The 246,794-nt window shown below is 52.6% G+C and overlaps 1 protein-coding gene and 2 long non-coding RNA genes across 3 annotated transcripts; 2 read left to right on the forward strand and 1 right to left on the reverse strand.

The window, feature by feature from the left end:
- Nucleotides 1-8,384: 8,384 nt before the first annotated feature.
- On the forward strand, nt 8,385-13,999 carry LOC111095746. Its single transcript, XR_005357676.1, has 3 exons — nt 8,385-8,498; nt 11,891-11,989; nt 13,408-13,999. It is a non-coding gene; the product is annotated as an uncharacterized LOC111095746 (long non-coding RNA).
- A 24,689-nt stretch (nt 14,000-38,688) lies between these two features.
- On the forward strand, nt 38,689-234,202 carry MYO10 (myosin X). Its single transcript, XM_038535440.1, is given in 43 exon segments — nt 38,689-38,770; nt 76,332-76,430; nt 117,119-117,277; nt 134,462-134,649; nt 143,660-143,794; nt 144,994-145,118; nt 145,565-145,578; nt 145,698-145,782; nt 146,609-146,712; nt 155,392-155,521; nt 157,018-157,136; nt 158,119-158,265; nt 158,453-158,553; nt 158,668-158,734; nt 159,255-159,347; nt 159,768-159,836; nt 160,218-160,300; nt 162,821-162,929; nt 166,239-166,319; nt 196,864-196,988; nt 197,081-197,195; nt 203,390-203,496; nt 204,338-204,547; nt 204,899-204,944; nt 205,866-206,138; nt 206,140-206,742; nt 207,926-208,049; nt 212,045-212,288; nt 215,341-215,436; nt 218,457-218,550; nt 219,352-219,393; nt 219,395-219,408; nt 221,103-221,245; nt 221,506-221,700; nt 222,773-222,930; nt 225,382-225,505; nt 225,938-226,235; nt 226,873-227,080; nt 227,881-228,017; nt 228,964-229,084; nt 229,365-229,817; nt 231,587-231,778; nt 232,797-234,202. Coding segments are annotated over 43 exon segments (6,153 nt in total). The 5' UTR covers nt 38,689-38,749; the 3' UTR covers nt 232,899-234,202.
- Nucleotides 169,497-172,001, reverse strand: LOC111095671. The gene is made up of 3 exons (XR_005358692.1): nt 171,373-172,001; nt 171,056-171,179; nt 169,497-170,741 (listed from the first exon to the last, which is right to left on the reverse strand). It is a non-coding gene; the product is annotated as an uncharacterized LOC111095671 (long non-coding RNA).
- Nucleotides 234,203-246,794: the final 12,592 nt, after the last annotated feature.

Below are 246,794 nucleotides of genomic sequence, written 5' to 3' on the forward strand. Positions count from 1 at the left end.
TGACATAAACAATCCGGTTTCTTCCTCAAATAGATTACAAGGAATAAAAATAGAGAATGATGGAGAGAGTAGTACTCTGTACTACGTTACAGAGTAAGGGACAGTTAAGGGACTCTGCTCATTACAAGGTATGTTCTCATTTACATCCTGATGGGGAAAAAAAAGCAACTAAAAATAATATGACATAATGACATATATGAAACTATTTGTAATTCACCAGATTTTTTATTACAATTAAGCAAACTTTGTCATTTCTTTTAGAGTCCCTAATAATATTTTTTATAGGGGAGAGACAGAGAGAGAGACAGAGAACTTACCTTTTTGAGACACAGACTAAAACATTTACACATTTTTTAAAAGTCAAAATAAACTTTTGTTTGACAAAGTCAGTATTTTCTAGGATTGCTCTCTATAGGAATTTTCTCTATTTCTCTCTACCCTCTGCCTGACTAACCCCTGAGGATCCCCCTTTTTCATACGTCATGATAGCGTGCAAGTCTCTATCTTTACACTTACGTATTGCATAATAATCTCTTTGTGTGTCTCCACCATCAGTCGAAGCACCCTAATAAATCATGCCATCACTGACTTGGTATCCCCACTGCCTGGCATGTGGCGAATCATTCAATGAACGTAGAAATGATTCCTTAAGTCCAGTTTTATTCTCTGTTATCCATGTGTACAGCAGCCATGAAGGATTTTTTCCTTTTCTGTTTTTTTGTTTTTTTGTTTGCAGCTTTAGTAAGATGCAATTGAGAAGTGTAATTGTAATATATCTAAATTGTACAAAGTGCTGATTTGGTAGAGCCCAGGAGTTTGAACTCTTCCGTGCAAATGCCTAACGAGCTCTGACTCACAGGCCACAGGACTACCTCACCAGCTTGCACCCTCACTGTTTTAGCCATTTCTTCCTCCAAAGAGAACGAAGAATGGTAATAATAGTAACTTCCACAGCTCAGTTCCTATGCACCAGGTTCTGCTTTAAATAGCTCACACATTTTTAAGATCATATTTTCATACAAATCAATGATGCAAGACCTACCACAATCATCATCATTTTATAGACAGGAAACCATCTAGAAAGGCACAGAGATGTGGGCAAGCTTCCAAGGTCGCGTCTTATAAGGGGCGGATGGGGTTTCACGGCCCAGGACATCCGGCTCTGGAGCATCCTTGATTGACCATACTCAACAGCATCCCTAGGATGACCTGATCCCTGCTAACGGAGTCCCAGGGACATCACAGAAAATAGCAACTCTGGGCCATTGGCAGTTCCCAGAACCTAACTGATAAATTATCACTTTAACCCAGCCAGAAAACATGCAGGAATCAGCACAACTTTAGGAAAATAAATAATCAATATGCCTTAACAGAATAACGTAAGACTTTCCGCAGATGTTTAGTTGAGTCAACAGAGTTGCTTCGCACGTGAGTCTAGCTGTTTTGCCCTGCTGGTTAAAGAGTGTCTTTTTTCAGGATGAGACCAGCAGTGGCGTTGACCCCATTCATAAGCCATCCATCACGTGAGAGCAAAAACAGTTTCTTGATTTAGCTCTTTCCTTTCTGCCTCTTGCCCCCATGTGCGTACGCCTCCTTGTATGGAGTAATATCACAGCTAATCAAGGTTACAAAAACACTGAACATTCCTCCCTCATTTGAGGAATTTGGGGTTGGTCAAAATCATTGTTGAACAAAATATCCAAGATAGAGTGGGATAGAATTTACTTGACCCTTCCTTTTTTTTTTTTTTTTTCCAAAGGAAAAAGAGTCTAACTGACTCCAAGATTCTTGGCTCGGCCATTACTCAAGCCACAAATACTCCAGTTATCCAATGAGTCAGCGGCCTTCAACCACACTTTAAATAAAGGCTTTCCATCACGATATTTTTCACATGTGTTTTACTCCCAATGGTGTATCCTATAAATACTAAGCTCTGCAATTTCTTTTTGTAGAGATATGCCCCAACAGTAATTTCAAAGAGGGCTTTTGCCTATTTTCTACTAAGTCTCAATAATAATAAATGTTTGAGTTAATTCAACTGATAGCTTGTAGATGGCGCTGGCTTTATTCTTTTTCTTTCTTTTTTCTTCCTTTCTATTTATTTGTTGTGGTAAAATATACATATATAAAATGTCCCATTTTAGCCATTAAAATTTTTTTCTTTTCATTTATTTTTTTTAAGTGAGTTCCACACCCAGAGAGGAACCCAACATAAGGCTTGAGCTCACAACCCCGAGGTCAAGACCAGAGCTGAGATCAAGAGTCAGATGCTCAATACACTGAGCCACCCACGTGCCCCTTTCCCATTTTTAACTGTATGGGTCAGTGGCATTAAGTAACTTCAGAAATGGTACAACCATCACCAGCATCCACCTTCAAATTTTTATCATCTTCCCAAACTTCAACTCTGTACCCATTAAACACCAATTCCCCATCTCCCCACCCAATTTCTAGCAACCACCATTCTACTTGTCTCTATAAATGTGTCCTTTGTTTTTTCAACGGTTTCTATAAATATGGTAATCATTATAAGGGCAGCAGTAAAAAAAAAAAAAAAAAAAACAAACAAACAAACAAAAAAAAACAAACTCACCAGCCAAACTAAAAGTGTAAATTTTATACTTAATTTTCAAATTTGGAGCATTTCGTTATGACATTGTAGATGACCATTGTTCTAATTCTCTATTTCAGTCCACTTGTTCTGCAGACTGCCTCAGGTACATTTTTGTGGTTCTTAATAGAATCAAATATTGGACAGAAAAAGGAAAAGAGATGCTCCTTAAAAATACAAGTGTGCTAGAGGAATAAGTCGCACCGTGGGTTTACTGAAGGTTTTTAATTATATGTATTTCAAAGTCATCTCTCTTCATGGACACTGTTAAGCATGGATAATTAAGAATGTCCTAAGTTTGAGGCAGTTGATTGATTTCCCATAAAAAGCTTTTATCCCCTTATTTACCCAGTTCTTAAATAACTTTTCCCTTTCTCAGACGTCTCTGAGCTGACACATCAGAAAACGGGCAAAACGGCGACCCTCTGAAGGAAATAATCAGGGAGGAGTAAATAAGTCAAGAATGAGCAACCAGAAAAGCAACTTTTCAGCACCAGAAGGCAAAGGGTGAGGCAGAGAAAGGCCATTGTTCTGCTGTCAAAGCCAAGTGGGCACAACGAGAAGTGCAGCAGGATGAGCCCAGGGCTCACCTCCGCTGTAGGGAAGCTCCAGCGGGCAGGTAGGCGCCCACACGACGAGTAACACACGTGACTTGGGCCTGACGAGCTGATTCCACAAGCAAGAGTCATTTCCTGTTCTCATACGTATATATACGTACATCTAAAACAGTAAATGCAATTTATACACGGTGTGGGTGGGTGTGATGTAGAGAGATTTTGAAAGTGGATTAACTAATGAACCCCTACCCTCTTGATAGGCAAAGTAAGGAAAAAAAGGGACTTCTCCTTTAGATAAAAGGCGGAACATTGATCATTCCGTGGTCTCACAACCCTTCAATAAAGGGGAAAAGATGTCCTGAGAACATTCCTGGTGGGTAATTACAAGGGACTTTCTACAAGAATAATCTCTGCTCACCATTCCACACACTAATTATCCTCTGGCGAGGGGGGTTTTGCCCAGAGGCCCCTCCATCTAGACCCCCGCCCCCCATCACTTTCCTCTGAGGGAAGCATTCATCTTCTCCTTCCAGCCCCGGCCTAAACTATTTTAAATTGTGTTGCTAGGGGCTCCTGACAAGTCTAGAGACAAGCACACAAGTGGTGTGACTCCATCCCTTGAGTACAAGAGGGAAGTAGAGGTTTTACAGAGCTTTCAACTCCTTTCCAGTGACAACCCCCAAAACACCACTGGTCCTGAAAGGTGATCAAAATCCAGATTTCCAGCTTTATAGTAAATCTACCATCCAGAGGCACCAAACCCTTGCTGAAATCAAACAGATTCTTGAAGAAAAAAAAAAAAAAAAAACTCACCAGCCAAACTAAAAGTGTAAGAGGATGTGGTGGTGAGGCGAACAGAGCCTCGAGCCTTAATCTTTTCAGACAAAACAACCGCAAAGCTCACGTCAAACATTTCCATTTTTCTTCCCCGCGCTGGACAAAGCTCAACTGGTTCTGCCTTCTGGAAGTGTTTTTCCCTTCCTTATCCTAACATCTGAATGCAAACTCAAAGAAAACACAACATCTCAAATCCCAAATGTTGTTTCTCTGTTAGAGCCAGTCCTCTCTCCAGCTGAGAAGTTCATCAGATCCCAATTTAGTACCTATTCTTTGTCAAGGCGCAGTAAACATCATAATAGACACAAACACACTGTGCAGGTAGTAAGGACATCGCTGCCAAAAATATCCCAACACCCCGCGGGCAAACTTCCTCTCCCCGACTTCCTGCAGCGGTCAAGGATGCAGGCACATTTGCCTTCCACACGCCCGCACCTGCGGCCTTTGACGGAGGAATGTCCCTGTCGCTCTCCTGCCCCAACTGCTGTGTGTGTCGCTGAGGCCGTGAGCCGGGGACCTCGGCCAGCAAGGAGCCCCTGGGGTTCAGAGACGACCTTCGGCACCTGATTGTCACCAGGGATTGTTGGAGAGCAGACCAGCGAGGGCTGTGGGAGGAGGACACGAGGTGTCCCATCTCCCTCCCACTGACTGACACAGAACGTTCTGGCTTCTGGGCGAGAGGATGGGACGCGGCCCAGGGATTGTCCCCAGCGCCCTGGGCGTCCACGAAGCCCCCCACCTGGGCCATGAGATAGAGATGGGATTTATAGGGGCCCCCAGGGGGCTCAGTGGTGGAGTATCTGCCTTCAGCCCAGGGCGTGACCCCGGGGTCCCAGGATCGAGTCCCACTCGGGCTCCCTGCATGGAGCCTGCTTCTCCCTCGGCCTGTGGCTCTGCCTCTCTCTCTGTGTCTCTCATGAATAAATAAATAAAATCTTAAAAACTTAAAAAAAAAAGAAAAGGGATCTATAAGCAACAAAGTACAGACTGCAAACCGTCTAGATGTTAAGAGCTCCCACATGCTTGAAGTTCCTCAATAGAGAAGTAAAATCTGTTACCCACGTTAGGAACCTTTCTCCTCATTTATTTCAGGAAACAAGTAAAGCCAAAGACAAACATGCGTCTGCAAAGTTTTAAATCTTATTTCTGCTCTTCCTTGAGAATTCTTGGCGGATAGAGACTAACAATAAGCGACGGGCTTGGTCTCCAGGGACCGGATAGACTCATCCGCACACCCTCGGTTCCGAATTAATCTTTCTTTTGTTCTTGTTTTTCAGAAACGTGTCCTTTTCTTTCCCGTTTTATTCTCCTTCCCTGTTCCTTCCTTCCTTTCACCTCTGCTTTCTATCTTTCTTTCTTCCTCCTGGTCCACACCAATCCATCCCTTCCCGACATCTTCCAATTTTTATTTCACAAGAGGCCTGCCTTCTAGAATGCACTCCGACTTTCAGAATCGATCTTGCTCATCATGACACAACCACCAGGGGCTCCATGAAGAAATTTATGAATGAATGAAACTGAGATTCATTTAGATAACCCGGGTCTGTTCCTGAAGATCCACGCTGAAGAGGGAGAGGGAAAAATGAAAGAGAAATGGAATTCTGTTGGAGGAAGACCCGACCCCTTCCTTCCCTTCCTTCCTTTTCTTCTTGACTGAGGGGAAGACGGCCCTGGCTTGTTGAGATAGTTGACACATCATGCGCAGCTGCAGGAAATGAGCAAGGACATATAAAAAGTCCCTAAAAGATTAGCAGCAGAAAAAAAATAGACACATGCCAAACAAAAGTGACCAGCTCTCCAGGAAAAGCTCAGTCATAAATCGGAAAAAAAATCGGTGTTCATCCACCGCACGGAGGAGAAAGGGGCTTCTGTACGTAACCTGCCCTGCAGAGACTGTGCACTGTCATCAGACCAGAGGGTGGGACGTCTGTGCGATGCCGCAGCTGAGAGCAAAATCACTTCACACTCCCAGGAGGCCGCGGCTACACGGGCGACACGCGAGCAGCGCTCAGAGCGGATATCATGATATCCAGTGAGAAGCAGCAGGGGCGGCTAAGGCCGCTAGTGACAGCTAGGGACGGCTAGGGACGGCTAGGGACGGCTAGGGACGGCTAGGGACGGCTAGCGACAGCCTGCGGCTCCAAGCAAGAGCCTCTCTCCCCCTTCCCTTTCCTTGTGTCACTCTGTCCAATCCCATTGCCTCATCACTGTCCTCCGTCCTGGGCGACTCCCCACGGGGACGAGGTCACGGTGTCAGGGCCCAAGGGTCACTCCTGCCCGCCTGCCTGTGGGTTCCGCAGCGCACCCCACGTCACCGTAAACCTCAGCAGAACACCGGTCTACGCAGACGCTGACGGGCAAAATTCCTTCCGGAGGGCTTGGGTCTCCCTCCCACAGAGTGTTTGTGGTTCATCCACATTTAAAATGAGGCTCGTGGAGGATGCAGGGAGGTTGAGGTTAAGGGCAGAGATGGAAAAAGGAAGAAGGAAGGAAAGAGAGATCATGTATCTCCCTTTCGTCTTGGGTTTTGATGAAAATAAACAACAAAAAAAGGAGACAATAAATAACCTGAGGCCCTTTTATGAAAATCCATGAAAGTAAAATCTGGGGGGACAAGATGAAAATAAAAATTAGGTAATCATATGGCATTATCCCTCCTCCCCTTTTTTTTTTTTTCGCTTGTTTGTGCTACGATTCACTCCTCTGTCGTATCCAAGACACGTTGGACCGTGGGCCTCATACAACCCCTCAGATGTTGTCCTTCCAGGCGGAACATGAAAGTGATTGCTGCTCGTTTTTTTTTTTTTTTTTCTTAATATCTCTTAATCTAACTCAAACCACGTCAGGGTTTTCGTATGATGACAATAACTCCCAAAGAACAAAATGTCATGGAAGGAACACACGCTTATCCATTGTGTTTGTGCCCTGAGCTGGACTCGTTACTGCATCTGTTCTCTGAAGAGTTTAGTTTAAAGTAAAACTTAAGAGAAATTTAAATATTTTCCAGAGTGAACCTTACTGTGCAGGTGGTGGTTCACTCAAACTTTCTAAAAGCCAGGTGTTCTGGGCTCCTGGGTGGCTGGTGAAGCGTCTGCCTTGGGCTCAGTCATGATCTCAGGGTCCTGGGATCGAGCCCCACATCAGGCTCCCTGCTCAGCGGGGAGTTTGCTTCTCCCTCTGCCTCTGCCTGCCACTCCCCTTGTTTGTGCTCCCTCCCTCTCTCTCTCTCTGTCCAATAAATAAAATCATAAGTAAAAATAAATAAATAAATAAATAAATAAATAAATAAATAAATAAATGTAAAAAGCAGGTCTTCACAGAAAAACGAAAGATTTTAATCCCAAACTACTACGGCTTTATTTCAGATCATTCAGGCTAGATTAAGTCCATTCATGGATCATTTTTTTCTTCTCAAAGTATCAAAGCACTTTACAGAGATGTACTCATCAAGTCTCACAAATCTTCTTTTCGAAGGTGAAGAAAGAAATCAACTTGTTTACAGAAGGACAAAATTTTGCCTTCCTCTTCCACGGTTCTCTTTTCTTTCTAGTGGGAAAAGCAGGGGAGACAGGTAGCTCCAGCCCACGCACCGTGTTGGGCAGGTGCCGGATGTGACCACCCTTTTCTCTTTAATTAGAGAGGAAGCCGGGCTGGTCCACACCTTTTTTGTGATGGAGAAGAATGATCTAGAAGGTTCCCAAGAACACCACGGTGGCGGGCAACGGGAGTCCCAGAGACAGCGGACTTCCAGACTGAAGCTCCATCCTTGGGTTCCCATGGAACCTTTTTCATTCTTCAGTCGTTTCCATCTCGGTTTGTATTTTGCGATTCAGGACCTTTCTTGTCGCCGTGATTCTGGTAGCTTCTATATTTTCTTGTGACTCTTAAGTTCGAAAGCTTCTCATTTCCCCCAGTTGGATGCAATGTATTCGTGACAGGGAGGGGGTGTGTCTTTTAGAAAGTAGATCAATTCCCCTCTTACATTTTCTCTCTCTCCTCTAACCCCTGTCCTAAAATCATCCCATGGGTCTTCTCAGTCTATCGGTGTCGTAAATTCAAAAGGCCCTCCAGCAAGGAGACGGAATAGGGAGGGGGTTGCTGTTCACGAAAGTGTCGGTTACACGGGATGAAGAGACTATGTAGTCCGCTTGGTTCTCAGGACTGTACGGAGACTTGCCACTTACGGGGAGGGTAGAGCTCATGGTGTCTGCTCTTACCACAAGAGAAAAAAAAAAGAAAAAAGAGAGAAATCAATATGAAATGCCCCTCCCCCCAAAAAAAGTTTCAAACAAACAAACAAAAAATTGTCTAAAAAGAGTCAGTGTGTTTCCATGCTTGGGAACCTTGGATAAAGAATCTATGAGAACCAAAAAGGAGGAAAAGTGAGCACATGCACAAATTGTTTCAACAGCCAAGGGGAGAGATTACCAGGAGGCAGAAAACAAAAGGTCCCTGGGAAGGACTGAGGAGGTCATCGTAGCCCCGTCTACACGGTAAGCACTGTTACGAGGGGTTCTTCAAACATGTCTGCTGGGAACAAAACCGGGTAGGACTGACCAGGGTGCAGAGGGAGGCCCGGCAGGGTGCTGGGAAGTGACAATGGGCCACTTCCTCCTCGGCCAAGCATCCCTGCCTCACCTCTTTAAGGAAGTCTTTTCTCCTTTTAATGGAAGACTTGGAAGTTCACGATCCTTTGCCTGATTTGTTTCTCACCCCAATACAATCTTGCTCAGAGTTGCTCATGTTCCCACCATCCCCCCATTACAGGCCTTGCATTTATAAAGGTAGGACGATGGGATTCTTGTTTAAGTCACTAAAGGGCATTTCCCTCTTCTGATGCTCATAAAAGGCTCTCAACGCCATCCTTCATTGATCCAACCAGTGGACGGGCTTTCCGCCAGAACGGAGTACAGTCCACCCCCTGGGCTGTGGCGGTATCCGGTCCCCGGGGCCGAAGTGGGCAGTTACTGGAGCCGTTTTCACATAGATGTCAACGGAGTAAACCTGGGCTGGGAACAGACTCTACCGGACACCAGCGCCCGCTGACCGCTTTCCACACCAGCGTCGTGGGCTACACGACGGGAACCGCTCGTGGGAACTATCCCCCCGCCGGCGCGCTGTCGCTTGCTCTTCACGGCAACTCTGTGCAAAATGGGCATCTGCTCCTTTTTGCTATAAAAGGGAAACAGAGGTGCCCAGTGGTTAAATAACCTGGGCACGTTGGTGGAGGCGGCTCACCGCTGCACATCCCCATGCTGCCACCCACCTCCTTAAGGAGCACGTGGGGAGAGGCTGGATCCAACTGGAAGTCATCCACTGAAGATATTTACATAATTTTAAATTTCTGATTCAAAAAAATTTTAATGACCAGGCCGCTATTTGGCACTAGGCGTTCCTGGGTTTTGTTGTTGTTTTGGTTTTTAATTTATTTCTTTAACCTGGAAAAGGAAAGACAATTTAAAGTGCATAAAATTCTTTAAAAAAAAAAAGATTTTATTTATTTATTCATGAGAGATGCAGAGAGAGAGGCAGAGACCCAGGCAGAGGGAGAAGCAGGCTCCGTGCAGGGAGCCCGATGGGGGACTCGATCCCAGGACCCCGGGGTCACGCCCTGGGCTGAAGGCAGATGCTCAACTGCTGAGCCACCTGGGCGTCCCTAAAATTCTTTTTTTTTTAAATAAAAGGACACCAACTGCAGACTGTACGTGTAGAAAACCCACCAAACCAGAACATATGCAGAGCCACCCCCCCTGATCAGTGAGTACTTTCCATAAAACGCCGGTTAGGACCGTTTTGAGCTTTCCAGGCTGTACGATCTCTGTTGCAATTATTCAACTGTCCTCGTAGCACCCAGGCTGCCACAGACAAGACCTAAAGAATGGTGTGTTCCCTTATCTTTATTTAAAAAACAGCCGCCCCCCGCCCCCCACTCCCTCATCCAACCCCACTCCCAGCTCCTCTTCTGCCAACGTTACTCTCCCTACAGGGTCTCCTTTAAGGCAAAGTTCTGACCCTGGGGTCCTTAGGCTCTAGGCCTCCACACTCATCAAAATTGTTTCAAAATGTTCCTAGTGTTTTCATTTGCAGGAGGATTTTTTTCGGGGGTAGGATCTATAGCTCTCATTAGCCTCTCAAAGGTTTCATGACTGAAGGAAAGTTAAGCCCAAGATCCCGGTGCTCAGACAGTCGCTTCTGCCTCCAGAGCCGCCCAGAGGCCTCGAGGGGTGCTCGCGTCCTGCTGTCTCTGCACGTGCTGTTCCCTGTGATTTACGAGCCTCGCTCACACCGAACTCCTCCTTGGGCCCCAAAAACATCTTGCGCAACATTCAAGTCTCAGAGCTTTGCAAATCCTTTCCCATCTGTTTGGTGTGGACCTTCGATTTAATTCACCTCCTGAACCTCTATTGCTGAAGTGCTTCCTTGCAGTCCGGCTGCGTGTCCTGGGAACAGAGACCCAGATCGCACGGCTCCGGGTCAGCGCGACGAGCAAACATGCAATCACCAATTCGCCATGGGGGGAGAGTAAAAGGTGCAGCCAGATACTCAGCGTGGGTCCCTAACCCAGGTTTTGGGGCATCGGGAGATGTTTCTCAAAAGAAATGCAGGTTAAGTGGGGGCCCAAGGGGTGCCTAGGAACCCAAATATGGAACCAGAGGCTGGTCGCACAGAGAGGCAGAGGGTGAGTAGAAGGGAACGTAGGGGCCAGTGGGTGTAGACAAACACAGGGGAGTTCGTCAGAACGGAATACGGGGTGCGCAGGGCAGGGGACTGGCTGGAGAGGCCGAGAGCTGGGACCACCAAGGACCTCGTGTCCAGATTGTTGGTACTTGATTACGAAGACACGGACAGGTCAGCAGGCCACCCGCTTTGGCATAACGGGGCCTGCTTAGCAACGGAATCCCGGGCCCGCCAGCGCCGCCGCAGCAGGTCTGCCTTTGACCGCAGCCCTGGGCCGGCCCGGGGGGCTCAGCGGTTTAGCGCCGCCTTCGACCCAGGACGTGACCCCGGGGTCCCGGGATCGAGTCCCCTGTCAGGCTCCCTGCACGGAGCCTGCTTCTCCCTCTGCCTGGGTCTCTGCCTCTCTGTGTCTCTCATGGATAAATAAATAAAATCTTAAAAAAAAAAAACAAAAAGATGAACGCAGCCCTGGACAACTCGTGCGCACAGACATCCGAGGGGGACCTCTTTATCCTGGGGGAACCTGCTTCCCACTTCACCTGACAAGCCCCCCCCCACCCCGAGCCAGGCTTCCAGAAAGGCTCTGGGGTGACATCTCCCAGGGTCCTTGCTGAGGACAGACCTTCCTGCTCTTACGACAGGGTTACAGCCTGATAAACCGTAGCAAGTCGAAAATATCCTAAATTAAAAATGCGTTTAATACACCGAACCTACTGATCATCATAAATGTGCTGCTAGAGACTATTTCCATGAGCCTGCAGTTGAGCAGAACCATCGGACTATCCCCCGGGACGGATCGGCCCCTGTCCTGGGGGGATGCACGGAGAGGCTGCCTGCGTTCCGGGGCCTGTCACCGTAACAGTCGCCGCCCCCTGTGGTGGCCGGGCTGGCGGGGAGCCTCCCCACTGGCCAGCCTCTCCAGAGACGACTTGGGGAAAGATCCCAATTCAAAGTCCGAAGGACAGTTTCTACCAGTCGCGTATGAATTCCACACCATCGTAAAGTTGGAAAATTGTGAAATCAAACCATCCTAAGTTGGGGGCCCTCTGTGCGCAGATTCCCGGCTCTGCCCTGGACCTTCTCATTCCGTAGGCCTGTGTTGGAATCAAAGACTCTGTCTTTCCTGCAAACTTTTTTTTTTAATTTTTAATTTTAAATTAATTAATTAATTAATTAATTAATTAATTTTTTATTTTATTTTTTTTAGAGTAGGCTCCACACCCCACGTGGGCCTTCACCCCAAGGCCCTGAGATGGAGGGTTGCATCGTCTCCTGGCTGAGCTGGCTCGGCACCCCTTTCTGACAGGTTTGTAAGGATGATTCTTAGTTTAGGGAAGCTTGGGGAAACACATCCTGAGCCCCCCGAGCCACAGGCATTGCATCCAGGGTCCCGGGTGCTCTCAACCCGCAGGTGTCACGGCGCTCATTGGTTGTCCTAGAATTATTTTCTTAGGTGGCTGTTTGCCGGGAGGGCGGCGAGCCCTTCCCTCCTGCCCGGCCCTGATGCCAGCACGGCCCGCTGCCCTGAGGTCAGCAGAGGTCCGAGCCCATTCGGGAGGACCCTCCTCCCCCCCATCACCCCCACCTCCCGCGGGAGCCCTGCAGCAGGCCCAGGGTCCCCGGCACGTGAAAACCAACGTAGCCTCAGTCTTCCTGAGCCACTTCTCGGCCAGGCCTTGGGCCGAAGATCCGAGTCAAGGCCGGGAGGACGCTCCTGTCACCAGCTGGGGCTGAAACTCCTCTGGGCCCCGTGGCATCCCCGGTGCCAGCTGAGAACCGGGGCCCCCTGCGCCCCCCCAAGCCGCCTCCTTTGGCTTGCCTCTCAGGTCACCCAACGACTGCATTCGACCCTCTGACCTTCTGTGACAGCAAATTCCTTTGGCGACCACAAGCTGCGCCAAGGAGTTATTTCCTTTTATTTGTTCTGTGTTTCCTTCCCAGCTAGTTGTCCTCGCTTAAGCAATCCCTTCTACGGAGGAATTAATTCAATTACTGTGTCCTTGTGCGTGGGGGCGGCGGGGGGAGGGGGAGGGGGGGAATAAGTATTTAAAAATCCCCTGAAGGATTTCTTATTCTGTTGCAAATCATAATAGTCCTGACCTATACACAGCACGTGTCCATTTTGCAAATTGGGGGGTGGGGGGGAGAAATGCAAAGCATATAAACCCTGCCAGCGAGGATGTGATGCCCGCATCATCCCGTGTGCCACGGTCCCATGAGCACGGTCTCCTGTGGACGGGCTCCTGTCGCTGGAGCCCCGCACCCAAGGACCTGAGCCTGCAGTATTCAGGCCTCACAGGCGGGAAGGTGATGTGAGGGTGCGTGGGGCCAAGGCCCCCGGGCAGGGCGTGGGGGGTCAGGTGTCCTAAGGAACCGTGTGAGGATTTGTCACTCCAGTTCCAGCTGGCTGAGGAAAGGGCAGACACCGCTGGGACGCTGGAAAATCCGGCTCCTTTCCCAAATACGCTCGTCCTCAAAAAACCCAACCTGGGTAGCCCTCCTCTGGAGCCTTTCCAACCAGCTGGGCGGGCTCACGGCTCATCAGCTGCGGCCACGGGCCCACGGGAGAGCGTGGACTGGCCAACTGGGGTTCCTTCCCTCAGGGACCCAAGGAAAAGCCAGAAAGGGATTTCTCAAGATTGAGGTTTTGTTTTTTGTTATTCTTTTATGGGCTTCTTTGTTTTTCTTAAATGATTGTGATTTGGTTACTTTTATCGTTTAAAGGCATATGCTCATTACAAAGCATTTGTTGAGGAAGAGGACTAAAGCCGAAAATAATAAAATCATAAATCACCCAGCACCTGGGCTCCGCTCTCCTGCCTGAGATGTTCTCGCTCAACCAGGATTCTGTGCCAACGTCGGCCGCACCCGGTGCTGGATGGAGCAACGTTCCTGGAGCTTCCTGCAGGGCTTGGCTCAGCCCCAGGTTGGGGGTGACCCCCGGAAAACCAGAAAGCCCGTGCATCCTTTGCTCACTGGTCGGCTCTGGGCTGGTAACCTGAGGACTCGGCTGCTGCCACTTTTTTTTCATCTTTTCCCTGGACTTACCCCTTCAGTCCCCATCACTGAGTTGGGAAGCTTGATGAGCATTTTTAGAGACTGAGCAAAACCATGCTGGAATCTTCTGTTTCCCTTCTTGGTACCCTACGCCACTTTCATGGCAATGGTATGAAGCTGTACCTCTTTCTTTCTTTGGGTCTTTCTTTCCAGTCAATTACTTTTTTCCTGGTGTTTATTATATTTTGTCCATTCCTTGAGGAAATAGATAAGAGAGAGATTCTATGCACTGAATTAGCCATCAAAAAAAAAACAAAAAAAAAAAAAAAAAACGAAATCTTGCCATTTGCAACAATGTGAATGGAACTAGGGGGTATGATGCTGAGCAAAATACATCCATCAGAGAAAGACAATTCTTGTATGGTCATATGTGGAATTTAAGAAACAAAACAGAGGAGCGTAGGGGAAGGGAGGGCAAAATAAAACAGGATGAAACGGGAGAGGGAGACAAACCATCAGAGACTCTTAATCACAGGGAACAAACTGAGGGTCGCTGGAGGGGAGAGGGGTGGGGGGCAGGGTCACTGGGTGACGGGCATCAAGGAGGACGCCTGATGGGATGAGCCCTGGGAGTCACATGCAAGACTGATGAATCTCTGAAACTAATAATACACCATATGTTGATTAATTGAATTTAAGCAAGCAAAAAAAAAAAAAAAAAGAGAGAGAGAGAGAGTTTTTACACATTGAATTCACTATTTTGAATTCCATATCTCCCAAGACCAGGTTCTTACGTCCCCATGGGACTGGGGGTGGTTCTCTGCAGTTCTAAGCAGAGGATTGTTTTCCTTTGACTCCTGTCGTCCACAGTCACGACCTCCCCACGAGCACAGACACAGGCGTGAAGGAAGGGACTGCAAATTCCAGGAAGGGTCTTGAGAGTCTTGGCAGTTGCATCCCCCGTGGAAAACTGGTAGCCTTAATCATACTGAGTGTAGTTATGTTTAGTTGTTGAATGTACTGAATAAGCACTTGCTTCCTCCATTGCAATAACTCGTCGCTGGGCCTACTGTTGCTGCGTTAAACCCTCTCTAAGAATAAGGCTTAAAAAGACTCTCTCATGTGGATTGGAGCAATAATCAGACATAGAAAGTTCTACAAGAGGTTACATCTTCAAATAATATTTAAAAAAAAAAAAGATCACCTAATAATGTTCATCTATCCCAAGTGTGGAAGGAGAAACAGAACACGGGGACAGTTCCAAGGCCTCAACGTGAGCATATTCAACGGCAGCATTGCTTGTCACTGGTGCTAGGGGGTCTCTGAGACGGCCTCCAAAATAGAGCCCCTCTGGGGGCCTCCTGAAATCAGCTCCCATATTGATTAATTCTATAAACAGTTATTTAGCAGCAGGTTCTCTGTCAGGCACTGGAAATGCAAAGATGAAAAGGACGTGGCTCCTTTTCTTAGAAGATCATAGTCTCCTGGGGGAGGAAGCCAACACACAGCTAACTGCTATTGACGGCAGGACTGTGAGATAAGAGAGACGCGCGCAGACGCTGGGGGCAGTCGAGGCCTCTGGACCACTATGCATACCCTCACTTAAAAACTTAGTCAAGAGACTTGGGGTTTCAACTGGTCTTAGAGTGTCGGGCCGAGAAGAAGGTGGGCAGTTAAGGCAAAGAACCTGGTATGTTCAAAGGCATGGAGATGTCAAAAGCTGGCTTGGTCCAGACCCATGAGATGTTGGGTGTAACTGGGCCATAGGTTCATGACTATGACTATGACTATTGACTGCTGGGGAGTGGTTGGGGGGTGGGGAGGGAGACGAAATTAGAATAAGCCTGAAAACAGACTGAAGAGTTTTGCTCGCCATCCTAGAGAATCTGGAAGTCATCCTACCAAAAAGGAGAGGGAGCTGATGGGATCAACATTTTCTTTTGGGATATGACTTCTTGTGCCAAGGATTAAAACAGCTGCAGCCAGGAGCGACCAGCAGGTAAAGGATTAATTGTGAGGTTCTTGCAGTTTTCCTGGCAACAAAAACACAGATTGGAGCTAGGGTGACTGCAGTGAGGAACGAAGGCTGAGGGACGGAGTGAGGAGATGTTGCAATAATAAAATTTGGGGTTGATGAATATCCCGTGGGAATGGGGTTAAGTAAAATAAGTATTCATTTTTTTTCCCCTTAAAACATAGGGTAGATGGTGGCATAACTAGGGAAACCTGATTATAGGATATATTTGCAAGGAGACGTGAGTTACGGAGAAAAGCCGATGAGCTCCACTCTGCAAAGTGTTGGTAGGGTTGGGGTACCTGTGGGATGATGCACGGTTGGGAGTTTGGTGTAAGCCTCAGGAGGGAGGAGACCTAGGGATCTGATTTTAGGAGTCCTCACCAACACACGGGCAACGGGCAAAGAGCTTTGGGTGACCTTATTCATTCACTTCATAAATATTTTGTCTATTTCCTACACGCCAGGTGATGGGCTCACGAGAGCATCAAACCCAGGGGCAGAGATTATGAGGGCAGGACTTCAGAGTTAGTATCTCAGGCATCGGGTATCAAACTTCAATGAGTAAAAATAATCAATCAGGGAGCTGGCTGAGAACTGAGATTCTCTGATCCCACCTTTGTGACCCCGGCCTTATTAACTAGCTCCCAGGTGGTGACGGTGCTGGTGGTGTCCAGAGAAACAAGGTCCCGGGGGTGGCCAGAGGACATGGAGTCACCATCGGGGATTGAGAACAGAGGGAAGAGGAAAGCCAGATTATGAGGTCCCTTCAAGGTCCCTGACCCTTGGGGATCCCTGGGTGGCTCAGCGGTTTAGCGCCTGCCTTTAGCCCAGGGCGCGATCCTGGAGACCCGGGATCGAGTCCTGTGTCGGGCTCCCTGCGTGGAGCCTGCTTCTCCCTCTGCCTGTGACTCTGCCTCTCTCTCTCTCTCCATCTATCATGAATAAATAAATAAATAAATCTTTAAAAAAAAAAAAAAGGCCCCTGACCCTTAAGCCACACAGTGGACATTGTGAGTTTAGAATCTATGAAAATACTCACAGGCTTCATTCCAGATCCCTGTCTTTCCCTTTAGGCCCGTTTGAGCCTCGACTCACCTATGGGCAAAGCCTTCTGCACACCCCCCGGCCCCCCCTTCTCTGGGTCTTCCCCCTGCTTATTCCTTTGAGGTTCTCTGACTGGGCATCCTCCTGCCCCTGACTTTCTCTAATCTGAATTACGTGTCCTCCCCTTGAGCAGCTCCTTGGCTGACCGCGGTAGTGTCCGCCCTTGGCATAGCTCTGGCACCTCCTCAAGGTCACCATCAGCATCAGCTACAGGAGGGGGAAAATCGTGGAAGGGACTTGAGGAGTTACTTGTCTAAACGTCCTACCCGAGTCAGGGCGACGTACCCTAGACCGGTGGTCGTCTAGCATCTTCATGCCTGTGTCCAGGGCCACCACACAGCCTGGCCTGAGGTCAGACAAGCTCCACTGTCGCCAGCAGCCCAACCCTCCAACAATACCTCTCAGCGATCAGGTTCTGGCTTCTGTGTCCACACGGCGCAGGCCTCACCCGAACCCACAAGACAGCCCTCGGATGTGAAAGCCTCCATTGTATTTTCTGCTTCAGGTGAAACTTCCCTGGCAGCCTCAGCCACGCCACATACCCACATACGATGTGCTCTCAGGGAGCCTCTTTAGTATTCTGATTGTTTTGCTGGGAACAAAAGAACTCTTGATGTAGACACCGTAGTAGGTTCCTAGTGCTGCTGCGACAAATTACCACAAATGAGGTGGCTTAAAACAAGATAAATTAGCTATAGGACGCTTCTGGAGTTTGGAAGCATTAAATGAATCTTGCAGGATTGAAATCAAAATGTCTACACAGCTCCTGCCATTCCCACCTTCAAAGTCTGTCCGGTCTCCCTCTTTTTTTCTACTTTTCTATATTTTTAAAATATTGTATTTATTTATTCATGAGAGACACAGAGAGAGGCAGAGACATGGGCAGAGGGAGAAGCAGGCTCTCTGCAGGGACCCCGATGTGGGACTCGATCCTGTGACCCCAGGGTCATGCCCTGAGCTGGAGGCAGATGCTCAACCGCTGAAGCACCCAGGCGCCCCCGTCTCCCTCTTTTATAAGGTCATTTGCGAGTACATTTAAGGCCCACCCAGATAATCCAGGATAATCTTCCCACCCCAGAATCCTTAGCGTAAGCAACAGATGCAAAGTCCCTTGTGCCATGGAAGGTGACGTCCACAGATTCTCGACATCAGGGCTTGGATATCTGCAGCCTACCGCAGATACTTCAGCCCATGCACGCTTAAGACTGCATTACTTTTTTTTATCAACCAAACTTTGCTGCCAACCAACACGCTTGCACTCTTTTTCACATCCACAGTGAAAAAGGGTGTGCTGGGTCTGAGCTGCGGTGGCCCTGAAGGACTGTTTTCTCCCCCCACCCACAGGCCCAGGATAGGGCGGTACTGCCCTGACCCTCTAGAAGGAGGAGCCACGTGATTTTCTTGCCCACATGACACTTCACTGGGACCATTAGGGGCTCATTAGATTTTTCTCTGCCACTGTGACCAGCAAGGTCCAGATGACAGCTTCTCCACCTGCCTGCATCCCAGGGTGAGGAAAAATGCAAAGCAGAGCTCCCAGATGACCCACTGTGGGTGTGTGAGGTGAATGAGAAATAAAACCTTGTTGTCGAGTCCCTGGGATTTGGGGGGTATGATTTGTTACTAATCTAGGCTCTCTTGACAGATGCAGAGTCCTTCTTCTGTAGATGAGTCTGTTGTTAAAATCTAAACAGGAATTTTTTTTATTTATTCCCGCTAAATTTCATCTCTTCTGTAGTGGCCAAGCCTCCCAGGCATTCACAATGCCGAAGGATTTTTTTTTTTTTTTTTTTTTTAAGATTTATGTATTTATTTGAGAGGAAGAGAGAGAGCACGTGCATGCAAGTACAGCGAGGGGCAGGGAGATAGGGAGAGAGAGTCCTCATGCAGACTCCCCCGTGAGCACAGGGCCCAACTCAGGGCTCCATCCCAGGACCCCGAGATCATGACCCGAGCTGAAATCAAGAGTCAGCTGCTCAACCGACCGAGCCACCTGGGTGCCCCACGATGGCTAAGAATCTCGATCCACTCATGCTTTACAATGGATACTTGATCACTTTAAAATCTGGTAAACATTTCTTCTGTGTTTTTACCAAAATTATCGATTTGAGAAGAGTCTATGAGGACACAGTCAAGGGTACCAACCTACGAGATGCCACTTGAAAATGCTCCCCAGACCCACACTGATCCGAAAAACACAATGATAATATAGTAGAAGGAGACGTAGTACCGTTCAGCCTCTATTTTTTCAAGAAGCTCAGGCCACCAACTTTTCAAAGGACTTAGTCGGGGTTTGCAGAGTATTTCCATGATAATTCCAGAAACCTTGTAAAAACTTAGTTTAGTGTGGCAACTTTGCTCTTAGGGAATCCAAGCCAGTACATTCTTTACTAAGTGCTCCGGGATCATCTGATTAAATAAAGTCTCTTGTAAATTTTACTAATTTGTATTTTCTTAGACTACCTAAAGTATCAGATATTATGAGACCATCTCTTATTATTACTCTGGGCAGCAAGGGGACATTATAATGCATTCTAGATCTTTCCCTTGGCTTTAGTTTCCATGGGTGTTAGAATACAAAATCCTGAGCAGAGACAAATGACACCAGGCTTGTCCTCCCTTCCGATACTTCCCTTCTTCACGTTGCCTTTCAAGGTTCAAACGTAGCAGGAACCCACGCGTGCAATCACCCTCGTGAGGAGGAGGAGAGATCCGTTCATGGTGAATCTTAACCCCCATACACAGGCTAAAAAATTGCGGTGTTTTTGCCGACACCTTGAGGAGCAAGTGTGCCGTGGTTTGATGGGCTAGAATCAACGAACCAGGGTTTCAATTCTGTCTTGATCGCTCACAGGCTTTCTGAGTCTGGACAAGTGGCTCAATCTTTAATCCTCGATCTCTTTATCTGTAAAACAAGTTAATAATAAGACCTACTTCATGGTGTTATTGGAGGTTTAAGTTAGATAATCCAGGCAAACTGCACAGAATAAGGTAAGTGCTCAATAACTGAGTTTAGTACTATGTAAGGTATCCCCTTGCACTAAAGAGCATAGGGACAAATAATCAATTCATTAGTTTGCCGGTGACTAGTACAAGACGGGAGCACCTATTCTTGCTAAACTGTTTTGTGAGAGAAGAGAAATAATGATAAATTAAGCATAGTCTAGATGTTGCCTAGTGCTTGGGGAAATCAGCTTTTTTTTTTTTTTTTTTTTTTTTTTTTTAATATTTTGTGGTTGTGTGCCTTTGCAATTCTTCGCCCCTGACAGATGGCATTGGGTCAACCTAACGGGCTTCAAAGACTAGACACATTTTGATTACATTCTGTAGGGTCACTTGGCCACCTTAACCAATACGGGGTTAAAAGTAGCAGATCATCAGAGAAATAAGGGAAATATCACTATTTTGTTCAGTTTTCTCTCTCTAGGGAAAACAAGTTTTCTTTTCTTTTTTTTTTTTAAGATGTATTTATTTATCTTACATAAATAGATAGAAAAGAGCGTGGGAGAGGGGCAAAGAGTCGTAAGATGACACTTTTTATTTTTTATTTTTTATTTATTCATGAGAGACACACAGAGAGAGGCAGAGACCCAGGCAGAGGGAGAAGCAGGCTCCATGCAGGGAACCTGACGCCCGACTCGATCCCGGGACCCCAGGATTGCGCCCTGGGCCGAAGGCAGACGCTAAACCGCTGAGCCACCCAGGGATCACCTCGTAAGCCGACTCTTGATTGACCGTGCAATCAACTGGGGCTCGGAGCGGGCTGGATCTCACAACCCTGAGATCAGGACCTGAGTGGAAACCAAGGGCTGGACGCTTAACCGACTGAGCCACCCGGCACCCAGCTAGCTTTCCACATGAAAACAGATTTAATATTTTCAAAAATAGAGGGGGAAAAAACAAACAAACCAGTCACTGATCCAAAATGTTTTATGCTATTTTCAGAGTACCTTTTAAAGAATGCAAAATCTTAAAATTTGCCATAGGTCAGCAGGACTATTTCTTCTGAGAGTGATACTACTTCTGATACTTGTCGGTGCACTTGAATGCCCACAGAATAGCTATGTCGAAAAAAAAAATCTAAAAGGGGGAGCCATGATGACGGAGTTTATTTTTATCTTATGGATCAGTTAGTCAAAACAAAGCATTCTTAAATATACATCAGACCATAAGACTGAAGTTTGTATTGACTTTGGATGAAAAAAATGTATATATTTTGCCTTTTATAACAATATCGGTGATAGAGAGCCCACTGTTACTCTTTTTATACTTCTTTATTTGTGTGTTAGGTTATATTTACTGGCCTGGCCTTCCTCTGTCTCCTCTATCTCTTCCTCTATCTCTCTAGGATAGGGTTATCTCTCGTTCCTTTGAGCACGGGGACGCTGAGACAGTGTATAATGAAAGCCTGAGTCTGCAGGCTCTTTCATCTGTGGACTTATTTTCTGAAGTGCATTCCTACACGAAATTATGGTCGCCTCCGCCCTTCCCAAAATAATACCGTGACTCTTCAAGCTCTACGTCATCCCTCCCCCACTACCCTCATTGCACATCAACCTGCTGCTGTAGAACCTGAGAATAGGGGGCTTCAGCGCTGGCTACATAATCTACGGGGCCCGGTGCAAAATGACAACGCACGGCCCTGTGTTCAAAAAGCAAGGAAAAAGTGCCACTAAAAGCACAGACTTGAAAAGCTTTTTCCTGCTCCTGTGTTCTCTCTCTTGACTTGTCACGGTAGTTTTCACATCATCCTAAGTAAAGAAAAAATAAAATTTTTAATTAGCAGGAATTCCACTACCCGTTTTAATGTTGCACGGTGCCAGTTTTCAATGAAAATATCCGTGTTTGAGTCGCGCGAAGGCACTGAAGTCACACGATCTGTATTTTGCTGTTTATCCGTGTGTCATATGCATCCTATTCTTACAAGAACAGTGGAAACGCCGCATAAAACGACATCATTTTCGTTTCCCTTCTGGCTGCACACACATTGTAACCCCACCCTCTGCCTTTGGTTTACTTATGAGTAAGGAAGGACCGGATGGGAAAGAAACCACGTGCCGGGCATTGTCTTTCCCTCTGCTTCTCGGCCTAAGTAGTTGGTGAATACAGGGAAGGAACAGGAACAGGAACAGGAAAGAATATGACCGGGCTCCTGGGGGTGGTTCGTGTCTCTTGAACCACTGTGGCTTCCATTCTGCATTCAAAGAAAGTTTACTTTTTTTTTTTTGTATTTTTTTTATTGGAGTTCGATTTGCCAACATATAGCATAACACCCAGTGCTCAGCCCATCCAGTGCCCCCTTCAGTGCCCGTCCCCCACCCACCTCCCCTTCCACTACCCCTTGTTTATATTTGAACATAAGAGAGGCCACCGGGGCTTTCAGCAAGGCCCACACCCATCTTACCCCGTCGCAGACATGACGCGCTTACCCTGTACTGACTCACTTTGGGCCTCACTGCACCCCTGTGCCCTGAGCATGCTGGGCCCCCCAGAAGTTTGTGCTCAGGGGGCATTATGAACACTCGATGCACACGGGGTGGCAAGGAATGGTGAGAACACTCACGCTGCAAGGTCAAAGATAAGGTTATTAGGAACTTCAACATGCTGGCAGCAGAGAATTAAACCTAGCTTGGGGCCCTTCTGAGCACGGGGCCCTTCTGCAGGTGGGCTTCTCTGAGCGTGGGGCCCTGTGCTACTGCCCCATGACCAAGGAGCTGACCCTAGATGCTATGATGTTGGAGCTCAGTGGCTGTTCCTGTGGAGCAGGTAGGCTGTAAACAGCAAGTAGGAGATTTGGCAATTCCTACAAGGCTAACTATAGAATTACCATACGGTCCAGCAATTCCAGTTTTAGGTAAATATCCAAAGGAGTTGAAAGCAGGGACTCAAACCAATACTTGAACACCAGTGTTCACTGCAGCAGCACTCGCATTAGTCAAAAGGCAGGAACAACCAAAGGTCCGTTGACATATGAATGGAGAAACAGCCGTGTATGTCCGTACAATGAAATATTATTCAGTCATAAAAAGGAATAAAGTTCTGATATATAATATAGCACAGATAAAGCCTTGATAGCATTAACCTAAATGGAAAAAATAAAGGATAGAGATAGAAAGAGACAAACCAAGAAATGGACTCTTAACCATAGAGAACAAACTGTAGGTTTTCAGAGGGAAGAAGGGGCGGGCACGGGGACGGGGGTGAAACAGGTGATGGGGATGAAGGGGGCACGTGTTGTGATGAGCACCGGGTGATGTAGAGGAGTGTGCAGTCACTATATTGTGCACCTGAAACACGTATTACACTGTATGTTAACTAACTAGAACTTGAATAAACACCAAAAGGAAAAAAAAATACCTTAGGACAAATAACAAGTGATTTCATTCACGTAAAATATCCAAAACAGGCAAATTCACGGAGACAGAACAGAGCAGAGGTGGCCAGGGGCCGGGGGATGGTGAACGGAGTTCCTGCACAGTGGTTACCTTCTTTCTGTTCGGGGGGATGAAAATATTTTGGAAGCAGATAATGGTGATGATTGTACAATGTTGGGAATGCACTTAACGGCACTGAATTATACACTTGAAATGGTTAAAATGGCAAATGTGTGATGTGTATATTATCAAATGAACTTTTCAAAAATGAATAGGAACCAAAAAAATCTGATTTTTAAAATGGGCAAAGCGGGGGGACCTGAATGGTTCCGTTGGTTAGTGGCCAACTTCTGATCTCGGCTCACGTCTTGATCTCGGGGTGGTAGGTTTGGGGCTTGTGTCGGGCTCAGCGCTGAGCGTGGAGCCTACTTCAAGAGGCAGGGAAACTGAAGAGGTCGTTTTCCAAAGAAGACCTAGAAATGGCCAACGGATATATGAAAAGGTGCTAACATCACTGATCACCAGGGAAATGCAAATCAAACCTCAAGACCTTCCCTTAAGCTCGTCAGAAAGGCTATTATCAAAAAGACAAGAGATGACAAGTGTGGGCGAGGATGCGGAGAAAGGGGAGCCCTCGTGCACTGTGGGTGGGAGCGTGGTGGTGCAGCGCTCTGCAGGACGCTGTGGAGGGTCCTCAAGAAGCTGACGATAGAGCCGTCCTACGACCCGGTCATCCCACTGCTGCGTACTTACCCAAAGGAAACGAAAACACTGTGACAAAGGGACATCTGCACCCCCGTGTTCATTGTCCCAATTATACCTAACTGTCCTTCAGCAGGTGGCTGGATGGAGAAGATGTCACACGCACACCCGGGGATGCCATTCAGTCACAAGAAAGAAGGAAATCCTGCCATTAGCAACAGCCTGGGCAGGCCTTGAGGGCATGATGCTAAGTGAAATAGGATGGACAAGACAAGTACCGCGTGCTACCACTTATATGTGGAATCTTTAAAAAAAAAAAAAAAAAAAGGAAACTTCTAGAAACACAGAGTAGAAAAGTGGTTGCCAGGGACTGGTGGCAGGGAGGAAGGAGGGAGGGAAATAAAGAGAGGTTGGTAAAAGGGCACAAACTTTCAGCTACAAGATGAATAAGGCCCGAGGATCTAAAAGAAAACATGACGGCTCTAGTGGAGAAGACTGTACTGTATAACTGAAATTTGCTTAAAAGGGTAGAACTTAAATGTCTCACCAAAAAAAAAAAAAAAAAAAAAAAAAAAAAGATAAATATGTGAGGTGATGGAAATATTAAATAACCAAATGATGGGGACCCTTTCACGGTGTATTGAGTAGACTACCGTCTCTCTCTAATATATAGGTGGGCCGTATCTAATCAGTCGAAGGCCTTAATAGAACAAGCCCTCATCTCCCTGAGAAAGAAGGAATTCTGACAGCAGACAGCCTTTAAATTCAGACTGCAACTCTTCCCTGGGCCCCAGGATATCAGCCCGCCCTGCAGATCCTGGGCTTGCCCAAATCACGTGAGCCAATTAAAAAAAAATGTCTGTGTGGGGCGCCTGGGTGGCTCCATCGGCTAAGCGTCCGACTCTTGATTTCAGTTCAAGTCATGATCTCAGGGTTGTGAGATCGAGCCCCGGGTCGGGGTCCGTGCTCCCAGGGGAGTCTACCTGAGAGAGTCTCTCTCCCTCTCCCTCTGCCCCTCCCCGCCCCATGTGCTCGCTCCCTCTCTCTCTCATATAAACACATCTTTAAAAATCAATTAATAAAAATTACACTTGCATGTCTGCCTATGTGAGTGCGTGCGTGCATCCCGCTGGTTCCAGTTCTCCCCCAGCGCCCTGGACGTACAGAAGAGTGACGCAGTAGACGGGGAGTGGAACGATGCGGCGGGCTGCAGGTGACCCCGCTACCGTGGAAACATCTCGTGAAGGATTCACACGGCCCCGGACCGTAGGAATACATTGTCTCAGTCCCTCTGGGCCCCAGGAGGCGCCGCGGCAGGGAGAGGCCTCAAGCTTACGTCAGTGGGCCCCTTGCTCAGTTCCTATGTGGTCCCCACCCCAAAGCTGGGGGCCCTTTGCTCCCTGAGGCCGTCCTTCCCGGGCAGCGCCCCGTAGGGTCCGGGCCTACCCCCCTCCCCTCTCACCAACGCAAGGACATCTCTCCAGCGACGCTCCCGCCCCTCCCCTCCTCTGCCCTCTCCTCCTCTCCACTGCGCCTCTTCTCCAACCTCAGATAAAACCCATCCTTCGTCTTCGCTTCCCTTCCCACGGTCCCCCGCAGGTGGCTGCTTCCCTTCACACGGAGCCCGCAGCAAGCCTGTCCTCGCCGCCGTCCTGCCCTCTCCCTCCGAGCCCCCCACACCCCCTGCCATCGCCACGGTGGGACCCCAGGGCCTGGAGGCACCTGCGCCGCCAAGCCCCACACCAGCCCCGACGGCCAGCGCCCTGCTGTGACGAGAGGGCAACATCTGGGGCTTCCGTGGGCTCCCCTGCGGCGGCCCCTCAGCCCCGGGCAGCCGAGGACGTGGCGACGAGCGGGAATTCTCACTCGGGTCTGCCTGCACAGGGCTTCACCTGTGCGTGCGCTTAAAAGGAGGGTCCTCCGTGGGTTCTCCCGGCCGCTGGCTGGGGCCGCCACCACGGGCTCCACGAGTGGGGCGGCTCGAACAACGGAAACTCGTTTCTCACGATTCTGGAGGCTCCACGTCCAAGATCGAGGGCCTCTGGGCCTCTGGGCCTCTGGCCCGGCCTTGTGGACGGCCACCTTCCGGCCGTGGCCTCACGCGGATTCATCGGAGGGCACGCACGCTCCCGTGTGCAAATCTCTTCGTCCATAGAGAACACGGTCGTGCTGCATCCGGGCCCGCCCTGACGGCCCCCCAGGTAACCCCCTTCAGAGCCCTGACTCCAGGCACGGTCGTACCCCAAGGTGCTGGAGCTCAGCACTGCAACCTCCCCTGGTAGCACAAGCTGAGAGTCCAAACTAGAGTACGAGTCGCTCGTGTTCGAGTCCTCGGGAGCCTTTCCCCCACCCCCCGCACCAAGGCCTACATGGACACGCTTTCTTGTCAGCATCTCTGACAGCAGCTGCGACTTCTCAGACCCGAGGATCCCCGCGTGACACAAGAGCCTCCTGCTGCCACTCAGGGAGGTTGAGGCCTGGCTCCATCCTCCGCCCGGGGAGTCGCCTTGCCGTCGCGGTTTTGCCTTCTCTTCCTTCGGGCCTTTGTGGATTCCCCTCACTTTCTGGTGGGCAGACTTATGGATCTTTAAGAAAATACACTTTGGGGAGGGGGGGAATGATTTTAGGTTTACAGGAAGGTTGCAAAGGTAGATGGAGGACCCCTTTCACCTCGTTGGCACCTGAACCGTGGCACTTTGGGAACGAACCAACCAACGCCGGCCCGTTTCCCCTGACTAAACCTCAGACTTTACTCAGATTCCACTAGCTTTTCCCCGAGGGTCCTTCTTCTGTTCCAGGATCCCACAGGACGTGCAGCCATCGTGCCTCCCTCGCCCCCCACTTCCATTTGTGACACTTTCTCAGTCTTCCCTTGTTTTTGAGGATTTTGGCAGTTTGGGGAGCACTAGTCAAGCATTTTTGTAGAGTGTCCCTCACTTGCAATAGACGTGACTTGTACACACTCGGTGTGACCAAAGCGTTTGTGGAGGTACGTGCCACTATTTTTTTTTTTTTAAAGATTTTATTTATTTATTTGAGAGAGAGAGAGGGAGCGCAAGCAGGGTGGGAGGGGCAGGGGGAGAGGCAGAGGCAGCCTCCCCGCTGAGCAGGGAGCACCAAGTGGAGCTGGATCCCGGGGCCCTGAGATCATGACCCCAGCTGAAGGCAGGCGCTCAACTGAGGAGTCCCCCCCACCGCCCGGCGCCCCTTACCTGCTACTACTCAACATGGTGCTGGAAGAGGAAGCCTCGACCCCTCGACTCTACGATCTGTCCAATCTACTGCAAGCAACGTTCTCCTCCTCGAGCCTGGCAGGGTTGGTTTTTATTATTATTAATTCAGCGAGTCCCTTGACTAGCTCATGACCCTGCCACTTGTCCCACCTCCCCCCCACCCCCAAAAGGCTCTCTTCGGGCAACACTAAATTTATTACAGTCTTAATATACTCAGATTCCTGCAAAGCTTACCCGTTTGCACCATTCCCTGCATTCACTCAGACCCAGGCGCTGCAACCACAGATACTTTTACTTCTTGCCGGGTATTGTTTTCTGTCCCAATTTCTCCTTGTCCTGGGCAGTGATCAGGGCAGGAGGCTGGATATGCAGAGGTGGACGTAGAAGGAGTCGAAACAGGACTCTGTGCCCCAAAAGGGAAGGAGTCAAAGAGGCAGGGAGCGGCCAGGGCCACACAGGAGAAAACTGTGGCCGGTGTCCCAGCGGGTGGGTGCTGTCCCTGCTGTGGAAACACGCACACCAGTGGCTCGCCAGGCGGGAAGGCCGGCCCTACACAGTCCGCCCACTCCCCGCCAGGGGTAAGGGAAACCACACTGCGAAGGAAACCTGTCCTTTCGAGAAGGAAGCTCACCTTTTTGAGTACTCTCTAGGTCTCAGGGGCCACATTATGTGTTTCTCCTTCTTGTTCGATCCTAAACTTTCCTGATAAATAGGTGCGATTTCCCGGCTTCAGACCACCCGCGTTGCCCAGGAAGAAGTCGTAAAGCTCGTAATGTCCAAGGCTGAGCCAAGGTGTTTCCCTGAAGCTCATGGTCTTTCTAGGGGAGGACCGAAGAGAGAGCAGAAGTTGGGGAGACCTCAGGTTACCGTGTGCGGCGGACGACACCGAGAAGATGGGCAAGTGCTGGCGTTCGGAGGCCTCGGTTTCCTTCCACATACAACCCGGAGAAGGAATCGGTGGTGGCCGGGCTGGTGAAGGCGTCGAGCAAGATGCAGGCAAGGTGTTTAGGGCAGCAGCGCCCAGCTCACGGGGCCTCGCTGGGGCCTCGCGCCTTGCTCCCGTCATGGAGCACGTGGCCCTGGGCCTAAGGTGCCAGGATGACCTTGGCCCTTGCTCCCCCCGTGGGGTGCATGGCCGACCTCGGGCCTTGTGCCTGTTGTGGAGCACGTGGCCGACCTCAGGCCTTGCCCCCATCGTGGGACACGTGGCGGACCTCGGGCCTTGCTCCCGTCGTGGAGCACGTGGCCGACTGTTTATGTGGCCCCGACCCGAGTGGCGACGGGAAAGAGCCGCAGCCCTGCTGTCGGGAGCCTGGCCTCCTCGTAGGGGAAGGGACGCCATAGCCCAGGCCCTCGGGGACTGCGCATCCTCCCGAAGGGGACACACAGGGGACACGTCAGGCCCCGGGATGTGGCTGCATCTGCCCCGGAGGCCCTCGCGGATCGTCTGAGCAGCCCGGGTGGCTGGTGTCACAGGCCTGCACCTGCACGATTGGGCATCGCGTGGCCTCGGCCCGGGGGGCTGCAGCTGGCACCGAGTGCACACCCGACACATGGCAGGGGGTGGGGGGTGCAGCACCCAGGGGCCGGGTGGCGGGGGCAGGCCCCAGGGACACGGTGCCTCGATGCTGTCTGGGGTGCGCTTTGCTGTGCAGACCCCGGGGGGGGCTGTCACTGGAGGATGTGCCTTCCTTGAGAGATTCAAAGGTGGCACTACCAGGGCAGCTGGTCTGCTGGCCAGAAAGTTCTGGAAGGGAAGAAGATGGTGCTGGTGGGGGAGCATGGTGAGGGGAAGGAGAGAGGGAGCTCGGAGAGGACCGGGGTGCCATGGCCTGGTGGGAGCAGGCCGGAATCGTGACGTCAGTGGGTGGAGGTCCGTTGCCTGGTGGCTCCGTATCTCCTCTGTGTGACGCCTTGCCTCTGGTCCCCAAGCATGCCCTGGCCCTGCACCCGCACCCCGAGCACCCACTGCCCTTCCATGCCCCGGCCCCACACCCGCACCCCGAGCACCCACTGCCCTTCCACGCCCCGGCCCTGCACCCGCACCCCGAGCACCCACTGCCCTTCCTCGCCCCAGCCCTCCCGCCTGCTGGCTTGCAGTTGCCAGAACCCCTTCATCTCTTAAAGCTGCAGCACTCTGGCCTCCCGATGACAGTTACCTGGTACAGGTATCAGAGCAGGTGCGCACCTCACTGGGTCTCCTGCGGGAGCTCAGCCTGCAGAGGCATCGCATTTGAAATTGCCCTCGTGCGTCCTCCTCCCCAGCTCACCATCTCTTCTCTCCCTGACATCTTCCTTTCTCCTCCTCCTGCCTTCCGGACATGACCCACCGCCTCAGCTAACCCCACCTCCTGTGGGCGGCGTGACGCCTTACTGGGGCCACCGAGATTCTTCCCCCTGCTTCCCACGTTCTCAGCACGTCCCTCAGGTTCACCTGCTCAGGTACATCTACCTGAGTTGCGGCGTTTCACCTACGGAGACCTGACCCCCCACCGCACCCCAGGGGAAGGGCTGTAATCCATGAAATAGCAGCCGTAAACAGGGGCGCGCTCAGCCTGGCTCATGACACCACGGGGCTTCGGACCCGGCTGTGGAACACGGCCATCACTCGACACCACGTTACCTAACCTTGCAATTAAATTGCACGAAAGCCAGACGTAGTAAATACTCGTTACGCGTTTACAGATCATTCTAGTACATGTTTGCTACAACCTAGGCACGGAGGTAGTTCTATCGATTGGGTCTGTGTGGTTGAAACGCTGACGAATGATGTGCCTCTTCTCAGCTCCGTGTTCAGTGAACCGTGCTGAGAGCCTGCAGTCAGCCACGGGGAGAGCGACCGCACCCCAGAAACTGGCAAACGCTGTGCTGTAACTCAGGGCCGCCCGCACCCCCCGACCGCACAAACATTTACCGGCACACTGCCCAGTGTAAAACGACGTAATAGAAGCTCACGGCACCCCCCGCGGATGTGTCTCCCAGAAGCACACGCAGGCACCCACTCCCCGCCCTATAACCCTTGCCCCCATAGGGGCTCCCTTGGCTGAAAATGCTTTTCACACCTCCGGCTGCTTGCACGTGCCCTTTTCCTGGGATATGCTGTCTTCTCTTCTTCACCCAGTAGACTCCTACGCATCCACCGAGCCCCAGGGCAGGTGCAGCTCCCTGGGGATATTTCCTGACTCCCCGTATTCATTGGTTAACACTGACATCACAAAATACCACCAACCGAGTGGCTTAAACAACACAATTTAATTTTTTCCTAATTCTAGGGGCTGGAAGTTCAAGATCAAGGGGTTGGCAGGTTTGGTTTTTCCTGAGGCCTCTGTCCTTGGCTTGCTGTGTCCTCTCCTGGTCTTCCCCTGTGTCTCCTCGCGCATCCAGATTTTCTCCTCTTTTTTCATTTATTTATTCCTGAGACACACAGAGAGAGGCAGAGACACAGGCAGAGGGAGAAGCAGGCTCCCTGCGGGGAACCTGATGGGAGACTCGATCCCAGGACCCGGGGATCACGCCCTGAGCCGAGGGCAGACGCCCAACCGCCGAGCCTCCCAGGCGCCAACCCCACTTTACTTTTCACCGTAATCCTTCCCTTAAAATGTTGTGTGTGCTTCTTCCTACATAAATTTCCACAGTCATTTCAAAATTGTCTTTTAGTGTCTCTCCGCAACTGGGCTATTGATTTCTTTAGAGATCCTGTCCTACTCATCTTTATATCTCCTAATACCCAACATCACAGATACACGCCAATTTTTTTTTTTTAATAATCAAAGAAAAAGAAGAGGAAATAAAGTTCTGCTCTTAGGAAATGTGCGTTTTATTTTTGAAAGTAAGAATAACTTTATGATCCCCTGGGTATCGCCAAAACGTCAGGAAATACAGAATAGGGTCAAGAATAATTTGTAAATTGTCCGTGTCCTTGTTATCTAGGGATAACATCTGTTCAGCAATTTGCTTTTTCTTTCGAAGCTCTCCGCACAATTAATTTTATCAGATGAGAAGAGCCAGCAGCTGTTCCCTGGCATCTAGTCTTCCCTGCTTCCAAGTAGCAGTGTTTCGCTGGGTAAATACAAACTCAGAATCAATATTGGGTTTCTCGGTATTCCTTGCAGCTGGCGACTAAGTTCTGGTCGACCCGACACGCCCGGGTGCGCGTGCGACGGTGCCAAGGCACCTGCGCGAGGAAGGGCCGGCGCCGTGTCCCCCTGCAGGCCATCGCCCCTCGGCTCCTGCTGCCCGGGAGCAGGGGTGGCGGGGGTGGCGGGGTGGCGGGGGTGGCTGGCCGCCGGCTCGGAGCCGCGGGGCGCTGGTGCTGCAGAGCGAGCCGCGAGGAGTCGGTGGCCCGGAGACTCCACGGAACATCCCGGCCTCCGGCTCTGTTTACCCGAGGAAGGTAAGCTAGTCCGCCTTCAGCCACGGTCTGTTTTAAATCGTAACATGCACGTGGGACGTGTCATTTTGTTACTCGCTCATACTTCCACATCTAGAAATAGGGATGGGACGGGAGACGGGAGACGGCCCCGGAGGACAGCCGGGCCGGGCCTCGCGCCGCTCAACGTGGGATCACCGGGTGAGCCAGCAAGTCCACTCCTGGGCGAGTGGGCTTCTCCAAAAGAATTGCGGACAGGTGCGTGAGCCATCACAGCGGCACGGTTCACTGAGCAAGAAGGAAAATACCCATCCCCTGACACACGGGCCCGCGACATGTGGCTCATCTGAACCACGGATGTCACCCAGTCGGCAAACGGGAATGAGGCAGTGATACTGGTGTCAGCACGGACCAACGCTGCAAACAGTACTCCGGGTGCTACTCCCTGGGCCCGGGTCCCACGGCCCGCTGGCCGGCAGGATGGTCCCGGTGGCCCCCTCCCTGGGCCCGGGGTCTGGCCGTGGTTCCCTCCGGCTTGGACTTCTGGAGGACCCCTGTGCATGGCAGACAGGCCCTGAAAAGGGACAGTGAGGACAAACCCACATGCGGCCGGTTGGGGGCCTTGGTGGCTCCTCTGGATGGACTCCCTGGCACCAAATGAGCTCTTCGACCCCTTTGAGAAAGGCGCCCCAAGCACGGGGCCCCACTGGCCTGGGTCTAAGCGCCACACCCCCTCCGGAGGCATCGGCGCCCGGCAGACGGCAAAGCCCACGTCTGTGAATTCAAGCAAGAGATTGATTCAAGGGCTTTGTGAAACTTGCTGTACTGGAGGGGCGGGAGGAGCGGGTTGGGGATTTGTGGAGACAGGTGTCCGAGCCGCAGCTGGGGGGCCTGGTCACCCACCCACCCCCTCGGAACCCTGCGGCCACCCGCTGCCCGACAGCTGACCGCCCGTGCACCCCGCCTCCGCCACCGGTGCCACCTCCTCGACAGGCCGAGCCCCCTGCTTCCCCGGGGGACCTCGAGGGGTGCCCCCAACTGGTAGAAGGGAAGTCACGTGTCCGGAGCAGGAGAAGCCTGCAGATGCTCCGCTGGGTTCAAGGGATTCACGGTGGGAGGCGTTGGCAGCAGGCCGCAGCATCCTGGGCAGGTACGGGGCAGCCCAGAGGGCCCTCGACCCGACACTCGGCCCGGGCATCGAGGCAGGTGGGGGTGACAGGGAGTGAGGGAGGTGAGTCTGGGTGTAGGAAGGAGGAGCAGCAACCTGCCCGCACGGGCCGACGGCTGTGGAAATACACGGCTGGGCTCCCCAGAGCCCGAGTCACGGTCACTTCTGAAGAGACTAGGGACGGGGGCAGCGTGGGGGCCAGCGTCCCGGGGGCGGGGGCGGGGGCGAGAGGAGGAGCCTGTGAAAGTGGCCCCGAAGGAGGCCAGAGCAAGGGAACCGGCAGGGAACTGCCGTCCAAGCTGCAGTGGACGGCGCCCCGCGTGTCGCATCCATCCTAGGGCCCTCCTGGGCTTAGGGCCCCGTGGGGACGCTCTCTGGGGAAGCTGGCCCCAGAGCCAGAGTTCAAGGGCTCCAGGGGAGGCGCCATGTCAACGGGAGGGGGTGAGAACATTCGAGAACAAGCTGTTGGATTTGATCATTTCAGGGCCACGGTGATCTCGAAGACAGCGGAAGTGCGGGCAGATATCTGATGGCAAGGGGCTGAGGCGGGGATGGCTGAGACGCAGGGTAGAGTGTGAGGCGTTAGGGGTTTGAGGAGATGGCCGGGTGCTTCAGGCGGGCACACAGCCCTGGAGGGCACCCAGTGAGCACCCACCCGGAGGGCACCGGGCCCCGGTGAGCACCTACCCAGGTGGGCACCTGGCAACGGGCGGGCACCCAGTCTCGGGGGGCAAACAGCCCTGGGGGGCACCCGGCCCCGGCGAGGACCCACCCTAGCAGGCACCTGGCAACCAGTGGGCACCCAGTCTCGGGGGGCATACAGCCCCAGAGGGCACCTGGTGAGCACCCACCCAGAGGGCACCCAGCCCCAGTGAGCACCCACCCGGGGGGCACCCACCCCAGCGAGCACCCAGTCCCGGTGAGCACCCGGCCGTTCTCAAGCAGGAGACACCCAGCCCCGGCTCGCGGCGTGAATCCCGTGAGCAGGAAAACCGAAGATGCAGGAGGTAAGTAGGGCGCAGCTCGGAGGGGCCGGGCGGGCGGGGGGGAGTCCAGGAGGGCCCGAGAGGTCAGGAGGGACCCGAGCTGCGACTAGGCCCGCCTGGAGGGGTTCAGGGATCGCGGGACATCGATCACGTTCACAGAACCGGGACCAAGCGCTTTAAAAGGAAATGGGTTAATTCCTGAAAACCACCCATGTGTGCGCGTGTGTGCGCGTGTGCGTGTGTGACATCAACCGAGAAAGCATCCCTGCTCTACTTGGAAGTGACGGGACTTAGAATCCACGGTCCCGTCGGAGTGGCCTGCTCCCGGGAGGTCCACTCCATCTGCGCCCTGCGTCAGGGCCGTCAGGAGAAACAAAACAAAAAATGAGCGCCGGCCACTGAGTTTTCGGAGCGTCTTCCCCCTTGCGCCTTATTTCTGTTTATTCTCTTGGACTCGTTCAATTCTATGACAATGGAAAACATTTATCTCCCCCTCCCCCACCCCCGCCATCTTCTTCTTCTTACTATAGAGATTTTGCACAATCATTTTCAATTTCACATGAAAAAAAAATTCCCTTCAGGGTTTTAGAACTGCAAGTTATCAGAAGTAAACAGGCAAACAGAACATTTGTCTAAACGTTTAAAGAACATTCGTAAAAAATTCCCTTCCTTTTTTGTTTGTTCAAAAAGGCAAACACATCTGAATTTTTTTTTTAAGATTTTATTTATTTACTCATGAGAGACACAGAGAAAGGCAGAGACACAGGAGGAGGGAGAAGCAGGCCCACGCAGGGAGCCCGACGCGGGACTCGATCCCAGGACCCCGGGGTCACGCCCTGGGCCGATGGCACACGCTCAACCTCGGAGCCCCCCCGGGATCCCCTGCATCTGAATTTTTAAACACCCAACCCTGCAAGTCAACCGGAAGGACCACTGCTGTTGGGTGAGCACGGAAAACAGGATTTTAGACTTGGGTCATTTCTTCACTTCTAATTTGTGTGAAAGAACCTTCCTGAACTTTCCCTTTCCATACCTAGTAATTAAACCATTACTCTGACTGGAGCAATTAGAGGTGAGTATTTTGTAAAAACAAAAGTAATGGGAGAGACTTTACACTGGAAGACACAGCAGATTAGGGACTGCCGGCAGCAACCCGTCACCCACAACACAGGACTCCGTGTGAAATCACAAAGGAATTTAAGACAACACACTTCAACTAAAAAGAAACAAACACACGATGGAAAACAAAAGCAGAGGGAGGTTGGATTACTTCTCTCACACATAGTCCCACACAACTCTCCCTTAAACTGGAGAAATGGTCCCATCTGCACCAGAATTAAGTTTTGTCCATCATGGGTTAGACTTGGCAGCTACGTACGAGAAGGTAACCTGAGCTCTTTTGGTGTTTCATCCCGAAAATGAAAAATTAGCATGGCGTCTTTGAGAAATCAGGATAATTTGCCCCAGAGAAGTGTGCCCCTTCTGGCACGAGCATCCTTTGGAGCCTCGACCTGTCACTTCTTAGAGGGCAGGGTTCAACCGCCTCCGCCCAACGAGCTCTGACCAGGGGGGGAGGCACCTTGTTGGAAGGAAGCACGTCACTTCAAACATGGCAACATGAATAGATATTCTTGGAAATCTATTGATTTAAAATGCTTCCCCTTGGGCAGCCCGGGGGGCTCGGCGGTTTAGCCCTGCCTTCAGCCCAGGGCCTGATCCTGGAGACCGAGGATCGAGTCCCACGTCGGGCTCCCTGCATGGAGCCTGCTTCTCCCTCTGCCTGGGTCTCTGCCTCTCTGTCTCTCTGTTTCTCGTGAGCAAATAAATAAAATCTTAAAAAAAAAAAAAATGCTTCCCCTTCTCTGTCCGACTTCGTCTAAGCCCTTGTAAAGTCAACATTGTCCTTTGAAACAACCAATTCAACGGCAAAGACTTGCAAGTTAGATGATACCCTGGGCAGAAGGTTACCTGCATGCAGATACGTATGCAGAGCGTTACCTGTGCAGAAACGCTCATGATTCCAGGCACCTGGCAGGTCAGCAGAGTCTCACTGAGGCTACAGCTCCGCTTCACACCTGTCGGAGAACATGTATTTATACAGAAAATCCGATGAACTGTGACTAAGGAGAGTAGTGATTCTCGAACTCCCAGCTGCCCACTGGGGTGCTTACTAAAATGTCGATGTATTTAGGCACCCAGCCCACCCCTGGGATTGAGCCATATTTTTTCTGCTGTTGTTTTCTTTTTAACAACTGTTTCAGGAGATTTTTGATAAGGTGGTGTAAACTTTTTAAAAGAAATATAATTCAGTAAAACTCAACTTTTATGTATTGGATCTGGCTCACAGTTCTTTATATGAGTCAAGTAGGGGGTAATCATTAACCATATCTTCTTAATCAACAAGGAAGTGACTTTCAAAAAAAAATTAATAGGCTTTGTTTTTGAGCAGTTTTAGGATTACAGGAGGATTGTAGGGGAAGTGTCCCCTCACTGTCTCCCTCTCCCCAGTGTCCTTGAACACCAACCTGCTGTATTAGTGCGGCAGGTTCGTTACAGTTGATGAGCCAGTACTGGAAAGTGACTTTGAAATGACACGGCCGGCCCAGGCCGCACAGAACATTAGTGGCCGGGTTGTGCTGGGAACCAAGCCACACCCACACACTCGCTTGAACAAGCGGCCTGGTGATTTCTCTCGAGAGATGTTCCCTACAGATTAACACCGTAATGACTGTAATTGTTTTTTGCGCCAGTATCTGAGCACCGGTGGCAGCCAGGGCTCAATTGACTAAGCACTTTGGTTGGTGCCAGGGATTGCTGGTCTTTATCCTGGCTCCATCTTAATTTTCCTTGCAACCCTGGGACGCAAGCTTCCACGGCTGAAGCATGTAAACCTGTGAAACCGGGGCCCTGGGATAGCCCACAATCACTAATTTATACTTTGACTCTTTCCAAAGGCAAGTGGGGGTGGGTGTGAGGATATTTATGCTGAAGCACTGCTCTAGATTCAGGTTTTCACATCAGGAATAGCAGAGGACGCTTCATCCATTCATCCTCGGAGACAGGCTGGGGATACAAATTTCAAAGCCCAGTTCAGGGGTGGGACAGCAATAAAAAGACCCTTAAAACATACAGTTTCAACAGTCTTAGGAAGAAGGCACACCCAGTGGTTAGGTGGGGCTGGAAGCTGGATGAGTGGCCTGGCATTTCCGGGAAGGCTTCCCCTGGAAGATGGGCCTTTCTGACTTGAGCTTTAAAGGAGGAGGAGCAGTTGGTAAACCCCCTGGAGAGGGCCTCTCACACCCCTGTGGTGAAGAACCAGTCCTTTCTGTTTCCAATTCTCCAGGTACTGATAGGAGAACCCCGCTGTGCCGGGCATGAGTCACCAGCAAGTCTGACAAACGCCAAGACTGGTTTATACTCGGCTCAGAGTCCACCGATCATTTGCAGGGCTCCCGTGGCATTTTTCAAATTGCTGCAAAAGTTCCTAAACCTTTGCTCTCAGTTTTTTCTACCTGCTGCAGACAGGCTGCGGTTCTCGGGCCGGCACAGGGCCAGGCGCCCTGGAAGCTCGCTGGAAATGCCCGCGCCGAATGCCAGGCCGCACTTTAAGGAGCTTCCCAGGTGATGCCCGGGCGCGCTCAGGTTTGAGCACCTGCCCTAGAGGAAACAGTATCAGGCGGATCTGATCCTTCATCCATCTCACTTGCCTTCGCCTGTTCCATTTGGGTCTGGGGAGAGGCTTACTGCGGAGCATTGGCCTGGCCTCTTCCAGGTTACGAAACCGCATTCCTCCGCCCGCCCCCCGGGGTGCCAGGAAAACGTCCTTTAACGCGACTGCAAGGGAGAAACTCGAGACGGGAAGGCAGCTCCGGGGCCCGGGGCAGCCTCGCTCCTCCGCTTTGATCCCGCGCAGCAGCCGCGCAGCCCCCGCCGCCCGCGCTCCCTCCCCGGGCTCGCGCCTCCGCCCGCCGCGTTCATGGGCTCCGCGCGCAGCCCCCGCCGGGGTCCCGCGAAGATCAAAGGCCCGAAAGGATCCGCAGCCCCCCTCCCCGGCCCCGGCGACTCCTGGGTCTCTACCCCCCGAGGGGAGAGTCCGCCGCCCCGCCCACTGCCGCGCCCGGGAGGAGGCCGGAGGGGGTGCAGCGCGGGCCTCGCCTTCCCCTCCCGCCGCCCGGCCCGAGTCGGCCCCGCGCGGAGTGGGCGGGGCCCCGCGCGGAGTGGGCGGGGCCTGCGGGGCTGCGCTCCTGGAGGGGCGGGGCCAGCGCTCCGGGGGGCGGGGCGAGCCGGGCGGGCGGCCGCTCGGCGGGGAGGGGGCGGGGCCAGTGCTCCTGGAGGGGCGGGGCGAGGCGGACGCGCTGGGAAGGCGGCTGGGTGGTCGGGACTAGACCCTGGGTGGGGGCGGGGGCGAGGGGCGGAGCGAAGGCGGGGCCAGCGCTCCTGGAGGGGCGGGGCGAGGAGGTTGAGCCGGGAAGGGCCCGGGGTGGGCGTGGCGAGGGGCGTGGTCAACGCTCCTGGAGGGGCGTGGCGAGCCGGGACGGCGGCCTGGTGGGCGTGGCCAGGGGCGTGGCCAGGGGCGTGGCCAGCGCTGCGCTCTGCAGGGCTGGGAGCCGCGGAGAGCCCGCCGAGCCCAGGCGCCCGAACCCTCGCGGCGGCCGCGCTCGCGCCGGGAGATCCGCTCCGTCTCGCCTGGCGGCCCCGGTCCCTGTCCCGGCGGCGGGCGCCTCGGGCCGGAGCGCAGACGCGGGGCGCGCCCCCAGACCCCCGGCGCCGCAGCCCAGCCCCCGCCCCGGCCCCGGCCCCGGCCCCGGCCCCCGCCCCGGCCCGGGAAGCATGTGTCCCGAGCCGCTCCCCGCCGGCGAGCGCTGCGCCCAGGAGTAGGGCACTTGGCGGCCGGGAGACAAAGGCTGCGGCCGGGACGGAGGAGTTAGAGACTCGGGTTCGGGCGAACAAAAGGTGCGGACGCAGGAGGCAGCGGCGATGGCGGCGGGGGCGCCCCGCGGGCTCGGGGCCCTGGGGCGCGCGGCGTGACCGCTCGGGGGCCCGGGGCCGAGCGCCGGCCGCTGGGCGGGCTTCGGCGGGCGGGACGCGGCCCCGCGGGTCGGGAGCGCCCGGAACAATGGACAGCTTCTTCCCCGAGGTGAGTGCGGCCGCGCCGGCCCGCGGGGACCCTGCGCTCGCCCGGGGGCCGCCCCTTCGCCGGGGCGCGGAGGGGGCGCGGGGGGCGCGGGGGGACGTGCCTCCCCGGGGAAGCCCTGGCCCGGCGCTTCCTCTGCGGGACGAGCCGGCTTCCTGCGGGCGGGGCGCGGGCCGACCCCCCAGGCGGGCTCCGTGCGCCCCGGGTCGCCGCCCGGGCCTCGTGCCCTCCGCGGGTTTCCAGCCTGGAGCGCGCGGACGGTGCCCTTTGGGGCCAACGGAAGCTTCCTAAAGGTCGGGACCCCCTCCCCTCCCCTCCCCTCCCCTCCCCGGGGACCTGAGGCCCCCGCCCCCACCCTCCGGGACCCGGTCCGGTCCCACTGCTCTCCCGGCCCCCTTCCCTTCTCTCGCTTGTGTTTATTTAATGAATTCTGTTTACGTTCGAGGCCTGAAGTGGCCCAGAGCGAACTTGGTTGACTCAGGGGCGCCTGGTGTGACTTTCGTTGAAAGCCCAGGGGAGGGCTCGGGAGCCCAGGCACAGTTTTGGGGAAGGTTCCGGCCAAGTGCGTGGAGAGGGCTGGCCTGGCCCGCGCCCCAGCTCGCGTTATCAGGCTCGAGTGGATGTGCTACCTGCAGCCTGGCTCACCTGCCCGACGCTCCCTTACTGCGCTCAGACCCCTGGTTTTAGTGGCCAAAGTGGTAGTCTTGAGTCCTAGCAACGTCCCCCCTTTCTCAAAGGGGCATCTCCTCTGTGACACCCACACTTGCGGCCACAGGCAGGCTGGAAAGGAATCCGTCCTCCATGGACTGCTATGTTTTCAAGAAATCTGTGGTTGAGCCTGCCTTCCTTGTTATTTTTCTATTTTATTATTATTATTATTATTATTATTATTATTATTATTATTATTATTATTATTATTATTGTTTTGCTCCATAGACCTTTGTCGTCATCAAGGGGAGAAAGCAACCAAAACTTTTTATAGGAGTTGCAGGTTAACCAAGCATGCGGGACCAGTGGGCTGTGTTTTAATTGCTTTCCTCTGGAAGAAGACCTAGGCTCTCCTAATTCGTTTGATTTTCTTTTTTTCACTTTTTTTAGTTCTGTGTCATGGGACCCTTGGGAAAGCTCTTGAGACACAGGATTTGTGTCCAGTTAGTTGGGGTTTCCAGGCCGCCCCCCCCCCAGTGGGCCTGGGGGGGCAGGAAGGGGAGGGCCCCCACCTTGGGGCGAGCTCTGCCCTCTAGTGCAAGTGGGGAAAACTGTAGGGGAGCGTGCTCAGCCACCACCTGCCCTCCCCTCCTCTCCTTGAAATTCCCTCCTCTTCTTGGGGACGCGGGATCTTAGCTCCTTAGCTCGGGGTAAGGAGGCGCGGTGCTTCATTTCCGTGATCGGTATATGATATTGAAGTCGGCCTTTGGTGACCCTCACCCCCTCCCCTATTTCCTAGATGCTTGACTCTTCTTAACCTAAAGATGTTAAGTCACTTGCCCAACCTTGAGCTTTTTTTTTCTTTTATAGAATGCGGAGTCTTTTTTCTCTCTTGCTGGCGACTTGAGGTTTTTTTTTGTTTTTTTTGTTTTTTTTTTTTGGGTGGGAGGATGTTCATTTCTTTAAAGTCATACTTTTCATCTTGTGGGGTATTTTGTATCCTAATGTTTCTAATCAACCTTCCAAGTTCCATCCCTGACTGTGATCACTTTGAGTGGGAGGCTGTAAGGGTGGAGAGGCCGCACGGTGCTGTTTTAATCGGAGACCAACTCCTAACAAAGATCCCGTCTCCCTCTGTTGATGTCTTGTAACAGACCGTCCTTTTGTTAAGGTTTCATAAATTATCCCAGTGAGGTCAATCATGTGGGAGTAGCCACAGCCAGGGGGGCAGTGCTAGGTTTCCAAGGACCACAAAACTATGGGGATTCAGCCCCAAGTCATGTCCTGGTAACCGGTGTCTTTGCTCACTTTTTCCGTCCTGATTTAGGCATAATGACTTGTTGCTTGTTGGGCAACAGTTTGAAGCTAACACTGGCAACTGGAGCATAAAAAAAAAAAAAAAGTGAACAAGATGTTGCATGATTAGCTTTCTGGTGACTATAGCCAGATAATAACAAAGTGGGAGCTACCTCTGAGTAGCAGCTGCTGTTTAGAGCCAGGCCAGGGTTTCTCAAACTGGGTGCCATTGACATTTTGGGCCAGTTCATTCTTTGGTGTTGGGAGGCCGTCCTGTGCCCGGTAGGATGTTGAGCACCTTCCCTGGCCCCCACCCACTCGGTGCGAGTAGCGCCCCCAACTTGTGACAACTGAAATGTGTGCGGACGTTGCCAAATGAGCCACGGGGAGCAAAATCACTCCCAGTCGAGGACCCTGAGCTAGCCCACCGAGCCTGGCTCGTGGCATTAATTCCTGTGCGTGCTGGAAGCGCCGCGTTCTTGCCTGCGCTTGCCTGCCCTAAATAGCACCAGGCCTTTTACCGCTGGCCACTGAGATGCTTGGGCGGCTTGTTCCATCCGCCCGTGCCCGTTGACTTCCAGACGTTCCCCGGGACTGCAGAGCAGAGGCTGAGGCCCCCCCCACCCCCAACTAGAGTTGCAGTTCCTTCATGACCTTACATTTTTATGGCTGCTCTCAATTAAGTTGTGTGCACGCTTCTGGGAACACTTGTGTTTTCGGCATTAGGAGGTAGGTTGTTAAAAAGTTTACTTAGGTGGAAACTAAGTTGAGGTAGGTCCATAACCGGAAGCGATTTTTTTTTTTTTTAAGCAAACAGAAAAGGCTCAACCAAGTGGCAAGACTGTTTTGCAAACATGTTGATATTTTGAAGTGGATGCCCAAGCACAGCACCTAGGGTGCTAGAGGGGCCGGTAAGCACCCGTTGATCACATAAATGAGCTGGACTTTTCTGTCTTCTATTTTAGGAATCGGTGTGGCCTACTGGCTGTTCAGACAAAAGCCCTTTTGAGGATGATTAATGGAACTTACATGAATGCTTCGAGTTTTCAGAATATGCAAAACATACACCAGTACGATCACAAATACAAATATAGAAAGCAGGTCATAACGCTCTTAAGACTGGACTTGCTCCTGAAGACATGCCAGCTGCGCCTGTTTCTTAACGACCTGGTTCACGCTCAGGATGTTAAGTGGAATCACCTTCCTTGCTTCCCCTCCATTTGCGAAAGTGTCTTGGTTTTGGTTGTTAATGAGGAGTTCAAATAGCTTTTAAAGCTGGAAAGGGTTCTTTGAGCCCAATTTTCTCCTCTTTTCATAGTATTTCTGTTTCGTTTTAGATCTTGGTGATAGGTATTGTCTTGTTCTAAAAACAAACAAACAAAAAGATTTAAGACTGTTACTTTTGGGAGCTCCTTCCCTTCTCCCCAAATCCTCTCTCGAGGGCAGGAGGGACATGCCGAGGAGGACTTCCTTGTTCCATCAGATCCTGAAAGTGATCCCTTGGACAACTGTCAAACACAATCAGACCATTTGCTGGTATCTTCTTTTCTCCCAGGGGAGTTCGAGTGTCTCGCCTTTTCTGCACACTCTATAAAGATTCCTATTGTCAAATACTCATTTTTCGGCCCCTGCCAATTTGGGGACAGCACAGCCCCCCTCCCGCCCCCCACCCCACCCCGCCCCGGAGCAGCTGCAAGCAGGCCAGTTGTTGTGGGCAGGGAGCCCTGATCTCCGTGGCCTGGCAGGCAAGGGCTGCTCCCTGCTGTCCTCACCTCTCACATCAGGCACAGCCCCGCGTGGGAGGCGGGGCCCTCGGTCTCTAACCAGGGTGGTGGCAGGAGAGAGCCATGTTTGCTTTTCCAGCTCTGCTGGCTTTCCATGGGGTCACCTTGAAGGACAAGACCCTTGAACGTGCTCTTCTGTTGAAACTGGCAGGAAATGGGACGCTTCTTTTTTTTTTTTTTAATTTTTAAGATTTTTTTTATTGAAGTTAAGGTACAGTGTTGTTAGTGTCAGGCATACGATATGATTCAACACTCCTTTGTGTTAGTGCTCATCATGATTAAGTGGGCTCTTAACCCTACTGCTCTCTGTTAAGGATGCCTTATCAGTGGGTTTCAAGGTTGGCATGCAGGGTAACTGCGGCACGAGCTTTTCAAGCCACCTGCGGGGAACATTCAGGAACAAGCAACCGGTGACTCCACGTTCGCTCGGCCGTACTTCCCCACCCCAAAGTGCCCCTGCTGGAATGAAAAGTGCCTCATCCTTAAAAGTAGAGAAGATGTGGCTTTTGGAAACCCGGCTACCCACCCCCCTCGCCTGTGGGATCCTGGGTTTTCTGACCTTGCTGGGCTTTATTTCTGTGGGCACAGGGGTGTCCACCTTGCGTGACTCTTAGAATTTGAGAGATTTCCAGAGCGGTTGGCACGTGGCAGGTGGGTAGTGGCTCAGAGTGAGAGGATGGAACCCCAGGGTTCAGTGGTGAGGGAGGCCGTGGCCTCAGAGCTGGGCCCCAAATCATCCCTTGTGCTACATTGCACGTATGTTTCTCTCCCTTTCGACCTGTAGCCTTCTGGCAGATTTTGCCTTTCCAGAATTTTGTCTGGAGCATGTCCGTATCGCTAGTAAAATCAGGCTCACATTCCTCAGTTGGATTTTCCAGGCCCTCTGATCTGACATCTCTTCACTCCTTTTCCCTCGTGACTTCTTCTCCGGGGAACCCCCAGGCTTCTGTGCCGTCCCCTCTGTGCATCGGGTGCCCTCCCTGGTAGCTGCCTGTTGAGACCAGAGCTGGTGGCTCCGGTTGACCGTGACCCCTACCTCTCCTCCTTCCCTCTGAACGTGGCTCCTCCTCTTTCTATCCTGGTCTGGTTAGGATTTTATCCTGGTTGGATGTCCCCCGCCCTCCCCAAATGAGTAAACAGAGTCCTGGGACCGTAACTATCCCATGTGTAAGTTTTATCACCTCATTTGCACAGAGAGGTCTTACAGGATGGATGGGACTCTCTCCTGGTACAGCCTTCATTTTCTCCTCAAGTACAGATCGTTTCATGGTGGGAGGGGTGATGCCTATGATATTTTTTTTTTCTTGATTGTGAAGCATTTCACAATTCTTCGAGGTCAGCAATCAAAATAGCTCATGTTTATTGGGGGCTCTACGTGCCAGGCATGTTCCTGAGTACCTGGGCGTTCAGTAGCAACTTTAATTCATTTCACGGCTCTTGGGTTAAGTCCCCATGGATGAAGAAAGTGAGACGCAGAGAGGTGAAGTAAGTGGCCCAGCATCACCCAGTCAGAGTGGTCGTCGGGATTCGAATGCACACCCGCGTGCAGATCCTCTGTAGTCTTCACTGCCATTCTTCTCTGTCCCGTTGGTGTCCTTTGCCTTATGCTTTTATCATTGTTTCTGGGCTCTTTGAAGCTAGTAGGTAGTTCGTAAATGATTTTTGAGCTAAGCTGTGTGGGAGTTTGGGGAAACATCTACGCTCCAGAGACTTTGAAACCCAGTAGGAAAATATTAACCCTGCTGTTAATTGTTTCTCTGGTTTGCTTTTTATACTTAAGAAAGACATAGCTTCTATTGCCTTGTGAAATGTGGTTTCTAGAGCTGCCAGCCCGACCTCATGACCATGGTAGGACAACGGGTCTAATAAGACGCTTGGGAAACTCGCCTTTCGGGATGTGTTTATTAGGACTCATTTGTCCCCCAGAGCTAGCCATCCCTGATCGTGGGGTTTCTCTTTGGGGTCATCTGACGGCGTCTCCTTTCCCTCAAGATCCTGGCAGCTTTCCCGGAGTTTTTCCACATCGGTTGTGTTTTCGTTGTTAGCGTCTTAGTACCTGCGGCGCGATCACCGGCAGCGGAGCCGAACGTTCCTCCAAGAGCATGGCCTTGATTAAAACATCTTACTGCCTGGCGAAGGGCTTTTTTGGAGAATGTGTCCGCCGGGGGTGAAGGAGGAAACCTGAGCCTCAGTTTAAATGTAGCATCTCCTGTCACGTGACCTCCGATCGCCTGACTCTGCCAATCAAGGGGCAGGTGCTGGCGTTGGGTGTCAGAGCCACAGCCCCAGCGAGGGGGGTGACACCGCGGGGCCGTCCATGCAATGCCTCTGCTTTCACCCTGAGCGTCGGTATCTGTTCTTCAGGATTAAAAGCTTCTCTGTGTAATGGCATTTTATATGTGAATTTTTTTTTAAGTGAGTTATTAGCAAAGAAAAGGTAGGCAAGGTTGAAATTTTGCACTTTGGGGTAGTCTTGCTTGTCTTTACGACTTGCTGGACCTTGAGAGGTGAAGATAAAAGGTTTGGGGGCTGTTGGAGTAGAATGTAAGCTTTTGTACATGGCCCCACATTGAGTCCACAAAGAATTCCTTAATTGTTTTAAATCTCTCTCTCTCTCCTTTATTTTTTGTCCGTTAATAGCACGTGACTAGTGCCCACTGATGATGATATACATTATGGAGAGAGGTGGACTCATCTCTTTCAGAGCGTGTGTTCGAGAGGCCTACTTTTTTCGGTGTTAAAATTCTCTTTGAAAGAAATTTACTGTAGACCACCCGCTCATGTGCGCAGCTACCATTAATAAAATTTTGGTTTTACTCGCTTCATAGATATTTAAATTATGTATAAGGGGATATGTTTAGGATCAGGAATGTTGGTGCTCTAAGACACCTGACGCACATAGGTTTACTCTGGGGCCGGTAATCGACATTACTATGTCAAAGGTCATGTGCTGTTCCCTGTATCATTCTTAAATTCATTTCTCCTTTCTCTTTAATCCTACAAAGAATATGTACTAAATTTACAAAATGCCATAAGCAAGAGACAAAAACAGCCTTGGCACTACTTTCCATGTTTTAGAACTTGTGCTTTCCATGCCTCTGTATCTATGTTTCTATAAAAGCACACCTATCATGTTTTCCATTTAAGAGTTGATTGCAAAAAGCTTTAAATGTCAAGAAGCTCGCATGTGTCATTTTCAAAGTCAGGGACAAGACTACAAATGCAGACCCTGTATCTCGTATCTGCATACTTAAAAGTTATAAATCAAGCCTACAAACTGGTAAATAAAATGTCTTTGCCTACCTTGACACATCTACCTTCATTAGGACGCAGTAAAAAAAAAAATGTGTAAAGCTATGGTTTTTATTGCTGAAAGTCAGCAGACTATCAAAGGGAAATGGAGATAATTACAGTTGCACATGCCGGGACGTTCTTTGATAGGCCAGTGATGTTTGCATGAGTAATGGATGTGTAGTCCATAATATATTTTCCATAAATCTATTTCTCTTGCCCGTGTTTCTGCAAAATCAATAAATTATATGGTTATAGTCAAGATTTTCACAGTATGTTTTATTGGCGGTAACACCAAAGTCAAAGACCTTTCTTGAGTCCCGGTGGTTCTTTGATTATTTTTTAATCAAGGTCAGTTGGGAGAAGGCCTGCTTCGTAAGGCAGGACAGTCGTTATGGGCATTGCCAACGCCATTCATATGGTGGCATTTACTTATTTCTCTTTTTTGAATGAAGCATAAGTAACCTAGTGTTATTAGTTTTAGGGTTTACAGTGTGATGAATCCCCAACTGTACTGCATTGCTCACTGCTCATCAGGATAAGTGTCCTCTTAATCCCCTCCCTGTCACTCAGACAGCGATATTCAGATTAAGGAAAGAATAGGGTTGCGTGGGTCATTGAATTTACTGAAAGTACTAAATATTTAAGTTCATTATATAAACCATATCATTAGTACTGTGAATTTTCTCTATTGTTCCTTAAACTTTTCAATGCCGCGTATGTTATGAAGAAAACAGCTTCATTGATTAAAGATCTGTTTTCAGAGGAATAAAGTATAATGCATCTTGGCCACAAAATAATCTGCATAAAGATGTGTTTGGTGGTTGTGTGTGTGTGTGTGTGTGTGTGTGTGTGACTCTTTTCCTTCCCTATAAGTCGGTCTTATAAGTGTTTTTATTTCCTTATTCTGCTTTACATGTTTTCCTAAAATCTCAGTTTTTTGTATGCTTTGCCTGTTGTTTCTGTTTGAAATTCTTCTCTAAAATTTTAGAACAGAGTTTTTGAATTTTTGGAAGCTTTTTTAAAATTTTTATTTATTATGAGAGAGAGCAAGAGAAAGAAGAGCAAGCATGCGGGAGGAGGAGCAGAGGGAGATGGACGAGCAGACTCTGTGGGGCTGCATCTCATGGCCCGTGGGATCATGATTTGAGCCCAAACCAAGAGTCAGATGCTTAACCCACAGAGCCACCCAGGCACCCCTTGTTTTTGGAAATTTTTGCTAAGTATTAATAGTAAAGCAATAGTTTATATCAAATAACAGCCATGACTTCATGTTCAAAATAATATTTTCCACCAAAGACGATGATTCCTTCTTTAAGGAACTTCTGTTTATTTACTGCCCTCCTCCCCCCCTGGCCCCGGTCCTTGTGACGTGCAGGGCACAGTCTAGAGCCTGCAGCCCAAGGTGGAGTCCTAGGTGTCCGGGTCTAAGAGTGAACATTCCCATTCCTCCTGGGCACGTATCATCATTTATAGGACCACTCTCGGTTGTCTGTAGCTGTTTGCTTTTGTGGAAAACCACCCACGAACGTTCGTATGCCCACATCATTGTGTGCTCATCTGGTTCCTTCTTGAGGATGAAGTTTCTTGGGAGTGGAGAGATTTGATCAAAGAATTTGCACATCTTGGATGACTTGGCAGTGAAAGTTTTATGAGAGGCGTCCGCACAGCTTACGTACAGCAGGCACAGCCGAGGCGCCCGGTCAGGATGTGTCCCTGACGGCAGGGATCTTGTGACTTCTAGTTAGAGTCTTAATGACGTGCGCTGCTTCACAAAGGACGTTACGGCGGGGTGCTGGACCTGTGTCCCCCGTCGGGGTCTCCTCAGAGCGCAGTGCACAGGGACGGTCTCAGGTGATCACGAGCAGCGGCTGGGGACTCCTGTGGGGCCCTCACAAGATCCCTGTGTGCGTGCTGATGCTCATTTAGGGGTCAGAGTGCACCCAGGAGGCCCGGCCACTGGCCAGGTTTGGGGAACTGTTTATGGGATTTTCTTGTAATTCTCATCCTCCTGTGCTGTGAGAATCCTGGAGTGGGAAGCCTGCCCAGCAGTTACTTGGTGGCGGTGGCCCTAACTGTAGAGATGTAGGTGGCCTCCAGCGCTCGGTGTGTGTTTACTCCAAAGCTTACTTCCCAGCCCCATGGAATCCCTCCCCGGACTTTGAACTAAGTGTCAAGGGCTAGGCGACAATTAACACCGCGCCTTCTGGAGTGCAGACCGTTGTCATTGCTACAGGTCTGCACCTGCTCATGCCCCCGCCGCGTGTGCCCTGATGATGTGAGCTGAGCCCCCTGGGCACGCCGAGGGGCGCCCCGGGGTGTTCCCGCCACCCCGGCATCTCCGCAGGCCTGGGTGGAGGGGCATGTGTCTGGGCGGAGCCGAGGAGAGGGTGCTCGCTGCAGCCCCGGGCTGGGCGGTGAGGGTCTGTCCCCGGGGAGGGAGAGGCGGAGGAGCAGCCCCCAGGCAGGTGCCCCCGGGGAGCCTCGGGGGCCCTGGGACCCTGGATGCGGGCAGGACGCTGGTGCTGAGGTGCCTGTGTGCGGAGCCCAGGCCCCGGGGCTACGGCTGCCCCAGTGGTCCTCCCCGGGCAGGGGCTCCTGGTCCCCTGCTTTGACGACACAATGGCCCGTGGGCGCGGGGACGGGCGAAGGGAGCCCGGTCCTGTGACGAGGGCTGCTCGTGGGCCCAGTAACTCCCCAGGGCCCGGCCTCCACGCCGCCCGCCGCACCCTGGCTCCCCCGGGTGCCCCTTCCCTCGTGGAGCTAGAACCCGAGCGCGGGGCTTCCTGCGTCCCCAAGGCTCCGTGTCCTCCTCGCCCCCGGCTTCTGCAGCAAACGGTTTTGCCACGTACAAAAATTTTTTTTTCTTTATACCTCCTGGGTCTTTTTCTTTTTCTTTTTCTTCTTTTTCTTTTTCTTTTTCCTTTCTTTTTCTTTTTCTTTTTCTTTCCCTCCCTCCCTCCCTCCCTCCCTCCCTCTTTCTTTCTTTCTTTCTTTCTTTCTTTCTTTCTTTCTTTCTTTCTTTCTTTCTTTCTTTCTTCTTTCTTTCTTTCTTTCTTTTTCTTTCTTTTCTTTCTTTTTACAAAAAATGCTCTTGTTTTCTGCACCAAGAACGTGTAGAGCGTGCGACGGGTGTTGGGGCCGCCAGCGGGTGAGCTGTGGGCCCGAGTGCCAGAGGTGTCTGGCCGAACTGCGTCATAGAGAGGGGCTGGGCCTGTGCACACGGGTGCACCAGTGCTTGCATGTCATGGGCACGCCCGCTGCGCAGGCCTCCATGTAACGCGCATGTGCACACGTGTGCACCTATGGCCGTGTTGGGCTTCGCCGGTGGCCCCAGCGGGGGGCAGGCACGCGCTGGGCAGGGCGGGGAGCCACCCGTGGCCTCCAGCGGGCATGTATGTCTGAGCTGTGGCCAGTTTTCCAAGAAGATGAAGATGAGGTCGGGAAAGCAGCCTCCCGCCTCCTGGCACCCCCGCCCTTGGGCCGGCGCCCACCTCCGCCCTGCCCGCCGCGCTCCCCTCCCGGAGCCTTGGGATTTTCACGGTTGGGCATTCCCGTGGGTGCAAGGCCGGGAAGCCTGCCGTGCACGGTCCTGCCGCTCTTTCCCAGACCCCGAGAAGCCCCCGGAGCTCGGCTGTTTGCCCGGGTGCCGTCGCTTCTCAGCTGTGACGGTTTCCTTCCTGCCCTCGGGCAGGCCCGTCGGGTCACGTTGGGTGCGAAAGTCATGTTTGCGGAGCATTGAGCCCGGTGCGTCCCTTCGCTAAATGTCGGTGGAATACAAATAACGTACACGCAAAACAGGTGGAACGTCCTGCCGGTGGCCAGAGTCCAGCAGGGGAGAGCAGCAGATGGAGCGAGCTCCGGCTGCGTGACCCGATGCTGCCGTCCGGTGTCTTGGGCACTAAGCGGGCGAGGCGGGCCTCCTGGTGCGGGGGGCGGTGGGGGGGGAACCCGTGCATCTGGCTTTTCACCACAGTTCTTATGTTCCCGTATTTTACCATCATAAAACATTAAAGCACCAGTCATCAGCCCTAAAAGTGAAAACAGGGGGCAAAAATAGTTGTAGGTGGGGCTCCCTCGGTGGCCCGTGCGCAGTGTTAGGAAAATGTGCCTCTGAAATTGCAAAACCTCTGGGAGCTCCGAGGGCGGGCACAGTCACTTTGTCCTGCCTCGCCTGGTGTCTCTGTGACAGCAGGTACCTTCCTTCTCCCCCGAGGCAGGAGAGCTGGGTAACTTGACCCAAGGCCTAAACCACCCAACGACGTCGTCAAGCAGGACTCGGGTGTAACACGCGTGTGCACACGTGTGCACCTATGGCCGTGTTGGGCTCTGTCTCGCGGGGCTCTGTCTCGCGACCCTGAGATCACGACCTGAGCCAAAGTCAGGAGTCCTGCGCTTTTTGCCGCGACGAGAGCAGGCGTCCAGCTCTCCGGAAGCAAAGCAGAAGCGCAGCCTGGCCGTTTTCTGCCGCGGGGCCCCCGGCCGTGGGGCCGCGAGAGCCTTGGGGCCTGCGGTGGGGGAGCGTGTCTGACCCCCGCGTCTGTGCCGCGGCCTGTAGGTTCCTGGGGGTCCGCCCTCTGGGGACAGAGGTCACGCCGACTTTCCGAAATCGGTTTCCTGGGCTTCGGCGCACCCCTGCCCGGCCCCAGGCCCGCGGGGTGCTGCTGTGAGAAGGCGGGTGTGCTGCGGGGTCCTCTGCGGGCTGCGGGTGCGCGTCGGGAGCTCCTTTGGGCACGGGCGTCGCCGGGGCTTCTGCGCCCTGAGCGGCCTGGGCTGTCCAGGGGTGCGGGCCTGCCGTCTCCCTAAGCGTGGGGCCAACTCTTCTTGTCTAGAGACTTTTTTTTTTTTTTTTTTTTTTTTAGAGCAGCTTTAGGTTCACCGCAAGAGGTAAAATTGTAAGAGACCACGATTTGGACATTGGCCCTCCTCCTGCCGGGGGATCTCTCCTAGACCATTAAGGGTTTGCATTTAAGTGAACCCTGTAGGGTCGCCCTGGGGCTCAGGGGTGGAGCATCTGCCTTTGCCCCAGGGCATGACCCGGGGGTCCCCGGGATTGAGTCCCGAGTCGGGGTCCCTGCATGGAGCCTGCTTCTCCCTCTGCCTGTGTCTCTGCCTCTCTCTCTGGGTCTCTCATGAATAAATAACTAAAATCTTAAAAAAAAAAATAAGTGAACTTTGTAGAGCCGGAATTCAGGTAAGGTGGTGGTATGTTGGTTGCTCCTGTTTTCTATTCCTCCTGAATACAGATTTTGTAGCTTAAACGTGCTGGCGCGAGAAGGGAAGAGCTAGCACGGCTATGGCGGCAGCTGAGTCCTTGGTCACAGTGCGTAGTCGTGACCGGTGGGGTTTGAATTTTGTATGGAAGAGCGGTTCTGCGCTGGACAGTGTGCCCCCTGCGAGCCCTTAGCGAGGCCTGGTGGTTGCCGGTGATGTAGAGGGTCCCGCTGCGCCGGCGGGTGGAGGGTGACGGAGACCGCTGGGCCTCGGGCCGCGCAGGACAGCTGCTCACAGCGCAGACTGCTTCAGCCCCAGCGACGGTAGTGCCGGGACCGAGAAACCCTCGTAGCGAAGATTGACCTGATTCTGTAAAAGTCTACCCTTTTGTATTTTAGCTTTCTGTTTTCTAAGTGGGATGCTCACTGCTAACGTAATTTCCTGTAACGTAGTTTCAGGGGCTGTGAATGATGCCTTCGTGTGATTTTTTTTTTAATTTTCACATCCAAATTATACTTATTATGGCTTGGTTATGTTATGCATCTAGATTTATAGTTATGTTTATTCCAAAATTGGTTTCTGCGGCATCTGTGAAAAAATAAATAGAATATATCTGTCTGCACATTTGTACAGTGGGCCATGGAGTTGTGTTTTTTTCTGGGCCTTCTTAACTCTGAGCCTCCATTTGTCTTAAAAGGCAAAGGAACGGACAGTAGGACACTTTCCTTCACACGACACCAGGAGACCGACGTGTCGACCTGAGACGGCGGGAAGCTGGAGGGGCCAGCGTTACAGCTCTGCCCTCTGGACCTTCCCACCGCCCGGTGATTTTCGTGCGTGGCCAAGCCCTTGGGCCCCGACCCCGGTGCGGGGGGCAGCCTCGTGCAAGGGCTGAGTGACCCGTCACCAACCAAACTCCACACCTTCCTTTCTTTTCTGCTTCTCTCCCTTTTGATGAGTAAGTGGTGTGTGATCTTTTTTTTTTTCCCCCTTTCGGCTTAGTGTTCACCCAGCCCCAGCTCAGTGTGTTTTGCAAGTCACCGCGATGACTCACTCCGCGCTCGGTACGGGCGGTCGCACCAGCAGGCCAGGCCGTACGGCAAATGGAGGCTCACACCGGGCCTCGAGGCGGCGGGGAGACTAAGTCGGGTTCTGGGTTTCGGGGCCCCTGGCTGGCGCAGGAGAGCATGTGACTTGTGAGCTCAGGGTCATGAGCTCCAGCCCCACGTTGGATGCAGAGCCTAATTAAAAAAAAAAAAAGTTCCTGGATTTAATCTGTGGTTTAGGATGAGTTTTCTTCTTTCTTGCTTTCTTTTTTATTTTTAATTTCTGCTTTATTGAGGTATAATTGGCATATGATACTATAAGACATTTGGAGGGTGCATCAGGGTAGGACTTCTTCCCGTCTTCCTTCTCACCTTTTCTCCCTCGACTCGCAGGAGGACCAGAGAAATAATCTGATTTTCTCTCGACCTTCTTGCTTTTTCACATGGAAGGCGCCATCAGCAAGACCTCTGTCTAGATGAGCTTATAGTGTCCTCCTACATGTTTTTGTTTGTTGATTGGGAACCATCTGAGTAGAAAGGCTCTCAGGACTCCCAGGGGGGTAGTTGTCTTGCTAGGACAAGAGTCCATACCACTGTCCGTTGACGCAGAGTTCCCTTCCTACATGGGTAGTTTGTTGGGGCCTCCGCAGACCGTGATGTGGGGTTAAGGACTCTGGACATACAGTTCGTGATAGCACCTGGGCCCAAGAGGTCGGTGATGAGGCTTCAGGGATGCCGTTGTCACCGAGCCTTGGACCTACTCCTCAGAGGACCGAGCCATTCGGCTGGGGGTGGGGGGGATCTGTGCCAAGTACTTACTCACCAGCTGGGTTAATTCAGATTAATGATAAGAAACTTGAGTATGGTGGGGATTTCTTTGCCTCCGAGATCACGGCCTGTTAAGGATCAATGTTGATGGAGTTCAGCATGACTCAGCTGTGAGGCTGGGGCAGCTGCAGCTGGCGTCCCGCGGCCAGTGGGAGTCCCACCGCTGCCCTCCTGAGGCCGTGACGCCGGTGGGGGGATGCCCCAGGGGACACCCCAGGGGACACCAGCCAAGTGCAGCTGAGTAGCTGGTGCACCTTGAAAGGTACCGTGGATTCATCTGGAAGCTATAAACCTCTACGACAATGACAGTAATAGGACCTTTATGAGATGCTTCTTGGGTGCCGTGTGCTGTGCTCATCCCTTCATGTCCATCATCTCATCGAATTTTCCACTTGCTGGGAGCTGCGTGAATCCCGTCTAGAGGCGAAGAGCCTGTTGTTCAGAGAAGTGAGAGAACGAGCCAAGTCCTGCAGCTAAGACACGGCGTTCCAGGTCTAGCCTGACTCCGGAGGCCGTGCTCACTTCCCAGTCTCTCAGGAGTTCATCCGTGCTCTCCCGACCCGCTGGGAGGCTGACTGGATCTACCAGATGTCTGGACTATTCCTGGCACCGCGGGATCCCCCATAGGCAGCCTCTCTCTCTCTCTTTATGTCTACCATGAATAAATAATAAATCTTAAAAAAAAAAGAAATTTTATGTATTTATTCCTGAGAGACCCAGGGAGAGGCAGAGACACAGGCAAAGGGGGAAGCAGGCTCCCTGAAGAGTAGGGAGCCCGACGTGGGACTGGAAACCGACGTCACACCCTGGGCCCAAGGCAGACGCTAACCTGCTGAGCCCCCGGTGCCCCCGCCTGTGTCTTCCCTGCGCTCCTTCCCTGCCCAGGCCCTGCTCCCAGGTGCCTGCTGCTGCTGGGGGGGAGCCAGGCCAGCTGAGTCCGGTGTCCGGTCTCTTGCCTGAACCCAACAAGCTAACAGCCCCCCCGCCCCCGCCCTGCGAGCTGCAGAGGGCCAGCCGGGTCCTCTGGCTCTCCCCCTGGTCCTTCACCCTGGTCCTTCAGGCCTCTGCCAGGTCCCACAGCTCCCGCCCCGCACCCCTCCCCCAGTGTAGGTCAGGGCTTCGCTTTGCCTGTTGAATTTGGAGCTCTGATCTCGGCCGGGCCTCCTCCCTGAACTTCCAAGTGGTCCCTCGAGTTCTGATCCCAGACCCTGTGGCCCACTGGCCACACCCAAAGCCCTGCGTCGCACACCTGCTGCTGCTTTGGCCACCGGCCGCTGCCCAGGGCTGCTCGTGCTTCTGTGCAGAGCTGTCCCCGCGCCGGCCGCCTCCCCAGTCTCGGGCCTGTCCCTCTCCCGGGGCCTCAGTGACGACAGGTCTCGTTTTCCTCCTCCAGCTGGAGGACCCACCCTACACGTGCAGTTTCTTAAGAGGGAACTTCATGCACAGACGTGCGGAGAGGACACTGCGATGCCAGGGGTGAAACTTGCAGTTAACCGTTCAGTCTTGAGTTTCAGCCGGACGTGCCAGGAGAAGCACACGTCACGCTTTGAAATGTTCTCGAGCAATTCATGGCGCAAAGGCCTGGATTCCTTTCCCAGTTACCAAGTGTCAGCTCCCCGCTTCATTGCCAGTCAAAGGACACTTGGTTCTTCCTCAAGGTCTGGGTTTTTAAAATTAGCGCGTTTTGAGAGCCTGTTGATAGCTGCTTGATGCTGCTCTGAGTTTTTAGCACCTTTCGATCCTGAGTATGGAAATTCTTTTACAACTAGAGAAAAGATTTTTGATATTTGTATTAGGATATCAAAAAAAAAAAAGAATGGAAGCACCCTCAGAAATGTAGGCTCCTTTTTGCTAGACTTTATGGAAACCAAAGAGAAGATAGAATCGTTTTTTTTTTATTTTTATTTTATTTTTTTGAGAGAGAAACGATTCCGCGTCCGGGTGTTCCGTGGGCGGTCGGCCAGGAAGCGTGCCTATAGCTCAGGAATCATCCCAAACCAAACTAATGGAAAAAGTCTGACTTGCTGGCAGCTGAAATCCAATATGGGGGCGGTGCCATGGGTGTGTGTGCGTGCTTGTGCATGCACGCTCACTAGTGCTGGAGCGGGATGGCCGTGAAGGCGTTGGAAGCCCTGATCCCCGGCAGCTATAAATAGAACACGGACTTGGGTGGCTAACGTCCATGCTTTTAAAAAAAGGGCTTCATTCTGCCATTTGGTCAGAATTAAGATGTGATTCCCTACGTCATGCCCAGGACGGGCCTGCAAACATACGCATTTTCCTTTTGATTTGAGCCAAGTTTAATTAAAGAACCCTGCTTGACAGGCTCATTCAAGAATCGAAGCCCTTCCCTTCCAAAGCGTACTCTGAATGGAGGCATTATGCACAAAGCGGCGCATTTTTGGAGACCTGCGTGGAGGCCCCGGCTGCATGACCCCCGGCTTGACAGCAGTGCAGGTAGCGTCCTGTGGGGATCCGCAGGTGAGCAGGATGCGTGGATGAGCCGGGGCGTGTGCCGTCGGGAGTGGAGGGGACCGCGGTGGACCAGGGCTCGCGAACCTGGGACAGTGTAAGACTCGCTGCTGCCAGGCTCCCTGGTTTTTTAAAGAGAGGCCACGCGTGTAGATTTCTGTGAATCGTCCTGATCGTAGAATGTGGACAGGTAATGCAGAGCGGTTTGGTTTCTACTGGCCGGGGGGGGGAGGCAAACGAGACCTGACCACGGCTTACGCTCTCTAAGTGGTGAAGAGGCGACGCTTCTTGACTTTGGAGCGGAGGAACGGAACAGAACGGGCTCTTTTCCTTTGGGTGGGTTTTAGCTTCCAAAAAATTGACTTACTAGGTTGTAAAACTGTTTTTTGCGAGGGTGGCGTCTAGGTTAAACTTCCGCGTTTCCAGGACGGGTCCCCATTTTATTCTGTCTCTTTGGCCCCTTCTTTATGTTTTCCTTGGCGAATCCAGGGACAGAAGCTGGATAATTTTGTGTTTTCAAGGGGGGAGAAAAGTCTTATATTCCAATTATATAGGTTTACGTGTTTCTTCCGCCCCCGGCCCCGGCCTGTGGGGCGTGGAGGGTCGGATGCCCTACCGGGAGTCCGCCCTCGTTCTCTTGGGCAGGTGGTGTTCGCTCGCCAAGACCGACGCCTCCCTGCGGAGTGTGGGTGCGAGGGCAAGGTCCTGGCGGGCCCGGGGAGGGGGCGGCCTGAGGCCCGCTGCCACGCTCGCTCTTCTGTGTCTCCTGCATCGCATGTGGACAGTGAGTTGGGTCAGTTGGGTCTCCGCTTGGGCTGCACCGCCGGACCCCACAGACTGGGGTGGGTGGGCGGGCGTCCTTAAATAACAGCCATGTGCTTCCTCGGCGTCCCGGGAGCTCGCAGTCGGAGGGTGAGGCGCTGGCAGGCTCGGTTTCCGGTGGGGACTCCTCCCCTGTCCTGCAGAGGGCTGCCCTCCGGTTGCATCCTCACCTGGAAGGCGCTCTGGTGTCCCGGAGTCATAGAGGGACGCTGCTTCTGTGGGAGCAAAGCTTCACTCCTGGGACCTGATATAACCCTGGAATAAAGCCTGAACATTCTCTGTTCACCCCTTGCCCACCCCCTGGCGATCACCAGTAGCTTCACCCCTTCTGGATATTTCATGCACGTGGAATCGCACAGTCTGAGACCTTTTGAGTCTGGCTCGTGCCACTTGACCTGTTTTTGAGTTTCGTCCGCTTGGTCACGTATGTCAGCCTGACTCCCTCTTTATGGCTGCGTGATGTTCCAGCGCTGGCCCTGATTTTGTAGAAACGTGTATGAAGCAGGTGGTATAAAAATGTCTCTGGATGACTTTTACGAATACAGTGTATGTCTTCCCCTACGTCGATGTGTCCATCAAGAGGCTCACGTTTAGAGGCACTGGAAGGGATGTATCGTGTGTGTCTGTGTGTGTTGGAAGATTTTATTTATCTGAGAGACAGAGGAAGAGAGGGAGGGAGAGGGAAGCTCCCCTGATGGACAGGGAGCCCGACATGGGGCTCGACCGCAGGACCCCAGGATCTCGACCTGAGCCCAAGGCAGACATTTCATTGACTGAGCTACCCAGCGCCCTGGGTATATCGTGTTATTTATTTTTTTATTTTTTTAAAGATTTATTTATTTATTTGTTTGTTTATTTATGATAGAGAGAAAGGCAGAGACACAGGCAGAGGGAGAAGCAGGCTCCATGCAGGGAGCCCGACGTGGGACTCGATCCCAGGACCCCAGGATCACACCCTGGGCTGAAGGCGGCGCTAAACCACTGAGCCACCCAGGGATCCCCATATCGTGTTCTTAAATACCATGTCACTGTAGCTTTACCAACCGGTCCTGCTTTGTGCCATGATTTTCAGTTTGTTGAACTAGTGAATTTAAGTGTTTTATCCACACCTCACAAGCCAGAGCTTGAAGCGTCTCCAGAAAACGTAGCTGTTGTTTCGTTCACAGGAGCGTGTGGCTCGTCTCCCATGAGCTCACGTGTGTGATTCAACACACCTGAATACCTGGTTTTAGATGGGTGGCCCAGGGTGTGACCCGCCCTGCAGGGAGCCTGCTTCTCCCTCTGCCTGTGTCTCTGCCTCTCTCTGGGTCTCTCATGAATAAATAAATAAAATCTTTAAAAAAATTAAGTTCTATACATTGCCTTTTTTTTTTTTTTTTAAAGACCTAATGGAATCACACATTTAAGGGATCATAGTGTAGTGCAAACGACCCTTCTGTGCACCGGGAAGCAAAGTCCCTTGACTTGCTCGCTTCAGCACAATCCTTAGTTGCGGTGGCCCGGAACCACACCGCGGGATGTCCGTGTGTGCTGCGCCCGTGCTGAGTGGACAGATGTGCAGCGTGCAGATGGGGCCGGCCTGGGGAGGTGGCCAGGCCCTTCCCGAGTGGGCCATTTCGAGGCCCAGGGACCAGGGTGCCCGGGTGGGGTTGGCGCAGCAGCCGGGAGAGGCCCGGGACAGGCTGGGTGCGAATGCGCTCGGGCTGGCCTGGGGCCTGAGGAGCGTCCTGGGGAGGCTGGAGGGGAAGCAGGGAGCAGGGCGTGCGTGGCCCGTAGGCCTCGGGAGCGATTCCGTTCAACTGAAGAAGGCTTTGCGTCGGTCGGCAGGGCCACTCTCGCTTCTTGGTGCACATAGATTGGCTGTGGGGACCAGGATGGGGATGGGCCCGGGACGCGGGTGAGAACAGGTGCCCGGTGGCCCTCGGTCCCCACGTTTTGAAAAGCCAACTTGCCTCTCAGCGCTGCTCACCGCCCTGCCGGGTCTTGGGGCGAGTTTTCAAGTTTCTCTGCAGTCTGTCTTCAGATCCCTACACACCAGGCTCCGGGGCGGCCTTTACTGTTGCTCAAGTTCATTACGCTCCACCCCGTAGCTCATGGAAACACCAGTTAACCACATTTGCCTTACACGGCGCTCATGACGTCTGCGGGACGCTCTTGTCCTTTTGTTATCATATTAAAAATATCTGCCCCCAGAGGGCAGCTGGGGGTAAAGGCACATACTTTCTTCTGCTACATGTAGAATTAATTGTCCAGCTTTATTTATTTGGAACTCTAAACCACCAATAACTCAGATAACGCGTTGACGTGTGCAACTAAGAGTTCGAGAGTCTAGAAAACATTGCTGTTGAAATTGCGAGTTTTGTGTTACAGTAAACAGATACATTTTTCTTCCTTTGGTTCAAAAAAAAAGAAAAAAAGAAGTCACAGGGCAATTTATGTACCAAGTTCTCCAGAACTATTTTAATCATACGCTGGGCGTGTAGACTTTACATTCTTAGAGCCGTTTTAATGCATTACACTCTTATTGCAGAAGTAAGGAAAAAGACGGTTTGGCCTCTCTCCAGGTAGCGTCGCACTGCGGTGGGTTCGGGGGGATGGTGGGGGCTGGTGACGGGCCGGTGAGTCACACACACCTTTGTGGGCCGTCGCTGGGGGACATCTGCGTGTTTGCTCCCTAAAAGGAGAAGAAGCAAACGGAAAGAAGACCTGGCTTCCCTGTCTTCGTGTACACAGCACCATCTGAGCTCCAGGATGACGTCTCCAGATTCCAGATCCGTGTTGTCCGGCACTTTGTTGCTTCTAAATATTTTTTAACATTTTATTTATTCGAGAGAGAGCGAGTGAGCATGTGCATGCACAAGCAAGAGGAGGGGAGGGGCAGAGCAAGAAGCAGGGTCCTGGCTGAGCAGGAGCCCGACGTGGGGCTCGATCCCGGGACCCGAGATCATGACCTGAGCCCAAGGTGGACACTTAGCCATCTCCACCCCCACCCCCACCCCCGGGCGCCCCTGTGCTGTCCGGCGCTTGAGCCACTTGCTATAGTCGCCTCGTGAATCGAGATGTGCGGGGAGTGTCAGATACCCACGAGGGTTTGAGAATCAGTATGGAGAAAAGAATGTAAAATACCTTAATACTTTTTCTTATACATATATACTGATTACATGCCAAGGTGATACACTGTTTGCATCTATGGGGTCAAACAACATTATTAAAATTAGTCTTACCTGTCCCTTTTTCACTTAAAAAAAAAAAAAAAAGAACTGTGGTTGTTAGAAAGCGTAAGATTCCACACGTGGCTTGTTGCTGGTTCGGTCGGGGAGCAGCGGTCCGACGTTGCTGTCGCCCAGGAGGCAGGACAGGCTCTTGGAGAGCTGCTAACGTCCCCTCGGAGCCCTTCCCGCCGCCGGTGCCAGTTCCTGCGGCCCTGAGCCCGGGGAGCGCTGCAGGGGACCCCAGGCCGCCTGCTTCTCTCCCGGCCTGGGACGGATGACAGCAAGAGGCATGCATGCTTGTGGGTCAGCTCGCTCTAGCACAAAGGAGCTCCGGGGCCCTTGAGGTGAGGGGCGCCCGCAGGGTGTCAGCGGCAGCCCTCAAGTGCCCGATAGCATTTGGTGGGCTGCCCGTAACTGTTCGGGTTCCTGTGTCAGCCGCCTTGGCACTTTGGTCCCTGCTAGTTTTCTGTGATCCACTGGGATCGTTACTTTATTTTTCTTTATTTAATTTCTTAAAATATTTTATTTATTCATGAGAGAGAGAGAGAGAGAGAGGCAGAGACACAGGCTCCATGCAGGGAGCCCGATGTGGGACTCGAGCCCAGTTCTCCAGGATCACACCCTGGGCTGAAGGCGGCGCTAAACCACTGAGCCCCCCGGGCTGCCCCTTATTTTATTTTTAAAGATTTTATTTACTTTTTGAGAGAGTTCATGGGCAGGGGGAGGGGCTGAAGGAGAGCACAGGCGACAAGCGGCCTCCCTGCTCACTGGGGAGCCCGACCAGGGGCTCAGTCCCGGGATCATGGGACCCAGGTCCCAGGACCCTGAGCCCAAGGCAGACACTTCACCGACGGAGCCACCTGACGCCCTCCACCAGGATTTTAAAACTAAACGTCCTTTGGGAGCTTTTTTTCTGTCGAGGAGGGGGCTTTGGGCCCGTTTGTGTCTCCCTTCTGATGTTGCTGGGTCTTGCAGCTAATGGCAGGATGGCCCCAGGACTCCAGAGGCGCTAAGTTGGGGCATCGGAGCCGAGAGGTGGTTTCTCTAGACTTCCAGGGTCTGCTGACCGACCAGCGCGGCGTCTGTTAGGACAGCAGAGGAGTCTATGCCCCCTGAGCCGCCTTCCAGTTTGCCGGCGTCGGCAGCAGTGACCGTGCCTGGGCACCTGCACGAGTCTCTCAGCGACATCTCCTGCCGTTTGCAAAGCCGAGTTGTGGGCTTAGACACAGATTCACAGGCCTTATCTGGGGAGGCTGGCTTGGTGCACCAGCGGGGCACTTGGCACGCGTTAGGTGTCGGGGCGTCCGTGGGCCGCGGGCTCCCTCCCTCCGTGATGCTCCGAAGGGCGTCTCTCCAGGTGGTGCTCAGCAAGCCAGCCCTGTGGGAGGTAGTTTTGTGGGGACTTCTAAAATAGCTTGTAAATGATGTGTTTTAAAAAAATAACTGTCCGCTCATTTGGAAACAAACCACTTGGGTTGCAGTGAGCATTAATGGTTGAATAAGCGGCTACTGCCGGGGTGTGCGTGGCACCGTGTAGGGAATTATTCAGGAGCGTTGCACTCGATTTGGGGACAGGTTATTCATGTCAACGAACTTCCTCCTTCCCTCCGCCTTTCCTTCCGTCTCTTCTCCTGGTGTGGCTCGGCCCGCATGCTTCCCCTCCAGGGGCAGCTCTTTGGATCCGTGGTTCGAAACCGGCGCTCTTCTCAGCTGCTTTACTTCGCGCGGGGTTCCGCAGAGCACCAAGCCGTTGAGGCCAGCTTCGAGAATCGCTGAATTGGTGGCCCTGGGAGAGGGGAGGTGAGGGAAGGAGCCCCGTTCGTGTGGACAGGCAGCTGGAAGGCCCCATCCTGCGGAGGACGGGCACGGGGTCGGGCACGGCGTGGGAGCACTTCCCCTCCCCGACGACCCAGAATCCTGGTGGGGCCGCGGAGTATGCAGGTTGCACGTCTGGAGCTGGTCCCCGGGAGGCGTCCAGGTTTACAAGCTCCCCTGGTGTTTGATCCAGCTGTAGAGTCAGAGAGGAGAGCTTCCCGTCTGCACCGTCCCCTGTCTCGTGGGGGTTGGGTGGAGGTTGGCTTGGCCCCCGGGGTCGGCGGCCTCCGACCCGCAAGCTGCCTGTGGCGTGAGCCGGGGCCCGGACAGTGGGCTCCGTTCTGCAGGCCCGGAGCACTGCGGGAGGGAGGGGAGGAGAGGGGAGGGCCGGGGGGTCTTGCCCACCTTCCTTTCCCTCCGTCCCACCCGCCCTGTGTGCCCGGAGGAGCCCGTGGCTGAGAGCTCGCGTGGACGGCTCTTGCGGGCGTGCCTTTGCTTGCAGCCAGAGTCCGGCTTTCCGCTGAGCGCGCTCACTGGCCGTGGGGGCTTCCCTCGTGGCCGCAGAGGTTCGGGAAGGACGGAGCGGGATGGGTTTGCCCGACTCCACTCCCAGGAGATGTCCTCTGGCCTCGGGCCGGGAAGCAGCTCCTTTGCTGGGCTGGGCCTGTGCTCACGACGGGTCCCCGGTGGCTGTGGCCGCCGGGGAGTGGGAAGGGCCGCTTAGGGCCTTCGTTCTGGACCAGGGCCGCTTGGGTCTAGACGGGGCCTGGCATCCAGGAGCGGCGGAGAAGCCGGCTGTGGGGAGCTCTCCTTCAGCTTTGGGACTGAGGGCTTTGTGACTCCTGCCCCGACGGCCCCCGGCCAGGTTTGCAGGGCAGGCCCCAGACTTTAGCCCGCCCGGGCCCGGCTCCTTCTCCGCATCCCCCCAGTGGGGTCTTCACGGCAGCCCCTGCTTCGGCCCGCCCGTTGATCCCGCTCAGGGAGGCCCCGAGTGTTTCCAAGGTCCGAGTGGCCACGTCTTTTGAACTGAGAGGGGATTCAGAGTTGATACTTCGAAACGACTTGGCTGCAGGATTGTTTTGTTCCTTGTTTTTATAAGAATGCAGTCGGAAAAAAGTCCGTTGCATTGTAAAACAATGTCATGTGGCCTCCGTTTTATGGGTAAGCGGGGAGGCGGCTTTAGCCCTCGGTGGTTTCTAGAAGCTCGGTGGGGAGAGTCTGAGACTTGTTTCTTCTCGGACTGGACAAAGGTGAATGCCTTCTTTGTTCAGCTGTGTGGGGCTGTTAATAGTTTATGGACGGCGATTACGTAGAGCGGCTGAGCCACTTTCCATTGTGTCCTGGCCTACGCTGGCGCTTGGCTAATTTGCAGAGGACTGACCTTTCAACCCGGTTTCCACCTGCCCTCGGGGAGTCCGTCCACTTCATCCCTCAGGACCGCGCTGGTGGGAGCCCTGCTTCCTCTGTGCACGCCGCCCGGGTGCAGGCTCTGTGCGGATGCCCCCGAGGGGCCCTTGCGGCTTGGGGCTGACGTTACCTATTTCAACTTTGCACCCCCCGCCCCGGGGGCCGCAGACTTCTTGGAAGTAAGGTCTGCGGTGAATCTTCAGGCTGCGTGTCGGGCACAGCGTCCGTGTGGCCACGTGCGCTCTTCGGGGGTATTCCTGACGCTGCACTCGCCTGTGCTGTCGGCCCGTCTGATCCTCACAGAAACCTGGGGGCGTAGGTGGTATCTGTGTCTCCTCTCTGGATGGTGAAACGGGGACCCGCGGATTCTGGGACAGCAAAAAGGACATAAAGGAAAAACTGGTGGACTCCAAAGGAGGTGTGGAGCCTGATGTAAAGTACCTTTGTCAGTTCCTTAGTTGTGACAGGTGCGTCCCGGCCATGCAAGATGAGGGCAGCTGGGGGAACCTGTATGACAGACGTACGGGGACTCTATTTTTAAAACATTTTGATTTAAGTTCAATTAAGTAACATAGAATGTATTATTGGTTTCAGAGGTCGAGGTCAGCGATCATCAGTCTTACGTAGCTCCCAGTGCTCGGCACCTCCCGCGCCCTCCTTGGTGCCCGTCACCCAGTGCCCCTGTCCCTCCTCCCCTCCCCTCTGGAGACCCTCAGTCTATTTCCCGTGATGAAGAGTCTCTCACGGTTTGTCTCCCTCTATGATTTCGTCTTGTTTTATTTTTTCCTCTCCTCCCCTATGAGCCTGTTTTGTTTTCTTAAATTCCACGTTTGGGTGAGATCGTATAATAATTACATTTCTCCGATTGACTTATTTCACTCAGCATCATTCCCTCTAGTTCCATCCACATCATTGCAAATGGCAAGATTTCATATTTTTGATGGCTCTGTAATATCCCACTGTATACATAGACCACATCTTCTTTGTCCATCCATCCGTCGGAGGACAGATGCTCCTCCCACAGTGTGGCTGCTGTGGGCACTGCTGCTGTGAACATTGGGGTGCAGGTGTCCCTTCAGGTGGCCACATCGGTATCTTGGGGGTGAATTCCCAGCAGTGCAATTGCTGGGTTGTAGGGTGACCCTGTTTTTAACTTCTTAGGGACCCTCCACACAGTTGTCCAGAGCGGCTGCCCCAGCTTGCGTTCCCACCCACAGTGCAGGACGGTTCATACGGGGATGCTATTATCTTTGCAACTTCTCTGTAAAATCTAAAACGCTCCTGAAATTAAAAGTCTATTTAAAACAACAATAAAAAACCGCCGGCCTCACTCACGGCCCTCCAGAGCCTGTCTGGTAGTCACACTGCCGGTGCTCCTGTGTCTTCGAGTCTGACCGTCTTGTACTCACTGCCGCTGCACGGCCTCACATCCTTGGAAAAGCATCTCCTCCGACTCCCCCTGCGTTAGCAGTAGCATTGCCGTTGGGCTTTTGGACATGCTGCCTTTCTATGGAAAAAAAAAAAAACAAAAACCAAGAGTGTCCTGTTCCTACTCTGTGGCCACCCAAGAGGAGATGGAATATGGAAAGAACTGGAAATGGATTTTGGCGTAGGAGAGAAATAATTCTATTTAGATGAAATCTCAGTAGATAGAACAAACCCAGGGCCTTGGGTGATTTAGAAATGTTTCCATCCTCCTCACCCCTCCACCCCCGCCCCACATCACTTCCCTGGTGGGTGTAGCCTGTAGTTATAAGTCATTCTTAAATCCCTCCCAACTGAAAAGCATCCAGCGCTGTAGTTTCAGAGAAGAGCTTGTTCCCGTGCTGCACTGGGGTTGGCCTGTGCGTTCTCCGATTCCCCGGCGAGGCGTTCAGAGGAGAGTGGTTGAAGCGGCGGGTGCCCGAGGGCCCCCGGGTGCGCCCCGAGGTGCGTGCGGCGGGTGTGCCGAGAGCCCCGGCCCTGGAGCCCTTGGCTGGGCCAGCTCCCATCATCTCTTCGTGCTTGCACGACACACAGGCCACGCGACCCCTCATTTTGTGCAGAGATCTCAGCTCATCCAGTGTGAGCGCGTCCCTTCCAGGGGAGTGGCCCGGGCGGTTCCTAGGACACCTGCCGACACCCGCAGTGGCACTGGTCCCTGCGAGCAGCTCGGTTCTCATCTCTTGCCCGTTGAGCAGGGGTTTGGGATGGAGGTGGGGCTTGAGATTGAGAGAGATTAATTAATTTTTGGCCTTCATCTAGGCCGTCTGGCCTTGTTCCGGGTGCTGGAGGTTCAACGGCATGAAACCAAGCCGTCCCGGCCTCCTGTCATACAGAGGGTGCAGATCCAAGCCTGCATCAAACAGAGCACGGAGGGGACTGTGGTTTCGGGGCCCTACGGGAAGCACCTGCAACAGTTTCTGGAGGAGTGAATTGCCTCCTGGTGTCTCCCGAACGTTATGACCTTTGGGTGTTACAAACTACTAACGGACACATCTTTGCTCGTGAATCCTGGAGAGCCCATCGGAAGCAGCGTGACCTGAGAAGGGGACTTTCTGGGTGTATGGAGGAAGGGGGGTCAGGGCGACGGTGGCCCCTGGGATGGCGGGATCCAGCAGGCAACGGGGTCGGGGGTGAGTTTGTCTGTGTGAATGTTGGTCTCTCTTCCTCTCCTCTTTGTTATTTGCAGAGTAATTCGCACAACTGAAAATCCACCCCTTTCACACACACAGTTGGGTGGGTTTCGGAATATTCACTAATTACTAGGACTAGTGTATTAGTACCTGTGAATACTGCTGGAGAGAGACAGTCGTGCAACCATCACCATCTGATTCCAGCAGGTTTTCATCACTCAAAAAAAAAAAAAAAAAAACCAAAAAAAAGCAATGGCAAGAAAGCCCTCCACCGATTAGCAGTCAGTGCCTCCACCCAGCCCCGGGTGCATTTACCTTCTGGACGTGTCGTAGAAACGGAATCAGACCACACGTGGTCCTGTGTGGCGTCTTCCGCTGAGCATAATGTTTTCAGGTCTTACCCACGGTGTCACGTGCGCCGGTTCTTCATCCTTCTTATCACTGAGCGATATGCCGTCGTGTGAACGTGTCACATTCTAGAAGAACCTGTTCATCAGTGGATGGACTGTTGGGGTGATTTCCACTTTTGGGCTTTTGCGAATAACGCTGCTGTGAAGGTTCGTATCCAGGTTTCGATGTGTGGACATGGACTTCCATTTCTCTGGGGTATATCTACCTAAGAAGGGAATTTCTGGGTCGTAGGTGACGCTATGCTTACCCTGTAGAGGAACTGCTGGGCAGCTCCCAGAGCAGCGGTGCCGTGGTACCTCCTGGCAGCGGGGCATACGGGTCCTAGTTTCTCCACATTCTCGCCAACCTGCGGTCTGTCTCTTTGATTGGACTAGATTACTTTTTAAGCTCTTTTTAGTTCAAAAAAGTATAATTTTACGGAACACAACAACTGTTCTTGAAATTTAATAAATAACAATTTTTTTAAAAGATTTTATTTATTTATTCATGAGAGACAGAGAGAGAGGCAGAGACACAGGCAGAGGGAGAAGCAGGCTCCATGCAGGGAGCCCAATGTGGGACTCGATCCCGGGTCTCCAGGATCAGGCCCTGGGCCGAAGGCAGGCGCTAAACCGCTGAGCCACCCGGGGTGCCCAATAATAACAATTTTAATAAAATTCTGCAAAGGAATTCGTAGAGATGCCACAGAAGTGAGAAGTAGCTGAGTTAAGTTTATTTACTGTGTTCTTGGTTCATTTTTAGGGAGTAATGGATGACAAACTCCTGTTCCAAGTAAGTTTATGGGTTTCTTTTTCCCCCTAAAAACATACAGTAGCCGGAACAGGATTTCATTGAGATCATCCTATCAGTTTTTATTTGTAGGGTTGTTTTTTTTATATATATATACAAATTATTCAGATCAAGAATAGGAAAGAACAATAAACTCTAGGAAGTAAGAGGTAAAGAATATCTGGTATTCTCTTCATGAAGAGGGCAAACATCTCATGCTGGTCTTTTACTGCCCCTTCTGTTCCATACCCACTGTTTCCACTCAAAGGAAGAAAGGGGTGCAGTTTTAAGTTGCTTAGGGAGGATTTCTCACTGGTTTTCGAGAGTTGTTAGCATCACAAGAGTTTCATTCATTTTATAAAATCTGCGTGTCCTTTCTTCCATTTACCTACTTGTCTGTCTTGACTTGGTCTCCTCATGGTGCATAATTATTTCCTTGGGAAGAGAGTGGATGGGGAAGGTATCAGGAAAGGCAAACTTTATCTTGGGTATAATGTAAGCTCTTTAAAGCAGCAGCAGTTTTGTGTCCTGCTGAATCTTTCACAGCGTCTGGTACGAAATAGGGAGCTCGAAAGATATTTGTAGGAGGAGTGGGCCGGGGGTGGGTGGATGCCCGGCCTCACCGGGAGTGACTTACAGACGGTGGATGAATTTCAGGTGTGTTGACGGATTCTTTAGCCTCATTTGTTTTCTTTTCAACACATATGTGTTGGCTTGCGTGACGATTGGTTGACTAATGGACTCGTCTGATTTTGGTTCCTTGGATTCTCCCTGCTTGAGATTATCTCAGCAGCTTGGGGATGTCTCCTTTCTTTCAGTATTCTTTCTGGGATTATTTCTAGTCAGTAGTTTACAAGAGTAACTAAAAAGCTGTTTTAAGGAACTGTGAGGATGGTAGAAAAAAATTAGAATATGAAATCAGGACTGAATCAGTTGGCAAGTTGGAAGCCCGTAGCAGCCGCGGAGTAAACTCTTTACAGCATCACGGGGTCATAACTGAGGCATCTCGCCATCTAATATAGTTTGTTTGGTTTTGATTTTTGGATCCGGGATTGGGGATGCCGGTGAGTCTTTGTATCTTTATCTGGGGAACAGTGAGCCAAAGGTTAGTTTCTGGTTGGTGATGCTTTTTCTCCTTTTCTTCTTCTTCTTCCCCCTATATCTCCTACCATTCCTATACTTTTCACGTCCTCTGCATGGAAGCTGCCCTTCCAGGTAGCTTCTAGTGGTACAGAGTTTGACCCTCTGTACAAGAGGACGAGAGGCAAAGATGTGAGTGCTCATGATCCTTCCTGGTGGGGTGGGGGCTGCGGGATCTTTTTTTTTTTTTAATTTTATTTATTTATGATAGTCACAGAGAGAGAGAGAGAGAGAGAGAGAGAGAGGCAGAGACACAGGCAGAGGGAGAAGCAGGCTCCACGCACCAGGAGCCTGACGTGGGATTCGATCCCGGGTCTCCAGGCTCGCGCCCTGGGCCAAAGGCAGGCGCTAAACCGCTGCGCCACCCAGGGATCCCGGGGCTGCGGGATCTTAAGGAGCTATGCAAAGACATGGGCAGATTGTCCTGACTATATGATGAGTGCAGCCAGGCCTCCCTTTGCAGCCGTACTGTGTTTTCGGTGTGTTTGAGCTAGTTGTGGGGGACACTACACGTCTACCTGTGGAGATAGTACAACAGATGGTCTGTAGGCCCATAGGCCAGACCAGGAAATGACGTTAATGAAGCTGAGGGTGACCTAGCTGCAAATAGCTGGAATGCATTTCTTCTAAAAATATGCAGCATTTCAACAATACCATCAAGGACTTCTCTAGAGGCCTATCTGGGGAGTTACCTAATGCTGCTGGCATCGTCTTAGGGTGGGGGCAGTTACTCCTGAGAGTCTGCAGCAGAATGTCAGCAACACGTTTTCCTCTGGAATCTAGTGGTGGCGTCCGCTCCGATGGGCATAGGACGGTTGTTGGGGTTGCCTATACAGAAGACCAGGGCTACCCTGTTCCACAGCCAGCAGTAAAATGGGACCAACGGGGGATCCTCGAGCCACACGGTTCTGTCCTCACGGGCTGTCTGTTCATGGCTTTCTCTTGAACCTTCCCTTTCTTAGCTTTCCCTCCTCGGCAGCTGAGGGTGGAAGCTCTGGCCTCAGCACCCGGTTGAACTCTGCATCCTCTGAGGCTGGAGCCTCAAGCCACCCGGGGTCCCCTGGGAGTCTAAGGAGCCGTGGGGCTGGGTGAAGCGTTCCACTTTGGCATCTGATACAGTCGTTGAGAAACGATGGGCAGCCTCAGGCCTAGCTCTCTGCAGTCACGAGGTGAGGACATGAGTCTGGGCTCACTCAGCCTTGTGGGCCCCACACCCGGTGCGCTGTGTGGTTGGGGGATGGAAAGACCACCCACGGGTGTGGGGATGCAGGGGAGACGGTGGTCCCCGCCCCTTCACCGCGTTTCCAGGGCCCCTCGAGAGGGGGGTCCGTCTCTCTAGGGGAGAAGTCACGTTTCACCTTCCCTGTTCATTTCTGGGGGAAAAAAATCTGCTGGGTCTGCCCCCAGCCAGCGTCTCTCCTTTGTCCCCCCTGCTCCTGAGCCTGCTGTATTTTTCACACTCATTTTGTGCATGTGCTTCCGCCCCCTCTTCGTTCTCGTGGGCACCATTTCCAGGCTCTCTGATGAGTTTTGTGTTGGGGTTTGTGAGCAGTGGGAGGTTGAAATAGCTCCTGGGGGTGAAGAGAGTAAAGGATAGTTTTTGTCCTTACAGTTCAGTCATCTGTGTAAAAACATTAAAAGTCTGTTCTAATTAACATGAAAAAGAAAACAGACTGGACACAGGAGAAGAGCATCCCTCCCGCACCCTCAAACCATCTGCCTCCTTGACCTTTTTCCCTGTTCGTCAAGCACTTTGAATCCTGTCGCCACCCCCTCCCTTCTGTTTGCACCTGGTTTAATGCCCCCAGAAATTAGATCTGCCCCAGGTAGGCTGCATGTGACTGATCCTACTCTGGGAGGTTGTGGAAATGGAGTCTGCTTTCAGTTAATGAGGTCACTGGCCGTGAGGGGTTTTGAACACCCTGATCTGGCTGTGGCTCTAGAACGTCAAGCTCCGTGGTTCTCAACTAGGACCGTCCCCGCACCCCCAATCAGTAATTACCTCGACCCAAATGTCACTGATACCAGGTTGAGAAACCAGCACGAGAAGTCTGTGTGTTGTAAAAGCCATGTGCCTTTTAAAATGGATTTGAATAAAGATCAGGAAAAAAAAAATCAGTTCAGTTGAAAAGATGTTCCTACTCCCAAAAGGAAAAAAAGAAATGACTATGAAACAGGGGAGATTTCACTTATATGTGGAAGCTAACCCCCACCCTTGGGGAAAAAAAACAAAAACAGCCTTAGATCAGTGTTTGGGGCAGGGGAACGGGCGAAGTAGGTAAAGGGTGTCAACAGGTACAAACGTCCAGTTATAAAGGAGTCCTGGGATGTGATGTACAGCGCGGTGAGCGTAGGTAATAATGCTGTATTGTATCTTTGAAGGTTGCTAAGAAGGTAGATCTTAAAAGTTCCCATCACAAGAAAACCCATTGTTAGTGTGAGTGCTGACGGGTGTTCATTAGACTTACTGTGGTGATCGTCTCAATATATGCAAATGTTAAATCACGTGCACCTGACACTAATATAACGTCATCTATCAGTTGTATCTCAACTTTTAAAAGTGGAGGAAAAAGGTGCTATTTAAATCCTTGGTGGTATAATATCCACGTCTCGTTTCTGGATTTCAGTGTGGTCGGAGGCAGGGGCCCGGCCTTCTCCAGTAGAGGTCTCAGAAGATGCCAGGTTAGAAGCCCTTGCAGGCAAGAGAGGAGAACTTTCCTTTGGTGGCTGAATTTACTACAAATTTAATGCATTGTAACTTTTTTTTTCATTTTTTTTAACGGATTTTTATACCCCACATGGGGCTTGAACTCACAAACCTGAGATTCAAGAGTCGTGTGCTTTTCCAGCTGCCCCTGCAGATCTAAAGAGTCCTATTAATTTAGCCATTACAAAATTATCTGACCCCTCTGTCTTAAAAAAAAAAAGAAAAAAAAAAATTACATTTCCTAACGCGCTGTGACTTTACCGTGTAGGCCGTTAGAGACTCGGGAACGGTGGGACCTAACCCAGGCCGCAGAAGCACTTCAGGGAGGAAAGCAGGTGCGGCGCCGGTTCGCCTGGTTCGGGGTCCGAGGCGGAGTTTGTGTCTGGGTGGGAGGAGTGCTCTCTTTTCTGTGAATCCCTAACGACAACATGCTGTCCTCGTTATCTCTCTTTAGGTTCGTTTCCCTGCCGCCTTTTTCAACTTTTTTTGTTTTTTTCCTCCAAAGTTTGGGAGAGACCATCCTTTTTAGAACCAAAGAGAACTATAGTAGTCCTTAGAAGTAGGCTGCCGTCTATGCTGGTGGTTTTATCCTCTTCACCTCCAGTAGGATCAGCGAACCCTGTGTCGAGGGCTGGGGGTGAGCCTTGCAGGCCACTTCACAGTGCGGGGTGCAGGGGGCTGGGGAAGCGCCAGATGCGGTTCTCTACCCTGGAGGAGCCGCCGCAAGTCCGCCTTGGCCGGGGTTGTGCTCCTCCTCCAGGGGGAGACCAGGAGACACTGAGTCAGGGGCCACGGCCTCCTCTTTGGATCCTTTGGGCAAGGGTCCCTCGTTGGCACGAGCGGAGAGCAGCGACTTGAATTCAGCCCGGGTCCTCAGAGCTTCTGCTCCGCCCTCACCTGCCCTTTGGGGGTGCAGGCATGTGCGTGCGTGCGGGTGTCTGGGTACGTTTCTTGACCTCTTGCCGCCCGGTGATAGAGACACATTTGGATGTTTCACATTACGGAATGGGTAAGGGTGTGCAGGTGCAGTTGGGAAGTATGTAGGTTTGGACATCAATTTTTTTTCCCATGATTTGGAAGAGTTCCATTGTGTGGACTTACTACATTTTATTTGTCTCTATGGCAGTTAGCGGTCATTCAAATGATTTTTGGTATTTTGCTATTAATACTCCAAATATTCACATGCAATATATATTTTTAAAGCTTTTACTTATTAGAGAGAGACACAGCATGAGCTGGGGTGGGGGGCTGTGAAGGGGCAAAGGGAGAAGCAGACGCCCTGCTGATCTGGGACCCCAGGGGGCGATCCGAGGACCCCAGGATTTTGGCCTGAGAGGAAGGCAACGGAGCCTCCCCGGCGCCCCTGCATGCAAGACTTTTTGAGACATTTGAGGACATAGAGCCAGTAGTAAGATTGTGTTTAGCTTTTTAAGAAACTGCCAAACTGTTTTCTAACGTGGGTGTACCACTTTACATCCTCACCCACAGTTGGTACAGGCTTTTTTTTTTTTTTTTTTTCTAATGATATCCAGGAAATCATTTGCTGGTGACGGAAAGTCGAACCCCTGTGAACCTCGCTTCCGGAGAAGGGATGGTATCACTTGCCTCCCTGTCTTACGGGCTTGTTCCTGATCAAAGGAGATGGGAACTTTTGTGCAAGTGCTTTGTGTCGTAAAAATGTTGCTGGCGATTATGCGCAGGAAAGTTTTTGGCTGTTAAATTTAACATCTGTCCGTTTCATAGATTACGATGAAAACTTGCCCAACTTTTTAATACAACGTGTAGGTTCTGAGCAATCTTGTAAGGACATTTTTAAACTCAAATTGTGCGCGCTCTCCGTAGGCTAGGCTCCCTGAAGTGTGCATTAAATTATCGGCCTTAGTTGACAAGCACAGAACCTAACGGCTTGCGTACGGCGGGCCGCTCTTCCTGCCCACGCAAACTCGGATGGTCTGCTCAGTGTCCGCGTGTGACCTCATGCCCAAATGCCTGCGGGTGGCCTCTCTTCCCGACCTGGGCATGTGCCTTCTATTCTCATAGAATGGACGCAGAACATCTGCGGGGCTCAGAGAAACCACCGGGAAAAACCCATGTACAAATACCCACTTTGGTTTGTGCAGTTCCGATTTCATGGCAATCGCCAGTTTCAACTTTTTCAAGGAACAGAGGAGGGTTTCGAATGCGTCTCCCTGCCTGCCTTGGAGGCCAGCGGCTGTCGGTCTAGTGGGAACCGGCCAATGGGCTTTAGAGCTGCGGCCGGGGCATTTCCTAGGACTCGCTTGTCCGCAGCTCTTCACACCTGATAAAAGACCTTTGGACTGAGGAGGTTGAGCCCTGTGTGCCTTTGATCCTGTAGGACTGTGTCAGCAAAGGGACTTTATGGAACCTTCACAGGAGAAGGTAAAAAGTCGCACAACAAAACTCCAGTGAAAGAAACCACATCCCGAGTGGCTTCTGGAAGTCAGGTTGGTGTTAATCCTCGTGACAATTTATACCAATTCAGCAATGTTTCACAATAAAAATATTTGATTCTTACTAAGTAGACGATTTAAAAACATTTTTTAAAGATTTTATTTATTTATGCATGAGGGAAACAGAGGCAGGGACACAGGCAGAGGGAGAAGCCGCCTCCATGCAGGGAGCCTGATGCTGGACTTGATCCCAGAACCCTGGGGTCACGACCTGAGCCAAAGGCAGACACTCAATCCCTGAGTCACCCGGGTGTCCCAGTAGATGATTTTAATAATTGGGAAATACATGAAATCCATTTTGATAATAAAAACTTTTTTTACAAAGAATAGTACAGGTCCAAGTGAACAGTGCTTCAGATTTAGGATTTGGAGGATGGAGGAGCACTGTGGATTATGGTTTCATGATTTTACCTGATGAGTAAAAGTTCTCACCGTGTAGAACTTTGAAAGTTTCCATTTGAGAGAGAAAGAGAGAGAGTGAGCGTGTGCAAGTATCTCAGAGCTTTAAAATGCGCAGTCTCTAATGTGTAAACTAAAAAGAGGATAGAAACGGGGCGCCTGGCGGGCTCAGTCAGTCGATCATGTCACTCTCGATCCCAGAGAGTGGGATCCAGCCCCACGTTGGGTGTAGAGATTACTTAAGTAGATAAAAGTAGTTCAGGCGCTTGGAAGTCGTCTTCTAGGTGATCCGACGATGTGGTCGTGGTGTGGAGTGACGCGTGCGAGAAGAGCCTTAGAGGGTGACGGAAGCCCGTCGTCTTCTTGGAAGCAGCTGTCCGCCGCTCGGTCAGGACGGACAGGCGGTCGCAGGGGGGATTCTGGGGGGTCCCCGAGTCTCAGTCCGAGCTGCCGCCCGGAGGTCCAGGACTCACCTCTGCGGAGACGGGAACTCACCGTCTTGATGTTCTGCGTTCTGTACGTAAGGCGGGCTCCTGGGCTCCTGGGCTCCTGGACTCCTGGACTCCTGGGCTCCTGGACTCCTGGACTCCTGGGCTCCTGGGCTCCTGGGCTCCTGGGCTCCTGGGCTCCTGGACGAAGGCTTCACACTCCGTCTCTGCCTGTGCCTGTGGAGGATTTCCACCCCTCTTTGGAGGGAAGGTTGAAGAAGTGCGGACCCCCCCCCCCCCCCGCGTGCGGAGAGAGGGAATGCTGTGGGAGGGCGTCGAGCTCCCCAAGGGAAGTTGGGAGGGATGCTAGGAGAGCCTTGGCACCCCAAGGGAACTCCGGGAGCCGGTCACGTGGACCGGGAGGCTCGCCCCGAGCACGTCAACCAGACTCGGGGTGGACTTGGGATCCCGCGTCCCTGGCTAGTTCTGGTTCTGCTCCAAACAAGGTGGTTAATGGCAACAAGGGAGTCATTTTAAGTCAGTTATTTTTTTTAGGATTTTTTTTTTCAGATTTTATTTATTTATTCATGAGAGAGGCAGAGACACAGGCAGAGGGAGAAGCAGGCTCCATGCAGAGAGCCCGATGCGGGACTCGATCCCAGGACCCCAGGATCACGCCCTGGGCCAAAGGCAGGCGCTAAACCCCTGAGCCACCCAGGGATCCCCTTTTTTAAAGATTTTTAAAGAAATTTGTGAATAATCTCTACACCCAGTGTGGGGCAGGAACTCACAGCCCCAACATCAAGTGTCGCCTGCTGCACTGACTGAGCCCTCCGGGGGCCCCAAGTCAGATTTCTGTATCTTCTTTAATTTTCCCTCCGGACAGGTAGGAGGTAACACATGGCTGGGAGTGTGATAGCTGGCCATTACAGTGACCTCTGTGTTGTTATATTTTAGTTGTGCATTGATTTTATTTTTTAAAAAAAGATTTTATATATTTATGTGACAACACAAACAGGGGGAATGGCAGGCAGAGGGAGAAGCAGGCTCCCTGCGGGGAGCCCGGTGCGAGACTCGATCTCAGGACCCTGGGGTCACGCCCTGAAGGCAGATGCTCAGCCACTGAGCCCCCCGGGCGCCCCTAATTCATTTATTTAATTAATGAATTACTCTAAGGGGACAAATAGTACGATGCGTGGGGAGAGCATGGAGGGAATGGAGGGGGTTTGAGACGTGGTCCGTCATGGGCTGTGTGGCGGTGCAGGCAGGGCTGGCTGTTTGCGTCGCCCTGGAGGGGGACAGTGGCCCACTGGGTGAGTGGGGGTAGACCAGGCGTCCTGACGCCCAGCCCCGGCCGTGCCCATCACGGCCCCCGTACTGGAAGTCAGCTACTGGTTTTGCTCTCCATAAACACAGTTCGTCGTAGCGGAAGGTGGGGGCGCCCGAGCGGCTCAGGGCGAAAGCGTCGACTCTTATCAGGGCCCAGGTCACGGTCTCGGGGTTGGGAGCCCCTGTGTTGGGCTCCGCACCGGGCGCGGAACGTCTTACCATTCTCATAAACGACTCCTTCAGAAAATCAGCATAAAGTGATGAATTCCTTCTATATTATTTATCTCCCGCCAACTCTGTGTCAAGAGACTAGTAGCAGCCCCTTCCGTGAGAAGTTGAAGACCCTCTGATCAATAGATTTTAAATATTTCGCATAATATCTGAAATCCAAACACATGAAGTACACCGATAAAATGAGGTTGAAATTCCTGGAGAAAGTTGTTCCCGTGTGTCGTTTGAAGTGCTCACTCAGGGGTAGTATTTCCACGTTAATGCACTTGCGACGTGAGGATGCGCTTGTTGGGGGTGATTTTTGTTGGGATTGGTGACACTGAGCAAAGTAGAAATGACTTCATGAGAACTTAAAGCTCAGTGTCCCGCGTATGTCACACGGAGGGATTCTCTGTCATTAGACCCGCGAACACCCGGTCGTCGCTTCAAACCTTTATCACTTGTTCTTGGAAGCAAGTGGTTTTCATTGTTGTGAAATCAAGTAGGAGGCAGCTGATCGCCGAAAAGGCGGATACTGTGCGAGTTTCATTCGCCCGGGGCGGGGGGAGGGGACGCGGATAAAACAGGGAAATAAACCCGACGCCAAAGGTCAGGCGGCAGGTGAAACCCGAGGGGTCTGGAGAGTGCGGCCTCCGGCCACCGTCCTGAGAGCCGGGCGCGGGATGGCGGGGACAGGAGGCTGGCGCGCCTCCCAGCTGGGTGCTGGCTGCGACCTGTGCTGAAACTTGTGCCCGCCCGGAGCGCGACCTTGCCGCCCGGGCTCGGGGCCAGCAGGCAGGCGGCACGGGGCGTGCACGGGGCGGGCGGTGGGGCCCGCAGCCGCAGAGCCAGAGGCTCTCCGAGGCCTGCTGCGCCCCAGGGACCTGGTTCATCTGGTTTCGGGAACCCCACTGCCGGGGGGCGTGTTCCTTCCATCTTGTGATGCTCAGCCGGTTGCGGTGCCCCCACGTCCGCCCGGAAGGCCGGGGCAGCGCCGGGCACTGGTGAGCCACCGGAGGTCGTCCGCGACCCCGCTCTGGGGGGGGGTGTCACAGGTTCGCCTCCCCCAGGGCCCTCGGTCGGCCTTCCCCGAGTGGCTCCTGTCGGAGCAAATTACTGGCTTTTTAAAAAGTGTGGTGTTTGGGGGGTTTTTCCCCTTAAAGGAATGGAGCGGCCCGTAATTTGGAGGCGGTGATTGGCCACGGAACGCAATGCAAACTCCCCGTTAAAACGTCTTCTTTCTGTTCGCAGGGGGCGCGGGTCTGGCTGAGAGAAAACGGGCAGCATTTCCCGAGTACCGTGAGCTCCTGCGCCGAGGGCGTCGTGGTCTTCCGGACGGACTACGGCCAGGTGAGCCTGCAGCCCCGCGCACCTGCGCCCGGGCATCTGCTCCGGGGCATCTACGCCCCCCCCGCCCCCCCCCAGCGCCTTAGCATTTTTTCCTGGGCGGGGAACCAGATCCGGAGAAGACTGTGTCACGTACACCTCCGGGGGTGGAGACGCCATGAGATTCTCCAAATGGATCAGACCAAGTGTTCTGAGCAGCGCGGGGCAGAGGGGCCACGAGGGGCCGCTTCCCTCCTGGGGATCTCGGCAAACACACCCCAATGTGTGGGGCGCGCGCGTGTCCAGGAGGACCTCACAATCGCTGCTCTTTGTGAATTGGGCTCCGTACCGCTTAACATCTGCAGTCTCCCGGTGCGGGGACAGTGTGGGTGGGGGTCCCTGTGAGAGCCAGGTCCGCGGGCCCCCTAGCCGGGCTGTGTGTCCGCCCAGTTGGTCAACTGAGGAGGCTCCTTTGGTAGGGGGATAATCCCCTGGTTCTGGATCCCAGTTCTTTTTTTTTTTTTTTAAGACCTTATTCATGAGGCAGAGATGCAGGCAGAGGGAGAAGCAGTTCCCTGTGGGGACCCGATGCGGGACTCGATCCCAGGACCCCGGGGTCACGCCCTGGGCCGAAGGCGGACGCTCCACCGCGGAGCCACCCAGGTGCCCCCTGGCTCCCGGTTCCTTAATGTACCATAAAAGCTGTGTCACTGAAAATCAAAAAGGTGGATCCAGAAACTAGCTCACTGGTTACATCTGGGCGCTTGTCAAAGGAGGCGGCGTCTCCCTTTGATTAAGGCACCTGATTTTAATGTCACAAACGGGTCCGTTTTTCAGAGGCACGTAGCAACACTTAAGACCCAAAGAGAGGCGATGTCACATGCCCGGATTCAAAGCTCAGGGTCTCCGAACCTGCAGGTTTTGCTGAGAACAGAACCTCCTGGGCGGGTGTCGCGCAGCGTAAGGCACAGGTGCTCCCTGGCTATCAGGCCTCAGCACAGCTCGCCCACTGGGCACCTTTCTCGTTTCTGGGCTCAGGAAACAGCGACGCTCCTGGGCTGTCTGGCCCATGCGGTAATCGTCTTTCTCGGGCCTCGCGCAGCATCACAACCTCTGGTTCCGTCCACGTTGCAAATGGCAAGATCGCTCCTCTCTGGCGGCCGGGCCGAGCTCATGGTGCGCACAGCGCGGCATCTTTCTCCGTCTGCCTGCAGAGAGCGCGGCTCCTGCCCCCGTCTGGCTCTCGTGGGCACTGCCGCTGCGAACACTGGGGTGCAGGTGCCCCTTCGGGTCACTGCTTCTGTATCTTTGGGGTAAATCCCTAGTAGTGCAGTTGCTGGGTCCTGTAGTTGCAGGAAAATAGTATTTAAACAATGGACCCGACTTGTTATGACTTCTGTTCCTGAAAATGTTGTGCCATAGATTTTCAGTGGACTTTTCTTTTTTTTTATTGACTTGTTTTTTAATCCCAAAGATAATTCTTTTTAACTTTCCCTCCACCTCTTTTTAAAAACTACGGTAAAAACGCATGACTTCAAACTTAACCCTTTGTAAGTGTCTATGTAAGTAGCCTTAAGTATCTTCGTACTGCTGTCCCAGGGACCCCTAGACATTTTTCTTTTTCTTTTTTTTTTTTTCTTTTTTTTAGTTTTTTATCTTGTGATCCTGAGACTCTCAACCTACCAAACAGTTCCCCATATCTCCTCCCACCAGTTCTTGGTAACCATTTTTCTACGCTCTGATTTTGATTACTTTAGATACTTTGTGTGCAAGGGAGGGATCACTCACACAGTAGCTGTCCTTTTTTAGTGGTTGGCTTATTTCACTTGACGTATTGTCCTTAAGGGGTTTTTTTTTTTTTCATTTTTATCTTCTTTAAGAATTTATTTATCCATGAGAGACACACAGAGAGAGGCAGAGACCCAGGCAGAGGGAGAAGCAGGCTCCACGCAGGGAGCCCAATGCAGGACTCGATCCCAGGACCCTGGGGTCACGCCCTGGGCCCAAGGCAGATGCTCAACCGCTGAGCCACCCCGGGGCCCCTGTCCTTGAGGTTCTAAGATGCTTTCCATTCTGATCTCACGACGCTTTGCCCAGCAGAGGCTAACGTGGCAGCGCCAGCCCTTGGGTGCTACCATGTAGGACACGGGGTCTGGACCCTATGCCACGTGAAGCCATTTCCGGCCCCAGCTAACCAACAGCTCCGTGCGCAGAGGTGGAGCGGGGTGGCCAGGGCGGCAGTTGTGCTCGCTGTTGACAGCACGTAGGGATTGCGGGCTGACAGTCAACCGACCCAGAATGACCTGCACTTGAACGTGAAGGCAGGCCCCACTGTGACATCTCCCCTTCCAGCGGTCACCGAATACTTGGTCTTGGGTTGTCCACGCTGTCATCCGGCGTATGATGAGCTTGGAGATTTGTATGGGAATTATAGGGCTGACGGTACAGGAGGAGTGAGACAAGACGGAAAGACTTGGAGTCAGATTTGGCTCAAGAACTGATGGTGGCCGGGGGACTCGAGTGTCCTTCCTCCTTGACCTTCCTCATCTTCTCACATCACAAGCTCACTGCGGAGCCGTGGGGGGCGTTCACAGAGGAGTAGGGGAAGCTCTGGTGCTGGTCCGCAGGACAGGAGCAGCCACTCTGTAATAGGGCAGCAGCAGATTGTAGAAGGAATCGGGGTCAAAGATACCGGAGCATGGCCTTGTCCTCATTAAGCCTCTCTATGGCGACTCTTCAAGGTCTCCTTTGAACTCAGTTTATTAAAGAGCATAAAGAAATCCGTGTGGGAAAGGAGGGGGGAGTGAAGAGGTATTGTTTAATGGGTACAGCTTGGGGACATTTCTGGAGGTGGACGGTGGTAATGGTTGCAGGACAGTGTCCATGTGCTTTAATGCCACTGAACTATATGCTTAAAGTGGCACATTTTTTTTTACCTTTTGTACATTTTACTATGATTAAAAAAAATCAGTGTTTGAGGTCACATGATAACTGGTAAAAGCTGTCAAACGGGTATTTTTTTTGCATTTAAAAAAATAATTCAAGGGACACCCTGGGGGGTTCAGTCATGATCTATGGGGTCCTGGGTTCGAGCCCACGTCGGGCTCTATGCTCAGTGCGGGGCCTGCATCTCCCTCTCCCTCTGCCTGCCGCTCCCCCTGCTTGTGCGCACAGGCTCGCTCTCTGTGTCACATAAAATCTAAAAATAAAAAAAATTCTGGTGACATTTTTGTTAGGAAAAAGTGACCTCTCAAAGAAACAGAAAAGCTCATGAAACTGTTAGTTTGCCCCCATTTGAGAGCTGCGTGCCCCTAACGTCACATGAGGCCCTGGGGGTCTCGTTCAGGTGCGGATTCGGATTGGCGGGTCTGGGGTGGGGCCTGCGAGTCTGCATTTCCCACGCGCTCCCCGAGAGGTCACAGCCACATCTGGGGCGCGAGGGTGGAGAGGATGCCTGGGAAGCGCCTCGGGTGGTGGTGCCCACAGTAAGAGCCGAGGCCCCCCCGGGACCCCCAGGACCCCCGGTCGCAGGGCTGTGGAGGACGCAGAAGTGGGAGGAGGGCCGGCGGTGACGCTACAGCCTTCCCCGGCCCTCCGAAGCCCTCCGGCCTCCTGCCCTGTGCCCCCCCTTCCTGCACCCACCTCGCGAGTGCGCCCTGGGGGCCGCCGCCTGCAGCCGAAGGACGCCCCGTGAGCAGAAAGCAGCATCGATGTCCCGTTTCGGGCTGGAAGCCAAGCAGGGCCGTGTGTAACTCAAATCCTAACGCGGGACCTCAGGGACGCCGGGTGGGCAGGACACAAGTGTGTGTTTTTTGTGAGAGCACCGAAGGGCGCGTTCTCTGATTTCACTCCGGCTCTGAGAATTTTGCGTGTGCACTCAGCTGGGTTGGGGCCTTTTTTTTTTTCTTTCTTTTTTTTTTCTTTGCCAGGGAGATAGTTTTACTGTGAACTTAAAATTCTATTCCGCACTAAAATTCAAACTACCGTAGTTTGGTCCGGGGAATAGAGGACCGAAACGTTCCCATTTGATTTACAACTTGTGCTCTGCTCGCCGTGGAGTATTTGCAGATGGAAAAAGAAGTGTGCAAGAGACACACTAACACAGTTCGTTGAAGACTTGGCGGCCTGCGGAGGACACAGCTCCTGGGCGGGTCCGCGCTTGCCCTGAAAGTTAGTAGGAGACACGTGTTGTTTTATTGCGCTTCATTTTACGGAGCTTTGCAGACACTGCCTTTTGTTTGGTTGGTTTTTGCTTTTTTTTTTTTTTTTTTTTTTTTTTTAAACAAGAGTTGAAGGTTTGTGACGGGCCTGCTGGAACAAGATGCCGGTGACGTTGTTCCAACAGCATTTGCTCACTTTGTGTCTCTGTGTCACGTGTTGGTAATTCTTGCAGTATTTTCAACTTTTTCATTTTATTTGTTAGGGTGATCGGTGATTATGATTCCTTTGAAAGCTCAGATGGCTGTTAGCCTTTTTTAGCAGTATTTGTTAATCAAGGTACTTGCATTGATTTTTTTTTTTTTTAAGTATTATTGTTGCACATTTAATAGATGACAGTGTAAATGTGACTTTTAGATGCACTGGGAAACCCGAAAAAATTGATCTGAGTTGCTTGATTGCGAGGGTGTGCAACAGAAGCTGCAGCTTTTCCGAGGTGCGCCGCCTGTGCATGGGCGTCTCTTGGACACTAAGCTGCAGACCCACGTTGGAGGAGCACCACCGCTCTGCAGGGCACGGTGTGGCTAGGAGAGCGAGCCCTGGGAGTGGAAGACGGGTCCCACGCGAGAACAGAAGTGCAAGATTGGTCTTTTCCAGAACATTCCTGAGGTGCTCGGGCAGTCACGATGGCCCCCGTTGGGAGCCTTGTAAATTGAGTCGTAAGTTCTAAATCAGATTTTTCACGTTGAGAGTGAGCTCTTCTCTTTTCTGAGAGGAGCTTCATTGGATTGCTTGGAGACAGCTTACAGTGGTATCGACTCACCTGTGTTTTAGGGGGTAGTTGGTCAACTTGGCCCAGTAAACTTTTTTTTTAATGTTTTATTTATTTATTCATGAGAGACACACAGAGAGAGGCAGAGATACAGGCGGAGGGAGAAGCAGGCTCCATGCAGGGAGCCTGACATGGGACTTGATCCGGGGACCCCGGGACCAAGTCCTGGGCCAAAGGCAGGCACCAAACCACTGAGCCACCCAGGGATCCCCTGGCCCAGTAAACTTAAGTCAGTTACCCTCTGCAGGGATTCTGTAGGGTTTTGCTTGTTTGTTTGCGTGATCTCTCTACGGGGTCTTGAGAAATATTCTCGTGGCTGGGGATTTAATCCCCCCAGTTACAAGTACATGCCCTCCTCCTCGCCCTTCTCTGTTTATTTGCTTGCAAAACAAGTGTGATTAGATTTGGGTTTAAAAGTTACTGTTAAAAAAAAGTTAAAAAAAAAAAAAGTTACTGTTCTCATTTGGTCGATTCACGAGGAGGCCACTGATTGCTGCTACGGTCAGGCATCCCCACGCGGCGGGCGAGGCAGGCGCCCTCCAGCCCGGCAGGGGACACGCGGCTTCCTGACAGCCACCCCTCCCGGCTCCAACCTTTATGGTTTGACCTTCCGGTGCTGACTTGTTGGGATTAATAACGTGGGTCCAATTTTGTAAAACTTGAGAATGGATTAGTAGTGATTTGTTGTTGTTGTTGTTGCATTTTGGGGTCATTTTCTCACACTTTCTATGCTGCCCGGCTGTATTTCTTCGTGGCTTTGCCTTCCCTTTGTGCCCGCCCCCCGCCCCCCGCCCCCATGCCGTTCTGTGTCCCTGGCATGTCGTGGGCCGGTCACCGCCACGTGTGTGTCCCCGGGGCTGCCGTGGGCGGCGGGCGCTCTGTGGGCTCGCTCCGGGGCATCGGCTTGGCCCCGCCGTTAGCGGGAAGTGGTGGCTCCGAGCTACTTGATCAGACTTAAAGTTTTTGTCTGAAAGGAAGCTGGGGCGCAGCGGGGTGCAGCGGGCCCCGCGGGCTCGGGAGTGGGCCGTGTCGGGGTTCCATGCCTGCACGCCGGGTCCTGGCGAGACGGGTGTCCCCTGCCAGTGCTCCAGGTACGCGGGTCCCCGGGCCCTCGCGGCGTGGGAGGGCGGGGGGAGACCAGCAGGGAGAGATCTTCAGTTTAGGAAGGTGGGGACAGCATTCCCGGTGCCCAGCAGCGTCCCCAAGGGCGCCGAGTCTCGGGGCCAGGCTCCAGGACGACAGGACACCTGCTCTCGCACAGCTGGCCTGGACGTAATTCCCTGGCCTTTGGGGTTGTTTTTTTTTTCTTTTTTTTCTTTATTTATTCATGAGAAACAGAGAGAGAGAGAGAGAGAGAGAGAGAGAGAGAGAGAGGGGACAGAGGCATAGGCAGAGGGAGAAGCAGGCTCCATGCTGGGAGCCCGACATGGGACTCGATCCTGGGGCCCCGGGTCACGCCCTGGGCCGAAGGCGGTGCTAAACCGCTGAGCCCCCGGGCTGCCCTGTGTTGTTTATTCTAGCGCATTCTCAGTTTTTTAATTTCCTTTTTTGTAAAGATGAACATTCTCATTAATGCACACGCATGGGGGCAAATCTTAGTCATTTAGTCTTCAGAACAAAACAGCCACGGAGTATGTATACTTTCGCCCCCCCAGCGCCTCGGGCCGCAGGCGTCCCTCCAACGGCAACGCTGCCCCAGCCGAGTGACTGCGGGCCTGCGTGCACCTGCCACCTGTGCGACTGCCACCTCTCTAGGCGTCCAGCGCTCGGTCCCACAGTTCCAGATGGTCCGCCCACGAACGTGCCCCAGCCCCCCGTGGGGCTGTGTTAGTTTACTGATGCGTCTAGGACTTCAAGATAGAGTGAAAGATTGCGTTTTCCACGCGGCTGGGAGGAGCCACCTGGCAGTTTTCCGCGGCCACTGGAGAGGCCGGGCCTGCCCCGAGCCCACCTGGCTCCCCCCGGGCCGGGGCCCTTGTGTGTGCGCGTCTGCCCACAGCTGTGACGGGTCGTGACATTTGCATCCTTTTCGGGGTTTCCGTTTTCTCTGGGTGTCTGGACGATTTGCTGTGCTGGGTCTCTGCGGCGAACGTCCAGGTCTGAGTCGAAAGAGAAATGAATGGATGTACAGGGTTTTGTTGTTGTTGTTTTGTTTTGCTTTTGTTTTTGTGGAACTGGAGTTTGGGTTTTCCTATATCATCCTGTGTGTGTGTGTGTGTGTGTGTGTGTGTGTGTGTGTGTTGTAAATACACATAACATGAAATTGACCATTTTAACTATTTTTAAGTCTGTAGTTTAGTGGCATCATTCACTACGTTAACTACGTGTGAGGTTACCACACGTGGGATGGTGCTGCCCGGCTCCTCCCCTTCTCAAACGGCAGGTGTGCACACACTCATCCAAAAGTAAGGGGACAGAGCGTCACACTGGGGACAAGTGACAGAGGATTTTGAAAAATCAGACACGTTGGCTTGTTTGGTGGAAGCGCCAGCTCGGGTCCATCTGTGCTTCCTGGAAGCCCCTGTAATCACAGCACAGCAGCTGTGTTAGTCAGCCCTGAGCTGGGAAACTCGGCTTTTCCCACATTTTGCTGTTTTATCCTGGAAATACCCCTCTCTGAGTTCCTGAACACCCGTCCACAGGGTTTCTTAGAATTCTGTATCCCGGAGACTGAACACCACTGGGATTTCCATTCCAGGCTTGCTTTGGAGACCAGTTTGTCCAAAGTGCTTGGTTTTGAGTTAGAGGATGTTTTCATGCTCTGAAAGCCACGTGGGTCTTACTCTCTAGACCTCTTCCAGGAATTTGGTTTGGCATCGTGTGGCTCAAAGATGGAAAGTCAGATGTTTCCATTAATTTTCACTCTGAGACTACGGGGGAAGAAAAAATTTAAAAAGTCTGCTTGTCCCTTAGTGCACCTCGCTCCAGAAAGACAACGTGCGTCTCTGCAGCACGGGCGCGTGGTAGATTTTGCTCGCTAGTGTACATTTTCGCGTTTTGGAACCTGAGATGGTCACCCGGCCACTCGGACGTGTACCCGGGGCCGGGAGACGCGTTCTGAGGGCCGTGGGCCGTGTCGGGTGTTGCCGACCTCAGCCTGCAGAGAGTGCGCGCCGCTCCCGGGCACCCACCGGTAAGACGGAGGACCTGCTCCCTGGGGCCCGCCCCCCTGCACCCGGACAGGACCTGCTCCCTGGGGCCCGCCCCCCTGCACCCGGACAGGGCCTGCTCCCTGGGGCCCGCCCCCCTGCACCCGGACAGGGCCTGCTCCCTGGGGCCCGCCCCCCTGCACCCGGACAGGGCCTGCTCCCTGGGGCCCCCCACCCCACCGCTCCCGGGCCCCCCCCCCCCTCCCCTCCCGACCTGGCTGCTCCCTGTGCCCGCCCCCTGCACCCGACAGGCCTGCTCCCTGTGGCCCCCCCCTGCCCGGACAGGCCTGCTCCCTGGGGCCCGCCCCCCACCCGGACATTGCCTGCTCCCTGGTGCCCCCCCCTGCACCCGTCAGTCCTGCTCCCTTGGCCCGGCCCCTGACCCGGACAGGCCTGCTCCCTTGGGCCTGCCCCCATGCACCCGGGACAGGGCCTGCCTTCCCTGGGGGCCCGCCTCCCTGCCACCGTGGCAGGACCTGCTCCCTGGGGCCTGACCCCACTGCCACCCCGGGACAGGGCCTCCTGCTCCTGGGCACTGGCCCCCTGCACCCGGACAGGACCTGCTCCCTGGGGCCCGGCCCCCTGCACCTGGAGGCGAATCCAGCTGAGGTGGACCTAGAATCCAGTTTACTTCTGACTCTTTGAGACCGCGGCTTCTTCCATAGCCCCTTTGGACTGAACAGCGGGGCCGCACCTCGGCCGGGCCCACCCCTGGCCCAGTAGACAGCTGGCCAGGGGACTGGGTGCTGTTGGCCCCGATTTATTTACCAGCCCCAGCGAGGCTCCAGCTCAACACACTCTCCGCCTGTGAACACTTCTGCAGGAGAAAGCACGGAGCTGCGCCGTGGGTCCTGACCTTCTGGCCTGTCCTCCTGTGGGGGCCACATTGTTGGCCTTTGCCTGTCCTCCCCGTGGGCATCCCTCAACTGTGGCCCCTTGGTCCTCGGCATTGAGCCGCCTCTTCCCGCCCGTGGGCTTCGTCTCTGTACCCCCGCCCACCTCTGTGGGCCCGCGGCTCACTCATCCTCAGTAAACTCGGGGATTCCAGGCTCCGCTTCCAGGTGGCACCCTGAGCCTGCGCCGCGCCGTCCCCAGGGCGGGTGTACCGTCCTCCACAGCTGGTGTGCAGGCGGGAGGAGAAGGCTTGCGATTTAGTGCCTTCGATCCCGTCGTTACGTCCGGTCTTGAGGTTAGCTTAGCAAATGGAGCCGTGCATACTCCGAGGTAAGCAGGTGCGATCTTGCATTCTTGCTTCCCGTGAATGCTGCAAATCGTCAACTGATTAATCTTGTGTGCGGAGCTCAGACGAGGTCGCAATTTATGACTGGGAGACGTAAATAGAAAACAGGAAGTCAAAGCTAGATTTTTTTTTTGAATTTTGGAGGCTTAAATCAATCCTGTGTATCATGATATCGTTTTATGAAAAATGTATGTAAAGATCTTGTTTGGGAACAAAACGATTCGCAAATTATCTACAGGAATTAGACATGACACCATGTAGTGCCGGGTGTAATTTCAGTAGAAAAAGCAGAGGCGGTTTGTTAAAACGAAGCCAGGTGGTTGTCTGTTTGGGACTGAGTTGCATTCCATTCCCAAAATCCATTTACAGGCCTGTTACTTGGAACCAGTTTTCCCAAAGACTCCGTGATCGACGTGGGGGTTGAGTGCCCGATGGTGCATGGAGCCCGGTGCCTGCAGTGCACCGAGATGGGGGCCACACGGAAGCCTGCCGTGGCCCGATCCCCACGGAAGCGTGTTTGCAGCTTTCCAGCCCAGGGTGCTGTGTGCGGGGGTCAGGGCCTCACGTTCTTTCCGTGATCAGCTCCCTGGCGAGTGGCGGAAAGGAGGCACCCGATGTCTGGGCCGTGTCCGCAGTGGGGTTGGCATGAGGGACGGGCAGGCTGCTTCTGACGCATCCTTGTCGACCCTGGCTGCCTCCCCTGACGCCCGGGAAGCCCTCGGCCCTGCCCCTTGGCCCTGCCCCTCGGCCACGGCGTCCGGATCCTGGATGGGACTCAGGCCCAGCTACGTTTCTAAAAAGCTGCCCGGGCGCCTTGGCTAACGTGCCGCCGGGGTCAGAGCTGCTTCGTAGAGTCAATGAGCGTCTCTCAAAATATTAAAAATTGTTTAAAAAGGGGGTACCTCGGGGACTCAGGTGGTGATGTGGCCGCCTCTTGATTTTGGCTCAGGTCGTGGTCTTGGGGTCCTGGGATCGAGCCCCGAGTTGGGCTCCACAGTCAGCGGGGATCTGCCTGAGATCCTCGCCCTCTGCTTTTCATCAGTGGTTCTCTGAAACGTCTCTCGTGTCCGTGTTACACCTGCTTAAAGCTCCCTTGCTCGTGGGTGCACACTCTCTCAAATAAACCTTTTTAAACATTTGTTTAAAAAAGCACACCTTTTGCTGGGGCGCCTGGGTGGCTCAGTCGGTTAAGAGTCAGACTCTTGATTTCCGCTCAGGTGTGATCTCAGGCCCTGGGATCGAGCCCCGTGTTGGGTTCGTGCAGGGCGTGCAGTCTGCCCCTCCTTGATCGCACATGCTCTCTCTCTAGAAAATAAAAATACCAAAAAAGCCACAGCCTTTTGAAAATGCTAGTAAAAAAAAAAAAAAGAGAGAGAAAATGCTAGTAACCTGTGATTGCTCAGCCTTGGTTTTTCCCACATGCAACTTGGTTCCTGAGCTTCTTTTCCTCGGCGATTCTCTGAAACGTCTGTCGTGTCCGCGTTATATTTGCTTACAGCCCCTTCTGTTTGTCCACCTTTTCTCCCTGTGGGGATAACCCACCGGCCCTTGCTCTTCCCACCTCTCTCGGCCTCTCACGTTGGACCCTCCATTAGGGTGGGGCTTTCAACGTCCCAAACTCATGAGCAGTGTTCCTCCGTGTGCGGGTCTCTGACGAGCTACTTCACGGTCTTTAGGGCCCTTGTTAACCACGTGGGCTCCCTTCTGTGAAGATGGCCCTGGGATCTGTGGCTCAGTAAGGTTCCCACCTGATTTGATTGGTCTCGACATGAGAGCACCATTGACTCGTGGGCCCGTCGATGTGAGATAAATTGGAGAGGCCTTGTCCTCGCCCTTCTGACCTGGTCTCACTTGCTGTTTGCAAGTGCCCTGTGGGGTCGGGGGCTCCGGGGAGGGGCCGGCCCTCCTGATGGCGTGAACCTCATCTTCCCCTTCTCCCTCACACTCGGTCCCCCCTGCCTTCTGCTTCTGTGTCTGGAACGGAGCCCAGTGTTTGCCGTCCTCTCCCTCCAGCTGCAGATACTGGGAAGGTTCTTCTAATTTGTTAGTGGAGAAATCCCAGTGGTAAAGCAGCTTCCTGAAATCCCCTAATCAAGTTCGTGCACAGAGACCCTCAGCAATGGTCTTTGAGTTCAAACAATTCAATTAGGTTGTATTGGTTTTGTTTTTTGTTTTTATTTATTTATTTATTTTTATTTTGTTTGGTTTGGTTGTATTGGTTTCTGAGGAAAACCATACCTGTTCCTCTTTCAAGAGAGAGAGGGCGGTGGGTGAAGGCGGTCTTCCCTGGAAGGGGCTCCTTCCCCCATTTCTCCAGCAGTGCACCTGCCGTCATGCCCGGAAAGACCCCACCTGGGCTGGATGGGGTGGGGGAACAAGGAAAGAAGGGATGGGGAGATCCCAAGCGGCGGCTGCCCCACATTCAGGGGAAGGGGGGCTTTTGCCCAGTGGAGACCTATTCTAGTAACTTCCACGTAAGGAGGGGCTGTTTCCTAAAACAGCAGTGAAAGTGTGAGCTTCCAGCTTCCGCTTCAGGCCGATCGTGCTGCCTCCAGAGGTGAGAAGGCCGACTCCGTGCGCTCCTGAGGGGTCTTGCTGCTGGTGGGGGGACAGCCGTGCCCTTTCTCAGGTACTGGGAATGTTCGGTATGTCCTTGTGGTTCGCCGAGCTGTGTATTTTACTTCGTGCCAAGTAAACCTGAGTTTTTAAAAATAACCCCCAGCCTGTGCGAAGGCAGCTGTTTGTGTTGAAATCCAGCTGTCAACACACGGCGGACCTCAGAGCTGATGGTGTGACTGCAGCGGTGAGCGGCACGGCCCGTGTCTCCCGCCTGGGTGCGTACGGCCTACAAGCTAAGAGGGGCTTTGACATTTTTTTAATGTTTGGAAACCCCAAAGGAAGAGTATTTTATGGCACATGAAAATGGCGTGAAATTCAAATACGATGGAGCTGTATGGACTGCGTTGACCCACCAGGTAGGACTGCCTCCCCAGGACGCTGCCACGGGACGGGGCGAGAAGCCGGTCGTATTCGCCCTCTGGTCCTTTACAGAAGACATTTGTCGGCCCCCATCTAAGGGACCGTTTTCCCCAGTGACTCCTGCTGGGGGTATTGAGTGCCAAGGGGCTCTCTTGGTTCCCAGCCCCGGCTGGTGGGGTGTGCATGGGACTCACTTGAGGGGCTGCCTGCTGAGATTCCAGGGCCCCCACCCATGCCCGGGGAGGGGGCGGGCTCTCTGGGACGGGGCCCGGGAACCCGGATTTGCAACCAGCCAGCAGGAGGCTGTGTGCTGTGAGCCCCGAGATCCATTAGTGATCAAGCCTCGTGGGGTGGAAACTCCTTGCCCAAGGGGATAGAGGGCATCGTGACAAAACCCGTATTTGCTGCTGCCTGTCGGGCGGGGGCTCTGGGACCTGAACAGCCCCGGAACATCAGACTGTACCCGCCCCCCTCCCCACCGGGGGCTCGTGAAGCCACCGGGTCCTGCCTCCCCGCAGGGCTTCCTGGCTCAGCGAGCCTCGAGGGGGGCCTGGGAATCGGCGTTTCTGACGAGCTCCCAGCTGCTGCTGGCGCTGCTCGTCCGGGGCCCCACTTAGAGAACTGGTCTGTAGGGCGTCGGGGCTCTGTGTACACGCTGTTGGGTTTTTTTTTAATCCGTGTTCTAAATAAAAGCATCTAATACACAGTCTTCTCCCCAAAACATGTTGTTTAAAAGCACAGATGGTCACTCACACTGCCCAAGTACCTTTTCCGACTGCGGCCTCCATAAAGGAATCCGTGAAAGGTGTCTTGTCAAAAAAACAAGACGAGCTTAGTTTTAAATACCGACACCTGTCAATGGTTCAGTCTGTTCGCGGCTATTTTGGGGTAGAAGGGGGAGCGGTCCCCGGAGAGCCGCCCCCGGGCACGGCATAAATAAGAAAGGCCGAGTGTCGTGGGTTAATTATACCCCAGCACGTGTCCACGGAAGGTACACTCCTGGCAGTTCTGCAGAAAAGTGAGGGGCTTGTGCTCAGAGGCGACTTTCGGGAGTTACTCTGCAAGTTTTGACACCTGATGCCTGTTTTAATTTTGAAGAACAGTTCACTTGTCAGCTTGCCCTCGGCTGTGCCGGGCAAAGCGGAGCCTGTGTTTGCTACGTGAGGGGCCAGGGCAGGAGGGACAGTGATTCTGTGTTTGGAAGCTGTGGTTAGAACCAAGCTTTTGATAGTCGGCTCTATTTAACGTCCTAATAATCCCACTGTCCACGGCGCCCTGGCCTAGGGAACACGGGGCCGGGGACCAGGGGGGGACCGGGACTAGGATAAGTCCAGCCGGGTGTGTAGGGTGCAAAACGTAAAGAAGGGCTCGGTCGGGCCATGCTGCAGGTGCATGCCCGCCCCACCGGGGTCGGTCTCTAAACGGTTTTGCCCTGGCCCTCGCCCAGCCCTGGCCAGAAGCCGGGCTCCCTAGGACCAGAGGCCCCCTGTAGACCCAGGCTCCCCTCTCCCCTTTCCTTTGCTGGCGTGACTCCGTCTGAACGGTCCTACTTTTTTTTTTTTTTTTTTTTTATTTATTTCTGATAGTCACAGAGAGAGAGAGAGAGAGAGGCAGAGACATAGGCAGAGGGAGAAGCAGGCTCCATGCACCGGGAGCCTGACGTGGGATTCGATCCTGGGTCTCCAGGATCGCGCCCTGGGCTAAAGGCAGGCACCAAACCGCTGCGCCACCCAGGGATCCCTGAACGGTCCTACTTTGATGTGTTTCACTCTCCGTTTCCGTCCGTCCGTCTTAGGGAATGGGTTTAAAATCAAATGACTTGGGCAGCCCCGGTGGTGCAGCGGTTTAGCGCCGCCTGCAGCCCGCGGCGTGATCCTGGAGTCCTGGGATCGAGTCCCACATCAGGCTCCCTGCATGGAGCCTGCTTCTCCCTCTGCCTGTGTCTCTGCCTCTCTCTCTAGCTGTGTCTCTACGAATAAATAAATAAAATCTTTAAAAAAAAATTCTACTCTGCTCTAAAAAAAAAAAAAATCAAATGACTTCAGCACCCACTGCAGTTGTGTAATAGGATGATAGGATGGATATTTATGAATTTTTGAAAGGGGGAAAAAAACCCACCCCCAAAGGATTTCCTAGATGAAGACTGTATAGCAGGCGTGTGCGGTCTCCCCTAAGACTACAACGTGGCCGTCGCACACGCAGCAGCACGTGGGCTCTATCAAAGCTCCAAGTGCATGGCTTCATCTCAGAGGCTCAAGCTGGTCTTTGATCTGGCTCCTCTTCAGGTATTTGAATAGTTCTCGTAATGATTTTTAAGTGACTTAATGGTATTTTTAAGCCTCGCACGGACGGTGAGTAGCCGGCCCTTGAGGTCTCTAGTGTTTCTGTCTTCTGGAATGCCCTTCTGTTCTGAAATGCATCCACCTTCCTGCCGTGCCGGAGGTCTCAGGGCCGTTTGAGCATCTGTTTTCGTTCTTGCAAAGGCAGCTGATGACAGATGTTTGTGGGGTGACGCTGAGAAACCTCCGCTCTGTGACAAAGGGCTGGAGCATATGCTGTCCCGATCCGGAAGCTTTTGTGACAAAGGACTCCGAAGGGATCAGGCCTCTGGGGAATGTTGCCCGCAGGCCTTTGTAAAGGGCAGAGCCGGTCCCATTAACTAATTTCCCTCCCTGAGCAGTGATAAACCAGGGAGGTGAAGATAGCAGGTTCTTCAACTTTAGCATTTTTTTTTCTGATTTTTAAAAAATGCTCATGATTAAAATTTGAAGGTGGTTCATTTTTAACAGGCTTTATGTGTCGCCCCTACCCCCATCCACACCCCCTTCCTCAAAAGGACTTGCCTTGGCAAACAGTACGGGGGCCTCGTGAACATTAGATGGCAGCACCCGGATCCCCAAACCTGCTTTGGGGGGCTCCTATTTAGGACCTTCTCTGCACCCGTGTAGAGACGTACATAGGCTGGAGAAAAGAATCCCCGCGTGTTGAGGAAAGTCATATACTCCGAAGGATCGTTACTGGCTCGCTTGCTGTCCTCCACGGAGATTTTGCACATGTTCCTTTTAGCTAAAGGAGCAAGAGCGACTGTAGCCGCAGGTTAGCACCTAGGGCAAGGGATGGTTAGTTAATGACCCCCATCCTGCTTTTCCTCCCAGCAGCTGAGTTGCGGTATGAGTCGCCCCCCGAACCATCCACCCGTTTGGAGGGTACTGTTCGGTGGCTTCCGTTACACCCGCAGAGCTGTGCAGCCATCGCCACGGCCCGCTGTGGAACGTTCCGGTTACCCCCCCAAAAGCGGCTGTGCGCCCCCTCCCCAAGGCCCCACCCCTAGGCGGCTGCCTGCTGTCCCGGGGGATCCCTGGAAGCGGAATCACACAACAGGGAATCCTCGGTGACGACTCCGTGCGCTCGGCGTGTGTTCAGCGCCGAGGCGCGTGCCAGCCTCCGCTCGTCTTCACTGCGGGGTAACACCCCACGGTACGCGTGTGCCACGTTTCACGGAACAGGAATAGCCCTTGAAAACTAAGCAGAAGAGACCAACGCAAAAGAGAAAGGACGGCCAGCCTTGTAAAGCCACCTTTCATATGGTTTATAATGGGTCACGCTTGAGATGTTTCCGTGAGTAAGGACGACGTGTGGGCCCGTAAGCTTGGGGTCAGAATATGTAAAAGCAGTGACATAAGTCTTCTAGGCATTAAAAAAAAAAAAAGTTGAGACTTCCTGTCTGATGCTATTTGTAGTAACAGTCTCCTATCTGAAAATAGGTGGTGTTTTTCCAAAGTTGTGGGTGGGATTGAAAGCTCCCTAAGGCCTCGAGGAACGGGTTCTACAGGAGCAGCCCGGGAAGTGGGTTAGGAGCTGGGAGGAGGTCATGGGTTCCTTGAGGCGGATGGGATGCTTGCGTAGATGGTGCGACTAGCTGTCCTTCCCCACGGGGGGAGCCGGTGGCCCAGGGAGGCCACACTGACCTCAGAGCTCCAACGACAGCAGAGCAGCCGACGACTCCGCCTCCGGGAGGAATAGTTGGCCTCCCACCACCTGGAAAAGGAGTAACGCTGTGGATTCTAGAGCCGAGGATTGCCGGGGTCTTCCCCCCCTTCGGTCTAAGCAGGCAATGATGGTCACGAATATTTCCTTGTACGGGTGCGGCGGTTGGCCTCCCTGAGGCACAGGTGAGAGTCACTCCGGACCGCGCGGACATCTGGCGATGCCACAGAAGCGGGGCAGCTTTTAAAGAGACAAGATGTACCCTTAAGAGGTCACCGTTGGCGCTGAGTGTTCTCTAGTGGAAGGCCGAGATTCCCTAAGTGGGGTCCACAGCCCTCGCCCCCCGCGGGGGCAGGTTACCGCCGATCCTTGGCTCTTCTCGACAACTGTGCGGCGGAGGCTTTGGAGGAATTCCTGGAGGAGATGCCAGGGAGGCCCACCGGGGCCTGGTGGGGAGCAGGGCTGCGTGCGTCTCCTCATTTTGTCGGGTCATTTTGTGTGTGAGTGGCTTGGCCTAGAGGCTTCCATCCAAGTCACGTGAGGGCAAAAGCAGAAGCACCGGGGCCTCATTTGGTCCTGCGCGGCCGCCTCCTGTGGGTGGGTGACCGGCCTGCAGCCTGATAGGAAGGACCCGGAGCAGGTGAGGCCGGGCGGCGAGCGACTCATGGCCAGACTCCCAAAACCTGCTAAGAGATCCCATCAAGGTCAAAAGCCAGGGGCAAAATGGCGAGTTATTTTTGGGTACCTGCTGTCCACCCTCGTGGACCCACACACTTAGGATAAAACTGAAAAGGAGACCCAATGAAGGAGTTGATTTCAGGTCCAAGGAGAGGGAAGCTGTCTCTCTACACCCAGGATTAAGCCCCCGTACGTGATCGTTCACAGCACGTGTGTGACCAGAGGCTGCACTTTCTGTTACTTCGTGACTTTAACTTACGCCTTTTGAACGTGGTTGGTTGTTTAAGACTCGGTTGTGATAGGGCCCGCTCACCCGTCTGTAAGTCCTGCGCCCTCCACCCACCCTAAGCAATGATGACCGAGTCTTCTCTGATTTCATCAACCTGATGAACCAGTAATATCATGTGTTTTGTCTGTTGGTACTTCTATTTTTTTTTCTACGTTTACATTATTTGGTTGGATCTTCCCAATGCACCCAATTCAGCAAATAAGAGAGAAATTGCACTCACTAGTTGTGCAAATCTGAAGAGTCTCCGAGGGTCCCTGCCTCTCGTCCCTGTGAGCGCTGAAACGCGCTGCGGATGTGCTGCATGAGCCTGGCATTTATAGAATTCCCAGTGGTGTGTATTTTCAATGGATTGATCCCATTTTGATCCTATAACAAATGGGACTTCAAATCTCCAATTTCTGAAAAGTCCTTTGTAAAGATCTGCTTGTTACAACTTCTCTGTCGCATAGATGGAAGCGATCTGGGGAGGCTGGCAGTCCCTGGGATCTGACTTCCCGGGGGTAAAACAAAGCTAGGCGGCGGGGGGTGAGATTCTTGGCCTAGAGGCTTCCATCCTTTATGTACAACTTTTTCTTAAAAAGTGTGAAACCGCACAGGGCGGAGAAAAAGGTCCCGGAAAGTAACAGCTGCTTTCTCATTCTCCTCTTGCAAGACTTCCGGTTGGGAAACGTAAAATTGACCCCAAGGCAGATGAAAGCTTTCATGCTGGCTACTATTTTAGTTAATTAAAAGCCATTCTGGGGCCCCTGAGTGGCTCAATGGTTGAGCATCTGCCTTTGGCCCAGGGCATGACCCTGGGGTCCCGGGATCGAGTCCCACATCGGGCTCCCTGCATGGAGCCTGCTTCTCCCTCTGCCTGGGTCTCTGCCTCCCTCTCTCTCTCTCTCTGTGTCTCTCATGAATAAATAAATAAAAATCTTAAAAAAAAAATTCTTACTCGCCTAAAAGCATTCCTCTTCATCTTACAGAAATTCCAGGCTCGAATTTGCCGTGAGGATCAGACTTAGTACGCAGTCCAGAGGGTCCTCCTCTCGGTCACTTTGTGAGAAGAGGGTGTAAGCCACGGGGCGCTGGGTGCCTTCGTCTTGCTGCTCCGCGAGACCGCAGACACGGCTTTTGTGTTTAGGTGAAGGCAGATGTGCGAGCCTGCCGTCTTAATTTCTCCTGCGTGCTTGGCGTATATTTTTTTTAGCTGCTTGGGGATGTTGGGAAGATTTCAGACCACGTTGTGGGAGAACAAAGTAAGTTGGTGGCGTGTTCTTTTTCACCGCTAAGTTGACTAACCCGAGTATTTTGTGAACGAGTGTCCTCTGAAATAAGTACATTTGTTTCACAACATTTGGATGTTTCTCTAAATTTGTTGTTGATCTGGGTTTTTGGAGTGTTTTGTTTTTACTTAGCCAGATGTTTACCTTATGTCTGAATCCTGCAACTGTGATTTGGCTTCAGCACACATAGGAAGAGAATGTCAGACCCTGAAATATTTTGGTGTTAATGTATTATGGAATGGTTTCCCCTCCCAACCATAAAACCGTGCAGTAATCTCTAAATGGGGGACACATGGGTGGCTCCGTGGTTCAGCATCTGCCTTTGGCTCAGGGTGTGATCCTGGAGTCCTGGGATCGAGTGCCGCATCGGGCTCCCTGCATGGAGCCTGCTCCTCCCACTGCCTGGGTCTCTGCCTCTCTGCATCTCTCATGAATAAGTAAATGAAATTTATGTTTCAAAACAAAACAAAACAAAATTTCTAAATGTATCTTCCTAACTAATGTGACTTTTTTTTTTTTTTTTTTTTTGGTGCTGTGCTTTTATAGCCTACCTTTTATATTCTAGTGGCATAAAGACCATGGTTAATACAGATTTAGTCATACCTGACTTTTATGTGAATCTATCACTCAAGACGATGCCTAGAAGCTGTCTTTTGAGTGTATTTTTAGTTACCTTTGGAAAAGCCATTACGTTTAAAAAAAACAAAAAACAAAAAAACCACACACACCAGGTGGGGCAGGGGATGAGATGACTGATGGCCGGCAGCAGATTAGGCTGTAGCAATCCATAGATGCGTACAGCAGGCAGATTATGGGCTGCGGCTATTTCTCACTTATCCAAATGACAGGAGAAAAATGCTTTAAACATAATTCAGATAAGACTGTCAGGACTGCTTTTCTAGTTCCTATTATTTTAATCTTTCTGAGTGATACTTGTTTTTCCAAATGTAGCTGAAAATACCCCTAAGGAATGCTGACGCCCTAGGCACAGCTCAAGGGGAGGCGTCGTCCATACCCTCTAGGACTTCTATTTAAGCACCGTGGCCTCCTATGGCAGTTGGCTCCAGTAACGGTGGTGATGCTGCCCGTGTAGACACCAGCCTCTCGGGTTGTGTGGCAGAGGGACCGGCCCTTCTCTCGGTGGCTGGTGGGTGTCAGCCCCAGGTGTGTCACTAGTGGTAGTGTCAGCTACGAGGGCTTCCCAAAGGCTTGACGCCTTCTAAATGATGTTGGGAGCAGCAGGCGGGGGCTTTGGCCGAGTCCAGTTTGGGAAAAGCTCTGTTATTTCTCAGAAATTAAGAGCACACATTGAATCTTAATTTCTACAGTAAAGAAATGTCTCTTTGCTTAATAATATTCCCCAGCAGCAAGAGAAGCCATGGGGCAAATTAATGCCCATTAACAGGCCTTCATTTTAAGAAATGCTGACTCAGATGTTGTGTGTGTGTGTGTGTGTGTGTGTGTGTGTGTGTGTTTCTTTTGTTTTGTTTTGTTTTTTGTGGTTGCCACTTTCATTTGGGTGCTTATCTGCATGAATCACCTAATAGCAGTCTTGTCTTTAGGATAGGAGTCCTCTACAAGTACCGTTTGAGTGTTTTCCTATTTAAAAAAAAAACTTTAGAAGTGTGTTTGATTATTGTCTTTTTCTTGGCCTCTGCGTTCCGTGAGGGTGGAGGCCGTGTTAACTTTGTTCGTCTGTGTCCCCCCAGCACCTCCCAGGATATCGCCACCTAACAGGTGTTCAGTAAATATTGAGTGGCTGAGGGAATGAAGATGGGCTGTGTTCTAGGCTGCGTGCATTTCCTATCCTATCACAGCAGAAGGGACTCAGCCGTGTGGAGGGCGGTGATTTATCTTAAGTGGCCTGAAGAGGTGCATCTCAGAGATTAAATAGGACTCTGGTGACAAAGACAGCAGGACCCCAGCTCTCACCGCCGCTGACGGAGTAACTTTGGACAGTTACATAACGTGAACCATCCGTTGTCTCACCTGTGACGTGGCGATGGCGATACTCACCGTTCAGGGTTTGAAGAGGGGGGCACTCGTGGTTAGTGATCTGTCGGCATCGTGTCTATTAGCACCTGTCATGCATTAGGAAGTGTCATCCCAAGGCTGGCCCTGTTGCATAAGCATCTTCCCCACCTCTCAGCCCCAGCTGGCAGGTTACCAAGCTGTCTGGCCATCCAGCTTCTTGTCCTGTTTTAGCTACTCTGACAGCAAAGAAGTGAGATGATGGTTGGCGCTGGCAGGTGGGGGTGAGACCTCTGCTCTTTCAGCATGACCAAAATCCAGAAGAATTTTCTACGGTCATGGATTCTCTGGAGCCCGGTGTTCGCCTTCGTGCTTGGGTGTGGGAAGGGAGGAAGAAAAGGGATCTGGGAGGTTCTAGAACAAACCGTCTCACACCCAGCAGTGACTGTCGCCCTTCAGCGCTTTCGTGCTGGTTTTCGGTGTTGCGAAAAGCTTGGTGTGAACAAACCACCCAAATCCTCTTTGGTTTCATGACACTTAAAGATAGTAATGTTATAATTAGTTCTCCAGGAGCTTGTGTTTCTGTTTGGCCTTGTTTTACTTTGAAAACAAATCACCAGTCCAGTCCACACACGGTTTGCCACAGTCCGTCTGTTTCTGGTGTTTCTCATCAACCTGGCTGCCGTGGCGACGGGATGGTGGTTCCCAGGCCTTGGGACGCCGGCATCCAGAGATTCTAGACCAGCACCGTTATCCCGTCTCTTATATGGTCAGGTAAGGGCATTGGGATAACTCTTGCCATTATTTTAAATCTAAAAGACATTTTTTTTTTTTTAAGTGGGCTCTTTCTGGGTGTGGACCTGAACACAGGGCTTGAACTCACGACTAAGATCGACTAAGATCGACTAAGATCGACTCCTGAGCTGAAGTCAGGAGTCAGGCCCCACAATTTTAACACATCGAGAGTGGGGAAGATGTAATCTCAGAATAAAGGACAATTGTTTAAAGGGAAGAAACTAAGCTTTATGAAAACCTGGTTCCATTGTCTTCAATTTCTCACTTGGCTACTGAAAATCTGCAGCCCCAGGTATGAATTTGGAAGTCCCGGGGCACCTGGGTGGCTCATTGGGTTGAACGTCTGCCTTTTGATCTCAGAGTCTAAATTCAAGCCCCGTGTTGGGCTCCATGCTGGGCACGGAGCCTACTTTAAAAAATATTAAGAAAATTTAAAAAAAAAATTGGAAGTTCCTACTACAGTTGAATTCAACAATGGGAATCTTTTCCTAACAGAAAATGCAGTCCCTGCTTCCGGCTTATACCTCCTGGACCTGGTCTTCGGGAGAAAGCTGGGTCTGGAGTTGGCATTTTAAATTACTCTCGTTCCTGTTGTTTAAAGATGAGGTTTGATTATTTTTATATGTCTAGTTAAGGCTTCAGTTATATGTTTTGGTGGGATCATTAACACAGTTATATTCCAAAAAAATACGTATCTGGAATCCCTCTGCTTCAGACAAGATCTTACTGGAAAGCCTACGGGTTGTACAGACTGTATAAGGAGGGGTGCGCCCAAGTGGCCCCTCCAGTTCTTAGCTGGGGTTTCCCTGAACCTCGGAGTTTTGCAGACCTTGATTTGAGGGCCCTTGAGAAGGAGCGGGTCGACGTAGCGCGTGTTCTTGGATGTTGCCGTGATCTTCACCTAACCTCACAGTCGCATGGACCCAGTTGGAAGGACAAAAATTAGAATACACAGAACTTAAATTAGTGGTCGGCTATAGGTTCTTTTCCTTCTCAAAAAAACACCGAGACATTCGGTTCTCGTGGATTAACCTAATGAAAAGATCAACTGAGGTTTTTTTTTTTTTTAATTAAAGATTTTATTTATTCATGAGAGACACAGAGAGGCAGAGACACAGGCAGAGGGAGAAGCAGGCTCCCCGCATGGAGGTTGGTGTGGGACTCGATCCTGGGACCCTGGGGTCACACGGTGGGCCAAAGGCAAACCACTGAGCCTCCAGAGACCCCTGGGCTTGGTCTTTAAACAGTCCCCTTATCATAATTCTTTTTATAACTGTGTATTTGTCCTTTTTGATTGTGGTTATAGAGAGAGTGAAGAGCCCATTAGGCCAGTTTCTGGAGAAAGTGTAGCGGGTCCGTCGTGGCCCCTTGGACATCCCCTTTATTTTCAGGCATCACTGTTGTCTGCTCCCCTCACCTCACCTAGGGGTGCCCTGGAGATGAGAACAGACCGCACGGAAGGGAAAGGTCTGTGTGAAGGTGTGACGTGGGCCCGACCGCATGGAATGCCGCTCCTCTGAGGTTTGTGAGGAGCTCAGAGCCCAGCTGGTCGACCTTGAGTCCGAGCAGGCATTCTCTCATCAAAAAGAAGTGGCTAAAATTGTTTGGAAGCCAATTGCTTCCGGGTAGTAGGATTTGAAGGAGATGCGGGGGAAAATAAGACAGAGAAAGGCCCAGAGCTCCCCAGGCCAGCTGAGGGGAGGGGGCGGTGGGGAGGAAGGGAGTGGGCTCGGCCAGGTGTCCGGGGCTGGCTTAGGAGGGCCCACTTTCCCCCTCTTGTGCGTCTGTCATTCTTGTGTGTTGGGATAGAGTGCTGCAGAGCACCGTGGGTTTGTATTTGAAGCTCTTATGTAACCCTGTAATTATTATTTATTGGTGTCCTCGCTCAGCCTGCCCAGCCTAACCTGTGCAAACCAGTTTTGAGGCTATTAACGAATTCAGGAGACCTACCAGCTTTTTGGTTGAGCATTAACATCCTGGTTTTCGTGTCGGCACTTTTCACCTCCTTTAAAAAACAAAATCTGCCTGTGATTTTACCCATCGCCGTGTGTCTGGTGCGTCAGACGAGAGTCCAGGTGCTTAGCATGGAGGCAGGTTGAAAACACTGCTCATTTTAATTTGATGTGTGGCGATGGGCCGGCAAGGGTGACTTTCCAAAATACCTAAAAAGCCAAAAAATATTTAAAAAGTTAGATAAGGGAGTTTTTAGGACCTTATGCAAACGGATGAGACACCAGGTCTTGAGCCCCGGGAGCATCACACGCACCAGCGGCGCCCAGGCCTGCGCTTCCACCACAGCCCGGCGTGTCCGCGGCAGGCCCTTTGGCAAGGACTGTGTGGCCCTGGTTTTCTCATTATGCATTTAGGATTAGAAGAGCCCCCCGCCCGAGCCCAGGGGCAGGCAGGCCGCGCAGATCCGGATCGCCGCTCGCTGGTTAGCAGTGCTCGGAACAGCAGGCCTGGGGTCTGCTCGTATCACCGAAGTATCGGGGCTGCCGTGGGAGGTGGCTTCCCTGGTGGCCGTGGCCTCCCACTGCCTGGGGCCCTGCGCCTCTCGTAGGGCATCTCCTGAGGGTGGCCTCAGGGTCACGGCCCGGGTGCCCCGTCCCTCCCTGGGGTGTCTCTGCTCCTTGTCTCCGGTCTCCCTCTGCCCGGGCCCTGGCACCTGCCAGGTGTGGAGTCAGCGCGTGCTGAGCAGGGGGGCTTCAGGCGACAGGCGGCCCGTCTCCGTCACACCTCGGAACAGGCCGCAGTCATCGAAGCGGCGACAGGTGTGCCGACAGGTTGCCTCGAAGTGGCGACAGGTGTGCGGACAGGTTTCCCAAGGCGCGTTACGGGTGAGGGGCTCCGTGCTGGGCGGTGGATGCTGAGGGCCTGGTCCCTCGGAAACCCGGGACATGCTCGCCCGCCGCGAACAGCAGCCACCCCCCCCCAAGAAAAGACGAGGCTCACGGCTTCCGAGATGGGGGGCTCTTCGTGTCCGTACAGATCCCGCGCTGACATGTGCCCGAGCAGCTAAAGCAAAACCACCACCGAGGCCTCTGAGGAGCCCGAGCCTGGAACAATGAGACGGGGACGGAGAGAGCGCGGGCCTTGTTATTAGACACACGGGGAGGCTGGTTAGTGGAAACCAGGCGGGCATGGAAGTCACGCCTAGTGCTGGAGGGTTCCAGGGGGACGTGCTTTGTGGGCGCCCGGGGTCCTCCTGGCGGTCCCCAGCCGCAGCGGCTCCTCCGCTCGGAGGGCTGTGCAGCTCCCCTGACGTAGCCGTAGATCCACACTCTTCAAATGGGAACTGGCCTCCGGCTCTGCTGTTCCAGGCTCGCCCAGGCATAATTTAGAAGGTATTTGGAGGGGGCACCCTCCCCCTGGGGGGCTCAGCAGGTGAGCGTCTGCCTTCAGCCCAGGGCATGACCCCGGGGTCCCAGGATCGAGTCCCGCGTCGGGCTCCCTGCAGGGACCCTGCTTCTCCCTCTGCCTGTGTCTCTGCCTCTCTCTTTGTCTCTCATGAATAAATAAATAAAATCTTAAAAAAAAAAAAAAAAGGGACCTGGAGAGAGGCAAAGTTCGGTGTTAGTACAAGGTAAAGACATTTTAAGCTGTTTTTCTAAAATCCGGAAAACCCATCTGACTACTGGGTCCTAGCCTGCTTCCCAGAATTGTTAGCATTGTTAATAAATTTGTCCTGACCTTTTGTACAGAAATACTGTCTCCATTTTAATAGGCTTAGCTCGACCCACACAATGATCACCTGTAATATCTCAGTGCCTCTGACACACGGTGAAAAGACTTCCAGCTGAATTCGCTTGAAAACGGGCATTGATTCTGAATAGACTTTTCTCTGAGTCTGTCTTCGGGGTTATGTGAGCAGCTTCTACACCTTTTAAGTCTCTTTTATTTTCTCAGATACCCTTCCCTGTGTTGAATCTTGTTTTCTGCCCCCATACATTCTTTTTAATTCTATTTGTAGCAGCAGGCATTTTTTTTTAACAGAATAAAAATCTTTATTTTTATTTTTTTACATTTGTTTCTATTTAAATTCGACTTGTCACCATATAGTATAACCCCCAGGGCTCATCCCGTCAAGTGCCCCCCTCAGTGCCTGTCGCCCAGTCACCCCAGCCCCCCGCCCACCTCCCCTTCTGCAGCCCTTTGTGTGTTTCCCAGAGTTAGGAGTCGCTCATGGTTTGTCTCCCTAATTTTTCTCAGTTTCCCTCCTTTCCCCTATAATCCCTTTCACTATTTCTTATATCCCCGTATGAGTGAGACCATGTGATTGTCCTTCTCCGATGGACTGACTTCACTCAGCATCATCCCCTCCAGTTCCATCCACGTCGAAGCACATGGTGGGGATCCGTCCTTTCCGATGGCTGAGTCATATTCCATCGTATACACAGACCACATTTCTTTATCGTTTCTTCTTTCGATGGACCCCGAGGCTCCTTCCACAGTTGGCAGCCAGACACTTCAAATAAGGCCTTGTATGCAACTTTGGCCTCAATAGCACCTTCTCTGAAGACAGGTAAACATTTTCAGCATTTGATTTCGATCCCAGCGTGCGGGTAGCCGCTCGGTTCCTGGGGGTGGTCGGTACTAAATCATTTTTCATGAGGGCTCGAAAGAACAGAAGGAAGGTCACATGTTGCTGGTGAGCCGTGACTCCGAGTCTCGGGGGGCAGGTGTGCGGGAGCCCTTCTGCGTGAGGCTGTCACGCGGCGATGAGAGCGGAAAACCGTCGGCAGGAACCTGGCCAGGGGCGCCCAGGCCTTGCTGCGCTGTGTCCACTCCGTTCCTCTCTTACCTGGCTGCCTCCCTCCCGCGCTCATCCTCCCTTGTGCACTGGCCTTGCAGGTAAAACACGCAGAGAGCCTCTGAGGACCCTGAGGAAGGGGCTTGCGGAGGAGGGGGCGCGGCGGTAGAGGGGGCCTGAGTGCAGGTCCTCCGGAAGGTGTGGGAGGTGAGGGGCTTGCTCAAGCACTGAAGCTGGTGCCGGCCCTCCGGACCCCCTCGTAGCTTTTCTGCGGCCCGACAGGGACTCCTAAGCCAGCCCAGCACACGTCCCGAAGCGGGCGGTGGTTCCCCGGGTGTGCGGGTAGCGTGCTGGGCTGTCGCCGGCCAGGGCTGAGGGTCTCCGGTGCCCTGAGCCGGCCCCCCTCGTGCCCCACGCCACTGCCCTCGCCGATCGCCCCAACCCGGTTTACTGACCCCACCCCACACCTCCACCCAGTCACAGCCACCGCGAGGGGCCCCGGGGCTCGTCCATGGTTCTGCTGGTGGCTCCTCACCCTCGGGCTGGAGGTTGAGCGCCCCCAGCTCTAGCCTCAGCCTGGCACTCGTCCTGGGTCCTCCACGCTGGCCCGGCCCCTCCTTTGGGTGCTGCATGGGGCTCTGCACTCTAACACGAGGTGTTTGGGGAAACTCGGTTCAAAAAGCAAGGTAACGGGGCACCTGGTGGCGTCAGTCCATGGAGCATGTGGCTCTTGACCACAGGGTTGAGTTCAAGGAACCATGTTGGGTGTCGAGATGACTTGAGAGTCTCTATAAAAAGTGGGGACGCCTGGGTGGCTCCCTGGTTGAGTGCCTGCCTTCAGCCCAGGGCGTGACCCCGGGGTCCCGGGATTGAGTCCCACATCGGGCTCCCTGCAGGGAGCCTGCTTCTCCCTCTGCCTGTGTCCCTGCCTCTCTCTCTGTCTCTCATGGATAAATAAATAAAATATTTAAAAAAAAAAAAAAGGTAATTCAGAATTCTGTAATTCTCTGCAAAGTGTAGGAGTTTCTGGAAGCTCTGCTTTTGCCCCGTTTCTGCCTGCGTCAATGCCGTATTTGAGGGATCAGTTGAACAAAGCGCCCCACTGCTTGGTTCATCAGCATTCACGGCCTTCACAGACCCACCGGAGATCCCGCGCAGTCGGAAGTTGTATGGAACGATCTCTCGACCTATTTCTTAAACGCTCAGTTAACTCTATTTAATGACTTTTGGGGGCTTTATCTATTAAGTATTTATCAGTAGTGTGTCTACTAGTTACAGACAGATCTCTCTCAGTCTTAAAATATTCCCATGGATTAAAGAAAATCTCCTGTTCTCGGGTATCTCGCGGGCAGAGAAATTGGAGCTCTTGCGTGGCCCCCTCCGCCGGTCTTCCCGTGGCAGGTGCGTGGAGAGTAAGGCCGTTGGGGAGATTAGAAGGGAGGCCCACAGCAGTGGGCATCGCCCCGTGGTTATGAATACCCACCGTTCTCTGCCACCTGTCCCTTGCTGGCAGGGACCGCGCGTTCAGAATGGGAAGTGGTCGGTGATGCCGTGGCCTCGTGCCCGGGCAACATCAGGGCAGCAGCACCTTGTGCAGATTCGCCCTCGGAGGAGATGCCGGCCTCGATTATTATGAAACCTGATGCTCATGGCAGTTTCCCTCCACTAACCTGGCCCTGTCTTTGGGTTGTGGTTAACCGCTTAGGGTGCGGTGTTTTGAGATGTCTCATCATCTGGAATAACGGTGAACACACCGATGTCAAGAACAGGCCTCTTGTGTCCGCTCTTTAGCGGAGAACATGCACCTGCAGTGGAAGGAGCCCCGCACCCGCTGTTGCAGAGGCCGGTTGACCTTGTCCCCGAGCGCGTCAGGTGCTTCTGAGCGTTTATTCTGAGACGGGGCTGTCCTCAGTGCCTTACGTGGCTTCGCTCCTAGCGATGGCAGGAGGCAAGCCTCTTGCTTTCTCATTTCTAGTTCTGGAAACTGAGGCATGGGGTGGGAGGGCCTCGTTCTCAAGGCTGCGCAGCCCTGATCGGATGTGCCAGGGATATGAGCGGGCATTAGAGCCGGGATCCCTGGGATGCCAGAGATGGTGATCCCGGTCGTGCTGACTTGTCACAGGGGCCGGATGTTCTACTGATGACGTGCGTGATTACCTGTGACTTCATAAGCTTCTAAGTCTTCGGCCTAAACCCCTGGTGCAGCTGTGGGTGCCTGTATCGGCGTGCTTGGACCACACGGCGGATGCCCGTGCTTGGTGCAGCCCAGTGTCTTCCAGCCAGAGGCGTGAGGGTATTTGAAAACGTGTGGGGTCCTGTCCTGTGGTCACTAAAACAGCCCGGATGCACTGAGGGCCCTAAATACCCACCCGTGAAGAATGGTGGAGCCCTCTCCCGTCCGAATGCCACGAGTGCACTTTGCCTTGGACTGGGCACTCGGGAGAGGCCCCCGGGTAGTGTGGCAGGGTTTTTACACAAGTAGCGTAAGGCGGGAAGGGTTGTGTTGGTGGCAAGATGGTGGACACGTCCCAAGGGAAGAGCCTCTTGTCGACAGGGGCATGAGAAGGGCACACCCAGAGTACAAGTAACGCAGGGGCAGCCACCCGGCTGGCTCGACGTGAGGGGCCATGGGCACCCTCAGCCCGATCCTCTTAGCTCCCCCGTCACCCTCTCCCTGCTCCCGGCCTCTCCTCCCCAGGCTGCCTGGGGTCTGCGTCGTGTCTGTGGTCAGCCCTGGGCTTCTGGGCTTTACAGGGCGGGTCCGCTGGTCGTGGGCAGGCTGACCTTCCTCCTTCTAAAAGTGCTGGTTTTGCCCCATTTCTGCTCATGGCTTCATCATGCCCCTCTGGTCCCTGCCTTGTAATCAGCGGAGCAGCAATCAGCAGGGTGTGGGGGGGCTCCAGGGTGGGAGGTGGGCTCGGCGTGCAGCCAGGGGGAGGCCCGTGCTGTGCCTGCCTGTGCCCCTTCTGGGCCAAGTACCTTATTCAAGTATTTGATAAAAACAAACAAAAACCCCACCATCAGCTTTACTGAGATATAATTCACACCCCATAGATTTACCCATTTAAGGTGCACAGCTCAGTTTTTAGTATATTTGCCGAGTTGTGCAGTCATCACCATGGTCCGTTTTAGAACATTTTTATCACCTCGCATGGATGCCTCGGAGCTGTGGGCAGCCACCCCAGCCGCCCCACCACGGGCCCTGGCAACCACCCATCTGCTGTCTTTGACTTGCTGCTCTGGACGTCTGGTATAAAAGGCGTCCTAGAACACGGGCCCCTTCACCCCTTCACTTGCTCTCGAGGTTCCGCGTGTTGTAGCGTGCCTCGGGACTCCGGCCCCTTGTTCTGGGTGCTCTCCCACCGCGAGTCATACATGTATGCCGCGTGACGTTCATCCCGTCCTCTGTCGGTGGGCATTTGGGTTGCTCCCCCTTTCGGACTAAGAGAAGTCATGCTGCTGTGAACATTTGTGTTCAGCCTTTTGCATGGACACGGTGTGGTCTCACTTGGGTATATACCTAGGAGCGGAATTGCTGGCATCTGTGCTAACTTGGGGGACCTCAGACTCTTCTCCAGAGCAGGTGCGTCATTTGAGTTCCCTCTGGCAGGGGATTCACTCCCATCCTCCTAATGGCAGCGTCTGTAGCCAGCTGTCAAGACGGTAAGATAGCGTTACGTTATTTTAAAATATGGACAGTGATAAAAATAAGGTGGATTGATTCATTCTTAATGCACATCTTGAGAGGGAGTTGACTGCTCTGGGTTTGACGCAGCTTCTCTGGGCGTTCAGAGGTCCACAGGTAGGAGGCCGTCCCTTGGTGCACGTCCATCATTGCGTTCTTCATCGGTTTCCGTCAGCTCAGTCATGTGCGTGGGGTTGCGCGGTTTCTGGTTTCGGCCTTCTCCACGACCTTTGCCCCTGGAAAGCCGTTGGTGGCTGACGCCTGAGAGCCTGTGGGTGTGAGAGTTTGAGTGGAGGTAGGAGGGGGACGTGAGGCTTTCGTGTGTCCGGTCTGCGTCCGGGAGGAGCTGCTGCTCTCTGGTGGGAATAGTGACCATCTGGTGGTGATGGTGACAGTGTAGGGACCCCTTTGTCTTTATGGTTTTTTTAAATATTTTATTTACTCATGAGAGACACAGAGAGAGGCAGAGACCCAGGCAGAGGGAGATAAGCAGGCTCCATGTGGGGAGCCCGATGCGGGACTCGATCCCAGGGCCTTGGGGTCACGCCCTGGGCCGAAGGCAGGCGCTCAACCGCTGAGCCCCCCGGGCGTCCCGACTTTATGTTTTGACTCTGTCACATTCTGAGGGATTTGCAGAGATGCAAGCTTCTGATAAGGATTTCGCTCAGCAGGAAGGAAGGCCCTCCTGATGCCCTCTGGGAACGCTGCGGGGAGGATGATGCTGCTGACAACAGCGCGGCCGCGGTTACCCTCATGCCCGTGGCCCTCAGGATTCAGATTTCAACCCGATTCCCATAAGTTTCTAAACCTCAGGTGGTCTGGCTCTTAGGGCCAGATTTCCCACAGAGGGTGTACAGGGCTTTTATATCCTTCGGGTTCGTAGACCTTGGCGGAGAAACAAGTCCTTGTTGGCACTTTTTGGGGAAAGACACAGGAGCGGGAGAAGCGGGCTCCCTGCAGGGAGCCCGATGCGGGACTGGATCCCGGGACCCCGGGGTCACTCCATGAGCCCAAGGCAGACGCTCCACCCCTGAGCCCCCAGGCGTCCCCTAAATACGCTTCTTTTGAAGAGACCTTTGCCCCATTCACCTAGTGATCTCTTAGTTTTTCCAGTCAACAATCTTTCAGGCCTTCTGCCTCCTTTTCATCTTTCCAGTATTTCCAGTAGTTTGCTGCTGTTTCTAGAGATCTCCCTGGCAGGGCCGTGGGGTTGGCATGCAGGGGAGGTGTGGGAGCTCGTTACTCCGCGCGGGCCTGTGGTGCTTTGTCTCTGGCTTTTCCTTATCTGGGGGCGTGTCTTCTCCTAGTTCTTTTACCCCCGGTTTGAGCCCCGCGGCTCTCGTGCGCCTGTGTAGACGTTCAGCCACAGTCTGAACTTCTGGCTTCGATCCGGAATCATCCCGGTTCTGCTTCCTCACTGGACTACATGCTTTGAGTTGTGTGTCCTCTCACTTGACACTGGGACGTGAGCGGCTGCAAGAAACCTGGAGCTTAAAGCTGGGACTCATAAGATTGTTTCCGCTGTTTCTCGACTCGGGGGCGGACGCGTGCTTGGCTCAAATAGGGCTTTTTCATTTCACTTAAGAGCAGCCAAGGACTTGCTGTCATTCGGCCGAGGCTGTGGCAGAGCAGCCAGTAAAGGACAGGTGTGGATTTCCGGCTCAGGCTTCGGGGCTGGGCTGGGGTGACCGAGGGGCGCCCGCCCAGTGATCTCAGCTCCGTGGCGGGGCGGCTGGCGTGTAAGCAGCCACCCGCGCCGGGCATTTGGCGAGGCAGCGAAGGCTCGGGGTTCCCGGGACGTGCCACCCGGGTCCTCACGACGGCCGCCGTTCGAGGACGGCCACACAGCCCCCCGACGGCGGTGGCATCGCGATTTGGTGCGGCCCCCCTTCCGGCCCCGTGCGGCTCCCCTTCCCGGCAGCGGTGCCCAGGACGTCGGCACTTCCAGCGTCCTCGCGGCGCGGTGCGGGACAGGAGAGGTTCTGGCCGAGGGGCTGCACGAAGAAGGGCACCCGGGCCGAGCTGGGCCAGGCGGGATGGGGGGAGGCCTGGGCGAGGGCGACCTGCAGGAGCCCAGGGCGGGTGACCGGGCAAGGGACACAGGACGGGTGGGCGGGAGGAACACCTCGGCCGGCGTGCTGGGACAGGTGGCAGGAGCCCCTCGGGAAACACGCTGCAGGGAAGCCACACTGAGATGATTCCTCACCTGGAGGTGACCGGGAGCAGAGAGCTGCCATCTGTGCGCGGCCAGTGAGGCCGCTGGTAGCAGCACGGCCACCAGCCCAACGCCGGGGTCCTTGCTGCGCACCAGGACCTGCGCCGAGCCCTTCCCGTGCGTCGTCTCGTTGCCATCTCCCTGCCCCGCGAGTGCAGGTGTGATGACCCTAACCCCACAGTGGGGAGCTGAGGGCGACACGCGCAGCAGCTAGAGGCTAGCGTTGCTTGGCCACTGGGCAGCACGGGGGCTTCAGAGCCACCACCGTCCACGCTGTTCAGACTTGAGCGGCATTTCCCTAAAAGGATCCTAGTTGATCCCATTTGGGGAAACCCCAGCCCAAGGAACCAGAATCTCACCTCTGAAAATTTCTTCCAGTTCGAAGTTACCAGTGCCAAGGAAATTTGAACCAGTGGGGGAAAATACTTTTTTAATCATTAAACTCAAAATTCAGCATCAAAAAACATTCCTCGGACTCTGATTTGAGAATGATCAGGTTCGTGCCATGGGACACGGGGGGCAGAAGCACTAACCAGAGCGCAGTGGTGGGGGTCGGATGAAGACTGCGAGGTGCCGGGGGAGGAAGGCGAGAGCAGATGGAGTCCGGGCGATGTTGGCCATCCAGGGTAGGGCTTGGGAAGGAGACGCGGCCGGCAGCGGGCGGGGGCTTTAGACCGACTCAGACTTCAAGCTTGGGAGCTGGTGATGAGGGTGTCATCCCTGAGAGAGGGGGAGGATGGGGGGAGGCACGGGGTAGGATGTGGAGGTCCAGTGTGTGGGGGGCGGGGGATAAAGATGCTTCTGAAACGTCAAGTTGGTTTGCAGTTACGGGCATGGAGGTCGTACACCGGAGTTCAGGTTCATGCGTCAGGGTCCAGGCTTCCGACTCAGAAGAGACGGATCAGAAAGGAGCCCTTGAACTTAGGACGAGGGCCAGGGCCTTAGGACCGGGAATGAGCAACCTCCGAAGTGAAGACTGGTGAACCAGTTGTCCCAGGCGCAGGGAGCCCGGAATCGGGGCCGTTGGGCTGTTACCCACCCGTGCCTCTTGCTTTGTGCTTTCTCTGGACTGAAGCTTAGCCCGCTCAGTACCAGTAGGTGGGAGGAGAAGCTCTTACTCCTTCCAAAGGCCAGTGACTCTGGGGGCGGGGGCACTATGTCATTTGTTAGTTTGCACAAGTAGCTCTACGACATTTTTTAAAATTAATTGAATCAGTTATTCATAGCCAGGTATGTTCAGTGATAGTGATTTTGATTGGACTGGATTTTTTTTTTTTTTTTAAGGCTAGAAATGTTTTGAAACTTGAGAAAATGGGAAAGGTAGAAAAGTATAAACAAAGAAACCTCTACAAGCATGTGGTCCGTTATTGGAGTTCTGGTATATTTTCTTCCAGACTTTTTAAAAAAATTATTTATTATTTATTTTTTAAAAGATTTTATTTATTTATTCCTGAGAGACGCAGAGAGAGGCAGAGACCCAGGCAGAGGGAGAAGCAGGCTCCCTGCGGGGAGCCCGATGTGGGACTCGATCCCAGGACCCCGGGGTCACCACCTGAGCCGAGGCAGACACTCAACCACTGAGCCACCCAGGCGTCCCAGGGTTTTGTGTGTGTGTGTTTAAGATTTTTATTTATTTACTCCTGACAAAACACACAGAGAGAGGCCTTCCAGGCTTTTCACATGCATTTTTAAAACTTTTGTAATTAAACTTTTTGTCTTGAGATCGTTGTAGTTCTACATGCATTTGAGCAATAATACAGAAGGATTCCATATACCGTTTACCTGCTTTTTCTCAGTGATGACATCTCGCACATCTCAAGCACAATATCACAGCCAGGGTCTTGACACAGAATGGAGACACAGAGCCTTTCCATTATCCCTGGGATCCAGCATGTGGCCCCTTGAAAGCACCTCCATTACCCTCTCACCCCCACGAGCTTCTCAACTTCTGGAAAAACCACCAACCTGCCCTCCATTCTCTATAATTTTGTCATTTCAAGAATCTTATATACATGGGATCATACCCCGTGTAACCTTCTGGGAGTGGCTTTTTCAGCTTTTGCTTTTTACACACAGCGCCGCTATAAATGCGTGTGTGTACATTTTTGTGCGAACGTAAGTTTTCATCTAGGTAGAATGAGTGCTCAAGAGTATAGTTGCTGGTGTGTATCTGTGTGCACACAGTTACTGGGGTGCGTATCTGTGTGCGTGCATTTGAAAAATTAAACATGGGATTATACTATGTGCATAGTATAATGTTACCATGATTTAGCATAACTGTGATGAAAAAATACTTGCATCGTGCTTTTCCTTGACCCTAGATTCTTCAAGGTGCAAAGACGGCCTTAACGCCTTGTGATGTACACGAGAGAGCTTTGCAAGGTGCTTCCTAACGCAGCTGGAGCAATGAGATTTTCTTCGTGCAGATTTTCCTAAAATCTTCTTTTTTTGAATAAAACAGTAGAATAGTCTAACATTTCTCTGCTCCGTCTTCTTTCTGTGGTCTCCTGAGGGAGCAGCAGAAACAGGCCAAGGCAGATATCAGCAAAGTAGGCCGCGTCCTCTTAGACAGCTTGTGCCGGGGACATAGGTCGGCACGGAGAGCCTCGAGTCAGTGGGGCTGGCCGTGGGGAGGCCCGTCTTTGGTTCCCATGACTGCTCATCTCAGCCGTGTGGGGGGACGCAGAAGCCTGAACCTCTGTCTTGGCTCATACTTGCAGTCATGAATTCGTGAGCCAATAAACGAACGAAAGAAGGAAATTAAATTAAGAGAGGCACCCACCAGGAGCAATGAAAACCTGACGTTTTCGATCCCTTTGCACAGATCCGGCTGGCCTTGTCTGGGTTTTCTCTGGATTCAACACCGCTCCTCAATGTACAGGTTCCAGTGGTCCTAAAAAAACGTAGAACCAACCATCTGCTGATTCCCCCCCTTTGCTGACTCCCGGCATGCAGCTAGTCTCCGGGCTCGTGCCCGGGCTCCTGTGTGTGCAAAGACAATTGGTGTATTTCCTTTTAGAACCTTCTTCATTCTTCCTTGTGTTTTGCCCCTCCTCGTGGGATTAGGCACCTTTTGTTCAGCCCCCATTGGTGCCAATCACTGTGGCTCTTCCCGCCATCATTTTCTTTAGCCTCAGTGATAATTCTGAGTTCTTGTTCTTCCCATTCCTATTTTGTAGGTGGAAGAAAAGCGTGGGCCAGAGCAGGTGTAAGTACCGTGCTCATTTTTCCTAAGCTCTCGGAAGCGTAGATCTAGGAGAAATGAACCCAGCCAGATCTGCCTCCGGTACTCTGAGGCCGTGCTGTGGTCATCACCACCCCCCCCCCCCACTACCTCTCCATATACATTATGCCCACTTGGAGAGCCAGGACCATTTGTTCCATGTTTGTTGAGTCTGTATCGTGGGCCAAGACTGGCCCCGGAGAACCGGGTAGGCATGCCTCTTGCCCTCGCAGAACTTTCGAACCACGGTTGGCAACACGTAATGGGTGTGAAATCAGTTCGGAGGCTCACAGCCAGCATTTAAAAGAAGCCGGAGAGAAAATATTGAGATGCGTCAAACGTCGTGACAGGTGTTTTCTGAAACTCTGTGCATAGTGGTTTACGGTATAAAACATTCCTAATGTTTTATATGGTCAAATGAGTTGGTTCCTATGGTTAAAACCATTCCTATGGTTTTATTTTATTTTATTTTTTTAATTTTTATTTATTTATGATAGTCACACAGAGAGAGGAGAGAGGCTGAGACACAGGTAGAGGGAGAAGCAGGCTCCATGCACCGGGAGCCCGACGTGGGATTCGATCCCGGGTCTCCAGGATCGCGCCCTGGGCCAAAGGCAGGCGCCAAACCGCTGCGCCACCCAGGGATCCCAAAACCATTCCTATGGTTTTAATGGTCAAATGAGTTGAAAGAGACTGGCCTGGGGTCCCAGAGTGGCGGACCTGGACGTGATTTTCACACAAGATGACAGATTAGATGAGCGATTACAGGCTGTCCTGGGAGCTGGGAAGACCGTACACACAACAGAATGAGGAGGAGGAGGAGGCCGGCACCGTGTCCTTCGCCACATTGGCATCTCCTGAGAGGACAACCTCGGGGCCGAGACCTCAAGGGGAGTCGCAGGATGCGTGTGGCCTGGAAGGAGCTGGGCCTTCGCATCCGACCGTAATTCCAGGACGGTGGAAAATAGTAAGGCAGCTATGAGCAAACCCCAATGCCTAGACATCATCCTGGTCCTCGCCACCGTCACCCCCTTAACTTAGGTCAAATAAGGAAGAACCAGAAACCAAATTGCAGAGTATTGTCATGCCAATCTTTGGTTAACCTCTCTTCTATGTTTTTATTTCTTTGTTTCTAAAATATTTTTATACTTTATGAAAGGTCCTGTTTATAGACCTCAGCTTGTCCACATCATTTCTTCCCCTAGTGTCGACGCAGACCTCTGGTTGGTTGGCCTTTCTAGACCGCGGCATCTCAACATGACACTCTTGACATTTAAACTGAACGATTCAGTGCTGTTTCGCCACATTTCTGGCCTTTGGTGACCTGATGCCAGTAGCACCTGTCTCCTTCCCCCGGTTCTGACGACCAGAAATGTTTACAGACGTTGCCACGTGTCCCGGGGGCGGAGGAGGCAGGTGCTGAGTTGAGAACTACTCTCGCAGGAATTCTAGGATACAGTGAGAGGAGGTGGCCCAGACCGAGGATACCCTCCATCGCATCCGTCCATCAAGGGAGGACGTGCCAGGGTTCCTTTCTTTTTCTTTTCTCTTTAATTGGAAAAGTCAAATATTATGACTGGGGCTTCCAATGACTTGTAATAAGAGAAATCATGTGTATAGATTATAGAACCCTGTGTCACAGAGCCTCTTGCCCCCACGTGGTGGGAGCGTCCTTGCAGTGTAGGTGCTGTCCTAAGCTTAAAAGTAAAAGTGGGTTGACAGTGGCTCAGCTATTTTTTTTTAATCTAATTAATTGGCTCCTTTCCTTTAGATTTTTCCTGCAGAAGTGAACCCAGCGTTAGACAAGCCTTCCGAGTAGTTTTTCCGACACTCTTGGTTTCCTTGGTTCTGCTCCCGTGCCTAATCCGGTCTGGTCTTGTGACCGGTGGCGTGTATTTCTGTAACAGGAGCTATTTGTTCTGAGGCTGCATTTTCTCTAAATTGATTTCCTGTCTATTAATCTTCCATATTTTCCCCCACTTCTCAACCTTACCGCCTTTCTCCTAGTACATGCTCCGTTCAGGGAACTCCACGTACTCTGAGTTGGGTTTTTACGGAATACGTTTTGTTACTGTATTTTGGCTGCTGCTCCCCCCAAAAAATTCCTGTAAAAAGAATTCCGTTCTTTAAACCTAGCGTTTTCCTGCTATTTGGGAATAATCTCCTGTAAGTAATACCCTGTTAATTGTTGCACATACCAATGACTTTTTTTTTTACATACCAATGACTTTTGACGCTTCAAGGGACTCGCCTGAAAAATTCTTGAATAAGACCGTGGGTCTCATTAATCCTTTGAAATCTTTCTAAATTAAATCAGGTGCTCATTCAGCCAGCCCGCATCAACACGCTGCTGCAGGGGGCTGGATCCACGCCTTCCTCCGTAGGGTCTCTACTGCGTTGTTACCCTGACGGCGAGGCTGGCCTCATTCCTCCTAGAAAGTAACGTCTCTCGGCACTTAGTCCGTTTACCCACATTTATGTTCACAAACATTCATCACCATCTGTGATCGGTGTTTACTTGTGTATTTGGTTTTGTTTCCTTCCCCTCGTTGGAATGTAAGCTCTATTCCCAGTGCGCAGGCCACGCCAGTAAATACTTGGTTGAATGAATGGGTTTCCTTAATTTATGAGACCCTTCCTTCCTTAGCACCTGCCGTGTGCCACGTACCATTCGGAAGATCCTCACCCGTGTCAGCCCGGCTCTGAAGGGCTGGTCACCCCGGCCTTGCCTTCGCCAACACATTCTCTCTACTCTTCTCTTCTCTGGAGATAATTAGTGTTTTGAGCAGCTGCTGGCCTCCGTCTTGGCATCGTGTTTTTATTGTTTCTGTTCACAGTCTCTTGTTTACGTGACCCTTATCTTCCGTCATGGTTCTGAGTCCTTGAGGGTATGGGAAGGATGGGTTCCAGTTCTCTGGGTTTCCCCCCCTAGGATGGGCACGTGCCCACGTTTGGCACACCATGTGCCCCTGCAGACCTGAGGCCAGGTGTGCGAAGGTGGGGAGCTGTGTGGTGTGTAGCCGTTTCCTCCAGTGCCCTTGTGCCCCGCTCTGGACTTGAGTCCACACGTGGTCTTGCTATTCCCAGGGCTTTAAAAAAGACACACGTTTATATACGACATCGATATTTCCTTGTGTATGTTATAGGTAGGGGTGTACATAAATAATCTCTTAATGTCTAAGTGTTGTCGTTGTGGACTATCTATGATCATTTCCAAAAGGCACATTCAGGATGAATACAGAAGACCGTCTGCAGAATCTGAATTCTTTCTATCCTCAAATTTGGAATTCTCCATATACTCAGAGACAGTTAGCAGGAGGAGTTGTTTCCACGTGGGGAAGGACTTGCTGATGATGAGTCTTGGGAGGGCTTGGGCAGGAGACAGGGTGCTGGCTTTGCTGCCCTCCTCTTTCCTGCAAGAAGCTTTCCCTGGGAATCGGAGCAACCATTCTGCCCCGGGGTTGGCGGGAGCTCTGAGCAAGCGCGGGGAGATGACGAGCCTCCCGAGTGTGCCAGGAGCAGAGAGGCGGCACGGGATTCTCTGCACTGCTCGGCTGGCCACCCTCACAGCCCCTGCAGGTGTGAGACCCAAGTACCAGCCCAGTTGTTGGTGTTTCCAGGAAGCCTGCTTGGGGCGCCCGGGTAGCTCAGTCGGTTGGGCGTCTGCCTTGGGTTCTGGTCAGGGTCTTGGGGTCCCCGGATCGACCGCCACGTTGGGCCCTCTGCTCAGCGGGGAGTCTGCTTGTCGCTCTGCCTGTCACCCCACTCATGTGCACTCGCACGCGCACTCTCTCAAATAAATAAAGTCTTAAAAAAATAAAGAAAAGAAAACCTGCCTGGATTAGCATTGTTGACATGTAGCAAGCTGGGGAAGAGTAGAGAATTTTAGCTGTTCCCTTCTGGGCCTTTCCAGATGCCCCTAGGACAACTCCGAGCCTTGGTCTGAATCCCTCCCTTTAATTTTCTTCCATGGGGTCTGAGTTAGAGTGGAGGGTCAGTGTCCTAAACGTGCGTCCACACTCTTGAATGTTCCCGAGGGTTGTTTTCTTGAATACTGATCCTTGGCCATGGCCTGCCCCTCCGTGCACTCCCTGGGCAGCACCCCGGCCTGTCCTGCCCTCCGGGTGCCTACGTGGCGGGGCTGGCTGGCAGGAGGTGGGCCACTGCGGCCGGCGCGTGTCCTGCGGGAGGTCTGGGCCCCAGGATGCAGCTGGGGACAGCGGCCGGCCTTGACAGGACATGGTCAGGTGTCCGCCCTCGCCTGGAGCAGTTTCTCAGGACTGGTTTCTACCAACTCTTGTGGTTACTGTGGCAGAGATGCCACGGCTGAAGTCTTATTTTTTTCCTCTAGAAACATAAAACATGCCATTTCTCATGGCTTCTGAAAACCATCGGATTGGTACTTTTGCTTTTCTTAGTGGGTCATTCTCGTCTGCAATAACATGCTATTTGTTGCCACGTAGGCAACCGGTCAACGTGTAAAAATAGAATTCCCCAGTCAGGAAGTCCTGCAGATAGTCTCCCAAAGTCATTCTGCGTCTGCGGCGCGAGTGAAGTGTGTGCGCATGCGAACGCGGTACATCTTTCACGTCGTTTAGGCCCCTGCTTTTTCTACCTTCGTGTTTTTTAGGGATGAATGTCACAAAAGTATAAAATGAATAACTGTGGAGTAGACGCCGCCAGATGATTGTTACGTACACGTGTTTGTAGGTGAAGCTGGCCAACTTTTGATCAATAGGTGGAGCTGACTTAATACGGTTAATCCTACACCAAGTCAGCGGTGGTCTAGAAGCGTGGAGTAGATTATGGAAATGCGTGTGAATTCAGGGCTCAGTCTTCTCCCATCCGAGCTCTGGCTTGTGCGTGCCACCGCACGTGTGCAGCACGCATCCGTGATGCTCGGAATTTTAAGGAAGACAGCTGTCAAGGACACCAACCGATTTTAAGTCCAAGAAGGGATTTAAGGACATTTTTAAAATATTCCTGTGATGATGTGTTCCAGCCTCTAAGCAAATACGTGTTTGAACAAATCCGACTGCGTGGTGAATTTATGTGACACTTGCATTGAAGAGCGGTTATCATGAAGTCTTGAAATATATCGTGTGATCCCATGTGAGATGTTACACAGTGAAGCCAAAGTACTTTCAAAAAACTTTGGTTAGGCGGGTTCTCCACCGTTACGGATTGATAGCGCTTGGAGAAACATGCAGAGCAGTGAAGCGTGAGTTTATGATTTGTGCGATTCCCAAGGGGTGGCTGCTGCGGGAACTGCTGTCGTTTAGGAACGTCTATTAGCGCTTGTCCTATGATAGCTTCCTTTAGAAGTAGATGGTGGCACAGAGAATGCAGAGGTTGTCTGCGGTGCGCTTTCTCTTGGCCAACTCAGGGTCTTGTCGCGGAAACTGTACTGAGATTGTACTTCAAAGTGGGGAAATGTCCGGGGACACTGTTCGTTGCTGACCACTAAACAGTGGGATTCCTTCTGCCCGCCAGGTATTCACTTACAAGCAGAGCACGATTACGCAGCAGAAGGTGACCGCTATGCACCCCACGACCGAGGAGGGCGTAGATGACATGGCCACTTTGACGGAACTCCACGGGGGCTCCATCATGCATAACTTACACCAGCGATACAAGAGGGATCAAATATACGTAAGTTCTGCTTTGATTCTCTCTAAAAATCCCTCGTGTGATTGTGAAGTTTTGTTTTCAACGAGTGTTTCCTGCCCTTTGAGACCGTCCACTTAATCTAAGTAAAACTGTGTTTTCAGGTGTTCAGCCCAATTAGAAACGTGGTCCAGGTCCAGTGAATCGTGTTCTTGTGTGTGTTGCCCTGATTTTATTAGAAGGAATTGCTTTATGCGTGGAAGGGTGATTTGACCCCCTGTGAGTGCATTCTGTCTTGGAAGGGTTCTCTTTTACGAAGAAGTCACCAGAGTGCTTGTCTTTCTCAGCTAAGGGCCAGGTGGAAAATGTGGATTTGCAAATAATAGCACCTCAAGCTCCAACTTTTCTCTCCTTTTCTTGATGTTTCTCCTTTTATGGATTTCTCACATTTTTTTTTCTGGCCCTGGAGCCCCTCCAGGGGAATATTTGGATTCAGGGAACCCATCTTTCTTACTTGCAGGGTTGCTGTTTTGAAGGGAGACATGTCCATAAAAAAAAGCAGGCATGCACATGTTTCAACTTTTGTGAAATGTGACTATATCTGTATTATACATGTAATATTTAGAAATCATTAAAAAATCATTTCTATAATATGTCATTACTTTTTGGCACTAAAGTACATACTTGAATTTATCTGTCAAGATTGCCCGGCGGATTTTATCTCTTTCATCTGCCTGCTTCCAAGTCCTCATAGTAAAGGGGTGAACTGCTTACCTATATTTTTTTCTTGTCAGGTTCAAACATATAGGTTTTAAAAAAAAAACCAAAATTTTGATATTGTGAAAACTCTTGATCTTTCAGTAATTTTTGTCCTTCAGCAGTTATGCTGAATTTTGCCAATGCACTGGTGATCCTGATGGGTCATGTCCGCCTTCATGGCAAGCTAGTAGATGCTCATGGAAACTCAAGGCCTGCTTGGTATTCTTGTGTCTCCAGTATATTGACCTTAGACCGGAAGAGGAGAGCTGGGCAATGAGAAATCAGTTGTTTGTGGGTTTACTGCTTAATTTTCCTCTGCTTTTTACACTGTGAAAGTGTCATTTTTGCCAGCTTGACCTAATGCTCGCCACATGTTCTCAAGCAGCCCTATGGAGAGAAACGCAGAGGGATTCCAGTCCTCTGCCGGCTGAGCTTCCTTACAGGGTCTTTAGATTACAGGATTTCCCATATGTTCTTCAGGGGAGGCAGCCTCTGTATGTATTTAGGAAGAAGCGGCCGTCTCTTGTGGGTTGTGCGTGTACTGGCAAAGCTCTGCTGTCTTCCCCCTGTCAGAAACACCAGGGTGACCCGGGAACTCCCTGCTTCCCGCGGGGGGGCCAGCAGTGGGTCCCAGTTACTGTACCTGTGTGTGCGGTGTTGTTCGACGCTGCCTTGGTTTACATAGCAGTTTCCTCGCTCAGTTTGCCAAGGACTTATTTTGTCTTTCTTGAGCCAAGGACATTCCCAGGGCCCCTGGCGGCTGTGTAAGAAATGTCTGTAAAACAAAGCCCGTGCATATCAGAAATACCGTTCTAGTTGATGATAAAATGTGAAGCTGGGTTTAAAATTTCTTCATCGGTAGGTGTCTCGTTGGTGAGGATTTCAGGACTCGCCCTCTTCCCTCTTTAGGTGCAAGTTCTTACTCTACATTTATTAGTCAGGGAAATGTCAGTCCATTAAAGGGAAAAAATGACCCAAGCACAGCCTTTTAAAAGTTTTTTTTTCAAAAAAATAAAAGTAAAAGTTCTCTCCCGGAGCACCTGGGTGGCCCAGCGGTTGAGCATATGCCTTGGGCCCAGGGCGTGATCCCGAGGTCCCGGGATCGAGTCCCACGTCGGGCTCCCTGCAGGGAGCCTGCTTCTCCCTCTGCCTGGGTCTCTGCCTCTCTCTCTGTGTCTCTCATGAATAAATAGATAAAATCTTTAAAAAAAAAAAAAGTTTTTCTCTCCCTCCTTTTGTGATGACGTTAAACCTGAGAGCTAAGCTGCCCAGTAGAGCCTGTGAATACCGTCTTGTTTCTTCCCCTGGAATGAAGGTCTTTTTCCTCCCCTTTGAGGGAAGAACATAGGATCCTGCACCTCCGGTTGCAGGTCGGCTCAGTACGAGGCCCTTCGCCCCTCTGAGGCGTGGGCGAGGTGTCCCGCGGCCGCCCCTTGGTCGTCCGTCCCCGCGTCGGGCACGGCCCCTGCCGACAGAGGCCCCGCTGTGGGCAGAGCCGCGGCCGCGCTGCCCTCCCGCTCCGAGCCCGCCTGCCCAGATCTGTGAAGGGGGACACGACGCCGCTTGCTCGGAAGGTGCCGGGTCCGGTTTCCGCCGCGGGCACCGGTCATCGCCGCGGGCCTGTGACCGTAGCAGCTTAAGAGGCCCGCTGCCCCCCGGCTCCGTGGAAGCACCGTCTGGGGGCGGGGGCCCACCTGCGCCCTCGGAGGCCGGAGGTCCCGTCGTCTGGCGGGCGGGCCGCCGGCTGTTGGCAGGTCCCCACCTTCGGCCCTCAGAGCCAGCAGCGGGGACCGGGGCTCTCGCCGTGGGTCTCTCCTCCCGCCCCGTCGTCCCCTCTGCCGCCAGGACGTCCCCCCGCGGTCGGATGGGGCCCGCCGGGCGGGGTACGGGTGCATCCGGCACCTCCGGCCGCGGTCACATCCCCAGAGCTCCCTGGCGGCCCGGTCTCGGCGTCTGCGGACTGGCCACGGGGGTCCGGGGGCGCCCTGTCCGCCCCCCGCCCCTGAGGCGGCCCCCGCGGGTCTCCCCCGACGCCCCGGGTCTCGCAGCATTGGGTTTGTGGGCGGGAAACAGGTTGCTGTGAGAAGGCCCGGCCCGGCAGGAAGGCCTGCTGGCCTGTGTGAGGGCCCCGGCGCTCTTCCCCTTGGGGACCGGCCTTCCCGGACCCCACGAGCCGTCCCCCGCCGTCCCCAGCCGTGAACGGGGGACACAGCCAGGAAGCGCTAAAGCGCTCCGAGGAGACCGGTCCGAGTTGAGCAGGTTTCTCCACTCGCCCGCTCCTGGGCTCGGCGTCAGGAGCCTGTCGGTTTTTTAAGGTTTGTTTTCTAAGAGGGACGGGGCGTCCCTGACTGGGCTGTTCTCGAAGCAGGTGGCGGGCGAAGGCTTCTGGGACCTTTGCAGCTCTCCCCGCGTCCTCCTCGTCTGCACCCAGGTCTGTAGGAAGCTCCGCCGGACACTTGTCCTGAGTCCTCGAGGGCAGAACTGGGCGGCCTTCTCTGTCCGAGTGAGGGCCTGCGTGGCCCCGGCCCCGCTGCAGGTCCTTCTGGGATCGGACCCTGGTGAGAGCAGCTCCGCTCGAGCCACAGCCTCACCCCCTGATGCTGGGGTCCTTTCCTGGGATTTCAGGTTCCTGGCGCCTGAGGCCCCACCTGTCTTTCCCTCTTTGGCGACTCCCCGAGTCGCACCACAGCCCCCAGCCTGGGCCTCACCCCAGACCCCACCCCGAGCCCCCTTTCTCTGGGCTTCCCGCCACAGAGGCCGCTCCCTGGTTGCCTCTCCCTGGGAGAGGGTCTGATGAGGGCCCCGCGATCCCCTCTCCTCCTACCCGTCATGGGACCAGGAGGACAAGTACCCACCCCCGTTAGGTTCCTAGAGACTCAGGGAAGGAGCCCGGCACGTGTTTGTGGGACGACGAGGGGAGACAGAGGGCGAGGTAACCTGCGGGTGGACGAGGCCTGCGCTGCCGTGGGAAGCCCTATGTGGGGGGTGGGGTGGGTACGGCGGTGACGGGAGGGGCAGCAATGACACTTCAGAGGAGTGTACGAGCTGGCTCGGAGAGGCTGGTGGACACTGCACGTGAAGATGGAGCGATGGGAGCGGACTCGGGGTGATGGTCTCCCTGGGTTGAGGGAGTTCCTTTGCTCGTGGATTGTGGTGTGTGTTAGGGTTGAGCCCTCCGACAGGGCGGCCGGCTGTGGTCAGGACAGCCTAAGGCAGTGGTCCTCCACCGGGGGACTGTGCCAGGGGATGGTCGGCACCGCCCGGGGACACTCCTGGTTGCAGGGCCCAGGCTGGGGATGCTGACGTGTCCAGCGGGTGGGGCCAGGGTGCCCGGGACCACGCAGCAGAGCGGGACCTGGGCTGAACTGTCAGCGGTGGCGAGCTGAGAGGCCAACTGGCTGGACACATGCCCGCACCCCGCACCCCGAGGCCAGACTGGGTTCGCAGCGGCACCGGGCTGGGCGGGAGAGAGCACAGCACCTTTGTTAAGGGTTTTGGGGAGAGGATTTCCCAGAGGTAGAACTTAGACGTTGGTAGGGGTGGAGTGCACGGACCGCAGAGGGCAAGTGGCGCAGAGCGCATGGGGTCTAGCCTGGGCACAGGGGTCGGGAGGAAAGGGGGAGGATGCTGGGGGAGGGCGGGCAGCTCTGGTGGCCACCAGTCTCGGGAAGCCCTAATGGCCGTGAGGACCTGGGCCACGGTCCAGGCAGCTCCTCTGGGAGGGGATGCTGGGGCCGGAGCTGCTTCGGGATGCCCATCTTGCTGTACCCTCAGAGCCTGGGGGGTTCCACGTTATTGGGGGCCCTGCACGTGCACACGGTGGGGACAGGAAAGCGGGGCTTCCACTGTGGAGAGCGCAGGCCCCGTGTCCGCCCCGCAGCCCATGCTGTGGCAGGGTGTCGTCCTCCTCTGGGGGACACGCAGGGTCTCCGTCCTGGGCTGTCACGCACTGGGGCAGGTGCGTGGAGGGCTGTGGACTGGACCCCGGGAGGCCGTGCTCTGGCTGTGGGGTCGGGTCCCAGGGAGGCCGTACTCTGGCCGTGGGGTCAGGTCCCAGGGAGGCCGCGCTGTGGCTGTGGGGTTGGGTCCCAGGGAGGCCGCGCTCTGCTGCGCCGGGACCCTGGCTCTTTTGCTGGTCCTGCCGAACAGTGTGGAGATGAGCAGCTAACGACCCACTTGGAGAAGCGGCCCGACTAAAGACACACGCTGATATCAGCGCCCACAATTCTTCACAGCTAGCGTATTTTGTTTTTTAAGATTTTATTTATTTATTCATGAGAGACGCAGAGAGAGGCAGAGACACAGGCAGAGGGAGCAGCAGGCTCCATGCAGGGAGCCAACGTGGGGCTCGATCCCGGGTCTCCAGGATTAGGCCCTGGGCCGAAGGCAGACGCCAAAGCACTGAGCCACCCAGGGCTTCCCCGCAGCTAGTGTATTTTTAGGTTGTTTCAAAAACCTCCTCCCTGGGCTGGGTGGCCTTGCACCCCGAGTCTGTAAGCGTGCGGGACGATGTTCCCGAGTGACCTGGGAAGCCTCCTCCTTCCTGCGGAGTGATGTGTTGCCAGCAGCCAGCAAGAGACCCTGCTCGCGGAGCAGACAGGTGAGCCGCGTTCACCCGCGGGTCCTGGGCCGCCAGCCGGGGAGGCCTGGCCTAGATGGCCGTGACTGCTCCCACGCGCAAATCTAACTCTGAGGGGAGCTTTCCCAGAGTAGACTGTCTCTGGATTCCTTTCCGGCCCCTTCGGAAGCCCATGTCAGGTAGCCGCGTGCCTCTCGGATGCCGGGATGGCCCGGGCGCCGGCGGTTAGCAGCCTCCGCGTGCGCCTCGTGTGGGGAACAGCTGAAGGCTGTGTGGTTTGTCGGGGCCTTTTTTTCACATGAAATCAAGACTGGTGTTGCCAAAAGATGATTGTAACCATCTGTCTGACTATATGTATTTTTAAACTTCACCAAACATTCATACTCTTGAGTGGCCACTTCCACATCAGCACATGATGGTGGCAATTAGGGACGTTATTTTTATGATTTTTTTCTTCCATTCCTGTCTCTTTTGGGTCTTTTTTTGGGTCAGATTCCTTTCAACAAGGAGGAAATTTTAGACAGAAGTTTACTCAAATTAAATGGAAACGTCACTTGTAAGTTTAAGAGCTTGTCTTCAGCAACAACTTGACTTACCTGTTGTAATCTAGTTTTCATCAAACTTGAATGCTTAACAGTCTTGTTCATTGTTCAAAAATGTTTTAAATTTTTAAATTGGATAACAACAGCAGTTTCTCTTATATAGAAGGTACTGGACACAGAGCACTAGAACACAGTGGAAATGTGAATTTATCTGGTAGATTTGTGGTCAAATCATGTGCTCCCAGTATATCTACGTTGATACAGCCCCACCTGTGTGCCAGGCTGGGCGCTAAGCTCTAAGGCTGCAAAATTACTCTTGTTCAGAGTAGTTATTTCTTGGAAGATTGGATAAATGAAAGACTTTGCGCCTCCAAGACCTCATAGTTCACTGGTGAAGACACACAGGCCAACCGTTGACAACTGCCCAGGGTGACACTGAATGTGATAAAAGTACTTGGAACATAATGAATGGGCATCCAAAGGAGGAAAAAAAGGAAGAGGTCAGACCACGATTACCAGCAGAAGCACGAGTCCTGCTGAGTTTTGAAGTATTCATAGGGGACTTTGGCCACGAGGGAGGCTGGCCTATTTCTAGCAGAAGATCAGCGTATTTAAAGACATGAACTAGTACGGCACATTCGTCCAGCTGTAGGACATTCCAGATGCTGAAATGTCGCATGCAGTCATCTGGCAAGGTGGTCAAGAGCAGGTGAGGAAGGGCTCTGTGTACAAGTGAACAAGTTAGAATATATTTGTGAAGGCTGCGTGCGACAGCTTGCACCTGAGTTCCCGGAAAACTCGCTCTGGCTGCAGGGTGACGGATGAGTTCAGCAGACATCCAGTCTAGGACCAGCGAGCAGAATGGGAAATGATGGGGTTCCAAACCAGATGGGGGGAGTTTGAGTATGGAGGACACTGAGAGGAAGATTGTAGGGTTTGTGGGGGCAAGTAGGCTGAATTTCTATAGGATGACTCCCAGATTTCTGGATTAACCCTTTGGGTTGACCATGGTGCATTTATCAAGATGCCGCTAAGTGAAGGGAGCCTGGATGGCTCGGTTGGTTAAGTGTCTGATTCTTGACTTTGGCTCAGGTCACAACTTCAGGGTTGTGAGATGGAGCCCCGTGTCAGGCTTCACGCTCAACGTGCAGTTGGCTTGAGATTCTCTCTCCCTCTTCCCTTCCCCTGACTCACGTGTGTGTGCTTGCTTGCACTCTCCCTCTCAGTAAATAGATAACAACTTTTTTAAAAGGTGTCACTAAGTAAAAAGAAACAGGTGTGTTGGGGAGCTCAGCCTTGTCCATGTGAGTCAGAGCTAAGGGTCATCCAGGTGGAGATGTCCAGTGGGCCATTGGGCGTATGGACCTGTGATTTAAAACTGAAGCTGCGTTCAAGATAAAGATAACTGCTGTTGGTAGTTCAGGTGATCAAGACGGAAGGAAAGTAGAGAATGGTGGATGGGAGATGTATTCACGATCGCATGGGGAGAAGCAGTTGTGGTTTTCATTTTCCCTAACGAAAACAATACACAGCTCTGGGTTATGTAGTATTTGCACGTAGCAATCATGTGGGTGGACAGAGGGCGTGTGTTTATGACTGATCACAATCTTAGGCCCAGAGGGGGTTAAGTCATGTTCCAGGGAAGGTGGCTCTGGGCTGAGGAGCCCTTGGGTTCCGATGACCAAACCTTGTTGTATAGACTGTTGGTTCCCATGGTTGAATAGTGTCTTCCTAATGGTAGCACGGATCCCTCGGTGTCTCGGAACAGAGTACGTCTGAGGCCACTGGGTCACCTTTCTTTTTCTGAGTTCTACCTGTTTTTGAAAATCTTGAATTGGTAGACTTTGGGTTGAAGAAATGCAGCGAGTGAGTTTCTTCCAACATTTTTAAGCAATATGTACTGCAGCTGTTCCAGATTATTAAAATGGGCAAGGAAATGTATTTTTTGGTGAGTTATGTGGAACTTTTCTGACTAGGAAGATTTGTTATGTGCTTCAAAATAGAGCATTCTTTCTATTTCTGAAAAGCCATGAAAATGACCAAGCTATTTATCCTGGTGGAAGTTGGAATCCAGTATGAGGAGACCAGTACCTGGTCCCACCCTATGTTTCAGAGCTTCACGTGTCCTGGAGTCTGAAGAGGCATAGCATCGTCCTGGCCATTTCTGGAGCCGTAGTCATACCTTTTTATAGAGGGATAAATGGTGAGACGTAACAAATGTGTCTCACAGCTCTTGGGATTTCTTACCACATGTGATCTGTGTTTCACCAGGTAGTTAAGAGGGTCAAAGAAGAGCCTGGTTGTAGATTAACTGGCCAGTCACCATTTTTATTTCTATTTCTATTTGAACTTCACTTACCCAATGCTCTCTTATCCGTGCAGCCTTTGTTTTGGTGATAAAATAACCCATGCAGAGCGGGATGTGTACAGTAGTGGGGGAAAGATAAGATGCCCTTGGCCGTAATTATTTATATTGCTGATAGACCTCTAAGACTTCACCTAATTTGTCGTCCTTTGAATAAGCTCTTAAGAACTACTGCTCTTTTTATTTTTTTTAAGATTTTATTATTTATTCATGAGAGACACAGAGAGAGAGAGAGGCAGAGACACAGGCAGAGGGAGAAGCAGGCTTCCCCCAGGGAACCTGATGTGGGACTCGATCCCGGGTCTCCAGGATCACACCCTGGGCTGAAGGCAGGCACTAAACCGCTGAGCCACCTGGGGATCCCAAGAACTACTGCTCTTGTTGCCACGTTGTCTTGTGCTTCTGTTTCGTGGAGGTTCAGAAGGGCCACTTGGCACGAACACGGGCAGGAACAACAAAAACTCAGTAACCGAAGCCCTCGCGCCCCCGCCCGCACAGCTTCTGTAGCTGTAGAGAGAATTCATTAGGAGTCAGGCGACTGTCTCCCCTTTTGGGAGCCACTCAGACTCTCTTCTCTCATATCCCAGGTGGGGGGACCCCGAAGGTGGGGGACTCTGTTGGAGGGTCAGGAGTTCGTGTGTCACGCAGGAGCTTGGATTGAACATGCCGGTCTACGTTGGGAAATCTGAGTGAAGCCAGGGCAGGAGACGGACGGGAAGGAGATGGACCCTGGGGTTTGTTGAAAGACTTACACACGAGGTGTGGAGGCATTGGGCCTGGGTAGAGAGCTGGACGCAGTCTGCAGGGGTTCCCGTCCTGTACGTGGGCAAGCAGCAGAGGCGGCCACCACACACCCGCAGTAGGGCACGCCGGGGACCCGGTTCCTGCCCTTGATCTCACACCCGGGCTCTGCGACTGCAGGGGCAGCATGTAGCCGTCCCTTCCTGTGTCAGAGGAGACCCAGCCGTGGCCTGTGGCCTGCCCACATCTCAAGGATGTGTTGGAGCAAATGAGGGCTGTGAAGACGTGTCTACGTGGGTGGGGCTGTCCTCCGTGTCCCACAACCATGAAATTGTTGCTTTGGAAACATGTAGGCTTGTCATTTAAAATCTGGTGACAAGGGCAGCCCAGGTGGCTCAGCGGTTTAGCGCTGCCTTGGCCCCAGGGCATGATCCTGGAGACCCAGGATCGGGTCCCACGTCAGGCTCCCTACATGGAGCCTGCTTCTCCCTCTGCCTGTGTCTCTGCCTCTCTCTGTCTCTCATGAATAAATAAATAAAATCTTTAAAAATAAATAAATAAATAAAATCTGGTGACAAGACTTTTAAGAAATGTCTGAGGCCGTTAGTGAGAAGGTGAAGTAGTAAAACTTGGGCATGCATGTTGGACGAGCCTGGTTAACCTCCGGTACTAAATGGAGGTACTTAGATTGGACAGGCGTTTTTAAAAATTATTTTTTTTAAGTTTTCACTTAAATTCAAGGTATGCAAGAGGCATTTTTAACTCTGAATGGCACAAAATTGCCCGTAATCTTAAAAAATAAAAATAAGGACACCTGGCTGGTGCAGTCGGGTTAAGCATCTGACTCTTGGTGTTGGCTTCGGTCATGATGTCAGGGTCCGGAGATCCAGCCCTGTGTCGAGCTCTGGCTTCAGTGTGTGGAGTCTGCTTCTCTCTCCAGTGTTCTGCTTCTCCCCCTTGTGTTCTCTCTCTAAAATAAATAAATCTTAAAAAAGAATAATGAAAGAACTTTAAGAAATAAAAGATTGGCTTCTCTATGCATGCCAGCCAGACACACATTTTTATATATTTCTTCTTCTTCTTCTTCTTCTTTCTTCTTTCTTCTGCCTTCTTCTTCCTTCTTCTTTTTTCTTCTTCCTTCTTCTTTCTTCCTCTTCTTCTTTTCAGATTGAGTTTGATTCAAATTAGGCCTAGTCGTTTGCTGGTATGTGGGAGTCCAGCTATTGAATTCACTATCAGCCACAACCTATGTACTTATTAATATTTGAGCTCTGATGAGATTACTTCATCCCTGAAAGTCTAAATGCCTTTTGTCCTCTCCCTTAGTAAACAGTCTGTAATTTGTTGCCAGGATATTTTTGTTTCTCAATTTGGGTTAAAATTGTCTGAAAATGGAGTATGAAGCTTCTTGTTATTTACCCTTAATTCTGTGCTTGTTTTCAGATCTTTCCTTGATCTTACAAAAAAAGAGATTTATGTATTCTATCAGTACCAAAATTCTCAATATATTTTTTAAATATTTTATTTATTCCTGAGAGACTCAGAGAGAGGCAGAGACACAGGCAGAGGGAGAAGCAGGCTCCCTGTGGGGAGCCCGATGCAGGATTCGATCCTGGAACCAGGGATCACTCACTTGGCTGAAGGCAGATGCTCAACCACTGAGCCACCTGAGTGTTCCACAATATTAATCTTTTAAACTTTTAAAATGTTTGTCATCAAACACACACAAACTTTTGTCATCCTAACCATTTTAAAGCATACACTTTGGTAGCGTAGTGTACATTCACACTGTTGTGGATCTTTTAGAATGCTTAAATCTTCAGAACTAGAACTCTGTGCCTGTTAAGCAACTCCCCAGGGCGGCTGGACGGCTCATTCAGTTGAGCGTCTTGGTCTTGGTTTTGGCTCATGGGTCGTGGGATCGAGCCCCGTGTCCGCTCTGTGTTCAGCCAGGAGTCTGCTTGAGGATTCTCTGCTTCTGCCCCTCCTCTCATTTACGTGTGCACTTTCTCTCTCTCTCTCTAAAAATTAATCTTTCAGAAGAAAAAAAATTAAAAACAAGTGCCCCATCCCCACTCATGCCAGCCCGCGGCAACTGCCATTCCACTTTTCTTCTATGACTTTGACTGCTGTTGGTCCATCATTTCAGCAGAATCATACACTGTTGTCCCTTGGGGCTGGTTTCTTTCACTTAGCATAATGTCCTTAGGGCTCAGCCACGTTGTGTATGTCAGAATTTCCTTCCTTTTTAAGGCTGAACAACACGCCACTGTATGTGCATTTACTACAGTTTGCTTATCCATTCTTCCATTGGTGGACACGTGGGTTGCTAACGCCTTTTAGCTATTGTGTGATATTCTTTTATAGGCCCCGGAGAATGTCAAGTTTGAAAAGCCATTCTTCACTCAGTAGGAATACAGCGAAGAAAATAAAGTGCTTGGAGAACATTGATTTAAGGAAAACCTTGAACAGATTCAAGACCTGTTATAGGGCACCTGGGTGGTTTAGTCGGTTAGGCGTCTGCCTTCGGCCTGGGTCGTGATCCCACAGTCCTGGGATGGTCTCGCATCAGGCTCCCTGCTCCTCGGGCGTCTGTTTCTCCCTCTGCCCCTCACTCGTGCTCTGCTCTCTCACTCTCTCTCATTCTCTGTGTGTCTCTCAAATAAATAAAATATTTAAAATTGAAAAAAAAACAAGACCTGTTAATCTGCTTAGTGTATGTAATATGGTTTAAACTGTAGGGATTTTCTTTCTTTCTTTCTTTCTTTCTTTCTTTCTTTCTTTCTTTCTTTCTTTCTTTTTCTTTCTTTTTTTTTCTTTCTTTCTTTCTTTCTTTCTTTCTTTCTTTCTTTCTTTCTTTCTTCTTTTTCTTCTCTCTCTCTCTCTTTCTTTCCTCCTTTCCTTTCCTTTCCTTTCCTTTCCTTTCCTTTCCTTTCCTTTCCTTTCCTTTCCTTTCCTTTCCTTTCCTTTCCTTTCCTTCCTTCCTTTCTTTCTTTTCTTTCTTTCTCTTCTTTCTTTCTTTTCTTTCTATTTTAGAAGACTCTACCTCTACAGAGTGGAAAGGACCCCAACAGGAGTACCTGCCTTCTTAGAGTCACATCAGAATATAGCCATATACCACTGAATGCCCCGTCTCTCAAAATCCGGTGCAGCTCTTTTATACTTCAGTGCTCTCTCTGCACCCAGCAAGGGTCCTGAGCATTGTGTACACAGAGGACTTCAGCTCATCGTCTGGCGTAGAGATGCAGACGTGCTCAGGGGGTGCAAAGAGCTGTCCCGTGGCTGACGACAGGCAGCTCCTACCTTCCTATAATGGTGAAGGTGTGAAGCAGTTGAAATGCAGATCACTTGCAACATAGGTCTTCATCTCATGTGTTATGTGGAGTGGGCAACGCGAAGTAAAGTAGAAGCCTGGCTTGGTATCTCCCATTAACCCCACAGCAAAGCGGCCTCTTATCCGCAGGTTCTTCTGGCACCTTCAGCCGTTCCTCCAACACAGCAGTCTCAGAAGGAGAAGCCTTCGTCCTTTTATTCCACAGGTCAAAGCCACCGCAAATGTCGCCACTGGGGTGCCTGGCAAGGTGGACAAGCTGCATTTGGAGGAGCATTCGGGAGCTCAGGGTCTGGGGTAGGTGTTAGTGGAGAGGAGAAGACTGTGTCCACCCCCTTCAGGGTGGGCATCATTGTCATAGGCTGAGAGACTGAAGAAGACCAAAAATTGAGCCCCTGGGTAGCTCAGGGGGTGACCCCGGGGTCATGGGATCGAGTCCCGCACTGGGCTCCCTGCAGGGAGCCTGCTTCTCCCTCTGCCTTTGTCTCCATCTCTCTCTCTCTGGGTCTCTCATAAGTTAATAAATAACATCTTAAAAAAAAAAAAAAAGACCAAATATCGTTGAAAGAGTAAATTTAGGTACACTACCCTGGGTTTGACAGGCTCGTGTTGTCCATTTCCCGTTTTCCATCAAAATGGGGAAAGTCAGGCTTTCTTGCATAAAGTGGGGAAGGTCTGTTTTTAGTGATATTTATATGAAACCGTCCTCTCGACAACGTACGAGGGACCACGCGTTCATCACGGCAGCCGGCTAGACTGAAAGTCGAGGAATGTATTCTCAGCCTCCTGCTGTGGAGCCACGCGAAGGTCACTGTTGCTGTAGGAAGAGCGGCGACCGCCAGAGCCGTGGCGGTCATTGGGCATGAAGAGTGTCGTCCAGCTGCCCCCGCGTGGCATGCTGGCTTCCCCTCGAATTCTGGGCCTCTCAGGGCTCTTGCTGGGAGTGTCGTGCTTGGCAGCGCGCCTGCTTCTCTTCCCTGCTGAGGTCAGGGTGGTGACTCGCCCGCGGAGGCACGCGGACAGGTGTTGGGAAGGCTCCTCGGAGCCGCCGGTGCCGTGGGACCTCCGTGTGGGGCCAGCTGCGCGGGCACGACTGTTGCGCGGCCTCGGGGGGCCCGGCAGGTGCCACGGGCGGTGCTGCAGCTGCCCCCGAGCTGGACGCCCGCTGTTGGGCATCTGGCTGCCGCCTCCCCGGGCCTGCTGGCAGCGAGCGGGGCCCCTGCGCGCCCCGCCACACTGTCGTCCTGACACCTCGTCCGCCGCTTCCCCGGCCACTGAGCGTCACTTCAGGCAGGCCGAAGATCCGTTTTGGATGCTGGGGCCTCGACTTTGCCAACAGGCTTTTAATGCCCTCGGATTTCCCACCCCCGTGTAGATAGCGTGTCATCGCATGCAAGACACATGACCCCCTGAGCCACGCGGGGCGACCAGTGGGGTTGCCCAGCCCGGCCGGGGGTAGCCTGCCTATGCGGTTTTCACCGAAATCATTGCTTTCAAAGTCAAGGTTTGTGGAAAGGCTGATACTGTTTATGAGTCAATCGATACTTTTTTTTTTTTAATTTTTTTTTTTGATTTATTTATGATAGTCACACAGAGAGAGAGAGAGAGAGAGGCAGAGACACAGGCAGAGGGAGAAGCAGGCTCCATGCACAGGGAGCCTGACGTGGGATTCGATCCCGGGTCTCCAGGATCGTGCCCTGGGCCAAAGGCAGAGGCCAAACCGCTGCGCCACCCAGGGATCCCCAATCGATACTTTTTTAAAAGAAAGGCTCATCTCCCAAAATTTTATTTTATTTTATTTTTATTTTTTCTCTCCCCAAATTTTATAACAACGACACAAATGTGTTATGACAAGGTGCTCAAAATTGTCAAGACATGCACTGGGCATGTCATTTCTTAATTTTGTTTTTTTGGTTTTTTGGTGTTTTTTTTCTTCTTGACTTTAAGTAGGCTCCACACCTAACCGAGGGCTTGAACTCACAGCCCTGAGGTCAAGAGTTGCATGCTCTCCTGACTGAGCCAGCCAGGTGCTCTGGGACATATCCTTTTTTTTTTTTAAGTGCATTAATCATGGGTTAATATCCTAATATTAATTAAATCTGATACTCAGCTTGATACCGTGTGGCTCTTACATTTTATTTGTAACCGAGAAAGAGGATTGCAGTGTGCCTACCTGGCTGTTTTAAGAGAGAAGGCATTGTCTTAATTTCTGCCAAAGTAGGAAGAAAGTAAGAACCCATTTCAACAGAAAATGACCAGCTTTGGTATTTCTAGAATAAAAATAAAAATCAGGGCAGCTAGCTGGCTCAGTCAGAAGAGCAGGCAATTCTTGGTCTTGGGGTCATGAGTTCGAGTCCCATGATGGGTATGGAAATCACTTAAACTTTTTAAAAAATCCTTAAAAAAATAATCATACGGCTACCAATCCTCTGCCAAAAGGTAGAAACAGGTCTGAGAGTTTAGACAAAGTTGTGGCAGGTGCAGCCCCCGTGCCCCAGCAATGCCCGCCTGCCTCGCCCCTGCAAACAGCTGACATAAAGGAAGGCCGGGCACCCAAGGTCATAGCGTGGGTGGGGGACGCCCCCCGGGAGTTGGGTGGCTCTCGGTGGTCCTTCAGAAGTAGGACCGATTCCTTCCGCAGAGGATGAGCAGTTTCCATCTTCCTTCATGGCCACAGCTCTGCCACGGTGCCTGGCTGGGGGAGTGGGGCTTCTGAGGGTTGAGCTTTCCCAGGACCTGCATGGTCACCCAGTAACCCGCTGGATCTTTTCCTGTCGTTTCTTCAAACTGAGCTGAAATGATTGCAACAGAGAACCCCCTACAGGAAAGGGTCGAATCGGTGTGTGTGGTACACCCACGTGGGGTGCAGCCGGCACCCGGGTCCAGATCCAGAGTGTCTCCATCACCCTGCGTGGAAACCCTGTCAGCCCCCAGCAGCCCCCTGTCCTCTCCCCCTGCCCAGAGTCCCTGCCGCCCGTCCGTGTGTCCGTGCGTATTTCTCTTTTCAGACACATGGACTTTGGTGTCTGGCTTCCTGACCTCAGGGTCGTGTCCTCAGAGTCCCCCCCCCCCCCGGCAGCAGTGTGGGCGCCACATTCCTCCGGTGGCTCAGGAGTGCCCCCCTGTGTGGACACACCCCGTCTCATCTACCCCTGCCCGTCGGATACTCGGTGTTTGGGTTGTTTCCCCCCAGGCTCGTGTGATACGCTGTCCTGGGGGCGCTGCTTGAACTCTTTTGGTTACAGACCTGGGACTGGAACCGTTGGTCATACGGTGATAACTCGTTTACGTTTTTAACCTTTTTGGTTCAAACTTTTTTTTTTAAAGATGTTATTTATTTATTCATGAGACACACAGAAAGAGAGGCAGAGACACAGGCAGAGGGAGATGCAGCTCCCCACCGGGGGCCGATGTGGGACTCGATCCTGGGACACCGGGTCACGCCCTGGGCCAAGGCAGGTGCCCCACCGCTGGGCCCCCGGGCGTCCCGGTGCAGACTGTTTCTCAAGGGCACCACAAAGCGCCCTACCTTTGACGACGGGTCCATGCAGCACATGGCCCTGGCGGGCACGGCTGCGGGAAGCTCGGCTGCCAGCGGCACATTTGACCTTTCTGGCGCTGCCCACTTCCCTCACCCCGTGTGGCCCTGTGGTGCCAAGGAAGCTGGAAGCCTGTAGCCGGGCTGCCCTGCCCACATCCCGCCTCCACCCCTGCCCAGCTCCAGCGGCCCTGTGCCCGCTGCCCAGCCTGGACATCGGGGCCGTGGTCCCGTGAGGCTCCCCGGGCTCTCGTGGGTGTTAAGGGGTCAGGCCGCCTGTGGTGGTCAGCTCGGGACGTCAGGACAGGCTGCGGCTGTTGGGAGGGGACAGAGAGGGGCTTTCGCCCGGGCCCGAGGCCGAGTGTCGGCGGGGATGGCCGCACCGGAGGCTCCTGGCCTGGCTGTGTCCTCAGGCGGCCTTCACCTGTGCACACACCTGTCCTGCATTTCTTGGAGCGTCCGCCTCTTCTAAATGGATCCTCACCAGCTTGGGTCCGGGCCCACCCGAGCAGACTGATTCTAATGTATTCATATCCTGGGCGCCTGGGTGCTCAGTTGGTGAAGCGTCTGTCTTTGGCCCAGGTCATGGTCTCGGGGTCCCGGGATCAAGCCCCACATCGGGCTCCCAGCTCAGCGAGGAGCCTGTTTCTCCCTCTCCCTCTGCTACTCCCCCTACTTGTGCATGCACTGTCTCTCTCTCTCTCTCTCTCAAATAAATAAAATCCTTAAAAAAGATGCTAAGGTTAAATAAACACGATCTAACATGTGCCATTTGACTGTTTCCACGTGTACAATCCGGTGCACTCAGTACGTTTGCAGTGCTGCGTAGCTGTGACCACGGTGCATCTCTAGAGCCTTCTGACCGTCCAAGCAGTAACTCCCGGTCTGTCCGACAGGGACTGTCCGTCCCTCTCCCACCCCACCCCCCCAGCCCCTGGTGTTGCGCCAATTCTTCCTTTAATCCTGCCATTTCCTGAGCCACCTGGCGGGGAGCGGACAGTCCTCGGTGCTTGGCGTGGGCTGAGGTCACCGGGGTGGGGACTGGGGCCTGGGCTGCTTCCCCATCCGTCTCTGGCTTAGCTTTCCCCGCGAGTCCTCTTTGAAATGACTCCATTGCTTGGTGCAGGATGACAAGATTTTGTACCAAAACGGCCCAGGTAAAATGTCTGCGGAGGACGGCGGCGTCCCTCCCGTGCACCCAGGTGGATGCTGTCAGAACTCCAGGCGGGCGGCTCTGGGGGTGGGCGGGCCCTCCACCTTCTGGAGCCCCTTCCAGACTCTTCTGTCCGGGGTGAGTGCCCCGCCCCCGCTGCCTGCCGGTGCCGCGCATGTGTGACCCGCTCTCCTTCTTCTCCCCGCCCCGTGTGCTCGCAGACCTACATCGGCTCCATCCTTGCCTCCGTGAACCCCTACAAGACCGTCGCCGGCCTGTACGAGCCTGCCACCGTGGAGCGCTACAGCAGGTGCCACCTGGGGGAGCTCCCCCCCCATGTCTTCGCCGTCGCCAACGAGTGTTACCGATGCCTGTGGAAGCGGCACGACAACCAGTGCGTCCTCATCAGGTAACCGGTCCCGCTGAGGCTGGCAGAGGGCTGGGAGGGGGCCACGCGGGGCGCGGGCGTGCACAACCCGGCCGCGTGGGGCCCCAACCGGCCAGCCCCCAGAACACGACACCTGCCGAGAAGGAAATGAGAACGGTCGGGGTTTTTTGTTTTTTTTTTAATTGGAGTTCAATTTGCCAGCTTACAGCATATCACCCAGTGCTCATCCCGTCAAGAGAACGGTCTTTAATAAGCACCTGGATTTCTCAGGTGGAGTTTTACAGTTTGAATAGCCTGATACCCACAGCTTTCAAAGACCCAAGCTCACTGAGAAAAAAGCAGGATGTACCACATTTGTTGACTCTTGGCCTCACGGAATAATTACTCCATTTTTCTTATTTGTCTTGATTATTCTTTGGTTTATTCCGTTGTGGCGTTGGTCCTTCCGGGGATTAAGGAAAATGTGTAGTTCCTTCAAATTTGAAGTGTCACGTATATTCTAGAGCGAGAATGCTCGTATCTTTGAGCAAGAGATTTTTCTCTCATTCAATAAGGTCACATAGAATTTCCCAAACTGAAGCATTCTAATGATTTTGACTGACTTGGACGTTCCTGACGTTAGCTACAGAATCAGCGACAGAAAAGGGACGCTCACCACGTGGGCGCCCAGGGAACGCTGGAAGCATGTGTTTATTTCGATCTTTCTGGCAAAAGACGAGGGGTCTTGACATCTCTGTTCCAGTGAACTTGTACTTTTATCAAATTAAACTACCAAGGGGGGCGCCTGGGTGGCTGGGTCGGCGAAGCGTCTGCCTTCAGCTCAGGTCATGATCTCAGGGTCCTGGGATTGAGTTCCGCGTCGGGCTCCCTGCTCAGCGGGGCTCTGCTTGTCCTTCTCCCTCTCTGTTCCCTCTGCCTCTTACCCCGCTCATGTTCTCTCTCCCTCTTTCAAATAAATAAACAAATTCTTTAAAATAAAGTACCAGAAGGGGCATCTGGGTGGCTCAGCCGATTGAGCATCTGACTCTTGATTTCAGCTCAGGGTCCTGGGATGGAGGCCGTCATCGGGCTCTGTGGTCAGCGGGGAGGCTGCTTGGGATTCTCTTCTGCTGCTTCTCCCCCAACTTGTGTGTGCTCTCGCTCACGCGCTCGCTCTCACTCTCATTGTCTCTCTAAATAAATTTTTAAAAGCAAAATACCAGGAAACCCACTGTCAAAACCCATCCCTAGGAACCATCTAAAACAAGCAATGGCGTATATTTCTCTAAGAAAAACTTTTAATGGGGTGGCTGGGTGGCTCAGTGGTTAAGCATCAGACTCTGGATTTTGGCTTAGGTCACGGCCTCAGGGGTGTGAGAAGGAGCCCCGTGTCGGGCTCCACACTGGGTGCAGAGTCTTCTGGAGACGTTCCCCCTCTGCCCTTCTCCCAGCTCATGCTGTCTCTTAAAAAAAAAAAATCCTTTTATGAACTACTTTGAATTGGCCTCATCGCTTACCTTCTAGTGACACCCAGCTGGATCTTCTTAATTCTTTATACCAGAACTGTGTTCTGGGGACATTCAGAACACCCCCGGTTAGTACCCAGAGCGAAGTGCAGAGCCTGACTTTCAGCCGGGTTTCCTTGGAATCTGTGGCAAAGGTTTGGACTTCCCTCAGGCGACTTTCAAATCCCAACTTGTGGCAAAATAATTGCATTATTTAAGAGGCAAGGACGAGGCATTTTGGCTTTGGGTGAGATGAGAGGAAGACCCTCCTTTCCCACCCTCCGGATTCCTGATCCAATGAAAAGGAGACAGATGGAGAGCCATATGTTCGCTCCAGACTTCGAGCCAATCGGCCTTGCGAACATCCGAGCCCCAAATTAGACCAAACCACCTGATCCGGATGCAGGCAGGTACGTGGTGGCCACGCTCACCGTGGGGAAACCTATTTCCAGTCCTTCGCCCAGGTCACCTGTCAGGGAAAGGTCACCCCAGCTCCTGCGGGGAGGCAGGGGCCAGCAGACCGCGGAATCCCAGGGAGGGGATGGCGGGGACGAGACCCCCCTGCCCACATGGCACCTGCGTGAAGACGAGCTCGCCAACAGCTCCTGAGGGGTTAGTGGGTTTCGGGCACGGTGCCAGGAGCCTTCAGGCATCAGCTCACTGACATCTTCCAATGGCCCTGCGATGGCCGGGGCTACCACCGAGCGTGCAGGTGCCCCGCGCAGAAAACCATGTCGGGGCCCGTATCCTCCTCCCCGGGGTCTGCGCCCGTTACTTCTCTGCATGGGTCTTGCCTTTGCAACAAACCGGAATGTGATGAACAGCACAGCAGAACCCTGCCTTTCTCCCCCTGCCTGCCTCTGCCACATTTAGGGGACGCAGGCATCTGAGCAGATGCACCCTCTTTCTTAACCATTTTGCTGGTGCTAATGTCTGGGGCTGTGGAAAGAACTCGGGGCGGGGGGGAGCTACCCACTGGTCTAATCAGGTGACCGTGAATCATGATGACTTGCAGCTCATCAAAATGAAGCTCTTATTTAGTAGCTTTTAAAGCGGGGGTAGCTTTGAAGCGCCCCGTTCCCAAGAGAGAAACTTGCCTTATGACTGGCAGCCCTGTTCGTAGGCTCTTGCAGGCGACCTCCCCAAAGCTCAGAAGTCAGAATATCAGATCCCCGTTGCAGCGTAATACGGAATAGGATGCATTAAGACCAGCGGGAAGAAAGCAAACATAGTCATTTTTAAGAAGATCAAATTGTACCTGAATATTTGCCATTGATCATTGCTTGTGTTCCTTCCCTTCAATGGGAGAAACGAGAGGATGACTCACGTATCACTCGCTAGACAGAGCGGCTGGGGAAGAACGCGGTAAATCAAGTGAGGTCATCGTGCGTAAGTGTGAGGGTGTCTAATAAAACGGGAGGGGGTCAGCATTTTCATGCCAACGAGACCGCAGTATTTAAAAATAAGGTGGGAGGCGGAGGCGGAGGGGGAGTGGATCCCAAATAGAAAGCTCCCATTGTGTGACTCCGGCGTGAACGGAGTAACTGTATTTATCTCAATTAACCCAGGAAACGGCGTCTTTAAGAATAGAGTGCTCAGTAACGTATCTTGTTTCATAGACAGCTTTTTTTTTTTTTTTTTTTAAGTGGAGGCTGGGGCTGCGGGAATCAGAGACCTTGAGTAGAGAAATAGACCTTCCGTCACCGTGTCCCTGTAGCCGGCGCCCTTTTCCTCAGGCGGGACCCGCCCCCTGCTGGATACAACATGTTTCTCTACTTTGAGAACATTTTCTTATGCAAAGACCCTTAGGGCCAGAACCTAGGCCTGCTTGGAATCAGGACTTCAGAGAGCAGTTTCCCCCTGGCTTCACGAGCCTCGGCTCCTTGGCCCAGGTCCCCAGCGTCCTGCGGGCAATGCCAGGTGTCTAGGCTTCCGGTCCAAGCCCCTCGTGTTGGGCTCGCTTTCATGGCTGTCCTCCCTCCTCAGCTCTAATTCTATCTTTTTCTGCACATTTAAGCAAATGCTTGCGCTATTATGGTCTTTATATATTTAAGGGTCGCCCGGGTGGCTCAGTGGGTGAGCATCTGCCTTCAGCTCAGGGCGCGACCCCGGGGTCCCGGGATTGAGTCCCACATTAGGCTCCCCACAGGGAGCCTGCTTCTCCCTCTGTCTGTGTTTCTGCCTCTCTCTCTCTCTCTCTCTCTCTCTCTCTGTCTCTCATGAATAAATAAGTAAAATCTAAAAAAAAAATGTTTAAGACTCGAGGTGTTTTTCCATCTAACTGGCAAGAGCAGCATTTGGTTTTGGTTGATCTGGGACATTTCACATTGACTTGTGCCCCTTGTATGTTGATGGGGCCCACGGGGCTTAGCGTGTTGTGGCCTATCGGTATATGCGGCCTTTTGAGATCCGCAGCGTAGGGCAGGCCTGTGCCTCAGTCCCCGTGGGACCAGGGCAGTGTCGGGGGCCAGCGTTCCCGCCGTCAGTCTCCGCAGAGATACGCGCGGCAGCTGTGCCGTCAGGACCTTTGCATGTTTCGGTTTTCCAACACGGGGTGGATTAGGTACCTAATGGATAATCAGGTGTCCAGTCTCTTTTCTGTTTCTAGTAATATGTTCATAAATGGTCGAATTGGCACAATGAACATAGCCTGTGTCCGGGGTCAGCAGGGTGCCAGCCTGAATAAGACGCCGCGGGCTCTGGCTCACGTGACCCGGCAGCTCACGGTGCTAGACTTTAGCGGTCAAAACAGTCACGATGGTAATAAAATCCAGTCGCTGCCTTTAGGACCACCTTGTCCGACGGGAAGAAACCGATGTGACTGATCTCGATAGCACCTGCCAGATGCTGTCACAGAAACATGTACGTGGCTGCTCCGAGAAGGTGGCAGTCGGTCCTCAGGAGGGAATGCAGACAGTACTTAGAGGACGTGAGGTGTGACCAGGAGGCAAAGGCCGTGTGGGGACCTGGCGGGTGTGGAGGGGAGGGGCGGCCACGGAAGCATCTGCAGAAACAGATACTTGGAGAAACAAGGGTAATCCGGGGATGGAAGGTAGCCTGTGGGGCTGTGGGACATGAAGGGGCTAAGGGACATGAAGAGGAGAGGCAGATTCCCCTGTTAGCAGGGAGCCTGATCCAGGCTTGGATCCCTACACTGTGGGATCATGACCTGAGCTGAAGGCAGGTGCTTAATTGACTGAGCCACCCATGAGCCCCTGCTTTTTGTTTTTTTAAAAAAATATTTATTTATTTGAGAGAGCATGAGCAGTGGGGACATGAAGGGGTTGGAGAGCAAAGAGAGGGAAGTGACGTCCGTCCACAGAGACTGTGGCGTCCTATGCTCGGACGAGCCCATGAGGCACTGTCCACGGGGAGCCGAGGCTCGGAGTCGTGTGCGGGGCCCAGGCCTGGGCTCCAGTCCCACTAGGCCCTTTCGGAGTGGCAGCCTCCTTCCGGGGGCCGGCTCACATTTCAGGGCTCTGTCCTGCTGGCTGAGACCCGACGGCCAAATCCCAGGGACTCAAAGCCTTGCCCACGTCTTCAGGCCGCCCAGCAAGTGGCCGATGGAGGTCCCGAGAGTGTCCTGGGAGTTGGGGATTTGACTCCCGTGGGATGACGGAGGCTGGTCCTGGTCAGCAAGCTCGTCTGTGAAGGGCGGGGAGGACGTGTCACGGCCACGCACCTCTGCCCTTGAGCATGGAAACACTCCCAAGCAGTGAGCCAAGCAAAGTCTGGGCCGTGTCCTGATAAAACTTTATAGAAACAGGCGGCAGAGCCGACTTGGGGGTGTGGTCTGTGGACAGCGGCGCAGGCCTGTGGGTGTGCATGAGGGGCCCTGGTCACGTCCGGGCCGTCGTTGACCCTCCTGCCCCTGACTCCTCAGTGTCTTCCTCTCTACTGATCACTGGCATTTCTAGCACGTTCCATCCTTTGAAGAAGATGTGCAGCTGTTCTGCATCCTGATAGACCACGCAGCCCCACACTGCTGTCCACAGGGCGCCATGCCTCTGGGCGTCCCTCGCTCATCCTCGCCTGCTCGTGCTCCTCCCGGCCTCCCCCTCCACCCCCCACCCGGTCGGGCTCTCCTCTGAGGTCCAGGCGGTGGCCTAGGTGCCCCTGGGGGACCACCGTGGGCATCTCAAGGTGCATCCTGAGCGTCTCCCAGAAATGTGTCCATCTCCTCACATCCCGTTGTCAACAGCAGGCGCTGCATCCTACTAGGTGGCACGCCAAGACGTAGCCATGCCCCTGGGACTGTGAGGCCTTTTCTGTGTGCCCCCCACCCCGGCCTCCATTCAGGAGGAATTCCACACGGTAAAGCACGTGGCCCACGTACGCAGCTCGATGGGCTTGGCGTCATGTGCACCTGTGCACTCGCCCCGGTCAGCCCGCACCCTGCTGGCAGGCCATCGGCGGTCCGTGCCTGTCTCTCCCCTGTCTTTCCCGGGGCCTCTCCCCAAGTCGCTGCTGCCCTGCTCGCTACCCTTCTGCCCTCCCCTCTCCCACCATCCCCCACCTTCAGTCCCCTGCGGACCCCCGCAGACCCCTACCGTGTGTAGCCTTGAACCTAATCCCCACGCTCTCCTGCGGGACAAGGCCTGGTGGTGGATTCGGCCTCCGGAGAGGCCTCAAAGCTCTTAGCAAGGCCTGTGAGGCCGCCGCTCGGTGCTCTGGCTTACGTTCTCTCTCTTTCGTGGTTGTGTTGGTTTGTTTCACCAGTGGACGCCCGCTTGGGTTCATCAAGACGACCCTGGGTGCATGTCTGTGATCACGCCAGCGCCCGGGTGAGGCCTGTGGTTGCCTGGTCTGCTGAGACCAATGTAGGACTGGACACGAGTGGGGCTTGCTGGGGTGATGGCTGTGGGGCCACCGTCCTGCTGCGGCCATGGGGAGGGCACACGGGGAAGGGCGGGCGCAGCCTGCTGGGTGGGCCGGGTGGGAGTGGCGGCCCCTGGACCTGAGCCCAGCACCGGGAACCAGTGGGTAGAAGTCAGCCTGGCCGGCGAGCATTCGGGGGCTGCCCTGTCGTGTTTGCGCTCCCGCGCTTGGCCCTGTGGTTCCATGGGGGTGGCCGCTGTCGTTGTGAGGCCGTCCCCTTGGCACCGGCCCACAAGTCAACCTGACGCTGTCTGCCCTGGGCTGGTGGGCTCCCTGAGGTGAAGGGCCCGGCTCCAATACCGCTGTCTGCACGCCCCCCTCCTTGGGCGCCTGCCGATGCCCCCACCCCCACCTGCGCATGATGGATGTGCTAAAGGGGCTCATGAGCCCAGGAACCCCTGTGCTTACCAGGCGATTCATGCTATTTAGAAGGTTTACCAGGAAAGGATGTTGCAGGAGGACACAACCACGCAGGGGCCTACCCTGGGAGGGGGCCGTGGGCCCTGCGTCCCTCTGTGTGCCTGACACCAAGCATGGGCCTCCCCACGCCCCTGGAATTGCTGTGCGGGCTTCGCTCCGTAGGCACCGCTGATGAAGTCCCTGGCTCTCGGCCTCGAGTTCAGGTCCCGGCGCTTCCTGACCCAGAGGCCAGCTGCGGGAAGCGACCGAAGCCCCTGCTTCCGACCCTGTGGGTGGTCCCCCTGGAAGCAGCCCCCAGCTTGGGCGCCCTAGCCGCTTTCCAAAAGTCGCCTCCCTACCGTGATGTCTCGGGTCCGATTACTGTCACCGTGGAGCAGCGATGGGGGTGTGAGCCCCTCTGCATCAGAGGGGACTCTGACAAGGCCGAGAGTGTCTTGCTGTAAGCGATCCCACCAGCACATGTGCGTGGCACGTGCATCATGTTCACGGAGCCCCACGGATGGCTCACCTGAGAACGCCGTGACTCCTGGTCCTTGCCACCCTACTGCCCTGTTGGAGAGCACCCGGTCCGGGGCGCGGCCAACTGCCGGTTCCCAGCTCAGGCCGGGGTCTCTGCCGTGCCCTCTGAGGCACTGGGCCCAAGCCCTGCAGGAAGCCCTGTGCTCAGGGGGCGCGGGGCTGCGGGGATCCTCCCACCCCCCTCTGCCCCTCCACACATGCTCTCAGCAATAAACCCTACAAAGAGGTGAAAGCGGATGGCGTCCTGGGCTAGGGGACTGTGCTGAGCCCGTGACCCCCACCTGCATCCCCCCTCCTGCCCGGTGCACGTTGCCCCTGTGTGGGTCAGCCCGCCCTCCCCCAGAACCGCCGGGGCCTTCACCTCCACCCGTTTGTGAGCTCTCTGCCCCTGGCATCTGTGTTGCTCTGCTGTGCAGTCCTGTGCTTCTGGATCACAGACACGGAGTCGTTGGTGCAGCCTGACGCGGGCGCCTGCAGACGCTCTGGGAGTGCAGGAATCCCCAGGCACATGCTCCTCCTTCATGGCCTCCAAGACCAGACGGCCTTGACTGTCCGTGGGAGTGTCTGCGCCACAGTGGGCTGGAAGACCAGGGTCACGCGGAAGTGCTGCCTGTAGAGTGCCTGCCGTCACCTTGGCACCTGGGGACACGCGTGTGCTCTGGGTCTTAGCGGCTGTGAGCTGTGTGCTCGTCCTCATCCTGTGCCCTGTCGCTGCAGCATGTCCTGGCCCGTCGGGCCCGATCACTGCTGCTGTGTGGCCTGGGGAAGCTGCTCTCAGCTGCAGTGGTTCCTGCACTGGCCCGTGGGGGGGCCCCTGGGAAACTCCTCGGGGTCCTGACCACTTGGCCCCAGCCCTGTTGGTGCAGCTTAGGGGCAGATTAGGGATCCGCGTGGGCAGATTAGGGGATCCACATGGGCAGCCAAGTGTGAGAACCCTGGCACATCTCCGTTCCAAGTTTTAATTCTGTACCCCCCCCCCCAAATAAATATGTACTTAAAGAAGAGGCTTGGGCAGGGGTTGCTCTGCCTTTGGCTCAGGTCATGACCCCGGGTCCTGGGATCGTCCCAGGGCGGCTCCTTGGAGAGCCTGCTGCTCCCCTGCTTCTTCCTCTGCTGCTCCCCCTGCTTGTGTCTCTTTCTCAAATAAAAAAACATTTTTTTAAGATTTTTTTATTATTTATTTGCTCATGATAGAGAGAGAGGCAGAGACCCAGGCAGAGGGGGAAGCAGGCCCCGTGCAGGGAGCCCGGTGAGGGACTGGATCCGGGACCCCAGGACCGGCCCGGCCGAAGGGGGGCAGAAGCCGCCGCGCTCCCCGCCTCCCCGGCTCCCCGGCTCCCGTCTCTCAAAATCTTTAAAAGCTCCACAGCAAGGGCCCCGGAGGCGATATGGCGGGAGACGAGGCTGCGGGTGGCTCCAGTGGGTGCCCAGGCTGGTGGGTGCGCGGGCCCCGGCTCGCTGGGCCCTGGGCGGGGACGTGCTGGGCGACGGCGTGGGCCGCTGCTCCCCGCTGTGCGGGCCCGACCGCCCCGCCGCCCCCGGCCCCGCCCGCCCCGCCCTGCGGCCTCTGCGGCCTCTGCCCCCCGCGGCGTCTCCGTGCACCCGCAGGGGGGGGGGGGGGTCAGGCTGCGGGTCCCGCTTCCGCTTCCGGTGCGGGCGGGTGCGGGCGGCGGGCGGGCGGCCCCCCTCTGTGGGCCGCGGGGGAGCCTGAGCGGCGCCTTGTGTTCCAGCGGCGAGAGCGGCGCGGGCAAGACGGAGAGCACCAAGCTGATCCTCCGGTTCCTGTCGGCCGTCAGCCGGCAGTCGTCGGAGCTGCCCTCCCGGGAGCGGACGTCGAGCGTGGAGCAGGCCATCCTGGGGAGCAGGTACCCGCCGGCCCGCCCCCGCCCCCCCCGCCACGCCCACCCCCCCCCCGGCCGGTGACTGACCCCGGGAGTGCCCCGGAGCCCGGGCCGCGGGGCGCCCACTCGCCCTGGAGGCCGCCTCCCGAGCAGAAGCGCCCGCACCGCCGCGTGTCGGACGGAGCGCGGCCCCTCAGGCCCTGAGCCCGGAGGCGGCGGGCGGCGCGGCCCCTCAGGCCCTGAGCGGAGGCGCAGCCGCCCGCAGCCCGCCCGCAGCCCGCCCGCCGCCGCCAGCCCCGGGACCCGCGGGGAACCGCAGCCCGTTTCTCTCCTGGGCGTTCGCGCTTCCTCCCCCGTGGCCGTCGTCGAACACACGGGACGTGAGACCCGGGCCCGAGCGTGTGGGCCGGTGTCCAGGACCGGCGCCCGTGGAGACGCGGAGACGTGGAGGCGGCCCTCGAGGACTCGGCGCCTGGACGCCGCGGGCCGACTGCAGGCCTCGGGGCGCAGAGCCCGAAATCTCTCTTGGGTCCTTTATAGAAAATGTTGCCGCCCTGGGCCTGCCCGTCCCCGGCTTACATTTGGGGAAGGTCGGCGGAGCTGCCTCCTGAGGGAGCCCCCGGACAGCGCGCCCACGGTGCAGTGCCCCGGACGGGGACTTTGTCGTCCCGAAACCCGGGTGGGATCCTGTGCCGCAGCCCCGGGCTCCAGCGTGGGCCGCAGCCCATTGGCTCGGGGACAAGCGTCCCGGCCCCCGGAATCCCCCGCATCCTGCGCTTGCTCCGTGACCTGCCCCAGCTCGGGTCAAAATGCACGTGCCTTGTGACCCCGCGGCAGCAAGTGCGCTGAGATCTGGCTCTTCAGTAAACAAACGCGGTCACCGTGGGCCTTTCCGCTTTCAGATTTTTCCCACAGTGGCGGATTTTGACATTTGTGAGGCCCGCTCCTGCTGTTTTCACCTCTCTCCTAATGAACACTCCACCGTCCTCACTTTTTTTTTGATTATTGATTGAACTACAATGACAAACGGTTTGGTAGGAGCTTCAGGTGTCTGTCCTAGGGATGAGATTTTTGTGCCTTATGAACTGATCCCCCGGTAACTCTGGTTACCATCGGTCACCCCGTGCACAGTGATGACAGTGTTCTTGATAGGTCGCCTATGCTGAAATTACATCTCATGACCTGTGTGTTGTATAACGAGGTTGTCCTTACGTCTCTCACAGCCCCATCATGGAAGCTTTCGGCAACGCAAAGACGGTGTACAACAACAACTCCAGTCGCTTTGGGAAGTTCGTTCAGCTGAACATCTGCCAGAAGGGAAATATTCAGGGCGGGAGAATTGTAGATTGTATCCTGTTTCATTTAGGTCCTGTCGTTAGTATTTGACCCTATTAAGTACAAACTTGGTTATCATTAAGGACAGATACCGTGAAACATCACGGTTATTGCTTAATATTCTGTGTGTGACCTATTAATTATTCTTTTGGAAACTTCGGATATCATGTTCATAATCTGGAAACGTGGAGTCATCATGAAGCATCAGGTGTTTGCTGTTTGAAATCGATTCTGTTAGATAGTTTGGCACCTCCTAGGAGGCCCATGTGTCCTGTCAGAAAATGGGTTTATGTGAACTAGTCTGTGCTTTGTTGGCTCATGTTTGGCGCTGGAAGTCTCAATGCCAAAGGAGCAGGGATTTGTGATGATTTGGGTGACAAAGGATAGAAAATTAAGGACCAATTGAGCATGCCCTATCCTTGTTTTGTTCCTTGACTGGCCATTGCTTTTCACATGAAGATTTATTAGAAAAAGTAAGTAAACATGATTTAATTCACATTTTCTTCTATTGATAATAATTTCTGGAAATTACTGGTTTGTGTTCATGAAATGGAGGAATCGTCTCTGAGAAGAAATCTGATTTATCCCACAGAACCGAGTAGTAAGACAAAACCCCGGGGAAAGGAATTATCACATATTCTATGCACTGCTGGCAGGGCTACAACATGAACAGAGAGGTAAGTGAGTGTGCGACCGGCAGAGAAATACGGACTAGCAACTTGTTTTCCCTGAAAAGCCATCAGTAAGACATCTACTTGGGCTTTGTTGGTATTCTATCCATTGAAATAAGGTGTACGAGAATACTGAAGATGCTGAGGCCATCTCGTTTTATATTATTTTTTAGAGATTTTATTTATTTTATTTGACAGAGGGAGAGCACAAGTAGGCAGAGCAGCAGAGGGCGGGGGACGTGGGACACCCCCGTGAGCAGGGAGCTGGTGGACTAAGTGGGGCTCCATCCCAAGACCCTGGGATCATGACCTGAGGCCAAGGCTCAACCAACTGAGCCACACAGGTGCCCCACGGAGTCCATTTTACAGCCAAATAATGTAGAGGGAAAATCACCAATAGAGAAATGTTAAATTTTTGTTTTTGGATTCTTGGCACTTTTCTAATTTATAGAATATTAATAAAAAATATATAGTGCATATTTTATCTGGTTTACTCTTAAACCATACTCAAATACAGTTAATTTTTAAAAGTGTGATTTTTAAGAGAAAATAATCAAAACAGGATTCTTATTAGTTTTTCAAGAATATTTGCTATACTTATTTTCTTTCTTTAGAGAGCAAAATCAAACCGACTTGAGCCACCCAGGCTCTCTTAATTTAAATCCTTTTTATTTTCTCTAAATGATGACTAAGAACTTTTTTTATGTTAACGGGACTGTTAGCATAGAACTATTTACATACTTTATTTTTTTAAAGTTACAAAGTGAGAATTCTTGGATTGTGTCTTATCCTGGCCAAGTACTGATTTTATGTTTTTCTTTGTCTTTTGTAGAAGAATTTTATTTATCTGTACCAGAAAACTACCACTACTTGAGTCAGTCTGGATGTATAGGAGACAAGACAATCAGTGACCAGGAATCTTTCAGGGAAGTGATTGTAAGTTATTTTCTTATTTTCCCCTTATTAAGAGTGACAACCTCAAAAAAGAAAAGTGGCATTTCATTCCTGTTTCAAAAAAATTTTTTTTAATGAAAATAGAAGTAATTACATTTGCACCACTGTATGAGAAAAGGTACTTTCTTCTTGTTCCAAATCATGGTAAAGAATGTTCCAAAAAAAAAAAAAACAAAAAAGAATGTTCCAGACTGGAAGAGGATCCTCTTTCTCTGGAAGGTAGATGAATATCCGTGGCATTCGGGATAGGTACATGGTGGGTTAACTTGGAACAGTGTATTAAAATATGTGTGTGTGTGTGTGTGTGTGTGTGTGTGTATAGATATGTCTATATAGATATATAGATATATAGATATAGACATATCTATATCTATATATCTATATAGATATATCTTAGGCTTGGCAGTGGAACCTACCAATCTTTCTTTTTTGAACTTTTATGTATATATATATGTACATATGTTTTTATAACAGTTTCTACAGCTAAAAACCTGTCAACCATTAGACCCGGTGACTGTTAGGATCATTCTGACATCCGATTCTGACGACAACAGTAACAGTAGTCACCTTGCAGCTCTGAGCTGTGGATACCTGTGGTCTCTTACAGTTTTCTGATATCACAGGTGTTTGTTCTAAGGAACATTTAGGAAGCCTGGTCATTGAGCGTAACTAACATCCCCCCCATTGGAGGATGGCCAGTAGATTTTGCCAGTGCAATCTCCATTCCTTTGCCAGGATCATTGCTCCAGCATTGGATACGGTGGATCTAGGCTTGATTTCATCATCATACATGACATCGAGCACTTGTTTTATGGACTCAAGTGAGCCACATCTCTTGTTGCTCTTAACCCTGTGAGGGTAAGAACTGTGGCTGTCTTACATTCTACACCTGGGGAGGCTGGTGCCCAGTCTGACCGTACACAGTACCAGACAGAGCCAGTCTAACTCCAGATCCCAGGCTCTAATCCACAAGGCAGGGAGACTGTACCTGCTTCCGGTACAACATCCCAGATTGTCTGTCGAGTTCTTGTCTTCAGAGTTGTCAACAGTTCTGTACTCCACATCCCCATCCATTCTTCTAGATTGTTCAAAAAATGCCTTGTGGAATGATATCAGGGTCTTTTTTTTTTTTAAGTGAGTATATATCATACATCCTTTTTCCAGGTCTTAAATTGAAAATGAAATTAAGAACAGCATTGGCTAGAACATCCTCTTCCCCTCTGTCTCCCGTTTATCCTGCATTTATAATGCAGAGCAGTTTCTCTTGCCACATCTCTTTTCTTGAAACCGTCAACAAAACAGCCCCCTGCTGACAGCACCTTTTGCCGAGCACCCTGGACTGCATGGGAATTGGCCCCGAGAATTGGATTTTATGAAATGTTTTTTAAGCATTTTAAGTTTTCTTTCCCAATTTTATTTTGCCCCTGGATTTCTATCACTACTCAGACTTTCTCTCTTCTCAATTCATTCATTATTGTCTTTACTGTGTGTTAGAATAAATATGAAACTCATTTTTGATGAAAAGGGTAAAGAAAGACAGGAATTTTTTTTTCTTCTTTCTTGAAGCTGGAGAACAATGCTTCATGATAGAAGGAACTTGTTGCAGGAGACAGACTCCTAACTGTCCAAGAAGTAGCAGGTCTCCTACCGATTACCTCACTGGCCACTAGGGTGCACTGGGCATCGGGTCCTCTGCTTACCCTGAAAGCGCCGGAGAAGCGACTCTCTTGGCTTTCCTCCACTTTCCTCTTGGGACTTCGTTTTCTGATTCAGAATTGTTTATTCCTTTTGTTAGCCTGTGGGTAGACTTTTGGGGTGCACCCTGCTTTCATCGTTTGCTAGCTTTTATTATTGAGTTGAAAGAGTAGGTTTTGGCATTTAAAATCTGATCTTACGATGAAAAGATATCCTCTACAAAGGAAGAAAATTGTGCATGACATTGATATAGATGTACACAACAAGCTTACATGTATTCCATTTATAGATTCTTAACTATTTACCTTCTGATTACTTTTTAGTGTCAACCTATTAGAAATGTCAACAAAAAACTAGTGGCTATTTTTTTAAAATCAGGAACATGTAATTATTATTTAACCTTCTGGAAGGTCTAAGCAGTGCAGTCAGAAAAGAAAAAAGAAATGTGTACCTTTTCAGAAAAGAGGAAAATACTCTTTTCTCTAAAAAGTAGGATTTTTCTGTCTTTATTATTATTTTTTTCCTCCCTTTACTTTAACATGCAAGAATCACAGATTGGGGGAATGGCTTCAATAATTTGTCATATCCAGGGACAGCCCGGGTGGCTCAGCAGTTTAGCACCACCTTCAGCCCAGGGCGTGGTCCTGGAGACCCGCGATCAAGTCCCACATTGGGCTCCCTGCATGGAGCCTGCTTCTCCCTCTGCCTGTCTCTCTCTCTCTCATGAATAAATAAAACCTTTAAAAAATAATGATAATATCCATAAAATAAGGTCCATTACGGCAAGCAAAACATACACTCCAGTATATTTAATGACATGGAAAAACTTATTTTATAATTGAGGGAGATAAGTTGCAATACTAAATAATCTTTTTATTTAAAAAAGCATTTTATGTATAATTTAGGATATGTGATAAATAGCAAGAATATTCTCTCACGAGGCAGAACTCTAGGATTTTATCATTTTGTGTTATATATTTACAGTGAATATATCAGCTTTAAGGATTACATAACTTTGATTACATTCCTAAAATCTCAATTTCTGTAAAATAAATTTCTAGAATCCTGAATATCCTATGGAAAAACTTATTTTATAATTGAGGGAGATAAGTTGCAATACTAAATAATCTTTTTATTTAAAAAAGCATTTTATGTATAATTTAGGATATGTGATAAATAGCAAGAATATTCTCTCACGAGGCAGAACTCAATTACGATTTTTCATTTGTGTTATATATTTTACCAGTGAAAGATTCAGCGTTAATGATTACCATAACTTATCACATTCCTAAAATTGCAATTTCTGTAAAATAAATTTCTAGAATCCTGAATATCCTATCAGTACCAGCCAGCCCATTGTTCTGCCTTGTGCAGTACTCCATAACAGGAGTGACACAGGAATGGCGAAAAAGAAACCCTGAAGTCTTCAGGCTGAGGTTGGTTTTATATAGCAACATGTTTGAGCACCTGCTGTGTGCCCGGCACTGTTCTAGGCAGCAAGGAGACTGCAGTAAATAAGCCACAGATCATCCCGGTATTCTGCTAAAGAAGGAAACATGATTGGACTGTATTGTACTGCTGTTTTTAATGTACTTTGTCTCTCAGTATTTTGGTTCTTTAAAAAAGATTTTATTTATTCATGAGAGAAAGAGAGAGAAAGGCAGTGGGAGAAGCAGGCTCTCCATGGAGCAGGACTCTGGGATCATGACCTGAGTCCAAGGCAGATGTTCAACCAACTGAGCCACCCAGGCACCCCTCTCAGTATTTTCTTCCAAAAGCAAATACCACTTAAATCTGCATCTTCGTATTTCAATTGTGTAAAGCTGCTTTTCCCAGTGGTTTGGAGATCAGAGGAAAGGAGCTATATTCCATTAAGACTGAAGGACATTTGTTTGCAGAATATGTTGAAATATTCATAGAAATTCTTTTTTTTTTAAGATTTTATTTATTTGAGAGAGAGAGAGAGAGGCAGAGAGAGCACAAGTAGGGTGAGGGGCAGAAGGAAAAGCAGACTCCCTGCTGAGCAGGGGCTCGATTCCAGGCCCCCAGGATCATGACCTGAGCCAAAGGCAGATGCTTAACCGATGGAGCCCCCCAGGTACCCCTCTTGTATACTTCTTTTAAAATTTTTGCTTATTTAATTGAGAATCTGCTTTATGTATTTTTAGAGTTCATCATTGCCACCACTTGGCAGGAATATAAATAAATGCCTGTAAAGTAGCCTGGGTGGCTTTAGGGGACCTGGTTCTTCCTGGTGAATGTATGCTGAGTTTCATAGCCATGTTTTTATGCAGCTATTTCAAGTCAATAGGAGCAACTAATTTATTTTATTGCCTGTATTTGACCCACTAGAATGGTGGCTGATAATATGTGTGTGAAGTAACAGGTGTCTTTGGGTGATAATCTTTTCAGATCTCTTACTCCACAAATGTTGAATGTTTATAGCATGCACGGCTGTGGACCCGGACTGGGGTTTCCGGACGGTATCGGCTTTCCTGGGTATATCGATGGGTTTTTTTTTTTTTAATTTTTATTTATTTATGATAGTCACAGAGAGAGAAAGAGAGAGAGGCAGAGACATAGGCAGAGGGAGAAGCAGGCTCCATGCACCGGGAGCCCGACGTGGGATTCGATCCCGGGTCTCCAGGATCGCGCCCTGGGCCAAAGGCAGGCGCCAAACCGCTGCACCACCCAGGGATCCCTATCGATGGGTTTTTAATGGTGTCAGCCCATGTATATGAATGCAGAAATTCATTCCACATGAGTCAGATTTTATTAAGATTTAAATGGCCATCTTTATACCTCAATTTTGCCAAGATGAAAACATCAATCTTTTTCAGTGGTGGAGAACTTGGGAGCATAAGCAAATCTTATAAAACAACATGCTGTTGCCTAATATAACATTACATGATAAATTATTATCGGTTTGTTTACTTGCAGTTTGCTATGCCCAGAATAGCCTCTTTCCCCCCCATTTCAGTGGCACCATTTGTTCAAGATTCATCTGTGGTTCCTTTGCCTTGAATGGCACCTCCACACCTTACAGCCAACTGCCCGAGACCCTAGATGTACCTTTTGGCAGTAAAGCTCCTGAAATTTATCTCACTTTTCTATTCATTTCTAGTATGATGAGCCTGGCTTCCTTTGATTCTTCATGGCTGAGACCAGATCACATATTGTCACCCCTCCCCTTCTCCCCACCCACTTCCCACGTTCCCAGACACCTATCATTTTTTATGTTGCCTAATGAGTGTATTGAATATATTTTATTTTGTTACAGTTTTATTATAACTGAATTTCTGTTTAGTGCTTCTGAACTATACTGAGAACTTCCCAGCATGCTTTTTAAGTCTTGGAGCCGTATTGTTGAGAAAATAAGACCATGATAATAAGCTTTAAAGTGGTTACTCTTGCCCAAGGGACGGAGATCGCTATTGGAGAGATTGTAAGCAGGACAGTAGGACACAAAAGTAGAGGCTCTTGTTGGCAGTTCCGGCGTGCGTGCCCAGGCTGCTGGTAACCGGGGCAGCCGTTAAATGACCCCGTGGTCTGATGAATGCGATTGCTACTTATCAGCACACTCCTAATTCACTTAGAGCTGAGTTGAAAGTAGTTGTATTTATTAACACAGTAAGCACAGTTCGTTTGCTTTCATATCTCCGTATGTAACTTCGGAATGTGTTTTAAGAACTTAACCAAGAATATTTTCATCAGGCATCTCTTGATATTTTTCATTTGATGGCTTGACGTCTTCTGCTACTGCAAACTTATTTTTTTATCTTACTTCCTTTTAGTGTTCTATAAAGTCCAGGTGGTTGACAAACAGTGAAGACTTTCATTTCTATGCTCATCCTATGATGAGCTAAGAATGTTTATAAGTTAATGTTGAGTATTAGGCTTATAGGAGGACTCTCATCACGGAGAGGGAAAATACTAACTTTTGCACAGTGTTGGTTCTTTACAGTTATTTCACTGTTTCATTTGGTCCTTACCACTGTTTTAAGTCTTGAGAATAAGAAGTTATTCTGTACTTCCTAACCATCTTCCTTTACTTTTAACTTTTGGAATAAGTAAATTTCAGCAGTTTTTCCATATATTGTTTTAATAAGCACTAGACTGTAGTTCTTATTCTTGTGTCTGTTTCTCTTTGCGCCTGTAAAATGAGTCTTCTCACCCCTGATTCAATAATTCATGGTGTTTTTATTATTTGTAATCAGATTTATTGAAATGTAACGTATATATAATAAAATGCTACCATTTGAAGTATACATTCGAATGGATTTTGAATTTATTCACCCATGTACCAACAAGCACAATCAAAATAAATAAAATTCAAAAACTTCCTTTGGCCCTTCCAAGCCACCCTTCTCCTAGGAAACCACTGATCTGTTTTCAGGCACAAATCAGTAGATTTGTCTTTTCTAGAAGTTCTTGTAAGTGAAATGATACAGAGTGTATTCTCACGTCTAGCTCCCTTACTTATCTACATCATACATGACTCAGTTCATTCCTTTTTCTAATGAGTAGTATTCCATTGAATAGGCAGCAGTTTGTTTATCCATTCACCCATTAGTATCATAAAAATATTGTCGAAATGTTAAAAGACTTGATGGAACATAATGTTTGTGAGCTTGCTAAAACTAACATCGCAGCTATTTCCAGTACAGTGTGTTTATTTCCCAGCCTGGTTTTCTTAATGCAGTTCCTGGCTGGCTCCTTTGGTAGAGCATCCGACTGTTAATCTCCAGGTTGTGAGTACGAGTCTCACATTGGGTATAGGGGTTACTTTTTTAAAAAAAAGTCACAAAAATTTTTTAAAAATTTACTGACTTTTTTCTTTTATAGCAATCACTACATCCAACATGGGGTTTGAACCCATGACCTGGAGATTGCTTCCTTGCATTAGCAACCAAACCAGCCAGGCACTCCACAAAAATACAATTTTAAACTTTTATATAAAGCTATCTCATAAGTCATGTTTCTGTATGATCATAATTTCCTTTAAAAAGTATATACTATTCCAAACTATAGAACTGTTTTAAACTATTGCTATATTCGACTTGTCTGATGATAGGTAGAATTTTTTTCTCTGTGAACATGTTGATATAACACTGCAGTGAATATATTATAGAACTTTATTTCCTGTTGAGATTTTCCTTAGAATGAATTTCCAGCATTGAAATTATGGAAGATTATACAGGAGATTGCTTTTTTCTTTTTATGTCTTTAGAGAGTAATAGCATTGGCTGGATAAGAAGTTGGTGAAGTTTGGGTTCATTGAGCCTGATTTTGAGTCTTAGCTGTACAACCCCGTGAAAGTTATTTAACGTTTCTGAACATTATACATTTATGTACATATGTGGCCAGCACAATACTGTCATGTCATCTTGTTTTCCAGAAAGATTATATTAATCCATGACACCAATGACCAGTGCATAAATGTCCCAGTTTACCAACTTCAGGTTTATCATTCATGAGGGGTTTTTTGTTTTGTTTTGTTTTGTTTTGTTTTGTTTTTTTTTGCTAATTTGGTAGAAACGATCTCATATTTTCTTTGATTTGTACACATTTGATTTTTAGGAAGGATTTGCATTTGCTACTATAAGAAATGCCTATTTTATTTTTGATGTTCATGTATCTTTTATTATGGCTAAGCAATTGCTCCTTGCTTCTAATTTTTAAATTGTTTCCCTGCCTATTGTTTTTGCTCTTTGTTTCAACTTTGTTTTTTCCTTGTAAAGAAGTTAAACTTTTCACGTTTTAAATCTCCAGTTGTTTCCTTTTACAATTTCTACGGCTTCAGAGTGTCACATGGTTTCCTTCCTAGTCTCCTAACGTGATTGTCATTGTCACAATTATTACATTGTGGTCCACGTGCTCTTGGTGGGTCATTTTCATCAGTATTGCCAACAATTCTGTCCTTAGTTGGGGGAGAAGGAGGCTTTTTTCTTGACAAGAATGTGGCTTCTAAATCACAATAGAGTGGCACCTGGTGGCTCAAGTTGGTTGAAGTGTAAGCATCCAAGTCTTGATCTTGGCTCTGGTCATGATCTCGCAGGGTCCTGGGATCCAGTCTCCTGTCGGGCTCCATGCTAGGCATGGAGTCTGCTTATGATTCTCTCTTTCCCTCCCCTCCTGACCTCACCCCCCAATCTCTGAAATCAATCAATCAGTCACCATGGAAAATGATCTTAGATGTGATTCAGAAGATCCCTGGCTTCAGTTGTTTAGAGACTTGTATTTGGGAACAAACTTGCTCTCATATAGGTACTTGTTTACTTTTATTTTGCCCTAAACAGCACTTTGGTAACTTCCATTTACTATGGAGAGGAAAAAACAAGATCTTTAAAAATTCTTTGAAGAAATTAAAAGTAGAGATGTGATGCATGTTTAGGGAAGACCGATCTAAATCAATTCATAGATTTTATCAGTATCTATTATAAAAGGAATAGCTCCCATCTACAGAGTTCCTCATGGAGAATCCTTATTCCTCCCACTTGGGTCCCCACTGCATTTAGCCCTTAGGAAGGGCCCTGGAATGTGCACTGGAGCAGTCCCATGAGGCCTTCCCCTTCTCCACCAGCTTATGTGCAAGAAAATAAAGGTTTCTGTTATGCTTCAGTATCTACAGAAAGGGCATTTCTTTACCACCATCCTTACTGTGACTCTCTGACGCAGTTCTCTGGGGGCATAACTGGGAGGCTGGTATGTAATAAGGCAGATATCTCATTTTATTTCATCAACTGGGTGATCTCTCCACATTCGACAGTTCTTTCTGAATATCACCTTCTCTTATGTGTGCCTGTGCCGAGTCTTTATCATTTAAAAGCAAGAGGTCGTGAATCTGTTTTTTGTTTTCTTGCCTTTAGAATAATACCTGACAATTTTATTGAGTAACGGGTTTTTCATTTTCTCTAATATGGAAGGAAAACAACAAAAAATTAAACATAACTTGTTTTCTTTCAGACGGCAATGGAGGTCATGGAGTTCAGCAAGGAAGAAGTCCGGGAGGTCTTGAGGTTGCTTGCTGGTGTCTTACATCTTGGGAACATAGAATTTATCACTGCTGGTGGGGCCCAAGTGTCCTTCAAAACAGGTAAGATGGCTCTCCCCTTTTTCCCTCCTGTGGCTTTGTCCTCATAAGGAACTTAGACCTAAAATGTTTACTCTCTGGCCTCCTATAGAAAGAGCTTTCTGAGTCCTGTATAGAGAAGTATGGAGCTTTGTATTTGATGGGAACTGTCAGATAAGAAAGGATCCGAGCATATGAGGAGTGATTGCTGATTGGGATGGTGGCTGTGTTCTCATTCTCAACCAGGAAAGAGGAGAATAGACCCAATAAAGAAATATGAGCTACAAAGATTAGATGTAGGGAAATGTTGCGGCAGGGAGTTGTGGTGGCGTTGGTGTCCTTTCCCATAGTTCTTGAGTGGTGACCTGGTGTGCTGGGGATGCCCACTGGTTCTCAAGTACAAATGCTTGGTCCATAGTCCAGCTCTGCCACAGGCCGTTGCCTTGAGGTACTGACGATGCCCTACATGAGTGATTTCATATCTATAAAGTCCCTCGGTGATGTGTTGTCAAGATTAAATGAATTAATAATGCACATCGCTATGTCAGTTGTCATTTTCCTGGAATGATTTATGTATTTACTTTTGAAACTTTCTTGATGGAAGCAACATGTGAGGGCATGGAGCCTAGGGTTTGGATATGTTAAAGTTTGAAATGGCTGTAGGTGTGAAGCCAGTGCTGTAGGTCAGTGGTTCTCACATTGGTCCCAGTGCCTCTTAATCATCATAAGACCGTAGAGAACTCCAAAGAGCTTTTGTTTACGGGAGTCATGTCTGTTCATGTTACTGCCTTAGAAATGAAAACTGATTTTGGGGTGCTCGGTGGCTCTGTGGGTTAAGCGACTGCCTTTGGCTCAGGGCATGATCCCAGGGTCCTGGGATGGAGCCCTGGGTCAGGCTCCCTCCTGAGCAGGGCGTCTGCTCCTCCCTCTCCCTCTTCCTGCTCCTCCTCCTGCTTTGTGCTATCACCTAAATAAAATCTTTAAAATCTTTAAAAAATTTACTAATTAATTTTGAAATGATTATAAAAAACCCATTGTGTGTTTACATAAATATCATATTTTTATTTAAAAGACTGCCCAAATAAAAGAAAATTTGCCAGAAGATTGACAGTTGTCTTACATTTTTGCCAACTTTAAAAATACCTGATGTCAGGGAGGACAGCTGGATTCTCTTATCGGCTTCTGCATTTGGTTTGTTGAGATGCCTCATATCACGTAACCACAGGATAAACTCGTCTGTATCATGATGAGGGGATGAGAGTAAAACAGCAAATAGCATCTTAATGTCATTGGAAATAGTTATGACCTTGCAGAGCTGTGGCAGGGTCTCAGGGACACTCTGCCTTGGAGTCTCAGGACCACACGTGGTCCAAGCATCAGGGTCTCTGCTAATTTTACCTAAGGGTAAGTTTAGGAATGTTTTCTGCTTTAACAAGGCACAGTGTGGAGTAGCTCCGGGTCCCCTGGCCCCTCCCTTCTTGGGTCAGTGTATCTACTATTGCCTTGTTCTTCATTTCCAGCCTTGGGCAGGTCTGCAGAGCTACTTGGGCTGGACTCAGCACAGCTCACTGATGCTCTGACGCAGAGATCCATGTTCCTCAGGGGGGAAGAGATCCTCACTCCTCTCACTGTTCAGCAGGTACGTGCACTTTGCCATCAAAGCTTGTTTTAAAAGACACTCCTGGGGAGGTGCCTGGGGGGCTCAGTCGGGTGTCTCAGTTGGTTAAATATCTGCCTTGGGCTCAGGGCGTGACCCTGGGGTCTGGGATCGAGTCCCACATCCACGTCCCCACAGGGAGCCTGCTTCTCCCTGTGCCTCTGCCTCTGCCTCTGTGTGTGTGTGTGTCTCAGGAATAAATAAATATTTAAAAAAAAAACAACAACAAAAGGACGGGTCTGATGGAGATTTCCTGAGTTTGGGGTCCTGACATACTATTTTCTGTTCTTGGAGGATGCATTCATTTGTGTGTGTTTCCTCCTCTGTAAGACAGGGATGATTATCCTACCTAATTCATAGGATACTTGTGAGGATGATAAATACATGCCGGTGACCTAAGTACTAAAGAAACATGAGATTTAATAATTTATTGTCATTACTATGTATCAGGACTTAGTTTTGCTCCTGCAACTGCCTTGAGCTAATCCTATGTGCCGGCCCACCCAATATCCGTTTCTTGATTCATAAGTAAAAATGCTGACCATGCCACGGGGAAAACTTTTCTGTGTACAAAGTAGATTAAGAGAAGATGATCATGGGAGAACTCAGGCCTTAATTATGGTCTTAAGCCCGACAAAATCGAAGTTGTATGTGTTGGTTCAGATCCTTTCCTGTAACTCAACATAAACACTTGAGTTTGAGAGCTTGATAGTTAAGGGAGCCTTCAGCGCATCCCACCGTGAAGTGAGTGAGCAAGCTCCAGGATACCCGTTCCTGGGACATCTGGGTTTTCTTTTTTTTTTTTTTTTTTTCATCTGGGTTTTCCTAGATGGTCCTGATTAGCTTGATATTGGGTGCACAGGTGTTACTCCTGTTGAGTACCTGGGGGTGGGGGGCAGGGATGGACGTGGCTGCCTGGGTCTGTGGTCAGCGGGACACGGTGGTGGCATCTCCTCTCCCCCAGGCAGAGGACAGCAGAGACTCCCTGGCCATGGCACTTTATGCACGCTGCTTTGAGTGGGTGATTAAGAAGATCAACAGCAGGATCAAAGGCAAAGATGACTTTAAATCTATTGGCATTCTTGACATCTTTGGATTTGAGAACTTCGAGGTATGCTTCTGAGGAGTGGGGTGCATGAGTTCTTTTCTATCCGCTTAACTGGCTCAGCTGAAATCTATTCAAATAAATGTTGATATTTTTCTCCACAGATTTTTTTCTTTTCCTTTTCTTCATCTTCATATGTAGTAGGAAGAGCACTAAAGATACTTGTTGAATGGTTCCCTCCTCCCCCCCTTAGGTTAATCACTTCGAACAGTTCAATATAAACTATGCAAATGAGAAACTTCAGGAATATTTCAACAAACATATTTTTTCTCTGGAGCAACTAGAATATAGCAGGTAAGTGCTCATAGAGTTTCGCCTCTAAATATTTTTTTTTTAATCAGCCACTAAATTAGATAGTTTTAAAGCTCTATTTTTATTATAACTCAGACCTTTTAAATCTTGCTACAGGGAGGGATTGGTGTGGGAAGACATTGACTGGATAGACAATGGTGAATGCTTGGACCTGATTGAGAAGGTAACCTTGCTGATGCATCGTGGCCCTGTCCCGAGGCTGTCCCGCTGGGCTGATTCATATTTATGGGAACAAACTAGCTTGTGCAAACATGCACATCAAAGATGTGAATGCGGGGAACACAATGGACCATTTGCAAACATACATGCAAATGTGCAAAGTTGAATTTAGATACTTGGCTGCTTCAACTTATTGTTTCATCGGACTCCATATTTTAGAATCAAGTGTGTAAACCGGCTCCACTTAGACTTTAGTCAGCCCTCAGAGCTTTGCCAGCATCACTGGTACACTGGCCGCTTGTGGTTTCGTCCACAAAATTGTGGTGGGTTCCATGTTTCCATGTTTATATGGAGTTTAAATGCGTTGGATGTGTTTATGGTGTCATTCTGAATTTAAACCAAGAAATTGCTATGTCTTTCCCTTTGATGCTTACTTGAGAGAGAGGGAAGGGGGAAGGAGCTCCGAACTATTTTGAGGCATGTGGTCAACTTTTAATTCATTTAACCTCTTTTCTGTCTTTTAGAAACTTGGTCTCCTCGCCCTTATCAATGAAGAAAGCCATTTCCCCCAAGCCACAGACAGCACATTATTGGAGAAGTTGCATAGTCAACATGCTGTACGTCCAAACAGGCCAATTCTTAATGGTGTCTGAGTAGCACATCTGTGGCATCAGATACACCTAAGATCTTTCAGTGCTGATGGCTCTGCTGTGCCTCCCATGTGTAACTTTTTTCTCAAACCAGAGTGCTCTCTTCCAGTTGCTAGAACGAAATTGAAATTAGTGAAAGGCATAGACTTGGGGCTGCTTGTCAGAAGGTGCCCAAGTTTAGTTTATGAGTATAGAGTTCAGCTCACTACTGAGGTGACAAGACAAGACCTACTTGGTTTTGATCGAGCGTATCACGGGCTCTGCCCTAAACCTCTGATGTGTGGCGGGTTTTGAGATTGTTTTCACTATGTGTTGTGGTGAATTCTCTCGGCAAGTCCGTGCAAATCATTAAGTGAAATTAGGTGTTTGTATTTGTTTCTTTATTAGAATAACCACTTTTACGTGAAACCCAGAGTTGCGGTCAACAATTTTGGAGTGAAACACTATGCTGGAGAGGTAACTTCCTAATTAAGATCCTTCCTGGGTGCCCGGGGAGCTCAGTAGTTGAGCGTCTGCCTTCGGCTCAGGACATGACCCCAGGGTCCTGGGATCGAGTCCCACATCAGGCTCCCTGCATGGAGCCTGCTTCTCCCTCTGCCTATGTCTGTGCCTCTCTCTCTGTGTCTCTCATGAATAAATAAAATCTTTAGAAAAAAATTCCTACTGCTATTTCCCATGTGGTATTTAGAAAAATAGTAATTTCAGAAACCATCCATAAATGTATCAAAATGACTCCTTTTCATGGGTCTGGCTTTTAAAGGAGATGCTTATGACTAGAACCTATTCTTTTGATCAATTGTACCATTTATCATTTGTCTTTTTTTTTTTAAAAACCAGGTGCAATATGATGTCCGGGGCATCTTGGAGAAGAACAGAGATACCTTCAGAGATGATCTTCTCAACTTGTTAAGAGAAAGCCGGTATGTCAATCTCCTTTCCAAGATGTCATCAGCAAGCAAAGTGTCATTTGTGCAAATGCTTTTAATTTACAAACATAGAATAAAATAATACTTTTCATGGGCAATATTTCCTTAATAAAATGACCAAAGTATGGAAAGTAATAAGAGTAGCAGTGACTACCATTTAATGTGGTGCCATAAGAACAGTGTATCCGTGTGTCAGGTATGACTTAGCCTGATGCGCAGATGGAGAGACTCATTTTTGGGGCAGTGACAAGCCTTGGCCAAGGACCCACAGCTAGTTTGGATTTGCTCTGCCTGGCTCCAGAACCCAAGATCTTAACCAGGATGACCTCTTTTCTTCACAACAAGCTTAAAGCTCTGTGTTAGATTGGTTTCAGCCTTGTGTGTGTAGGACGCGTGTGTCTCTAAAGTATGTCAGAAAAAATGAATAGGTGTCAGTTCAGCTAAGATTACAACCTTACATGTTAGTTCATCCATTCGTGAATCATAAATTCACACGGTTAGCTCAGTAGTTGGTCGGTGTCGCTGTTTGCGGGACAGCCCTATTATAAGGTGGGAGACTGACTGTGAGAGAAAGGGAGGGAATAGCCCTTGGGGTAGAACTTTCCATCCATACTTGTTTCAGAACCACTGTGAATCTGTAACAGAAACAAATGTTTATTATCCAGGGAAGGAAAGCAGCACAATGATGAAAAACCCTAAGATTTTTAGGAATGTAAGTGTCTTGTGACCACCTGGTCACACAGCTCTGAATCGGGGTGAAGGAAGCCCACCTACACATCAGCTTAGGACCTTAAAACTGGAAGATATTTAGATTTGTTTTGACTTTCCTGTGTGGAGATTCCCTATTTACAGCACTGTCAGCTGTTTTTATCTTTAGATGAGTTTTCAGATCTTAAAAACAGGGACGTTCAGGGGCAGCGGGCTGACTCAGTAGAGCATGTGACTCCTGATCTCGGGGTCCTGAGTTCAAGTCCTATGTTGAGGGTAGAGCTTACTTTAAAAAAAAAAAAGTTCAGAAAATGATAATGGTGATGCTTTAAAAATACCATAGCATGCTCTCTATCAGCAAGTTCTTGGTGGTTAGATTTTAAAGGATAACATTTACAAATGACCTTGATGTTACATGGATGCCTTTCGCAGTGAAGAGAGGACAGGTATGGAGGTCAGCAAGGCGGTCACCTCTGTCATAACATGGGGTGATTTTGTGACTGGAGTGGAGAAGTTTCTGTTTCGGTCCGGGTTTCTCTCTGCAAAAATGTGAGGGGCCTGGGCTGTCGCTTGCTCTGCTCTTTCACCTTTGACATCTGTGACATGTTAATGGAAACAGAGTTTTTCTCCAAAGTGCTCAAAGCACAGTTAGAGAACTTCAGAGGGTGAGCCCGAAACAGCAACCTACAAGGGAAATGGAGGAGGGATGGGGACAGCGAGCGGTAGTGGGGCACCTTGATGGTGCCGCCTCTGGAGGGGCCGATGCCCAGAACTTGTCCCCTCCCTGCCTCACCTGCTCTGGGGCTGGGGGAGCCAGCTGCCCCCTACTTCCCAGCCCATGGCTGTAGCATCTTCCATGCAAGAAACACAGGAAGTTATTGAGAAACTTTTTACTTTTTATTAGTAGTGGCAATTTTTAAAAAAGATTTTATGTATTTGACAGAAGGCACAAGCAGGAAGAGCAGGAGAGGGAGAAGCAGGCTCCCCCTGAGCAGGGAGCCTGATGTGGGGCTCCACCCTAGGACCCCAGGGTCATGACCTGAGCCCAAGGCAGAAGCTTAACTGACTGAGCCTCCCAGGTGCCCCCGTAATCGCAATTTTTTTTTTAAGATTTTATTTATTCATTCATGACAGACACACAGAGAGAGAGGCAGAGACAGACAAAGGGAGAAGCAGGCTCCATGCAGGGAGCCTGATGTGGGACTTGATCCCGGGTCTCCAGGATCACACCCCGGGCTGAAGGCGGCACTAAACCACTGGGCCACTGGGGCTGCCCCGTAATCACAATTTTATAGAACTTTTTAGTAATAACATAAATTCTAAAATTTGAGAAATGAGGCTAAGTCCAGCATCTACCCAAGTCACGTAGCTCAGAAGGGATGGAGGCAAGATGAAGCCTAGTGTGCTCTACTGCAGAGGAGCCCCTTTCCCTGTTAACTGGTTGGATCTTTGAGACACTGTGAGGTGTGCAGAACACCCCTGTCCTTCAGGCAAACGTCAAGGCTGCAGGAGCATAGGTGCACTCTGCAAACACTGTGCTCCCAAGGGGCACGTCACCCCAGGGTACACTCACCCCAAGCCACTTCCCTTCTGCGAGACTCCAGTGCTCAGAAGGTGGCCACAGCTTGCTTTTCAGTGCCTAAAGCTCCTTGGCCATGGTGGCTCTGAAATCTTCGGAAGGCGTCTTTGCTCCTCCTGGACTCAGGGTGTTACCTTCAGTGGGAAAATGCTTTCTAATTACAGTAATCCGGCGCCTGGTAATTGGGTGTGCGCCCCTCACGGCCCTCCTGCTCTTTGCTCATACAGATTCGACTTCATCTATGACCTGTTTGAACACGTTTCAAGCCGCAATAACCAGGATACCTTGAAATGTGGCAGCAAACATCGACGGCCCACAGTCAGCTCACAGTTCAAGGTTAGTCTGCGTGGCTGGCGCTCTCATGAATCTACGGTTGCTGTGACTTTAGGAATTGAAAACAGGAACTGGGGGTATGTGAGGTCTGTGAAGGTGTTTATTTTTTTCTCTTTTATGTTACCAGGCAGTGCTTTTATTTATTTTTTTTTTAATTTATTTTTTATTGGTGTTCAATTTACTAACATACAGAATAACCCCCAGTGCCCGTCACCCATTCACTCCCACCCCCCGCCCTCCTCCCCTTCTACCACCCCTAGTTCGTTTCCCAGAGTTAGCAGTCTTTACGTTCTGTCTCCCTTTCTGATATTTCCTACTCATTTCTTCCCCCTTCCCTTATATTCCCTTTCACTATTATTTATATTCCCCAAATGAATGAGAACATATAATGTTTGTCCTTCTCCGACTGCCTTACTTCACTCAGCATAATACCCTCCAGTTCCATCCACGTTGAAGCAAATGGTGGATATTTGTCATTTCTAATAGCTGAGTAATATTCCATTGTATACATAAACCACGTCTTCTTTATCCATTCATCTTTCGTTGGACACTGAGGCTCCTTCCACAGTTTGGCTATCGTGGCCATTGCTGCTAGAAACATCGGGGTGCAGGTGTCCCGGCGTTTCACTGTATCTGAATCTTTGGGGTAAATCCCCAGCAGTGCAATTGCTGGGTCGTAGGGCAGGGCTATTTTTAACTCTTTGAGGAACCTCCACACAGTTTTCCAGAGTGGCTGCACCAGTTCACATTCCCACCAACAGTGTAAGAGGGTTCCCTTTTCTCCGCATCCTCTCCAACATTGGTTGTTTCCTGTCTTGTTAATTTGCCCCATTCTCACTGGTGTGAGGTGGTATCTCATTGTGGTTTTGATTTGTATTTCCCTGATGGCAAGTGATGCAGAGCATTTTCTCATGTGCATGTTGGCCATGTCTAGGTCTTCCTCTGTGAGATTTCTCTTCATGTCTTTTGCCCTTTTCATGATTGGATTGTTTGTTTCTTTGGTCCAGGCAGTGCTTTTAAAATACACTTTTTCTGGGTCAGATGAAAATGTGTAGATTTTTTTTTTTTTTTTTTTGGTCTTGTTAAAAATAAATAGCTACTTATCTAAGTCGAAGGACTCGTGGGCCATTTGGGATCACTTTGATGTGTATGGAGAGGCTTGTATGAATAGAAGTATATCTCTTCTCATGTTTGGATTTTTGTGTTTTTCCCAGGTATGTTTACAGTATCATAACTGGGAATAATGACTGAATAAGTGCCTATTTAAATAAGAACAGAGTCACTTACCTTGTCCAGATACCTAGAATTCAGGGTAAATCAGGACCCTTTTTATTTGCATTTTAAATATGTAATCATTTTAGAATAGAGGTGGAGCACACAAAAACCATTTTCTGAACCTAATTGTTTTACCCCAAAGTAACAAATGCTAATAGGAAGAGAACTAGAAGCATGTCACTCATAGACATTTATTAAATCTGCCTCCAAGGGGTCTCTGATTTAGTTATTCAGAGCAGGATGCATCTGGCGGGGTGGTGAGGGCCGTCGGTCGTACAGCGTAGCTGGCGATGCACCGGGTACGCGGTGCTGGATCGTGCGACGGGAAGGACAGGTTTGACCCAGAGAGGCTGTAATAAAAATCGCTGCCACTTACTGTGTACTTATTCTGTGCCAGGCATTGGGCTAATCGCTTCACGTACGCTGTCTTGTTCCTTTCTCCCGGAATCTTAGAAGTGCTTATTACGCCCATTATACAGGCGAGGAAACTAAAGTTTAGAGAGATGAAGATTCACGACTGAAGCTAGGACTTGAACGAGCCTGTCTGACTCTAAAGCCTAGATACGGAGTCTTCCAGTTGTTACATTACCTTTTTCTAGGATGGCGGTGCCTGGAATTGCCCCGGAAGGCTTTGTGGATGCTTGAGGATTAAATTGCACTAAGAATCAAGGGAATGGCAGAGAGTGGGCAGGCCTTCCAGGTCGAGAGACCAGGCAGGAGAAGGAGTCCTGAGACAGGAATGTCGGGCCCTGTCTCTGGACGGCTGTGGCCAGGGGGCCCACTGACGGGATGCCTCGTATGGAGTTAGTACCACGATATGTGAAGAGCCTTGCAGACCAGGCCATTCTGTCATCGCTGAGAAGTCCCCAGGCTTCCAAAGCACAGAAGGAACTCATCAGTGCTGTGCTGTAGGCAACCTGGTCCTATGGTGGTTTACAGGAGACTTACAGGCACATCAACTGCAACACGAGAACTTTATTTACATTCTGATTTCCAAGAACAGATCATTTTTTTAATAAAGAGATTTATGTATTAGAGAGAGAGAGAGATTGCGCTCACAGGACGGGGCAGAGGGGAGGGAGGGGGTCCTGCTGAGCGCGGACCCTGTGATCATGACCTGATCCCAAACTGAGAGTTGGACCCTTAGCCCACTGAGCCACCCAGGTGGGCCACTTGAAAAATGATGAAAGAGCACACCACTTGAAAGAGCACGCCACTTGAAAAATGATGAAATTTGAGACACTTGATTTAATTCGAAATCTGAGACAGTTGCTTCTTTTAATATTGGGATTAAGGAATTCCTGTTTAAGCTTTTTGGGGTAATGCTGTAGCGGTGGTCCACACGTCTGAAAGTATAGAGCCTTTAATAACACACTGAAATCTTGAGGGAGGAACTAATACGCTGTCTGGGATTTGCTTTCCTATGAGGGACGGGTGTAGTATGTACACAGACGGGGATGGGATAAGATGAGATTAGCAATGAGCCCAAGCTGGTGATGAGTGCTCCTCATACGCTCTGTCCGCCTGGGGAGATGTTACAAATTCTTCACAACCACCACGACAGCAAATCTTAAAAAATTAAAAAAAAAAAAAAAGCAAGCAGTATCTTAGAAGATTGATCTGCCTGGTGAGGTGAGGGTGAGAGACTGGGGAATACGTTCCATCAAAATGACGGAAATAATGAATTAGAAAAAACTCACAAGGGGGAGAGTGCAGGTTTTGTGTATGTAACATCAAAATAACCTTGGTTTGTTCTTTTGCTGGTTAACACATGTTTTTGTTTTTAATGACCCTATTTCAAGGAAGTGACAAATGAGCTTCGCATTCTGTGAAATGATTTCAGTGACTACGAATTGTTATGTCTTGGCTTTATTTTATATTAGAACGATGACGGTAAAGATTAAAAAGTCTTACTACTCCTGTAGATTTATATTGGTCTTTATTCCTGTTTCTGATCAGTGCCTAGAATGCTGAGAAATCTAAAGAAGGACACATGGTAAGAGACTAAATCAACATATACTTTTTCCTTTCTAACAGGACTCACTGCATTCCTTAATGGCCACGCTAAGCTCCTCTAATCCTTTCTTTGTTCGCTGTATCAAGCCAAACACGCAGAAGGTAAGATTTGCAGCAGTGTCAGACTGAGGCTGGGTCTTTAGGGATACCACCTCCTGGGGCACTTTCTCTAAAGTCCTTTCATCATAGAGGGTTCGAAGTATATAGGACATTATTATAACCTAACATTAAATGAAAAAAAAATTGCCATTGTCTCTTGGGCCTATTTGTCTGCTTCTGAATGATGCCATTCAGCTTTAGAGAAATCTAATTTAAGAGGAAGTGCTGTGTTTTTTTTTGTTTGTTTGTTTGTTTTTTTTAAGGATTTGGTTTGAAGTTCTTGGGCAGGCTTCTATTATGGAAGACATACTTGGTGTATGTTTTGTGGTTGACTTCTTTCTTCATTTTGTTAAACACGACAGAGAGTCTGTACTCTGAATAGCAGTGCTGACGTTTAAGTGCTCTGACCAGGTGGTCATGCCTGATTTGAGAACCCCCGAAAGGCCTTCGTCGTAGTCGTCGTCGTCGTCGTCGTCGTCGTCGTCGTCGTAGGGTAGGCTCTGCGAGTTTAGCTCCTTCATGCCATGGCCCAACTGGAAACAATAGGACTGTTGCAAGACGCTATCTAAACAAAGAATTCAGTACTGAGTGTATGTAGTTGCTGAACCCAAGACTAAATGGGCAGCCTGCCCTCAAATGTTGTTGAGAAATGGAAATTATCTTGATTTGGGACATAGCAGCTCTTAGGAACCTCCCTGAGAATGTCCCTGGCCTCTCATGTCAAAAAACTGCTATCCTCCTAAGCCTTGAGAGGAGGAAACTGTCAGAACCGTTTGCTGTGAGACTTGTGTCGTATTCTGGTAACTTTGCTGAGGCTACATCTTTTATCTTGTTTACTAGTTGCTCGTGACTTTAATACTAGCGATTTCCCATTTTTAGTTTAAACATGCTTCTAAGAAGTGCAATATTGGACTCTGTCTTCTAGCAGGAGGCAAAAGTGGGTGCTTTCTCAAACCAAGGGTAACCTGTGAAGTTTGCTAGCTTACCCTGAGCTCTGATGGTGGGAATTTGGTATTTGTATGGCATAGAGCGGCCGGGATTGGTCCTGTGGAGAAGATCGACGCCTCTGTTCTGGTAGCTTAAAAGAGTAGCTCATCGTTCCATTTCCCAAATTTCCATCCAGATGTCTTAGATTATCACAAAAAAAAAAAATGGCAGCATAAACAGTATGTAGTTTTTGGACATAATGTAGGAAAGTACTGGTTAAAGCATGATGATATACCATGTCAGCTGGTTTATGTTTCACGTTATAATCTCAGTGGGCAGTATTTACAGCACAAGTGGGCTTCAAGCTTTGGGTCTACAGAGGAGCTGTTTGGTTACTTTCTCTCAATGGTGTTAATAATATCATATTTCATTCTTCAGACATGCCATTTTTCCCCCCCACATTTTAAGGACTTGGGTATTGGAGGGCATTTTACAGCTTTTGGTGAGCCAGAGTTAACTGAGAGATCTCCTGTCTTAGGGGTGTGTAACCCGATCCTGCAGGTGTAGAGGCACTGGTATCTTAGATTTGGTGAACCGGGGACCTGCCATGCCAGTACTGTTATGGGGATAGGAATCTAAAACTCAGTGCCTCGTGTATTTTTCTTTCTCAGGTGGCATAAGAGTTTTCCCTTTATTTATTTTTAAAAGATTTTATTTATTCATAAGAGACACAGAGAGGCAGAGATACAGGCAGAGGAAGGAGGAGCAGGCTCCCTGCAGGGAGGCTGATGTGGGACTTGATCCCAGGACCCTGGGGTCACGCCCTGAGCCAAAGGCAGGCGCTCAACCACTGAGCCACCCAGGGATCCAAGAGTTTTCCCTTTAAATTGTAATAGCTTCTGAAATTAGGCCTGCTGCAAAGCTCTTCAGCAGGCAGCAGAATCTTGAAGAAATCACCTCTTTTGATGTTTATTTTTTTCCTTACTGGGATGTGACTGGGCCTAATTGCTCTGGTTTTTCCATTTAAAGAAATGAGACAGCCCAACCTCCTAGTTCATATGTACGGCTTACAGTCTCCCCGTGGCCTGACCTATGGCAGACACTAATTACTGATCACCAAGAGAGGGGCCGTAGGAGACTCTGGAGAAACATCTTGGTACCATTTTAAATGCAGCCAGAAAGTAAAGGCACAGACACGTGAACCCAGTCATCTGAGGCTCAAGATGTAGGTGTGATTTGAAGTGTGAAGATGCTAATTAGAATATGGAAATAGTTAATTATGACTTGCTTAGCATTCATTTGGTTCCACAGAAAACATCTGATGTTACTGGTGATGACGTTCTCTGAAATGTATGTAAACAACACTCCTTTGGAGTTTATTGCAAGTTTTCTTTTGTCCAGCGATCAGTGCTTCTAGAAATTTCACAGGGAAAATCTTACCTGCAGTCACCCCATGGATGAGGAGTGTATACTTCTGGCTCAAAGGGATGACACTGTCTCTCTCTCTCATATCCTTTTCCAGTCATTTGCTCATCAGGGGACCCTGAGAGGTGGTATTCAAACTTGCATGTACATGGGTATTTTGTGCATCGTTCAGGAAGATGGATTGTGGGTTTGGGCAAGTTCTAGAGGTTTTTTGTTTTTTGTTTTTTTTGTTTTTTGTTTTTTTTGACGGTTCTATGACCAGAGGGATAGAAATAGTGGCTTAAAAGCCTGTGGCTTAAAGAAGTGTGGCCTTGGAGAAAGTGAAAAACCAGCTTTGAGCTTTTAGGAGCATGTCCAGCACATCCAAGGCTCCCATGGTGGCTTTGTGAGGGTGAGCACAGCTCAGTGGGCCTCAGCTTGTAGGACAGGCTGCCTCCCTCCTTGGTAAGTGTGTGAAGCTCAGAGCTGGGTGCTTGGGCCTAAAGCATCTAGAAGTCCTTTGTTGGGAATATCACGGGATTTTTGTGTTTTGCTTTGAAAAGCAAGTGCAAGCAGGGAGAATAGAGTGGAAATGCTAGAACCTTCTGGCAACCCAGCTGTAACAATAATGGACTTTTTTTTAGGAACAGCAGGTTGTGGTTTAAAAGGCATTTCACCTGCGTTAAGAAGTTCTGGTGCTAAGTTATGAGGCAAATTTTATTTATTTATTTTTTATTTTTATTGGTGTTCAATTTGCCAACATTATAGCATAACCCCCAGTGCTCATCCCATCAAGTGCCCCCCTCATGCCCATCACCCAGTCCCCCCCAACCCCCGCCCACATCCCTTTCCACCACCCCTTGTTCATTTCCCAGAGTTAGGAGTCTCTCATGTTCTGTCTCCCTTTCTGATATTTCTCACTCATTTTTTCTATGAGGCAAATTTTAAAGAGCCTGCCTGTCAACACAATGGAATACTACTCAGCCATAAAAAAGATTGAAACCTTGCCATCTGCAAAGACAGGAATGGAGCTGGAAGGTATTAGGCTAAGCGAAGTAAGTCAGTTGGAGAAAGACGAGCACCATGCGATTTCACTCGTGTGTGGAGTCTCATAAGCAAAACCTATGAGCAAAGGTAAGAAAGTGAGAGAGAGGCAAACCAAGAAACAGGCTCTTAGCTTGTGGACAACAGACCGAATGTCGACAGAGGGGAGGGGGGCTGCGCAGGCGGATGTGCCGGGGATGTGGGAAATGCTCCATCACTACACTAGACGCCTGCGGCTAATGCCATGCTGGATGTTAACTAGGCTGGAATTAAAATAAAGGCTTAATAATAGAAAAAGAAATAAAAAAGCCTACGTCTCCATAGGGGCTAGCGTGCGGTCACTTCTTCCCCTTACATGGCACTGCAAGATGGCCTCTTCCTCACCTGAGACTGTTGGAGTTGACAGAGGGCAGACTTCTCCACAAGGTGTAGCCTGTTGGCTTTGTTCTGTCCTGATTTGTTTGGCGGTACTAGCTTGTGGCCTGAAGTGCCTGAGGTGCGGAACCCACCCCAGGAGATGTCCCCAACAAAGGAAACCTGCTTTGCTTCATCAGAATGTCTCCCCAAGGGTGTCCCATGGCCTGTGATCTCTCCCCACCTGGTGTTTTAGCAAATGAGTTCTAGTCAGAAAAGTCTGTCATTAACATTCCTCAGGAACACCCTGAGGATGCTGAGGATGCGCAGGAGGAGGAAACACACTGCTAAACATTGGGAAGGCCTTGGGGCTGTGAGCGCTGGCTGCCTGCAGTTCCCAGCCTCCGTGTGGGGAGGGCCAGGCTGCACTCCCCGGACAGGAGCTGGGCCTGGCCGAACCCTCCTCTCCGTCCCTCCCCTCCAGGAGGTTTGATGTGAGGAGCCCTTGGGTGGTGGGGGGGAGGGACACATCCTCAATTCCCACAGCATCCTCTTCAAGCTTTCAGCTCAACCCTACGGTGTCGTGGAAGATTCCTCCTGGAAGATTCCATGGGTCTCCTCCAAGGAGGCAGGCCCTGGGTCACCTGGATCACGCTGAGGCTTTGGGCTGCTGCAGGAGGGCTTCTGGCAGAGGTGCTGCGTGGAGTGACATTTATTGGGGTGGGGTGGGGTGAGGACAGGGATGTCCCGAGGGGGATCCCCCTCCAAGTCTCTGAGCGCCCCTCCCAACCCCCCGCCCCGCCGCACTCATGCTGGCTGGAAACCGGCATACAAAGCAGGAGCCTGGAGCTGGAGCAGGGGTTGGCCCATCTGTGGTGGCCTTGTCCCAAAGCCCCATCTGTGGTCCAGGGACACATCAGCCTTCTCACACGGCGGCCTTTGAAAGACCTGCGCGGATGCCCGGCCTGCCCACCTGTGCCCCCTCCGCCAAGTGTTCACGGTCCACTCACCGTATGATGGACATTTTCTCAAGTCAGATCTCGTCAGAACAGGACTGTTGCTGCTGCGCCCAGCGGCACAGTGCTGACCATGAGGTCTCTGTGGCCCAGGACCCCACGCAAACGATCCCGTTCTCTGTGGGAGAAACACGGAAGGTGTGTGGGAGATGCGAAAGCGAAAGGGTCATAAGCATCAGGGAGCCAAGGATGTCTAGGGCTCTGCGGACTGGCAACCCCTGGCCACCTGCCTGCGTTGGGCTGGTCTCAGTGCCTGGGGAGGTGACCCGCGTGCCCCCCGCTGCTGGAGCGTGCCCAAGGGGCGCCAGGACCTTGTGTGTCGCTTCTTGTCTCATTCATGGCCACCACGCTTCCCTCCTGCGGCCGGAGTGCCCACTGCCTGCACCCTTGACTTCTGAGAGCATCTCACACAGACGCCACAGCCAGGCAGCTTCACCTTTTCAGGAAATCTCAGCCAAGGAAGCATTCCAGCGACCATTCTTCTCCCCAACAACACAATCCCGAAAGAGCCCTCCTGGTCACTTGAAGCCTGTTTACCACGTTGCCACGGCAGCGGCTCTGGATAAAGGGCCCGGAGGGGCCCAGGCAGTGGAGGGGCGCGGTTCCCAGGGCCTGCTTTCCAAGGTCGCAGCTGGTTGCCCCATTCTGTCCCTTGGCTTTTTCATTGTTTAAAGTACTAGGCCATCTTTGAAAGGTGTGTGTGGGGGGGTGCCTGGAGAGGTCTTCACACCCGGGTCGGGGCCGGAGGTGCCTGTGGGCTCCGCCCATGGGGCTGCCCTCAGCGAGTGCCCCGCCGCCAGGCGTGCGGGGCCGGCCTCCGCTCTGTAGAATGAGTGGGACTCAGGCGGGCAGAGCCCAGGCCCCACGCAGGAGCCCGGGAAGGCCGGCAAGCTGAACAAAGCCCGCGTGGGCACCGTAGCCTTGGACGCCAGACACCAGCAGGCGCGGGCTGCCAGAGAGGCAGCGGCCCGGCGGCGGCAAGCCCAAGGTAGGAGCCTGTCCCCTCGTCGGCAGGTGGCATGGCCTTGGCAGGTCGTTTGGGCAAGCTGTGTGGGGGAAGCGCTGCCAGCCGGCTGCTGCCTCCACCCCCCTGGGCGACAGGGCCCTTCGGGTCCCAGCGGGTGGCGGAGTGCTGCTCGCCTCCACGCCTCCATGGAGGACCTGGTTGGATGCGAGCTTTGGCAGCCACAGGTGGTTTTCATTGGGAATTTGCCTTTTATAGGAAAACTCCTGTTTGGGGTCGGGTGGGCGGGGGCGCGGCTCACGGTGGCCCCTTGAGGCCTTTCCCTTTAGAAGTTGGTGCCGGCCTGCAGCGCTCCCTTGCTCTGCGCTCCGCGTGCGCCTGTGAAGGACCTCTGCCTGACTAGAAGCCCTTCTTTTTAAAAACGTATCATAAACTGGTTCGTCGACCGAGGTGGAGTCGGAGGAGGCCTGGAGCCGCCTGGGCGCCTGCGGCTGGTCACACAGGCGGCCACAGCTCTGCAAGCTGCCGGGAGACCCGACGGCCACGCTTCCTCCAGCTTCTCTCCGCCCCGCCCCGTAGGTGTCCCCACGGGAGGGACGCAGCGACTGAAATGCTAATCTCCGCCTCCACCGCCCCTTGACTGTGTTCCTGATTCCCATTCACTTGCTAAAAGTGCCCTTGAAGGGGGCAGGCTTGCGGGAAGGCGGGCTTTCATATTAAATCGAGCTAGTTTAAAAGAAACGAATAATAATGCGGCTGTCGTCCACTCAGCTCCATCTGCTGTCTGGGACCACGGCTCCCAGTGCTGGGTGGAAGGAAACCCGACGTGAAGGGATGTTTTACCCTCGGGAGGGCAGGTCGGGAGGGCAGCCGCCTGCCGCGGGAAGGAGCCGCCTGTGCCTGCCTCTCTCACGGGTGTCCGCACCCACTCCCCGTGCTGCGGGGTACGCAGGTGCCGGGTGCGCAGCCCCTCGGTGTTGCGAGGTGGCTTGGTGACAGCACCCTAGCCCCGGTGAGTGCTGCTCACCCTCCCGTGGAGGATGTGGATCCGGAGAGGGTCCCCGGAGACCCGCCCGCCCCCTGGCTTCCTGCCGGGAGGCTCCACCTGCTGGACGGGGTAAAGCTGCTCCCGGTGCCCCCCTAGCCCCCCAGCTGTGCGTGTTTACTGTGGCTCTTGCTGGTGAACTTCTGGAAATCGCGACCAATCAGAAGAGCAGCCCCGCTCAGCACATGAGCCAATCCCTGGCTCAGGCCTTTTGTCTACCCGATGGTGACTGTGGGGTGATTTCTTTCTTTTGTTTCTGGTCCTTAGCTGAAGTGGCTTGCATCAGCCTTCTCACAGCAGCCCCCGTGACTTTGTTCTGAGAACTCACCCGCTGCCTGCCCAGCAACTTTACGGAGAACCAGCTCCCCGGATAGTGGTTCCCCTTGGATGAGTGTGGGGCAGAGGGCGCAGGTGTGAGCCTGGATGGGGGTGGAGCTGGGGTGGACGGTGGGGCCGGGGCTCCGGACCGGAGGAGGCGACCGCTGCACCCCTAGCTCTGCGGCTCCTGCCCGGCCGGCCTCCGACACACAAACGCTCCAGTGCAGACCAACAGTAAAAACAGCACGATGCTTAGTAACTGGGTTTTGCCTCTCACCCCCCAACATGAGGGCAGTAGTTATTGATCATAAAATCATTGGAAAATATGCAAAACATCAATTTAAGGTAAATTCTTTACACTTTTATTTAGAGTCTGCTCGGGATCCTAGAAGTCCCTTCTTCCTGACTTACTGTGCCTGGAGACCTCCCTGAGCTTTTTCTCGAGGCCACTATGCTTTTCGAATAGGTTCTATTATAGGACTCTTTCCTTTTCCTGTGGTAAACAGTGCTTCGAGGATTCGTGTGTGTTCATACCTGTGCACACTCAGGATTGTTTTTTAAAGGTGAATCATCAGTTTGTTTGCTGAGTCCTAGCATGCACACGGCCAGATTGTTCTTCACTACGGCCCAAAGATATTTTGCAATGTGTGTGACAGTGGATGTGTTGCCCTAAAAAACAGCCAATGTTTTAGTGGAAAAATGAGTAAGACACGTGAGTGAGAAATTCCCAAAAAGTGACACACAAGTGGGAAGTGACCTGACAACTCCAGTAGCGTGATCAAAGAAATAAAACTGAGAATAGCGGGATAAGCTTGCCAGTGGAAGATGGAGTTTGTTGGTCTCACGTTGCTCTGCAGTCACACTCAGGGGCAGTCGTGGAAGCGGCTCCCAGTACTGTACTCCGTATTGTGGCGGCCTTTCCCAAAGACAGGCTCCTCCTTTCCTCTTGATTTAATGTCTTCTGGGTGCCCCCGGACTGGATGCCATCGGTTTTTCTCTCCAGATTCCACTCCCTGGCCCACACTCTCCTTTTATTAAATACGTGTAAATAATATTTGATAGAGAAATACCCGCACGAAGGGAGGGAGGTGGGGGTGAGTAGGGGATGCTCCCCTGAGCGGTCTTTTTGCAGCTAAAAGCCTCCAAAGAGAGGCCAGGCGCGTTTCTTCTTCCTAATGCTGTGCCATCAGAGCTGCCCTGCCTCCCCTCCGCAGAGAGCCCGCGGGTACCCGGTTCTCTGCCCCGCCCTCACCCCCCACCCTCGCCCCCAAGGCTGTGACCGGCGCCGCCGCCTTCCTGGCACCTGTCCGGGCCTCCTCCCCTCCCCCCTCCTCCTGACTGGTTCCCGGCAGGTAGGCCTGGCCGCGGCTCTGCCCTCCTCCTCACCTGCCCGCTCCCGCAGCAGTGCTCACTCCTGTCCTCTGGCCCTCGGTGAGGTGAGTACCTCTGCGCTCTTTCCCCAGCCCGAAACCTTCTAGGCCTCACAGGCTAATTTTGTAACCTAATTTCTTTTTTCTCCCCCCGGGGTTTCCAAAGTTTCTGGCTCTGTGCTGGTCTGCATCACCCGCCTCCCATTTCAGATTAGAGGGTGTGCATCATTAAATTTCACATTCTTTACTCTCCACCTCCTTGTTTATCAGGTTTTTCTTATTCATCGGGTCATTTATCAAGCAGAGCATCCCAGCCTTGGCGCCCTCGACATTCTGCACGGGGCGATCCTTTGCTGTGGGGGCACGTCCTGTGCAGCGTGGGACTCGTCGCGGCCACCCTGCCTTCTACCCATCAGATGCCACTAGCAGCCCCCGTGGGTCTGCTGACATTTCCAACCCCCCCCCCCCCCCCCCCCCCCCCGCCCCGGAGGCAGAGTTGCTCTGTTTGGCAACTGGTGGGTTAGGCTGTCCATGCTGGTTTGGGTTTTTATCCTATTTCTTGCTGATTTTTGGTTTTTCTATTTTTCCTTTGCTTTTGGTAAAAATGGCATTTGTGTACAAGTTAATTTTTAAGATGCCAGTTGTTAGAGCTGTGAACTTTGGAGTTTTGCTATTGGATATTTGGTGAAATTGGAAAACAGCTTATGGTTTAACATTTTTCCAGATGTGTCGAGTCACTTGTTAACATGTATTGTTTCCTAGTAAGTAATAGTAGAAAATTTTAAATGGGGGGTGTGTGTGCCCTGAATATCCGTGTGTCTTGCAGGATTACGTAATTGCTCTGTGCTACCCGCTTTCTCAGATGAATGGGTGGCCTAGTTTCAGCCTCTCTGAAAGGATAAAGCAGCTCATTAAAGTGCGCCAGATGCTTCATTTGTCACTGTTTCGCTCAAAAGGGAATACTGTTTAGCTTCAGAATTACACTGTGATACTATACAAAGTATGCCTCTATGAAATGCAAGACAAGAGTCCCCGTGAAAAATATTGCAGCATCCCCCGCTCTATTCTCTCCACGTTTATGACGAAAACGTCACTACCAAACCAATGTCTTTCAAACTGTTAAGTAAAGCTTTAAAAAAAAAAAAAAGTCTCTTAGGTGCTACAAGAAAGCGAAGTCTGCAAACGTGTCCTGAGGTTGGATAGCAGATTTCTGCTTTTGAGCCACAAAGAGTTGAAATGGAAGAGGGTTGGGATATGAAGTCATCTTAGTGCTCCTTGCTCTGGACCCCACGGGACAGGTTAATTAAGGTCGTCGCCATACAGAAGGAGAGAACTAAAACTTGGTGGAGTCAGATGAATCTCGCAAGACGGTGAGGGCCGGCTTGGGGCATCATTAATATGTTAATTGTGGCTTGGGAAGTTGCAGAAAGAATTCGTCTGGCTTCTTTTCATTTCTTTCTCTCTTTTTGGGGGTTGGTTGGTTTTCTTATGAACTCTGAAGCGTTGGCCTATATATTTGATTCATCAAAGTCAGCTCCTCCATTCCAATAAAGCTTGGACTATTCGATTATATCGGCCACACTTGCAGCTCCTTGGGGCTTCTGCTCCCAGGTACCGTGTAAATCGGGACCTAAGTCCTCGTGGAGGTGGAAGGGCATTTTGGACTGGCTAGGACGTCGTTTGATTTGGATTTCCAGGATTCCGACACACTTGTGCATACTCAGAGCCAGGTGTGTCCAAGGTGCAGAAAGGTCACAAAACCCCTGCAGAGCGAGGCGTGCCTTGGACCATCATTGCCTGCAGCCCGGGGGCTTCAGGTGGGCCCCCCCTTGGAGGGAGCGCCTGCGGTCTGGAGCTGTGCTGGAGGCCTTCCTGGTCTGCGCAAACTCGGAGCTGTGCCAGCGTCCAGAGTGCGGGCCTCTCTCTTCTCATGCTCCATTAGAAAAGATTAACTACAATACAATCGCCGCTTGTTCTCCATTACTCACCTTGCCGGGTCCCAGCCCGTCCGTGCTCCTTGTTACAACATGTTGACGTATCTGAATGATTGAGGAGGTGGTTTGCGGCTCCTGGGAGGCCGTCAGCCACAGGCTGGATGCACACGGTTTACTGTCCTCTGTCCCGGTCATTCTGGCAATGAGCCTGGCTCGCAGATGGCATGGGTGCCGTGGGGGCTGGCAAGCGCCAGGGGGCTCTGCTGTAAGGCCAGAAAGGAGGGGACAGTCTCCAGCTGCAGGTCACCTCCACCGAGGACTGGCGCTAAAATCGAGGAAGCGGGGAAGGCATGGACAGGTCATGGTGCATCATTTCTGTGTCTGTTCGTTATCCCTGAGCAGTCTCAGCAGGGCAGACGGGGAGGCCGACCCAGGAGCAGGTGTCGCGTGCTCCCCATGTCGTCGTCGTGCTTGCGTCTCACGGGTTCCTGCCTGTCTCACAGCTGTAGTGCAGCCCCGGCCGGCCCGGCCCGCTGACTCGCAGCCAGCTGACCTGCACCTGTTTCCTCCGCGTCCTGGGGCGAACGCCACAAGCCTCCCGTGATGTTCTCAGACAACAGGTTGGCTTTGCCTCTGCTTGCTAGCGAAGGGTCTGCCCTTTAGACAGTGGGCGACAGGATGGTAAGACGGGCCACTCCTTACACGTTTTGGGGTTAAAATAATGAATGCAGGTGTATCATGATGGACAGAGCGATGTTTGGAGAGCGTGCTGCTCTCACTGTGTCACCAGCCATGTGTCACTGGTCTCTTAAGTCCTCCATATCCTCGCTGGTGGAGTGAGGACGAAAGTTACCCCTTTTTGGGGGTGGTCATGAGGACTGACTGTGATCACATCTGTAGAGCTCCCAGCTTGGACTGGCGCCCAGTGACCTCTGGTGATAAGGATCCTGTTGAGGGGCACCTGGGAGCTCAGAGGTTGAGCACCTGCCTTGGGCCCAGGGAGTGACCCCAGGGTCCCGGGATTGAGTCCCCTATCGGGCTCCCTGCATGGAGTCTGCTTCTCCCTCTGCCTGTGTCTCTGCCTCTCTCTAGTAAAATCTTTTAAAAAACACTCATGCTCCTGTTGGTCATCATGGAGGGGGTGTAGTCTCGGCAGGGGCCACCGATGGGAAGGGCATGGCTGTCCCCGCAGCAGCGTCCGTTTCCCCTCCTGACCAGTCACTTGTATGTATTCACCACTCACCTGAGGTTGACCCTGTGCCTGCCACCAGCACTTACTAAGGACATATATTCATTTTGCGGTAAATGTAGAAAAGACCAGGTTTGTGGGAAAGGTATCAGCAGAGCCCTGCAGACCATTCTTTACGTCCAGGGACGGGGAATGCGCTCCCAGGAAGGTAGGTGAGTAGAGGAAGTGGATTGGAAGTGTTCCTCTGAGGCCTGGTGAACAGGAGAGAACATTCGCCTGTCACACGTGTCTTCCATCGCTCTGTGTGTCCCGACGGCGGAATATGTGCGCTCCGCCCCGCACGTGGCTCTTGTGTTTTCTTACCACCATTTGCCTCATCAGTGGAATTGTCTTCAACTACCAGCTCCTGTGTGCTGATTCCCAGGCGTCGTGCCGTGAAGGGAAGCGCCAGGCTGCAGACGTTGGGCCCTGTCCCACGTGGGGGGCGGGAGGGGCGTCCCCCTGAAGCATCCTGAGTGGAACAGGCCTGAAGCCTGTACCCACTGGCTGCCGAGGCGCCGGGAGCCCCATAGAGGCCCCAGGGATGGGAAGAGCCTGGCCTCTGAGCGCTGCTTGACCTCCTGTTTCCTAGCAACTCCCAAGTGCTCGGTGGAATATTTCGTGCTGTTCCTAATTTATACTTAACAGATATTGGCTGCGGTTAAGGCTGGCTAATTTCCCATTATGACTTGCAGACAAGCACTCTGAGACACGAATAAGCAAGAGAAAGGAGCCCTGGGAGGCTGGGCGCCCCGCACCCCCTTCTCTCCAGGCCTTCGTTTTCCTTCCAGAAAGTAGACCTAGCTGAGGCCTTGCATACGCGTGGACGTGTCCGCCTGCACAGGCGGCACCCAGCGCTTCTCAAGTGAAATCCTTGTCTTGCGCATTGGTTTTCTCCTGCTCCCCCAGTGCATGTTCATGAGTATTCACAAGTCCGGGCCACCGGTTATCAGGGGCAGCTGCTCCTGGGGCCCCTTGTAAGCAGACACACAGTGGCCCCTCGGCCTCCGTTTCTTCCCACGGGGATGAGGCAATGGGGTAGAGTGACTCTCAGCCCCTGTGTGTCACGGAGATCCTGTCCTTCCTGATAATCGACATCTCTACTTCGGGGCTCGGATTTTTCCCAGTCGCTGGTTTGATCTTCATCCTTTTCAGAGCAGCTCAGCTCCCAGGTCCTGATCGGCCCTTGTAGCGGTGTCTCTGGACCCCTCTGCCCCATGTCCTGGCCTCAGCCCCCCGTGGTGAGTGGGCTCACAAGTTTGTCTCTGAAGCTCAACTACCTGAAAGCAAGAAGCCACCAGTCTTTTTTATTTTTATTTTTTTAGGATTTTATTTATTTATTCCTGAGAGACACAGAGAAAGAGGCAGAGACACAAGCAGAGAGAGAAGTAGCTCCCTGCAGGGAACCCGATGTGGGACTTGATCCCAGGACCTTGGGGTCACTCCCTGAGCCAAGGCAGCCGCTTGGCTGCTGCGCCTCCAGGCTCCCCAGGAAGCCACCAGTGTCTCCGGTCTCCTGACCATCTCTGTGGACTAACGCGGCTCCCACGGTGGATACCCTGGTACCAACACTGTGGAGACACTAACCCACCTGCCAGGTTTCTGGGCTCTGGACACAGAGCATCCGGGGCCCCTGGGCGCACGTCGTTCTCATTTCCCACCGTGTCCCCGGCTTCGCGTGTTGTAGCTCAGCCTCCCTTGGCATCGGCCTCACCTCGCCAGTTGTGTGAGTCGGGCAGGTCCACGGCAATGTTGGCAGTTCGGTGCCCGGCGGGCGCCTCGTTGGCAGCACCTGCAGAGACACAGCTGCTGCCCCCTAACGCGTGTTTCTCAGCGTGAGTGTGAATAAAGGGGCCCCTGATGGGTTCGACATGGTGGCCTGAGGGTTTTGACTAGAACCGTGATGCACAGGAGATGGAGGTTCAGTCTAGCAGGATAAAGGTTTTAGTGACACGCATTCCATGAAGTGGCAACAGATGATACCCAAGAGGGAGGCTGCGTTATGGGGACGTCCCGATGGGGTTTATGCTGAGGATCGGGCCTTCTGTCATCTTCACTGGGGTCTGTGGCCGATTTAGACCGAATCTCTGGTCTTGCACCTGCCCCCCAACCCCCTTTCTCTGGTTTTCCTGAGTCTCTTTCAACACACGTTAATTGACCCCAAGATCGATTTATGGATACAGATGTATCGGGAAGTCCCAATGTCTTGATTTCAAATTTACGTGACCTATTCGGGATTCGCATTTCTCCCACTGGCCCACCCTGTGATCCGTCCATTGTTTGAGGGAAACTTAACTTTCTTTGCCCAGACAGCCCCGTGGCTTCTAATCTCCCCGTGGACTCACTCTGGAATTTCATATTTTTGCCCCAGTTGGATTCATGGATGGGCCTTACATTTCTCTTTCTTTCCTTTTGGTTTTTGTTTTTTGTTTTTTGATTGGAACGCAACGAACATGTTTTCTCAAGTGCTTGGGTCCTAAGGAACCTGCTTTGATCACTGCGTGAGCCCAGACGTAAAAACGGCAGCCACGGCAGGGAGGGAATTCAGTTAGGACCCTGGGCTCCCTGGCCTCCCTCTGGATGGCCAGCCTCGTCTCGGGTGATGCCCCGTTCTCCTCCCTGATCCCCCTGGGTGGCCGGGGGCCATGGAGAAATGTGCTCTGGTGGCTCCTAGGACGCGCTCGTGCCCACCCTGGAGGAAGAGACCTCCGTCCCACACTCCAGGCCTGATGTCAGCCTTCCTGCTCCAGCAGCTGACGTGGGCTCGTGACCCCTCAGGGGAGGACATCTGTGACCAGCAGGCTCACCGGCCCTCCCACATGATGGCCCGTTTCTCTCTCTGCGACGACCCCCCCCCCCCCACCCCCATGCTGGGTTCCCACTGTGTTTTGTGTATCCTGTTCCTGGAACGACCCTGCCCCAGGCCCTTGTCTGTGTGGCTGCTCCAGATGAGGCCACCCGCTCGAAGTTGTCCCCGTGGCCGCAGGGCGCTCGCTCGGTCCATGTGCTGCGTCTTCCATCCTGACTTCCTGACCTAGATTGGACCTTGTCTGCAGCCTGGCTTTGGCATCCCCAGGTCGTGCTGCCAGTGATGATGACCTCTGCTCCGCTGTGCCTCCGGGGTGTCTTCGGACCTCACCGCGTTAACCTCAACGCGTCTTAAGCTATCCAGCGGCCTTGCATTTCCACTGGGATCTTGGTGTTTCCAGAGCCAGAGCCCAGGCCCCGCCGGAGCCCCTTCCTCCCCAGCACCACGTCCACCTAACCGTAGACGGAGCAGGTGTGTACACACACTGACCCCTCGGTCTCCCTTTGGAAAACCAAAGCCAGACAGAGTAACTCACAGGCGGGGACTGTACGACTTATGAGGGTCCCATTTCATAAGCATTTGTTTAGAGGCTCCACATTGGGCTTCACACGGGGGTGTCTGCGGGTCTCTCGGTCCTTCCTCAAGGCTCCCAAGTGGCAGCCACGGGGCAGCCATCACGTCACCACAGAATACCCTCATTCAGCTAACAGCTCCTGTTTTTTGAGCGTCTCTTGGCCCTTTGGGATGGCCCTGAATCAAGCCAACAAAGACTTTGTCGTCTTGGAGTAAAGGCTGATCCGTGCGAGGGGCAGGGCCGGAAGAGCCGCTCTCCTTGTGTTAGGAAGGAAGCGGGATCCCGACCTCTCTGCGTGGCTCGGGGGCCAGACTGGGGGCCTGGGGCTGAGCGCTGTGCGCCGGAAGCCGGGGGGTGAGCAGTTTTGGCAGGTTGGCTCGCGATGGTCGTCATCCAGGATGGCTGCCCCCAGGACAGCGGGTGTCCCCTCGCAAGGGTGGGACTATGGGCCCCGCCAGTGAACAACACTTGAGATGAGGAGACAGGATGAAGCTGGGAAGATGGAAATAACCAGAGTATTTGGAACATACGTATACTTCTGAGAAGTTTCAGGGACGTGATCCTGGATTTTCTGGATGGACGTTTTATACTTGTAACAGTTCTGAGGAAGGAGTTACATAAATGCACTGACCTTTTTTTTTTTTTAATATTTTTATTTATTTGAGCAGGAGAGAGAGCATGAGCAGGGGAGGGTGGAGGGCAGTGCCGGCTCCCTGCAGAGCCGGGGCCCTGTGATCCGGACCTCAGCCCCAGGCAGACACTTGACTGAATGAACCACCCAGGCACCCCTTATTTTTTCAGCTGGATTCGATGTTAAACAATAGAAAGGGAAATAATTCTAGTATTTGATGCAAAATTAATACCGTAATAACAGATTTGTGGAAACATGAGTATCAAGAAATTTCTTAAAAGCATCCCCCAGTGCTGACATTGGTCCCTTGTAGGACAGCACTCATGCTGTATGTGCCGAAAGAGCAGATCTTTTTTGTTTTTGTTTTTGTTTTTTTGTGGCTTTTTTTTGGTAAGGTTTTATTTACTTATGAGAGAGAGAAACACAGGCAGAGGGAGAAGCAGGCTGAAGTGCGGGACTCGATCCCGGGACCCCGGGGTCATGCCCTGAGCCACAGGCAGATGCTCCACCGCGGAGCCCCAGGTGTCCTATATCGTGGGCCCTGATGGGTGTCCGTGTTGTGTTCTATTGAAGCTCCTGAGGGCTTGCTCTCCCTTGTGGAGTTTGTCTCCTCACGGACTGGTACCTGCTGCCACCAGCCTGCACCGACTGGCACCCTTCTGGTTTGTGAGGATTCGATAGTGGCTTGACTTTGATTGCGCCGGGTTCCCTTCTAGCAGGAACACGTTGCTTTCCTGGCTTCGTGTGAGTGGCACAGGGAGTCCCCAGGAAAGCCCCAGGTTCTCGTGTGCCTCGTCCCCCGAGAGGGTGGGGTGTCCCCTGAGAGGGCCGGGCATCCCCCCAGAGGGCTGGGTGTTCCCTGAGAAGGCCAGGCATCCCCCCGAGAGGGTTGGGCATCCCCCCAAGAGGGCTGGGCATCCCCCGAGAGGGCCAGGCGTCCCCCTAGAGTGCCGGGCGTCCCCCCAGAGGGCCAGGCGTCCCCTGAGAGGGTCAAGTGTCCCCCCCCAGAGGGCCGGGCATCCCCCGAGAGGGGTCAGGTGTCCCCCCAGAGGGTCAGGCATGCAGGCATGTCAACTGGGAACTTCCTGCAGGGGTTTCCTGGGGATTCATGGCTTAGAGGGAGGCGGCATTGGGGGTGTCTGTGTCCGGTGTGTGCAGGAAAGGAGGGGAGGAGACGTAGCCGTGTGCAGTACTCTGCACGCATGGCCGTGAGGAGGCATAGAAGTCCGAGCAGCAGGTGCAAGGGCTGTTGTTAAAAGCAGGAAACCGGAAAGGAGTAAGAATAGGAGAAAGAGGCTGTGGAGGAGGAGGGGAGGCCTGCATTCTTGGAGGGCAGGGAAGCATTGGAGCAAACGCTAAATACGTGTGGCTTTCAGGCCTTGGTGGGGCTTGGAAACGAGCCTGTGATGTGAGCACAATGGTAGCTGGGATTCAAACGGGGAAATGTCCCACGGACACAGTTAAAGAGCTTGTTCTGAACCCCGGGAGCTGGCCGTTAGCCATAACCTTTCCAAGCCGTTATTTGCCAGGTGGGGGGAACAAATCGATTGGGGTGCCCCCTTTGTGGCCCGTTCAGGCTAGCTTTATTACAGATTTCCCTGCTGGTGTGCTTTGTCTTGTCACTCCAGATGCTGAAGATGCTGGGCTCCGAGGCCTGTTAAAAACATGGCCAACTGAATGCCCTAGGAAGCTTCTGGAGTCACATCAGAAGCTACATATCAATTTTTCAGGAAAAATGAAACCCACGTGTTTTGTTTGAGAACTGTGTCGATATTTCCCATGTTGTTTGAAATTCATGGAAATTCTTCATGTCTCATTTCTTTAGAATCATCAGCCTCCTGAAACTACTCATGGGGCATCTTTCACATTATTCGCGTGCTTTTCATGTTTGAATAATGGACAGTGTTTTTGTTTGAATCAACATTATTTCATGTTTGAATAATGGACAGTGTTTTTGTTAGAATCAACGTTATTTCATATTTGAATAAAGGACAATGTTTTTGGAGAAAAGTAATATATTTTAGTTTGGTCTTTATATAAGCTTCGTATTAAAATAGTCTGACAGTTCATTTGTATAAAGATGTGCTCCAAGCACCAAAGGCAAATAGAATTATGTGAAGCCTTGCTGTTTCACTCCATGTCCTCCCCGAGCCAGGGGCTCAGCCTAATTTATCAGAGCAGCACAGATTGTCCAGTGGAAATCAAGTGTGAGTCTTATACGTCCTTTAAAATTTTCCCACTCGTCACGTTGGCGTGTAAACAGAAAAATAGTTTTTGCGAAGTTGATTTTAATAATACACATTAGCCCAATATATCCAAAATGTCATTTCAACATGTACTGAATTTCAGAATTATTAATGAGGTCGTCTGCATTCCTTTTCATATTGATTTTTTTTTTTTTATCTGACCTAGACCTGATTCCCTGCTGACTGCGCCAAAGTTTGCACTATTTGATTGCACTATTTACCTGGCTTTTCCACCCTCCAGGGCCGGTCGCATGCTTTTTCTGCAACTAGCAAAATGGTAAATAGTGTAGGCTGTGCCATTGTCCTATGAAAGTGTTCACGGACAATGCAGGGCTGTGTTCCAAGAAGACTGTATTTACAGAAGCAGGTGGGAAGCCGGATGTGGCTCACAGGCTGTAGTTGGCCAAGCCCTGTCCTAACGAAATGTATTGTTTCCTCTGAGTTTTAATCCTCAGAAGCTGACTTCTGTTTTGGTGTAAAGTCTGCTACAACACAGCTATTGTGCTGAATTTCATTCAAGAAAAATATACCAGGAAACAAAGCCCATCGTTAAGTAATGAAAACTTTGGAAGCGCAGGAGCTCCCCATCCCACACCCCCAAACGTGCACCTCAGAGGGCAGACAGGCCAAGCTAGTGGCTCCCAGTGCTGGCTCAGCCCTCCCCGGGCCTGGCTCCGACTTGGACGAGCTCTGTGACCCTTATAAGTTACCCTCTCCGTGCCTCGGATGATGCATCTTTAAAATGGGGGTGATGAGGATCCTTGCCTTACGCAGTTGCTAGAATTTAAGCAGGCACGTGGCTGACTCCATCCATAGGGCGTGCGATGCTTGAGGTCGGGGAGGTAAGTTCGGGTCCTGCTCTGGGTGTAGAGATTACTTAAAAAATAAAACCTCGCAGAGTCCAATAAAAGCGAGCCTTAGCAGGTTGGTGTGCTGCCTGGCACGTGGTGAGCCCCTGGTACGTTAGCCTTTCTTGCGGCTGTTCTTACTGGTGCTGTTGCTGTAGATGGTACTAGTACTACGTGGCCGCACGGATTCCTGGAAACAGAGCAGCACAGAAGCGCCTGAGCTTGCTCAGCCACCCGCAGGGATCAGAGCAGGACGTCATTGCAGAGGCGTGGGCTTGTGGGCGAGGAGAGGACCCACGGTACCCCAGGGACATTTTGGGAGAATCTGCAGGGATTCTGGTCTCAGAAGTGGCGCCTGTCCTGCTCCCCGGGGATGTGGCTTCTGTCACTCGTTCTTGGAGCGGGCTGACGGGGACACTGCCAGCCGCCGGCTGCCTCCCAGGGAGGTAGAGGTGAGCGCGTGCAGGCGGCTACGGGAGGGCCTGGCGCGCTGCAAAGTGCTGAGCAGATGTTGGCTCCTCTGCCTTCTATCACACAGGCCACTGGGTCACCGCGGGCTGATGTGATGCACAGGGCGGCTGGAAGGGCGAAGAGCTGTCTGTTGAGCTCGTACTGCGTTGGCGTTCAATGCGCAGTGGCTGCTACTTCTGTTACATTGGTTTAAGTCCCAGCCCTTTATCCTGACCCATCCCTGTGGATTTCTATGCATCGTTTGGACTAGACATACTATCAGATGACCTCGTTATGTGGTGTGACCTACAAACCCCCAAATGTCCACGGTCTGATGCTCTAGAAAATCGGGACACACACAGAATTATGACACACGTCATAGACCATTGACGGAAGGACGTCATCGAGTCTTATCAGTAGTTCGTTCTGCTTGGTTAACACGTGGAACTGACAGGACACTGGGCGAGGGGGAGCCGCGGGGCGCAGGGTGATCTTGGCCTGGAGCAGAGCCCCTCTCGCCCAGGGCGTCTCCAGAATCCCGCTTCCTGGGGCAGGCGGCATTGGGCAGAGACGCGGAGGTTCTGAAGCTTAACCTTCCAGGGGACCGGGGGGCCAGGCTGGAGCTGGGGACCCTGCCCTTCCGCCATTTTAAGTGTCCTTCCATCGGGTAAGATCTGCATGGGATACAGCAAAGAGTAGAAGCAGCGGAAGGGCCTCTGCTGGGAGCTGAGCAAGTCCTCCCAGTGGTGATGCTGCCTGGTGATGCTGCCGTGCAGCCGAGGACGGGAGGTGGGAGCCACCTGTGTGTCCTGACGGGGATTTTGTTAGGGGAGGAGAACAAAAGGTAGGGCATGTTTGCATTCGCTTTTTTTTTTTTTTTAAACAAAGTATGTGTGTCTCCGTGCATGTGCTTGCAGGTGCATACACGATGCACACACAGATGTATGTTTACACGGGCATAGACTGTGTCCAGCCTGAGACGCGGGAAACTGGCAAGAGCGCTTTTCTCCAGGAGAGCTGTGGGACTTTTTGCTGTTTACATTCTCCATGTTTCTGATTTTATTGTATATTTTAATATTTTATTTTATTTTTTGTATTTATAAAGATTGATCTGTTGATTAGAGAAAGTGCACCTGCACATGAGCAGGGGGAGGGGGAGGGAGAGAAGCAGACTCCACACTGAGTGCAGACATAGGACTCGATTCCAGGACCCGAGATCATGACCTGAACCCAAGGCAGATACTTAACCGACTGAGCCCCCCAGGTGCTCTGATGTTTCTAATTTTTAAAAAACACATAACCTTTGGACGCATTAATCTGTCATTTAATGATACTTTAATGGGGAAAACGAGACTGCTTTTATTTCTCAATTTCTTTTACATTTGTCCTCACACTGTACCCTGAAGAGTTGCTTCCGTGTATTTTGCAGCCAAGCCATTTCCTCTAGAAACAGATCCTGATTAGTCATATAAGTACTTGAAAAGAATAATGGGACATGGAGCCAAGCTTTGGGCGTGTTCTCTGGAAACACGCTTTGGGGACCGCTTGGACCTTGCGGCCGGCATCCTTAGGGTGCCAGGTAAGCTAGCACCAGAACGGAGTCTTTCTGCTCCCGTTTTCGTAAAAGTCAAATCTACTTGGATAGAGTTCGTTTTATTAAGGTTTTCTTGCAAAATCCGCACTCCAACAGTGAGAAACCTGGCTCCCACCACATGTCATCATCTGCTTACCATAGAGCCGTGGCAGCGCTGTGAATGGGTCCTTCCCAGGGAAGAGCTCCACCAGCCACAGTGCGGTGCGTACGTCTTCCAGACCTCGTGTCAAAGTTAGGATGGCCCGGCCCCCAGTCCTTCAGTGCAGTGGCTTCACGCCTCTGTGATACTCTGAGATGCTCTTGGGACGATCTACTTCCTGGGATCCTCCAGGGTTCACTCTTGGGCTTTAAAATTCTCTGGATTTGGGCAAATGGATCCATTACAGTATCAGATGAATAGTTCACCTAAAATTTGCCTGTGCTTTACCTGTTCAGCCCTCCGCTCTGCGTCCTGGGAACCGCTGATGTTTATAGCTCTATAAACTGTCTCTATAGCTTCACCTTGTTCAGAGTGCCATATAATTGGGACCAACTAGCAGATACATATGCTCACCTCAGACTGCTTTCGTGTAATGCTATGTATTTAAGGTCCCTCCGTGTTTCAGGGAACATGATAGCTGTTCTTTAAAAATCTCTGAATAGGGGCACCTGGGGGGCTCAGTGGTCGAGCATCTGCCTTCAGCCCAGGGTGTGACCCCAGAGTCCTGGGATCGAGTCCCACATCGGGCTCCCTGCAGGGAGCCAGCTTCTCCCTCTGCCTGTGTCTCTGCCTCTCTCTGTGTCTCTCGTGAATAAATAAAATCTTTTTTAAAAATTATCTGAGTACTATTCCGTAGTATGGATATACCACAGTCTCTGGCCATTCACCAACTGGACGACCTCTTGATTGCTTCCAGACTTTGACAGCTATGAATGAAGATGTTATGAACATTCACCTGCAGGTTACCGTGTGTTCCGTTCAGTTGGCTAAATCTGGAAACGCGTGCTTGCTGGAACCTATAAAACTGCTGAGCTTTATGAGAAACTGTCTTCCAACTTAGCTGTGTCATTCTGCGTCCAACTAGCTGTGAATTAGCCTTCCGTTGCTCCACATCTTCGCCATCATGGAGTATTCTCAGTTTCTGGATTTCCTTGTTCTCACAGGTGCATGGTGGTATCACTGTTTTAACTAGCAATTTCCCAAACCAACTGCTGCCGAGTATCTTCCCACAGGCTTAGTAGCCATCCCTAAATCTTCTTTGATGATGTGTCTAGATCTTTTCCCTGTTTTCTAAATTGGGCGATTATTTTCTTATCGTGGAGTAGTAAGTCTTCTTCTGTATGTTGGATAGTGTTTTTTTGGTTAAGTGTTTTTAAAATATTTTCCCAATGTCTTGTCTTATCATCGTCCTACGAGTGTTCTTCACAGAGACATTAATCCATTTTTCCTTTCATGAACTGTCTTGTGACATTGTTTCTAAGTCCTTGCCGTAGAAGTGCATTGGAAAAGGCTGTGAACAGAACCACAGTTTTGTTTAGGCAGCCCCGGAGTGTACGTGTGTCTGTATCTAGTGTGTCAGGGCCAATGGTAGGCATTTTAGGGACAAATGCATAAAATTCAGACCCTCCTCGAGAGCAGGCATCATTAATGGGGACCTCACACGGATATGCCTAATGGACATGCAATAACACACGACAGGAGAAAGTATGGTCACGGTCACATCCTAGGGCAAGTACAGGTGCGCTACTCTAGGCAGGGGAGGTGACACGTGTGCCCGTCAGAGGCTTCAGGAACACATCTATTTATCGGGAAGGGCGTGTTTGAGACACCCCCGAAGAGACCCGCAAAGCTCAACAGTTTGAGGCGATGGAGAACCTCCGGGTGGTGAGGCTTAGCTCCAGCTGAGGAAGACGGGAAGCCATGGCTTTAGTGCAGACGCACCTGGGGTTCTCGTAACGTTAATGAAACGTAGGGTTCACCTCGCCGTGTGTTGGCTGGAGGGCGGACTGGAGCCGCATTGTGGGGCCTGAATGTGCCACGGAAGCCTCTGTGCTTCAGTGTATGCCGCAGATGTGGGAACGGGGGCGTGGCATGGCCCAAGCCGTGGGCGATTCCGTGGGGCGTGGGGGGCTATGTGGGGCCCGTGTTCCTTGTTCCCGTTCTCTCTCCTGTTGAGTCATCGGGGTTTGCGTGGCTCCGAGGTGAGGACAGCAGCTTGCAGCTGTAGTAGTGCACCGTGCCCCTCCCAGGTAGGGACGGCGCTTGGCCGGGACGGGTAGCGCGCTGTGCCTGGGGAGCCAGAAATCTCTGGGCTCTGCAGTCCGCCTGCCCGACTGCCCCGCAGCTTTTGTCCATCCTGTCACCACGGTGCTCCCCAGTCCTCGCCTGGGAGGAAGGGGCTTGCCTGTCCCTCAGGGGCGCTGAGCTCCTGTCTCCTGGCACAAAATGTGAAGCTTGCAAGTGGCGACAACTGTGTAACGTGTACCAGCCCGGGAGTGAAATGACTGTTCTAAGTGCAAAGAACTTTTGTCGCTCATTTAATCGGCTTCTGTTAAGTGTTCAAGGTCATGAAAGTTATACTGCTGCTTTAGTGACCGTGCTTCAGGAAACTCTTCAAAGCACGATAAACTTCTATTCAATATTTATCAATATTTATGAACTGCTTTTGAGAGTCCAATGTAGCAAATGCAGCAAATAGAGATGGAGAGGCCTTGCATCTTTTTTTAAATGAATTTTTTTGTGAATTTGTCAGGTGAGGACAGAGGTCCCACTGCAAGACTTTGTCAGTCATTACAGGGTGGGATAGTTTATTAGTGTGACATAGCTGATTTGGATAGACTTTGCTGGGACCTTCAATTTTCTAATGTCGAAGAAGGGTTATCAGAGGTGAGATTTCTGGTTGAAGGTGAATACAGCAAAGGAATATCTGATAATGGTAATACAAATACAAATACAGCTAAGATATTAAATCCTCTCTGTAAGGTCAGTCACAGTGCTTTTCCCCACGCCATAGTATCTACTTGCCAAGATAAAGAATCAGATAATCAGCTTGTTTTTATATGTTTTAGGATGCCAGGGACTCATCCAACATAATATGGACTATGACATAAGTCTCTCAGGTGCAGACATAATATCTATATAAATAAAGTTGACTGCATTTCATGTAGAGAAAGTAGGTCAGGATCCACTGCAAAATATGAGGAAAAAGTACAACTCTTTCAGGATGTCCTACTACTCACTCATTCAGAGAAACAGTCTACCAAAGGGGGATGGGTGGGAGATTGAGTCTTTTAAGATAGAAAGTTAAAAATTTTTTTTACTTATTTTTTTTTTAAAGATCTTATTTATTTATTTCTGAGAGACACAGAGAGAGGCAGAGATACAGGCAGAGGGAGAAGCAGGCTCCCTGCAGGGAGCCCGATGTGGGACTCTATCCTGGGACCCCGGGATCACGCTGTGAGCCGAAGGTGTAGACCCTCAACCACTGAGCCACCCAGGCATCCCCCAAAATGCTATTTTTCTATGAAGCCACTAAGGGCAGTAAGGAAGGCAGTTGTCGGTATAACGCTCAGACCTCACGTTTGGTTGTTCTGTGCTCTGAGGACCTGGGCTGTCAGGTGTAGGGCTTGCTGGCACAGTGCCGTCTAAGCAGGTTGGAGCCAGAGAGAAGCCTGCCTTTGTTGGGTCCCCACAGGGACAGGTGCATTTTGTGCTGTTACCCAGAAGGTTGTGCCCCTGCCAAGGACAGAACTTCGGGTTTCCTCATCTACAGAGTGGGATCACCTGCCCTTCCAACCCACCCAGAGTAGAGAAATGCCTTCTCCCTGAAACCCTGGCTGGCACCCGGCGAGCCCCAGGGGCCTCTGTCTGGCAAGCCCGGTTCCCACCCGTCCCGAGTTCTCAGGGCCCCTCGGCTGGTTCGTAAAGATCTCTCAGATGCTAAGCAGTACTAGAACGTTGAGGGTCCAGAGATAATCAACCAACTGTATTTTTTCCGTAAGCACAGAGTGAATGTCCTTGTACTGTAGACAGGTGGCTGTTCCCAAGTCCGCTGACATACTTCCTGTTATCTCTGTGCAATATGTATGAAATTATGAAAGGCTAGGCAGTGTGCGGGGTCCTCAGACCATTCATGCATAAATGCATTTACTTCCGACCCTTGTTGTGAAGCGCCTCTGCTGTCCTGGTTTCTGTGTGTCAGCATCTCCCTTGCCCTTTAGGTTTGAAGCTGCAGGAGGCAGGGCTTCCTCGTAACTGGATTTTTGTGAGAGGTCTTAGCATGTTCTGTTATCAGTCATTTCTTTTGTCTAGGCATTTTGAAATCTTACTTTTTAAGATTGTAGGGGAAAAGTTTTTCCAATTTTTTTTTTTTTTAAGACTTGAACTACCTGAAACTAAACACATTCACTCCAGTCTCCAAGATCAAGATGGTCTCTCACATCCATTGCTGCTTGTCCATTTTGGTTTTTTAACTTTTATTTATTTATTTTTTAAGATTTGTGTATTTTAGAGAGTATGAGCAGGAGGGGCAGAGGGAGAGGAAAAGAGACTGTGAGGCAGACTGTTGAGCACGGAGCAGAATGTAGGGATCGTGGATCTAGGACCCTGGGATTGTGACCTGAGCCGAAACCAAGAGTCAGGTGCTTAACCAACTGGGCCACCCAGGTGCCCCACTCCTTGTCCATTTTATTTTTATTTTTATTTTTTTAAAATATTTTTATTTATTCATGAGAGACCCAGAGAGAGGCAGAGATACAGGCAGAGGGAGAAGCAGGCTCTGTGCAGGGAGTGGGATGTGGGACTTGATCCCGGGGCCCGGGGTCACGCCCTGAGGCACCCACAGGACCCTCCTTGTGCATTTTAAATGCCTCCATGTCCATATGGGTTTTAAAATACTTTAAAAAACCAGCTTTATGGAGATAGAATTTGTATGCCATACAGTCAGCTCACTGGAAGTGTACAGTTTGGTGGGGTTTTGTGTGTTCACAGGTGCAACCACCACCACTGTCAGTTTTAGGACTTCATCACCTTGCCAAGGATCCCCCTGCCATTGGCTATCCATCCCCCCTACACACACACACACACACACACACACACACACACACACACCCCTGCTTCCCCCAGCCCCAGGCAGCCACGACTCCGTGTCTGCACAGTTCCCTTTCTGGACGTTTCGTATGAGTAGGATCATATAATACGCACATGTGTTTGTGTGTGTTGGGGGGGTGATGGGCTTCCTTCACGTAGTATCTAAGGGTTCACATAGCATAAGTGCCTCATTTCCTTTTTATGACTGATTAATACTCCCAAGGAGTGACTGGATAATCTGTATTTTGTTCATCTATTCATTTGGGGGTTTTGTTTTGTTTTTTTGTTTTGTTTTAATAAGTAATCTACGCCTAGTGTGGGGCTCGAATTCATGACCCCGAGATCAAGAGTTGCATGCTCTACCAACTGAGCCAGCCAGGCACCCCCATCCATTCATTTGTTGATGGACATTTAGGTTGTTTGTACTTGGAAGTATCCTTCCAGGAGCTTCATATTTGGTCTCCATGCTTTTCTTACCCTTCTTTGCTTTCTTCCTTGGAGGACCTCTAGAATCCACTCAATATCCAGGTTTTTACCTTGTAAAAAATGTCATTTATTACACATCTTCAGAGTATAGCCATGTAGAGAAACAGTGGGGTTGGATATATGTGATTATCTCCGTCCAGTGCAACCTCTATTTTCATTCCCTTTTCCCCTAGCAGCCTTTCTTCCCGGCATCCGTAACAGCCCCTGCTCAGTAGATACCAAGCATGAGTCTCCCTGTGGCCTTCTGCACATGCGGACGGAGACTAAGACAGCACTACCTCAGAGATACTGTGGGTCTGGTTGCAGACCACTGCAATACAGTGAATATCACAAAGAGCAAGTCACATGAATTTTTTGGTTTCCCGGTGCATGTAAAGGTTATTTTTATGCTGTTCTGTAGTCTGTTGCTGTGTAGTAGCATTATATCTTTAAAAAAGTGTACATATCTTAGTTTGAAAATGCCTGTTGCTAAAAAATGCTCAGCATCATCTGAGCTTACGGTGAGTCATTGTCACTGATCATCATGAAAAAACCTGAAATACTGCAAGAATTGCCAAAACGTGACACAGAGACAAAGCTGTTGGAAAAACAGTGCCGACAGATTTGACACGGATTTTCAAATTGTGAAAAACACAATTACCGTGAAGTGTGATAAAGCGAGGAATATTCATGCCCATACCATATATCAGGCAGGGTTTTTTTGTTTTTTAGGGGGGAGTTTTTTTTTTTTGGTGAGGTCATTGTCTTACAAAAATGAGATTGTTATACATACTTTCCTGCGTCCGTTCTCTCCTTGCCAAAGGCCTGAGAGCCAACTGGTGCATCTTTCATTTGGTCTTGTCTTTTTAACGGCTGCATAATATTTTGTGATGTGCATGGTATCAAAACATCCCCGGGTTTTGTTTCCAGTTTGGCGCTGCCAGCAAAGGGATCCTGGCACACGGCAGGTCTGAGCGCCTTCAGCTCTCACTCTAAAGCCTCGTTGGCTGCTTCTCTTGAAAACAGTTGGCATCAGAGTTAGACGCAGAAAGCACAGCAGCCTGGGTCCACTGGGCCCCCTCTGTCCCGGAGTGACTCCTGGGCCGTGTTCGCTGACACCCTTCCCTGGAGGCAGTGGATACAGGTTGGAAGAGCGCAAACTTTCAGTCAGACCTGGGTTCAAACATGTGTCACCTGTACCCCCTCATACTCTTCTTACTCCTACATTCTTAAGCAATTTCATTTTAATCTTTGATACGGTTTTGTTTTAGGCTTTCTGCAGGATAAGGAGTGGGGATTGGGACACCTGCCGGCCTTCTAAGTGTGAGGGTCCTGGGAACAGAATGTAGCCCCTGTGATGAGGCTACACACCTGGGGGCAGGGGCCCTAAGTGGAGATTTCTCTACCATCCTCTCTGCCTTGCTGTGAGCCTTACACTGCTTTTTAAAAAATTAAATGTTTAAAAGAAAAAAAAAAAAGCAATAGCAATATGGAGACCGTGGAAAGATTAGTGCTTGGCATGGATTGGGGGAGGAGGAAATGGGTGGGTGGAGCGCAGGGGTCTTCAGGGCCGCAGAACTACTCCGTGGGACTCTCGCACGGTGGGTGTATGTCGTTCTGCATCAAAACCCTTCAGGTACACAAGCCCGAGCCCTCCAAGCTGGCATCTAGGTGTTTTGGACGCGTGCGTGTGGCTTTGCCAGGTGTAACACATGTGGTGCTCTGGTGGGGGGTGTTGAGTAAACAGAAAAAGAAATCTAGCCCCACTTTTTTTTTTTAATCCTCCTGGAGCAAGAACCGTGACACCTTGCACGCAGTAAACAGGTGTGTAAGGCCCAGACTCCCCATGCCTAGCTGTGACTTCCAAAGTCCTCAGGTTCGTCGCCATCGGGCTTGGCTGTCCCGACGGTGCAGGTGGGCTCTGTGTGAGTGAGCTCCGTGCAGCCCTGGAAATGGTTCCGGTGGAGACCCGTGCGCCCGGGCAAGTGTTGGGGGCAGTTCCTGTAGGCTGCGGCGTGTCCGCCCCGATCCCGGGCATCACTGAACGTCACAGGCACCAGAGGGGGGAGCTGAAGCGAAACAGAGACCCACTGATGGACATACAGCCCCCCTGCCCCGTGACTGCTGCGTGGGTTGCCCGTGGCGACAATCTACCGGTGGGTCCCCCTTCCTGCTTCAATTACTGGAAGGGCCAGAAACACAATGGGGTTGGGAGCCTGGAAGGAGCCTCTGCGCCTGGTGCCCCCCTCCCGGCTGTAGGAAATCCTACAACCACACCACACTAATTAGCCCGAGAAGGGAAGGGGTTGTCATGGCGACCGAGCACTTTTTAAAGCACAGGAATGGTGTTCATTATTGTTCAGTGTCTTTAGCTGTGGCGGAAAGGTCAGCGTGGCAGGCGTTTTCCATATGAATTTTGGCCCAAGAGCCAAGCCGAAGGTGGAATGTTCCACGGAGGGGCCGGAGATGGTGAGTGGGGCTGAACGTTTTTTGGATGGAGCGTCCCTTTTGTAACATTTTTTAGGACATCCTGGGAGCCGGTGCCAAATCCAGAGAACATCGCGCGGACTTTGTTAAGGGAGGATTGGGAGAAAAGACGCCCAGCAGAGCAGCGTGGCTCGGGGAGGGGGCCGGCCCGGGAGAGCTTGAGGAAGGGCTTTTTGGGCATCTGGTGGTGGGATACTCAGTCACCAGCTCTCTGATGACGAACTGAACAGGGTCGAGTGAGTCTGGTGCGTTACTCCGTGTTTGTTCTACGTTAGCTCCCTTTTGCGTTAGTTCTTGGGGTTGCCTCTGCTCGGCTTATAGTCCAGATGATGGATCGGGAGCACGCTAACCAAGTGCCTCTGCAGCTGCTGCCTCGCTTCACTCTTTATAAGGCAGAAACATAACCAAGGGTAATTTTCACCTACTTTTATGTTTGTTTTTTTTTTCTTATTTTTCTAGGGATATTTAAACAGTCAAGGCTAAAAATCAGGGAGCCACAACGTTTTGGACGTTTGCGCTAACTTACTGGCCGTACTCGGGTAGCCTACTGCTGAGTAAAGACAAGTTGACCAGGCTGTTTGCAGAAGAAATTAGATTAAATATAAGAGCAGTCAGCCTGCAGGAGAGGGTGGACAGGCTGTTGCTCCAGCGGAAGCTGTAGGGGAGACGTGCAGAGCATTCTTCAGGTTTCTTCTCTCCGAGTTTGGGAAACTTGTGGGATAACGGCTTTAAGCCCAAATTTGTGTTAATGACTGTGTTTATAAGGACTGCAAATGTAAGACACCGTCTTTGTTTTGGTCTGGTCTGGTTTCCTTGCACTTCTTAACAGCGTCCTTCCATCCTCTCGTACCCCTTTTCAGTCCCCTTATTCACAGTTGTGCAGGATAAAATACAAAGTAGTTCAAGGGAACGGCTATTTGGTGAGAAACAAGTCATTGCCCCAAAAGCTGTAAGTGGGAAACAGCCTACTTTTGAGTTTTACCCTGAAAGACTATTGTCCTGTCAGCAATGCCAGTTTGTTTGGCCACGGCGTGCATGAGAGAATACATTTCAGGACGTGAGTTTTGGTTTGATTTTTGCCTGTCTTTGGTTTGGATTTTCTGGGTGTACTTTGTGATCACGGTAGAAAGCTCTCAATAAATGGAGGATTTGACTGGGTATTGAGAGAACTAAAATTCTTTATTTTCGTTTTTTTTTTTCTCTGCTGGTGTGTTCTCTTCCTCCCCGCTCTCCACGCCAACCTCGCCTACCCCTCCCTGTGTCCCTCGCTGGGTTGCTGTATTCTTTGGCTAAAATTTAAAAATGCCTTCAAATTCCTCGAAATGGAAATTTAAAAAGTAAAGAAAGTGATACCTGGATGACACTTTTTAGGTTCTTTGAAAAACAGTATTAAAAATGGTGGTAGGTTGATGATTGTTCAAACCGTTGGAAATTTGTTTGAACATGGATATAAGTACTAGGGAATCATTGGTATCTTTGAAGATATGCTGATGGTGCCATGTTTGTATCGAGAAATGGTGTTGATCATATTTATGAATGAGATGATGTGACTTCAAAAATTGAAGGGCAGGGAGTAAGAGCTCGTGGATGGCGCAGGATTCATGGGGTGATGGTGGTGCTGTGAAGCTAAGTGATGGGTTCCTGGGGGTGGGGTTCACTTTTTCTTCTGTATTTTTGTGTCGGGTATGCGTGAGAGAGAGAGCGAGAGAGAGAACGAGAATGAGAGGGAGGCCTTGTTAACTTTATCTTCTCACGGTTTCGCGTGTTTTAGATGCCAGACCAGTTTGACCAGGCGGTTGTGCTAAACCAGCTGCGGTACTCCGGGATGCTGGAGACGGTGCGGATCCGAAAGGCTGGGTATGCAGTCCGAAGACCCTTTCAGGATTTTTACAAAAGGCAAGGCGGGGCTGAATAGATGGTCTTTCTTCTCCGAGGGTCTGGCAGAAGAGGAATTGTTAGCAGGTGACGCGGGCGTCTTTATGCTGCAGGTATAAGGTGCTGATGAGGAACGCGGCGGTGCCTGACGACATCAGGGGCAAGTGCACAGCCCTGCTGCAGCTCTATGACTCCTCCAACAGCGAGTGGCAGCTGGGGAAGACCAAGGTAAAACCGCAGGGGAGGAGCGGTCATCCCGTCCAGCTCCTAGAGGTGTTAGGGCCGGTGTCCTGTGCTAGGGCTGATGGATTGTTTTTTGTTTTTTTTTTTTACCTTGGAAGATAATGGTGTCGTGCCCACCTTAGTCTTTTGTCCTCCAGAAAGTTGATGTTTTATTTGAAGTCCTTGACTTGTCAGGAACTCTGTTTCTGGAAACACCAGACCCTGGGTGTGTATGTGTGTGGTTCCTTGCAGGCTGTCCACCCCTCTTGGCTGGTGGGCAGTTTGGTGCCATGAAGTGCAGGGCGGCCTCTGGCTTCAGAGAAGTGAGAGCCTAGACCCTTCCATCTATTTGTAATTCAAATGCCGAATGCCGGGCAGCCCTGGTGCCTCAGCGGTTTGGCGCTGGCTGCAGCCTAGGGTGTGATCCTGGAGACCCGGGATCGAGTCACACGTCGGCTCCCTGCTTGGAGCCTGCTTCTCCCTCTGCCTGTGTCTCTGCCTTTCAGTCTCTCTCTCTCTCTGAATAAAATAAATACATCTTTAAAAAAAAAAATGCCGAATGCCGTCCCTGCACCACAGGAGCTGTTGTGCGAGAGACCAGCCAACAGCCTGGAATCTCGTAGGTTGACAAAAATCCAGTCGAGAAAACCAAGTGAAGGTCACTTTCGGAACGTGCTGGTGTGGCTGCGATGAGACCTTTACCCTCGATTCCAGACAGTTTGGCCTCAACAGCCAAAATTAGCCAAAAAAAATTGGTTGTGCGACCTTTTCTCCTTGTTATCAGGGAGCGGCCCAAATCCTCCTCTGCCTCTCGCTCTGTCTCTTCCCTCCACTCCCGGGCCTCGTCGCACAGGAACGACCGAAATGTGACTTGGCACAGAAAGCAGGCAGCTGCGGGGGATGTGGGCTGACCTTTGAGTGTGTGGACGTCCTCGAAAGTCAAGTCAGACCTGGGCCTCACGGCTGAACCTCCTGACCCTACAGGTAGCAGTGCAGCTTCAGAAGAGTATTTTGAAGTTTGTACTCATGTTACATTCTTTTTAACCAAAGAGTTTCTTCAAAAAAAAAAAAAGAGAGAGAGAGAGAAAGGGGACACCTGAGTGGCTCAGTCGGTTGAGCATCTCTTGATTTCCACTCCAGTCAGGCTCTCAGGGTCATGATGGAGCCCTGCATTGGGCTCAGCCCCGAGTGTGCAGTCTGATAAGATTCTCTCCCTTTCCCTCAGCCCCTCGCAACTTGAGCTCTCTGTCTTTCAGATAAAAGAAAGGCGTGGGGGAGAAAGGAGAGTGGTTGAGTGTCTCAGTCCATTTGGGCCGCTGCAACAAAATACCACCAACTGGGTGACTTCAAGGACAGACCTATGTTTGTCACAGTCTGGGGGCTGGAGGTGCAGGGTGGGTCCTCTTCTAAGCTCAAGGGTTGAGAGAGTTCTGGGTTCCCTTCCTCCTCTTAGAGGGCACTGATCTCATTGTAGGCCCCCACCCACCTGACCTCATCCAAACCTCCGGACTCTGGAGGTCCTTCATCCAACCATCACCCCGGGGGATGGAGAGGGTGCACAGACATTCAGTCCAGAACCTCAGGGACGAGTATTGAGGCATCATGTGGGGACACTCAGCGAGGGAAATTGGATAATGGACATATTCTCTTAATTATTTTTAAAAATTGATTTATTTTAGAGAAAGAGAGGGGGAGAGGCAGTGGAGGGGCAGGGTTGGGGGAGAGGTGAAGGGGCAGGGGGCTGGGGGGAGGCAGTGGAGGAGCAGGGGAGGGTGGAGGTGGTGGAGGGGGCGAGGGGAGGTGGGGCAGGGGCAGTGGGGAGAGAGAATCTCAACCATTCCCCACTGAGCTCGGGGCTGCATCTTGAGGTCACGACCTGAGCCAAAATCAAGAGTTAGGTGCTCCCAGACTGAGCCTGCGCCCACGCCTGCGCCCTTGCCCCTGAGCGGTCTCACCAGGGATGTAGGGTTCAGCCCTCTGCAGGATGCAGGTGGCCCGCAGAGGTGACAGGTCGCTTACCTGTGCCGTGGAACGAGCTACCTGTAGCGTAGCTGCGGCAGTGACACACATTGAGGTGCCCCACCGAGTCCCAGGCGGGGACCCTAGGCGTGGCATGGCCGACCCTTCCTCTGCCGGGGTCTCAGGCCTCCTTCCCGCTGGAGCTCGGGGGCCTCTTCAGGCTTCCGCGGTGCCAGAACCTGGGTCTTCACAGTGGGGCCTCAGGTCCCAGTTCTGTTGGCGGCTGCCCCCCAGGGCCATGCTCAGCACCTGCCCCCCGCGTGACGTGTCCGCGACCTGGAGGCTGCAGGAGAGTCCAGCTGTGGTCTCCCCACGTGGGGGCTTTATGATCAGTGCAGTCTCAGAGGTCACAGCCCCTCACGGTTCCACACTGTTGGCTAGAAGTGAGCCAGATCGCACCCACACTTGGGCATGGCTGCTTGTGGGGCCACCTCAGGATGCTCTCCCCCACCCCGTCCCCGTTTACCTGACTCACCCTTCCAGTTTCAGCTCAGACAGACTAGGACAGGAATCCTTCCTGACATTGCCCATTGTACCCCACACAACAAATCCCCCCCCAAGTGAGCCAGGCCCCCTCTGTCGTCTCCATCCGTCCGCCTGTGACACCTAACCCAGCCATCGCCTGTAGACTTCTCTGTCATGCGGGGGCAAGTGTAGACTTAATTGTTCGTTCTTGTACATGGTGCACAGAGTTAGGAGCTCACTCCATGTCTGGTAAGCGCTAGAAACCCTACGGAACAGGACCGAGATGTCACCCATTCAGTCCCCAGAGGGAAGCTGCCTAAACACGGGAGCTCTTGACAATACAGCATCGCCTGCTCTGACTTTGTTTTTTAAAGATTTATTTATTTATTCATGAGAGACACGCAGAGAGAGGCAGAGACACAGGCAGAGGGAGAAGCAGGCTCCAGGCAAGGAGCCCGATGCGGGACTTGATCCCAGGACCCTGGGATCACGCCCTGAGCTGAAGGCATGTGCTCACCTGCTGAGCCCCCCAGGTGTCCCCTACTCTGATTTTTTAATCAAAAAGATACTGCATTCTGTGCCAACGGATACGCTCCTGGCACCCGCCACCTCGTCCGTGGAGTGACAGCACAGGTCATGATCTCAGATGACACTCGTGCTCCCTCGAGGCCCTCGAGCACCTGTCCACCTTCACTTACAGTTACGTTATGGAGACGAACCCCAGGCGAGGCTTGGGCCCGGGCATAGCACAGGGGCCACAGACACAGGATGACGCTGCCCTTCAGGCCACCGGGCTCTGGGAGAGAAGATGCCACGCTGCCCATCAATCATTGGGCGCTGTGTCCTCTGGGAGTAAGGACCCCGCCTCCCCAGGAGAGGCCTCACCGTGGATCGAGATGAGATTGTTAGACAGGAGTTAAACCTCAGCTGGTGACAAGTTGGAGGTAGGAGGAGGAAGGACGCTTGGCGGTCCACAGAAACACGGGGAAGAAAATGAACCGTGTCTGCGAAGTAGCTTTGACCCCAACCAGCATTGGACTTTATTACGTCCTGGTGTGTGTTTTGGTCAGTGCTGCTGCCAGCAGGTTCTTTGTATTCGAAACCCTGAAATCTAATGGAGATCTGGATCTCCTGGTGAAGAAATTCCCGTCACGCGTGACGAAGGCCAACGTGGACGGTGTCACGGTCAGCAAGGGTAGCACGGCGCCAGGCCCAAGGGAGTTGGCTCACATACAAACACGTTTTGTGCTTGGAAGGCAGGAGTTCGTGGGCGCTAGGGAACCGTTCCTAGGGAAGGCAGGAGTCCTGCCGGGACCTCCGATGAGCGGCCCGTCCAGAAGGTTCCCACGTGTGTCCACCCCGAGAGGTTGGGTGGCCGGTGACCTGCTTCGACTCTTGCGCGGGCTTGTGACGCCAGCGCTTTGGTTTCTTGGAGCACCTGGACTGTGCAGCCGGGCTTGTACCCGCCATTCTGGGGCAGTAAAGACGTTGAACTAGAGCCGCCCTTAGGCCTTGATGAGGCAAAGGCAAGTGAGGTGCTCGCCTCATATGCCGAGCGGGGTTCGGGGGGCGGCCCTTCGAGCGGACACAGCCCTCTCAGCCTGGGCGGCGCCCTTCCCAGCGGCTGGGCCACGCTGACTGCACCATGGCCACGTCCCGGCACCATGGGCACGTGCTCACCGCCGCCAGGCTGGCGGGACAGCGGGTGGCGTTGTGTAAAGTCACGGTTGGGTATCGTTAGGCTGAGTCGGTCCTTGAGAGTGTTTTGCTGTTTCCTGGCCTTCGGGCTGGCGAGAGAGCCCCTAGAGGAAGGGGGGGTACGTTCACCAGGCGGCGCAGGGTGCCTTCGCCCGGCCTGAACCCGGCGCTCACACAGGTGCTCTTGGGTTTCTGGTGCCAGCCAGGTGCCAGCCAGGACTTCCCATAGACTTCCATCGGGGGAGGCCCTCCTCCCTTCATAAAGCTTTCTATTTGCTCATGGACTAGGTGGATGGTCACTGGAACTGCGATCTGTTTCATTAGAGCCTCGCCACCACCGTGCTTCCCCCAGGGTTTGACCTTCGCACCCATAAATACTCCCCACGGCACCGGCATCAGAGTGGGATCTTTAGGGCTGAAGAAAGTCACAAAGAAGTTTAAAGACTTCTTCAAAGCCCAGCCTTGACGAAAACTGCCTTGAACAGAAATCCATATTACTGAAAACTTGTGATTATCATCAAGTAACAAAGTTTTGTACTTGTAGCTTTGTCCTTTGTTTTTCTCCCCTCCAACCCCCACCTCCCCCCCCCTGCAAGAAGCAGTTTTTTCAGGCATCAGAAGGGTATATAATTGCAATTATAGGAAGACAGTTGTATGGAAAACTTTCCTGAGAGGATGATCTGTGGTCGAGTTTTACCAGTGCTCGGGAACCCAGAGCGGGAGCAGGTAAAGCTTCTGTGAGTCACATGGTGGTAGGATTCTTTATGTGCTTTTTCTGCCCAAATGTCTTGGAAGAGACGGAGCAGAGTGTCTGGGAAAATGTGCTATTAAGAAAACATCCTGCATCATTATGGGCCAGAATGAGTCAGAGGCACATAAATCAAAACATCATGAGTGGGAAAGAGTGTCGTTTAGCCTCCCGCCCACCACCAGCAGGATGCTTCCAGGCTGCCCTGAACGTTAACAGAAAAGCATACAAATGTTTGGCACTAGTTCTTCTAGGGAATAGTTCGGAATTTCTTATGCGTGCAGTAAATCCAAAATTATGAAATTAAAAGCTACCGTGGTTGAGGGAGGGTCTTAATGTCTTCACATCTTTTCAAGTATTGGGAATGCTGATACAGAATGCCAATTACCAGATACACTTCACAAACTTAACACGCACAGGATTGAGGTGCCTGTTCCCAGAAACAGGCCAGCTAATTGCTGGGATCGGTTTTGTACCAGTTCTGGTATTCTTGTGAGGATCAGACTGAAATGGAACGGAAACGGTTCAGTTCTAACTTCAGAATTACTTTTTTTTTTTTTTTAAGGTTTTATTTATTCATGAGAGGCAGAGACACAGGCACAGGGAGAAGCAGGCTCCCTGAGGGGAGCTTGATGCAGGACTCGATCCCAGGACCCCCAGGGTCACACCCTGAGCCCCCTAGGCACCCTTCAGAATTACATTCTTAATGTCAATTTTTTAAATGTGCATTAAAATTTTTTGAGGCCTAGACACTGTGACTGTTGTCACTTGACAGTCCTGCAGAGAGAGTTTCCATGTACTACCAAAGTAAGTTGTGCAAAGTTGTTGGATTTTTTTTCCCTCCCTCCCTTTCTTTCTTTTCTTTTTTTAGCATAGAGCATCTCTGCGTTTCTTGTGATTTACACTTCATGCAGGACTGGTGCTGTTCACGAGCTCGTAGTCCCGCTGAAGGGAGTGTGAGCTTTGATGTCAACCTCACAGTCCTCTAACCAACAAAATGGCCCGGGGGGACTTTATTTGCTGCTTCTTCCTGGTCATATATTTTGACTGTATTTTTCACATGTCTTAGTGCATCACAAGTAGAAAGTTTAAAAAACAAAGCAGCGTTTCCCCACAGGAAGTTGGAGAAGCACCGTTCAGAGCAGACTGTGTGTTTGGAGCACATTTCCCGAGAGTGAAGAAAGCCTTCCCTCCAAAAGAGCTGACTCGGCAAGAACCTGCGTTCACCAGCCCTGTTCTTTACTTCTGATGCGTCACTTTGCCTTGGCAGGTCTTCCTCCGAGAATCCCTGGAGCAGAAGCTGGAGAAGCAACGGGAGGAGGAAGTTACGAGGGCGGCCATGGTGATCCGGGCCCACGTCTTGGGCTACTTGGCACGGTAAGAAGCCCAGAGAGGGACGGCATGGCACGCCAAGGGGAGGCCTCCCCCAGCGCGCATCACCGGGCGGGGGTGGCCCTTGCGTGCTTTTACTTACGAGACACCTGGATGGAGGTCAGCGCCAGGCCATGGGGAGTCTCCGGGTCGCGCTTCCAACTAGCGATGCCCAGTTGGCTTGCCCCGCGCGGAAAGCTGGCCGGGGGCCTTCCGGTGTCTCCATTAGAGCAGTGACAGGAGGGGACGGTGCTGAGACATTTAAATTGTTTACCCCGTCCCTCTGTGCCTCGTACTGGAGGCAGGCCGCCTTGCTGTGGACTCCACTGTTAGCCCATCGGGTCCACGGGCGCCGCTCCCGTGTTTGCCCAGGGGGGCAGCTGCTTGCCTCACGCCCTGAAGTCCTGTCCCCCATGCGGACCTGCAGGCCCCATGGAACCCCATGTCGCTCCATGCTCTCGGGTGCAGGACCATCGCGCTAGGGCCCCCGCCCTGCCGTGAGAACAGGGACCGCATCAAGTCTCTTCGGGGCTGTTTAGGGCCCAGCGCTATGGGGCTGGGCTGTCACTGCCGGGATGCTTCCAAGTCAGCGTTAGGGGTCATGGGTTTATTTAGCCAAGATAATGATAAGGTCCTTGCTCTTGTTTTGTTTGTTATTATTCTTTTGTTTTTCTTCCGTTTTGTTTGGTCCGAAGGGGCCTCCTGGTCGCTACGGTTCCATAATGAGACTTTCCAGACTCGGCCCTCTTCTTTTGTCTCGTAGCATTAACGCAAACCCATTTGAAGAGCTCAGAGCCTCGTTACCTCAACAGCTCTTCTGTTGTGTGGCTTTTGTCTTCATTTTCAGAAAGCAATACCGAAAGGTCCTTTATTGTGTGGTGATCATACAGAAGAATTACAGAGCGTTCCTTCTGAGGAGGAGATTCTTGCACCTGAGGAAAGCCGCCATAGTTTTCCAGAAGCGACTCAGAGGCCAGATCGCCCGGAGAATTTACAGGCAGCTGCTGGAAGAGAAGCGGGCGGAGGAAGAAAAGAGGAAATGGGAGGAAGAGGAGAGGTATAGTAGCTTTCTTGCTCCGATGAAGCAGAAGGACACTTTCTGAGTTTTAAGGTCAATATGCATTCCTGCAGCAAGAATTCCCAGGGGATGCTGCTGTTTAAAACTACCTCTTGGAGGCCTGGATATAGAATTCCTTGGCAGCATCGAAGACCGAGTTATGTGCATGTTTATTCATGTACAGAATGAGTCATTTACCAAAGGAAGAGGGTTCATCCTTCATCCTTTTTAAGTTGTCTCTAGCAAAGCTGTCTTTAAAAAGGGAGCTCTCTCTGAAAAGTGCTTCTGGGACTTTTTCCCATTGCTTTTGGTTATTATCACCGTCTTTTTTTTTTATTTACTGGTTTTTAGAGAAAGAGAGAGGGCACGAAGAGAGGCTGAGCTCCGCACCCAACAGGTAAAGAATGCCGTGCCCGTGCGTCAGCTTGCTAACCCCTTTCCTTCCCACCTCAAACACTTTGAAAATTCAAGGATTCTAAACTAAAATGAAGTATAAAGATGACAGAGGAATCTGAGAGGAGATGTTCATGATGCAACCTATTGCAACCGAGTACAACTCTGTTGATGTCTAAGGTTTTAAGTGTGGACACTGCGTAATTTCTCTAACGCAGAGTCGCCGCTGTCTTAGTTTGCTAGCGGTGCCGTAGCAAAGTACCACAGCCTGCGTGGATTAAGCAACAGAAATAGTGCTGCAGCTCTGGAGGCCAGACCCCCAAGGTGAAGGTGTCCTGGGTTTCATTTCTCTCAAGGCGCCTCTTCCTTAGCTTGCACATGGCCACCTCCTCGCTGTGTCCTCCTGTGGTCTTGCATGTGTGTGTGTGCATCCCTGGTGTGTGCATGTGTGTGTTCCAATCTCCTGGACCTTCAGGGACACCAGTCAGATGGGGTTATGGCCCACCTCCTGGACTTATTCTAACTATTTTTTTTTTTTGTCCTTATTCTAACTTAATCACATCTTTAAAGCCCCATATCCAGGGGCACCTGGGTGGCTCAGCGGTTGAGATTAGGGTGTAACCCTGGGGTCCTGGGATCGAGTCCCACGTCAGGCTCCCTGCATGGAGCCTGCTTCTCCCTCTGCCTGTGTCTCTGCCTCCCTCTGTGTCTCTCATGAATAAGTAAATGAAATCTTTAAGAAATAACAAAAGCCCGCATCTCCAAATACCCATTCCATGGTGCAGGAGATTAGGGCTTCTGCGTACCAATTTGGAGCAGAGGGCATCAGCCCCCAGAAGGCACATCCAGGTGTCCTGGGGCTATCTATGGCCGTGCTCGCCCTGGTTGCAGGGGCCCTCTCTGACCTCTTCCGTCCTCCGCCCAGGAGGAAGCCGCCAGGAGGCAGCAGGAGCTGGAAGCCCTGCAGAAGAGCCAGAGGGCAGCCGAGCTGCACTGCGACCTAGAGAAGCAGAAGGAGAACAAGCAGGTGGAGGAGATCCTCCGCCTGGAAAAGGAGATCGAGGACCTGCAGCGCATGAAGGAGCGGCAGGAGCTGTCCTTGACCGAGGCCTCCCTGCAGAAGCTGCAGCAGCTGCGCGACGAGGAGCTCCGGCGGCTGGAGGACGAGGCGTGCCGCGCTGCGCAGGAGTTCCTGGAAGTCGCTCAACTTCGACGAGATCGACGAGTGCGTCCGCCACATCGAGCGCTCCCTGTCGGCGGGCGGCGAGGCCCTGGGCGCAGAGGCCCCAGGCGCGGAGGGTGCAGAGGGCGCGGTCGCCCAGAGGCCCAGCTTCAACTTCAGCCAGCCATACCCCGAGGAGGAGGTGGACGAGGGCTTCGAGGCCGACGACGACGCCTTCAAGGACTCGCCCAACCCCAGTGAGCACGGCCACTCGGACCAGAGGACCAGTGGCATCCGCACGAGCGACGAATCGTCAGAGGAGGACCCGTACATGAATGACACGGTGGTGCCTGTGAGCCCCAGTGCGGACGGCTCCCTCCTGCTCGGCCCATCAGAGCCCATCTCGGTGGCTGGGGAGCCCGCCTACTGCATGCCCCAGGGCGGGGGGGCCCTGCCATCAGCAGACGGCCACTACGACTACGACCGGGACGACTATGAGGACGGCGCCGCCACCTCCGGCAGCAGCGTGACTTTCTCCACCTCCTACGGCAGCCAGTGGTCCCCAGACTACCGCTGCTCCGTGGGCACCTACAATAGCTCTGGGGCCTACCGCTTCAGCTCGGAGGGGGCGCAGTCTTCGGTGAGCCCCCCGGGGGGGTGGGGGTGGACGACAGGGAGGGGGCCTACCACTTCAGCTCTGAGGGGGCACAGTCCTCGTGAGGCCCCCCCCCGCCAGGGGTGCAGGGTGGCGGTGAACGATGGCTCAGGGGCCAATCACTCCAGCTCCAATGGGGTACAGTCCTTAGTGAGCCCCCCCCCGGGGGGTGGGGGTGCAGGGTGGTGGTGGATGACGGCTCAGGGGCCTACTGCTCCAGCTCCAACAGGGCTCAGTCCTCGGTGAGCTCCGAGGGGGGCGCAGTCCTTGGTGAGCCCCCCCCAGGGGTGCAGGGTGGGGGTGGACGACAGCTTGGGGGCCTACTGCTCCAGCTCCGAGGGGCGCAGTCCTCTGCGCCTTCTCCCAGGGGCGTGGGGTTGGTGCCGTCGTTGTCTGTGTGACCCTCACCCGTGCCCACCCCCCGGGGGTGGACCAGCCTATCTTTCCAAGTCGAGCTCTTGAGGATGGTTGTCCGCCTGCTTTCTCCGGCCACCAGCCGTCACTGGTAAATGAACTTTGAGGCAGGTGGTAGGTCGGACACGGAGCCAAGGTATGCGCCCCCCCCCCCAACCCAAGCAAGCTGGCATTTCCCGCGGACACTGGGGTGTGTGTGCGCTGTCCCAGCAGCCCAGCAGGTAGGGAAGGCAGGCCTGCCCTGAATCAGCTGGAATGGCCCTGGGCTTACTGCACAACCAGACTCCCTGGCTCCACGTCCCCTCCCGGGATGTGCTGCCTGGTTCTGGACTCTTCTGTGGCTTACCCATGCCCTTTCCAGCTTATGGGCTTACGTCTGGGGGCGTGCATTAAGTATCCCCTTGATTTTCTAAGACTTGAAGGTATTTTTATCATAGTAATTTAAAGGGAGCTCGCTCTTGTATGGTTTGATGAAAATTATACCCTTGAACAGGGTTTCTAGAAAAGCCTTTGGATCAAGGTATGTCTCACAATGTGTCAATTCCACAGATCATTTGACCTTAATGGTCCCTATTTTGTGATGGATTGATTGATTGGTTGGTTGATTTGATGGCCACCCTGTGTGGTAATGGTACGAGTCCACAGGTTGCTTCTCTTGGGTTTTTATTTTTTTCGGTGATGACAGATGCTGGGCCTTCTTGTGGCTTTTTCTGTTTCTGTTTGGCTCACCACTGGCTCTTTCCTTCTCGTACAGTTTGAAGACAGTGAGGAAGACTTTGACTCTAGATTTGATACAGACGATGAACTTTCCTACCGGCGCGACTCCGTGTACAGCTGCGTCACGCTGCCTTACTTCCACAGCTTCCTGTACATGAAAGGTATGACCTGTCAGGGGCGCTTGGGTTGGGGGTAGTGTGGTGGAAAACTGAGGTTTTGTTTCCATGGAGGCTGATTGTGGGCAGGACCAGGAAGACTCCATTGCCCTCACCTGGTGTCGGGTCCTCTTAGGTGCATGGGGGATGCGTGGCTGTCGCGGTCACACCTCCCGGAGGGCTGCCTGGACTGCGCACCGCTGGTGCCTGCTGTAGGGTAGAGTGTGGCCACCATCCCGTCCTCAGCCCCTGGCTCCTCCCTCTTGCCACCCCATCTCATTTCTGTGCTCTGCCCCTCTCTTGCTACATCTCCTCCCCAACAACCCCTCCCCCCACTGTTCCTTTCCCTTTTCCCTTTTCCCTTTTCCCTTTTTCCTTTTTCCTTTCCTTCCTTTCTCTCTCACACACTCTTGCTGGCATCGGTGTGGCCCCTTCTGTGGCAAACCACACCTTCTCCTGCCACGGGAGTGTTGGAGGACCCCCAGGGTTTCCTCTACAAGAGAAGTAAAGGTCTGAGCCAGGGGTACCCCTCACCTTACTGCTCACCTGCCGTCTACCCCGCACTGCATGAGGAGGATTTGGGTTGTATGCTGTGGCTGCCACTGGACCTAGTGGCCCCTGACCCTGGAAGACTTCAGAGCATGTTCCTTTTGGAAAGGAACTTAATTAGGACCTTGTAGTCCTAATTCATGGTCTCCACTCTGACTTCTATTTTATTTTTTTTAATTTATTTTTTTTTTAATTTGCTTGGGTGGGGGTGGAGAGGAGCAGAGGGAGAGGCAGAGAGCGAGAATCTTCAGCAGGCTCCCCGCCCAGCGCAGAGCCCCATGTGGGACTCCACCTCATGACCCTGAAATCCTGACCTGCCTGAGCCGAAATCAGGAGTTGGACACATTAGCCTACTGAGCCTCCAGGCGCCCCTCAACCCTGACCTCTGGGTGGTGGCGGGGCCCAGAGGAGACGCAGTCCTCACCAGGTTTTGGCTGGGCTTTCACACGGGTCCCTGAAAGAAGGGTCAATCCGGCTCCAGGCTAGATGAGAGAACAGGTCCAAACCTGGGGATGGGCAGGGATGACAAGAACCATCACCCCGCTGATGATGCCCCCCTCCTCATTCTGTCGACAAGTTTGCCTAACTCTTCACTTTTCATTAGCCTTCCTTCTGTTTCCCTCCATGAAGCAGTGTTGACTTCTGTACTCCCTTTCCCTGTTTCTTCTGTTCTTTGCTTTTCTCTCCTAGTGGCATGTTTATCTTTTTTTCATATCACTCTCCTCCTCAGTAGTTTTCCTGTTCTTCTTCACCTAGTTTTTTTGTTTCTATCTTTCTTTCTCTCTCCTCTTTCTTTCTTTCTTCTTTCTTCTTTCTTGAGGTGGAGGGAGTATGGAGTGCGGGGGAGTCGGGAGGGAGGTAAGGAGTGAGGGGGGAGGGTGCGGGAAGGAAGTCGACAGTGAAGTACATGCAGGACGGAATGAATCATTCCCACAGCAGGCCAGTATTCCCTTAACATCCACCCATCACCCCTTCTCCTTCCCCTCCCCTTCCCCTCCCCTCCCCTTCTGCCTCCCTCAGTCTTCAACACCAGTCTAGCTCCTAATATCGCTCACGTGCTTTTCAAAGCCCTACTGTTCTCAACCCCAGATCCCAAAATGCTCATGGAAATCCCACCAGGTTTAATTTAGGGGAGATGGGCCTATTGCCTGAAGTCCTTGGTGGGTGGAAATTTTTACAGGAGCAGTGGAATAAAAAAGATTGGAAAATTCTGTGTAATCAAGTGTTCACTGGAATAGTCAAGAAAAGATTCACAGAACAGAGTCTGATATGTATCTAATAGCATTTTAAGATTGTGTTATGCAAAAAAAAAAAAAAAGATTGTGTTATGCATTTCTCAGAATAAATATAAGCTTTTTGTTAATAGTATATATTTCCCCTGTCTCTATTTAATTCTAATTCCCTTAAGTTAGCTTTAGAATTCCTTATAAATCACTCTTTATAGGGATATGGCATTGATTATATATGGATATATATAGAATATATGGCATTACCATAAAATTGATTAAAACAAAATAAGTTGAGGAAAAAGTAAAGGTATATTCAGAGCATCAAAATCTTAAGATTAAAGCACAAAGAGTTCAAGAAAGTAAGCAAGTGAATTTTTGGTAAACTTTTAACTAAAACAAGTTGTATAAATGCATCACCTTCTAACCTTTGATACGTTATCGTTTAATTTTTAATAAAGTACTTATGAAGTTGTGACCAAACATTGCAGAGAAACCAATCATAAAATATAATATAACCTGGTGGTTAGATTTTCTTTATGAGTGTAAATGCGTTCTCACCAGCCTCGTGGTCTGCTTAAGGAGTTTGCCGTTAGGAAATTAATAGCACCGATCAAAATCTGTGAAGGACAAAGCATGGAGAGAGCACCCAGGATTGGAGGGGGGCAGCTGGGATGAGTCTCACATGCCGCTTCAGAGCAGCAGAGCCAGTAAACTTGTGCTGATGGCTCTGCTGATGGCTGGTATACTCTGTGTCTTCAGAACAACTGCGGATAACCTTTATCACTTAAAAACATTTTTTTGATCTAAGTACAATTAGCAGTGTCCTCTGCTTCAGCGGTACGGCGCAGTGGGTTAGCGCTTCCGCAGGTTGCTGGTGCCCACCACCAGAAGTCTAGTTCCCATCTGTTCTCCTACGAGAACAGTCATTACCCATTGCCAGTCATTACCCTTTGTCACCTAAAGACGATAAGATCATAGAATGACTTTGTGCTACAGGTTCCTCTGGGCTTGCTTTGGGAACCCCAGATTAAAGCCACAAATCGGAAAGAAAAAGTTTTATCCTGGTGGCCCCCAGCAGGTTTGTAGCTTGCTGGGAAACCGCTCTGGAGTGTGGCCGCGTGGTCACGGACTTCTCAGCCGGGCGAGCAGGCAAGGGGCTTAAGAAGGGGCAGCAGTGGGTTCAGTGAGAGCAAGTGTCTTTGCGCGCCAGCCAGCATGTCGCGTGGGCCCTGCCTCACCTGTTTCAGTGTGAGGTTTACGTCGCTAGTCACTGAAGAAGTTAATCTGCAGAGGTCTGTCTTCACGCCATCTCCGATCTGTACAAGAAAGCATTTTCTTTATTCGTTCAGTATCCCTGTTCATGTGTGCCTTACTTTTATTACTGGCTGATCGAAAAAAAGTAACTTGTCGCTTTATAATTAACTGCTGAGGTAGATTCCATGTTCTTCAGTGGATTCATTAAGAGATTTTTGATTGATGGTGGTTAAGATGTCATCCTGGAATGTCCTTGGGAAATCGAGAATACCAAGATAAAATGATTCTGCTAGAAAAGCATTAGGAATTTTTAAAAAGATTTTATTTATAAGTAGTCTGTACACCCGGTGTCGGGCTCAGAATCTCGGGATCAAGAGTTGCATGCTCTACTGACAGGGCCAGCCAGGTGCCCCTAGAAATACATATATTTTTTTTAATAGGTGAATACTGAGTTTGTTTTAAGATTTTATTTATTCACGAGACACAGAGAGGGAGGCAGAGACATAGGCAGAGGGAGAAGCAGGCTCCCTGCGGGGAGCCCAATGCGGGACTCGATCCCAAGACTCCAGGGTCACGCCCTGGGCCCAAAGCAGACGCTCCACCGCTGAGCCACCCAGATGTCACAAAATATTTGTTATCTAGTTAAAAGATAAATTAGACTAATTTCTCCTGTCTGGGGCCTTTGGAGACCCACGCGGCCCCTTGGGGAAATGGCCCTCGCCCGCGGCCTGCACCCAGTCCGGGTCGGAGCGTGAGCTGGTGATCTGTGCCTGTGTGGGCATCTTACCAAGACCTCTCAGCTGGGGGGTGGGGGGGCTGCTGTGAGCTGGAAGGCAGGGCAGCATTGGCGTCCTCAGGCCAGCCGGCGTGACACGGTGGGGGCGGCCGAGCCTCGAGGCCTGCTACTGCCACGTGGTCCAGCGGGACTGACCGTGTCCATCCCCTCTGTCCCCGCTCCTGGGGCTGCAGGTGGCTTGATGAACTCCTGGAAGCGCCGCTGGTGCGTCCTCAAGGATGAAACCTTCCTGTGGTTCCGCTCCAAGCAGGAGGCCCTGAAGCAGGGCTGGCTGCATAAGAAGGGCGGCGGCTCATCCACGCTGTCCCGGAGAAACTGGAAAAAGCGCTGGTTTGTCCTCCGCCAGTCAAAGCTGATGTACTTCGAGAACGACAGCGAGGAGAAGCTCAAGGGCACCTTGGAGGTCCGGGCAGCCAGGTATGCGGACAGACCCTGTCAGGGGCGCGGTTGGGGGTGCTCAGGGTTCATGTCTGTGTGCCCCAGTCACTCTATCCAGCTCATGATTCGCCGGGGGCTGGGGTCGGCCGGGCGCTGTGGTCCCAGACCTCATCCCGCGTGGGTCAGCGTACATGTGCTGAGAGGACGCCCCGTGCGGCCAGACTGCCGGCCTGCAGGCTCTGCTCCCTGGCCCTGGGGCTGTCACCATGCAGCCTGCGGCCCCGGGGGCTCCACATTCTGGTTCCTGGTTGCAAACCAATGTCCCCGGTGGGTCTGCTTATGCCCGTTGCCACACACGCTTATGCGGTTCTTTTCCGGTGGCAAGGACTCAGGTCTGTTCAGTCCGCAGCTTCCAAGTATGCAGTGCTGTGTCCTTCACTAATTCTCCCGCGTTGTGCGGGGCACCCCCAGGATGGCGTTTGTAACTGGAAGATTGTGACTTTTGACGACCTTCATTTTGGTTTTTTGGTTTTAACGTTTTGGGAGATGTTTCTGGAATGAATCCCTGATCTTTTACTGACGTGGGCTGTGCCGGCCACCTCTGTTCCCAGCAACGAGAAGAACAGAACCAGGCCCGGAATCCCACACAGCCCCTTTCTCTGCTACCCACTTGTAGAACCAAAGCACTGGACTATTGAGGACCCATTAGTTGGGTTAAAAATTAAAGTTTGCAGGAAATTGTTGGGCTTAGCAGCAGCCAGGCACCTCAATGCTACATGTGAAGTGTTTTGGGATAACCCACGGCCACTGCTTCACTTAAAACCAAGCAGTCACCGTAGTTAGAAATGAGTACAATAAGCTCTGAGAGTGATTCACTCCTGAAGCCTCGAGACCCGAGGACAGCACATTGTTCGTGACCAGCATCGGCAAAGTTAGAGGATTATTTATTGAAAAGCAGGGAGTCAAATGACTATTTATTGAAAAGCGGGGAGTCTACACATTTATTTGATTTTGAGGGCGAATAGTGAAGTGCAGAGAGCAGAGTACTGACTCCTCCAGGCTGCCCCCTGGGGTTTGTGAGGAGCCGAGGCTGGGGAATGGAGTCCGTGTGGGGCTGGGATTTTCACAGCTCTGCCTGGGCCTCGGCCCTGCCTGCCTGATGCTCTCACCGACCCCCCAGAAGGTCAGCAAAGCCAGGAGGCTCAGAGGAGGGCGGAAGGGATCTCACAGTGGGGATCCTGGATGAGCCCCTGAACCTCACCCCATGCCCCCTAATAACGCCCTGGTCCCGGGTGCTCTGTGAGTGTCAGGGTCAAGGACACAGCTGTCATTGGGCTGCCTCCGCCCTGTTCGGAGGGAGGGTGTGGAGCTGTCAGGGTTTTACCACATTAAGATTATTTTAATTGACCTGAATTAAAATCATCCCCTTTGTATTTTAAAATGTTTGGTTACAGAAAGTATCTGTGCCCCGCAGAAGTAGGCAGATATAATGAAGTCCCCGTGCTCGCCCCGCACCCCCCCCAGCCATGGCCTCTGTGCCCACCAGGAACCCCAGCCTCCCTACGCCCCTACGCCCTCCGTGTTCTGCACAGCAAGTTCCCTGGCAGCAGAGTTCTAGTCCTGAATATTTTACTCTGCACTTAGAATGTAGGAGTCTTAATACATAATGACATTGTGGCGACAACATTTAAAGAAATAACATTAACTTCTTAGTCCAAACTCTAGTCATGGTTCAAAATTCCTCCCTGGTCTTGCAAACGGAGGCGGTAACACTCTTGTTGGTTCCAGTTGGTTTATTCCAATCAGCATCCAAATAAGGCCTATAATTTTTAATCCATTCATAGATCTCTTGAATCTCTTATAATTTCCACCACCACAACCACCACCACCCCACCCCCGCCATTGTTTTCTTCATCACTTGCTGTCATTGGAGAAGCCGCGGCATGTGTTTCCAGGTGATGTGACGATAGCATCACTCCCCTTCCAGGGAAGGTTTTTACAAGCGCAGGTCCCTGGGCCCTATCCCGAGGGTCCCCGCGCCCCCAGCTGTGTTTTCGGAACATTTCCCAGGATCCACTGGGCCACCGTGGTTCCGAGCCACAGCCTTCCAGCTACATCAGAGCCTCACCGCTCACTTTACATGCGAGGTCGTGGCTGTCCAGGATGACATGGTCTGGACGGTTTCGCTGGGGCCTCGACGCTCAAGAGACTCTGTGACCCGATGCATGGCTGATGATTCCTGGCCCGTCCGTCACCTCTTGCTTCCTGCTCAGACCAGGTGTCACAGGCTGCTCCAGGAATGTGCATCATCTTGATTTTTAAAAACACTCTATCTTGTTTCAGTGATTTTCGCTGTAAGATATTTATTTTTCCCAACTAGTTAGACTGTTTGGTTTGGTAGATGTAAATGTTTTACTAACTCCTGAAAAGTTAGGCAACATCACTTGGCAAAGCAAGCTGGCTTTATCCCCAAGACCCTTCTTCATCAACTGTCTGGTCCTATCCCAACACCCGCTTGTGTTTACCCCGATCTTGTTGACCTGGTCCACTGGTTCTAAACTTCCAGTGTTGTGGATGATGAGAGCAAGGTGGTATGGAGCTCCAGAAACACCCAAGCCCTGCTCTTGCGGTGGAAATAAGGTGCCCCCACCAGGCAGTCTCAGTCCGAGTTGCCAGCCAAGGCCTTAAGCTGTCATGGGAAGCTGCGAGGATGGGGGGGGGGGTGCGCAAAGGCAGCCTCATCACCTGGGGGGCCCTTCCATAGGGCAGTGAGAGGAGCAGGAAGGTGCGGGCCAGAGGGGGGCAGCCGTCCCGAGCCTCGGGGAGGCCGAGTGAGGCGCGAGACTAGAGAAGTCAAGGACCCACCTGCCCTTGCTTCCAGCCCGAGCCTCCCCATCTCGGGAAGGGGGAGGAGCCCAGCTCCCCCGGACACCACAGGCATCTGCATCATTTCTCAAAAAAACAAGGCTGAAGCAGGTGTTTGGCTTTTCGGTTACAGTTTCCAATCCAGTCATTAGTGTGGTGAAGTTGCTTTTCCACTCAGTGTTGAGGACTCTGGTCCTGATGTGGCCTTGGTGCTCTTGCTTTGCAGAGAGATCATAGATAACACCAGCAAGGAGAACGGGATAGACATCATCATGGCCGACAGGACCTTCCACCTCATCGCTGAATCCCCGGAGGATGCCAGGTGAGATGCCGCCAGCGCCCGCCACACTCACTCCTGCTCGGGCCTGGGCGCCTCCCTGCTGGCTCTGGATAGACTGTGCGTGATTTTCTCATTGGGCTTTTCTGTTAGGACGGCTGAAGCATCACGAACTTGACAGACTGGTCCCGGGGGGTGGGGGTGGTATGAGGACCGCACGCCGACCAGGACTTCCAGCCTTGGGTGCTGCTGCATGGGACCCTGTGTTCCCGCGGCTCCGGCTTCGGTTGTCCCGGGCAGCGTGTGCAAACCATGCAACCACCCAGAGCTCAAAGCCCACCTTCTGGAAGTTTGTGAACTTTGCAAGGGAGGGAACAGCCTGTGTTGGCTGAAAGGTTGGGAGGGCAGGAGCATCAGCCACTAGTTGTTTAAGTAGACGATAGCGCTGCAGCGACAACCAGCACTTAGGTGTTTGTGAAGTCGGTAGGACAGGAGATGGTTGATGCCTAGAGAATTACCGCATTTCAGGCAAAATTCTGAGACGCTTCACGTATATCACCTCATTTAATTCTCACGGCTGCCTACGAGGTAGTAGCACTATTACCACTGTTACCACGCACCGCATCTCACAGAGTAGAGACCCAGGTACGAGGAAGGGTGAAGTCACAGCAGCTCAGTCCTGCTGAACCGAGGCATCACGTTTCTCATGGTTCTTCAAGAACTTAGATTGGTGGACCGCACTCAAAGGACAGTGTGCTTGGTGTCCATTGGCCGAACCAAGTAGTCTCATGTTCCTAGTTTCCATTCTAGGGGGGGATGTGGAATGAAGTACGAGCGAACTGGTATCAGCTCCCCAGTGTGATAGATCACAGGGTCATGCAGGGGAGGAGACACAGGAGAGCGTCTCTTGGTCTGCTCCTGCTGCTTTGTGAGCCCCAGGGTTGTGTTGGAGGTACCTGTTGTCTCTGAGCAACGCCAGAGAGCATCTTCAGCCTAAAACCCTTACTTTTGACCTTGGGAATCATTAGAATTTTGTCACGAATTCTTGGTGCCTCACTACCCCTCTCTCTGCCCTTTGAACGTTTGAGTTGATACAACACCATGGTAACAGCGTTAAGGGCAAAGAGTAATTCTTCCCATGGGAATGCATGAAAACCCTGCTTAGATCCATAATTGATGACACAGACTGGAAAAACAAGCAAACCTGGAATTATAGCCCATCTGGGCCTCCTGGAGACCACTTGGGGTTGGTTGGGGTCCAGGGAAAGCCCATAGCTTTTCAGTTGAATTATAGGACCAGCGCTTGGTAGCCATCCTCTCTGTTTGATGCCATAATCAACCTGCTAAATTTAACATTTGGGACTTTTTTCAAGCGGGCTCCATACTGGGTGTGGAGTCCAGGCAGGGCCTGAACTCATGACCCCGAGATTAAGATCTGAGCTGAGCTGAGATCAAGAGTTGGACATTTCACTGAGCCACCCAGGTGCCCCCACATCTGGGATGTTTTAGCAGGGGACTTCTTCCCTTCACCAGGAGGACACATTTTTTTAAGACTTCTTCTCAGATGAAGTTAAATTTGACTCAAGAGGAGAAATGTGCAAATTTGAGTGTGCATGCATATGAGAGGGGGAGATCCCATGTGGCCTACCTGCATCTTGAACTCGTGTGCTTTTCAGTGATTTGGGGAATTGTTGAGCTTCATGAAGCAGTGACTCAGGTCTTGCTTTTGAGTTCATCAGAATTGATGAAGCAAATTTACATTGAGACGTCTCCCTTGGGTTCCCAAAGAATCTGTATATGTTGCCTATTTTCAAGCCCCTGGGTCACATTTTTCTCCTTCGGGATCATAGGAGATAGATTTTAGTGCCTTGTTGTGGATACCTGGCATGAGTGACATTTCTGTAAAGGCAGGCGCGCATGTTTTGCTCACATCTCCTGCCCTATACCAAGTGCTGTACACGCTGTACCTACTGGTCTTCTTAGCCCCTGCGGGAGAAGGATGTCGTAGCGTCTCACATCTGGTACCTCTCACATTTTAGAGTTGCTTGATAGATGCTGGATGGACAGATGGACGGACGAGTGGATATTTGTGGTCCTTCTCCTCAAGCCTGTATTGTGTTTCTAGTTGCATCACAGCTTTTGTTCAGCTTGACTTTTCTGGGGTGGGCCTGTTTTCCTTTATTGTCTGACTCTAATGGGGCTGCAAGTGAGAAAGCTCATTTCAGGTTAAGATAGAGGAGTTCTCAGGTCAAGATAACTTTGCACTTTCTGCTTCAAGCAATTGTTTCCTGTTTCCAGCTCTCCTCTGTTTTTATTCATACTTACGTAGAAATTGTATCAGGTTAAAAAAAAAAAAAAGAAAGAAAGAAAGAAAAGAAAAAGAAAACCTGGGGCTCCTGGGTGGCTCGGGTCATGATCCCGGGGTCCTGGGGTCGAGCCCTGCATTGGGCTCCCTGCTTAGCGGGGAGTCTGCTTCTCCCCCTCCCTCTGCCCCTCCCCCTGCTTGTGCTCTCTCTCACTCTGTCAAACAAGTTAAAACATTTAAAAGAAAGAGAAAGAAAGAAGGGAGGGAAGGAAGGATGCATCTATCCTCATCTATCTATCAGGTGGTTGGAAACTGCATCCTGGAGTGAGCGGGGCACGTACCTCAGGGGCCACCTTGAGGAGGTACCCGGACATCACTGGCCTTCTTACCCTGCAATTCACTTTTAAAAAAATGGAAGGCACTTGAATATTCCCGAGGTTATAGGTCACATCTTCAGTAAGGATCCTTGATGTAACTGAGGATCTCCTCCCCGTGCTCATCACCTGCGCAAGGTCTGGGGGTGGCTGGAGGAGAGGGTGTCTCATGGGTCCCAGCCTGCAGCAGGTGGCAGCTACAGGCCCTTGGGCGTTGCCCGCTGCAGGCCGCGTGAAGCCCCCCTTCACCCGTGAGTAGTGTAGGCACGTGAAAAACCAAGTCGCCCAGAGGATATGTCGTTTTCACAGAGAAGGTGGCAAGAAGGGTGCCAGGTGCTGGTTGCCAGCAGCAGTCAGCCCCCTGACCCGCGCTTTCTTCCCTGCAGCCAGTGGTTCAGCGTGCTGAGCCAGGTGCACGCGTCCACCGACCAGGAGATCCGGGAGATGCACGATGAGCAGGCCAACCCGCAAAATGCCGTGGTGCGTGGGCGTTGCGGGGAAGGGGGGTAGGGGAGGGGCGTCCCCGCAGGCGTGGGAGGGCGCTGGGGGTTCTGGGCACTCAACCACAAGAGTAACAATTAAAGAGAAAACCAGGACTATCTTGTTTAAAGATCCTGCAGAAAAGAGAGTAAGTGAAAGAAGATGGTAGTAGTCCTAGGTTCCAGCCCTCCCACTTTAAACATTCCAAGAACCGCCCCCCCCAAAATTCCTGAGTTTTATGAAACCGTGGAAGTACAGCATACATTCCTTCAAGGGACTCAGCGAATTCTGACTCGCATTCTTTCCGTCTTCACTGCATGCTAGATGCACACAGACCGGATGGTCCTATTTTAGAGCAAGGCTGTAATTTCTCCTGAGGGCAACGTACAGAGTTTCTTAGAGTCTGTCTAGAGTTTGGTGACGGACCGTACTGTGAGCCAGAAAACCTGTACGGTTGAAAGAAGTTTATAAACCCTTCTCACCAAAAGTGTTTTAAGCACAAAGATAGATTAATTAAAGTGTTTTAAGTGCTTAAAACACTTAAGCACAAAGATAGATTAATTAATCGACTTTTTTCTCTTAAGCGACTGACCCGCAGACCGTGCCCTGCGTAGGGGCTGGCTGGGCTCAGCAGCAGGATGGGGGCCTCGCTTGTGCAGGGGACTCTCCGCTTGTGCAGTTCACACAGACAGGACGGGGGTTTTCTTGCGTGCCTGTGGACATCGTAGTCTGGGGAGGGACATCATGGCCGCGTGCGCGGAGCTCACACGGGTCTCTTGCCCCGGCTTTGCTCCCTTTCAGGGCACGCTGGACGTGGGGCTGATTGATTCTGTGTGCGCCTCCTGACAGCCCCGAGAGGTAAGTTTGGATGTGACTCTAACGAGCAGCCCCCCTGCCTCCATAGGTCTCAGGCTCCTGGGCCGTGAGCCAATTCTGAGCTGCAGGTGGCCTGCTCCATCCCAGGCTGCGTTCCCTGTGGCCAGTTTTGTGTCCTCGGGAAGTTCTCCTCTCTGGGTACCTTCGGGATGTTGGGGAAGGGGACAGTGAGAAACACTCACACCGGAGGAATATTCTCCATCTGGGTACAGGGGTAAACCCAGACTGCCTAGAGGAAGACCACGCCTGCGCAGGAAAACAGTATTCAACATGGGGAGGGTGCCCTTCCCCTTCTAGACTCAGTGATGAACTTGAAGAGGGCTCTGGTGGCAACGTCGACATAGGACACTGATGAACCCACAGACGCTCTTCCCTGACGTCCCCACCTTATCCGTGCCCTTGCACCAGCGTGTTTCGAAGGCAGATGGCCTCAGGAGTCTGTACCACTGACCTTTGTCTTCATCGTCTCTATTTTCCTTTGCTGCTGTTTGAATTCTGAGTAAGAATGAAAATTGGCTGCTGCCTTCAGGAACGCAGCTTTAGAAAGTCAGTGGAGACGTATTCCTACTCACAACGAAAACAGCGCCTAGCAGGCAGAATGACCTGGAGTCTCCATCGGGCCACTGACCAAGGCCCCTCGGAACCCCAGACCCATCGCCTGGTGTCACCCCGCCCCACCCCGCACCTGGTTCGGGGGCCTTGACAAGTGTGTGTTGTCAGTAGTCGTGCAGATGTCATTCTGACAGTCAGGTTCTAGCCATATCGACCTGTGTCTCCCTCAGTCTCCTCTGCTCCGGCAGGCTGGGCACATGAGGATCCACGTGTAGGACCTTCCATCCCCGCCTCGGCCCCTCTCTCCCTCCAGTGGCCGTCCTTCTCCCGTCAGCTTTAGAAAAGTCTCTTACTTCTAAGGAGCACCTGTCTGCCTACTCCAGTCCTGGGAATCTTGCTTTTTCTCGACCTTCTGCAGCACTTAGCTACAGTCAGCAGTCGAGCACCTGCAAGAAATCGTTCACCGTCATTAGTTTGAGTGGTTTGATGCAGGACCGCCCAGGAGCAGGAGCCCAGGACCGATGCAGGGCATTGCCAGGCCAAAGGGAGGAGGGAGAAAGTGCATTTCCATCATTCCCTGATCCCCGACTGGGAAATGAGCCTCTGTGAGACCGCTGTGCAAACACGGCCCAGGGTGGCTTTGGTAGCAGGCGTCAGCCATCGTGTCAGATGTTCCATGCTCCCCCACTGCCAATGTCCTCTTACTGCTGCCCGACGTTGCACGCCCGCCCCTCGGCAGCACCATCCCAGGCAGGACCCAGGGGCAGGAAGAAAGTTACTTTGGAGAGGCGCCCAAAAGGATTTCCCTGCACCGTCTCCTTATTTAGCAACCCCGGCCCTCTCCACCCCCCAAACCCAGTGTCATCCGGAAAGTTTTGCATGAGGCAGTGTTTCCCCTTGGAGGGCCTCCAGAGTGTGTTGCTCCAAGTGTAAGGGTCAGTGATGCATAAAGCAGCTCCTGCGGGAGTGGGCGACATCTGCCTGGGCCTGAGCCGCGAGCGGCACCGCGGTTTTTAACCCCTGTGACCCTTGAGCCAGGAGACCGGCGTCTGGGTCTCAGTTCGAACGGCTGGTGCCGCCAGTCGAGTTAAGGCTGTTTGCTTCCTTCTCGCCCCGTTGCGCAGACCCAACTCGTTTGTGATCATCACGGCCAACCGGGTGCTCCACTGCAACGCTGACACGCCAGAGGAGATGCATCACTGGATAACCCTGCTGCAGAGATCCAAGGGCGACACCAGAGTGGAAGGCCAGGAGTTTATCGTGAGAGGTGACTGCTGCCATGCCTGGCTCAGTCCTGAAGCTCGGTTTCCCTTGGCAGGGACCCTGTGGCGTCTCCCATGGGAGCAGTGTTTGTGAGAATTCGAGACTCCTGAAGTCGCTTTAAAAGAAAAAAAAATCACATGAGACGTGGCGGTGGCCCTTTCTAGCAAATATGTGGCAGCAGGACCCGCCTGTCAGTATCCTGCGGGCTACCTGCTGTTGGGTGTTTCCCTTCGTGGTTCTTATCGGACGCTTGAATCTTTGCAGGCTGGTTACACAAAGAAGGCAAGAACAGCCCGAAGATGTCTTCGCTGAAGCTCAAGAAGCGGTGGTTTGTGCTGACCCACAATTCCCTGGATTACTACAAGAGCTCCGAGAAGAATGCTCTGAAACTGGGCACGTTGGTCCTTAACAGCCTCTGCTCGGTGGTACCCCCGGACGAGAAGATCTTCAAGGAGACAGGTGAGGAGAGCGAGGGAATGAGCGTGCCCCCGCATGCCCCCGCGTGCCCCCCCAGCAGCTCACGTCTCGCCAATGCGCCCTCTGGAGCCCCGCGGGGTAGCTCAGTGCACACGGGCGGACAGCGGGGAACGGAGGGCCTGCCTCCCTGCGCTGCCCTGGATGCTCCCAGGACCGTGTCGGCTCTGGGCTCAGGGTTCCCAGCCTGGCACTGGGAGAGCCCTAACGCGGCCCCCAGAAGCTAAACCCTGGGTCCCCGGGGGCTCATGAACCTCGAGCAATGAAGAGCAGTCATGTTAGCGTAGTTTTTTCTTGTCTGAATCATGAAAATATTTCTGGATTGTTTTAGTTTTGTTGCTAGTTGTGATTTTGTGCTTTTTCTTTTTTATTTTTTTTTTAAATATCGCTCCTCTGTTCCAAATGCCCGCTTGTTTGTGGGCACACAGACTGCTTGCTTAGCAAGAGGGCTTCTCACAGGGGCGCTAAGGAAAGGAAATGTGACGGGAAGACAGAGGAACGAACGTCAGGGGCTGAGGCGCTCTCGCTCTGGTTCCAGAGCCGTGAAAGCGACTCTGTCTATGCCTGTTTTTCTTTCAGAGCAAATGGTAGCATTTCATATGTATACATATATGCAGTATATACAGCCACATATAGTTCAGAGCAAAGCAGACCGTTTTCTATGTATAATAAGATTTTATTCATTTATTTGATGAAGAGAGAGAGAGCACAAGCAGGGGGAGCGGCAGGCAGAGCGGGAGGCACGGGGCCTGACGTGGGGGTTCGACCCCAGGACCCGGGGACCCCGGGACCGTGACCTGAGCGGAAAGCAGACGGCTAACCCGGCAAGCCCCCGGCGCCCCCATTTATAGCTCTAAGCCTGGGTTTGCTGTTGGACCTGGTCCCCTCTGAGCTGTGAGCCCTCATGCGGTCGGGCATGTGGGTGCCTGGTGTGCTCAGGGATTGGGCGTGTACTCGTCGCAGAGGGCATGGGGTCCGAGGGTGCTGGGTGCTGGGTTCCTGGGCCGTGAGTGCCGGCCGTCCCCGGGGTTCACACGGCCGTCACACTGTGCCGCAGGCTACTGGAACATCACTGTGTACGGCCGCAAGCACTGCTACCGCCTGTACACCAAGCTGCTCAACGAGGCCACCAGGTGGTCCAGCGCCATCCAGAACGTGACGGACACCAAGGCCCCGATCGACACTCCCACCCAGCAGCTGATTCAGGACATCAAGGTAGGGGCCTGAGTCCCACCCTGGGAATCCAGACGTTGGCCAAGCTCCATTTTTATTCTATAATCAAAACTAACTTTAGATGACGTTCGTGTTGGAACGTCGCTGCTTTTAGAAATCTCATGCTGCAGTTTAGGTGAAGTTTTACAGTAAAGAAACCTCTTTGGGATCCCGGGGTGGCTCAGTGGTTTAGTGCCTGCCTTCGGCTCAGGATGTGACCCTGGGGTCCCGGGATCAAGTCCCACGTTGGGCTCCCTGCATGGAGCCTGCTTCTCCCTCTGCCTGGGTCTCTGCCTCTCTCTCTGTCTCTCAGAATAAATGAAATCTTTAAAAACAAACCTCGCCTCCGTGGGGCATCAAATATTGCTGCCGAGGCAAACCCGAGTGATGGGCCCTGTGGACAGAGGGAAGATGGCCTGAGGTGTGGGGCGTAGGCTCCTCACCTCAGGGTCAGGGTGTGATCTGTGCAGGCCACGACCTGCTGCGTCACACGTTCCCCTTCAGCCCTGGGTCGGGGACCTTCTGGGAACACCAGCAATTCTCTTACTGTACGGCTACTAGAGCACGTAAGTGGATTCGCAGCCTAGACTGTCTAGAGAACTCAACGCCTTTATCAGACACCTCCAAGCTCACAGGAAGCGTCCAAGTCTCTGGACCACCGTCGACCTGAAACTGTGATTTAAACTGTAATTTCCTTTTCATAAACATGAATCGCCCGGTGAGTCTACATTCAAGGAATAACTACACAGCAGCCATGCACGGGGAAGACCGCGCTTATTTTTCAGGAATGGAAACAGAATGCGGAGTATTGTGTTGCGCTGTTCACGCAGCTGGTCAGTCCCTGATGCAGAACCAGGTCATGGGGATCATCTTTACTGCCGTTCCTCTAAGTTACCCATCAGAGATTTTCCCAATACAAGGGAAAGGGCTGGAGCAGTGACAGAAAGGATCTGGGAATGATAGCAAGGCGGCGTTGACTGGTCCTCATCGGGGGCGTTAGCTCATCAGATCCAGGGGAGAGGCCCGACGCTGCTACGGGGGGCAGGCCTCGTATGTCATTTCTCTCGAATCCGGGTCTGCCCCTTGATTCCAAGGCGGGCTGTGTCCTGGGTGTTTGGAGCTGTTCTACTAGGTCATTTATTCTCCCAAGACTCCGCAGAGCTTTGCACAAGACCCAGGGTGCCGAATGCCAGCAACTTCCTGTCTAGCTCTAAAAAAATTTTTTTGAAGCTTTCTTTTGAGAAAGGAGTGAAAACACATCAGCTGAACTTTCTCTTCAAAGCTACATCTTACCTCTTCTTAGAGTCTCTAATTTGAAATCTGTCGTTAAAAGAGTGATAATATTTTCCAAATATGAAACAATCCTTTTTAAAAAATCAGGTTGCCCTAATTTAGTCCATATAAAATCATTGAAATAATTAAAGTTGAGGGGTTTCCCCCCCCCCTTTGGCTTTCAATCAGGTGTTATTAAAGAAGTTTCATAGTGGAAATTACCAGGATAGAATGATTCACTGCCCCTCCTTCAACTTTCCTGTTTATTTAACGTTCTAAAAGGAACTTTGCCTTCCTTGAATCCCAATTTAACATTTTAGGAGCATAAATACATGATGAATTTCCATGAAAGGAGCTCTTAAATTTCCAAAAAGAGAAGGCAGGCATGTTGAACAGTCTCAATAATAACCTATCACCAAGTATAATTTTCAGGTATACAGAAAATACACCTAAAGGACGAAAGCAGAATATATATTTTTATATGAATTACAGATAAAAAAAATACATGGTTTGGTTAAATGTTTGATGGCTAAATAGCAAAAAAAATCTTTAATTTTTTGAAATATATATAATCTCAGGGGGGTATTTTTTTTAATGTGGGAAAATATACGTGAAATGAAGAGGAAGGGTCGTGTGTAAGAAAAATGTGTGATTTGTCTTCAAACGCAGACTGTGGGTATCTTCATGCATGAATTTTTTTTTTAGAGAGATTTAAGAGAGGGAGAGAGCAAGAGGGACAGGGGAAGCAGACTCTCTGCTGAGCACAGAGCCCACAACCCTGAGCTCATGACCGGAGATCCAGAGTTGGACACTTCCCTAACCAGCCAGTGCCTGTGCTCACCACAGTCCTGAGGCTTCTGGATGCTTTGGACTCCGGGGAGTGCTCCTGCGTGGGGCGTCTGGGTAGCTCAGGTCACGGTCTCAGGGCTGTGAGCCCCAGCCCCACGGGGGCTCCGTGCGTGGAGCCAGCCTGACCTGCTCTCCCTCTCCCTCTGCCCCTCCCACCCGCTCATGCTCACTCACCTTCTGTCTAAAAAAAAAAAAAAGTTTAATTTTAAAAAACTAAAAAAACAAACAAACAAACAAAAAAACCACAAAAAAGAATACAGATGCTTCTGTGCTTGTACACACACGTTTCGGATGAGCTTGCATGCTCATTTGACTGGGTCCTCTGCTTCCAAGGAGAACTGCCTGAACTCCGACGTGGTGGAGCAGATTTACAAGCGGAACCCCATCCTCCGCCACACACACCACCCGCTGCACTCGCCGCTGCTGCCCCTTCCCTACGGAGACATAAACCTGAACCGTGAGTCCCCCGACCCCGTGCTCCCAGCGACGCTCTTCCGTCCTCCTGGTCACTCCTTAGCCGTGTCCCGTTGGCACTTGCTGTGTGCGCTGGTACAGGGATGGTCGAGCGAACAGAGCAATTCTAAAGGGAGTCAGGAAGCACCAGCCCTCCCTGTGAACTCAGAGCCACCTGAACGTACAGAGAGCCAGATGCTGAACACCTGACATTACAGATCTGGAACCTGCTTGGCCACAGACCAGCGCTCGGGTGGTCTGTGGGGTAAAATGGTTCAGTGGTGTACGCTGCCCACCTCTGTGTCCTGATGGTGTTGTTCCCCTGACGCAAAGGTTCGGGGAACGTCACTGTCCCCAGCCCTCCCTTTGTGTGCTGCTTAGTGTCCCCCTTGTGCAGACTTGGGTGTAAACACTTCTGTGTTCTGTCTCTACCCAGTGCTCAAGGACAAGGGCTACACGACCCTTCAGGATGAAGCCATCAAGATATTCAATTCCCTCCAGCAACTGGAATCCATGTCTGACCCCATTCCCATAATCCAAGGCATCCTGCAGACCGGGCATGACCTCCGACCTCTGCGAGACGAGCTGTATTGCCAGCTCATCAAGCAGACCAACAAAGTGCCCCATCCAGGCAGTGTGGGCAACCTGTGCAGCTGGCAGATCCTGACATGTCTCAGCTGCACCTTCCTGCCGAGCCGGGGGATCCTCAAGTACCTCCGCTTCCACCTGAGAAGGTAGGAGGTGGCCCAGGCAGCGCAGTCCCACAGGTGCCGTGGTGGGTCGTGGCTCAGAGGAGAGGCTGTGAGACAGAAGGCACCTGGTGTGGTCAGGGGCTCCAGGTCAGGCTGGTGGGTCCCTGGCACGGGTTACACAGGGGAGGCGTCCTCGTCCCCACGCCGAGCCACATGCAAGGCTGGCACTGGCACTGGGCCCCTGTCAGTGTGGTGTCCTGATGTTGATGATGTTGAGTACACGTAGTTACCGCTGCCTGTATGAGTGGACTGGGGGGACGCCTGGGTATTTTGATTCAGACCAAAACGGGTAGAAACACTGTGATTCAGACTCTGGTGAACTATGGAAAAACTGTTTTCGTCCGACGGAATGAGACGTGACTCCCAGCAGCACTGCGGCGGGGAGCTAGCTGGCATCAAGAGCTGCTCCCTGTTATGGCACTGGCTCTTTGGGAATTTTTTTTTTTGCTTTTAAACAAAACCTGCACAGGAGGGTCAGGCCCACTGGAGAGTGAGTGGTGTTTGCTCCGCGCCACAGGGGGCCTGGGCAGCTGAGGCTGGCAGCTGCCTGAAGCAGCCCAGCTCCCAGACGCCAGCCAGCCACAGTCTAGCAATTAACAGTGAAGTGTTTGTCTCCTAGGATACGGGAACAGTTTCCAGGAACTGAGATGGAAAAATACTCCCTCTTCATTTATGAATCGCTCAAGAAAACCAAATGCAGAGAGTTTGTGCCTTCCCGAGATGAAATAGAAGCCCTGATCCACAGGCAGGAGATGACGTCCACGGTGTACTGCCATGGTGGAGGCTCGTGCAAGATCACCATCAACTCCCACACAACAGCCGGCGAGGTGAGGGACGAGCCCCTGCGTTGCTGGTGCCGTCTGGTACCTAACTGCCAGAGCCTGTAAGTCCCGGAGGTGGCGCGTGGTCGGATGGCGACCGGGCAGCTCTGGGCTGCGTAGTGCAGCCACTCGGTAAACGAGGTGTGACCCACAACCAAACTCAGGTACAAAGAGGTAAAGATATGTATCAAAGATGAGTCGAGGCACAAAAATAAAGCTGGCGCTGAAACATCGGAGACCTAATCCTGCTGATGTGAGGAGCGGCCTTGTGGAGCTCACGTGCACGACACAGGTTTGCTGTAAGCATCTCCGTGTTAAGGGGCCTCTGATTGCCATACAAATATCTAGAAGGATGGGCTGGAGGTACACATTTCCTTTTTTTTTTTTTTTTAAACCTACGTTTAGCATTATAAAACAAATTGGGTAAAAGAAGGACTAAAACCCAGAAAAGCTTCCAGTGCGAAAAGAGGAAACATTGGTTGAAGCCATTGTTTCTTGGAAGTGGATGAATGTACCAGGATGAAAGACAGGGCTGCAGTTTCTGTGCACTTTTCCGACTGGTGTGGGTTTGCAAGAAATTTGCCCGGCATCTGTCTCTCCTCCGGTGGGCAAGACGCTCTGTGTTCTTTTTCACAAAGACCAGAGAAATCTGATTTCTCGAGAACACTGAAGAAACAGCCCCTTTGAGGTTCTAGGTGGCCACACAGTTCAAGGGGGCGTTGTGCGCTGTGCCCGCAGCCCTTGGGGTCTGGTGAAGGCACCCAGGACAGCGTGCTGGAAGCTCAAGGCCTCGGGGTGTCTTGCAGGTGGTGGAGAAGCTGATCAGAGGCCTCGCCATGGAGGACAGCAGGAACATGTTCTCCTTGTTTGAGTACAATGGGAGCGTCGATAAAGCCATCGAAAGCAGAACCATCGTAGCCGATGTGTTAGCAAAGTTTGAAAAGTAAGTTCCTTCTCCCTAAAGTGTCAGCAGATAAAATAAGTTAAGAGCAAGAGTTGAGGATCTGAATTTGCCATCTGTTTTAGCTTCAGTAGGCATTTGAGTTCCTTTAAAAAAAAAAAAAAGAAAAAAGATTTTATTTATTTGAGAGACAGAGAACATGGCAGGGAGCCCCATGTGGGGCTCAATCCCAGGACCCCAGGCCCCTGCCTGACCGTGCCCCCCAGACGTCCTGAGTTCCTGTTAATTTGTCATTGCTCCCTGCTGCTTTTCTTGATTCCTAAGTAAAGCCACGGTCTCAAATAGGCTCTAGCGCCCCATTGTGCTTCCCCACCCCCATTCCGAGGTCCCCGTTGTACACAGTGTCTTGGAATCTCCTGGTTCCAGGCTGCTTACGTGTCATTGGCTTCGAAACAGGGCTAGCCACAAGCAAACTCATACCCTCTTCAAGCTGCAGTTTATAGCTCTCGGACCTGTAATACATGATCCAGGACGTTCCCCTAAGTTCCCCTAAGAACACGAAAGATATTTCTGTTCCACGTGAGCGCAGCCTCCATACCGATCGTGTCAATTTTTGTAAGTATTTATTTGAGGGCTAGTAGAGGGAAGGAGGACGGAGCCCGTTTGTTCTACTTGGAGGGACTCCGCACGCGCTTCGCCGGGCCCCTCTGGCTGCGCACTTTGCAAATACGCGGTCAGCACAGTTTACCTGAGGGGGCCTGTGTGTTGCCTTAAAGTGGGGCCAGAGTGGAAGCATGACTTTCATTCTGGCCAAGTGCCCTAGTGAGGAACTCTGGTAGCCAGCTGCACCTTGCTCTGCACCCGCAGCCCCGGGACCTGGGCTCGCACAGACTGCGTCCTTGGAGCGAGCCCCCGGGGTCAGCGCCTCGTGGCACCGAAGGGCCATCCCTCCTCCTGCTTTCTGAGCCCCTCTTGCCTTCCGTCTTAGGCTGGCGGCCACATCGGAGGTGGGGGACCTGCCCTGGAAGTTCTACTTCAAGCTTTACTGCTTCCTGGACACGGACAACGTGCCAAAAGATAGCGTGGAATTTGCCTTTATGTTTGAACAGGTAGGAGGAGCTTTCCAAACGGATTCCTCGGCAGGGGAGCAGGGACAAATGCGCTCATAGGCCTCCTGAGTTGGTGGTTGGTGCCGAGGAGTGGGGCGCGCATGCAGGGGGCGGCTGCACCCAGAACTGCCCTAGCGGGGGTTGGGGAAGAGATTGGGGGGTAACACGTGTGCCAGATGCTCTCTGTGCTGCGGGGAGGTGAAGTCAGGTGAAGGGGGTGAGGGCACAGCAAGTGGGGCTGGGGCGAGTGCGCCCTGACCCTGCGGCCTACCCCATTCAGGCACATGAGGCCGTCATCCGCGGCCACTACCCGGCCCCCGAGGAGAACCTCCAGGTCCTGGCGGCCCTGCGGCTGCAGTACCTGCAGGGCGACTACTCGCCGCACGCCTCGCTGCCGCCCCTCGAGGACGTTTACTCCCTGCAGAGGCTCAAGGCCCGCATCAGCCAGGCCACCAAGACCTTCACCCCCTGTGAGCGGCTGGAGAAGAGGCGGACGAGCTTCCTGGAGGGGACGCTGAGGCGGAGCTTCCGCACGGGCTCCGTCGTCCGGCAGAAGGTAGAGGAGGAGCAGATGCTGGACATGTGGATTAAGGAGGAGGTGTCCTCGGCCCGGGCCAGCATCGTGGATAAATGGAAGAAGCTGCAGGGGGTGGGCCAGGAGCAGGCCATGGCCAAGTACATGGCCTTGATCAAGGAGTGGCCGGGCTACGGGTCAACGCTCTTCGACGTGGAGGTGAGGACCAACCGCCCCTCGCTCCTCCGGTGCACTGGGCTGACTGCGCATGTGCGCGGGGGGGCGGCCCAGGGTGTAGGGCTGGGGGTGGGAGGGCGGCCCAGGGCAGGGAGCAAGGCGGGGCCTAGGTGCTCTTGCCCCTGTGGTCAGAGCCCCCCCCCCCCCACCCAGTTTTCCTCCCCCGCAGTGGAGGATTTCATGGTATCAGGAGTGCACGGAAAGTTCAGGGCTCACGGTAACTTCCTTCTTTGGAAGCAACAGGTAGACCCAATCAGAAAGTGCTGGTGAAAATCAGCTTTTAAAATCTAAAAAAATATTTTTGAGCCATGTACATGAAATCAGTGACTCTGGATACCGTTGACCCTTGAACACTGTGAGGGCTGGAAATCTGCGAGTCGGCCGCGACTGCCTGCGGGGTGACTTAGGCCTGCACCGCCCTGCCAGCGACCCATTTAGCCTGTTGCGTGTTCCGTGCTTACTGTAAAGCTGGAGAAGAGAAAATACTGAGAGTCCCAAGGAAGAGGAAATACAGCCTCTACTGTATTTCTAAAAAAAAGACCAACCCGCACGTAAGGGACCCACGGAGTTCGGCCCCAGGGTGTTCACGGGTCCACTGTACCTGGAGTTTACATTTGGTTGTCCCCGTGAATCTCTGTCCGAGGAAGGATTTGTGTCACAAACGGGATTTGGCCACGAGCAGGACCTGCTGTGATGACTCCTCCCCGGGTGTTAAGCAGCCCCTTTACTGACAGCAGGTCCTCCAGCACTCCTGCCTCTAGATGGAGGCCTGGCAGCGTGCGCCCCGACCCCTGCCGCCTTCACCAGGACGACTTGCTGGAACGCGGCGGCCTTCCTTCCTTCCTTCCTCTGGCTGCTTTCACACAAGAACGGCAGCATTGAGTAGACGGGACAGGGACCACGTGGCCCCCAAAACCTAAACTATGATTCCCTGTCCCTTGACGGGTAGGCTTGCCGGCCCGGCCAGAGGAGCTTCCGGCTGTCTTAGCACAATCCCCTTCAGCATGTTCGGTTCCGATGGCTTTTAGCTGAGCCTCTGTAGAAACCTAACCACTGATGATCACGTATCCCGAGACCCCGTCGTGGCTTCTCATCGGACACTGGTTGCTTGGCGGGTTCAGTGTGGTTTGTTTTGAGGTATAAATGAGACGCTTTGTGCAACACGTCCTGTGTGGTGTCCCTGCCCCTGTCCCTGCCGCCGTACGGGGTGCTCCTCCCCACGTCGGGGCCTTGTTTCCTTTCCAACACCAATCCACACAGGGAAGCCTGTCGCTCCTCCAGGGACTTTCCTCTCCCCTCTGCTCGAGGGAGGTCTCCACGGCCTCTTGTCAAGGAGCCAAACGGCTCAGCATGGAGGGATTTGGAGGATTTTCCTCTGATCCTACCTACATTTTTGTGTTTGGAAAGGATCGGAGGCCGAGCTAGGGAGGGGACGTGGGCTCGGGCTGCCGGGTTTGCTGGGGAGCCGTGGTCACCCTCCCTAGCCCGGCATCTCTGGGAGCTCCCTGGATGATGGGTAGAGGAAGGTCTCCACAGGTGCGATGTTAGGAGTCACCTGCTGGTCGACCCACCTTGGGCGTTAGGGAAACCTAGTCAGAAACCCGCCAGCACATCCCGGGAGGGAGCCCACGCCCTCTATCCGTCCCCGGCACAGGACACACGTGGGTGTGCCTGGCCTTCCGCACAGAGGGCCTGACTCCGCCTCCCTGTTCTCTGCTTCTTGCTGCCCCTGGTGTCCCGCTCGTCCCCAGTGCAGGGAAGGCGGCTTCCCCCAGGACCTCTGGCTGGGCGTCAGCGCCGACGCAGTCTCCGTGTACAAGCGTGGGGAGGGCAGGCCGTTAGAGGTCTTCCAGTACGAGCACATCCTGTCTTTCGGGGCGCCGCTGGCAAACACGTACAAGATCGTGGTCGACGAGAGGGAGCTGCTCTTTGAAACCAGTGAGGTAAGGAGCGACCCGAGGGAACCCCCTGTGGCCCTGACAAGGGACCGGAGCGATGCCCCGTTTCTGGGCACCTGTTCTGCTTTAACACACGTGAAAGCTCAGCACGGCGGTCCCTCCCCGCTGAGCCTCCCGAGGCCCAAGCGGGATCACCCCAAGGGTCTTCTCTACTCTTGGGGCCAAGAAGCCTGATTCTCCTTTACCAGCGGGTCTCACTCGTTGGAGGAAGGGAACCGAGGCACACGTGGAAGATGTGTGCAGTGGGGCGAGACAGCCTTGTGCCAGTGAGGGCGCCAGCTGGCAGGAATAGGGGCAGCCACCCTGGGCGCTGCTGACTCTGGCTCACGGAATCACAGCCTCTGGAGGTGTAGGGTGTCCTCGTGATGGCCCATTAGGAAGCCAATTGAGGGACTCCACTCAGGGAGCTGCTGGCAGGCACAGGTGGATGCTGCTGTCATCACGGAGTAGGGCCGCGGCCACTATGCAGGAGGGGTGAGGCTGGCGGGCTGAGCAGTGACAGGCAGGCGTCCGGGCCTTGACCGGAGGGTCCCAGGCGCCAGCTGCCAGACTCGGTAGGCACCCGGCGACACGAGGGAGCCACCCTGGGGGTCTTTGGTTGTGCCTGACGGAATGACCGTGACTTTGCCAACAGACGTGGGGTGAGGTCAGGAGGGAGGAGGGACATGGAAGGCAGGGTCCCTGAAGGGGCAGGGGTGCAGGCCCCAGGGAGGGGCAGCGCCGGCGTCCCAGGAGCAGCTGCCCCCGGCGTGTGGACGGTGGGGACCCCGTGTGCACCAGCCAGTATTAAGTGGGGCTGGTGATGGCAGCGCCCGCGATAGGCTGGAGCCCTCGGTCGGGTGCAAGAGCCACCGGGCGTGCACACTGTATTCAGAAAAGCCACGCTTGGAGCAACAGGTGAGGGCCGCCAAGCTCTCGGTCCTGGACTCGGGCAGGCAGGTGGCCCTGGCACGGGGCCCTGGCGGGGACTCCGACCGCGTGCTGACTCTGCTTCCCCGGGCAGGTGGTGGACGTGGCCAAGCTCATGAAAGCCTATATCAGCATGATCGTGAAGAAACGCTACAGCACGTCGCGCTCCGTGAGCAGCCAGGGCAGCTCCAGGTGAAGGCCGCCTCAGCCGCCGTGTCTTCGTGTCTGGATGCGCCGCTCCTGGCCGCCGCCACCGCTGCCTCAGAGCCGGGGCACCTGGAAGCCCCTTGCCCGGGCAGGGGTCTCCGAGGGTCCTTCCGCCCCGTCCGTTTCCATGATCCCGTATTAAGCTGTCAACCTTAACAGCCCAGTTTCGAAAGCTTTACTACTCTTAGATGACACATGCCTTAAAATAGAGAGGACCCCCCCCCACCCCCGCTGCCGCCAAAGCAGCCAGAAGTGCCTTAGCTGTGCTACTGAAGGGAAGCACCCCCGGATGACTCAGGGGACACGTAGCCTGGGAGGGGGGTGTCGACCCCTCGATTCTGCACTAACCTCCCACCCGATTTCCCCGCTTTGAGGAAGGTGAGGGGGCGGCGAGGGGGGGAACAGAGGGAGCACAAGGGGACAGGACAGTTTAGTTGGAGCGCTGCTGGCAGCCTTCCTCGTGGACATATATTAACTTTTTTCTCTGTTTCCTCTTTCACGTCTGTGTGCTTGCCCCGCATGCATGTGTTCAAACTCATCACTTTAATCGTCTCATGAGCATTAAAAGCAAAGGGAAGAGGATGTGCAATGGTGTAAACAGTCTGTCTGTATATTTTAATAGTTGAGAGTTTTGCTCTTTGGTTGTGACTTTGTGAGGGGGTTTATTAACAGACCAGAGTCCTGGCTTTCCCTGTCTTTGCTGTACTTCGGGAACCACAGTTGACCCTGTTTTGTTTTACATGTAGCAAGGTCTGTGCCCTGTGTCTGCTGTATTGTGGACAGACAGGTGGCCCACGCAAGGAATTGTATTTATAACCACTCTGACTCCAACGCCGTCTTTAGAACCATTGGAAGTCATTTTGGAAGCTTTAGTTCCTAAAAGATTTAAGTTAAAAACCGTTTCTTTGAAGGTCAGTTTGTGTCGCTCCAGGTGGCTAATGACCACGTAGCCGTGCTGGGTCGGGTGGGGAAAGCTGCCTTCGCCAGGCATGTAACGCGCGAGCAAATCTCAACCCTGACCGTATGAATGCCTGAGACTTTAAGAAAATACATTTTATCCCAAGGTTATGATGGTAATCTGACGCAGTGCCTGTAAATAAATCGGCGTTTATGACCAGAAGAAAAATAATCTGGTCTTGGACTTTTATTTTTATATGGAAAAGTTGTAAAGACTCAGGCCAACTAAGTCCTGCCCACAAAGAAAAAACAATTGCCTTATCTCTCCGGGATCGCCATGAGAAGTCCTTGTTCGCTGGCTCCAGCACAGTCTGACAATAAAGGATCTCAGCCGTCGTGCAGTGTGTTTTCTTGATCGGGGTGATTCGAACACCTCGTGGGGTTTGGGTTTTGTGGTCGGTTTGGTTTTAATGCGTCTACGCTGCGTGTTCCCTAAGCTGACCAGCGGGTCTCAGGCGCGCAGACACCTCAACTGCTCGTTCAGACACACAGCAGGACGCCAGGGACGGAGAAGGTGACAGGATCCCGTGGAATCCGGAACGAAGGCCTTGCTGTGTTCAGGTCACATGGTCTCACCCCCAAAATGTCTCCTTGTGGAGTCGGGCCCTACGCGTGCCTGCCCCGTGCTCCCCGTGGAGGATACCCAGGTCGGCGGTGTGGACGGACCGAAGAGCCCGCTGGGCTCGGGCAGGGGTCGCAGCTGGTCCCCGCAGCCCTGGACGGTCGCCCCACTGAGGCCCACGCACCCCTGCCCCTCGGGTCGGAAGGTCCCTGAAGGCAGGTGCCGCCGACCGGGTGTGGCCGCAGGTGAGGCGAGCAGGAAGGCGAGCTGCAGCCCAGGGCCCAGCTGGCGGAGGCCTGCGACCCGCTTGGAGGCCGAGAGGCGCACGCACAGCGTCTCCGCGGCGCGGCGGGCCCCGGCGTGGGTCTGCACACCTGGGCCTTCAGCCGAGGCTTACGCCCTGTTCGAAGGTTTCATGTAGAAATAACCGGGTCAGAGGGGGCGCAGCGGGCGCCGAGAGGAGACCACGTGCCCACCCGGCGCACTGGCCGCAAGTCGCAAGCCGAGCCACCGTCTCCGCTGTCCCTTGTCCTCAGGGCTCTGCGTCCACCTGTTCCACAGGGACCACAGCCCCCACTGCCCTCTGTCCGCGCGGACTGGCCCCGCGCCACCCGTCCCTCCGTCCCTCCCTCCGTCCCTCCCCCGTCCTTCCCTCCGTCCCTCCCTCCGTCCCTCCCCCGTCCTTCCCTCCGTCCCTCCCTCCGTCCCTCCCTCCGTCCCTCCCCCGTCCTTCCCTCCGTCCCTCCCTCCGTCCCTCCCTCCGTCCCTCCCCCGTCCTTCCCTCCGTCCTTCCCTCCGTCCCTCCCTCCGTCCCTCCCCCGTCCTTCCCTCCGTCCCTCCCTCCGTCCCTCCCTCCGTCCCTCCCCCGTCCTTCCCTCCGTCCTTCCCTCCGTCCTTCCCTCCGTCCCTCCCTCCGTCCCTCCCTCCGTCCCTCCCTCCGTCCTTCCCTCCGTCCCTCCCTCCGTCCCTCCCTCCGTCCCGGACCCAAGGCCGCGCCGGGGCAGACCCCGCCCTCCCGCCGCCGGCGCCAGGACCCCCGCCTCCTGCATCTCCGGCCGGAGCAGGGGCCTGGAGCTGCTCTCGCGGTGTGGCCGGGGCGCGGATCTCCCTGGGCGGGGGGGACAGAAGCGCCGCGTGCACGGGGTGGGGGGGGGGGACGGTGCTGAGCCGCAGGTGGGGCGCAGGTCAGAGGCCGTGCGGGCCCCGCCCCCCCGCGCTCCCCGCCCGCACCCCTGTGGGTCGGCGCCTCCCGCCGGGTGTCCGCGCTCCCGCCAGGCCGACGCGAAGCCCCCGGTGGCCCCCGGGAGGCCGCAGCCGTGAAGGGCTTCCCAGTGGCGGGCGCGCCGGTGCCCCGCGAGGGCCTGTGCAGGAGGGAGGTCGCCCTGGGGTCGCGGCGCGGCCGGGCCCTGCAGGTGGAGCGGCTCCCCCGGGAGCGTCTGCGGGGCGGGGGCTGGGCTGCAGGGGGCGCCCGACGCCCGCGGGACACGCGGGGAGCCCAGGGCCTGCGGCCGCTCTGGGGCTCGGACGGCGGCCGTCCGGGAGTCCGTGGGTCCGTCAGTCCGTCCGAGAGTCCGTGGGTCCGAGGCTCCATGAGTCCGCGAGTCCGTCCGAGAGTCCAAGAGTCCGTGGGCCCGTGGGTGCCTTCGATGCCGCTGAGGGAACCGAGCAGGCGTCTGCACCCGGGCGAGGTGGCCGCAGCGACCTGCCCAACCCCGAGCGGCCCCGTCGACTTCTTCACTGAACTGTCTGGGTCGGGAGGCCGCGCCCCGGCTCCGCGGGGTTCCAAAGGGACCAGGACGGTGTCGCGCGGCTTGGGGCCTGGCTGGGGGCGCGGTGAGCGGTGGGGCCCCGGGCCTGGGCCCCGCATAGGCGCTGGGGGCGGGGGCCGCGGCGGCGCAGCTGGCGAGCCCGGCCACAGGCCACAGCCCTGCGCGCTCTTTCTCTGCGACACGTGCCTCTGGAGCCGAAGGACCCCAGCAGCCTGCGCCACCGGCGGGGCCACGTCGGGGGCCACGGGGGGCGGTGGGCGCCGGCACCGTCCCCGGACCGGGACCGTCGGTCCGTCTCGGCCTCGAGATGCGAGATGCGGGCGCCTCCGGAGCACCGGCCCCAGCCCTCTGCAAGCGGCGCCCCCGCCCCAGCCCCCCCGAGTGTCCCCGGGGCCTGGGCCGGGAACTAGTCGTGCAAACCCGCCCGGGTGTCCGTGAGCCTGTTGCGGTGGCTCCGCAAGCCCAGCTCGTTCCTCTGCCTGCGACACGGGCTCCCCGTCCTCCTTGGACGGTCGTGGGGACCGTCGCCGCGAAGGGGAACCGGGCGGGGGGCAGGGGCAGTCCCAGGCCGGCGGCACTTACGGCTCAGGAGGGGGTCCCGGTCACAGCTCTGCGTCCCCGGCTTGGCTGGACTTGAGGAACGGGCGGGGAGGGACGTGGGTCCTCGGGGCCAGGGGTCCCTGTGGTGCCCTCGCCGACCTGCGGATTCCTCGGACACCGTCCCCCGGAGGTGGGGTCCGACGGTGGGGCCCGGGCTGCCGCGGCTCCCCAGGCTTAGTCAGGCGCGGGAGGCCCCGGCACCTCTGGGGACCGCAGAGCCACCGCCTCGGAGGCCGGGAGCCGCAGGCAGAGGAGCGCCCCAGGGGCCCGGCTGTGCCCCAGACCCGGGGGGAGCCTGCAGGCCGCTCCAGCCCCCAGCCTGCGAGGGGCCCCGCCGGCTGCCACCGACTCACAACGGCCCCTCGGGCGAGGGCACGAGCCGCTGTCGGTGGCCGTGGCCAGCGCTAGGTCAGCGCCGCTCCTGGGCCACCTTCCTGCAGAGCCAGAAGCCGAGGCCGCGGGTCGCCAGCGGGCAGATGCCCTGAGCACCGGCCACAGCCCCGTCCGGCAGCAGCCACCGCGCACAGCGTGAAGACCCGGAAACACGGAGCACCTAAGAGAAAACCTGGAGGCCACTGCAGCGCCCGGGCCAGCTCAGGAGGGTCCCCACGCTGGGTCCCGCTAAGGGGCGGGTGGGCCTGCAAAGCCTCGGACTCTAAGCATCGCTCTCGCAGCGGAAAACAGGCTGGGCGGGGGGGGGGGGGGGGGGGGGGCAGGCCTAGGACGCACTAGAGACGCGGGGCTGCGCTCGCTCGGGCCTCTCCTGCGGGAGGCTGGACTCCGAGGACACCGACGTCTAAACTAGAACCCGCCGGTTCACGAGAAAGAGCAAGTCCCACCTGCTGGCCACAGGCCGCAGGCTCGGGAACTTTCTAGCAGTGAATTTCCATGGAGCTGGCACCACAGGGACCCCGCGGGAAGCGCAGCCGCGAACCCAGGCCTCCCTTGGGGTCTGCACGGAGGGGGAGGGGGAGGGGGAGGAGGAGGAGGAGAAGCCCTCGTCACCGCGGCTCAGGCTCACGGTCCGGTCCAGAAAGGCCTCCCCCCAGCATACACGGCACAGCCGCCTCCACCGTCACTTGTCCTGAGCGGCGCTGAGCAGAGCCTGGCTTGTAGGTCGCCGTCAGCGGGGGCACCGGGGGCACCTGCGGCTCGCGGTTACGCGTCTGCGCTTGATTCTGGCTCAGGTCCTGCTCTCCCCGGTGGGCTCCACGCTCCGCGCGGCTGCGATCGTCTCTCCCTCCGCCTTCCCCTGCTCCCCTGCTCCCGGCCGTCCATCAATCACTAACACAAAATAAAATCTCTAAAAAAAACTGAAAAAGGTGATCTCTGTGGGAGCAGACGTCGTTTTGTGTTTGTTGTTGTCACTCTAAAGCGGAATGTGTCTGAACGCGGTGGATACTCAGGGCAGCCCTCCGGGAGGAGGAGGGACAGACGGCTCCGGCGGCCCTGCGTCCTGTGTCCCCGGTGGACCCGCAGCACGTGGGGACCCGCCGCCCCCGCTGCCGTCTGGCACCTGGGAGCCACCTGGGAGCCACCTGGGAGCCCGTGGGGTGAAGGCTGTGCACATCCTGGGCCCTGGGCCTGTGTCGCCTTGTAGGGCAAAAGAGGCTTTGCAGGTGTGACCCCCCTCTGGTGGCCTTCCGGGGCCTAAGGCCACTATCTCAAAAGTCCTCTCCTTTTATTTTTTATTATTTCTAAGAAGATGTTATTTATTTATTCCTGAGAGATGCAGAGAGAGGCAGAGACACAGGCAGAGGGAGAAGCAGGCTCCCTGCGGGGAGCCCGATGTGGGACTCGATTCCGGGACCCCGGGGTCACACCCTGAGCCCAAGGCAGGCGCCAAACCGCTGAGCCCCCGGGCGCCCCAAGTCCCCTCTTTTAAACTTCACATCACGATCCCTCCCAGTCCCCCAACTCCTTACCTCCTTGTGAAAATCCAAGGAGCAGCGTTCCTCACATCTTCCACTGTATCCCGTGGGCTCCCCCGGGTCTGTGTCCCTTAGGGGCCTCTGTCCCCAGAGTGTATGGTCCCCGTGGCTGGTTTCCTGCGTGTGTGGGGACCTGCCTCGGGTCCGGCAGAGGATCCCCCAGAGCCCACTCGGCAGCTGTGAGGCGTCGTCGGTCCGGGCATCTGAGCCGTGGCCGCTCCTGCCGGCTGCGCCCCGGGACTTCCAGACCCGCTCGTCCCCCCGGGCCGGCACCCCGGTGCCCGGGGACGAGGCCGCCACCCCTCGTCGGCCTGCTCCCACCCTGTCTGCGTCGGCATCGGCGCCCAGAAGCGTCTTTTAGCTGAGCCCTGGTGTGGACCTGCCCGGGGTCCACAGCGAGGCCTGCAGCCGCGGGCTCTGCCGCCAGTCCCCGGCCTGCCCGCTCCGGCCCTGAACCGTGGGCGCCGCCGGCTGCCTCGGCTCGGTGACCCCGCTGGGGCTGCCGCCGTGCGGGCCGTGCCCTGGCCTCCGGGGCCTCACCTGGCGGGCGGCCTCCCTGCACCTGCTCTGCGCGGGCCACGCGTCCCCCGGCCTCCGAGCCCGGCCCTCCGTGTGGGTTCGGCTCCTCTGCCCGCCCCGGTAGGTCCCCGCCGGGCGTGGGCACAGGCCCCCAGGGCCGGGGAAACGGCTCGGCAGAGGCCCGCAGTCCGCGTGTGCACCTGCCGGCGGGCCATGGGCCACCCAGGGAGCTGGTGCGCAGCCCGCGGCCTGGACAGCGACCGCCCGACCGGTGGCCGGTGCCGAGCGAGCCCGGCGGCACACGGGGCCCTGACACGGGCCATCCCGGCCTCTCCCCATCGGCCCATGAGCCGCCGGGCTGCCGAGGCTGGGACCGCACGTCCTGCACAGCGGGACATGGGAGGCGGCCGGCCCGAAACTCTGGGTGTGGTTGCCCATCGCTCGCGGTCTGCCAAGCCCTGTAAACGGGAGCTGTGTGACGACGGCATGGTCACCCCGAGCACACTGCGCCCCGGCGCCCCGGCCCGCAGAGGCACCCAGCCCACAGCGGCTGCGTCCCCTGGAACAGCTTTGTCTGGTCCCACGGCGTCCACCCAACTCCCGACGTGTGGCCCGTTGGAGGGCTCCGTCTCCACGGGGTGCCGGGCTGGCCCAGCCCACGGAGCATGTGACTCCTGATCTGAGGATTTTAAGTCCACACCTCACGTTGGGAATAGAGATTACCTAAAAAGAAAATCTTAAAAAAAAAAAAAAAAAAAATTGGTCTCCCGTCTTCCAGTTGACCACTCGATGTGACCAACTGACATCCAACACCATCTAAATTGATGGGGTCTTTTCCTCTAAATTTGTCCCCAGCTTTTCTCCTCTGTTTCATATTTTAGCAATGACACAATGGGTTGTGATGACACTGAATTTTATGTGTCACTCTGGCTAGGTTAAGGTGCCCATTTTCGGGTTTTTTTTGGGGGGGGGCGGGTGGGTCAAATACTCACCTAGATGTTGCCGTGAAGTTATTTTTTAGATGTGATTAACATTTAAATCAGGAGACTGAGCAAAGCACGTTACCCTCCATAGTATGGGTGGGCCTCATCCAATCAGTTGAAGGCTTCTGAAGCCCCTTGAGCGGGGGCAGGAATTGTGTCTCCAGACTCAAAACTTCAACATCAGCTCCTGCCTGGATTTCCAGCCCCTGAGCCAACCCAGGAGGCCTTGGGCTTGCCTGTGCGCACGACGGCAGGAGCCGATTGTTGGAATCAATCCTCCCCAGCTTTAGACAACACACACGCACACATGCACACACACACACGCACAGACACAAGCACACCCCATTGGCTCTGTGTCTCTGGACAGCCCCGATACGGGGTTATCTTTGACGATCCCCCGTCCCCCTTTCCCCAGCATCCATCCAGTCACCAAACGCTGCTGGGGCAGGACATGAAATGCCTGCTGTGCCCCCCCTTTCTCTGCCTCCATGTCCCTTGTGTTGGTGTAGACCTAGCATCTCCCGCCCGGACTATCACAAGGTCTGTGAACCAGTCTCCTGCCGCGTCTCCTCCCACCGCGTGCTCCCGGCCGCCCGGGGGGGCCTTTCCAGGAGTCTGACCGTGACACCACCCGCCCCCCATCTCCAATCAGCGCAAAAGCCTCAGAATAGCAGGGCAGCTGCTCTCGACAAGCTCCGTCTTCCCAGCTCCAGCTCTCACGCTGCAGCTCCCAGGTTCAGCTCCCCCGAGCACCTGTGTGGCTCCACACACGCTCATTTTGTGCCTTCATGCTTTTGCATGTTTTAAGATCCGTTTTTTTTTTTTTTTTAATTTAAAGCGTGCACGAGCACGAGAGAGCTGGGGGAGTGGGAGTGGGCAGAGGCGGAGGCAGAGGAGAGAATCTTCAGCAGGTTCCATGCTCAGCGCGGCGCCCGACGCGGGGCTCGATCCCACGACCCCGAGATCATGGCCTGAGCCGAAATCAAGAGTCAGAAGCTTCCCTGCCCGAGCCGCCCAGGCGCCTGCTTTTGCACACCGTGTGCTGGTTACTTGGAGTGCCTCTCGGTTTGTCTTGAGAATATTCCAGCCTTTTCTGCAAGCTCGAGGTCAGACAAGCCCCTTGTTCTTCAGCTGTCCCAGGATGTCTGGTCGTAATAGACAATGATCGAGATCCTTCCATTAGTCTTATTGTCTTGGAACTAATGTGCGTGTGTGTACGTCTCAAAGACAGGCTCTTCGACAGCAGCGACTGTGAACAACAAGGGACACTAGTACGCACTGATGACAGTAACTGCAGCCCGAACCCCGGCTTCTGCTTAGCTCATTACCATCACTTAAAAACGTGTGTCTCCTGAGTCGACCTGAGCGTGTCAGAGTTTAAGCCCTTCGAAGGCAGAAATCATACCGCTGTTCATTGTCGTGTCACTCACGGTGCCTCTCCTAGGACGCTGCGCGCAGGACAAGGACCCAGGGCCCAGAATGGGGACCTGGCACCTCGGCTCTTGCTCGACAGGAGAAGACCGAATTAAAGAAGAGCTCAAAAAAAAAAACAAAAACAAAAACAAAAAATAAAATAAAATAAAATATAAAAATAAATAAATAAATAAATAAATAAATAAATAAATAAATAAATAAAAATAGAATAGAAGAGCTCCGGTTCTCTGGAGGAAACAGGCAGTGCCGTCCCGCCGCTGCACCACGCCAGCCGTCCCCTGCATTCCCACACTCGGGGTTGCCCCAGTGATTTTAAGTCCGGCAGGACTTGATGGAAGGAACGAATCACTGAAGGTCACAGTCTTGAGGAAAAGAAGGAAGAGGGGATGCTCTTCTTAAAAACAAAAACTATAAGAACTTTCTCGATTTCTTATTTTCTCGGTCTTCTAAAACAGATTTGTTTTTTCTTTTGACAATTTTCAAACCCACAAGAAAGTTGAAAAGTGCAAGGAAAAAAAATTAAAAAAATCAAAGTGCAAGGGATGGCGCCACCGCCCCACTGACGCCCGCCACCTGCCACCTTGCCGCGCGGCTCCCTCCCCGTTTGCCTCTATATGTGCCGACACTTCCTCTTGCTGAGGGCACAAGGCTGCGTCGCGGCGTGTCGCCCTCCATACCGCACGTCCCATCGCTCACAAGGAGGGCGTCCTCTTACGTTGTCAGAGCGCCCTGGGCCCCCGATGATGTGAGCGACTGGGCGGCTTGTCCTGCCCACTGGGCTGATGGGGAATCGGGCGTCCCTCTGTCGCCTCCGTCCCCTCCGGGCCAAGAGCCGGGCCAGCCTCCTCCACGGAACGCGCTGCCTCTAGGTGCTGGAGGCCAGCAGGGGCCGGGGCCTCCCGGGGAACCCGCCGCAGCAGGGCCACCGCCCCGGCGCGGGGTACACGTGCCTCACGGTTCCTCTGCTGCTTCACAGAACACGCGTCCGAGCAGCTTCCGGTCCCCACGAACACCCCCTGGTGCGCGCTGAACGCCCAGCTGGGCCCACTCGCGCGCGGGCCACAGGGTCCCCATGACCCGGGCCACCTCGCCCACCAGCCTGGCCACGGGGTCGCCAGCGTTCGTGCCTGATTCCTAATGGACTGAAGGTGGTCACAGGTGACGAGCGGAGCACACGTCTTGAAGGCGCATCTGTGGACGTGTCACAGCATCCCACGGGTCTGGTTCTAGCCCAGAGGACACCCAGGCTGGAGCTCGAGCTCCTACACCCCCCCCCCCACGTCCTGGGTCGCTTGCAGGCCACCGCTCGGGCCAGTGCTGGGAACCCACCCCGGCCTCTCGGGTCCCGCCCTCCGCCCAGAATCCGGCTCGCTCGCCGGGACCCCACAGACCTGTGCATGGGCAGCCTCCCCCGCCCCCCTCAGCTCGCCTCAGTGAACAAGAAGGTGCTGCCCGAGGCCCTGCCCGGCGCTGTCACCCACGGTCCACACAGCTTTCTAAAACCCCCTCGTGCTGCAAGCCCCCCACGGACCCCCAAGCTCAAAGTCCTTAGCAGCACATGGAGGGGGCCCTTCTGAGGGCTGGCCCCACTCTGTCCTCAAGCTTTGGGCCTGTCCCCATTCCCCTCGCCTCCCGCCTCCCCTGGGCCTGCTCCCCTCCCCAGGCCGGGCCTGTCCCCGCTCCCCTCTCTGGGCCGGGCCTGTCCCCAATCCCCTCTCTGGTCCAGGCTGGCTTTCGTCCTCCTCCAGGCTAACCCCAGTCCCCCCACCTCACTTCCTTCGGCTCCCTGCCCGTGACCTGGGCGCCTAGCCCACCTTACTGGGAGCCCACGAGCGGCCTCTAATGAGTGTGTAATGGCCCGTAAACAAAGAAACGAGGAATGAGTGATACAAAATTGCAAAGGGATGGAACCAGGACCAAGGGGCTTGGGGGTGCCAAGTGGGAGGCTGCAGGCCAGGGTGGTGGTTCCCAGCTCTGGGAGCTTCCCAGGTGAACCCTGAACACCCCCGCCCCACAGGGACGGCAAGGACGTGGGAGGAGGCAGGCCGCCCGGTGGCAGGTGGCAGGTGGCAGGTGGCAGGCCGAACACGCAGGAACCTAACCGACGAGGCTTGTCTTGGGCAAGATCCCCACACCTGTCTGCAGAACCTTAAAGGTCATACAGAGGCCGTAAGCAACAGCACCCTTTGGGGCCGCGTCCTTGAGACGGCTCCTACCATGGGAAGGCGTGACAAAACCTACCCTCCGAGGACAGGCGGGGGCGGGGGGAGCCCTGCATTTGCCCAGGTCTCGCTGTGGGTGCACCTGCAGTCACGTCCTCTGGGTGACCTCCCCCAAGGTAGCACCAGGGCACAGGCTGCCCCACTCAGGTGGCTGCAGGTGCTGGCCCAGTGGGGACGGATGGAGCTTAGGGACCTGGGGCCCCTGCCTGCGGCCCAGGGTGTGACCCCGGGTCCTGGGCTCGAGTCCCTGCGGGGAGCCTGCTTCTCCCTCTGCCTGTGTCTCTGCTTCTCTCTGTGTCTCATGAGTAAATAAAATATTAAAAAAAAAAAAAAAGTTAACACCCCGAGCTGTCCTTGCTGTGCATGCGTGCACGAGGGGACTAGTCCCTTTCCGGGAGACCCTCCAGGTGCAGTAGGACCTCAGGTCACCATCACCACCCTGAGGCCTTAACCACCCCTGTTGTGTGATATCAGCTGAGGTGCACGGTTGCTCGTCGGTGCTGAGCACCCCTGACCCCACGCTCGGCAGGCGCAGGCGACTGCGGGTGGGACGTTCCGACCCCGGGCGCCCACCGCGGACCCAGGGCAGACGCGCCCCTCCCCTCCGGCGAGGCTCGGGGCCCTCCAGGCGTCGCCAACGTTCCTGCTTCTCCGGGCCGCAGTCCGCTCTCCAGTGCTCCTGCCCAGTGGCGGGGAGATGAAGGAAGATGAGGAATAAGGAGTAGAGGCGATGGTGAGAACAGAAGGTGAAACCGTCAGCCCCAAACCTCTATGCGCGCCACTCGACTCGGGTCACGGCCCTACTGCAGGATTAAGACAAAACAGACGCACTGTTGGGGCGCCTCCATGCCATCCAGGGCCGGCCTGACGTCTGTGTGGCCCTCTGGACTGAGAGCCAATCAGTCGTTCCCTTCCCTCCCCTTGCACGCTGCCCAGCTCCTTTAGAAGAGAAGAGCGAGCGGCCCCGCGCGGGCCACCTGCTACGGGTGGGTAGGACGGAGGAGACCACGTCCCCTACAGAGACAAAACCTACTGCACAAAACATGCGCAGTGACAAGTTTAGCCTTTACGTGGCTTCTTGTCCACACCGTCTACCACTTCCACAGACCCCGACGACGGCAATTAGAACTCGGGGAGACGAAGGAATTCGGAGAGTCTTGCAGCCGTGTTTCCAGCAGCACGTCCACGTCCACGTCCACGCTGTTTGGTGGATGGGGATGACCGGGTCCCTGGTCTCTGGTGCCCTCCGGCTGCAGTGTAGGGGAGATGGCAGGATGTCACCACCCGGCCGCGCCCAACCCCTCCAAGGCCAGCTGACACGGGAGCTTGTGCGGCAGGGCCTACATCCCCGCAAAGGCGAGTCTATTTTCTGGAAAAAAAATACCTGAATTATTTCCACGATGCTTTTTCAGGGCGTCCCTGGCCACTTGACTCGGTGGTCAGATTCTCCTCAAGGGCAAGTGGGGCCTGCGGAGCCCCCCGTGCTTGCAGGAAAGCACCCAGACTGCCCCCCACTAGTGGATCGTCCTTCAAGGCCCCGGTGGGCTGCAACGCCCCCCAGGAACTCTGTACCCGCGGTGCACCTCCTCCTCCTCGTCTCCCGGCAGAAACCACCCCCTCGCCTCCCTCCTCCTCGCGATTCAGCTGATGCCATTGTCCCGAATCGGCCCGAAACCCGGCTCTGCCTCTCCTTCCCTAACCTGGGTGATGGGAGTTAAGGCTCTCAGGCCCGGCAGTGGGGGGCACCTGAGCCCCCGCGGCCTGGGGCTTCCTGAGGGCGGAAGCCTTTCCCTGGGGCTCAGCACACCCCAAGTTCCCAAGGGAACTCGAACAGGTCCCCTAAGCCACCAGCGTGGCCGAGGGAGCACCCCCGCAGCGGGCATGCTGGTGCCCTGGGGCGTGTGCGCCGCAGGTGTGGACAGGCCGTGCAGGCGAGCATCCCCGCGGCCCCCGGGCAGAAGGCGGTCCCCGCCCCGCAGCCAGCCCCGGGCCGCGACATGGGCTCCCGGCGGGTGGACGGGGTGGACACACGGCGCCACGGACGCCCTCGGGGTCAAGGCCGAGGCTGCGCAAAACGCAGTGACGGGGTCAGTGCAGTCCCCGTGGCTCCCCCCGCACTCGCGCAAACTCGGGGCCACGGAGGCCCTGCGCCAGCGGCTTCCCCGTCGCCCCCTCCTCGCTGCTGAGCTTCGGGCCGTGTATGGGCTCCCACGTCCAGGCTCCCAGTGCAGGGCCTCCGTGTCCGGGTCCGGGCCTCCGCATGGGGACCTCCCCATCCAGGCTCCCGTGTCTGGGCCTCCAGGTCCGGGCTCCCAGTCCGGGCCTGCGCATCCGGGTGTGGGCCTCAGCGTCGGGGCCTCCCCGTCCAGCCTCCCGCGTTCGGGCCTCCACATCGGGGTCGGGGCCTCCGGGTCCAGGCTCCGGGGTCCAGGTGCGGGCCTCCGCGTCGGGGCCTCCCCTGCGGGGCCTCGGGCCAGGGCTTCCGCGTCCGGGCGCCACATGCGAGCCGGCCGCCTGACCCCGCCCCCCGCCCCCCGCCCAGGGCCGCCTGTGGCCGCCGCCCCTTGCTCTCCGGACCTCGGCTCTTCCCCCCGGTGCCGGTGCCGGTGCCGCGCCCCCCTCTGCGCTCCCCTGGCTGCGCGGCCCCCCCAGGCAGGACCGCAGGCCCCGCCCCCTCCGCCGACGCCCCGCCTTGGCCACACCCACGTCTCCGGGAGCCCCGCCCCCTTCACCGCCCCGCCCCGGCTTGGCCACACCCACTTCCCCGGGAGCCCCGCCCCCTCCGCCGACGCCCCGCCTTGGCCACACCCACTTCTCCGGGAGCCCCGCCCCATTCGCCGACGCTCCGCCTTGGCCACACCCACGTCTCCGGGAGCCCCGCCCCCTCGCCGCCCCGCCCCGGCTTGGC

Source organism: Canis lupus, chromosome 4 (assembly GCF_011100685.1).
Source record: "Canis lupus familiaris isolate Mischka breed German Shepherd chromosome 4, alternate assembly UU_Cfam_GSD_1.0, whole genome shotgun sequence".
NCBI lineage: Eukaryota > Metazoa > Chordata > Mammalia > Carnivora > Canidae > Canis > Canis lupus.